Source organism: Nomascus leucogenys, chromosome 6 (genome assembly GCF_006542625.1).
Source record: "Nomascus leucogenys isolate Asia chromosome 6, Asia_NLE_v1, whole genome shotgun sequence".
NCBI classification, from domain to species: Eukaryota; Metazoa; Chordata; class Mammalia; order Primates; family Hylobatidae; genus Nomascus; species Nomascus leucogenys.
Window position 1 is genome coordinate 74,781,708 of NC_044386.1, and position 288,358 is coordinate 75,070,065.

Sequence of the window (288,358 nt, forward strand, 5' to 3'; positions counted from 1 at the left end):
TGGACAAATAATATTCCATTCTATGGCTATATTCCTTTTATCTATTCATCGATGGACATTTGGGTTATTTTCACCTTTGATCTATTAATGACTAATGCTGCTATAAATATTTATGTACAAGTTTTTGTGTGGGCAAATGTTTTCATATTTCTTTTTTTTTTTTTGATACAGAGTCTCGCTCTTTCACCCAGGCGGGACTGCAGTGGCGCAATCTTGGCTCACTGCAAGCTCCGCCTCCCGGGTTCACACCATTCTCCTGCCTCAGCCTCCCGAGTAGCTGGGACTAGAGGCGCCCGCCACCGCGCCCGGCTAATTTTTTGTATTTTTAGTAGAGACAGGGTTTCACCGTGTTAGCCAGGATGGTCTCGATCTCCTGACCTCGTGATCGGCCTGCCTCGGCCTCCCAAAGTGCTGGGATTGCAGGCCTGAGCCACCAAGCCCGGCCCATGTTTTCATATTTCTTGGGCATGTACCTATGAGTAGAATTGCTGCATCAAATTTTAATTCTCCGTTTAACCACTTGAGAAACTGCCAGACTGCTTTCCAAAGTGGCTGCACCATTTTACAGTAGTGTATATGGGTTCCGATTTCCCCACATCCTTGCCAGCACTTGCCATATGACTTTTTGGTTCTAACTATCCTAGTGCATATGAAGTGGTATTTCATCGTGGTTTTAGTTTGCATTTCTACAATGACTAATGATACTGAGCATCTTTTCAAGTGCTTATTGGCCATTTGTATTTCTCTGTGGTAGAAGAGTCTATTGAAATCCTTTGCCCATTTTTAAATTAGTTCATTTGTGTTTTTATTACGGAATTATGACAGTTCTTTATATATTCTGGATATGAGTCCTTTTAGATACAGTATTTGCAAATGTTTTCTTCCATTCTGTGGGTTGTCTATTCACTTTCTTGCTGATGTTCTTTGAGTCACAAGAGTTTTAAACTTTAATAGTGCAATTTATCTAATTTTGTTGTGTGTGCTTTTGGTGTCATATCTAAAAATCCTTCAAATACAAGGTTGTAAATATTTATCCTATGTTTCTGCTAAGGGTTTTACAGCTTTAACTCTTATGTTTAGATCTTTGGTCTACTTTTGGTTAATTTTGGCATATGGTGTGAGGTCAGGGTCCATTTTCATTCTTTTTCATGACAATTCAACTGTTCTCACACCACTTACTGAAAAGACCATTCTAATTTTTCTAATTTTATTTTCTGAATTGTTTGTTGCATGTGTAGATAAATAGAATTAATTTTTGTGTGTTGATCTTGTATCCTATAAGCCTGCTGAACTAATTACTAGTTCTATTAATTTTTTAGTGAATTCATTAGGATTCTGGGCATACGATCATGCCATCTGCAAATAAAGTTGCTTTGCTTCTTCTTTTCCAAGCTGGATGCCTTTTATTTTTCACTTGGCTAATTGTCCTGGCTAAAACCTCCTTTACAGTGTTGAATATATGTAGCAAAAGAAGACATCATAGAATTGCTCCTGATATTAGGGGAAAAGCACCTGCTCTTTTATCATTTAGTCTAATGTTAGCTGTGGGATTTTGTAGATATCATTTGTCAGGTTGAGGGATTTTCCTTCTTTTTCAGTTTATTGAGTTTTTTTAATATCATGAATAAGTGTTGGATTTTGTCAAATGCTTTTTATGCATCTGAGATAATCATGTGATTTTTTTATTATATTGATATAATCTATTGTATTATTTGTGGGTGTTAAACCAACCTTTATTTCTGAGATAAATCCCACTTGGTCACGGTGCATTTTTTTTTAATATGTTGTTTGGCTTGGTTTGTTAAAATTTTGTTGAGGAATTTTCAATCTATATTCATAAAATATATTGGTCTATAGTTTTCTTTTCTTATAATATTTTTCATTTTGCTATCAGGGTAATACTGAAATCATACAATGATTTGGGAAGATTTTCTCCTCTTCTACTTTTTGGAAATGTTGGTGAAATTTTGATATTACTTTTTCTTTAAATGTTTGGTAGAATTCAGCAATGATATACCATCTGGGCCTGGGACTTTTTGTGGGTAAGTTTTAAAATTAATAATACAATCTCTTTGCTTGTTATGGGTTTATTCAGATTGTCTGTTTCTTCTTGAGTCACTTTTGGCAGTTTGCTTGTAACAATTTGTCCATTTCATCTAAGTTATCTCATTTTTTAATGTGCAATTATTCATGGTTTTCCTTTGTAATTCTTTTATTTCTGAAAAATAAATAGTAACACCTCCTATTTCGTTTCTGATTCTAGTCGTTTAACTAGTCTCTCTTTTTTTCTTTATAAATTTTTCTAAAGTTTTGTCAATTTTGTTGATCTTTTCATGGACCACTTTTTGGTTCCATTGATTTCCCGCATTCAAACTTAATTATTACTAGTAGAGACAATCAGCTTCATTTAATTATTTGTAATTGCAAGAGACATACTCAGAGTGAAATCTGATGCTCTGTGAGCTATCTCCACAAATAACCATTTGTGTCTTTAATGGATGGGGCAGGAAGCAGGACTTTGTCTATCAAAGATGCAAGGCTCTGAAGTCTGTTTCCCTTTAGTTCATGTTTACTTATTATTTGGAGAAATAATACCATTTTTTTCTGTGAAGGTAATGTATATAAGGCTTGCAAATCACTCAACAGAGTAGATCCCACAAAAACAGCTTTTTTTCTCTTTCCATTGTGAGGTCTATTCTTTTGCGAGTGAGGGATTACCAACGGAATGAGTCCAGCACTGACTCGTGCGCTTTCAGGTCAGTAAGATAATTTCATTTCCAAAGCACTGATACTAAATTGTTTTGACTTGGGTTATTTTAAAATGTAAAATTGGAATTTTGATTCTAAATCTTGCTTTTAAGCTTATCTTCTAAAGGAACTTTTGACTGCCCTAAAGGAGCTACCAGCTTTAGTTGAGTAAAACTATGGCCAGATACAGATTTGATGGAAAAAGACCATTCTAACTCAATGTGGTATGGGTGAAAATTTTACTGTGCTCAGTCCACAGTAGTGAAAATAATTATTCAAACAGAAAATCCTTTTGGGACTTAAGACTGGAATGTGATTTTACCTAAAAAGCTAGATTCTGAACCATCTGCTTCTGATTACAGGTTCATCTAAATATAGGATCTGAAAATTTTTTTCTATAAATGCCAGAAAGTGAATATTTTAGGTTATACAGGCCACACAATCTCTGTAACAAGTACTCAATTTTGCCACTGTAGCATAAAGGCAGCTATAGACAAATACATAAATAAGTGAGTAGGGCTGTTTTCCAATAAAACTTTATTTTCAAAAACTGATACTGCTGGACTTGGCTCACTGGCTGTACTTTGCCAAACCCTAATTTATCGAAATATACAACCAACATAAACGTATCAATAAGCCTTCTGGCTTATCCTCAGAAGATGTCTCTTTCTAATTTTCTAAAAAACATATCCAAAACAACCCCAAACAAACATGTAAAATTAATAGTTTCATTCTCTACCCTTGAATTATGTTTTCCAAAAGTCTCAAATCAATTTGGCAGACCCAGCACAAGTACTTGGGTCCCCTCCTTCATAATATCTCATTAAACTGAGATTATTAAAAGGAATATGCACATCACAGTGAAGTTAACCATCAGCGGTCAACTGATTTCCACTAAACCTTTAGAGTAGAAAAGTGGATGGTAACCTGTTGATGACTAATGTGAATAAAATACTCCCAGAACATAAAACAGAGCATTGCAGCCAAGAATAAAACTGATTCAATCCAAGTATGAACGTGAAGAATGTTAGCAGAATGAGAAAGAGCTGTCCAAAAAGCTGAGAAGCAACTGGAGACCTTTGTTTGGAACTATCAGTCCCATTGGGTCTCCAAACTCACCACCATCCTGTCCTCTTCCCTCCAACCCATGCATGATGTATTTTATTATCGAGATGAAAGAAGCAAACAAATAGATAAACAACAACAACAATAACAACAAAATCTTCAGACATTTTTCATAAAGACATTTAAATATAATTACCAATGAAGAACTAGCCTTCTAAAGAGGGCTTAAGGAGCCCAGAAAAGAAAGGCCCTTTTTATTCTGAGATAGGGGGCCCCACCACTTGGGTCAGCTTTCTGTTTACTAACCTTAAAATAAAACATGTCTGCTGAAATCCCAGAAACATATCCAGACCTTTTATTTACTCTTAGTAAATTGTAAAAGATAACCACACGAGAGATGATAAAGATAACTACATTTGCTAACAAAAAATATGAGAAAACTTCCACAAAAATTCAAACCAGTACGCACTTTAAAATATGAATGGATCACAAAAGGTCATCATTCAGTCTTAAAATGAAAACCACTGACAGGAGGGGAATAAAAGACCACAGAAAATTAAATAAAAGAGAAAAAATAGCATTAAAAATAAATACTTTGTGGATAAAAAAATCATTACTATTCTTGGAGAGAGGTAAGGAAATATACACTATATAAATCAAGAATAGGATGACATCACTTTAGGAGGCCAAGAAAGGAAGATCACTTGAGGCTAGGAGTTTGAGACCAGCCTGAGCCTGAGCAACATAGCAAGACCCCATTTCTGCAAAAAAAAAAAAAAAAAAAAAAAAAATTAGCCAGGCATGGTGGCACACCCCTGTCATCTCAGCTACTCAGGAGGCTTAAGTGGGAAAGTCGCTTGAGCCCAGGTGTTCGAGGTTAGACAGTGAGCTCTGGTCATGCCACTGCTCCTGAATGACTAATGGGTAAATAATGAAATTAAGGCAGAAATAAATAAGTTATTTGAAATCAATGAGAACAAAGACACAATGTACCAGAATCTCTGGGGCACAGCTAAAGCAGTGTTTAGAGGGAAATTTATAGCACTAAATGCCCACAGGAGAAAGCAGAAAAGATCTAAAATCAACACCTTAACATCACAATTAAAAGAACTAAAGAAGCAAGAGCAAACAAATTCAAAAGCTAGCAGAAGACAGGAAATAACTAAGATCAGAACAGAACTGAAGGAGATAGAGATACAAAAAACCCTTTAAAAAAATCAGTGAATCCAGGAGGTGGTTTTTTGAAAAGATTAACCAAATAGATAGACCACTAGCCAGAGAAAAGAGAGAAAAAGATGAAAAGAAGAGAAGAAAAAAAGAGTAGAAAAAAAGAGAAGAAAAGAGAGAAGAATCAAATAGACACAATAAAAAATGATAAACGGGAGATCACCACTGATCCCACAGAAATACAAACTGCCATCAGAGAATACTGTAAACACCTCTACGTAAATAAAGTAGAAAATCTCGAAGAAATGGATAAATTCCTGGACACATACATCCTCCCAAGACTAAACCAGGAAGAAGTCGAATCCCTGAATAGACCAATAACAAGTGAAATTGAGGCAGTAATTAATAGCCTAGCAATGAAAAAAAGCCCAAGACCAGACAGATTCACAGCCAAATTCTACCAGAGGTACAAAAAGGAGATGGTACCATTCCTTCTGAAACTATTCCAAACAACAGAAAAAGAGAGACTCCTCCCTAACTCATTTTATGAGGCCAGCATCATCGTGATACCAAAACCTGGCAGAGACGCACACACAAAAAGAAAATTTCAGGCCAACATCCCTGATGAACTTTGATGTGAAAATCTTCAATGAAATAGTGGCAAACAAAATCCAGCAGCACATCAAAAAGCTTATCTATCCCAATCAAGTCAGCTTCATCCCTAGGATGCAAGGCTGGTTCAACATATGGAAATCAATAAATGTAATTCATCACATAAACAGAACCACTGACAAAAACCACATGATTATTTCAATAGATGCAGAAAAGGCCTTTGATAAAATTCAACACCCCTTCATGCTGAAAACACTCAATAAACTAGATATTGATGGAATATATCTCAAAATAATAAGAGCTATTTATGACAAACCCACATTCAGTATCATACTTAATGGACAAAAGCTGGATGCATTCCCTTTGAAAACTGGCACAAGACAAAGATGCCCTCTCTCACCACTCCTATTCAACATAGTATTGGACGTTCTGGCCAGGGCATTCAGTCAAGAGAAAGAAATAAAGCATATTCAAGTAGGAAGAGAGGAAGTCAAATTATCTCTGTTTGCAGATGACATGATTGTATATTTAGAAAACCCCATCATCTCAGCCCCAAAACTTTCCTTAAGTTGATAAGCAACTTTGGCAAAGTCTCTGGATACAAAATCAATATGCAAAAATCACAAGCATTTCTGTACACCAATAACAGACAAACAGAGAGCCAAATCATGAGCAACCTCCCATTCACAATTGCTACAAAGAGAATAAAATACCTAAAAAATACAACTTACGAGGGATGTGAAGGACCTCTTCAAGGAGAACTACAAACCACTGCTTAAGGAAATAAGAGAGGACACAAACAAATGGAAAAACATTCCATGCTCATGGATAGGAAGAATCAATATCATGAAAATGGCCATACTGCCCAAAGTAATTTATAGATTCCATGCTATTCCCATCAAGCTACCATTAACTTTCTCCACAGAATTAGAAAAATCTACTTTAAATTTCATATGGAACCAAAAAGAGCCCGTATAGCCAAGACAATCTTAAGGAAAAAGAACAAAGCTGGAGACATCAGGCTACCTGATTTCAAACTATACTACAAGGCTACAGTAAACAAAACAACATGGTACTGGCACCAAAACAGATATATAGACCAAAGGAATAGAACAGAGGCCTCAGAAATAACACTACACACCTAAAACCATCTGATCTTTGGCAAACCTGACAAAAACAATCAATGGAGAAAGGATTCTCTGTTTAATAAATGGTGCTGGGAAAACTGGCTAGCCATATGCAGAAAACTGAAACTGGACTCCTTCCTTACACCTCATACAAAAATTAACTCAAGACAGATTGAAGATTTAAATGTAAGATCTAAAACCATAAAAACCCTAGAAGAAAACCTAGGCAGTACCATTTAGGACATAGGCATGGGCAAAGAATTCATGACTAAAACAATGAATTTAGAACAATGGCAACAAAAGCCAAAATTGACAAATGGAATCTAATTAAACTAACGAGCTTCTGCCCAGCAAAAGAAACTATCATCAGAGTGAACAGGCAACCTACAGAATTGGGAGAAAATTTTTGCAATCTATCCATCTGACAAAGGGCTAATATCCAGAATCTACAAAGAACTTAAACAAATTTACAAGAAAAAAACAACTCCATCAAAAAGTGGGCAAAGGATATGAACAGACACTTTTCAAAAGAAGACATTTATGTGGCCAATAAACATATGAGAAAAAGCTCATCATCACTGGTCATTAGAGAAATGCAAATCAAAACCAAAATGAGATACCATCTCATGCCAGTTAGAATGGTGATCATTAACAAGTCAGGAAAAAACAGATGCTGGAGAGGATGTGGAGAAATGGGAAAGCTTTTACACTGTTGGTGGGAGTGTAAATTAGTTCAACCATTGTGGAAGACAGCGTGGTGATTCCTCAAGGATACGGAACTAGAAATACCATTTGACCCAGCAATTCCATTACTGGGTATATACCCAAAGGATTATAAATCATTCTACTATAAAGACACATGCACATGTATATTTAATGCAGCACAATTCACAATAGCAAAGACTTGGAACCAACCCAAATGCCCATTATTGTTAGACTGGGTAAAGAAAATGTGGCACATATGCACCATGGAATACTATGCAGCCATACAAAACATGAGTTCATGTCCTTTGCAAAGACATGGATGAAGCTGGAAACCATCATTCTCAGCAAATTAACACAGGAACAGAAAACCAACACTGCATGTTGTCACTCATAAGTGGGAGTTGAACAATGAGAACACATGGACGCAGGGAGGAGAACATCACACACCGGGGCCTGTCAGGGGGTGGGGGACTAGTGGAGGGATAGCATTAGGAGAAATACCTAACGTAGATGACGGGTTGATGGGTGCAGCAAACCACCATGGCACGTGTATACCTATGTAACAAACCTGCACATACTGCACATGTATCCCAGAACTTAAAGTATATATATATATGTATGTATGTATGTATATATGTATACATTCAAAAACCAATCAATATAATTCATCATATGAAAAAAGGAAAAACAGCTTTGCCATCAACTCATTAGGAGTAGAAGCATTTGAAAAAATCTAATATGCATTCCTGATGAAATGCACTCAGAAAACTAAGACGAGAAGGGAACTTTGTCAGTCTGATGAAGGGTGTCAATCTGATGAAAAACCTACAGCAAACACTAACTTAATTGTGGGAGACTAAATGCTTTCTCTGTCAGGTCAGAAACCAGGCCAGAACATTATTGCCATTTCTGTTCAGCATTGTACTGGAGGTTCTTGCTGATGAAATAAAGCAAGAAACAGAAATAAAAGGCATCCAGACTGGCAAGAAAAAAGTAAAATTCTCTTTATTTAGAGACGACAATACTGTCTATGTAAAAAATCTGAGGGAGTCACTTTAAAGAGCTACTAGAACTAATTAGTGAGTTTAGTAATATTTCAAAATACAGGTCAATATACAAAAGTCAACTGCATTTCCACATACCAGCAACAATGAGAAATTGAAATGTTAAAATTAGCATTTACAGTAACACCCCTAAATATAAAATAATAGGAATAAATCTGACAAAAGGTATACAAGGTCTCTACATTGGAAACTAAAAACTGGCAGGGCGCGGTGGCTCATGCCTATAATCCCAGCAGTTTGGGAGGGAGGCAGATCACCTGAGGTCGGGAGTTCGAGACTAGCCTGACCAACATGGAGAAACCCTGTCTCTACTAAAAACACAAAATTAGGGTGTGGTGGTGCATGCTTGTAATCCCAACTACTTGGGAGGCTGAGGCAGGAGAATCACTTGAACCCAGGAGGCGGGAGTTGCAGTGAGCCAAGTCCAGCCCGGACAAAAGAGTGAAACTCCATCCAAAAAAAAAAAAAACCCGAAAACTACTGCTGAGAGAAATGTTAAAAGACTTAAACTAGTGGTTTTCAGTCAGTTTTTGTTTTGTTTTTTTTTTCTTCAGGGGACATTTGGCAATGTCTGGAAACATTTTTGGTTGTCACACCTGGGGTTGGGGAAAACAAGTTATGCAACTGGAATATAATGAGTCCTAGAGGCCAGGGATGCTGCTGGACAGTACCCCACAACAAAAAGTTACTCAGTCCAAAATGTCAATGTGCCAAGGCTGAGAAACCCTGGCATGATGCACAGTGGAGAGGTAAACAGTGTTTATGGGCCAGAAGACTTAACATTGTTAGGGTAGCAGTTCTCCACAAATCTATAAATTCAATGCAGTTCCAATCAAATTCCCAGAAGGCTTTTGTGTGTGTGTGTGTATTACCAAGCCAGTTCAAAACTTCTTAAGGAAATGAAAAGGTCCTAAAATAGCTGAAACCCATTTGAAAAAGAATAACAAATTTGATAAACTAACACTACATGACTTTAAGCCTTATTATAAAACCACAGAGGTTAAGACAGTGTGATATTGACTGCCACGTAGCCATGTGGAACAGCAGAGTCTAGATATGAACCAACATATATATACAGACAATTGATTTTCAGCAAGGATGCAAAGTCAATTCAGTAGGGAAAGGATAGCATTTTCCTTTTTAACAAATGGTGTTTAACAATTGGGTATGCATATGTAGAAAATGAATTTTCATTTATATCTCACAGTATATGCAAATGTTAACTCAAAATGTATCATAAGTCTAAATGTGATACCTAAAGCTATAAAGCTTCTAGAAAAAAACATAAGGAAAACTCTTGAGGACCTTTGGTCAGGAAGATTTCTTAAATACAATACCAAATGCATAACCCATAAGAGAAAAATAATTTGGGCTTCATCAAAATAAAAAACTTATACTCCCTGAAAAACTGCTGAGAGAATAAAAGAGAAGCCAAGGAATAGGAGGGAAAAGTTACAAAGCAAAGCATATATCTTATAATGGATTTGTATCCAAAATATGTGAAGAACACTCAAAACACAGTAAGAAACAAACCAATTAAAATGGACAGAAGATGTAAACAGGCAAGTAAACATAAGGAAAGATGCTTAATATCATTAATTAATAATAAAATACCAATTGCAACTAAAAGATACCACTACACAACTCTTAGAATGGCTAAAATTTGAAAGACTGACCACACCAAGTATTGGAGAATATGTGGAGGAATTGAAATTTTCATACACAAATGGTAAAATGTGCAATGGTGAAACTAGTTTGAAAAAGTTTGGTAGTTTCATAAAAAGTTAAACATATACCACCATAAGATCCTTTCTTGTGTCTTTACCCAAGAAAAATGAAAGCATCTCACTTCTTGGCCTTTTAGCTAAGATCAAGTGAAAAATGAAAGCATAGAAGTATGCAAAGACTTGTGCATGGATGTTCATAGCAGCTTTATATTCAAGAGTCAAAAAGTAGAAATGACCCAAATGTCTATCACAGGTGAATGCATAACAAATTGTTGTGTAGTCATACAATGTATACAACTCGGTGATAAAACTGAGCTGCTGATCACACAACAACATGGATGAATCTTATATAGCTATACTGAGTCAAAGGGTAGAGAAAAAAGAGTGTGTACTATTTGATTTCATTTATATAAGATTTTAGAAAATGCAAACTTATCCATAGTGTATCAATTGTTGAAAGCACATTTGTTGTTACCTGGAGACAGGATTGGGAGGCTTAGAGTGGGGTGGAGATATTATAAAGTGATGCTAGCAAAATTTTGGTGGGGACGAATGTTTTCTGTTTTGATTGTGAAGATTGTTTCATGATGTCAAAGTTTATTAAATTACACACTTTAAATATGTGCAGTTTTTGTGTGTCATTTATAATTTTAAAATGCCATTTAGAAAATAAAATAGAATTGTTGAAAGATAAAAACAATTTCCCAGAAAACATAGCTAACAGACAAAAAAAAAAAATCTAGAACAGGACAGAAAGACTATATATTAAGAATCAAACCATTAAATGCAAAATCAGACTAGTAAGAGGCAGAAGAAATTTTCTAAAAAGTAATAGAAGAAAAATGTTTAGAGCTAAGAGATACAGATCTTTAGGTTGACAGTTTCGCCCAGGATCCAACACCATAAACAAAAGATTCATACTAAATTCACCTTTATGAAATACCAGAAAAACCTCACTCGGCCGGGGTTGGTTGGGTGGGGATAGTGAGGAAGTGAGAAGTTGGGGGTGAGTCACCTATAAACAAATAAGATCATCTGACATCAAACCTGTTATCAGCATCACTGAATGATAAAATACAATAGTACAAGGATTTCAGAGTTCTAGGGAGATTACTTTCCAACACACAAGTCAATACCTAGCTAACTAGCAATTAAACATGAAGGACCAAAGGAAGAGTCAAGAGATGCATGAAACCTCGAAACCTCCTGTCACCTATGCTCTTCCTGAGACATTAACTGAAGATGAACTTAGGCAAAATGGGGACAAAACCAGAAAAAAGGAAAAACATGAAGATATTTAAAAATTATGGAATATAGGAGTTTAGTGAAAATAAATCACAGGATGAAATTTATAACGAGGAATTAGTTTGCAGCAATCCTAATTTGTACGGGAAGTTAGTCAATGCCAAGAAGAATATTTTCATGAAGGAAAATGGAAAAGATTCCCAATAATAAATTTAATGACTGAAGTGGTGGTAACATTATGCACACAGTCAAGAAAGCACATACATCTTTCTTCATTAAAAAAGAATGCAAATTAGAAACCTCAGAATAGATATTTGTGGGTGATAGAGTGAAATGAAACTTAAGGTCTTGATGCAAATACAAATGTCATGTGGTGTGGATCAATTGAAGGAATGTAAGAAAAATAATTCATTTGACTTGAATCTTAGGAATATTCTCCTTGAAACAGCCCAAAATTGAGACACTGGATTTCTAAAGGTGAGAAAGAAACCCAAGTAAACTGCTTAGCTCTGCTTTGAATAATATTTATATAATCTTAATAACATCACAGTTGTTCATTTGTTTTTAACTTTTAGAATTTATTTATAAGTAAACCCCTCAAGGCTGAAGTATAGTTAGAGCGCCAAATGTAAAAGTTCTGGATCTTGACAAAAAGTAACAGCTGACAGAACATCTCTTTTCTCACATGCCATCAACAAATTCCACTTTCCAGGCTAAAAGCACCACAGTATTTGTTATTCTTCTTCTTCTAATGTTTATCTTTATACATTCAAACAAAATACTAAACCTTGAACCATACTTACATACTACAGCTCAATAATGTGGGTTGTTGTTAGTTTTCAACTTATAGGATCAATCTGTAAACATAATATTAAATACTGAAATATAATTTTATGATCTCAGTGTAAATGCTTTCCACCTAGATAATGTAAAATTATAGTTACAGCAAACAGAAGATGGGAGGTGGAAAAGAGAAAGAAAAACACATGGAAAGATGGGGGCATTTTATCTTTATCTAAAAAAATGGGAAGTCAAGAGACAAATGCCCGTATCTAGTGAAATAAGAAATGGAAATGTAAGTTGTGAAGACATTTTCCTAAAACCACCTGGCTATGAGAGCCACTAACTAGTTTCCTATTTGGTTTCAAGATGTACAGACCCACACCCACACCCAAAATGCTGTTTCAGTGAATTGCATTTTACTTACAAGCACCCTCCACATTGCTTGCCTGTTGATTCTAACTGGAACTTGTTTCTATAAAAACCAAGGACCATGAAGCACAAGTCCCTCTAATGCCAGGAGTACCTCAATCAATAACCATTGCTGGTTTAGCAACATGGGGCTGCATGTCCTACCTTAAAAATGGTATCACAGGTTCCAAAGAGTCTGTCTTCTTTGAAGAATAATGTTCCCATTCATAGGAGGGTTCATAATCCCTATCCTTTAGAAGCTGGTAAAAAGGAAGTTAGAGCAGAAATTGTAAGATGGTGTCACACGTGGGTGTGGGCAGGGCAGCGATGAGACAGGAGTGAGGAGGCTGTGCAGAGATGGTCTGGATATCACTGGGCCCCACATGCAGGGAGGCTTCCTCCACAATTAAAAGCAGAATACTTTTTCAAGAAAAAGCTTTAAGAAATCCAGTCAGTATTTGAAAATCCTTTCTTCTGTGGTTATGATAATTTAAGATTGTCCCCTGGGATGGATAAGGTTTTAACCTAGTGAAATGGGTGAGAACTGTCCCCATTCGTGATGTTCCAGCCTTAGACGAAGAATTAGTGTGGAATATGTCCAAGTTGGGGTCCCCAAGTAGACCAGGAATGTAAAAAACTTGTCCAAACAATGGAAAAAAAGAATGAAAACAGGACCCGTAAAGAATTCCCAAAGAATCTGCATTATTTTGCTTAAGAGTAAGGAAATTTGGAGGTAAGCCTGAGGGCATTTTGTGAGACTTAAACCACCATTGGGGAACCTTCCTTTTAAGGTGTTTGCAGGTGAACCAACAGCTTCTCTGGAGGCCTAGAAATATATTTCTCAATAAAAGTTCTATCTGAAGTGTCCAAGGATCTGAATTAATTAATTAATTAGTTCTGAGACATTGCTTGGTACTTTCTCACTGGAGAAAAAAACAAAGAAATTGCCTAAAGAACTCAAGATAAAGATCAATACCACTTTGGCCAGAGCTTATAGGTAGGTTGGCTCCCTGACTTTTAATATAAAAACATTACTTGCTTAAAATACCTATTTGAAGACAGGGACAAGTTAGATCTCTGTGTGTCTAGTTGTCCTTTGAAGTTGAGGATAAATTGTGATTTTCGTTTTTTTAAGTCATAATTCAATTGATCTCACATGCAGTCAATTTCGGGCTTATTTTTTTTTTTACTTTCAGCATAACCCAAAGGGCATGTGCAAGAATGACTAGAATTAAAATAACCACACCATCTTCACAAGATAGCCAAGGAAGAAAAAAAAAAAAAATCAGTCTTTACATTTAGGTCAGTTAGTCCTTTTTTAATAAATTTGAATTCATTCATCAACAAGTTTCATATTGTATCTATCACTCAATTTTGCTGTTTTTTCATGTCAAATAATACCAAAAAATTACATCAATGTGCTTAAGCAAAACTGGGTTAAATTTATCTTTACAATAAAATGAAATCAACATGAGAATTGATTATGACAGCAATCGCCTATTCCTACTAGAATAATCCTGTACTTACCTTAAACACACTCACTGACTTGTGAAGTAGAAACATGAGACAAGCGTGACAAAACATGATCACGGGGTTGGTCCTAGGGAGAGGCATACAGGAGCCACTCTCTGGGAGGTCATTGTTTACCCAGGTGTTGGGAATTTAGTATTTCAGGAAAACACGGCACCTTTCAATGCAGTAGAAGAGGTAATCAATCCAAGGCACACCAGCTAGTGTCCTGGAAAAATTTAATTCACCTGGGCAGCTCTTTGCCCCAAGATTCGATGTTACTCTAATGGCTCACACTGACAGCCAGAGTCAATTCCAAGAGTAACAAAATGTTTCACCAATTGTTCAGTTTTGCTTACATAAAATGGCCAGAAATATGAACTGGTTTTCAGGTGGGGAGTTAAAATAAGAATTAAGTGATGGTTTATACTTTCAAGCCAGGAGATTCAAAGTTGGACATATTCTTGTTAGAACACACCATGGTGGGACAAACACCAATGGATTATCTACTAGATGCTGAAAATGAACACCTACAACTGCAATGTGCCTGTCCCCTTAAAACCAGCCCCAGACTTGTTTGGCATCACCTTTGAGATGATCTCCTCGGTAAAAATGTCAATGCTGTGTTTGGACAAGAGAGAAGTGCTTTTCAGGGAGTGACTGAACATGTCAAAGTTCTGGGTGCTGGCGTTAAAAACACATGATATTGCAGATGTACAGGTAGTTTCCAAATCTAATGGAAATATTATCATGACATACTTTCTAGTTCATTTGAGATTCAGGGGGAAATGGATGTCGCATGGTATAGACAGTGAAACCCCTCCACAGTCCCGGGGTTGGTGAACAGGAGTAACACTTGTTTTAAGGACTACTCAAGTCTATCAGTCTTTCTCTGTCGGGAGTTAGGTAGCAGGGCTCTTCCATCATCTCAAGGATATCTGAATATGGGTAATAACCAATTGTCATAACAAGATTCTTCTGTAGATCTTGAGCCCCTGTGGCGCATTTTGGAAAGACAGGACTACTTAGAAAATTAACTTTTTATTACTTTCAATTGTTAAGAAAGAAATCTCATTATATCCCCAATGATAATGTTTCTCTCCTTACTCAAGAGGTCTGGGTGTGGGTAACAGCCACCTCCCAACAATGTCAGAGGTCTGGGTTCAGAATTCCTCAACGCAACTCAGTCACTGGTTCAAATAACTACTGTGGAGTAACGAGAGGTCATTTTAACACAACAGAGACTCCAATTCAACTCGCTTCTGTTAACACAGTCAGAGTTCTCTTCTCAATGCTCTCACAAGTTTTAAAAATGGAGAAGCTATAAAATAATTTTGTTAGAAGAAAAGTAATTTTCTTCTGAAATGGAGTAAAGCAAACACATACCCAAGGATCTTAAAAAGTTTTCTTTTTTTGTTTTTACAGAATATATGTATGTATTTGTGTGTGTGTGTGTGTGTGTAGTTACAAACACTATTTATAGTATAGCTAATATGTTAACTTCATCGCAGTGTCTACAAAGTTGTGGATCCCAGTCTTGGTGCCAAATGCATATAAAAAGCTCAAAAGCTATTATGACTATACCATGCAAATTTATATCCAGAAAACCTTGGGAAGGAGACTGCAGCTCTTTGGAGCCCCATGGGGTCTCTGCCTTTGATATTTGGGTACCTCAACTATGCATCAAAAAAGTTTTAAATCACTTTTCTCCCAGAAAGAATTAATGTCACAGTTCTGAATAGTATAAATTATACACTTAAATAGACCATTGACTGTTTTTGTCCACATCCATTTACATTTTGGGGTCCCTCTTCTGCATGTGGACCTCACACCTTTAATTACTGGATACAGAAAAAGATACCTGAAGTATTGAAAGGGATAAAGTCTTCGCAAATGTATTTTTTTTCTTTAACATGATAATAATGATAAGGCCACTTACAAGGTTTTTCCCAATCTGTTTAACTTTTAGGATCCCCCATTGTTACCCATGGAAAAAATCGTCAGAGAAAAGCCAAAGCCAAAGAAATCCCTGGCTAGTCTCCAGACGAAAATAAAACCAGAGAGCAGCGATTAGGAGGAAAAAGATAGGAATGAAGGAGGGAAAAGGGTCTAAAAGTAGGTAATTGCCTCTAGCGTGAGATTTTGTGGATTATGTTTTATCTGATGGTGGGTTTTGAACTGTTGCAGATGCCCACAAATTAAAGGTTGTTACGGCCACCAAAGAAAAATCAAGTAGTGGTCAGCTCATGGGGATAGTCCATACCACACGCATCCTCTGGGAGGGTGGTGCCTCTACCTACATCGAGACAACTGGGCTGGGGCCAACCATTGGAGCACTCTGGTCCTTGGTTTTGGATAGAACAGAGAGGGTGAGGCATACGTGGCATTTTGGGATAAAGTATTAATTTAGCAGTTCTTCCTGCAAATTTTGCTTTTTTTTTCTCCAAATGCTCAACTTCACTGTGACACCTGTTTGCACAACTGTAGTCATTTCAGTTTATGGATGCCTGTGATAGAAATATTGTTTACAAAAAATATATCATCTCTTTTTTTTTTCTTTAGAAAGATCTCATCTAAATAGTAAGTTAAGGTTGCGTCTATGAAACCGGTGCACCTTGTCTTGTTTCTACGAGCTTTAAAAAGTCCAAATACTGATGAGGCTGTGGATCAGAAGGAACCAACAGTGACCGTGTTTGCTGTCAGGTTGCCCTCCTTCGCCTCAGAGAACGGTCATGGGTCGTTGGGTGACGCGTGGTGTGTACGGGTCGTGTTCCTGCAGAATCCTAGTCAGTCTAGGAGTAGTTGGATGTGCTTATGAAATATGTCAGATACAGAAATAAAGGCATGAGGATGATTCTTAGTTTCTGAAATTGAACAGTAGAAGTGTTTTAGCTTCAATCTTAATTTCTAGATAACAGAAAGTAGTTACATCACATAAAGGAAAATATGACATCGCATGCTGCCATGATAGCAAGCGTAAGAAACAAAATCTTGGTAAATATACATATATATGCATATTATGCAAATATATTTTCTATTAACATACAATGTTATAAGAATGACTGATAACATAACTGCAAGGGGGAAAATCATCCTAGATGGTTTTACCTTAGAGTAACGAATAACCTGAGACATCTATGCTTTCTGTTGGATATCAGGCCTAGAAATCCATACGAGATGTAGAGCACATTTTCAGTGATTGAAATGTCACTGGCCAAACGTGCCACTGTGTTCGCACATGACAGTGAAGCTGGATCCACTCCAAGTGAACAACAGAAACAAACTACACACTGTATATTAGAGTACTTACAACGAGATGCCATTCACTCCCGATGGGTTTTCAAAAGACGGTCGTTCAGACATCAACGTGGGATCCATCTATGTTTAAGACAACAGGTAAGCACACTGCCAGTGGCTCACCCCAGCCACTAAACCATTACAGAAAACGTATGCCCGATGAAAACAAACCCCATCACCAGAGAAGCCAAGAAGCCTTCGCTTACTGAACTGAACGAGAGGATATGAAGTGACTCATTTTAAACTAGCAATACCACTGTATGAGTTTTCAAAGATTAACTAAGAATGTCTTTCTGATTTTTAAACTAAAACATCTAACTTATGATAATAAAAGACACATTTGGGGATGATATTGTGTTTCACGCCCTCATTCTCAAGGCATAATATTTAGATGATACTTGTCCCTTTCAATTAAAAAAGAAAAAAACTATGACTTTCTTTAATATACATCCTGTGGTAAATTGTCCATAGCTGCAAAATGTATATATGTATGTGTATTTGTCTTCCATACACATGGGCACTGACTCCTGTGTGTATAAACATATACACATACATCCTCATATACACGTGTATTTTATATATATGCTGAGAAAGTTCACATATATATACAATTGCGTATGTATATATGTGTGTGTCTGCTTGTGTGTGTGTCTGTGTGTGTACAGGTATAAAAACTTGACAGGCAGAGTAATATTTCACTCAGTGTTAAATGAAGTCTTTGAAAAATCAAGTACAGTCACTCAGTTAACATAGTACAGCCAGTAAACTAAGTTGAAAAGAGAAAAAGTGAATGGAAACACGATCCTGGACCATCTGTCTATGGCATTCACATCGGTTAGATCAGGTATTTTAATTTTGAGCTGCGAAGACCTCCTCCGTAGATGGGTCTTCTTGTGCGGGAGGCTTCTGTCCCCCAGGAATCGCCCATGCCCTTCTCGAGGCATGCTCTGTTTCCTGTACTGGATTCCTGAGTTGTCAAAGGATATTGCTGAATTCCTGGTATCGCCAACGCCGCCTGCGACTTCATTCATTTCATTGTGAACTTCCAGCGATGTCAACAGAATATTTCCATGAGCATCCACCTAATTGGAAGGAAAATGCACATGGTTAGACAGCCAGCATGCCAATAAATCCAATTTCCCTATGCAGATCCCGGACAGAATGATGTCACGCCATCACGTTACATGTTTTATGAGAAACTGTACATCTGTCAAATCCAGCACTCCATTTTATTGGAAAATGTCATTTTGGAGGTTAATTGCAGTTGAGAGATTTTTATTTCCTTTATCTAAAAATGCTCATGTAAGAGATTAGATGAAAGAAGGTGGAGGGGCTTTTTCAAATTGCAATTTCACATTATGGATACAAATCCTTACTGAAAAAATTAAAGTACAAATGACTTTCAAGATGTTAACTTAGGTGCTCTAACCATTTTCACAACTATACTTTGAATAAAAACTATATTCTCCCATTTGTCTTTGGAAGTCCTCTTGTTCCCTTTTCTGATGATATAACGCACCCGAATTACTACAGAGAAACACATGAATAGTCCTGTGATCGAAGGGCACTCCTGATGACTTCCACGGAGTAGATACAGACACCCTCCACCCCAACTCAAGTAGGCTCTCCTTGCCCAACACTGGTTCTGGCAGGAGACTTCTTTTTGAAGGGCTATATATAAAATAGATGAAATTCCCTTCCCATAATGGAGCTAAACTTTACAATGATAGCATTTTATTGTGTGCCAAATATAGCTTCAGACATTTCATGATGATGCCAAAGGTCCATTCTGTTTGTGGGTTGGTCTGCCTCGGAACTTTCAACCTTTCACAGGACATCCTGGAGCTGGGGGCCCCAGTGGAGTCCTTTCTGAAATGAACTAGTAGCATCTGCTCTCTGAGCAGTACCCCATCCCTGCCACAGCCCCAAGGACCATTCCACAGTCCCCAGGGCTTTCACTCCAGCAAGCCGCACACTTCCCTATCTCTCTTCCCTTTCTTTGCCTGGAGGGCCATTTTCTTTGTCCTATTTCTGGCTGTGGAAAGCCTATCCCGTGTTCCAGTACTAGATTAAGTGTCTGTGGTTTCCTCCATGAATCTTTCACAAAACACAGTTATTTTGTGTAGGAATAATTTATTGCTGTATTAATTTGTGTCTTCCCGCCTTCTGTATATACTTCAATTTCATCAATGGCATCCAGCTAGATGAGCAGGAGGTGAGGTGGTGAGAAGAGTCCTGCCTGAGAAGGTGCTGGGCCTGTATGGAGTTCCAAGTAGGGATAGGACTGCTGGTGGGATGGCCTCAGACTTCAAGGGGGCTGTGACACAGGAAGGGCTGCACACATCCAGGGACCACTCAGACTGTGGTGGAAAGGCACCAAAGAGGACTCTCAGATGTCTACAGGTTTGGTAACACCATTCTGGGTCACTTCATTATGCTTGGGGAAAGTGAGGTGGTCATCAGGGAGGTTGTAACCATAGGATCAACCCAATCTGGTTCAACCTTGTGTAATAACATGGTGAGTTGTTTTCAGTTGCCATGAACCCCCAGGTTGAAGGTCATGTAACCTAAGCATGTCCAGATGAACCAAGCCTACAACCATGGGTGGAACCTAAGTGCTCAGACTAGAGTTAAGAAGCAAACACCACATGGCAGGATCCAACATCCAATCAGATTGAGCCCATGGCAGGATGCAGTCAGACCACACATCCCAGCATCACCTCATTGAAAGATCCAATCAGAACATGCCTCATTACCCTCTGCCTATAAAACCTGCCTCAAACCCCAGTTCCAGGCAACAGATTTGAGCATTTCCTCCTATCTCCTTGCCAGCTGACTCGCAATAAAACTTTTATTTACTCAAAATCTGGTAGAAATTTTTCAGACAAAATGCAGCAAAAACATCACAAGCAAAGGCTTGAAGAGCACCTGGAATACTTTGAGAAAGGCAAACACCGTTCCCAGCACATACTAAGCCTGAGACAGATGAGGTCACTATCATCATCACTGCCATTATCACTTTTGTATCCTCTTATCACAATAGAAAAGTACACCTAGTGCTGGGTGGAAACACAGATTAGATTCAGGCCAGTGAGATTTTTGTTTTTTGTATGTCGTGAAAGAATTTCAATTTAACTCTTTAGGGAACAGGAAGGAAGAATAATTTCTAGGTAGAAAGTCATAGATTTCTGAAGTACAACTCAAGCTATAAGAAATTGAATTTGAGAAGAGAGTGCAGAGAGGGGCCCCAGGGAGAGCGCCCTGCAATGGTTTCTGTTTCCTTTAGTGGAGTCTGGAATGGAAATGCCTGAAGCCCGTGAGTAACTGTTCCCCCGGCCACTGCAACACATCTCGGGGTTTTCCCTAAGCCTCTAGACACACACGGCATGCCCACAGCAGCAATGCTGGGCCTCCGCCTGCCCAGTGCTGAATCTCCGCAGCTCAGGGGCTGGCGAAGGAGTGGACTCAGCACTCCAATCCCACCCCGGCCCATGCACTCCTGTCCTCTGTGAGCTCCTAGCAGGAGCGTCCACATTGCAGCAAGTGTGCCATGAGTCCAGGTGGGGCCAGTGCTTCTAAACCAATGCTACATCCTATAGTTATAGGATGAAGAGTGTCACCGTGGGATCTTCCTTATAGTTTACAGGCAGCATTGGTTTAGAAGTGGTCAGACAGTGACCTCATCTGTCCTCCACTGGACAGAGTGGTCTTCTTAGAATGGAGGACGGCCAGGCTGAGTGCTTGGAGATGGGAATGGACAGAGATCACACCACCTGTGCTGGAAGAAGGTCCTTCATGGGGACACAGGATGTGGGGAAGTGAGGAGGGCATTTTCTTATATTTTTTTATCCAGCAGAAGGAAAATTCTAATGGAGCTTGTATCTCAAAAGCACCTGGAATGTTAGACCTTGGTAAGAAGGAAAGAAGTGGGTGGAGAGAATGAGCTGCCTGGCTCACAATGGGAATCTTGCTTGGAGAGGGCCTGGGAGGGGGGTCAACCAATGTGTTCCTGTTCATTTGGGGTGTTTCATTCATTCAATTTACTGCAACAAATATGCTTGGTACACCATCAAATACGTCTGATTTTGAATCATGAGAGAAAGCACATTTGGTTACCATGTAAAGGGATTTGATAAATTGAGGTCATTTATCAAATAAGCGCAAGTCGATTTTATTAGGATGTCCAGCATTTTAAACAGTTCTACTTAAATGGTAAGCTTCTATGTTTAAAATTTATCTGATGTTGAGTCAGAAGATAATCAAAGGTGGAAGATGCTTGTAGGTGTTTTGTTTTGTTTTGTTTTAGACATTTGCTCTGTCGCTCAGGTTGGAGTGCGGTGGCACGATCTCGGCTCACTGCAAGCTCTGCCTCCTGGGTTCATGCCATTCTCCTGCCTCAGCCTCCCGAGTAGCTGGGACTACAGGCGCCTGCCACCAGGCCCGGCTAATTTTTTGTATTTTTAGTAGAGATGGGGTTTCACCACGTTAGCCAGGATGGTCTCAATCTGCTGACCTTGTGATCCTCCCGCCTCGGCCTCCCAAAGTGCTGGGATTACAGGCATGAGCCACTGCTTAGTAATGCAGGATTTGTTCTTTTCAATAATACTAAGTGGTTTGGGAATTACAATATCGAAAAAGTGAAATTGTTTTCCTGAAGATAGAAAAAACCAGAAAGCATCATTTAGCTTTAGAAAAATGTTCTCTACAGACTATGCAATGTTTTAAATAACAAAACTGTGAGATGAAAAAAGCCCAGCCATCCACTTCAGGATGTGGGATGCCTCACTGGAGAATGCACTTGCACGAAGGGGCTGGGATTGTTTGAGACCATTCATTAAAACATTACCACGCGGCTGCTACATGTCACCATCTTGCCTTGTCCTTAGTCAGGAGCACAAAGTGAACACAAGAAGGTCCTCACCCTCAAGGGGTCTAACTGATGAGACCTTAAATAATCAACAAACGCATTTGAAAAAATACTGCATGTTGCCTTTTAAACACATTGATAATTATTACTTTTTTAGAGACAGGGTCTTGCTCTGTTGCCTAGGCTTGAGTCCAGTGGCGTGACCATAGCTCACTGCAGCCCCAAATTCCTGGGCTCAAGTGATCCTTTTGCCTCAGCCTCCTGAGTAGCTGGGACCACAGGAACTCGCCACACCTGACTATTTTATATATATATATATAAAATATATATATATATATGTAAAGTATATATGTAAAGTATACAGATGTAAAGTATATATATATGTAAAGTATATATATATAGTGTATATATGTAAAGTATATATATAAAGTATATATGTAAAGTATATATATATAAAGTATATATGTAAAGTATATATATATAAAGTATATATATGTAAAGTATATATATAAAGTATGTATATGTAAAGTATATATATGTAAAGTAAAGTATATATATATATAAAGTATATATATGTAAAGTATATATATATATATATAAGAAACAAGGTCTCTCTTGGTTGCCCAGGCTGATCTGGAATTCCCAGACTCAAGTGATCCTCCCGCCTCCACCTCCCAAAGTGCTGGGATTATAGGCTTGAGCCACCGCACCTTGCCTAAACACACTTTTAAATACCATCTCTTTTCTAGTTATAAAATAACATATAAAAAGCTCCTTTTATCAAAATCTAGTAGATCAGAATTAACAAATTTGTGGAGTGAAATATCAAGGAGAGGAATGTCTTTTCTTAAAGGAAGAAAGGGGAGTATTTTGCAACCTCTTTAGTCAGATGAACTTTGACGATTCTAATGACTCAGTTTTACCCAGCTTTATAAAGATGACATTTATAAGCCTTGTCCTCCCTTCCCACTAGGAAAGTGGAAAAAACATACCTCTCCAGTACAACCAAATCCATGACAAATAGCACTTATTCATGGACACATGTTACAAGAGCATGTGTACCACGTCCATGTCATGGGTGTGCATATTTTGGAAGATGCAGAGAGTCAGATGCTGTCTAGGAGGCAAAGCTTGCTGGGCACATGGGATTTGAGTGATCTGCCATTTTCACAAGTATAAAGCATGTGCCCCATAAGTTGGGAGAACAGAAATAGAACCAACTGCTTAGAGCAAGGAGTGATGGGGGCAGGATGCAGATAAGTGGGAGGCAAAAAAAATCAAGGAAAATGTTGGCTGGGTGCAGTGGCTCATGCCTATAATCCTAGCACTTTGGAAGGCCGAAGCAGGCAGATCACGAGGTCAGGAGATCAAGACCATCCTGGCCAAGATGGTGAAACCCTGTCTCTACAAAAAAAATACAAAAACTAGCTGGGCGTGGTGGCGTGTGCCTGTAGTCCCAGCTACTTGGGAGGCTGGGGCAGGAGAATTGCTTGAACCCGGGAGGCCGAGGTTGCAGTGAGCTGAGATTGAGCCACTGCACTCCAGCCTGGTGACACAGCTAGACTCCATCTCAAACAAAACAAAACAAAACAAAACAAAAAAACAACAAAAATGTCATGGAGGAAAACATCTGGCTTAGATCTTGGAGGGAAAATGTGGACCAAGAAGAAAGGCATTCTAGGTAGAGAGGACAGGACAATGGAAGGGGAATGGGTCATCATTTAGGTGGGAACTTCGGAAACTGCACAGGGAGAGTGAAGACACAAGACATTGGGTAAAATGAATGTTGAGTTGAGTTTTCTGGATTTAGATACAAATCTGTACGAATCCATGTCCTGTCTTCCCCAGCGCTGTGGCCAGTGTTGTGTTTGGGAAACGACCTCATGAAGGTGGGTCTCTAAGGCTGTGTCCTTGAACTCTAGTGAAGAAAACTTAGCCCGAGGGAAGTCAAACCCACCTCCCCACCTATGTTGTTAATAATTTACAAAACTACAGTGCTCTTAGGGTCTTTGGACATGTATGACTAACTGGTAGCTGTCTTAGGACATAGCACATGTGAGAAAGAACTCAAGAACAATACAATTTTACATTATTCTTATTTCAGAGTGGGTGAACACTTGTAATGGAAGTAACAGTGCAGGTAACTCTCATTCTAGTGTGAAAAGGAACCTGAATATGTATTGAATTAATAAGATCTTAGTGTGAAATAATTTGGCTGCTTTATTTATGGTTTTACATTTGTATGGTTTTCATTTAAGCATAAACCAGTATGTAGAAAATTTCCACCAAAATTACTCATGGATTTTTTTTTCTGAAAGAACCAAAGGGTTATTAAAAATCTGTTAAATCTTAGGAACCAAATAACTTAAACAAATATTTCCAAAAGAGAAAGTCTTTTTCTATTATCTAGAATTTAAGTCTTAAAGTAGAAAGAAGCGATTGTGGGTAAAATACAAGGCTGAAATGCCCTTCATAGAATGACAGATGACTTGCAATTTTTAAATCATTTCATGAATACTCTTTATTTTGAAGGGTTCATCTCATATCTACTATAATTAGAACCATTGATTTCAATGAAGTTTTTCTTCCTGCTCTATAACCTTGACAGGTGCAAACATTCAAAGTCTAAAAACATCTCATTCAGAATATAGCACAGAGAGATTTTTTGTTTTTTCCTAAAATATGTCACCAGATTGGCACACAGTTGATATCTCATTCTCTAATTTTCTTCCAGCTTCTAGTTAAGTAAAATACTGTCATTTTAGAGGAATGAGAAAGGACTTGCCACGTGAAGAATGAAATCTTGCTCTTTAGTAAGAATGATGTTGAGTCTGCAGCTCTGATTCCTTGCCAAGAATTATGACTCTCTACCACCTCATGAAATTCAAATACTAATTGGTCAACTTGTAAAATATCACAAGGCTTGTAACCATAATGCATGAATTACAACCAAAGATGAACTCTTGGGTATAGAAACAACTCAGGAACAAACAGATGGTATGCACAAATAAATTAAGGTCAAGGCTTACATGGTACCACTAGTCTGGGGAGATACTAAGTGAGTATGTGAATGTCTTAAGCATTCATGAATCAATTACTAGGTTAAAATACGGCATAAGTACTAAATATAAGGAAAATCTACTCATGGTTTTACAGTAGGGTCACTAAAACCACAGTACCAAGAGGCAGTTGCTGGTGGCCTACAGTGTCCGTAAGGGTACTGTTTTCTCTTGAGATGCCTTACAGGACACAGAAAGTGGCCTCAGGAAAGACAATGACAAGCCAAGTCCCTGCTGTGGAGCCAGCAGCTGTCAGTCAGGGGAAAGCTGCAGGGTGTTGTTGTTGGCCACACTGAGAGGCAATCCCAGGTGCTATCCCTGACACATCACAGCATTATTCACAATAGTAAAGACAGAGAATCCATCCAAATGCCCATGAACAGTGGACCGGATAAAGAAAGTGGGGTACATATACACCATGGAATACTATGCAGCCATAAAAAGAAGATCATGTCCTCTGCAACAACATGGATGGAGCTGGAGTACATTATCTGAAGGTAACTAACACAGGAACAGAAGAACAAATACTGCATGTTCTCACTTATAAGTGGGAGCTAAACACTGCGTATGAATGGATGAAAAAAAGGAAACAGCAGACACCAGGGCCCCCTTGAGTGTGAAGGGTGAGAGGATGAAGAGGATCAAAAAACTACCTTTTGGGCACTATGCTCATTACCTGGGTGAGGAAATAATCGGTACAACAAACCCCTGTGACATGCACTTTAGCCATGTAACAAACCTGTACATGTACCCTTGAAGCTAAAATGATAGTTAAAAAAAGAAACAAAAGACTGTAGAAGCTGTTAGGTTGTGTATATAGTACCACTTCTGTTTCACGTAAAATTTGATTCTTTTCTCTGTTCCTTTCATTCATCCACATTACTTGATATAAACTTTTTCGGAGTTACGTTTCTACTTAAAAATTATCACTAAAGTCTTAGGTGTACTCAAGAACAATTTTTAATGTTTGCCTTTATGAGCATCAAATATGCATTTAGAATTAGCATACATAAAATTGTATGTTGACTTCAAACCTTAAGTACTGATCTACAATACAGATTCTTAACCATGTAAATATATAAAGGCCTTACTAAGATTGCTGAGAAAACAGAGAAACAGATTTTTGAAAAACCAAACAATAAACAAGGACTCATGAATCAATGAAAAATTTCTTTTGCATTTAATTTATAATATACTTTTTCTACATCCTGCTACTTTTCTCTATGGATGCTAGAGTTTTTTTGTCTTTTTGTTTTTATCTTAGATTTTAAGTCTCGTACCCAGAAAGGTATTTCTGTAGCACTACAATTTGACTGTTTTAAACAGTCACATTTAGAAGAAAAAAATTTATAATCTGTTTAAATTAAGAGGAAATTTGGAAAGACAGCATTGTATGTGTATGTGTGGATACGTGTGCCTCTGTGATGGAAACAGTAATGATGTGATGAATTCTAGTTTCCTTGGAAACAGCATGACCAAAGCGTATGGTGTGTTCCTAGTAGGATGTGGACCTATTTGGAAACATAACAGTATGATACTAAGTATATTTTCCACTAAGAAATTCAATAGTTTTGCCTGTGAAAAATCTGGTTTTATTCACAGATCCTCAGTTTTCTGACCAACTCTATTTATGCTGTGCTGAAAGGAAGGAGCCATTTACATTCACTTAATATGCTTCCATGGGTTCATGAATGTTTGTTGGCCTCTGCCAGGCCTACGGGCACAGGCAGTCCTCCAAGGAGCTACTGTGTTCGCTGGCAGGTGTGGGCCCATAAAGGCATGGAGGGCACAGAATAGAGCAAGAAAACCTCCACAGGCTTGAGAAGTAAGCATGTGATATGGTTTGGATCTGTGTCCCCACCCAAATCTCATGTTGAACTGTAATCCCCAGTACTGGAGGTGGGGCCTGGTGGGAGGTGTATTAGGCCATTCTCTCATTGCTATAAAGAAATACCTGAGACTGGGCCAGGCACAACGGCTCACGCCTGTAATCCCAGCACTTTGGGAGGCCAAGGCAGGTGGATCATCTGAGGTCAGGAGTTCGACACCAGCCTGGCCAACATGGCAAGACCCTGTCTCTACTGAAAATATAAAAATTAGCTGGGCGTGGTGGCAGGTGCCTGTGAGCCAAGATCGTGCCATCACACTCCAGCCTGGGCAACAAGAGCGAAACTCCATCTCAAAAGAAAAGAAAAGAAAAGAAAGGAAGGAAGGAAGGAAGGAAAGAAAGAAAGAAAGAAAGAAATACCTGAGACTGGGTAATTTATAAAGAAAGAGGTTTAACTGGCTCACGGTTCTACAAGCTGTACAGGAAGCATGGTGCTGGCACCTCTCGGCTTCTGGGGAAGCCCCAGGAAACTTATAATCATGGCAGAAGGTAAAGGGGGAGCAGGCACATATCACGAGGACAGCACCAAGCAGGGTGGTATTGTGGTATTAAACCATTCATGATAAACCACCCTCGTGATCCAATCATCTCCCACCAGGCCCCACCTCCAACACTGGGGATTACAATTTGACATGAGATTTGGGTGGGGACACAGATTCCTCATGAATTGTTTAGCACCATCCCTTTGGTGCTGTCTGTGACAGTCAGTGACTTCTTTCTCATGAGATGATTTGGCTGTTTTAAAGTATGTGGCATCTTCCCCTCCTCCTTGTTCCTACTTTTGCCATGTAACTTGCCTGCAGCTCCCGCTTTGACTTCCACCATGATTGTGAGCTTCCTGAAACCACCTCAGAAGCCAGGCAGTCATTATTGCCATGCTTCCTGTAAAACGTGCAGAACTGTGAACCAATTAAACCTCTTTTCTGTGTAAATTTCCCAGTCTCAGGTATTCCTTTATAGCAACAGAAGAATGGCCTAACAGTAAGTTTAACAAGAAGAATTAAAAAAAAAATGTGGGAAGAAACCCAACATGTAAACAGGTAGAAATATATCCTTGAGGATTTGAGGGGATAGAAGAGGTGGAAGGATAAATTTTAAAAATTATATTGGAACTATAATGTACTTTCATTCAAATGTTGTTTATAATCACAATAATATCTAATAGATACTAAAGATAAAGTGGATTTGTGGTTGGAAGGATGTAACAGCATTGCTGAGTTGGGCTGGGCTGGAGGAGGGTGTGCAAGGGCTTTAGAAAGTTCATGGACTTCATAAAACAAAGTGTCCAGGTCTGCCAAACCCTGGCTTTTTGCAGAACACAACTGGGAGGGGCCAGGGCCACGGCAGATCTATGAGAGCTTCCAGAGAGAGCACTGCTCCTGCCTTGTGCATTCCTTTTGGACTTTGCTTTTTCTCTAGAAGCCTGTGGCCACTGGGCAGGTGGACAAGAGATAGTGTGCCTGCTCCAGTGCAAAGAATGGCAGCATGCTGGATCATCAAATTGATAATTTTACAACTAAAGGAATATTGAAACATTTTGGAAAAATGCTTCCATAGAACAAATTCACACTCTCCACCCCAGCGTTTCATTCTTTCCAGACCCACAGGTTTTGTTCTCTTTGTAGGAAACTATAGATGATTTTGGCTTCTCCAGCATCAACACTAATGTTGGTTTTATAGGAAACCCTGTGACGTGCACGAGGAAACATTTCAGATTATGATCATCAAGCCTGCCCAAGTCCTACACAAAGCTGATGCAAGTATATTTAAAAACAATTAGGTCCTGTTACTCACTTCTGTAAGTGCAGAATTCAGAAACGGCAAGGGAGTCTTTCATTGCCAGCTCCATGTTGACCCCCTCCCTTGTGTTCAACACCAGGCCAGAGATTAACCAGCCCAGTCCAAATGCCCTTACCCAAATTCAAGAATGCACTCCACTTCTCAATAGGCTGCGCATCCAGATAGTCACTGTTTTAAGGGGCTTACTGGTGAGAGGAAGAAAGCCTAGGTCTGTGCCCTGCGGGTAGACTGGAATAATGAAAGCGACTGTTGGGGAATGCTTTCCCTGGGCAAAAAGCAACCAGGCCAGGGTCAATGTGCATGGAAATATCAAAAGTCAATTTTGTTGGCCAGTCCAATGGTCCTTTTCGTGTAAGCCTACATCCACTGGTTTCAGTGAACTCTGGCCAGTCCTAGCTAGATGGCCAGGACTCCACTGGACTGGTTTGAGCAACCCCTGAATAAAAAACACCTGGGTGCCACGTCATAAGGACTGTATCACATGTACAAGAAGGGTGTGTGGCTTGACATACACTACTGGGGAAAAAACAAAGAAAGATCATGCGAGTAAATGCAGTAGCTGCTGAGCTGCAGGGGCCAGGTGGGGTCAAGGCGGTGGAGAGCCTACCCGGTTGCTTTCGCTCTTTGAACGGTCATTCTTTGCCTTGGCTGTCTTTTCTGCAAGCTTCTTCTGCCTTTGAGGCCCTCTTCCAAAGAAAATGTAGTTGACAAAGGCATACTCCAGAAGGGCCAGGAACACAAAGACGAAGCAGCCCATAAGGTACATGTCAATGGCTTTGACGTAGGGGATTTTGGGCAAGGTCTCCCGAAGGTGGGTGTTGATGGTTGTCATTGTCAGCACAGTTGTGATCCCTAGAAAAGAAACAAAGTGGTGAGAGGCTGAAGCTTTGCCACACTGGTCTTCACTTTTCACTTTCCTTTTATGTTTTCTCAAACAGCTTTAAGTAGTCGGAGATAATGGGTTGAATACTGCGGGGTGGCTGGAATGCAACAGAGTATACATCTTGTCATTTGGACTGCGCATCACCACTCAGAACAGCAAACTGACATCTGTACTCTGGGGAAGTGAAACCGTGCAGGGCATCTCCCTCCCCCACCCACCCCCCTGCCCACTACACCTTGCTATCACACAGGATGGAATTTTGAGAGTAGAAGAAGAGATATGTAGAGCAGGAAAAAAGAATGTGGTTTTTATGAATGCTGGAAAAAATAAAAATAAACCCAGAATTTAGCACAAACCACAAAGTGTCTAGATGAGAAACCTCCAGGAAAAAGAATGAATTTGAGGTGTCTGTGGCTGCAGAGGCAAGGCTATGAGCGAGAGCTCAGTGAGGCAGCCTGTGAGAAGAAAATAATTCCTACTACAATGCTTATTGGAAGCAAGAGGAATGAGGCAATGATTTTTAAAATTACTAGCCATGAGATCCAGTCCTGAGCTCAAAGAGAAAGAAATAGCTGAGTGAAGCTTCCGAGGGAAGATGATCTCACAGAGCAACTTCCCTCCTCAACTAAGAAAGAATCTCTACATAAGCTGCTTAGGAAATGTTTGCTCAAGTTAAGGGTTAATGATTTCATTCATCTTAAAGAATCCCACCATACTCTGGGGCAACTCATCAGATCCTTTTTTTAAATGTCGTTACGTTGAATTCTTTACATAGTATTGTATGGATGATCTCATTGTTTCCCAAATAGAGCTCAATTTGGTCTAAAACCATGTAAGGACCATGTATTGCAATTATCCCTCCTATAGCAATAGACACAAGATTCTGCACTGAATCATCTGAGGCCATAGACACCAGGAGGCAAGTCAGTGACATGCCCAAAGCTTGATGAGTTAAGTTAAGCTGAGCTTACAGGAAAGGCACGGATCACTCCCTTGTGGTAGGGTGGGATGGTAGTACTGCAGCTGACACGCTGTCTTGGGGATTGTATTTTTGAAATATTAATACATCTCAAGGAAGCAAGACAGCTTTGAGGGCTGAGCTCTTTTCTACCTATGCCACTGATACCACTGAATGTGAAGATGTGGGTGTCAGGACCCAATAAAGAGAATAGGTTCCTCTGCATTGCTTTGTCAGGCTTCCCTCAAAAAGGAGACTTTCAAAGGAGAGAGCCTAACCATAATCCTTCATCCTCAGTAACCCAAAACCCACATGACATCACTGAGGCCAAGAGGTAGTGCCAGCCCTACAGTTCAGCACTGTCCGGATATGTACTCTGGGACAGAGCCCAGGCCATTCTGCACGTGGTCCCAGCCCAGCCCTCCAGGGTAGAGTTAAATTTACTAAGCATTCCAATTTCATCCCCTCTGATTTCCCATCCTATCCTGGGAGGCAGCATCCTCATCCTCTGTGTCCTATGGGGAGGACCTCGAGACTGCAGAGCTCAGCTGGCCTGGGAATCAGCTGGAGAGCAGGCTAGACAGCCCAGTCATCCATCTCCAACACAAGCGCTCCCTCCACTGAGCTCTGAACTGCTACTAAAAGCTAAGAAGAGAATTGAAGACTTGAGAAACTCTTTTTATGTAGAACTGCAAACCATGGTTGCTGACAGAATGTATGGAAATCCAAGATGTCAGAATATTTTAAGATTCTCTTTTAACATCACATTCATGTGCACCTGGGGACTTTTAAATTTGAAAATGGCAATGAGATAATTACTGTTTACAAATAAATGTGAAAATACCACGCAAATGCTACAAAATTAGGCATTCTCACCATTATTCAAAAAGTTTGTAATGTTGTTGCCACTACCATTTTTCCCCCTTCAACGTGGATTTGGGAAGACCGAGCGCTTTGCTTTAGTCACAGCTTTGCCTCTCCTGCTGGCTATTTTGAATGGACATGTATCACACAGGCCTCAGCAGATGTCCCAGACAATGGGATGAAGGCACACAGGAATAGGTACAGCCAGCACATCTCACAGGCACTCAGCCTGGTAAATGAACCCGAGAGGGACCTGGGCTAGGACCCTGGATCCAGGCCAATTGGCACAGGCTCAGGAATCCCTAACAATAAGATTTCACAGTGAGTGCTTCAGGTCTTTCTAGTTTGGACCCACATGCCACATGAGTTCTTAGCTTAAGAGGCCAATGCATTTACTAACTCCTTCTATTGCTTTACCTGCTATGTGGGATACTGTGGATGGTGGTGTATTGTGGTGGTCCACAGCCTGTAAAGGGGAGCCACACGGCCCAGACCCAAAGCCCAGCTCTGCCTCTATGGGTCTGTAGCCATCATTTCGAGCTGTTGGAAATCTACTGGCAATGTCTGAAAAGCTCTGATGTGCCAATAAATAGTAACTGGCACTGTTAACACTAACAACAAATAATCATATGACTATCATCATTACAGAAAAATCATTCTTCGGTAGCCTCTAGGCTTCCTGGCCTTGCCTTGACCTTCTGCTCTCTAAAGGGAAATCATCCAACTGCAGTGCAGGAAATGGCTGGGTGGTGGCTTTCGTGTTTTTTTGTACATTCACCAGGCTTGTAAGTCTTTCTGTAAATTGCTAGCCTCAACTTATTTGTCATTTAGATTATGTATGAAATATTGTATTTGAAAGCTGTATTTATAAAAATGAATATGAAGTAAAAATATAATTTCTTTGCATTAGTCAAAATATTTTGTTTCTCCTCCTCATGATAAAAATAATCTGGCCTAAATTTTATCAGTATACATTTTTACCTTTAGAAGTATCAGTACTTTTGCAGATTGAGCATCTCTAATCTAAAAATCCAAAAATGTTTCAAAATCTGGAATGTTTTGAGTGCCTGCATGGTGCTCAAAGGAAATACTAATTGGAGCATTTCAGATTTTGGATTTTTGGATTAGGGATGCTCAAACTGTAAGTATAATGCAGATACTCCAAAATTAGAAAAAAAATCTGATTTTCAAAACACTTCTGGTCCCAGGCATTTTGGATAAGGGACACCAACCTGTATTCACTGAGGGTTTTGAGGGAGGCCATCTAATTACAACTTCCAACCTTAAAGTCTGGTGGTCGTTAACGCTAACAGTTCAATGTATCTGATGGTCAGACCCTGGGCAGCAGAAGCATATCATGCTGAAGCCCACAGAGCAGCTGAGGAGCACGGCTGTCTGAAGAGCCAGCAGAACAGGCCCTGAGTCCCTCCTGCGTTGGGTCCAGGTCCAACAGTGCCCAGAGCCCAAGGGTGAGCCCTCAATAGAGGCCTCTGCCGAGCCCCATCCCTCCTGCCTGTGCAGAGGCAGCACCTTTATCATGCATTTAGAAGCAATGTGTATGGACAACAGTGCAGTCCTTTAGGATGGATGCAAAAAGCACTGTGAGCATTTCAAAGCTGTGCTACAAGACTAAGTGCTTGGGAAGCGGTGGCAGGAAGGGGGATTTCTCCAACGAAAGCCCTCCAAACTATAGCTGTATCCTATGGAGCTCAGTAGCATCTTAATGGTTATGAGGGATTCCTCAATAATAAAAGTTAATAATAATGTTTGGTTAGCTTTTTTCTTTTCTTAAAAAAATTCATGGCTTATACAACATAGTAGACCAAATAACTCTTTACTGTAGTTTTACTGACACTTTAGGAATTATATGTAGTAGTTAAGGGAGAAGGTCTGGAAGTTAGACTAACTGGATTGAAATCTTTCTTCTGAAACTTGGTAATTATATGACTTCGTACCAGTTACTTAGCTTCTCTGTATTTCATTTTTGTGCTCTGTAAAACTGGAGCAATAATACTTCGTACTGTGTTGTGAATCTTCTCCAGAACAGATAACTACATGAATGGCCTTAGGAGAGAATGTGGCACCTAACTATGTGATAATTTTCAGCCTTTATTAATCCTGGCTCTTGTATTGATGATGATGCTGCTGCTGCTGCTGCTGCTGCTGCTGATGATGATGATGATGATGATGATGTTACTCAGTGCTCCTGACACTGTGTCATACTTTTTCTGAATTCACCAACTGACATTTCCCAGTGACTGTAGATCTAGACTCAGTCTTGTATTGGCAGGAGGGACAGAGGGAATGCATGTGCAGGTGTCATACTCTGAGAGCTGGATCTGTTGGGTTCTTGTCTTGCCAGACCCACAGCCCTAAGATCACAGCTGCCCTCTTGACCTCGGGGTCACCCTAACTCTAGTGAATATCCCCTTCACTCTGGCTCTCATGCCTGCCTCCCAGAGCACAAGCGTCAATCCTCCAATGTTGAAGCCTCAGCAACCCTAGCCAGCCCATGCCTTCATCCCAGCAAAGCCACAGAGGTATGGTTTGTTTATATTAATAATGCGGTGTCGTGAAGAAAAAGTAGAATCTACTTTCAAATACCTTAATGAAATTGGGTTGAATGTAACTCACTTTCGGGGTATTAACGGTTTAATACTGTAGAAGGCAATACTTTACAATTAGGGAGGGACAGAATCTGTAATGGCTGGGAAATTCGGATATGCACATTTTCAGTACACCCCACCCCTTGTAATGTCAGATAATCATGGTTCCTTGGTTCTCATATTTCACTAATTATCGCAGTGACTGGCAAATTCTCTGTAGCAGATGCTTCAGGTCGGTCTCCACTTTCATAGGCCTCTTCTAGGCTTGGGGAGGGGTCCCAGCAACTTTGTATTTGTATATTTCATATTATTTTTCTTAAAAGGGGTGCTTGAAATCGTATAAGCTAACAGCTCTGCATAATTTAGATCTGCCCCTACAAATATCTCTGAATTTTCCAAGTGAAAAGAGAAAAGAGTTTAACAAAGCGTAATCTAGTAATATATATGTATATATATATATATATATATTTTAAAGTAAAAGCTACATAAAGACTGACAATTACAGGGGAAGATCTGCAGGCTGTAGAAAAGTCCTGGAGTTTTTTTTTTCTTTTTCTTTTTTTTAAGAGAACTGTGCTTATGATACCTATTAGAAATACATAACAATTAAAACAGCACTTTCAGTTTTTTGCAGCTTTACTCTTCATAGAGTGGTTTTTTTATTCACTTAACACCCTTAGGAATAGCTACCTGATTTTCTCAAGTCATAGTTATGTGTTATTTCCTGGGAAATAAATCTAATCTTCATTACGACTATGCAAGTCACACGTTTGTCATCCATATACACACATGTACTTACATTTTATTAGAAAAGAAAACATGTTATTCAATTTAAAGTCTGGGGAAAAGTTGGCAAACAGAAAAAGGACTGGGTGTGGTGGCTCACGCCTATACTCCTAGCACTCAGGGAGGCTGAGGTGGGCAGATCACCTGAGGCCAAGAGTTCAAGACCAGTCTGGGAAACATGGCGAAACCCCATCTCTACAAAAAAATTTAAAAATTAGGCAAGTGTGGTGGTGTGTGCCTGTTGTCCCCACTATCCAGGAGGTAGAGTTGAGAGGATCACTTGAGTTCAGGAGGTTAAGCCTGCAGTGAGCCGTAATCATAATTCTGCCACTGCACTCCAGCTTGGCTGACAGAGTGAGACTCTGTCTCAAAAAAAAGAAAAGAACAGGAAAGAAGGGATAACTGGAACCCTGAATTATTATGTTTTTTTGTAAGGTACTTTGCCAGATAATGTGTTGATAATTCTTTTCCATCAATTTTTATAAGTACGATTAATACTTTCACTTTCAGGAGATAAATTCAACCCTACCCAAAGGGATAGATTGCAGATTGCCCATCAGCTCTGTACTTACGTAAATGTATTTAAATAATTATTTTGTCTACGCAGTTTCATATTAATCAGCTGAGGAGAGAATAATGTTTCTGAAACTATAAGCCTTCCCTTAATAATCAAAATGCTAAAAATAACATTGGAACCTATAATACATACTGTACATCAGCTAATAATCCAGTTGCCAAATAACCAATGGTCAGAAAAGATCACTAGAGCCTTTGGGAATCATTCAGAATTGAATTCCATATTTTAATGCTCATTAAATTGTGTAATTCCAATTCTATGCTGTAATATTTGACTATTTTTCTGACTTAAAAAAGAAGAATGCACAATTAATCAAGTCTTCTTTCTGGGCCATGGAATAATTTTGAACAGGAGATGTTAATCCTTGCTTTAAAATTAGTGTCAAAAATAGTTTTATCATGCAAATATTCTGCAAGCATATTTTCCCTTTCATGGGCATGAAGATTCATATTTGAGCCTTATAATTAAATTAACACATCAAGGGAATCGTGCGTGAAATTAGTGTTTCAAGATAAAAAGTGACTATACGGGCAATGCTTGTGTCACGATGTCAAAAAATGGTAGTTGAACTACAGCCTTTGAACTCTCTTAATACTGTAATGATATGGTGACTTTACATTTAAATATCACTTAAAAAGAGCACATACCGAGGGCAACTCTAGCAGCAGATGCATCATAATTGATCCAGAAGGACACCCACGACAGAATCGTTATCAGTATAGAGGGCATGTAAGTCTGAAGAATGAAGTATCCAATGTTCCTCTTCAACCGAAAGCTCAGTGACAGTCGAGGATAGGCACCTATGGGAAACAGACAAGGATATTACACTGGAGAAACGACACGGCAGACTAAAGAGTTTGCTTTGACTTCCATAGGTCAACAACATGCAATGGAAAAGTCCGTGAATGAAGGGGTGCTCCACCAAGCAGTTTGCTTCTGTCTGCTAGCGTTATTTATAGAAGAATTAAGAGGGGGATGATTTTCGCTCTATTTATAAGATAGTGATAAGGATGCTCTTCTAAGGCTAAATGCTCAGTTGAGAACTTGGAAAAACTTAAAAGTTTTTAGCTTAGAATCCAGAATAATGCCAAATACCTTGTTTATTCTTTAATGAATGACTATCCCCTTCTTCCTTGTAAACAGGGGAGATGTGGCTCAAGGCTTTACTGGGCAAGAAAGGCTTTTACCAGTTGTCCTTTCAGCCCACCTGGAGTTCAGCCCTGAACACAGATGTTGGAGGCTTTGCCCCTAGAGTGACTGGGCTAGCTCGGGGGCACACTGAGAACCAGAGAGGCAGAGAAGCAAGTCCAGTCCCGGAGAAAGCAGTGGTGCACACTGAGGGCTTCTGCTTCGGCCACAGAAGAGGCATTATTGAGAGCCTCGAAGAAGCACCTGTCTGCTTTCTTGCCCACAAGTCCCAGTGTTAATTCTTGGATGACATTCCACTCAACACACTTTGGAATCCTACCACCACCACCATGACAGAGTGAGAAAATATGCCATTTATCACGCCACATTCAGCGCTATATTTGCCTTTTCTGTCTTATTTTGTTTTCCTTTTTTTTTTTTTTTTTTTTGAGATGGAGTCTTGCTCTGTTGCCCAGGCTGGAGTACAGTGGCATGATCTTGGCTCACTGCAACCTCCACCTCCCTGGTTCAGGCGATTCTCTTGCCTCAGCCTCCTGAGTAGCTGGGACTACAGATGCCTGCCACCATACCCAGCTAGTTTTTGTTTTTGGTTTTTTTTTTTTTTTTTTTGTATTTTTTGTATTTTTAGTAGAGACAGGGTTTCACCATATTGGCCAGACTGGTCTTGAACTCCTGACCTTGTGATCCACCCACCTCGGCCTCCCAAAGTGCTGGGATTACAGGTGTGAGCCACTGCCCCCGGCCTATTTTGTTTTTCTTAGAGCAAGGCAAGTGTGGCCTTTGTTTCCCTCTGTTTGTTTCAATAGGCCACTTTCTCAGTTCTAATCTTCCCACTCCTTGTTTTCTGGATTCTGATGGAGCTGCCTGAGGGCCAGCCAGTGAGAACCCAATGACCCTCTCTAATCAGCAACTCTGATTGCTCCCCCACACTGGCAGGTGCCTTCTTTCTGAAGCTGCCCACACCCTAAACTCCAAGAGGCCTCACCTTTCCTCATCTCCTCCTACTCCAAGCCTGGCAGGCTCCTATTCTTCTCCTGCCCCTAAATATATGCATTCTTCAGGCTTTATTCCATGTCCCTTTCTGTGTCTGTCCCTAGATTCTTCTCTTTGGCAGTCTGATTCACTCGTATGACTATTACCATTATGCAGGAGATGAACGATTTTATCTCCAGGCCTCCTACCTTAGCATCAACCACATTTGCAGCCAGGATTATATAAAAGAGAAAAGAAATCACCAAACATACCCAGCACTTCAAGGCTGACAGTCTCAGAAATTTCCTCCAGTCTTTGTGTGTGTCTGTGTAGAATTTCTCTTACACAGTTCTGATCAAATGCATATATCACATGTCATCACAGCATAATAATTTTTAGAGTTGCTACAAATTATTTGTAAACACAATTTTCGATTCTTCCTAATGATCCATCAAATATCGACACAACGACTCTATAAATACAAATCCCTGAATGCTGTAGATTTAGGTGTTTTCAATTTTTATACAACTATAAATAGTACTCTTAAGGATATATTTGTGCAGAGCTGTTTTTCCATATTTAGACTTATTTCTTGAGGATGAATATGCCAAAGGCGGGATTGCTAGGCCAAGGGTTAAAGCTTTTGATAAATATTGTCAAATTACTTTGCAAATGTATCAAACCAATGTATGCCGCTGCCACTATTAGCAGATTAATAAAAGTGCCTAGCGTACGTTGCAAATATGACAATATTATACATTATCTCTTATAATAGTTTTTGCTAAATCCCTCGGGAAAACCTTGTCCTTTCAATTACTTTTTAAAAAATTGAATACTTCCTAAATGTTTGTCTGTTCTCTGTATTTAATCTTATAAGTTATCTGATTACTCATTTATTTTTCTCATTTCTCTTTCCTCTGATGGTTTTTACCTTTTCATTGGAACACTTTATATGCTAATCCTTGCTTGTATTCTCTGCAAGCATTTTCCCAGTTGTCTGTTGTAAACCTTGTAATGGCTTTCAGTGGACGACAAACAGATCCCTAACTTTTTGTATGCAATTACATCTATCCATTTCACTTTTTCCCTTGTGATTGTTAAAACTTGTATTTAGCCTTAGGTAAGTTCACAGTACAGATCTACCTGCAAACCTATTTTGAGAGTTGGCAATTATTTCAGTGTTTGACATGAGGTGAAAACATACATGGATTTTGGTTCCACAAACAGCAAAACGGTTTCTCCAACACCATCAGTAGAATGAGGCTTCCCTTCATATACATTTCATACAGTTCTGTTGTTTTTAGACTCCGTTTCTTGTAAATGTGGATCATGGGACTGATGCACATGCACGGGGGCCAGACCCTCCTCGAGGGCTTCGCCCTCCCGGCTCTGGGCCTTTCGCGACTTGGGCACATTCAGGAAACACGGAAATGATGCTCACTGTCATGCCACACTCAAAATCTTCTACGGTTCATTGCTTCCCACAAACATCAAAACACGCATCCAAGAATTTCAGTTTCTCCATCTTTTCCCAAATTAACTTCAGTTTTATTTTCCACCATGTTTCTGCATTAAGCATAACATTTTTTAGTCAAAGAGGTTCTCACTGCCTCAAAATATTCTTCTCTATTTCCTGCCTCTGCTGACTCACATCCCAGTTTTGAAGGTGTGTCTTTCCTTATCCATACCTCGAGGTCTTAGTCAAAGCCCCATCTTCCATGAATCCTTTCTTTCTCCTCCTTCCAAATGTAAGTAATCACCCTCTTGAATTTTTTCCTCATTATTCATATTATTATAATTATAAACATTTACCAAGGTAAGATCTTCCTTAATAAGCTGTACAGTCTCCAGGGCAGAATTTGTGAGGTAATTTTTTTTATATGCTACAATGCCTAGGTAAATGTCAAAACCATCATAGGTTATGAATAAATACTTCTGAATGCTGAATGAATGAAAATAGGAGTATTTAGTTTCTTTATGTGACTCTTCAGTAGAGCTTAATACACAAAATGCTCAACATCTTTATTGAATTGTAGCTTGAAATCCCATGGCAACTTCAATATCTTTACTGAAGTAACTTCAATATTGGCTCTTGATTTGTAATTTCACAGCAACCTCAGACCTTTCTTAGCACTTATTTGCTTCTCTTTGCTTCAGGTAAATCTTACTATAGTCCACCATGCATAGAATAGTCTCTGCATCAGTCAGGACATGTTGGCTTATGCTACAGTAACAAATAGCCCCCAAATCTCAGTAGTGTGTAACAAAAATTTTTCTTATAAAAAATATGTCCACTTAGCTCCCTCTGTCTGCAACACTGTTGGCCTCTGTGGTAGAAGAGCTATACATACTTCCCATCACATTTCTGTGGCCAGAGCAAGTCTCACTGCCAACTTTTTTGTCAGGAGAAAGGAACGTTTAATCCTCTCCCAGAGAAGAGCAGCAAATATTTTTGAATGATAATGCAATTTACTGTATCCTCCAACTTTCCATTTGCCAAGTCAACTTTCTTAAACATTATCCAAAGTACATCTTCAGGGAAACTGTGGGCAGTAGAAACCAATATTGACACCCATGCAATGCCATGACTGTACAGTCAAACAAACACTTGGAAGATCATTAGGGACCTTGAAGAAGACAATACGAAACCGATTTGAAAAACACATTAATCTCTAGAAATTCGCCAAGATACTCATTGATACAGAATTTGGAAGTAAGAAAATATACCATTTTCTTTTGTATTTGTTTAGCAAATACATTCTATTTGTTAAAAGTAGAATACCTTTGGGAGGCCAAGGCAGGTGGATCACGAGGTCAAGAGATCGAGACCATCCTGGCCAACATGGTGAAACCCTGTCTCTACTAAAAATACAAAAATTAGCCGGGCGTGGTGGCATAGGCCTGTAATCCCAGCACTCAGGAGGTTGAGGCAGGAGATCGCTTGAACCTGGGAGGCGGAGATTGCAGTGAGCCGAAATTGAGCTACTGCACTCTAGCCTGGCGACAGGGCGAGACTCCATCTCAAAAAAAAAAAAAAAAAAAAAAAGGAAAATGCCATTTCCAATCAGCAAAATGTTTAGGTATTCGGTGCATGCCCCACACATCCTAGTCTCTGAGGTGGAAACAGTAAGTGGGGCAAACAACAAAGGTGAATAAAAGCACAGTTTACCTTCCCAACTGTTTATATTATAGCTCCTGACCCATGTCAGACAGATTCATTCAGAACTAGCCTCCATAAAGCTGTGGCATGCACTATCCTGGAGGTATAAAAATATGCTAGCGCACATGGCTAAGTGATTTAGGAGAGGCTTCACGGTGTATGCACCTCTGGTGTATGAGACACTCATGGTTGAATAGGATTCCTTCAGACAGGGACGAAGGAGAGCTTTCAAGGTAATGGACCCAGTAGAGCCATTCAAGATGCCATGAGACAGAGACCTCAGAATGTTAGTCAACCCAAGAATTATCTGATGTAGTAGATCTATTCTGCTAGGCAAAGGCTTTTCCCATTTGATGTGCATCTTAAAGAGTACATAAAAGTATTTTTGTAGCTCCGGGAGACAAGGTCCTTATATTGGCAGGATGGAATGCCATGAAATATGCGGTATCTATGTGGAAAACTCCCAAGTGATCACAGCTAGGGGCTAATAATTTAAAGTTGAGAAGTAATGAGTCAGCTGCACTAAGACATCACCTTTAAAATGAAACAGAAGCTTGAATTTACAACTGAAATGCGCTGAAGCCCTGATGTCTGTGTGCCAATGCAGATGTGGTCAGGTCCCCAGGCAGATGCTCAGCCAACAGATAGAGGCACAGTCCCTGGGCACAAGTGCATTGTTCCAAGGCAGGGATTCCTTGGCAAAACTACCTAGTGAAGATGCTGATCCCAGCCCTTTCTCCCCAGATGCAGTTACCATTATGCCAAAAACACAGCTCTGGATCTCTAATCCAGCCTGAATTTATATCATTCTCTAGGCATTAATATTTTTGAAGAACTCATTAAAAATGTGAACACAGAAGGTCATGCCAGCTTTGTAGAGTGCTAAGAGCCACTCAAATGCATCTGTGAACTAATCAGCTGGTATTTTAGCAACTGCAGCAGAGCTCACTTATCACGCGTTCCTCTTCCCATCAAGCTGCCATGGTGGGGCACTCCCACTGCAGCCTGGGAAGCTTTGTGAGCTCTCACTTAGAGCCGTTCTGGGCCCATTATCATGCTATACGATTCATTTATTATCTAGCTTTTATTTTATAATGCAACCTAAAATTAAAAATAGTGTTTCCAGTTCTTACTCCCATTACTAGTCACCTTATTATATGTTCAAAAAATCCATTAAGAAAAGGAAATATATGAAATAGAAAAGAGAGAGAAGAAAAATGGGATGGGGTTTAAAAAAAAATTGTTTCAAATATTGTCTCAACCAGACAATGAGTCCTTTCTAATCCTCCACAGAAAAACCAGCATTGAGCCATATAACAGTGCAGCAAAGAACAGGGATGTTTGTTTGAAGAATCCAGCCTCACAGTTATTTGGGATACTCCTTTTTGAGGTTACTATCCTCTCTTTCCTTGTGTATAAAATCAAGGCAAGAATACCATAAGTGGCAGAAAAATTAAATTATACTTCATAAAAATTAAAAACTGTTATGCTCCAAAGCATACCATCAAGACAACCTACAGAATGGGAGAAAATATTTGCAAATCATATATCTGATAGAGAACTTATATTCAAAATACATAAAGAATGTGGCTGGTTGGGTGGCTCATGCCTGCAATCTCAGCACTTTGGGAGGCCAGGGTGGGAGGATTGCTTGAACCCAGGAGTTCAAGACCAGCCTAGGCAACATAGTGAGACTCCATCTTTACAAAAAAAAATACAAAAATTAGCTGGGCATGGTGGCACACGCCTATAGTCCCAGGTACTTAGGAGGCTAAGATGAGAGGATCGCTTGAGCCCAGGAGATTGAGGCTGCAGTGAGCCAAGATTGTGCCACTGCACTCCAGCCTGGGCAACAGACTAAGACCCTGTCTCAAAGAAAAGAATGCTTACAAAAAAGACAAACAACTGAATTTGTTTAATTGGGAAGAGGCTTTGAATAGGTATTTTTCCAAAGATAGAGAAACACCCAAAAAAGCATAAGAAAAGATGGTCAACATCATTAGTCATTAGGGAAATGCATGTCAAGACCACAATGAGATACTACACCATACCCTCTAGGACGGCCACAAGAAAAAAGACAGAAAATAACTAGTGTTGGTGAGAATATGGAGAAACTGGAACCCTCCTATACTTCCAGTAGGAATATTATCAGGCCACCACTTTAGAAAATAGTCTGATAGTTTCTCAAAAGGATGTTACCCTATATGACCCAGGAATTCCACTCCTAAGTATATGAGTTAATTTCCTAAAAGAAATGAAAACATGTATCTACACTAAAATTTATACCTGAATGTTCATAGCAGCCTTATAGCTAGTAGCCCAAAGGGGAAACAAGCCAAATGTTCATCAGCTGATGAACGGATAAAGAAAATGCAGTATATTTCTTCGGCAATAAAAAGGAATGAAGTACTGATTCACGGCACAACATGGATGAACCTTGAAAACATCATGCAAGTGAAAGACCAGACCCAAAAGACCACACAAATGATTCCACTGACGTGAAATGTACTGAAGAGACAAATCCATAGAAGCAGAAACTAGATTAGTGGTTGTCTAGGGTTGGGAGAAATGGGAAGAGACTGCTAATGGATACAGGGCTTCTTTTTGGGGTGATAAAAATATTCTAAACTTGATTTTGGTCATGGTTGTACAACTCTGCGAGTATACTAAACACCACTGAATGTGCCCTTTAAATGGGCGAATTGTATGGTATGTGAATTGTATCTCAATAGATCCGTTATAAGGAAAAAAAATGTTTACTACATGTATTTTTACTGGCAATCAAATTCACATCAACTATAAAACACACTATCTGACCCAAAGTACACACTCAATAAATACAAATTCCTTCTTTCTTTTCTTTTTCTCCTGCTTTGGTGCCTTCTCTCTTCATGATTCTGTAATCAGGGCTTTCACCATCGAGCACAGTTTTAAATTTTTGCTGGAGGTCTTAAAGGCAATTCAAAAGGATGAAGGTAGTTAAAAACTCTTTTTGCAAAAAAGATTTAAGGCAATGAATTTCTGAAGAAGTCTGTCTTCTGTAATGAGACATGTTTCATATGTCAGGAGCCCTTATAAAAAGTGATGTCACAGCAAAAAGAGAATCAGTTAAGCGCTGCCTTGGCCCTGGGTGTGAGCACGCTCTGGTCCAGCATTTTGGACTGAGAGATTAAGGATTGTAACTGGCTAGGACGCACAAGTGAATTGTCTCTAAGGATCCCTGTAACAAAAGTCAATGGGGAGAAAAGAAATAGGAATTTTTCTCTGGAATTTAAGGTCAAATTAAATCACAAATAAAAGACAGATGGTAATTCTTCCTTCTAATGTTTCATCTATCTTTTCTATATCTTTAGTAGATAGTATTTACAGACTGAATGGGCAATAATTGGATCCCAGGCTTTAGTTAAGCAGACTAAAGCCTGGAGTTCACAAATGGACTCTTAAAGAGAAAGCTGAGTGCATGTATTTACAAACAGTGTGACAGGTGGACTTTTAAAAAAATTTATAATTTGTCATGATCATTAATAAGAAAATAAAGCAGTATTTTGAAAACTGATTTTTGAAAACAAGAAAATTCACATATCTTAACTGCGATGTCTCATCATTATTCATTTTGCATCCTTCTCTTTTTCTTCCAATCTTAGCCAAAGTATTTTGAAATAAAGTCAGAATATATCACTGTCCAAATGTACCACAGAAAAAAGGAAGAGAAAGACAAACATCGCAAAATTAAAGAAGCATATTAAATCATCTGTTCTCCACATATCTTGTGAAAATCTCAATCTTTCCGTTCAAAGACAACTCTGAAGTTACGAGTAAATTTCAGATTTGGCAAAAACTGTATATCCCAAATTTTGCTGGTGAGCGGGACACATTTGCAAGACCAATACAAAGCTGAAGTTTCAATCTGTTGATCAGTGTGTTCACAGTGATATTTGAGGAGCTCTTTGATTTTTAGCTGAATATGTTTGTTGAAATAAATTTGATTCAGTATTTCTTTTAACCTGATCCCATATCTGTCTGTTATGCAAACGCTTTGCTCACGTTTTCACAGCTTGTAACTGTTACAGCCAAAGGCTCAAATACCCTGACTGAGCTTTATAGTGCTTTCTTCAACAACAGAGTATTCCGGATAAATGTTTCCTCTTTATAATGTTTTCAGAAAAATACAGAATTTCCTGAAATGAAATTTTAAAAAAGGTTTCCTAAATTTTCTTCCTTTTTACGCTCAAGTATTAGTAGCGCAAACTAAATAAGAATTACATATCGAAACAACTGGAAACTTTTCTGAAAAATATAAAGAGGAGTGAAAAACAAAACATGGGTTCGGGTATTATAGAATCTTCTGAAAACGACTGGAGAAAATGGACAGAATTTAAATAAATCTGCTTGAAGATTTATTTAAATCTGGAGAGACTTAAATGGAGAGATAACAAGCCAGTAAAAAATCTGTATCAAGATGTGGGAGAGAAAGAAAACAGAGAGAAGAGCTCCATGTTTCAGATACCTGCAGTTTTCATAAGGGAAAGATGAGAAGCTAATTAGAACATCCAAGACTCAGGGGACTAAGGGGGCAGGCACTGGATACAGAGGCCATCAAGAAGGGGGCCACATTAAACCTCCTACAGCTTGGGCTGGTTATGCTTACACAGAGAGTTTTGCTCAAGATGTAAAGATAAACCAGACGGACTCATGTGTGCTCAAAGACTGAGCCTGAACTCAGAATTACTCATACCCTAGAAAGTAGATGAAGCTTAGTCTAGATTGTTAATGCCTCCAGCTGTCTACTAGAAGCAAGCATAGATTCTCTCTAAAAGATACACCAAAAGAGCATTTCCAGCATGAAGCTTGAGAAGAAAATGAAATGCAACACAGAGAAAGAAATGAGCAAGGTGGACAGGATATGATGACAAGATCGGATACGTGTGTAATTGGGGTACTAGAAGAAGAGAGAATGGGGTAGAGGCAGCCCTTGAAGAGATGATGGCCAGTGATGCTCCAAAACCTCAGACACACATCCAACGAGAGACTCAAGAAGGTCCATAAACTCCAAGAAGGGCCAGGTGCAGTGACTCACAACTGCAATCCCAGCACTTTGGGAGGCTGCAGCAGGCAGATCACTTGTGGTCAGCAGTTCGAGACCAGCCTGGCCAACATGGTGAAACCCCGTCTCTACTAAAAATACAAAATTTAGCCAGGCGTGGTGGCATGTGCTTCCAATTCCAGCTACTAGGGAGGCTAAGGCAGGAGAATCGCTTGAACCCAGGTGGCGGAGGTTGCTATGAGTGGAGATCGTGCCACTGCACTCCAGCCTGGGTGACAGAGTAAGACTTTGTCTGAAACAAACAAACAAAAAAACAAAACAACTCCAAGAAAGAAGAATAATCACAGAGAAAGCTGCAACTTGGTACATCATAATAATGCCCATGAAAACCAAAAACAAAGAGAAAAATCATAAAGTCATCTGCAGGGGGAGAAAAACAAGTTACAGTCGTGCCCCTCATAATGACCTGTAGGTCAATGGACAGGGTCCCATAAGATTATAGGGGAGCTGAAAAATTCCTACCGCCTGGTGACATCATAGTCTGGTCCTAATAAACTTCCAGAGTGTTTGTTCTTTTCTAGCTCCCCCCACAACCTTTTTTTGGGGAGACAGCATCTTGCAGGCTGGACTGCAGTGGTACAATCATAGCTCACTGCAGCCTCAAACTCCTGGGTTCAAGCAATCCTCCCACTTCAGCCTCCTGAATAGCTGGGACCACAGATGCTGCCACCGTGGCCTGACTAAATCTTTTATTTTTTTATAGTGATGAGGTCTCACTGTGTTTCACAGGCTGGGCAGGAACCCCTGGCCTCAAGTGACCCTCTTGCCTTGATCTCCCAAAGCGTTGGGATTACAGGTGTGAACCACTGTGCCCAGCCTCTAATCCCTTTTTTCGGGAATATTCTCTCAGGCTAGAAAGTCCTTCAATCTTGTTTACTAGTCACATTCTTATTAATTCGGAATACTTGCAGAAAGGAAAATAAATTAGGATAACATTTAATATTAAAATATCTTTAGAACACTGCAACTTATGCCATTTCTTCATGCACAGGTGAATTAGAATAACTTTAAAGTGCAAGCTTTTGAAAGTTGGGAGGTTTTGTAACTGACAGATGCGGAGCTCTTCCGCTACACCCAGTAAATGCAGGACTCACTATGTGCTGGAAGGAAGACACGATACTGCATTCTGATAGCCCCATGGGTCTGTGAAAAGTTTAAGTGTTCGGCCACATACCTGTAGTGCCTATTTTCTCCAGACATTTTTAGGATGTGTTCTACCACATACAGACTGAAAAGAAAGACGGGGATTGCACCTGGAGAACGGTGGTTCTAAGTGCTTTCAAGTTAGTGGATTCAGGAAGTCATTCTAAGCGGCTGTGGTCCCCCACAGAAGCAGCATACCTTCTACAAACACCTCACCCCGCTTTCTAATGAGGCTGCATGAAAATGCAGTAAGAAATCCTCATAGCAGCACCTTCATGGCCATCTCTGCAACTTTCTAGGCAAAGGCTGCACGGGCAGGATTACTCCACAGTGAGTATACTAGCCTCTGTTCTGAGCAGACCTTTAGCTCATACCAGTCAGGGCATGGAACACTTTGAAATCCAGTTTTGGAAGTAATATATCATTTTTTTCAAAGCCTCACAGGCCAGTGTTCTTGGTTGTGGACACTATTTCCTAATGATAAGCTCATGTTCCTGCTGGCTCTCAATCCTCCCTGAGGTAAACCTCTCAGTGTGTCTTCTCTGGAGAATACAGGGACATCTGCAAGACCTCTTGAGGTGGAGGATAAAGTGGCACTGCATTAAAAAAGGACCTGATTGGTGTCTTAAAAATTCAGGCTTTTACATCTACTTATCACGTACTTTGGCTCTTAGGGACTGGGGTGGAGAGGTGGGAACATTGCTGGTGACCTTGACTGATCAATTACTTACTCAGTGACAACTGTCACACACCCAGGACATTGGGCATTACTCAAGATGGGGGTGGGGAGACGACGAACCACGCACGACTGACGCAGGTCCCTCCTCAGGGAGGTGTGCCCTTGCAGATGCAGGCGCCGTGAGCTGTGAGCAGAGCTGGAAGGTGGTCAGTACTGCCCTGTGGAGATGCACCCCAGCCACTTAATCCAGCCTGGGGGGCTGTGTGGGGTCAAGCAGGTTGAAAAGGCTTCCCAGAGGAAGTGGCATCAGATGAAGCCTAAGAATAAGTCGCAGCTAGCCACATGAAGGCGAAGCTGGTGGCTATGGGTCAGGAGCATTCAACCCAATCAATGGCTTCATGGTTGTCATCACAGGACTGGGGTCAATTTTTATGCACTCTTTGTTCAAGCTACATGGACAGCCCCGCCTTCACTTAGCATTTTCAACCCAGAGTTGGTGATCTCTGTAATGCTTTACATTTTACAAAGCACTTTCATTTATTATACCAATTACAATGCACAGCATTCAGTAAGCACAGTCAGCATTGCACACTGTAAAACATACATTTAGCAATTTAGTAAAACCTGTGCAAGAACAGACTGAGGAGCAGAAGACACCGTCTCAATCTTTGGGCAGTTGATATAAAGATGACAAGGAAACCCAGGCTAAGGCAACCTTCATCAGGTAACATCAGGAGAAGATGACCATGTCTAATGGGGCAAGGTGGACTGGAGGTGGTGCAAGTTCCTGGACCACCAAGGCTGGCTGCTAACCCCAGTGGAGCGAAGGCGGCTTACTCTTGGGAGGAGAACAGCACCCACCTCCTCTGGTCATCCTCTTTCCTTCCTCTTCCTTCCTGCCTCCAAGGTCATCAATGACCTGTTGTCTGCCCAAGGATGGGAGATTCTTATGTTATCAAACATTGATTGGTGAAATTCATCCTCAGTCTTTTCAATAACCAGTCCCAGAGAGCATCTTCTTCTCAGGTGAGCCTTCCTCCCCATCAAAGCCTATCACTCTCCTTCAGATACAGAGAGGAGGAGTGTGTGTGATGTGTGAATGATGACAGCACTCCTTCAGATGATCCTGTGCTGTGAGTCTGTTGCAGCATATTTTATCACTCCAGTCACGCCCATGGAGCCAGTGCCCCTGAAGGGACTATAAGCGGATGCAGGACTCACCTGTGGCGAAGACAACATTCCTCGAGACCAGACGGTGCTCCACGATGGAGAACTGAGGGAGTTCAATCCTTTCCACTCCGGTGACAGCCTTGTCCCCGCCTCGCCAGTAAAATTCAATGTCATCCGTGGTATAGCCATCTGCCGAGAGAGAGAAGCAGGGAGACAGGAAACATCACCATTTCATATAAATGCATGGCTAAACTATCATTAACATGGAGGTTGCAGCTCTGCTATGTTTTGAGTAGATTTGCTTAATGTGCTTGTCTAGGGGAAGTGTCATCAAAGAACTAACTTTCCAATATTCTCGTGTTATCGCTGCCATTTTATTTGTACCAGGCTGGTATTGAAAAGCCGAGAAGCTGGGGAGAATGGGTGCTCTGACCAGAGTTCTATTTGCGAAGTGTAACTTCAGAGCTGACCCAGACACAATACAGAGATGAATTTAAAATATATCTCAACTGCAATGAATAAGATAGTTTTAAAAGAATGAGAATTGAAGTATGAAGAATTCCAGAAAGGCATACTCCTCTCAAGAGCTTTTGAGAGAGTTCAAAGTTCAAAGACCGAAGGTGAATTTCACCAATCAGTGGCTGATTACATGAGGTAAGCTCAGAGCAAAAGGAATGTTCTCCTTGGCATATTTGGATGGTTTTATCAGCTCTTCCTGGCCACAAAGTTTGCCAACCTTAGAAATGCCTGTTCTTGGGATATTCCTGACCCTTACAGATGGGCACAGGTGGTCTCATCAGAAAGAACAGTGGTCGTTAGCTGGATTATAGCTCCAAATCCAGCTTTAGCACAGTGCTCATATTTACAGGGTGATTAATCATGGCTTCTTGAGAATGAGTAAATGGGGCAATAGAGTCCATTGTTACTTGTAGCACCCAGGAGTCTCCTAAAACATTAGGTCAACTTTGTCAATAAGATCAATTAAAGCAGAGATTGGGAGAACAATATTATCTCACTATGCTTTTATCAGACTTTACTTTCTTCAAAGCACTACCACTATTTGATTTTGGTCTAATGGTTTCCTGTCTTTTGTGGACTATAAGCTCCACAAAGGCAGGTGTTTTGTCTGTCATCTCTAAATATCCCTGTGCTTACAACCGTGCCTACATAGAGTTAACGTCCAATAAGTATTTGTTGGATAAACTTTGGGTTGATGAATTTGCCCTCAAGTGTGGAACTAAAGACACCATTTTTCTTTTGTCTGTTCCCAATACGGAGACATGTGTAGTTGGACCACAAGAGAATCAGGAGAATCCCTTCTTCCATTCAAATGATTAAACCATGGATTCTCTGCAAAGAAGGGACCTCACACATGGAGAGAATCTCTTCTACAGCAGATCTTCCTGCTCATCATACACCACTGCCCATACACCACAGAGCCAGAGTCCTCTCTCTCAGAAGTCACTCACTGTGTGACTTGACAGTTGAAATAGGAGCTGCTGCCTTACTTAGATTCCAAATTGGCCTTCTTGAAACTTCCACTGACTCACTCACTAGAGTTGTGCCCTCTGGCCACACTGAAGCCAGTTAACTTCTTCAGATCGTCCTTCAAATACTGGGAAATCATCTTTCCCCTGAGCTTCTGTCCTCTAAGGTAAACGTCCCCAGAGAATTCAACTATGCATCACTTGACATGGCTTTATGTCTTTCTTCTTCTGTAAAAACACAGCTCTCAGAAAACATGACAGTGATGTGGGTGGAAGTGAGGGGCACCGTGGGGCCAGCCCCACCCAGGATCTACAGTAGCCTACCACCAGTGCAGTTTCTCAACATGTTCATGCACAAAGACATTCGCTTCTTACCACAATTGTATCAAGTGGGACTGCAAAGTCAAAGTCATTTATCCCCCTAAAATTCAGTATAAATATTGACAAGCCTAAATCCAATTGAGACTAGTTATAAACCAGTTCATAATAGGCCAAGATAAGCAACAACAAAACCCATATCCTGATATGCCAGGAGGTGTAGTTTAGGTAGCAGGAGGGACATTGTTAGATGTTATGGATGCAGTTCTCATCTCTCATATAGGAGTACTCAATGCTGAATTATCAATAAAGTATCTGAATACTACTCAAATTGAAGAAAATTGCCGAGATGCAGAAATAGCCTGCTTGTAAAACCGAGTTCCTGATGGGAAATGAGTTTTACTCTGACCGCCCAGGGTCCCAGCAGTGCAGCCACTCATGCGTGATGAAGCATATTGTAGGAAAATAGCATCTCGGTGTTTGCTCCTCTCACTGAATGGACCAAAATGAGGGGCATTTGTTTTCTTCTATTTCAGCGCAGCAAACAGACTCTCTTAATCAGATTAGAATGAAGAACTCTTTTATACCGAGTCTCTCTCTCTGTCTTTCTCTCTGTCTTCCCCTCTTTCTATGTCAAAAAAATTATGGATGCCTTGAAAAAAGATGCTAAATAATGACAAAAGGATCTAAAATACACATAGGAGGAGAAAGAAACACAGATACGGATACACACAGCTTTCAATTTCCAGAGTGCAGTTCTGCTCGTCCAGAGGGTATCTCCTGAGGTCCATCATGCATGCTGCTGTCGTGGTGATTCTGAAATACACAGCATGAGGGAAGATATTAAAGAAGAGCTGAGAAATGTATCAGGGAGACTGCTCCTAGATAAACAACGAGTAAGCCCCCTGTGGGAACCCTGCCCAAAGTACACCTGGTTAAACATCGTTCACTATACAGAGAGAAACTTGAGTAAATAAGAAACTCTTTTCAGCATAATATAGACCAGATTTATCAAGAAAAACACAAAACTTTATTATATATTTTTTAATCATTTATTTTTTGATTGACATAAAAATTGTATACATTTGTAATATACAGCATGATGTTTTGAAATATGTATATGCTTTGAAACAGTTAAATTGAGGTAATTAACAAATGTATTGTATCACCGTTTTTTGTTTTTTTTTTTTGGATCGGAGTCTCGCTCTGTCACCCAGGCTGGAGTGCAGTGGCGCGATCTCGGCTCACTGCAAGCTCCACCTCCCGGGTTCAAGCCATTCTCCTGCCTCAGCCTCCTGAGTAGCTGGGAATACAGGCGCCCGCCACCATGCCCAGCTGATTTTTTTTGTATTTTTTTAGTAGAGGCGGGGTTTCACCGTGTTAGCCAGGATGGTCTCGATCTCCTGACCTCGTGATCCGCCCACCTCGGCCTCCCAAAGTGCTGGGATTACAGATGTGAGCCACTACGCCTGGCTTGTATCACCTATTTAGCTCTTTTTGTGTGTGATGAAAATGCAAAATCTACCCTCTTGCAATTTTTGAGTATACGGCACTTTGTTATTAGCTATAGTCACCATATTATACCGAAAACCTTACTATGTCTTACTGACTTTGGATAATCAGTGTCAGAGAAAGGGGTTTCCAAGAAGTTCTTACCTTCAATTTTTGTTTCTCTTCTTGTCTATAGGCTCTCTAGCCTCTCTAGTACAGACAGAGCCTATGTGTGGGACACCACCAATTAGGTTAAGACTGAGGTCTTTGACTTTCCATGGGAAGTGTTAAAGTAGCTACAGACGCACTTTGGAACTCTAAACCTCACCTCTGCTTCTTTCTATTTTATTACAGTTGTCTGTTGGGCTGGATTCTGCTATTACAGAAATTTTTTTACTGTGTGATCATCTATCTTTTCAGAAAGAATATTTGGCTTCTATTTTATCAATTACGAACCAAAATTGCGTGGGTTAAGTTCTCTTGGGGCCAGCTAAAGGCATGGAAATAATTACTTCCCAAAAACAGTTAAGGCTCCACCACGCAATGGTTAAGCCAACCCTACACTGAGAAACAATACTTCTAGAAATGTCAAGTCCATTTCCTAATCTGCCTGCAGCCTTCTCTTAGGGAGACCAACTTATTCACAGCTGCTTCTTTGAAAACGCAACTAGTAGGGTCATTATATTTTACACTATGTATCTCTAGAACTCCACCCTTTCCCCACCACTGTCAAAGGTGACTGGACTGGGGCGGGTTCCTGAGTCAAAGACAGCAAGCCACTAGCGGGTGAGAGATACATGACATGGCCTGAGTTGAAAGTCAGAGTGGAGCTAAAGAGATTCTCTTCCATAGGAATGAATTGAACAATAAAGATAAGAGTGGAAGTTCATCTGCAAGGCCATGGTTTACAGGCTTGTGATGCTGTTTTCAAACTGGAGAGCAAAGGATGAGAAAGCATCATAGATGGAGAGAAGGTGCAGCGAGTAGAGTTAAGGACGCAGTCGTAGCTGTGCCCCAGGCCACAGCAGGTGGCCTTGCTGAATGTGTGCTCCACCTCTCCAGGGAGCAGCTTCTGAAAGCCTGTGCAGGAATTGTGTAACCGGCAGTCCTGGCTATGCCCATTCAGTGATGGGGAGTAAGAATGAAAATGTGAGAATGCTTTCTCCCGAGATCCCTAGTCACCTTCAATCCCCAGCTGTCCTTCAGGTTCCATCTTTCTTGAAGCCCAGTGTTGAGCTTTTTCTGAATGATCTTCTTTATGAATATTCACAACATACCTACTAATGCTGCAGGTAATGTGCAAGCCCGACTCTTACCAACAGATCCTAACCCAAACATCTGTAAAACACTAGACATGTGTCAATACTGATGGACTTGTGTCATTTACCCTAAACGCAGGTGATAAGGAAATAATGGAGCAAAGTATGCCCTTCTATTAGCATCTGGTTAAGCAAGCAGTTTGAGCAACATTCTACTTTCCAATGATTGAGAGAAGCAGTGAGGGAAAATGTCAACATATTTAGCAAACAGGTCAATGCTGAATTTTTTGTGCAAATAGCATGCATGCACCATGCAGACATCATCAATAAAATCCATACCAATGGTGAAAGTGTGTTCCTTCCAAATGTCATAACACTTCCCCTTATCCTTGGAATCAAGAAGTGCATTACATTCTGGGATCCCAAATCAACACATAGCTCTTTGGCATATTTTTCTACAACATTTAACATTCTAGCCAACTGAAGTTCCAGACTCACACTTTTCAACTCTGGCATGTGTTATGGCAGATTGACAACCCAATGTCCATACAAGATGCCTACAATGCAAAATTAGAATAGAGTTCTGCTAAAATTATGAATCTTTATGAAGAAGAAAAGAACCTTCACCAACAATGTTCAAATTTTTTAATTTTCCTTTTTTTTTTTTTTTTTTTGATATGGAGTCTTGCTCTGTCGCCCAGGCTGGAGTGCAGTGGCGTGATCTTGGCTCACTGCAATCTCCACCTCCCGGGTTCATGCCATTCTCCTGCCTCAGCCTCCCGAGTAGGTGGGACTACAGGCGCCTGCCACCACGCCCAGCTAATTTTTTTGTATTTTTAGTAGAGACGGGGTTTCACCATGTTATCCAGGATGGTCTCGATCTCCTGACCCCGATCCACCCACCTCGGTCTCCCAAAGTGCTGGGATTACAGGCGTGAGCCACTGCGCCCGGCTTAATTTTCTTATATATTTTGGTACCTATTCACTTGGACTGAGTCAATGATTGAAATTACTGTTTCTTACTGTTTGTTTTCTTATTCACTTTTCAAACCACCCCTAACACACACACACACACACACACACACACACACTCACACACGCATACACACACACATGAACATGCCCAAATTGTCTGGGGACACCATGTGCAGTGGTCACATTATTGGAGGGAGAAGGAAAACCTGAGGCTAGACGAATTGGTGACCGCATGCCCTTTTCCCACCAAGTACACCAAGTACAGTAGCTGTCCAGGTCTTCTTATTCAGTTATAATGCTGTATATAAAATGGAGCCCCATTTCAGTGAGCTGAGATGGGTCTACTGCACTCCAGCCTGGGTGACAAAGTGAGTGAGACTCCATCTCAAAAAAAAAAAAAAAAAAGAGTGAGAGAAGAAGAGGAAGGAAATTCTGAAATTTGTGACAACATTGATGGAATTGGATAACGTTATGCTAAGTGAAATAAGTCAGGCCCAGAAAGACAAATACCACATGTTTTCACTTATTTGTGGAATTAAAACAATGAACTTGTAGAGAGTAGAATGGTGGTGGCAGAAGCTGCAGGAGGGAAAATGGGGAGGTGATGAGCAAAGGGTAGACAATTTCGAACAGGGAGAATATGTTTTCTCTTTTTGTGCATTCTATTGCACAGCATGGTGAATATAGTTAGCAGTAGAGTGTTGTACAATTCAAATTGCTAAGTAAACTTCAAATGTTCTTGCCACAAAAAAATGTTAATTATTTGAGGTGATGGATATGTTAACTAGCTTGATTTATTTCACATTGGATTCATAAATCATACCATCATTTTGTGCCCCATACATTTTTCCGCCATGCAACTCCCTCTTCACAGAACCCATAAATCTATACAATTATACATTGTCAATTTACAATAAAAAAAGGAAAAAAATGGAGCCACTTTTTTCATTTTATGTGAGGAATAAGGTAGACACATCTACTCACTACTTTTCTTTATTTGGAAGAAATACTCAGAAAACCCTCTCAGAGTGAAGAGTGAGGCACATGAGCTTGCTCTTGCTCATGCTACAAAAGGTAACCATCAAGATAGAAGGAGTAGCTGAACAGCTGGGATAAAAAGGCAAAAAGAGAGAGAGTAGGGGTGGGGAGCAGAGCGATGAAGTAGGCTGTGGAGCAGGAGCATGCCCCTCCCTGAGCCACAAAATCCTCATTCAAGTTGGCTAAACTCATCACAGGCTGGGAGAGTGGGCCTTTTGAGTGAATCGACCCTGGAGCATTGCAGAAATCATTGAATGTGTGCTCCACCTCTCCAGGGAGCAGCTTCTCAAAGCTTGTGCAGGAGTTGCGTTAAGGTTGAGAAGGATTACAGAAGGGTTGAGGAATTTCACAGATGGTAGAACTGAGAGTTCAAGCCTAGTGCATGGAGATCAACCAAGGGCAGATAGGCCACAGTGACATCTGGGCTCCAGCTGTGTAATCCCCAACACTCACACACATGGTTTTATATTTTCCCTAATAAATATATATATTTTTTGTCCTGACAGAATAATTTAACCAACATCTAGTGCCACCTTCTCCAGCCCTCTGTGATCTGAGAATTCCACTGTTATTCCTAAGGAATACTGGTGAAGCTCAGCAATCGGAATCCAATAGGACTGGGTGAGGCTCTCTCAGTATTACTCTTCAGTAGGTTCCTTTTTTTTCTTTTGGTTGTTTGTTTTTTGTTTTATGATTGAGAGATGTAGTGCTTAGGGTCTCTGTGACTACAAGGCATGTTTCTGATAGAGAAGCAGAGGAAGATAATGGCGAAGTGACAGAAGACATGCCCGTGTCCAATAAACCCTTTCTTTACAGTCATACTTTGAGAATGCTGAAAGTAGAAAGAAAAAAACAAACAAAAAAGTCAACAAAGAGACAGAGGAGTGAGGACAACATTACAGGGATGGTGCTAATTCATCATCTCAGTGCCCAAGACAACCGCCAGTCATATCTGTACTTTATGGAACACCAGTTGAGCAGTTGCTCAGTGCCCAGTTCTGTGCCAACTACTTTAATACACACGTGTTTACTCTCACAACAACCATATTATAGAGGTATTGTTATTATTATATCCATTATGCAGATGAGTGAACCAAGGTTTGGAAAGAGTAAGCAGCTTGACCACGTTCCCAATGCCACTGGAAGGCAGATGTGGCATTCAGATCCAGGCAGTTTGAACCCTATGCTCTGCTACATCTATATTAACTCTTTTACCTTAAACATACAAAATATATTCAACTTTTAAAGGCCTACTCAGGAAATGAGAATCTTGTTTTGAATGAAGAGCAATAAGGTTGATAAATTTATGTGGACAGAGATATAAATATTGATACACATATTATAGGCATATATATACATATATATTCATAATATTCTCATTAGATATGTCAAATTGGAAATATAATAAGTAAATGCAGAAAATATTCTACATGCTATTCCTGCAGTAACTAGTGACATTTAATCCAACAGCTTCTCACCCATTGTGGAATAGGGTCATTTATTAGATCATTCCTGCTTTTACAAATAATACATGTCTAAAGATATGATTAAGAATTAAAAGTATTAACATGTAAGAAATAAACTTGAAGTTGTAAGCAGAGCACTATTTCTAGTAAGTGTAAAATCATATTTTGAGATTCTGGTGATGTACTGTCTTTGGATGCTGTCTTCAACTACTCTTAGAGACCGTTCCCTGCACACCTGAGTGAGGAAGCCTGAGTCAAGGAGGTCAAGATCCATGGATGTCAGTGTGTTGAAGGGTTTTCATTTTGTCTCAGTTGTATTAAGCTTGTGAAATACTTTCTGGCATCAGCATTTCCATTTTTAAACTATTCACACATTGATAAATCATAATAAGGGCAGATGCAAACTCTTCATGAATTGCATAAATACAAATTTCTCTGCATAAGAACTGCTGTGGAAATGTTGCTGTCTGATAGTCAGGGACTTGCTCACTTCTACAAACATTTGTCTGGAATGTCCACCTGTTGACTTAGGTATAAAAGTGCTCCTTGTCAGTAGTGTTGCTGGGAAAGGCTGGATATAGTCAGAGTCTGGGATTCATGCTTAGAGTGAATCCAGCAATGCACACAATCTCTTCCCCCATTTGTATGAATAGTTTTGATTCACTGTAAACACTGGAGAGAACAGATTAAAATGTCCATTGCAAGCACTGATTCTGATGTTCCTGGCTGGTCACTGTATGTCAAGGCCCTGGACCAGCTTTCTCAGAGAAGCTTCTGGAACTAAACAATCTTGGTCTCTATCTCTCCTCAGCTTCCTCCTTTTTAATGTTTTCATTACATTTCATTACACCTACAAATCAGAATGTCCATTATTGGTTAGCTTGCTGGCCCCTCACTCACCCCCAGGTGAGCCCACAAGAGCTGGACTTTATTGCTCCCATCCACAGTTCTCTCTCCAGCACCTAGAACGGCAGCAACCCAACTACACACGCGGAGTAAGTGTCTTGTAAATATTCTCAGAACAAATGACTTTCAAGATGAGGACCAGGCATAAGCTGAAGTGTGGGACTCGAGCAAAATGTGGAAAGAGAAAGAGTCGGTTTAGTCCTTCTTGGCTTTAATGCCCCAAATGTAAGAGTCAGCAGGGACACATTCCTGCTAAGAAGCACTCCCAGCATGAGTCCTGGCTGTGCATGGCTATGGACTCTGAGAACCTCCATGGGGTCACCGGTTAAGAGGCTTGGATAAGAATCCCCTATTTTTACGATCAAGTGGTCTCCGTGAATCTTTATGTTGCAGAATTCAATTCTTAACTACAGAATTCAATCCTGCAGAATTGAATCCAACATCAGTGTGTGAGAGCTTTATGGCTTCAGCTGCAGTGAAGACCACAATGAAATGCCGCCTTCAGGGGAGTCCTGGATCTCTGATCACAATCCTGTTAAGCTAGCAGGACCTGGAAGCAAGTTAGTAGCTCCCTTGGTGTGACTTCTGGCTTGCTCTTGAGATGCCCAAATGTTCCAGAAATCTGAACAAGAGTTGTATCTATGGCCACGGGTTAGCACCACAGCCAAGGCATTGCTTCACAGGTGACCATTTGGCCCTTTGCAGTCACACTGCAGCAACTCACTCTCATCTTCATTCGTCGTTCCTCTGATGCAGGATGCACTGGCTGGTGGAGGCAGCTATCATTTTACCAGGAAAAGGAACTCAGATGCTAGGATGTTTGACCTAAGTCAAATAATTCAGACCAAGCATTTTCCTTGAGCAAATGCTTGTTATTCAATGTGAAGAAGTCACAGGACATAGGCCAACATTTCGGTTATCCCGATTTTTGTTTTACTTTACAAAATACATAAGAAAACACATTCATAGAACTGTCCAAAGGCTTTTGCTATGGGAACTCCTTGAAGATGTTGCTGGGAAAATTATTGTGGTAAGTTGACTATGTTAGCAGCCCATTCCTTTCCTCTTTCCAGAATCCACTCTCCCAGCCATGTCATTACAACTCTTCTCACCAAAGAGGAGCTGGCTGTTTGCCTACCTCTTCAATGTGCGCCGACTTTGTGACTTGCTTTATCTAATATAATGGCTGGAAGTGACCATATGCCAGCCCCATGCTTAGGCCCTAAGATGTGTTCTTTTTCTAGGCTTTTCTGCTTCTTCCTCTGCTGTGAGAAAGCCATGCCCAGACGAGTCTGCTGGTTTAAGGAGAATGAACATAGAGAGCAGGACTGAGGTGATCATTCATCTTTTCAGAGACTACCCTGGGTAAACTAATGGGTCTCCCACACCCAGCCTGTGAGAGAGCCAGCCAGAATCGGCAGAGATGCTCATTAACAACCCAGACACACAAGCAATGAGCACTTTGGGGTTACTGTATGCATCAAGGCTTTCTAGCTGATTGTTACACAGCACTCTTGTGGCAATAGATAACCGATACAATAGTCAACACAAGTAACTGCAAACATACAAAAGCATAAATTCTCTTATCGCTAGGTAGGAATCACAACCTGATACTTCTGAGGAGTGTCATAAGATAGCAAAACCCTTAGCAAACAGCATTTTTCTAAAATAGGGACATCTGTTTCTATATTGAAGCATAACTCCACTACCATTTAGGAATCCTAATTTTGGTGAATGAGTAGTCCCATCAGGCAAATGAGACAGGCTCAATGTACCTCCTCTTGATTTTCAAAGAATTTGGCAACACGCTACACAAAGCCGCAAACTGGCAATAGTGCTCAAGCCAGAACGAAAGGTGTATGCCAGATTCTAGAATACCTGAAAGAAAGGAACTGCCCAGAGGGTGGAATGAGAAGTTCTTAAGCACTACACCACAGGTTCAACCCTCTGAAGAGGGAGAGAAAACAGTTTCAAAGAATCACTAAAGTACTTTGAGTCACTCCAACTATCTGGATTTAATTATGGCACTTGGGGGTTTCACAATCTACAACTGCATTGTCCAAAACAGTAACCGCCAACCATGTGTGACTATTTATATCTACATTTAGAATTAATTATTTTAAATTAATTTAAATGAAATAATATTAAAAATGTAGCTCCTCCGATGTTCTAGTCACATATCCAGTGCTCAATAGTCCCCTGTGACTGGCTGGTAGCTACTGTACTATGCAGATTATGGACTACCCCCATTACCACAGAAAGCTCCATCAGACAGCGCAAAAATAATAGCTTGCTATCTGTGTCTCTAGCCTCAGAGAACATGACTCCCTGGATGAATGTAGTTGGAGGGATATGGTCAAATGCATGGAACCCAGAGGCTTGTGAAGGTAAGCTGTCACAGCTGGAGGAAGCCCTGCATGCCGGGGTAGAAAATGTCACTCAAGACTCTACCCAAAGTGTGTCTGACTTCATGGTTTAGTTATAACACAGGAGCCAGACAGAAAGACCTTCCCTAATTAAGTGACAATTAGGCGTAACAAATGGATCACCTTAACCTGATCTTCATATTTATATCCTAGAGGCTACAGCCTCCAATATGAGAGTGAAACTGAAGTCAAGATCACCATATCTATATTGGCACTAGAAAGTCACTTTGTTTCTATGAATCTGTCCCACCAAAGCATAAACATTCTGAATAAAAGAAGAGATGTTCTATGAAAAGCAATGAAAGCATAGAAAATGAAAGTTGAAAAATTTAGATGACCTGTGTCTGGTTACTAAATGTGTGAGTGGATACGGCCTCTTTTCAAGAAGAATGGGGAGGCAAAAGAACATTCTGAAATGAAGGCACAGACAGAGAGAAGAAGCTGCAACACTGAGAGATAAATGCAAGAAATCCTAGCCACAAATGCCAAATTGAAATCTGTACTGAAGACAAGGGAATAGAATTAACATGGCTGAAAATCCTTTAACGGCATGGAAAGCTTCTTACATTTTAATGGGCACATATGTTATTAAAGTACCTTGTTAAAATTCAGATTCTGTCCCAGCACTTTGGGAGGCCGAGGCGGGTGGATCACAAGGTCAGGAGTTTGAGACCATCCTGGCTAACACGGTGAAACCCCATCTCTACTAAAAGTACAAAAAATTAGCTGGGCGTGGTGGCACAGGCCTATAGTCCCAGCTACTTGGGAGGCTGAGGCAGGAGAATTGCTTGAACCTGGGAGGCGGAGGTTACACTGAGCCGAGATCGTGCCACTGCACTCCAGCCTGGGCAACAGAGTGAGACTCCGTCAAAAAGAAAAAACAACAAAAAAATTCAGATTCTGGAATTGGGTGGGTCTTTCATTCTGAAATTCCCAGATAACATTCCCAGGTGATGCTGATGCTGGTCTGGGTGACCCTATTTTGAGTAGAAAGGAGAGGGCAAACTTGTAAAACCTACTCAAAGGCAGAAGCTTTGAAAACAAAGGAGATGATAGATACTGAGGGGATAAAATGGATAGGTAACTGAGATTTATTAGAGCAAGACCAAACAGCATCCAAATTAGCAAGTTAAACTTAAACATGAAACAATTTAAAATTTTTTAATTAAAATATAATATACACAATATAAAATGTACCATTTTAGTGATTTTTAAGTGTATAATTCAGTGCATTCACAATGGTGTGCAATCATCACTACTATCCATTTCCAGAACTTTTTCATCATCTCAAACAGAAACTCTACCTTTTAAACAATAACATCGATTACCCTAGCCCCAGACCCAGTAATCTCTAGTTCACATACTATCTCTATGAATTGACCTATTCTATGGGTCACCACATATAAGTGAAATCATATAAATGAAATATTTGTCTTTTTCTGCCTGGTTTAGTTCAGTTACTATATTTTTTTCAAGGTTCACCCATGGCGTAGCATGTACAAGAATTTCATACAATTTTAAAACTGAAAAATATTCCATTATATGGATATACCATATTTTATTTATCCATTCATCTGTTGGCAGACATTTGGGTTGTTTCTAACTTTTGGCTACTATGAATAATCCCACTATAAACATTGGCGTAAAAATATCTGTTTGGGTCACTTCTTTTGCATATACCTAGAAGTGGAATTGTGGATCATATGTTAATTTTATGTTTAAATTTTGAGGAACCACCATACTGCTTTCCACAGTGACTGAATCATTTTAAATTCCCATCAGCAATCCCTAAGGTTCCTATTTTTTCTTGATTTTGACAACATTTGTTCTTTTCCTTTTAAAATATATATATATATAATAGCCATCCTGATGAGTGTGATGTAGTATCTCATTGTAGTTTAAGGAAATGCAAGTCAAAACCACAATGAACTACTACATCACACACATTAGGATGGCTACTGTCTTTTTTCCTATTTCCTTTAGTTCTTTGTCCATGTTTTCCCTTACCTCTTTGAATAAAGAGATTATTTAAAGTCTTTATCAACTAAGTCCAATAATTAGATTTCTGCCAATTTATTTAGTTCCTTTGACTAAGCCATGTTTTCCTCTTTCTTTGTATGCTTTGTGACTTTCTTCCCTGAAACTTGGGCATTTCATCATTATAATGTGGTCACTCTGAAAATCAGATTCTTTCCTTTGCCCAGGGTTTGCTGCTTTTAACTTTATGAGTCCATTTGTTTTGAGTCATTTCTAAACTTTTTTTGAAAAGATTATTTCTTGTCAAGTTTAATCAGTGAAGTCTCTGTTGCTTTAGCTCATGTTTAGAGAATGTTTTAAATTTATTTATCTATGTATTTATTTATCAGAGATGGGATCCCACTCTATTGCCTAGGCTGAGTGTAGTGGCAAGACCACAGCTCACTGTAGCTTCAAACACCTGGGCTCAAGCGACCTTCCTGTGTCAGCTTCCCAAGTAGCTGGGACTATAGTCCTGCACCAACATGCCTGGCTAGATATTTTCTTTATTATTATTTACTTATTTATTTGGTAGAGATGGGGTCTTGTTACATTGCCCAGGCTGGACTAAAATTCATGATCTCAACTGATACTCCCACCTTGGCCTCCTAAAGCACTAAGATTACAAGCATGAGCCACCATGTCTGGAAAATATTTTAACAAGAATTTCTTTAAGTGCCAAGAGCTGAAACAAACAAACAAAAAACACACAAACAAAAAAGAGAACAGCATTCTTTCTCAGTCTTTGCAGACTGGCTATGTACTGGGGCACACTTTCCTCTAAGCCCAGGGATTAGCCGAAAGGAAAAGTTGGAGGTTCCTTAGGACTTTTCTGAGCATACTTCTTGTCTAGGCATGTGCATGGATTTTTAAGTACTTCTATATATGTGGCTGCTTTTGAATGACCTAATTTCCCTAAGAGTCTCATCCCAGCTTCTCTTTTGAGCCTTAGATGGTCTATTTTATGCTTGCATCCAAAATCTCCCATCCTAGGCATTTTTAGGTTTGTCCTCACCCTGTAGCCTTGATGAGCACTGCCTGCCCCTTCTCTTACTTGCATTCTGAGTTAGGCAAAACTGAGATGAACATCTTACTTCAGTCCTTCAGGCATCCTCCAGACAGTTTAGAACATATGTAAACAATAATTTGCAAATAAGATCTGCTCTGCTCCCTCTGGTAGGAGAGGGAGAACCGGGAACTAGGCTGCTGCCTGCTCAAAACCAAAACAATCCCTGCCCTAGGATGCGGGTGGGGGAAATGGCAAGTGAAAAAAAAATGCCACAAAACTTTCCTATTGTTTTTAATATAGATTTTTTCTTGATTGGGCATTTGACTGGTTACTGTGAACCTTAAACTGATTTCCAGAGCTTCAACAAGGTTGGTTCAGATAGCTTCTAGTTTTTGTTTTGTTTTGTTCTGATGTTTTTGTGAGGGGACAAGAGCTTGGAGCTTTTCAGTCTGCCACTTTGCTGATGTTATCGTCCAAGTGGAGCCTAAAGCAACCCCATTTTGGATGGTAATCTGCCATTCTGACTTCTGATTAACCCCTGTTCCAGGAATGCCTCTAAGATTCCTACTTTTACTACTGTTACCATAAATCTTGACTTTAGGTCAAAAGAGCCTGGACCATAAATCCTGCCCTTAAGCAGATTCACACAGCATTCTTGTCTCTCCCTGAGAGGTCAACTTCAATTGTCCTACACATTCCCTCCCTATGGTATATAAGCCCTGGATCCTGAGGGTAATGGTGTGAGGATCCACCATCTTGTCTCACTGCTGCCTGAGACAAAGACATGGCCCCTGTTCATAACTTCTCATTAAATGTGTCTTTCTAAGAAACTGGATTTGTCAGCCTCTTTCTTTAGCCTCTCAGCTTCCTCAGCCTTTGGGTACGGTAGGTGTGTACAGACCTGCCCACTGCAGAACCCAACATAGGGGTTGATCACGGCAGGAGAGGGAGGGTGTTTCCAAAGCAAGAGAAGGGTCTTTACAGGCAAGAGAAGGAAGGTGTTTACAAAGATAGATAGGAATTTAGTAAATAGAATTATGATATAAAGTCAAAGCCTGGTTCTTTAAAAATATAAATGAAATAGATATTTCTTGATACGAACAAACACAGTTATAAATGAAAAAGGGAATATAACAGTATGTTCTAAGAAGCTTAAAATATAAGAAAAAGCAATGTACCTGTGCATGCTAATGATTAGAAAGGCCAAATAAAAATGACATCTTCCTGAAAAACATGAATTCTCACGGTTAATGCAAGCAGAAAACCTAGAGACCCATAAGTATTGCAGAAACTGAAGCACTGTGTGCCAGGGTGGAAAATGTTATTCAAGATCCTTTACAAAGTAACATGCATTTATAAAACATTCCCCCAAAAAATATTTCATATAAATTATACATTTATGGGTAAACCTTTAAATACTTAAAGGAACATCAACCCTTTCAGGTACAGAAATTTCCCATATAATATAATCCACTGCAGAACATAAAAAAAGAGAGGCATCTACTTGATTCATGTTAGGACAAAACACACAAAAAAAGAAGACATATATAATCTGTTACTATATTTAAGAGACTGTATATGGTATATATCACAGATAAATGTGCGAGACAACCTTCATTAGTCCATTTTCTGTTGCTTGTAACAGAATACATGAAATTGGGTAATTTATAAGAAACGAAATTTCTTTCTTACAGTGATGAAGCTTGGTAAGTCCAAGGTAGAGAAGGTGCATCTGAAGAAAGTGAGAACCTTGTTGCTAGAGGGAACTCTCTGAAGAGTCTCGAGGCAGTGTAGTGTATAATACGGCAAGGGGGCTGAGCAGGCTCATGTGCTAGTTCAGATTTCCCATCCTCTTCTTATATAAAGCCACCAGTTCCTCTCCCATAAATACCCATTATTCATTAATCTATAAATGGATTAATCCATTCATAAGGACAGAGCCATCATGACCCAATCACCTCTTAAAAGCCCCACCTCTCCATGCTACCACACTGGGGATTCAGTGAGTTTTGGAATTCAAGGAGTTTTGGAAGGGACATTCAAACCACTGCAGGGCTTCCTACCACCACCTCTACATTGGATAGTTTATCTAGGAAATTTCAATAAATTGGCTCATGTTTCTTAGAAACTTCAGCCAAGCCATGATGTTAGATGAGAAAGAGGGAACTTGGAAATAGATTTCTTGGGAGAGTTTACACACATCTTGAAGGAAGGTTGGCACCTTCCAAGTGGCATACAAGGAGTAATGGTGCCTACTTTACACCTGAGAAAAGTGTTGTTAAGGTGACAAGATAGAGGAGACTGAATAGGAATTGGCCTTTCAGATTACGAAGAATGCAGGCATATTTCCTGTTGCACACACATGAGCTACATGGATGAAATGGAGGTCCTGGATTTATCATGGATCCTCTACAATAGAGCTGCCTAGATAAGTAGAGAAATGGAAGATGACCACGAAGGATACATTCTTAGAGCTAACAAAAGTCCCAAGAAATTCCATGGAATAGAAAACCTGCCTACTGGCTCCACCACCAATATCCAATTTCAGTCAAGGGATTTGCTGGAAAGCTCTGAGAAGAGTTAATTTTCAATATTTTCCAGGTCAGAGTATGAAGCCACCAGAAGACAGTATCAGTTAATGTAAAACTTCTTATTCATTTTTTTTCCACCCTCAAAATTAAATCTTTAAAATTAGGGAAGTCATATGTAATTTATCATACTGGGTAGGGGTAGGGAAAAGAGAAAGTAGAAGGCAGAGAGGTTGAGAAGCCACAAGTCCCTGCTCTTTGCCACTGCAGGCTTCCAGCCTGAAATACAAATGGGCTAAGGAAAGGGAAAATGTTAATGCTAAATCTGAATTTAGTATTAAACACTGAACTGAGAATACCTGTGTAACATAAAGATAGAAAACAACTTTTACTAAAACAATGAATATAGAAAACCATGAGATCTGACCAAATTTCACCAAGGTAGATAAATTTTATACCCCCCTTAACAAAGTTTAATAGTAGGGTATAACTGCATTATGACTAGATCACAAGTTGTTTTTTTAATCAATAAACTGGTTGAATAAGAATTTTTAAGCAAAAAAAAATGGTAAATTAACCAAGAGCAAAGCGAAATTAAAGTTTTCGTAAGAGGATTACCCATCATCATAAAATAGGATTTATCCCAGAAACTGAATGGATTGGGTGGGGGAAGCGATGTCACCAAGCTGCTGGAATGGGATGTCAAACTCCACCTTCACCCCTCCACTCCACAAAGCAAGATCAAATAGCCACTGTCTACAGACCAGAACATCCTTTTGAAAATTTCAATATTGAAACAAGCCTGAGACATCCATTTGGTCTGCAGAACTGATTGAAATCCAAATTAGAAGAGTAAAAAGAAAGGTCTTACTTTGACTGCACTCCCTTTCCCCAAGTCAGCAGGATGCCAGATGAAAAAGGATTTCTATGGGCACACATGTTCTATATGGGGAAAAGAAAATTGGAGGCAGTCATCCCATTTTCCAAGCATTTGGAAAGGCTTCCCAGGAAGCTCACCCTAGTTTCACCTCACAAAGAACATTAGGGGGAAATAACATGGCTAGATTGCCCAGGGTTAGATAGGAACAAAGAAAAGAGGCAGAGGTCATAGTCACCAGCAAACAAATCTGGGTGGTACTTCTGTTTCTCCCAGCTGTGGCACCAAACCCCACCTCATAAACCAGCCACAAAGCTGATTTGGTTGCCTTCAGAAATGGAGTGGAAGTTTAACCTAGCTCGAGTTTCTAGATGGCTAGTCAACATGCTCAGCCTCAGGGCCTAACCAATGACACTGCCCAGGCAGGGAGACTCCCACCTCTGCACATTTTGGAGAAGTGTGGAAGCTAGACCAGCTTGACCCAGGAAGTCAAGATGATTCCACTCAGCCAAAAAGCCTGTGCAATGACCTTGCCCAGGAAGGGAGACTCCCACTTCTATGCACTTTAGAAAAGTGAAGGGGCTAGACTAGCTTAAACCAGAAAGTCAAGCAGTGTTCCATTTAGCCAAAAGTCCACTCAATGACCCCACCCAGTAAGGAAACTTCTATTTTTGCACATTCCAGAGATGGAAAGGGGCTAGACCTGCTGGAGCTGGGAGGTCAAACAGCTACTGAACTCAACAAAAAGGTGATTCCACATCAGGATGGGCTCCACCCATCCTGAACAGTGACCCCACCTAACCTCAGGGCCTGACCTGCAGCCCTGCTCAACTACAGATCCCAAATAGCAAAAGTGCCCAGCCAGGGAATACAGTCCATAACCAGCCTGACCAGGAACCATCACAGTAACCAGCCAGCAGCTCTGTCTGATAGCAGAGTCCAGCCAGTAGCCTCACCAGAGAGTAGAGCACAGTCAGCAGCTTCATTCAACATCAAAGCAAAGGCAGTGACCCATCAACTACAGAATTGAAAAGCTCTGCCTGTGCAAGGTTGTCATGAGCTGGCCTTTCAGAATCACAGGCTAGAAGGCAGAGAGGATGAGACAGTGAAGGTCTATCACTGCCAAACAGAAAAACAAACAAAACAACAACAAAAACAAAAACACCTGTAAAGGCCAGAAGAAGAGCTATCTCCTCAAATGTGCAGACAACAATGGAAGGACACAAGGATTAAAAAGAATCAAGAAATCATGACACCTCTAAAAGAACTAATAAAGCTCCAACAATGAACCCTCAAGAAATGGAGATTATAAAATGACTAGTAAAGTATTAAGAATTATATTCAGAAAGAAGTTCAGTGAACTAAAACATTATAGAGAGATAAAATTTAATACAATATGAAAAACGATACTCAAAGCAAAACAGTGACAAAGAAATAGAATGAATAGAAAAGAACCAGATATAAATCTGTGAGATAAAGACTACAATGATTGAACTAAAAAAATTTAATAGAAAATTTCAACAGCAGACTCTACCAAGCAGAAGAAAGGATCAGTGAGCTGGAAGATAAAATATTTGAAATTATCCAGTCAGATAAACAAGAACAACAAAAGATTTAAAACGAATGAAGAAAGCTTCTGGGTATCATAGAACATCATCAAGAGACTAAACAGTCACATAACAGGATTTGCAGAAGTAGAAGAGAAAAAAAAAGCCAGAAAGCATATTTTAAAAAATAGTGGCTGAAAATGTTCTTAATCTAGTAATAGATACCAACATCCAGTTAAGAAAACACAGAAGTCACCAGTCAAATTCAGCCCCAAATAAAGTACACAAAGACATATAATAATCAAACTACCAATTATCAAAAACAAAGAAAAAGAAGAAAAGCATCCAGAGATACGAAACATATCGCATATAAGAGGTGCCAATACGACTATCAGCAGACTTATCAACAGAAACCCTGCATTCTAAGAAAGAGTGGTATGAAATATTCAAAATGATAAAGGAAGAAAACTATCAACCAAGAATATTTATCCAGTTAAGCTGTCATTTAGAAACGACAAAGAAATAAAAACTTTCCCAGACAAACAAATGTAAAAGACATCACTATCCCCTAGCTCTGACTTACAGGAATTGCTACAGGGAATTCTTTAAACTGAAACAAAAAGCCAAAAATTAATAATACGCAACATATGAAGGAATAAAACTCGATGATATAAGTAAAACAGTATCAAATTCAGAATACTCTAGGTTAGTAATGATGATGTGTAAGATAATGTTATCTCTAGTATGAGGGTTAAATAACAAAACTATTAACAACTATAGCTACCATAAATTGTCAGGGAAAACACATCACGAAATGAGGTAAATTCTGACATCAAAGTATAAAATGTGTGTGGGGGGGGGTAAAAGCGTACAGTTGTTGTATGTAATCAAAATTAGCTGTTATCAGCTTGAAATGAGATGCTGTAAGTATAAGATGTTCTACATAAGGCTCATGGTAAGCAGAAAGCAAAAATCTTTAGAAGTAGCTCAAAATAAAAATAGAAAGGATTCGGCCAGGCGCAGTGGCTCACACTTGAATCCCAGCACTTTGGGAGGCCGAGGCGGGCAGATCCCCTGAGGTCAAGAGTTTGAAACCAGCCCGACCAACATGGCAAAACCCCATCCCCACTAAAAATATAAAACTTAGCCGGGCACCTGTAATCCTAGCTACTCGGGAGTCTGAGGCAGGAGAATTGCTTGAAACCTGGAGGCAGAGGTGGCAGTGAGCTGAGATCGCGCCACTGCACTCCAGCCTGGGCGACAGAGTGAAACTCCGTCTCAAAGAAAAAAAAAAAATTGAAAGGATTCAAGACATACTACTACAGAAAGCCACCAAAAAGGAGGACAACAAAAGAGGAAAAAAGAAACAAAGTATCTACAAAATAGCCAGAAAATAACTAACATGATGATGGTAGTAAGATCCTACCTATCAATAATTATCTCAAATATAAATGGATTAACTATTCAAAAAAAGAGAAATAATAAAAAGTTACCAAGTGGAGACAAAGTTAAAATGTAGACTTTATTAGTTTTCTTTTCAACTGTTTTGTTTGTTTATGCAATCAGTGTTAAGTTGTCATCCGCTTAAAATAATGAGTTATAAGACAGTATTTGCAAGCTTCATAGCAACCTCAAATCAAAAAATACACAATGATACATAAAAAATAAAAATCAAGAAACTAAATCACACTACTAGAGCAAATCACCTTCACAAAAAGGAAGACAGGAAAGAAGAAAGAAGGAAGAAAAGACTCCAAAAGAACCAGAAAACAACAAAATGGCAAGAGTAAGTCCATATTAATCAATAATAACATTGAAGGTAAAGGGAATAAATGATGTAATCAAAATACATAGAGTGGCTGAATGGTTGAGAACACAAGACCTAATGATCTATTGCCTGCAAGAAATACACTTTACTATAAAGACACATACAGACTGAAAATCAAGGAATGGAAGAAGACACTCCATGCCAGTGCAAACCAAATAAGAGCAAGAGTACTTGTACATATATCAGACAAATTATATTTCTAGACAAAACATATAAGAAGAGACAAAGAAGGTCACTATATAATAATAAAGGGGTCAACTTATCAAGAGAAACTAATGATTGCAAACATATATGAACCCAATACTGGAGCATCCAGATGCATAAACAAATATCATAAGAGCCAAAGATAGAGATAGGCGTCTGTACAAAAATGACTAGAGACTTCAACAAGCCATGTTCAGCATTGGACGAATCTCCTCGATAGAAGATCAACAAAGAAACAGAAGACTTAATCTGCACTATAGAACACAGATGGATTTAATAAATATTTATAGAACATTTCATTCAATGACTACAGAATACACATTTTTCTTCTCACCACATGGATCATTCTCAGGGACAGACCATATGTTAGGGTCACAAACCAAGTTTAAAACATTGAAAGAAACTGAAATAATACCAAGCATCTTCTGTGACCACAATAGAATAAAATTACGAATCAATATAATAAGAGGAATTTTGGAAACTACATAAGCACACAGAAATTGAACAATATGTTCCTGAATGACCAGCAGGTCAATGAAGAAATTAAGAAAGAAACTGAAAAATGTCTTGAAACAAATAATAATGGGAACACAACATATCAAAACCTATGGCATATAGCAAAAGCAGTAAGTACTAAAAGGGAAATTTATAACTGTGTCTACATCAAAAAAGAAAAACTTCAACTAAATAACCATTTCCACTGATGTATCTTTACTAGAAAAGCAAAAGCAAACAAAACCCCAAATTAATATTAGAAAAGAAATAATAAAGATCACAGCAGAACTAAATGAATTTGAAATGAAGAAAGCAATACAAAAGTTCAATGAAACTAAAAGTTTTTTTAAAAGAGAAACAAAATTGACAAACCTTTAGCCAGACTAACTACAAAGAAAGAGAGGGAAGATGAAAATAAATAAAATCAGAGATGAAAAAGGAGAGATTACAACTGATGCTGCAGAAATTCAAAGGATCATCAGTGGCTACTATAAGCAACTATTTACCAATAAACTGAAAAATCTAAAAGAAATTGATAAATTTCTAGACACAACCTACCAAGATTGAACCACGAAGAAATCCAAAACCTAACAGATGAATAACAGGTAACAAGACTGAAGTCACAATAAAAAGTCTCTCAGTAAAGAAAAGCCTGGGACCCAATGGCTTCACTGCTGAATTCTACCAAACATTTAAAGAAGAACTAATGCAAATCCTACTCAAACTGTTCCAAAAAAATAAAGAAGGAAATAATTCCAAACTCATTCTCTGAAGCCAGTATACCCTGATACCAAAACCAGAAAAATATATACAAAAACAAAAAATAAAACAAACAAAAAATAACTACAGGCCAATATTTCTAATGAATATTGATGCAAAAATATTCAACAAAATACTAGGAAACAAAATTCAAGAATATGTTAAAACAATCATTTATCAAGACCAAACGGTATTGATTCCAGAGATGCAAGGATGGTTCAATATATGCAAATTAATCAATGTGATACACTGTGTGAAGAGAATGAAGGACAAAAACTATATCATCATTTCCACTGATGCTAAAAAATCATTGCATAAAATTCAACATCCCTTCATGATAAAAAAGCACTAAAAAAACTAAGATAGAAGGAACATACCTGAACATAATAAAAGCCTGATATATCAAGCCCTAAGTTAGTATCATACTGAATGGGGAAAAACTGAAAGCCTCTCCTCTTAGATCTGGAACATGATAAGGAATCTCACTTTCACCACTGGTGTTCAACATAGTACTGTAAGTCCTAGCTACAGAAATCAAACAAGAGAAAAATAAAAGACATCCAAATTAGAAAGGAAGAAGTCAAATTATCCTTGTTTGCAGATGATACAATCTTATAATTGGAAAACCTTGAGACTCCATGAAAAAACTATTTGTTTACTGCTAAATTCAGTAAAGTTGCAGGATACAAAATCAACATACTAAACAAGTAGCACTTTTATACGGCAACAGTGAAAAATCTAAAAAAGAAATGTAAAAAATCCCATTAAAAATAGCCACAAATAAAATTAAATACCTATGAATTACGTTAATCAAAGAAATGAAAGATCTCTGCAATAAAAATTATAAAACATTGATAAAATGAATTGAAAAGGACACAAAAAAATGAAAAGGTAATCCACATTCGTGGATTGGAAGAATCATTGTTAAAATGTCCATATTACACAAAGCAATCTACAGATTCAATGTAATCTCTATTGAAATACCAATGACATTTTTCACAGAAATAGAAAAAACAATCCTAAAATTTATATGGAATCATAAGAAGCTCAGAATAGCCCAAGCTATCCTAAGCAAAAGGAACAAAATTGGAGAAATCACATTACCTGACTTTAAATTATAATATAGAGCTAGAGTAATCAAAACAGAATAGTACTGGCATAAAAACAGACACACAGACCAACAGAATAGAATACAGAACCCAGAAATAAATCTGTACATCTAAAGTAAACTCATTTTTGACAAAGCTGCCATGATATACACTGGAAAAGAGGCAATCTCTTCAATGTATGGTCCTGGGAAAACTGGATAACCAGATGCAGAAGAATGAAACTTGACCCCTATCTCACACCTTATATAAAAATCAAATCAAAATGGATTAAAAACTTAAATACAAGACCTGATACTATGAAACTGCTACAGGACAACATTGGAGAAACTCTCCAGGACATTGGTCTGGGAAAAAGAAAATATTGAGTGACACCCCACAAGCCAGGCAAACAAAGCAAAAATGGACAAATGGGATCACATCAAGTTAAAAAGCTTCTGCAAAGCAAAGGAAACAATCAACAAAGTAATGGAATAAGCCACAAAATGGGAGAAAATATTTGCAAACTATCCACTTGATAAGAGAATAATAACCAGCATGTATAAGGTACTCAAACAACTCTATAGAACAAAGTGTCATTAATTAAAACATGACAAAGAGTTGAACAGACATTTCTCAAAAGAAGACATTCAAATGGCAAACAAGTATACAAAAGGAATCTCAACACCACTGATCATCAGAGAAATGCAAATCAAAACTACAATGAGATACCATCTCACCCCAGTTAAAATAACTTTTATCCAAAAGTCATTCAATAACAACTGCTGGCAAAGATGTAGAGAAAAGGGAACCTCGAATACTATTGGTGGGGAGGTATATTAGTACAACATGGAGAAAAATTTGGAGGTGCCTCAAAAAACTAAAAATAGATCTACTATATGATCCAGCAATCCCACTGCTGGGTATATACCCAACAGGTGAAAAATCAGTATATTGAAGAATTATCTGCATTTCCATGTTTGTTGAAACCCAGTTCACAACAGCCAAGATTTGGAGGCAACCTAAGTTTTCATCAACAGATGAACGGATAAAGAAAATGTTGTACTTACACACAATGGAGTACTCGTGTATAAGTCCAAGTCATAAAAATGAATGAGATTCTGTCATTTGCAACAACATGGATGAAACTGGAGGTCATCATGTTAATTGAAATAAACCAGGCATAGAAAGACAAACATCACATGTTCTCACTTATTTGTGGGATCTAAACATCAAAACAATTGAACTCATGGAGATAGAGACTAGAAGGATGGTAAGTGTAGTGGGGGTGCAGGGAGACACAGAACAGTGGGTGTATTAGTCAGTTCTTGCATTGCTATAAAGAACTACCTGAGACTGGGTAATTTATAAAGAAAACAGGTTTAATTGGCACACAGTTCCACAGGCTGTACAGGAAATATTGCTAGGGAGGTCTCAGGAAACATACAACACAGCGGAAGTCGAAGAGGAAGGAGGCACGTCTTACACGGTCAGAACATGGGGAAGAGAGAGCAAACGGGAAGCTCCCACACACTTTTAAACAACCAGGTCTCTTGAGAACTCACTATCACGAGAACAGCAAGGGGGAAATCAGCCCCTGCAATCCAATCACCTCCCACCAGGCCCCTCCTCCAACACTGGAGATTACAATTCAACATGAGATGTGGACAGGGGCACAGATCAAAACCATATTAGGTGGGGATGGTTAATGGGTACAAAAAAATAGAATAAGACTTAGTATTTGATAGCACAACAGGGGGACTATAGTCAAGGGTAATTGAATTGTACATTTACACATAACTAAAAGATTATTATTGGATTGTTTGTAACACAAAGAGTAAATGCTTAGGGGAATGCATACCCAATATTCCATGATGTGATTATTATGTACTGCATGCCTGGACCAAAATATCTCATGTATCCCATAAATATAGACATCTACTATGTACCCACAAAAATTAAAAATTGAAAAAATTGAAAAAACATTCTCAACAAATTAGGAATAGAAGAAATATACTCCAACACGATAAAGCTATATATGATAAGCCCATAGTTAACATTATACTCAGTGGTAAAATGCTGAAACCTTTTCTCTAAGATATTGAACAAGAAAGCTATGCCTACTTTTACCACTTTAATTCAACATAATAATAGAAGTCCTTGCTAGAGCAATTAGGCAAAATAAAGAAATAAAAGGCATGCAAATCAGAACAGAACAAGTAAGAAGAGGTAAATTGTCAATGTAATCATATATATAGAGAGAGATATAGAGAGAGATATAGATATATATGGTTAAAGCAAACTAAATATGGCCTGAGAAGGACTCCACACTTCTATATTTGAGTCCTTCTGGATGAACTGTAACCTAGCTTAATAGTCAGACAAAATTGAAAACCCAACTTAATAGTATGCACCTCTAACAATGGCTGAGCGTTGGAAAATCCCCACGGCCATACTTCAACCACTCAAAGACTACTGAATGTTCAAACTGCATTCAAAAAAGGCAAACACCGAGTTGTAACCAATCTCGCTATTTCTGTACCTCACTTCTGATTCCCGTACCTCACTTTACCTTTTTTGTCTATAAATTTGTTCTGACCACGAGGCACCCCTGGAGTCTCTGTGAATCTACTATGATTCTAGGGGCTGCCTGATTCACCAATTGTTCATTGCTCAGTTAAACTCTCTTACATTTAATTCGGCTTAAGTTTTTCTTTTATCTATGTATATCTACAGACTCCACCAAAGAACTCATACAACTAATTTAAAAGTAAAATCAATGTGGCAAGAGGATTATTAAAGGCCAGAAATTCTAGAGTAACCTGAGCAACATAACAAGGCCCATCTCTACAACAAGTATTTTTAAGTTAGCCAGGTGTGGTGGCACACACCTTTAGTGACAGCTACTATGGAGCCTGAGGTGGGCAGATCCTGTGTGCCCAGGAGTTTGAGGTTACAGTGAACTACAATTGCCCCATTGCATTCCAGCCTGGGGGACAAAGGGAGACCCTGTCTAAAAAAAACACTCACCCAACAAAAAAGCAAAACAAAACAAAACAAAACAGTTAAGTTACGGGATATAAAAACAACTTACAAAAAGCATTAATAGTAGTGTTTCTATAAATTAACACTAAACTATCTGAAAAAAAAAATCAAGGGAACAATCCCATTTACAAGTTTCAAATAAAATAAAATAAAATACTTAGGAATAAATTTAACCAAGGAAATGAAAGACCTGTACACTGCAAACTATAACATTCATGAAAAAAAATAAAAAAAGATACAAATGAAATACATCTGTATTAGAAGGATTACTATTGTTAAAATGTCCACATTACTCAAAATGATCTATAGATTCATTGTAACCCCTATCAAAATTCTGATCTAGTTTTCCATAGAAATAGAAACAAAAATTACAAAATTCATATGGAACAAAAAAAAAAAAAACCCAAAATAGCTAAAGCAATCATAGCAAAAGGAGCAAAGCTGGAGGTATCACACTACTGTATTTCAAACTATACTACAAAGCTATAGTAATTAAAACAGCATGGTACTGGCAAAAAAAAAAAAAAAAGACACATCAGCCAATGAAATAGATTAGAGAGCCCAGAATAAACCCATTCATGTACTTTCAATTGATTTTTGACAAAAGCGCCAAGAATATGCAATGGGAAAAGAATAATCTCTTCTACAAATGATGTTGGGAAAACTAAATATCCACATTCAGAAGAATGCAATTGGACCCTTATCTCACACCATATACAGAAATCAACTCAAAATTGATTAAAACTTAAATGTAACTAGGAACTGTTAAACTACTAAAAGAAAACATGGGGGAAAACTACATGACATTAGGCTAGGTAATGATTTTTAAAATTTGATTTGATGCAATAAATGCAAAAATACGACAAATGGGACTACATCAAACTAAAAAGCTTCTGCACCAAAAACAATGAATACTATACCGAGACAACCAACAGACTGGAAGACAAATGTGCAAGCAATTCATCCATTAAGGGGTTAATATCCAAAATATTTAAGGAAGCCAAACACCTCAACAGCAAGAAAAGAAAACCTCAATTTAAAAAATGGAGGAGGGACCTAAAGAGACATTTCTCAAAAGAAGACATGCAAATGGCCAACAAGACATATGAAAAGAAGTTCAACATCACTAATCATTAGGGAAACACAAATTGAAACTACAATGAGATAACATCTAATACCTGTCAGAACGACTAGTATCAAAAAGATGAAAGATAAGTGTTGGCAAGGATGTGGAAAATAGGGAACCCCTGTACACTGTTGGTGGGAATGCAAATTAGTGCAGTCATTATGGAAAACTCAAAAAACTTAAAATAGAATTAACATATAATACAGCAATCCCACTTCTGGGTATTTACTCAAAAGATTTGAAATAAATTTGCTGAAGGGATGTCAGCACTCCCAAGTTCACTGAAGCACTATTAACAGTAGCCAAGTTATGGAATCAACTAAGTGTCCATCAACAGATAAATTGATTTTTTTAATGATACACACACACACATACACACACACACAATGGAATACTACTCAGTATTAATAAAGAAAAAAATTTTGTCAGTTGGGACAACACTGATGGAATTGGAGAACATTATACTAAGTGAATTACGCCAGTCACAGAAAGAAATACCACATATTCTCACCTATTTGTGGGATCTACAGTTGAACTCATATAAGCAGAGAACAGAACAGTGCTTACACAGAATGGAGGATGGGGGTATGGAGCAATGATTATCAAATGGTAATCTGTAAGCATGTTTTCGAATGTAGATTCATTATGTGAACAAACTATATCTAGTTTATTTTTGGTTCAATACAATAATTCTTTTAAGAAAACATGAAACAAATCTACTCAATATAAAATGCATTTTAAAACCCTCGTAAATTAGTCAAAACTCATTCCTTTTATTGTATAAAGCTAACTACTTCAGTCACTAGTACTGCTATTTCTGAGCCATCTTCCCTATTCATGTCTACATCGTGTGGTTAGGCAGCTGCTATACAGTGTCACATAATAAAATAAAGGACTTCCCATATTATTTTTAAAAAATCTCTTAGGCAGGAAGAATATGTTCTTTTTAAGTTCTATTGAAGAGCATGGTGAATATAGTTAATAATAGAGTTTTATACATTTCAAAGTTGCTGAGAGAATAAATTTGATGTGTGCTTACCATAAAAAAAGTTTAGTTCAAATACTAGCTAGCTAGATAAATACGTTAACTCACTTGATTTAATTATTCTGAAACTGACCCAATTGTCCCGTAGAACTGTTGTTTACAGTTTCTTTTGAGTAACCATAGAAATTGACCCTCCCCATCTTCAAACTCGAAAAACTTACATTTGTCTTACCTGAGTTCTTTTCTCTGGAAACCAACCATCAGGTCCTGTAGACAGTATCAAGGAACTGAAACATACTGGCTCACCACATCTGGACAACGAGAGGCCAGACCCTCACACATCATGATTGCCTGATCTGCTTCCTGTTGACCAACTCCTCTTCCTTATCCCTCCCTAATTCCTATTTTCCCATATATAGATTCTTTTCCCTGCTAATATATTAGGTTGGTGCAAAAGTAATTGTGGTTTTTGCCATTAGAAGTAATAGCAAAAACTGCATATAAACCCCCAATTTTTGTTGGTTGAAGAGATGGATTTGAGACTTATCTCCCGTGTCCTCAGCTGAAGCAACCGGAGAAAGCCTTCTTCCTTGGCAACACTCATCTCAGTGATTGGCTTTCTGTGTGGCTTGTAGCCAGACCTAGACCAAACCCCTGGTATTTCAGTAACAGATTTTGGTTCCGTGATCATAAATGTGTTGGTTGGTGCAGCAGTTGGATTGTGTTTTGGTGATTGATTGTGTATGTATCAACATAGTAATGGGAAATCAGGATTTGATAAGCTGATATTCTTAAATAATACTGTTTGACCCCAGCATTCTTTAGAATCTGGAGAAGCTTGGGCTCCCTATGGACCTCATTTTGCTGTTAAATGGGAAAGTGGGATGGAGTTATGTGATGATTTTCTGTAGTACTGTTTTGCCCCAGTGATCTCTGGAGCCTAACTGGAAACTGCTTTACCTAAAACTGTGGTTCACAGCCTTCATTGGATTACCTATCAGAACAAATTTAAAGCATGTAAACCTGTTCGTAAACTCGTGGGTTTGTATTGCTATCTCATTGCAAGAGTTCCAAAGTAAAAGATGAAAATAGCAATGTCTTCAGAATTGTCAGCATATATTTTTGTCTGGGTTTTATATTTGTCTCTGCTAGATATTTTGAGGTGTCAGGATTTAGCACAGAAGGTTATAAAATTATAACTCAGCCAAAACAAAATGATCTTTGTTTATGTGACATTGTTTGAGAAATGACTAATTTAGGGTTGTTGATTTAATGAAAACAGCCGAATCTTCTGAGTTATTGGCAAAAATACCCATGTATTTAACCTTAAGGTTCTCACATAGGTGAACACCTGATATTCACAGACTATTTTAAAAAATGGCGAACAAGGAAGTAACTGGAAATAACTAGTTTTGTACAATATCACAGTTCTCAGAATTAATCTAGATCGACTCTTTAAAAAATGAAAGGCTTGAGTAAATGTAAATAGAATAAATCCTTGTAGGTGAACTTTTTGTGTAATTTAAAACCTTAAAATTCTTTTGATGTTCATTGGATGTCTGGGTCATTTCTAGTCAAATAAAAATTATGAGGAAACATTTCTATAAATTATAGAATGGTTCTCATACATAAAATGCTAACATTTGATAGGCAGTTCAGGATTTCTTGCTTCTTAGGTTTTTACAAAATTTAATATTATTAAGAATAAGAACTGCAGTGAATAATTTTGTATATAAAATATGCCAAAGAAGATGTGTACTTATTGAATAAAAGAATAATTTTTGTCTAATTCATATGTGATCTCAAGGTTGTTTCAAATTATGGCCTATGCTAAATTTTTGTCCTAAAGTAAAATGACTGGTTACTTAAAAAACAGAAAATGTATGAAAAAACAGAAAGTCCAAGCACGTCTGTATAAGGCTTACGTAATTTTTTTGTTTGTTTCTCTGTATGTCTATCTTCATGCACACACAGAGGAACTAGAAAGTTAAAAAAGTTTAGATAATAATTGTTTTAAAATGAGATAGAAAATTGGAGAAGTTGGTTTAATTAACATTGGTCATAGTTAAAGCTCTTAGTATTGATGACGTAAATAAGAAATATTTAATAAAATACACTGGCAGTTTGACAATTCCTTTTTAATAGCGTTAAGCCTAAAGACCGATTTAGCATGAATACACATTTCACATAAATGTTGGCATTGCTTTATTTCACACTGTACTTACTCCTCTGCATAGACAGTATTAGCACTAACATGCTTACTGGTCACATGCCTGAAGTAATTTCTAAATTGCACAAAATGCCTAGTGGTGGTGATGGACCTAAGGATATTAATTTATATACCAGGAACAAAAAACAATGGAAGTAAAAGAATAAGGAATAGTTACATTAAACTAAAAGAGCAGCTCATCCTTCATGGTGGGCCACAAGAAGCACCCATTACAATGAAAAATGTGCTGATATTAACACTGTTATCACTGGTTATCATTGTTCAGGAAGGTGGAAATACAATAAAACAGAAATAAGAATAAAATCAATTGAAAATGAAGATTAAAAATCATCATCATAAGCAATATGATTGTAAGATTAAAATAATCAGGATTAACTAAACTGTTGAAAATAATTAAACATCAGACTGACTAGATATAATTTTTGATAGATGCATACCTAAAGGTAGTTATATATAAATTGACCATGAGCCTTCCCACATACTAGGGGAAAGCCAGCTAGAAAAATAATGGAGCAATGATTCCACTTCTAAGAGCAACACGCTTTCAAAAAGTGGAGTAAGTTTAGCAAGAAATGCTAAGTTAAAAATGGAAAGTTTAGCAGTCAGTGGAGTAAATGACAAAACTTTATTAAAAGCCATAAACAAAGACATGAATGCAGACATGCCATGTTCATGCAGGAAGCATTGAATATAGTATATCTTTTGCCCTTGCCAAAGTAGTGCTACATGTGCATAATTTCAACAAACAACACAAGCTATACTTTTAGGAATTTGATAAAATAAATGATTCTAAAGTTAATGTGGAAGAATAAACTGGTAACTATTAGGACAAATAGCTAAGCATTTAAGAACAAAAAATTGGACATGGCATGGTGGCTCATGCCTATAATCCCAGCATTTTGGGAGGCCAAGGCTGGAGGACTGCTTGAAGCTAGAAGTTTGAGACCAGTCTGGGCAACATAATAAAACCCCATCTTTAAAAAAAAAACAAAAAAATAGCTGGGTGTGGTGGCCTGCACCTTCGGTCACAGCTACTCAGGAGACTGAGGCAGGAGGATCATTAGAGCCTGGGAGTTGGAAGTATCAATGAACCATGATTGTGCCACTGTACTCCAGCCTGAGCAACAGAGCAAGACCCGGTCTCAAAAGAAACAAACAGGCTGGGCGCAGTGGCTCACGCCTATAATCCCAGCACTTTGGGAGGCCGAGGCGGGTGGATCACAAAGTCAGGAGTTCGAGAGCAGTCTGGTCAACTTAGTGAAACCCCATCTCTACTAAAAATCCAAAAATTAGTCAGAGGCCGGGCGCGGTGGCTCACGCTTGTAATCCCAGCACTTTGGGAGGCTGAGGCGGGCGGATCACGAGGTCAGGAGATTGAGACCATGGTGAAACCCTGTCTCTACTAAAAAATACAAAAAATTAGCCAGGCGTGGTGGCGGGCGCCTGTAGTCCCAGCTACTCAAGAGAGGCTGAGGCAGGAGAATGGCATGAACCCAGGAGGCAAAGCTTGCAGTGAGCCGAGATTGCGCCACTGCACTCCAGCCTGGGCAACAGAGCGAGACTCCGTCTCAAAAAAAAAAAAAAAAAAAAAAAAATTAGTCAGACATGGTAGCGCACACCTGTAGTCCCAGCTACTGGGGAGGCTGAGGCAGGAGAATCGCTTGAACCTGGGAGGTGGAGGTTGTGGTGAGCCGAGATCACGCCACTGTACTCCAGCCTGGGCAACAGAGCAAGACTCCATCTCGAAAGAAAGAAGGAAATAAAGAAAAGAAAGAAAGAAGGAAGGAAGGAAGGGAAGGAAGGAAGGAAAACAAAAATGTGGATAGCTACATCACATTCTACACCAAGATAAATTCCAAGGGATTGAATGCCTAAATGGAAAATATGAAAATATAAGTACTATGGAAAGGCTAAATGGAATTCAAAGTTAACTCTCATGCCATACTTTTTTTCCATGAAGCACTACTCTAGAATTTGGGGATGGAATAATGAACAAGACAGAAACCATTCTTTTCTCAAAGAGTTTATAGTCTCATGGTGGCTTCCCCGTCATCATAGATGGGAATAGTGAGTCAGTAAGTAAGAAATGCAATAAACTGACAAGATAATGTCAGCTCTGGATAAGTGCTATGATAACAACCCAGAAAGTTAATATAATAGAAAGTGAATGAATGATCAGAGAAGGGCTCTCCCTATGAGTGTGACAGCTGATCAATCCTTAGTTACCTAATTACCTTCTAATGATGCTCAACACATAACCATCTAGACAGTGTAGCTATATATAGCAAGGGCATGTGCAAAGGCCCTAGGACAGGGGCATGCCTGATGTTTCTGAAGAGCAGAAGGAAAGTGTGTGTACTGGAAGCATGATGAGGGAGGAGAAGAGTAGCAGAAAGGGCGAGGTCAGGACTGCAGGAGCCAAGTCCCCCAGTAGTAGTGACAGAGTGCCAAGGCGAAGCTCATTTTGGAAATGGTCAGGATGCTGAGCTGCTCCCCATTTTGATAGGGGAGGCAAAGAGTGAGCCAACAGATAGCTCAGGTGGGCTCTTTGTAACGCAAAGATGAAGTTTCTGTGTTTCCAACTAAAGTGTGAAGTAATCTCATTAAATCCAAGTGAGGGGAGAGTTTGCAGAGAAGGTGAGGAGTCCTTATAAGGAGGGGAAGAATAAAACATGCTGCGGGTGGGGAGCAGAGAAGTGTATGAGCCAGAATTTAAAGTGAGTCAGGCAATCTTCACCAGCCTTGAGAGATGAAGAAAATGGATAGATTACTTGCAGTAGCCTGAGTAATAATAAATTCCAAAGCAGGCATCACAATCCTAAAGCTAATATATACTTTATTGCTGGTGGGAGTGTAAATTGACATAATCCCACCTAGTAAGAAATTTATCAATATGCTTTTTAGTTGCATAATTTGGGAGATGGTGACAAAACAAGGGTTTGGAAGTTAGGGACGGCTGCATATATTTTCTGAGGAGAAAAGTATTTTAACAGAACCACCGTATAAAATAGTTTCAGAATAAGATGCTAGTCAAACGAATTCGATGACTTAATTTGAATCTTCTACATAAGTTCTGGCTTCATTTTAATATTGCTTTCAATCTTTAAGTATAGAAATGGCAATTTTGCCAACTTAAAGCAATTTTTAGCCACAAGTGGGAACTTTATAATGTACTGTCCAACAGATTTTGCAATACATTTCTCAGGCAAAATATGGATTATGTTGCTTTGATGACTCAGCCTCAGATTCCCAGGTGTTTTCTGGAGCAAACTGAATACTCTTTTGTGAACCCCCCTTGCCAACTCATAGCATCAGAGAAATGATAGGAAGATACAACATGTATGGCATGAAGAAAAGACCACATTACAAAGTACGCTTAATGATGCAATGTGAGACATTCAATGACATCCGAGGGCCAAGAGACTGAAAAAGAAACTTAGGAAAAGGGATGATAACTCTGCCTTTTTACAAATAGAAGAAAACTTCAGTGCAGCATCAAAGAAAACAGAAAAGCTGTGACTGGGACAGGACAAAGGACCATTAATCTCTTAGTCAGCCAAGATCTTCCTAGTTCCTTAAAAGGTTTGATTGTCCAAAGGAAATTGTCAAGGATTTATGTTTTATTTTAGGATGGCATGCATACCCTGTCCAGAGCATTCTCTCCCATCACATGCTGACTTAAGCTGCTGCAGGGATATCAGTTCACCGTCGTATTCAGCTGAGCTCAAGCTGGTAAGAAGAGCAAGCTAGCGTTAGCCCAAGTTTCAAGCTCAAGGGGCTACAAGAGTCATGGGAAAAATGGCTCATGATTTAAAACAACCTTTTATCACTACAAGAATGTGATCACTCTTGAGCATCTGCATGAGTGGTCAGTGACTACTTTTGCAGAGTCATCAGAGTTAAGGATTAATGATTTCCCAGAATAAGGCTGAGTTGACGTACAAACCTACGTCATGGACAGCTCACCTACAGCCAAAGGTCTTCATCTAGCTTAGATAAAGCAAAAAGCCCACTGATACTGTTCCCATAATGGCCGGGCATGAATAACAAAAGAAGCCTAGAGGAGCTAAGTGGCGACTGACCTACCAGTGTAGGCTACTGCTGGATAGACAAGGTGAGAGCCAATCCCAGTGTCCAGGGGTGAGAGAAATTCAGTCTGAAGGTGATACAGCCAGTCCAACCAGTATTTCAAGCACATAATCAGTAGGAAAGCAATCTCTGTTGGGCAGGACCTTCCCCAGCAGTACATTACAAGCAGGAACAGCAGGAACAACCCCAGCTCTCGGCAAACCTTCCACTATGGGGAATTTAACTTCAGTGTTCTCAGCTGTGCCAGACCTCCTCCAGGCCAGGGCCATAGTACCTATTTACCAAAAGGATGCAATGCATTGTTGGGTTACACACACTGGCCCACTCCTGGCCTGCCATGACACCATCCAGCCAGTGCAACAGTAAAAAGACAGGGGAGGGAAGGTGGGCCTTGGGGCCAAGGAGAGGATGGAGGGTGGCTGATCCATGTGAGCACTCACAGCTTGTTTTTTTATCAAAGGTCACTTGTAAAATATATAAATGGTACTGAAGTTTACATAGGATAGCAAAGAATATGCATATATGAGTTTAATGATCAGCGTTGAGACTTATTAATTTGCTCTTTTGTCCAGAAGTTCAAATCAATCTCTAGAGCTACATGTTTTTTAAATATCAAGGCAGAAATTTCTAGAATAGCCAATTTCTAATGAGCAGATGACATAAGTTTAGCTGCTAAACACATGAAGAATGTGGTGGTCAGTCTGCACTTTGGAGATTTTCTTTATGACAGCTTATCCAGGTCCATATAACTCTGAAGAACTGTTTCAAAAATACGATGCTCTAAATAAAGAGCTAAGGAGTATACCTATACTATACTTGAAAAAAAAAACAGCTACTTACTTAAAATTCCATTTACTGATTTAAGAGGCTGTTTGAGAGGCATAATGGATATAAATTTGACTAAGGCTTTTTTAGGTTATTATACAAAGTTTACTACTAAAGGTTTCCCATGGCTTATTATTACATTATTATTTAACATTTACATATGAACTTACAGACCAAGCAATTTTTGTTTTCTTGGTTTATCTTACTCTTACCTAAAATCCAACATTTTCAAAGAGTTGTGGAATTTGTTCCAGAGCTTTTATATGTATTACATAATTCTATTTTAACAGAGTTAAAGCTCTTTGCTTTTAACAAAGACATACGGAGACAGACTGACATACTCTACTTCTGGTAAAAAAAAAAAAAAAAAAAAGAAAAGAATGCAAAAATAAAAGTGGAGAAAACCAAAATAGCCTATTTTGTTTAAAAAGCCAAAAATTCCTAGATTAATTTTTGTTATTTGCTTCTTTTTGCTCTTCCCCATCACACACACACGTGCACACATACAACACAATTATCACACAAAACACACACCACACACACATGCACAATGCACACCAACACAACACATATCACACACACAAACCCAACACACACCACACACACACAAGTACACACCACACACATCACATACCACACACACACAAAACTCAACACACACCCACACACACAAACCCACATGCATTTACACACACATATCAGCCTCTTTCACTTCAGTTTTTTTGGGTGTGGGGACAGGTAAATGGCTCCTCATTCTACGTTCCCAAGACTTCTGAATAGTCTTTTGTATAGCTGATGCACTTATCAGAACCTGAACCTCCAGAGCTTTACAACCACAGGTCTCATTTTCAGGCAAAAACATAAAATGCTGAAAACCTCCCAAAGAAACTCCAGGCTAGACTCTTTTTAAAGGAACACCATGGCTTGGTTGACATGTGCCACTTACCATTAAAAACACCTGATTTTGCTAAAATCCCAAATTCTGCTGTCTATAGTGTGGTTCTGAGAAAGTCACTCACATGTTCTATTTGAGGCTATGTTAAATCATTCACTCTACCCGTCTTGAGGTATGAAAGTCACAGGGATGTGGATTTAAATATATACTGCTACGATTTCACTTATAGCTGTTAAAGTCTTAGTTCAAAGGCTCTGGGCTCACAACACTTTCAGATACATCTTTTCTCCAAGCTATCCACATGTGTCCCACTCAACACTGAGAGCCACTGCTAGAGAGTCTCAAGGGCACTTTTAGGCCAGGAGATCAAGAAACAGACACACATACACACAAAATACTGTTCTAAAATAAAACAACCCAAAAATCAGGCAAAAATCTATGCAAGAGACAGAAGGTTTTTAAGAGCACCATTTAGCAAGGTGATATTCAAAATAATTGACCACCAGCTGGGATGGAGCCCTATGGAAAGGCCTGGCAGTTTCCAGGGCAACCAGGGAAGCCCAGGGCCTCCTCACTGGGACTCAGGAAGGCAGCCTGGTTTCCTGATTTGAGTGATTATATTACAAGAGCTGGAGAGAGATGTTTCTCATCAGGAAACCTCTCACTTAGTCATTCCCATAAATATTCGTGGCACTACCTCAACAAAGCTCCGTAGAGAGTAAACCCTACAATCTGCGCAACAGACATTTTTTTTCAACTGTGCAGACAGCTTTGAAAAAAACTTCACTGAAGTCACTGCAGTGTCAGGGCGATATTAATTACAGGCCTCTGTGGCTATGATATGGAAAAATCCATCCTGAGGGAATCTGTGTCCTTAGACATGGCAATCCAATTATATACAATTGATCCAAAGGTGGCTGTTTTTCAACTGCTTGATGACTATTTATAGTAACAGTAATGCCCCAAATTTTATGGTGATGAGATTTTTTTTTCTGCAAAGCTTTAGTGCTTCATAGATGCTTCCTAATTTATCTGAGGTCATTGCCTCACTTATGATAACCATCTCAAGTGAGATATTCAACACCCATGCACCATGCAACAGCAAATTGGCCCTGAAGAGGCACACAGACCTGAGCCCATACAGCACTGTCCCATCAGGGTGAAGGCGGATCATGCGGTTTTTCACTGTCACTCCATGCACAAATGACTTTTTGTCATTTAAGAAATATGTGTCGGGCACCCATAGCTGGTCAGCCACTCGATTGTCAAGCGTGAGGTTGAGAGGGATCCCAGAATAGGCGAGCCTTTTATCTCTCCAATATTGTTGAAAATACATGGTTAAGGTATAATCCTGGGGGGAAAAGAAAAGAAAGAAAGTTAGTTTGTACTCAGCCACAGGTGTATTTCCTCCATGACCAGCCAAATTCAAGTTGCAATCTACGCTCTGCAGTGAATAACCAGGAGAAATGGATGCCATTTTTATGCAGGATGGGAAGCAATGGCTGCTTTCTTGTGAATGCAAATACCAGCTTTAATAGGTACATGAATCTGTGTGTGTCATGTATAGATGTCCTCTGTTTTACTTAGGTTAAGAAGCAGACTAGACAAACTGGCATTTAACAGATAACAGCATAGAAATAAAGGGGAAAAAGTCATCGTAAAATCAGGTTGCTGGCGGGGAACTAGATTGTTCCCATGGATGTTCTCTCTCCCACCAGGCAGACAGGTGCTTTAACCACCTACGACAGATGAGCTCTATCTACAAACTCTCTCTCTCTGCAATTTGAGCCCCTTTCCTCTGGTTCTGCCCTCCATGAGGGCTATAAATACAAACCTTCCATAAACAACCCCTGGAGACACAAGGGCCTGTGGGAGGTCTCCATACCCCACCTATTGTATTTCCTTTTTCCTCCAGCTTGCCGTGGCCATTTCTACATTAAGTGGACCATAAAATCACCCAGAGATGATGACATATTCACCTGGGGAAAACGGGAACCTGAGGTCAAAGCAGGATGTGGGAGGTGGGAGACAGACAGGGCCATGGTGTTGTCCACAGGCTTGCCCACAAAATTACCAAATATCTACGCGATGGTTCTGCTTTTGTTTTGCCAAAGCAGTTAGTTCAGTGAGAACAAAGTGGAAAAAAAGACAAATCAGAGGCTAGACATGGGGGAACAAAAGAAATTCTCTTTTTGTTGGGGGCAATCACTATTCAGTTCTAGAATGACCAAGTCTAAAAATCTGGTGATATTCAAAGGACATTTCGCACCCTTCTGTGGAAGGATACAAGCTGAAAAAATCAAAGGTTAGGAGGTAAACTCTCCAACCACGGAGGGGAAAAAAATCGCTGCCATTCTGCACAAGCAGCTTTCTGAGTTCACACACTTTAAGATCATGTCTGCAAACATCCTCACTTGTGGACAGCGAGAGATGGAGAGCAAAGCGGTTGAAGAATCCAGCCTCAACACAGGCCTCCTGACAACCCCTCCAGTATTCTTTTTGCTTCTCGCAGGGCAATTCAGTGTTACTAACCTGATGGCTGTTTATTGCTGCTCTCTATAGTGTTGGAATATAGAGGCTTAGGGACTGATAGAGGACACTGATTTGTCTTCAGGTGCTTGCCACAAGAAGGGGAAACAAAACCAGCTTGTACTGTATCACTGTAAACAAAATACGTTTTTAAGCTTTGAGTCCCATAAAAATTAAGAGTAGAAGGAAAGGCAAGGAAGTCCAAATGGGCTGGACAGTCTTTAGAGAGGCCTTGTCTTCAACTTAAAGGAGAGGCAGCATTTAAGCAGATGAAAAGAAGCAGGCATTTTTTTTTCCCCAGACACTTTTGTGGGCACAGCTCTGTGCCTAGTAATAACCTATGGGGGCCCTCACCACCACCACCAATTACAGATTCTCACAGAGCAGGTGGCACTAAAGATAAGCCTCGGCTATGTAGACAGCAGGTACGGCACATCAAAAAACACATGGGGTGTTGCTTTTAAGGGCCTGATGGAAAAGCCTGTGGAGTGCAGTTTTGCTGGAATGCTGGGTTTATGGGGAAAAGAGAGCAGAGCAATGGGTCAGGCTAGACCCCAGGGCAGTGACCACAAGGTGGAAACTAGAATGCCACCTTCACAGCCAATGAAAGCCACTGATAGTTTCCATGGAGCAGAGAGCCATGACCAAGAGTATTAACCGTGTCTTTTATTTCTGTATTCTGATGCTTTGTTCTGCGACCCTGTGGACCTTGGAGGGAGGGCCCCTTCCAGGGCTGGCTAATTCCTAGAGATGGCAAGCAACTCTCCTAGGACTGTACATTTCACATGCAAACCAACCAATCCAGAACCCACACCCCAACCATCTCTTTTGTTTGTTTGTTTTTACAGTCCAGGTCTTTTATTTTTTATACCTATTATGCCATAAATTCATAGGGCATAGACTTCAGCGGCTTAGACTCCAACCACCTCTTTTACTGAGCTTGCACATTCTGGGGTCCCTATCACCCACCTAAACTGCCCCAGGTCCAGGTACTGGACAACTAAAGACAGCCCCTGTGCCCCATGGGCCTGAAATTATTTAAACCAGCCAATTCTGAGCCTGCACACCTCGTGTCACCCATTCCTTCCCAGCAACCACAATAAAGGCATTTCCCCTCCCTCTGCTGCCTGACCCACCCTGGCACTCCCTGAGCAGCCCCCATGGCATGGTGTGGCTCCCTGCTGCTCCGGAACTGGGAGGAACACACTCTCCTCTCAATGGCAGTTGTCTCCTGATCTGTCGGTCTTGCCTGACCTAAATAACAATAAAACCTCCGGTTTAAAACACAAAGCCGCCTGTGAGGAAAACTAGCGTAGCAATGGTGAGTTCAAGGGGTAGAAGGGAAGGCGTGCAGAGGCCTCCGAGGAGCGGACAGTGCTGAGTAGTGGGTAAAGCAAAGGCCTGAAAGGTTCTCGGACACTGGGCTGATGCAGAACATCAGGATGAGAATGCACCTTCACAGGGCATATTCCGCCCCTTCATCACCATTACCTTTCGCTGGTGTGGGTGGCGCGCTGGAACTGAGGCGTGCAAAGCTGTGGTTTCACGACAAAAGGAGGATGTGTTAGCGGTGGCGACCACAGAGTTTCTCTACTATCACCCTCCATGTTACATTCGTGTTGAAATAGAAGTTTCACTTGTTTCTTTACTCCTAACCCCGCACGCTTACGCCTGAGTCGCGATGTCTAGCGCCCTTCTCAGAGTCCCTCCGGATGGGCTTGCACACGGCTTGCCACGAGAAGGGAGAGAACTTGTCAGTCAGCCCTGGGAGCCCGGCTGTCACTCACAACCTGACAGCTCGGGCTCCGCATCTTATTGTGGACTGTGTCGCTCTCTGCACCACCGGCAGCGCCTCTCACTTTGGGTCTTGGGTGTTTGCTTAGGTGACTTGAGTGGACTAGGAGGTAAGGGCTTAGGTAACAGCAACAGGGAAAAAATAGTATGTAAATCCAAACCTGCTGCATGTGATCAGCCACGTATGGCAAAGACTGTCACATCAGTGGGGGCACAAATCAGTGTCCTCCTTCTTTTCTGGGATACTTACTAGCTGGCAACAAAGGGAAGGGGATGGTGGAAAGGTCCAAGCCTCCCTCCACTCTCGTGCAGCTGGGAGTAGCAAATGCAGGGTTTTCATGTTATGGGAGCCATGGTGCCGCCCCTTGTGACGTGCAGTGGTGAGCACTGAGCCAGGAACAGCGGGCAGCCGCTTGTGTGCGTGATCCTTCAGGAAACTCCAGGCCCCGTGCTACCTAGTACCTCATTTAACTACGAGGCAGGTATTATAATTATTATCCTATATCGATGAAGTAACAAAAATTGAAGAGCTGAAGTAACTCGCTCCTCATCCGCTCCCTCCACTCCCTCAAACACAAGTAACCCGGGATAGTGGAACTTGAAGTTCGGGCCACTTCCTTTCAGGACCTGGCTCTCAATGTGGAAGCTCCAAGGGATGGGAGCTAAACAGTTTCTCACAATAAAGTGGAGTGAGCTTGGCAGGGTGGGGCTTTGAAAGGATGTCTCTGAGCATGGAGAGTCAGGTCATGCGGGGGTTCTTCAGGGCAGTAATCAGAACTCTGGCACCACCAATTCCTCCTTCCACGCCCAACCCATTGCCAAACATTTAGCACAGCTGCTATAGAAAGATGCTTTGTAAAAGTATCCTTTTCTTCAATGCATCCCATACATCCCAGGGAAGTTAACCAATTTTCACATTTGCAATGATGTGGCATGAACCAAAGATAAGAGCACAGTTACAAAGAGATGGAATTTGCATGGGATGGAGAGTCTGTCAGAGTTTTGAATTCCAAGCCTGTCTGCAGAAACAGAAGATACTTTGAGACTTTAAAATCTCCAAGGATTAAAGGAATATTGGCTGTGGGGAGCAGAGGGGACACTGGATTCCTCACAGAACATGAAATGGAAATTAAGCCTTTGTTCTTTAACCTTAATGCTCGAGGTGGACTCAGGTGATGTCTGGGTACGAAAACAAGAAATTGACGGGAAGGGTGGGGATTCTCAAAGAACAGCCAAGCTGGCCACTCTGGGGCAGGGTGGACCCCTGCTGCTATGGTTCCTGCTGGCTGACAAGGGGTTGGGGAGGTAGCAGTGGACACCAAATGAGACAGACAGTTGATATCATTTACAGAAGCAGCCCGTGTCCTCCACCAATTGAGTTGCTAACGTTCCCTCTTTTGCCAGACCCCCAGGCTGCACAAGAAACTATCTGCATCATTAGATACAGGCATGCCTTACTTTACTGTGCTTCACAGATACTGCATTTTTAACAAATTGAAGGTTTGTGGCAACCCAACGTTGAGCATGTAAGTCGATCAACACTGTTTTTCCAACAGCATATGCTCACTTCATGTCTCTGGGTCATATTTTGGTAATTTTCACAAGATTTCAATCTCAGTATTTCATTATTTTTATATTGGTTATGGTGACCTATAATCAGTGATATTTGATATTACTATTATCGCTCTGGGGCACCAGGAGTAGCACCCATATAAGACGGCAAACTTATCGTACAAATGTTGTGTGTCCTCTGACTGATCTACCAACTGATCCTTAACCCTTATCTCTCCCTCTCCTTGGGCCTCCCTATTCCCTGAGACACAACAGTATCAAAATTAGGCCAGTTAGTAACCCTCCAATGGCCTCTAAGGGTTCCAGTGAAAGGAAGAGTCACCCATCTCTCATGGTAAATGAAAAATAGAAATGATTAAGCTTAGTGAGGGAGGCAGGTCAAATGATTGATATGCAAAAGATTTTTATAGGCCTAAAGTTAGGCCTTTTCTACCAGTTAGCCCAATTGTGAATGCAAAGAAAAAGTTTTAGTAGGAAATTAAAAGTGCTACTCTGGGGAATGATAAGATTAAGTCCAACAGCCTTACTGCTGATATGGATAGAATATCAAACCAGCCATAACATTCCCTTAAGTCAAAGTTTAATCTAGAGTAAAATCCTAACTCTCTTCAATTCTGTGAAGGCTGAAAGAGGTAGGGCAGCTGCAGAAGAAAAGTTAGAAGATAGGAAAGATTGATTCATGAGGTTTAAGCAACGAAGCCATTTCCATAACATAAAAGTGCAAGGTGAAGCAACAAGTGTTGATGGAGAAGCTGCAGCAAGTTATCCAGAAGATCCCGCTAAGATCACTGATGAAGGTGGTTACACTAAACAACAGGTTTTCAGTGTAGACTTTGGAAGAAGTCTTTTCTAATGGAAGAAGAGGCCATGTAGGACTTTCACAGCAAGAGAGAAGAAGTCAATGTCTGGCTTCAGAGCTTCAAAGGACAGGCTGACTCTCTTGTTAGGGGCTAATTGCAGCTACTGGCTTTAAGTTGAAGCCAATGCTCACTGACCATTTTGAAAATCCCAGGGCCCTTAAGAATTCTGCTAATCTACTCCGCCTATGCTCAAAAAATGCAACAATAAAACCTGGGTGTCAACACGTGTTTACAAAACTGAATATTTTTAACCCACAGTTGAGACCTTCTGCTCAGAAAAAACACTCAAAATGTTACTGCTCATGTTCAATGCACCTGGTCACTCAAGAGCTCTAATGGATATGTACAAAGAGATGAATGTTGTTTTCATGTCTGCTAACACAACATCCATTCTGCAGCCCATAGATCAAGGAGAAACTGACTTTCAAGTTTTATTATTTAAGAAATACATTTCACAAGGCTGTAGCTGCCATAGACAGTGATTCTTTGATGGATCTGGGCAAAGTAAACTGAAAACATTCTGGAAAGGACTCACCGTTCTAGATGTCAGTAAGAACATTCATGATTTATAGGAGGTGGTCAAAATATCAACACCAAGAGGAGTTTGGAAGATGTGGATTCCAGCCCTCATGGATGACTTTGAGGGGTTCAAGTCATTGCAGATGTGGTGGGAATAGCAACAGAACTAGAAGTGAAACTTGAAGATTTCCCTGAATTTCTGGAATCTCATGATTAAACTTGAATGAATGAGGAGTTGCTTCCTATGGATGAGCAAACAGTGGTTTCTTGAGATGGAATCTACTCCTGGTGAGGATGTTGTGAACAGTGTTGTAATGACAACAAAGGATTTAGAAGATTACATAAACTTAGTTGATAAAGCAGTGGCAGGGTTTGAGAAGACTGACTTCAATTTTGAAAGAAATTCTACTCTGGGTAAAATGCTATCAAACAGCATCCAATGCTACAGAGAAATCTTTCATGAAAGGAATAGTCAAAGTAATAAATTTCATTGTTGTCTTAAACTCCCACAGCTTTCAGCAACCACCACCCTGATCAGTCAGCAGCCATCAACACTGAGTGAGGCAAGACCCTCCACCAGCAAAAAGATCATGACTCACTGAAGGCTCAGATGGTTGTTAGCACTTTTAGCAATACAGTATTTTTCATTAAGGTATGTATATTTTATAGACATAATGTTATTGGACAGTTAATAGACTACAATATAGTGTAAACATAACTTTTATATATCTTGGGAAACCAAAAAATTTGTGACTCACTTCGTGATATTTGCTTTACAGCAATGGTCTGGAACCGAAACTGCAGCATCTCTGAGGGTGTGCCTGTATTTACTTAGTTATTCAGCAAATGTTTATTGAGTGCTTACCGCCTGCTAGGCAACTTGGGGGAGGCGAAGATGAACCTGAGGCACTATGAGCCCTAAGGGGCTGCCCATGTGGCAGAGACAATAATTGCAGGTTCCAAGAATTCAAAAGCAATCTAGGTTAAGTGCTATACTAAACACGAAGGGATATGGCAATCAGAAAAATAAGCCACTTCTGGGAAGGATGACTACAGGTGAATTCTTGGAAAAACGACCATCTGATCTAAACCTAGAAGTAAAAGATTCAGCTATGTGAAGGGCAGGGCGGCTGCCCCTAGAGGGCCAGTCTTAGGTATGGACATCTGGACGAAGCAGCTCCTGTTATCGACTGACCCTACACAGCTATTTTCGCAAAAAAAAAAAAAAAAAAAAAAAAAAAAAAAAAAGTGCCACAAGGCGAAGCAGAGGAGATGGCTCCACAGGGTGGACCTCACATTCTACCTAGGTTGGTGACCCTCCCAGGGTAGCTGAGGGAGCCCTAGAGAGACGAAAGCGGGCCAGCAGAGGCCTGAAATGGCAGTCCTCAAACAGAGGCTCTCAGGCCTTGGAAATCAGAGCTGGGAGGTGTAGGGGAGTCAGGTGCAAGAGCGCCTCCATTCTTTGTGACTGCCGAGAGCCCACGTCCCCGACTTTTACCTCTTCTGTCTGGTAGGTGGCCCACATGCGGACACGAGGGAGTCTCCCGGTATCCCCGTGCTGAGGTCCCAAAGACTCCGAGAGCCTCCGCCACGCTAACCGGAAGTTGTGACTGTCGCTTCCTCTCCATCTCCGCTCTTTACAGGAGAGGCTGAAACTCGGGGAGGCGCAGGGGTGGAGTGTGGGGAGAAGCAGCTCCTGGGAGACGCAGGGCTTTGAGAAGCAGAGGCAATCAGGGGCGGGGCCTGGGGAAGACGGCAGCGCGGAAGCGTGGCCCCGGGCGGGAGGAGGCGTGGTCTGTGGCTCGAGGGGCGTGGCCCGTAGCGGAAAAGGCGTGGCCCAGCTCAGGAGCCTGGTGGGCAAGCTCCTCCCTGTGCGCGGCGCTGGGCGGCGTGGGGAACCTCGCCCCGGGCGGGTGGGCCTGATTAGATTAGCACACACCGGGAAGAGACAGGCTGCCTCCTGGCACTGGCTCTTGGCTGTGGCACAACCAGCCTTATCAGCACATCTAGACCGAATGTGTTGGCAGGAGGAGGAGGAGGTATTGGTGGAGAGGTCAGAGCTTGCGAACATAGCAGCTTCCAGTGGGGCTGCGGAGACACAGCCCCGTGTCCAGGGGATACAGAAGCGTCCTCGTCCTTGGCTGTGGGTGAGCCCCACAGACCGAAGGTGGTAACAACTCCACTTCTCACATCGCCAAACTCTTCAGCCCTGGTGCAGCTTCTAAGTTCACCTAGCCCCTTCTGGTTATAATTAGATGTAACCTGACTTTAGAAAACTACACTCTTAGTGGGAGTTGAGATTTATAGCCATTCAAGCATGTATAAAATATCCCTCCTGTAAATTAATTGACACACTGAATATGTGCTCACCAATACTGACTCAAACTTATTTTGTTAGCAGGTGTCTCCACAGCCCTGGGCACCCTGAGAACGTTTGGCTTCTGGTTAAGGTGCAGTGCCAATCCTGAGATGGGGCAGGCCCTGGATGGATACAGTACTTAGAAGGCTCTAGGTAAAGGCAATGAGAGGTCCTGGCGCCCAGCAACCCTCCACGACCTCTGCCACCCCATTTACTCAGCAGTTCAACCCCAAACCCTCACCAGGGAAGGCCTCTGGGGAAGCCCTTGTGGAGCAATTATCCTTGGACTCCTGCATTCCTCGGCCAGGCTCCCGGAGGTGAGGCTGTTTCCTCTGGGTGGGCAGGAGCCCTGGGCCCCTGCTCTACCCAGTCCCTCTGTACCTGAAACAGCTGTCCACAGAAGGGAAAGCTGCCAGCACCTCTGGTTATACCGTGACAGGTTCCTGGGGACATTGCAGCCCGGGGATATGGGATTTAATGGAGAGTGCTCAGGCAGTGAGAAGGAAAACACAAGAGAATTCTCCAGTCCACTGGGAACTGGAACTCTCTGGAGTATGCTGTATAAATATGAGTTGTTTTGCTGAATTATAGTGGTTTGAACTATTGTAGTTTATCAAAATCATTAGATAAGATGTCTTCAATCAATACCTTTCTTTCTTTTATAAAAGCCTTCTGAAGAACTTAGAATATGCATGAAGAAATATTCGAGTAAGAGCTGCATTCAAAACAAAGGGTCTTTCTTAAAAACAGAACCTTTCTTAAAAAAAAAAAACGGTCTTGCTTAAAAGCTTTGCAAACAAAATCACTTGAACTAAAAAGTCATTTATTCATCTTGGCTTATTTTGGGGATCATAAAGCCCTTTGATAATCTAATGAAATCGGGGCCCCTCTCCACAGAAAATACAATCTCTCTCAGTATTGGTGTGTGTATCAATCAGTTAGCACAAAACCCTGAAGTTCATGGGACGCGTGTTTTACAAGCTCAAATTGCTTTCAATACTAGCAGGTGGAGTTCCACAAATTAGTAAGTCATTTGTTTAGGATGTCTGCAGTGTTTTCCTATAGAAAAAAATAGGACAAAAAAGGTTGTTAGGTTTCACTCCAGATTATCAAACAATTTCATGCAAAGGTAAGAAGCCACGGTTCCTGGTGAGACACGAGGACTAGCCCAGGCTCCCTGTTTTGGAGCCACAGTGCCGCGGGGAGGCGAGGAAAGTATTGCTGGACCTAGAAGCTGTAGAGGAAGCCCTGAGTGCCGGGAGCAGGCATTCTGGAATATGAGCCACCCACGAGTGAAGTATTTATACATAGTGACTGTCCTTTCAAAATCTCCGGAGTATATACAAGCAGCAGCAACAACAAAACAAAATGAAACCTCAGCTCATCTTTAGGTGTATAATTCAGGCAGCTCAGATGAATTGCAGTAAGACATATAAACAACAAAGTTTCTGCCTGCTTTTGCAAATCTCTTGGCATTTATGACATTAAAATGACAAGAATACACATTTGAAAGTGGAAATATTGCTCATTATTCTGCAATTAAGTAATTGACTACATTCCTTAGCACAGGAAATGAAGAAAAAATTTTACTATCCCTGAGAAAGAAATGCAATTTCTAAACCAAATTTAAATATTTAACTGCAGCTGTGAAAACCACAGGACACCTGCATTTGCATCTGGTTCAGCAAGTTTATGATACAAAACCTTGCAGGTAAGTTGTTCTCAGGTCAGGGAAGATGGAAAATTGTTTCGAGAAGCTTACATAAGCCCTAGGTGGTGGTGACTTCCTTTGCAGTCATTCCTACAAGGAAGGTTAGGCTGAGGGAATCAGCACTTTTATTAACAAAATTTATTTAGGAAATTCCAATCTATTCCATTTAATGACCAAAAACTGAATATCTAACATTACAACCAACTCTCCTCCCACAACAGACTTTGATGGTATCTAGCTTTCCATTTGTTGACTCTATTTGATGTTTAATAATAAAACAGCTTCCTTCTCTGCCTCCCTCCATCTTGCTTTAAGCATTGATTATCTACCAAAGGCCAAGAACCATACTTAGTGTTAGGGATCCAGAGATAAGGAAGACAGAATTGGTACCTTTAAAAAGCTCACAATCTAGTGGGGAGAAAGAAAAATGGATCCAAGTACAATTAGAGTGATTAGGAGAAGCAGCTTTGGAAGCAAACCCAAGTATCAAGTTGGCCTCCTACTGGCCGAGCAAGTGACAGGCGACCTCACTGTCTTATGCCTGTCACTGGATCTGTGAAGACTGCCTGCCACGCATTCTGAAGTCCTTAGCATGGGGAGGACATGGTGTGCTGAGTTAAGTGTACAACAATGCAAAAGAAGTATATATGTAAGCGTCCTCTCACTCAGCCTAGGGCTGGCAGGAGGCTTTTCAGCCTTTATACCTGCCAAAAGGCAGAGTGTGCATTTATTCATCCACCTAAATGCTAAATGTAGTCAGAAGATGAAGTAGTCACCTCTGTATGAAATCTGAAAGGGCCGGTGAAAAGAGATATAAGTCTCCCAGGCCCCTAAAGCCATCTGAAAAGCTGGCATAGGATAGGAATTATTTTGAAAATGTTTTTCTTTATAAGTCTAAAAAGATACTTTTCTGGAGTCAAGTAAGTTTGAAAAGCAAAATGATTGCACTGACCTACATTCAGAGGACAAATAAATTGTATTGTGAGAAGAAATCTGGAGAATTCAACCTAAGCCAGTGAGAACCAGGGAAATGTAAGAGAGATGCCCTTCACTAAATAAACTCTTCATGCAGGTGCTTGTTTGCCGATGGTGTTGAGTGTGCTGGAGCAAAATGTGTCAGACTCACTGGGTGACACCCTTGCCATGTTCCTTACTTGGGAAAGTTATCATTCTGAGCCTCAGCAACCTCTTGTGTAAAAATGAAACTAAAAATGCTCCTTTTGCAAAAGTGCTGTAGCCATTAATTGATGTAACAATGCTTAACACAGTGCTGGATTCATAACAAGCATTTGGAAAATTCTACTTTCTCTTGTCTCAAGAGCAGGGCCAGTCGCCCCTGAAAGAAGAACCTCCAAAACCGAATGAAAAAGGACCCTCTTTATGAGCTGCCCCCAGCCCCACTGTTCTACAGCAAGTGCACACCAAACCACAAAGGAAAATGTGCTGTGTTTTCCTGAGATGCAGATGAAGAAATCTCAGCCCAATGGTGTAGAATTCCCAAAATTATCTGCAGCAGTCTTCGCCCTTTGCTCTCAAATCCCAACTTTCATCGTCTACTCAATATCCAAATGTAATACAAGCTTGTTTCCTGAAATGTATCAGGTCACTGGCTTTTTTTCATAAAACATTTTTTCTGCTGTGAATTACTTTGAAATTACAAATTAAAATTAAACACAAATTTGTAAAAGAGCTACAGTGCTAATCAAAATGAAACCACTACCAGCCGTCCTACTGCAGCTGACTCTGACAGCCACCCTTCCAGTGCTCCAGGGCTCACCTCCCATCCACTCTCTCTTCCCTGTACCTTTAAAAAACCCCATCCTATAGTCAAGTGTAATGCCCAACCTTTTTACTAACTGTTTTTAGACTCTCCCTTTTCCTTTAATCACCTAGCCTTGTTTCCACCTGAATTGACTCTCCCTTAGCTAAGACAGCCAGACAGACTCCATCTTGGCTCTTTCACTGGCAGCCCCTTCCTCAAGGACTTAACTTGTGCAAGCTGACTCCCAGCACATCCGAGAATGCAATTAACTGATAAGATACTGTGGCGAGCAATATCCGCAGTTCCCAGGAATTCGTCTGATTGATAACGCCCAAAGCCCCACGTCTATCACCTTGTAATAGTCTTAAAGCCCCTGCACCTGGAACTGTTTACTTTCCTGTAACCATTTATCCTTTTAACTTTTTTGCCTACTTTATTTCTGTAAAATTGTTTTAATTAGACCCCCCTCCCCTTTCTAAACCAAAGTATAAAAGAAAATCTAGCCCCTTCTTCGGGGCCGAGAGAACTTTGAGCGTTAGCCGTCTCTTGGCCGCCGGCTAAATAAACGGACTCTTAATTCATCTCAAAGTGTGGAGTTTTCTCTAACTCGCACAGGTACAACAAAGTGACTCCTCCACATGAGGAACGTTCTCAATAAGCATTCCCTCTGCAGCCTCCTTTAGTTGTAAGTTGGTGACCTACTGTAGCCTTTTTTTGGGGAGGTTGCTTCTTCTCCCAAACTGGGCGCCAAAGAGCTAAAGGAGAGGGGCACCCCCGTTTCCCACTCCTGATCAGCCTCTGGGTCTTTGTTCTTCCACTGCTGTCTCTGGCCCATTCTACTTTCCTGGGATTTGGATGTATTGATCCCACTGCCTTCTGAACCTTTCCATCCAGATGCCCCACATGCAACCCAAGATCATGATGTCCAAAATTAACTCACTGTCTTCCTGCCTCAAATGTGTTCACCCACCCACCCACTCACGCAACCCAACCCAAACCAGAAGCAATATGCCAGCCTCTTTCATTCTCACCCTAACCTCCAACAATCATTCAGCCACTATGTTCTGTTGATACTATTTCCTAAAAATCTTTCATCTCTAGAATGGGATCATGAGGTCAGCTGCAGTGCTGAGGGCTGGAGTGTTTCCACTGATGTCGCCATGGCAACGGATTAGCAGATGAGTGCCTAGACTCACAAATTGCATCCCAGAAGCATGCTTACCCATGGTGTCTTGAGTATGGAGGTCAAATACCAGACCTCAGACATGTTATGGGTTAAACAGAATAATATAGGGAATGACCAGATGCCTCATACTCTATATGGGGGCAGATGTTCCAACTCAACACAATATTATATGAATGAACTTCTGGAATGTGCTGGCAAACTGCAGAGTCATTGCATACTCTCCCTTATTTAAAACAGGTATTTATCTGAACAATACTCACTAAATACTTGTGTATACGTTTGTGTGTGTATGTATATATACACACGTATATACACACATGTATTTATAGAGAGAAAAAACTTTTAAAATTATATATATATCTAAATATTAGATAATCTCTAAAGATTAGATAACTTTCCCAAGTAAGAGATATATTTATCTCTAAATATATATATATATATTTAGAGAGGAAGAGAGAGAGACTTTATATGTTGAAACATATGTGTACTAATCAAAGCCATAGTTTTATTTTCCGGCAACTATCTTTAATTAAGAGAATTCCAAAAGGGAATGCACTGACTCCCAATGATATCATTCTTCCAAAGATGCTCTGAGAACTGGCTGTGAAAAACATCCATATTGCTTAACAAGGCACCCTCAATCTCCATATTTCAAAGGTACTCGAACTGGGTGAACATTACCCCTGCAGACTGGCGAGTGATTCATCCCCATTCTGACCGTGCGACGTGTATTGGGCTGGATGATCCATGCCTCTGTGCTCTTCCCCTGCTTAAACATAGCTCCTGCAGATGACCATAGGTTAAGCATTCTATGTTCTTAAATAGTGATGGTCCTCTCTTGGGTGGCATGATTTATAGTTTGTGTTATTAGATTTGCTAAACTGAGTATCACTTAAAATTCCTTCTCTGAATCCCTTCAAGAGAGCAGACAAGGCAAAAAAAAAAAAAAAAAAAAAAAAAAAAGCTTAAACAGAAAGGACGTTTATTTATCAGGAGGAATGATTTCTGATATTTGGCACAAGTGAATGCCAGAACCGTAACAGTCAACCTTTCTTAATGGGTTTTTTACTCCCTTTCATGTACAGAATGAGTATTTCTGTCTTAAGACCGCTCCCATACCCTTACACTGTGAAAATTCAATTGCCCTTTGATTTCATATATATGCATCTAGATCAGGATTTGTCAATGGATTTCCTCACCTCAAAGACAAATCATGTGGATTAGTGATGCCACACATTTTAGAGTTCTTTCAATGTCTGAGATGTGCTATTTTTAGAGAGCAAGTCTATTCATTTCTGAGATCATGCCTATTTCTAGTTTCTGTGCAGAACTTATTAGATTATTGCTGTTAGATAAATCACAATATCAACAGTACTGCACTTGATATAGCTGAGAAATATTAGTTTGATAGTTGTATTTTCTGAATTGCTATTAATTGGAGAAATATTTGGATGGACGTCTCTGCAAGGCATTGCAAAAAGCAGCCCTTTCCTCTGGAATACTGTAATCAAAGCCCAGGTAGCCAGAAAGGAACTACAATGCAGGTTTCATACATCCAGTCAAGCACAGTGCCGAAGGAGGGAAAACACAAGTGTTAACCTTTAGATTGGAGAATAACAGCACCTTATTTCTACTTTTTGAACAAAGGACCTTGTACTTTCATTTTGCATTAGGCCCCTCAAATTACGTAGCTGGCCCTGCTTGTGAGTAGTAAACTAACTTTGTCCTTTGTCTCTGACAGTTGAGATCCATGTCTTCCTCCAGCATCCATGGCACCAACTTGCTAGCTTGTAATTAGGGCAAAACAGACTCTCCACCATTCTGGACGCACGCTCTTCTGCCTTTCCTCCGACCTAAATGGCTCATCTTCTTTGCTACTCCCTCCAATTCTGCCTCTTCTTTTTAATGCAAGAGGGCCCCAGGGCTCCTCTTTTTATGCCACCATCCACCCACTCTTTCCACCAGACCTTGGTCTCTTCTCTATCTGCACTCCCTCCCTTAAGTGATTGCCTCTAGCTGCATGGCTGATCCTGATCATTCCATCTATATGCTTAGAATTCCTAAATGTTGTCTCCAACCAAATTTTTAAATCAAACTCCAGAATCAACTCAACACATTCAAATGGAATTATTGATCTTACTCTCAAAACCAATCCACTTGTGGTCTTCCCAGTTCACACAACGGCATTCTCTCCTAGCAGTTACTCAAGCCAACATTTCTGGAGTCATTTTTCACTCATCTCTTCTCTCACATTCTTCATCAATCTGTCTGAAATTCTATTGACCCCATGTTAAACACAGACACAGGTTCCACCATACCTTATCAGCACTGTTGCTACCACCCTTGTCAAACACACCATCTCTCCCCATTCCTAGTCTAGGGGTGTCCTAACTGGGTCCTTGCACTCTTCTCTCCCTTGGTCTTGTTCTCATTGGAGCAACCAGAATGATTAATGAACAATTGAAGTCAGATCATTTGCTCTCCTGTTCAAAACCCTACAGTGGCTCCCTGCCTAAGTAAAGCCTAAGTCAACATGCTCTGGCCCACTTAGCCTCTCTCTGACCTCACCTCTCATAATTGTCACCTTTGCTAGCTTAGTTCTGGCAACAACAACCCTCTATGTTGCTCCTCAAACAATCCGGGCATCCTTCCACTTTGCATTCGCTGTGTCTTCTGCCTTGAACTCTCTTTCCCCTAACAACCTTCTCCTGACTTCCTTACCTTAGTCAAGTCTGCTCAGATTCACCCTCCTGACAGTGGGTGCACCCTCTACACGCTCCCATCCTCTTAATCCTAATCATACTCTAGATGATAGGTTTATTTATTGCACTTATTTATTATGTTTCTTTCCTTTTTCCCCCTACTAGAACATCAGCTGCATGAGTGCAGGAAATTCTGTCTCTTTGGTTCACAGATGTATCTGCAGCATCTAGGATGGTGCTGAGCACAAATTAGGCATTGCATAAAAGTCTACTGAACAAGTGTGGAGAAGTTCTGTATAACCTGGTTGTTGGTATGTCCCTTCAGAAAAGATCTGTATGTTTTTTCAGAGGTGTTCCAGATTGGTTGATAGCCTTGGATTACTTCCAGTGAAAATTTCTCTGCAGCTTAAAGTTAAACCCCAAATCCAGATTCGTACAGGCATGGGATACAAATTCTTAGGGCAGACATTGTCTTGGCCACCTGAAGCATTAGCGAGACAGACACATTTCCTTGTTTGATAGTTGGCGACCATTTTTCTAGAACACCCTTTTACTGTGTACCCCTTTGATTGCACCAGCTCTACGAGGATTCCATTTCAGCCCTCTGCTTGGAGGATTTGCCTCCTCCCTAGCCTCCTGTTTCTGCCTAGCCACTGACACCAAGCCACTTGTTTACCAAGGGCAAAAGACCTCAGGCTTTCCATCCTCCAAGTGCAGCTTACAATGCTTTCACTCTTAGCTGGGGCTTCCTATTATTTTCTTATGAATTAAGTAATATATTTAAATATTGTGCATTATAATTTATCTGCCATTTCTAGTGGCTTTATATGGAGAGTTCTTTAGAATTGGTAGTCAATCATATTTCTGGACACTGAAGTCCCCATCCCTCATCAGCCCACCAGGGTTCTGAACCTGGTCCAAGCCTGGTCAGAGCAAGGTCACACAATGACCCCCAAAGGGCACTCTTTTGTCCTCATCCTACTCAATATCTAGGCAGACGCAGCAGGGCTGAGAGCTTGTTCTCTTTATGCCTGTCTGCCCAGTCTCTGTGATACCCGCTCCTCTTGCCTTTTTATTTCACTGGCTGGCTGCTCTGCTCAGGGCTCCTGAGATAGACGGCACCTCTGTTCTAGGTTTAAAGGTTAGATTACTTCAGTTGAGCCCTGCTCCTTCCGTCCTCTCTTCCAAGGTGATCTCAATCATTCCTAAGATGTTTGACAAAAACCATAGCTGATGACACACATTTCTGGCTGAAGGCCGGAGACCCCTCTGAGTGCCAATCCCTTATCCAGCTGCTCTTCTGACACCTCTATTTTGTAGTCCTTTGTCATCTTTATTCCTTCTCTTTCCTTGTTTCCTAATCCAGTTCCAAGACCCACCCCAGTTGCCTTGAGTCAGAATCCCAGGAGGTAAAGCCCAAGGCTTGTATTTTTTTAAAAGCTCCATTTGGAATTCTTATTTTTTGCATGTAATCAGTCTTTATGACATTAATACATATTCTGGTCACTATTTTGATTTAAATCTTTCAACTTCACTCAAATCAGAAAATTCTATTTCCTAAAATCAACAGTCTATATTTAGAAACATGCACATGTGTGCTGAGCCACTGGCAGAGGAACAGCCCCCACCACACTCCGCCGGGAACTAGGAAAAGTCTGTTCCGGTGAGGTGCAAGAACACAGTCTTCCACTCGCTTCTGGGATTCTAGTGGATGTCAATATGGTCTTGCTGCAAACAGTTTCAAGGGGGTCTCCAAAAAGCCATCAATGCCATGTCAACACCTGACATGACAGCAAGAAGACACAGGTCATGGCTCTTGCATCACTGGTTTTCAGATGGTTCTCACTGCAGCACAGGTGTCTGAGGATGGCCTCAGCATGAGGATCTGCCTTAGTCCAGGGCCTGATGCTATAATAATCATGGCCATCAACCCAATGCCCATTGTTAATTCCAAAATGACTAGGTGTTTCAGTAAAATTAAGAACAGAAATGAATACTTCAGAATACAGTAGACCCCCTGTATCTGTGAATTCTCATCTGTGGAGTCAAACCAAGCTCGGATGGAAAATATTTGAAAACCAAAAATAAAGGATGGTTATGTCTGTACCAAACATGCATATTTTTTTCTTGTAATTATTCCCTAAACAATACAGTATCACAACTATTTACATGGCATTTACATTTTATTAGGAATTATGAGAATAGAGATTATTTAATGCATACAAGAGGATATGTGTAGGATATATGCAAACACTACATCATTTTATATCAATGACTTGAGCATCTGTGGGTTTTAGTATGCTTAAGGGCTCCTGGAACCAATCCTTCAAGGATATGGAGGGAAAACTACATACCCAGTACTTGTTAACTTTGCTTGCTGGTTACTATTATTTTGTAAAGGATACTTCCGTATCCTACAGTGTATTCACATAGTGTATTCATATAGAAAACCGTTGCAGACATGCCGGTACATTCAATTTCTTCAAGCTGTTGGGTAATGATTGTGTTTGTTTTAATTCCTCTAATATCTGCCCCTGGTAAATGTAAACAGATGTTTCTAATTATTCCCTTTCAGTGATGATGCACACATATCAGACAGGCAGATGGAAGATTTAGGTTTCACAAAGAGAAGGTGAAATGTCTATGATGCCAACAAGAGTCGTGAATGGATGATTTTCATTGTAAAAATCGCCATATTTTGGTTTGAAAGTTGGTAAATAAAGAAGAACTATTAAATTACTCAAAACAGAGAGCATTGTTTTAATAAAGCAAGGCACACCCTCAGCTACAAGCTGTAGTCCTGTTAAACTTTAGCAAAACATCTCACAATATTCATATTTAAATGAGCTCAAGGGAGTTATGACAGAGGTATAGACCAGCCAAGCCAACGTGAGGCCACTGAATGCAAACTTTCCTGTAGCATCCAGATGGTGATTTAAAGTAGCAAAAGGTTGGCCGGGCGCGGTGGGCTCATGCCTGTAATCCCCACACTTTGGGAGGCCAAGGCAGGCGGATCATGAGGTCAGGAGATCAAGACCATCCTGGCTAACAGGGTGAAACCCCGTCTATACTAAAAATACAAAAAATTAGCCAGGCGTGGTGGCGGGTGCCTGTAGTCCCAGCTACTCGGGAGGCTGAGGCAGGAGAATGGCGTGAACCCGGGAGGTGGAGCTTTCAGTGAGCCAAGATCGCGCCACTGCACTCCAGCCTGGGCGACAGAGCGAGACTCCATCTCAAAAAAAAAAAAAAAAAAAAAAAAGTAGCAAAAGGTCTCTATTCACCATAGCACTGGTTAAAGCATCAACTATCAAGTTAATTGTACATTTTCCTGATTTTGTGAGTAAGGTTGGATATTAAAATATAGGTTTTCCATATGTGAGAGTTGCCTCAAGTTGGATAGCAGCTAGTCGATTTTTAGTGTGAGAACAATAATTCAAAGTGTACTTTATGTTTCTCATTCCTTTGCAGGCACTGGCACTGTGGAGATGATTACACAGCTTAGAGATACACTGTCCAAACCTCCCATGAGTTTGGAATTGTGCATGCCAGATTCAGTTGTAACATAACCAGAGATGTCAATTCATTAGCTGCTGTGTTAATCAGAATTAGGGTTTATAATTTATAACTGGCAATATAATTAACAGATGGTAATTTAGTCAGTCACGATTCACTTGCTTTACGTTCACCTTTAAAACTGTGAAATTGTTGTTGCTTAAAATGTACAGGATGTGATGTCACAAAAGCTGCAACCCTTTTGACTATCTCCTGCTATGCCCTGGCTCCAAATCCAACACCCTGTTCTAACCTTGTCCAGGAGCAAGGTTAAACAGAACAGTATGAGGAGTGGGGAACATCTATGAAGATCCGTAGACTCCCATCTCAGCCGCTATAGCACTGCAGCCCATTATCAAATATACCTTTATGAATGACAGCCTGCAATGATCAGATCGCCTTCTGACGCAGGACATGAGGCAGAGAAGTAACACCTAGAACTTGCTCACTGCTTGCTACGACTTCCCAGAGCTGGAGCCAACGTTGGGAGACTCTGCAGAGAAGTCTTGCTTCAGCCAGCTGGCATTTCCCCCTCACCTCTCTGGGATGCCTTCCCTCTGGCCCTGGCCAGTGGAAGGCAAGACACTGAAGGGAGAGGAAAGTGAACTGACTGGCATAGCTGAGGTTCAAAGTTGACACTAAAGGAGAAGGGTGCTGAAGTGCAGGAGCCAGCATTCCTATGGAATACAAACTTTTCGTTAGAATGAAGGTTTCCAGCATTCTATTTTTGCCCCTCAACTGTCCTTGATTGAAGCCTCTGGACCTGACAGGTGGATCACATCTGCCTCTGGTCATTTCCATCAGCACTGCCTATGGGCCACACTTACCATGCCAACACTATTCTACCAGTTCATGGCTGGGCCATGGCCAGATGCCCCTTTGGCTTCCCTGGCTGTGATGGAGGACAGCTGACAGCAAGACCCATATTGATGTCCTGCACTAATGAAGTGGCATCAGGAATAAAGAACAGGGAAAATAGACAGCTGACCCCTGAACAACACAGGTTTGAACTGTAGAGGCCCACTTATACACAGATTGTTTTACTTTTTCTTCTCTTTCTTCTTTTTTCTTCTTTAGAGACAAGGTCTCACTCTGTCACCCAAGCTGGAGTGCAGTGACTCGATCATAGCTCACTGAAGCCTCAAACTCCTGGGTTCAAGCTATCCTCCCAACTCAGCCTCTCAAGTAGCTGGGACTACAGGCCCTCACCTCTGTGCCCAGTTAATTTGTTAAAGAACTTTTTGCGAGACAGGGTCTCATCATGTTGCCCAGGCCAGTCTTGAACTCCTGGCCGCAAGCAATCCTTCTGTCTCCACCTCCCAAAGCACTGGGATTACAGGCATAAGCCACCAAGCCTTCCCCTCAGGTTTTTTTTAATAAATATAGTTGGACCTCCATATCCACCAGTTCTGAATCTGCAGCCAAATGTGAGTCAAAAATAGAGGATCAACTTTTCGTATATGTTATACATGGGTTCCACAGGACTGACTACCAGACTTGAGTATATTTGGATTTTGGTGTACTTGGAGGTATGGGGGTGGTCCTGGAACCAATCCCCTGAATATACTGAGGGGCAACTGTGTATATATATGTATACATACATTTTCAATTCCAAACTCCTGGAAAGGAAAAAAATGAATCTATAAGCCACGTTAGTTCCACAGTGGCTGAATCCTAGCTGTGCAGTTCCTGCATAGCCTGCAAAGAAATGAGAAACATGAAGGACACTTTGAATTACTGTTCTCATGCTAAAAATAGTCTAACTGCTATCCTACACATAATCCCCCCTCCTCTCTATCTACCTGCATATGTATGCATATATGTATGTGTACCCCGCCGCGCGCACACACACCAAAGCAGCAATAGACAGCTGCACTGATACACAATTTTTAAATATTGTGAGTTATTTGCAAGAAAGATTATCACTCAACAGATGAGCATTTATTAAATAAATTCATTTATTTATGAACTCAATTATTGTGTTTATCCATTCATCATTTTCTATTCATTTATTCATTACATTTGCCTCACCAAGTTTATAAAAGAAATATGTCATGGACTCAGTCCACAGCTTTGGGGTTGATTTCGCCACTACACCGATATCGCCAGTCTGTCTCAGTCCCTCGGGGCTTCCCTGCTACTCTCTTCACATGGCCCTCCTCTGTTTTCACCATCTCACAAGTCATCTGTCCCATCTCACCAAAGAACCCTCAGCTGACACCTCCACCCTGACCTTCTTAGACTGTCTCCTCCATTCTGCACTCTGTCAGTTGCTCATCTAACATAAGAAGGTTGTCCTTAATGGCCAGCAAGATCCTGTCCATGCGAAGATTTTATGTTTCTCCACAACATCACAGGCCCTATATAACAGTTCACTGAGGAGCTGTTCTCCCCTGGTCTCGTGCACTGCCCCGTGCCCCCATCCTGGGGGCCAGGTGCCTGACTGCAGTCATGGTGGAACACAGCCTCAGGATGGGATGCCAGAAAGCAGAAGAGCAAGCCATGCAAAGAGACGAGGAGCCGTCAGAGATGGCACAGCCCATTTTGAGCACATCCACCAGGCAACCTTAAACCCTCAAGATCAGAGTCACTCCACACAGCAAACTCTGAAATCAACAGCTAAGGGTACCGGCCAAAGGGTAGTTTTCAACTTCAGGCGGGAGCAATGTTCATGTCGTGGTGTCTTCGGTCTCCCTCCCATGACACAGAGGTCAACGCTCCTATCATCAGCATTCTCTTTGAACAAGGAGAACATAATAGAACCAATATGCACCCCAGCTTTCATGACACTGTGTGTGTGGGGGGGTTCACCCTACTGGTTCTGACACACGAGAAGTCCCCTGGGTGACCTCAGTCTGACCTCCGAAGTGCAAACTTTCCTCCTCTTCTGTTACTTTTTCATTTATTCATCCAACAAACACTGCTGGTGACCCACCACCTGCCGTCATAGGGAAGACAGACACTGTCAGGATCTTGCTCATAGGCTAGCAAAGACCAAAACTGCGGATCCTTCCCTTTTCCATTCACTCAACAAGTACTTGTTTAGCACTTCCTATGTTGCAGACACTGTCTGCCTTAGTGGGGCTTCGCGGAATTCAATGAGAGAGGCAGACACTGACAAACATCCACAGAAATATTACACCAAGAGAAGTGACAGGGAGTTGGGCAGCGATGACTGAGGGTACCCAGGGCAGGAGGTGAGGGAAGGAATTCCAGGCTGACGGGCCCACCAGCGGTTGCAGGGATGGTCATTCAGACCAGAAGCAGAGGACAGGATTAGTCACTCTGAGATTAGAGGCTCTGGTACAGATTTTTGGTTTTGTGTGGAAAGCATTGAGAAGCTATTGAGCATTTTTGGGTTTGCACTAAAAATCTCGGTCTTGCTGCTACATGGAAAACTGTCTTCTCTACAAATTCATATGTTGGGGTTCTGAGCCCTGGTATCTCAAGAATGTGACCTTATTTGGAGACGAAGTGTTTACAGAGATGATTAAATTAAAATGAGGTTGCTAGGGTGAGCCCTTATCCCACACGACTGGTGTCCTGATACAAAGAGGAGATTTGGAGACAGACAGGCACACAGAGAGAAGACCTCGTGAAGGAGGAGGCAGAGATCAGGGTGATGTTTGTACAAGCCAAGCAATGCCAAAGATGGCCAGCCACCACCACAAGGAGGGGACAGGCCTGGGGCAGATTCTCCTCCAGGTCCTCAGAAGGAGCCAACCCTGCTGGCACCTTGATCTGGGGCTTCCAGCCTCCGGAACTGTGAGGGAATGAACTTCTGTTGTTGAAGACCACGGTCTGTGGTATGTTGCCATGGCAGCCCTAGCAGAGGGATACACTGCTGCAGCCCATGAGGCATGGTAACAGCGACAGTCAGACATGGCTGTGTTGGGAAGAAATTTAAGCTGCCAAACAACAAGGCCTTCCTGATGATTTGTCCATAGGCTGAGGAGCAGAAACAAGTCCAAGGTGGGTCCACATGAGAACAGTTCCACTCAGGGACACATCAGCATGTGATGGAGACTCACTGAAAACTTGATAGGTTTGTAGTAAAATTTTGAAATGAGCTAAACGGAGAAAATGAAAAACACTTCCAATGTCTCCAATACAAAGCTACACTTCGTGGCTCGTGCCTGTAATTTCAACACTTTTTGTAAGAGGCTAAGGAGGAAGGATTGCTTGAGGCATTTGAGACCAGCCTGGGAAACAGAGTGAGACCCCCTTGTCTACAAAAATGTGTAACGTAAGCCAGGCCTGGTGGTGTGAGCCTGTAGTCCCAGCGATCTGGAGGCTGAGGCGGGAAGGGTGCTTGAGCCCAGGAATTCCAGGTCACACTGAGCTATGATTGCACGATGCACTACAGCCTAGGTGAAGGAGTGAGACCATGTCTCCCCCTCAAAAAAAAAGCCACTTGTTCCTGCTCTGGTGAACTCTTTTGGTCATTTTCTGTGTGACAGTGACAGTGCGTATCTGGATGTGTATATCCAAAGATAGTGACTTGTTAAGAGAAATGGGACTATCTTTACATGCCTCATATTAAGAATATATGAAAAATAATTTTCCACATTTCAGTAATATTTTACCAAATAATGGGATGTATTTTTTAACGGCTTTAGTGAGGTATAATTTACACAGCAAAAATTTCAGTTGTTTTTAAGGGTACAATCAAATCATTTATTTTAGTAAATTGACAGTCATGCATCCATGACTGCAGTCTAATTTTAGAACATATCCCTCACCCCAGAAATGAACCCAGTGCCCATTGGCAGCGACTCTCCCTTCACACTCCATCACCCCAAGCAACCCCTAAGCCACTTTCTGGCTCTATGGATTTGCCTACTCTGGACATTTCAGATAAATGGAATCATATAGTACGCGGTATTTGGTGCCTGGCTTCTTTCACTTAGCATCATACTTTTGAGGCACATCTATATGGTAGCATGTATCGGTGTTTCATTTCTTTTTATTGCCAAAGCATGATTAAATAGTATGAATAAACTAATTGGTTCATGAATTTACCAGTTAGTGAGCATGTGGGTTATTTCCACTTTTGGGAAATTGTGAATAGTGCTGCTAAACACATCCATGTATGAGTGTTTGTGTGGAATAGTGTTCTCATTCTGCTTGGGTATACACCTAGAAGTGGAATTTCTGGGTCATATGGTAAATAACATAAGAAACCGCCAAAATGTTTTTCCAAAGTAGCTTCATTATTTCACCTTCACCCCAGCAACATAAGAAGTTTCCAATTTCTACACATTCTCATCAACACTTACTATTTTCTGTTTTTTAAAATTATGGTCATCCTAGCTGGTGTTAAGTGGTATCTCACTGTGATTCTAATTTGCATTTCCCTAGTGACTAATGATGTTAACTGTCTTTTCCCTATCAGTCATTCATATAACTTTTTTTTTTTTTTTGAGACGGAGTCTCGCTCTGTTGCCCAGGCTGGAGTGCAGTGATGCGATCTTGGCTCACTGCAAGCTCCACCTTCCAGGTTGACGCCATTCTCCTGCCTCAGCCTCCCGAGTAGCTGGGACTACAGGTGCCTGCCACCATGCCTGGCTAATTTTTTGTATTTTTAGTAGAGACGGGGTTTCACCATGTTAGCCAGGATGGTCTCAATATCCTGACCTCGTGATCTGCCCACCTCGGCCTCTGGAAATGCTGGGATTACAGGCGTGAGCCACCGTGCCCAACCTCATATAACTTCTTTGGAGAAGTATCTATTCAGATTCTTTGCCCATATATGTTAAAATCTGTTTTTCTTATTAAGTTGTGAGAGTTATTTATATAGTCTGAATACATGTTCCTTGTCAGTTATATGCTTTGCAAATATTTTATTCCTGGCTGTGAATTGTTTTTCAGTCTTAACAGTATTTCAAAGAGCTGAAGTTTTAAATTTTGATGAAGTCCAAATTATCAATGTTTTCTTTCATCACTTGGGCTTTTGAAGTCTAAAAAATCTTTGCTGAGCCCACGATCAGGAAGATTTAGTACTAAGGTTTTTTTTCTCTAAATGATTTATGGTTTCAGATCTTACATTCAGGTGGAGGATGCATTTTGAGTTTGTTTCTGTGTGCAGATCATTGGTCTGTAAATTTGCTTGTCATAGAAAGGAGACAGTGCGCTCAGGCCTGGTAAAGAGAGAGCAGGTGCCAAGGCCAGGCATTCTACAGAATGGGGTACAATTTGAATTTTTTTTTCAATTTGAAAGAAGACTATTTGGAATGCAGTCTGTAGACTCAACAGAAGTGGCAGACGTTCTCAAGAGATGAAACCAAACCCAGGCCACAGCGGGACCTGTGGGACTGTCAGAAAAGGCAGGATAAGGTAGGATCCCAGGGCGGGGCTGCCTGGCCAGCACTAGGGATGATTTGAAGGATCCAGGGGCACAGCTGCTTCCCCCACTGTTAGTCAAGGAGGAAAAGCAGTGGCCCACAGCCTTCTCAAAACGGAGACAACTAACGGGTTACCCTGGTTAGCAAGTGGACAGAAGAGAAGGGGGAAAACTTATTTTTTTTATCCAATTGTGGTAAAACACATCTAACAAGATTTACCAGCCTAACCATCTGTAAGTGTTCAGTTCAGCAGCATTAAGTACATTCCCATTGTTGTGCTACCATCATCACCATCCATCTGCAGAACTCTCCATCACCCCAACTGAAACTCCGTGCCCATTAAACACCAACTTGCCTGCCCCCAGCCCCAGCCCCTGGCCACCTCCATTCTCCTTTCTGTCTCTGAATTTACTGCTCTGGGGACCTCGTATGAGTGGAGTCACATAGCGTTTGTCCTTTGTGACTGCTTTTTTCACTTAGCATAATATCCTTAAGGTTCATCCATGTGGAACCATGTCTAAGACTTTTCTTCCTTTTCAAGTCTCAACAATAATTTATTGTAAGAATGTTCTGTTTTGCACAGAGTAATTTGGAGGTTCCTGTGGGGCAAACTAGGGAGGAGCAATCACTGTGCATGTGGAAGAGAAGCGCTAAAGCTCTAAATTTAAAATAAGTGGAGGTTTTGGCATGGATGAAATAACCATGGAGAGGGTGTACAGTGAGAACCTTATGATCCCGAAGAAAGGGGCAGAGAAAGGGCCATCAGTTAAAAATACTGAGGAGGAACAGTGAGGGAGCAGCAGGAGAACCAGGCAGTGGGAATCGCAGGTAGCCAAGAATAATGTGGCAAAAAATTTGAGACGAGGCATATGGAAGAGGCCAAGGTCTTGGGGACCAGGAGGTCACAAGAGAGAAACAGTGTCTGTAAAACCACAGGCAGAAGCCCAAGGGTGAGGCAGAAGACAGAATCACTAGTGTGGAGATAATGATTCCTCTTTGATGGGGAAGGAAAGAACTGACAGCAGCTGGGATTTTGAGCAGCAGGTGGGTGGACAGAAGGGGGTGCCTTCAGAATGTGGTGGGGTTCCAGGGAGGGGCTGGAGCTTGGGGGGTGCTGAGCCCATAGATGAAAGCAGGACAGATACAAGGCTGTGTGTGTGTATGTGAAATTAGAGAGGACAGGGAGAGAGAGAGAGAAGATAACTCGATAAAAGAATGGATGGATGGATGCATAGATAGATGGTAGCTATGGAGACATCAATATGAAAATACACTAAAATATGGAAATATGGAATCATAGCTGTCTCTGAGGGGTGGGATCATGAGTTTTTAATTTCAGTCTTTAATAATGTTTTATAATTTCCAAATCTCCTACAAAGGGGATATTTTATTAGTGAGATAAAATAGTCCAATTCTATGTTTAGAGATAATTGGGCACAAAACCAAAACAAAATCCTGAACAGTTCTGAGTGTCCAACAGAGACTGAAACTGGGCGTATGTAGTGGAGCCAGCCAGCAAGTTTATGTGGCCTTGTTCAGCTACCCTCAGCAGCCCAACAACAATGAGCTTTCAATAATCACCACGCCAAGGCTGCACATCTCTGAAACACTCAGTTCCTGTCCAGAGCCCTGTCACGTGCTTCATGTACATCACCCCACCACCTTCCAAGGCTCACATTGTTATCACGCCAATTCTCAGGTGAGAAAGATGAGTAATGGGTTAATGAACTCCCTTGGGATTTCACAGCAGTTCAAAAGTGGAGTCAAGTTGGCCTCACCCCAGCCCCACGCATACCCTTAGCCCCGTCTGAGCAGTGAAGGACTCAGACCTGGGTAACTGGGCTGGAGTGGGTGATGCTGAGAGAGGGACTTAACCTATGAGGAGAGGTCAGGCTGAAAACCCAGTAGGGCCAAAAGAGAAGAAGATTTTCAGAGACTTCCTCGGACTTCAGAAGTAAATGGAAATAGTTTCTTTTGATAGCAACAAGAGGCAGCCAAATGCCTAGACAGATGGGGCAGGTACCCAGTGAAGCCCCACCTCCAAGCTGAAGACAATTTAAAGCCTGAAAGCCAAATTTAAGTTAAATCCTCAGACTGGATTGAGAACTTGCCTTCCTTCTGATTGATCCCCACCCTTCACCTAGTTTACATATACCTACCCTTTCCTAATTGATTTTCTACACTGTTGTGCTCACCATTGAGTGATGTCTTCACTTTAACCTATTTTGCATGCTCACAAACCAATCAGCATACACTTCCCATCCTGTGCCTATAAAGACCCCAGACTCAGTTGGTAGATGGGGAGATGGTTGGACTTTGAGGAGATGGACTCCAGAGAAGAGGTGATCAGACTTCAGGAAAGATGGCCTGCCTTTCCTATCCCCTCTCCAGCTCCACTCTCTACTGAGAGCCATGTTCATCGCTTAAGAAAATTATCCGGCTTCACCATCCTTCAATTGTCTATGCAATCAACCCGACCTCATTCTTCTTGGATGCCAGACAAGGGCCAGGGACCCACTGAGTATGGGTACCCAAAAAGGTTGTTACACAGGCCCTTTGCCCTCGACAGAGGGCAACTGCTCTGGGCACTGCCACAAGGGGCCAACTGAGCTGCTAACACACTGCCATCTGCAGACAGTGGAGCTAGGACAGCACCGGAACACCCCACCTAGGCACCACTGCAGGCCCCACACAGAGCTTGCCCCTGCTGGCGTCCAGAGCAGCTGACTGGATCCCTCACCTGCTTGTTCACACACTCCCTCCCACAAGCGGTTGAGTGCATGGACTGAATAAATAGGGCACCCCTGTGGTGTGTCCAGCAAAGGAGCCAAGAAGAATACTGCTTCAATTTAACTTCAGCCTTAGTATCATCCTTCTGCATTCAGCTACTTGCTGATAAAAACCAGAGGGTGTACTGACTTGTGGGAACATTCAAGTATGTTCAGAGCTATAACAATCAGGTGTAAATATTCCTTATATTAGTGGTTTCTGACTGAGGAAAACTCCGTGGTTAGACCCCATTCTTAAATGCTAAGATAATGCTAAGAAGATCAGAAAGGGAAATAATCCTTATACATGGTTACTGCTCTCAAGTGAGAATGAGACACTGACCTTTTTTTCCTCTTGCCAAAATACATATCTAAGGCACTAGAGGAGGCACACCCTACAAACCATAACATCTCATTTTGATGGGTTTTTGTCTTAACCTGATATGATGTGCCTTGCTCTCCAACCTCACTCTGGTACAGCATCACATGGCAGACAGGAGGCCGTGAAGGAAATCAAACCATGTTATCCCAAAACATATTTCTTTGACATATTTTGAAATGGCTGCCACAGGACTAACAGATTGGAATATCCCCCACAAAGCCATCTTTGGTGGGAAAATTTTCATTTGTAGTGCATCTCCATTCATGCAGCCAGGTCTTCCCTTTCTAGGCCTTTCCGGGATCTAGGAGAGATTAACTGAGAGCCTGACACCTTTAAGGCCTGAGAAGAGACATTCACCATCTATTCTCTCTGAGGGCTGCCACCTATGAGCCTTTTAGTACATAATAAGAGCCTTAGCCCCACAACCCCCTTATCTTAACTCAGGCATTCCTTTCCATGGACTTCAAATCTTTAGATAATAGCTTAACTCTCAACCAGCTGTCAACTAAGAAATCTCTAAAACCCACCTATGACTTGCAAGCCCCATGGCTTCAAGATGTTCCTCCTTTTGTGGCAGAACCAATGTATACCTTCCAGGTACTGACGATTTTATCTGCAATTCATGTATTGAACCAAACTGTAACTTAACGGCCTCAGGCACTCTTTCTCGGCACCCCTTGAGTTTGTGTAGCCCAGGCCATGGTCACTCCTATTGGCTAAGAATAAACCTCTTTAAATGTATTTTGGCAGAATTTGGTTTTCTTACAATCATGAGGTCAACATCTTACCAGGAACAAAGATGACAAATACAACCAAAGAAAAATCACATGAATTTTAACTGCATGATGCAACAGAAACAGCTGGGGCCATAATTCCATCAAAACATAAATGTGTCCTTAATAAAAATATATTAAAAATATAAATATATATGTAGAAGTATAAATAGAGGCCATAAACCTTTCCTGGAAATAGTCAACAGCAAGTTGAGCATTAGCCTAGATGAAACCCTTAATCCTTTCCAATTTATGGCTTCAAAAACCAAGGGAGGATTTGCAGTTTCCTAGACCACTGAGCTGTACCCTAAAAGGAGGGTAAATCTACATTTTTTTACTGCAACAGTGAAAATGTTTATTCACACTGATTTATTCTATCTCCAGAATACAGGAAATTGAAAATGAATGACGCAGGGCAGGAAAGGGAGAGTCTGACAGCCTCTAGTTTAAGTCCTGCTTTCCTCCTCTTTAAAATAAGGATAACACGAGTACACACCTTAGTGGATTGTTTTGAGTACCAAGTAAAACTGAAACAGCCTTTGCAAAAATTGCAACGGGGAGAAAAATTATGACAGTGAAAGAGTTCTGACCTAACTGACTGCATCTTGCTTCCAACCTCCAACCTGCCTTCTTCATTCCTGGGAGTAGGCAGAGCTAACTTTGGGAGAAACTTAGTTTATAGTTTAAAATAAGATGGATAACAGACCTTTCCCAAAACAAACCCCCTTCTTGCCTGGGGACAAGACTGCCTTTGTAAAACTAACAAATTCACCACAAGATTAGAAATTAGCATTTAGGAGTCATGCAGAAAGAGACCAAAAGATTCTGAACCTCCCCAATTGCTCTTACTGATAACATCACTATTGTAAAACCTAAGATTGATGTTCAAGATATTTTTCAAACCCTGCATTCTAATGCATCAGGTGGCACTATCCATACCAGTAATCTGACTCAACCAGTTCAGCAATCCCACCCAGGAACAGAAGACAGCAAAAAGAATCCACTTCAATCACCTATGATCTCATCTCCAAGCTGACCAATCAGCACTCCCCACTCTCTGGTCCCCTAACTGCCAAATTATCCTTTAAACACTCCAGACTGTGAGTTTTCAGGGAGACTGATTTGAGTAATAAAACTCTAGTCTCCCATTTAGCTGGCTCTGCATGAGTTAAACTCTTTGTCTATTGCAACTCCTCTATCTTGATATATTGGCTGTATCTGGGCAGCAGGCAAAATGAACCCATTGGGTGGTTACACTTAGGTCAGATCTTTTTCACTGTCACAATTTTCTTAGTGTCATAATTTTTGCAAAGCCAGTTTCAGAACTATGCATGTAAAGTTCTCAATACATCAAATAAATGTTGGCCTAAATATTTTTAAAACAGGAAGCATGTAGAAACTGAGAAGGAATAAACTGCAGTGTTTGAATATTTAGATAAGTTCCTTTTTTCAAGGCTCATGGAAAATTTGGGAAGCAGCTTGGAAAAGTACTCAATCAGATCATGACTATAATGTTTATTCAGACTAATAAACTGCTTGAATGTTAAAACAATAAATCCCAAATGCAAAGAACACTAGGAAAAATACCATTATGAAGTTGGCAATAGCTATTTCTTGCAATCTACAGAAGATGCACTACAAATATACAAAGTTTGATGACTTCCAATTTTTAATTTGTGGTAAATAAAGGTGTTTTTGTTTTTTGTTTTTTTGTTTTTTTGTTTTTGAGATGGAGTCTTGCTCTGTTGCCCAGGCTGGAGCACAGTGGCGTAATCTCAGCTCACTGCAAGCTCCGCCTCCTGAGTTCATGCCATTCTCCTGCCTCAGCCTCCCGAATAGCTGGGACTACAGGTGCCTGCCCCCATGCCTGGCTAATTTTTTGTATTTTTTAGTAGAGACAGGGTTTCACCGTGTTAGCCAGGATGGTCACGATCTCCTGACCTTGTGATCTGCCTGCCTTGGCCTCCCAGAGTGCTGAGATTACAGGTGTGAGCCACCACACCTGGCTAATAAAGGTGCTCTTAAAAATAGGTTTGGCCAAGTGCAGTAGCTCACACCTGTAATCCCAGCACTTCAGGAGGCCGAGGCAGGAGGACTGCTTGAGGCCAGGAGTTTGTGACCATTCTGAGCAACATAGTGAGACCCTGTCTCTCCAAAAAATAAATTTAAAAAAACTAGCCAGTCAAGGTGGCACACACCTGTAGTCCCAGCTCCTGGCTAGGCTGATTTAAGAGGAGCATGTGAGACCAGGAATTCAAGGCTGCAGTCATCTGTGACTGTGCCACTGCACTCCAGCCTGGGTGACAGAGTGAGACCTTGTCTCAAAAAAAGGGGAGGGAGGTTCAATTTAATTATCTTTGTAAATTTTTGTTTGTTTGTTTTTGGTTTTGGTTTTAGTTTTGCCTTTTTTGGAGACAGGGTCTTACTTCTGTTGCCCATGCTGGAGTACAACGGCACGATCACGGCTGACTGCAGCCTTGATTTCCTGGGGTTAGGTTATCCTCCCACCTCACTCTCCTGAGTAGCTAAGACTGTTACCATGCCCTGCCTAGCAATTATTTTTAAATAAGTATATTCCTTTCCCTGATTATAAAATAATTTATTATAGAATGTTTATAAAAAATAAAGCAAACAAAACCCCCGCTATCTTGAGATAAGTATTGTGAATATTTTGGTGAATTGATTTACAAGTTTGTGTTGCACATATGGGTTAATTTAATACAGTAGAGATCATGCTTATATTGAATTTTGTGCTGCATGCTTCACATTATGTAAAATTTCATGCTGAACATCTTTCCACATTCAAAATTCTTTAATAATCACTTTATTATGTGCAAATCTACTGTCTGATCTATCATAATTTATTTAACCCACCTCCCTTTTAACTGTTGTATATAACATAATGATGAACACCTCCATAGACATAAAGGCAAGCTTCCACATTATTATTTTGTAGGATGCACACTGGGGGTGAATGCACATTTTATGGCTATGATTGCATGGAAAAACCTTCTGTTTAGGCCAGGCATGGTGGCTCACGCCTGTAATCCCAGCACTTTGGGAGGCCAAGGTGGGCGGATCTCAAGGTCAGGAGATTGAGACCATCCTGGCTAACACGGTGAAACCCTGTCTCTACTAAAAATACAAAAAATTAGCCAGGCGTGGTGGCGGGTGCCTGTAGTCCCAGCCACTCGGGAGGCTGAGGCAGGAGAATGGCTTGAACCCGGGAGGCAGAGTTTGCAGTGAGCCGAGATTGCGCCACTGCACTCCAGCCTGGGCGACAGAGCGAAACTCCATCTCGAAAAAAAAAAAAACCCTCAGTTTCTGCATAGCTGTGTACTTGTACCTCTCAGTGCCTGTATACCTGAATGGCCTCACAACTCAGGCACCTGCTAGTCAGCTCAGTAGACAGACCAAAGAGAAAGCTCATTATTATTTTCATTTACATTTTTTATTTCCAAGCACAAGTCATCTGCATCACTGTTTTTTTGAGGGTTGGAGTTATTCTTATCACAGCACTCTTTTCATATTATGGTTATTAAACCTCTGACTAACATATTTTGGCAAGTTAGTTTTCCTTTCTGTTATTTGCCTCTCATCTCTTCGTTACTTTGGGATATGCATGTTTTAACAGCCGTCAGATACAGATGCATATTTTCACAGCGGTCAGATAGAACTTGCCTCCTCTGTCAGGCCGTGTGGTACAGGGGACGGCCCTGAGCTGAGCTTTGTCACTCTCAGCAGAACTCACCTGCTTGGGCTTCAGCCTCCGCACCTGTAAAAAAGGGAGCCAGTTGTCGTCTCTCATTTCCCTCCAGCTCCGGAAAGATAAACTGTCTAGTGACTCAGTGCAAGGCAAACTCAGTTCATCCTGCCTAAACTTCACAAATAGCAAACGTTGCCAATAAGGATTAGGTGACACATAAAATCAGAGTCTCTCAGACAACCTGAGGGGCATGATTTGTTTGCTGCAAACTTACGATTTTTCCTTAAGTACCTTACACATGGCTAACCTTTGTTCATTTTACTCTGCCTATCCTAGAACAAGAGTCTTCAATCCCTGGGCTGTGGTCTGGGACCAGTTCATGGCCTGTTAGGAAATGGGCCACACAGCAGCAGGAGAGCTGCAGGTGAGTGAGCTTGACTGCCTGAGCTTGGCCTCCTGTCAGATCAGTGGCAGCATCATATTCTCATAGGAGCGCAAACCCTATTGTGAACTGCACATGTGAGCGATCTAGGTTGCACACTCCTTATGAGAGTCGAATGTCTGATGATCTGAGGTGGAATAGTTTCATCCCAAAACCATACCCCTCCCCCAATGGCCCATCTGTGGAAAAAATTGTCTTCCACGAAACAGATCCCTGGTGCCAAAAAGGTTGGGGACTCTGTCGTAAAACGCAGGATTAAAATAAAAAATTCTTGTCTGAGTTTTGAGATCCTTGTTGATCTAAGTCCCAGGAAACGATGTTTCAAATAGAGACTGAAACAGCAATAATGATCCTTTACCTAGTAGCTCCATCTGTCTCAGAGTGGAAAGTAGCACCCTTCCTTTCTGTATTTAGGAAGAAGGGAAACACAATTCACTATTTGGGGAACTTACAGTCCTTATTATGTTCTTAAGCTTTTTCACTGTGATCTCTGGGAACCAATTCTCTCTCCATTCATCTTAACTCACACCAGAAGTGACCAGTTTCTCATGAGCAGGAGATGACCGCAAGACCCGCAGCGCGGACTTCATTTGGGGTTGGCCCTTTTCTCCTGAGGAGAGGCTTATCTTGTTTAGTGTTTTATTTAATGGAATATTCTTCACCTTTGAGCTGTTAGTATCAAATGGTGAGTGGCTTCTCTTCACCAGTTTTCAGACTATTTCAGAGAAAACTGGTGATCAATGGTTGATAATTCTCTGACTTGAATCCTAATTACCAAATGCAATCCAAAGTTATTCTGAAAATGAAACATTAACACATTAATACTCACTTGCCCTAGTTTAGTAACAGAGACCTATATGGTCTAAGTCTATGGATGGATGTTAGGTGACAAGCTAGCCACCCAATATGCTCAAGTGTAGGTAAAATTGTGTTTATTTTCTAAACACAGTGAGCTGAAGACCAGAAAAGGGAATACTGATGACATCATGGTATGTCTGAGACACTGTGTTAGGTGCTTTATATATGTGGCCTTGTTAAATTCTCACAGCAAACATGAGAAGCAGAAGTATCATCTCGAGTTCATAAGTAACTGAATTTCAAAGGGTTTTATTCACTTAATGAAACCGCCTTTGCAAAAATTATGACAGAAAAGTCTGACATAGGAAAATTATGACAGTGAAAGAAATCTGACCTAACTGACTCCATTTTGCTTCTAAGCTCCAAGTTGCCCTTGGTTCATTCCTGGGCCCAGCCTAACTAACTTTGGGAGGAATTCAGTTTATAGTTCAACTTTGAAACAAAGAAGATAACAGCTCCTCCCCAAAACAAACCCCGTCCTTACTTGGAGACCAGACTGCCTTCATTAAACTAACAAATTAGCCACAAGATTAGAATTTATGGCTAGGGAGTCATGCAGTCAGAGGCCACAAGGTTCCAAACTTGCCCAATTGCTCCTATGGATAACTAGTACCACTGTAACACCTAAAACTGATGTTTGTGGTATTTTTCAGACTGTGCATTGTGATGGACCAGCTGGTGCCACCCAGACCAGAAAACTGGCTCAACTATTTATGTGATCCCACTCAGGAATGAAAAACAATGAGAAGACGGTTTTGGTCCTTATGATTTCATCCCCGACTTGACCAGTCAGCATTCCCCAGCCCCGTGCCCACCAAACTATCTCTAAAAAACACCCCAGCCTTCTAATTTTTAATTTTGGGGGGAGGCTGATTTGAGGAAATAATAAAACTCCTGTCTCCTGTCTAGCAGGCTCTGTGTGCATTAAATTCTTTCTCTACTGCAATTCCTATGTCTCAATAAATCAGCTCTATAGGCAGCAGTCAAGAACTCGATGGGCACTTACATTGTTATGGCCCTAATATGTACACACTCCAGCCCATACACATCTGTCTGATTCTAAAGAATGACTCTGACTATGGAGGTAGTCATTGTTCTCGTAATCAACTGGGTATCTGGAGGATCCCAGTGCTGCCACACATTCATCTGCATGTACGTTTTCCCTTCTGATGGTCAGGCCTTCTGTTAGCTGCTGCTGCCTGAAGTGTACATTTTAAAGGGATTCCTCCATCATTCCTGCCAATACTGCCATATTATTTGCATGAGGTTCTCTGTCCAGCATTTGGAGGTTTTGTGTAGGTGTTCACACATCTGTGATGTAATGCTGATTTCCTCACCCATAGTGATTGACATCTGAATGGAAATTGGCCATTTTGATTGCAAACATTCTGTAACTGCTATTTTGCCAATTGAAACGGAACACTCAAAACCATTATTCAACAACAAAGGAAGTCACAGGATACCCATTTGAATAACAGGTCATAGGTGAGTATCACTACACTAAAGTAAATTGATCAAATTGTTGCTACAAGCAATTCCATTTCAGTCCCTGGAATTTGTTTTCACTTTCCTATTCAGCCTCATAAATATAGAGGCTACGTCCACTCTATTTTGCTCTTGAGACCGAGGGGTGAAGATTGTGGCTTCAGATGCCTGCGATGGCTGGGGAGGGGGCCTGGGAAGCTGTTGGAGGCAGCCATGGAACCACTGTCAATGGTTCAAGTCATGCACTATTCTTCAGCTTGTTGAAGTTTCATTTTCTGTTTGAAAAATGAAACGAATAATTTATTTAAAACAAGTTAAGGCTGGGCACAGTGGCTCATGCCTGTAATCCCAGCACTTTGGGAGGCCAAGGTGGGTGGATCACTTGAGGTCAGGAGTTCGAGACCAGCCTGGCCAACGTGGTGAAACTGTGTCTCTATTAAAACACAAAAATTAGCTGGGAGTGGTGGGGAGCACCTTTAATCCCAGCTACTTAGGAGGCTGAGGCAGAAGAATCGCTTAAACCTAGGAGGCAGAGGTTGCAATGAGCCAAGATCGTGCCACTGCACTCCAGCTTAGGCGACAGAGACTCACTCTGTCTCAAAAAAATAAATAAATAAATAAATAACAGGTTAAGTATCATGATGATGGCAAATGGAAAGCTGAAAATCTTGAGACTATTTTCCACAAACTTGACTGAAATATCCCATTTTCCAAACAGCTTCACCTGGTAGTCTGAATAGAGAGTAGAAAGGGGAAGATGGAAATGAGGAAGAAATACATGTTCTTTGTCAAGAAAGGAGTAGTTTATTAGCATAATCCAGCACGTTCCTGGAGAGCAAGCACCGTCCACCATGAGCACCAGCCTGCACTGGGCCACCCATGGGGAGGCGCACACAGAAAGCTACATTGTAAAAGCATCTTGTCGCCAGTATTGTCAGGAATCATGGAGGAATCCCTTTAAAAGGCACACTTCAGGGAGCGGCAACTAACAGAAGGCCTGACCATCAGAAGGGAAAATGGGGCTGGGCATGGTGGCTCACACCTGTAATCCCAGCACTTTGGGAGGCTGAGGCAGGCGGATCACAAGGTCAGGAGTTTGAGACCAGCCTGGCCAACACAGTGAAACCCGGTCTCTACTAAAAATACAAAAATTAGCCGGGCATGGTGGCGCACCCCTGTAATCCCAGCTACTCAGGAGGCTGATGCAGGAGAATTGCTTCAACCCAGGAGGTGGAGGTTGCAGTGAGTCAAGATCATGCCACTGCACTCCAGCCCGGACAACATAGCAAGACTCCATCTCGGAAAAAAAAAAAAAAAGAAGAAGAAGGGAAAATATACAGGTAAATATGGCAACACTAGGATCCTCTAGATATTCAGTTGATTACGAGAACTATGGCTATTTCCATAGCAACCAAATGTGTGTAATAAACAGTTTTGTTACATTGTAGTTAAAACCACCCGATCTCAGATGGTGAGGGATTTTTGAAATCCCAAGTCAATTTCCTCGTTTCTCTCCTCTAAGCTTCTATATATAGAGGATAAATACATCAGAGTTAATAGTTGCCTAATTTAGAATGAAAAGCAACTGGCAACTGCCCAAAATGCTTTGACAGTAAGGACTATTCCCAAAATCTGGCAAAAGTCCAGGCCTGTTTATCATACAGAGAACCACCACCACACAGCAGCCAGATTCTGTGGGATATTTTGGGGAAAGCACCCAGGATACAGACAACTTAGGTTGTAGATCTGGTTTTGCCTTTTCTGGTCATAACTCTTGTGAGCCTCAGTTTCCCCACCTGCAAAGTGAGACAGAACCTGCTAGGTACACCACAAAGATCTGTTACGATGTTTAAGCGAAATGCCAAGTGCCCACATCCGGAAATTATAATGAATTATTAAAAATATTTGTTTGGTTTGTGGGGGCAAGGGGTTTTGAGACAAGATCTCGCTCTGTTGCCCAGGCTGAAGTGCAGTAGCGTGCACTCATGGCGCACTGCATCCTCAACCTCCTAGGCTCAAATGATCCTCCTACCTTAGATTCCCAAGCAGCTGGGACCACAGGTATGCACCATTATATTTTTTAAATTATTTGTAGAGGTGTGGGGGTCTCCTTTATGTTGCCCAGGCTGGTCCCGAACTCCTGGACTCAAGTGATCCTCCCGCTTTGGTCTCCCAAAATGCTGGGATGACAGGTTTGAGCCACTGTGCCCAGCCAAGGATAAAAAAAAAAAAAAAAAAATTAAAAGAAATGGCCGGGTGTGGTGGCTCACGCCTGTAATCCCAGCACTTTGGGAGGCCGAGGTGGGCGGATCACGAGGTCAGGAAATCGAGACCATCCTGGCTAACACGGTGAAACCCTGTCTCTACCAAAAATACAAAAAATTAGCTGGGCGAGGTGGCAGGCGCCTGTAGTCCCAGCTACACAGGAGGCTGAGGCAGGAGAATGGCGTGAACCCCAGGGGGCGGAGCCTGCAGTGAGCCGAGATTGCACCACTGCACTCCAGCCTGGGTGACAGAGCGAGAATCCGCCTCAAAAAAAAAAAAAAGAAATATTTCCTCACTGACAATTAGTGTAGGTAAAAACAGGCAAATTGAGTAGTTCGAGACAGTCATAGTGGAGGAGATTCATGGTTCCTGATCACCAGCTGAATTCTCAACTGAATTCTCAACACTGATATGCTCAAGAGAAAACTATGACATACCCACATACATGCACATGCCTACACATGCACATACTCACACACATGCATACAAACCCACACACAAAGCACACGTACACGCACACACACACACACAATTCTTTGCCTCCCCTTAATTATTTGCAAACTCTTATCTAACACCCTTGGTATCTAAAAGCCAAGTCAAATTACAGTTTCCTTTAATTCTCAGCACCTGTATGCAAGACCCCTGCTAGACGTCTACACGGGGCATCCCTTTTCAGCATCATATTCACTTGTCAGCCAGGGAACATTTACAAGGTGCTTGGGGAACACAGACAAAAGCAGAACCTCTGAACTCTGGAGTGGGGCACAGTGGCGTGCAGGGAAAGGCTTACACGCACAAGAGCAAGAAGAGGTTTCAGGTGTGGTGAGGGAAATGCATATGGGATGCAGAGAAGACGAGAGTGGGGATCGGAAGGGGTCTTGCAATGAAGAGAGGGGACACCCAAGGAGATGCAGGAGCTCATCCCGCCAGAAAGAGCCCGGCTAAGCAGGGGGAAAGCAAACCAGGATGTGAACCTGGACCTGCATGAAACAGCATCCTCCCAGTCCTCAGGCCGAAGTACTGCCTAGGAAGGAATTTGGCTACGTGAGTGCTGAGCTCTTAATATGGTTGTTATGCCTGACGTGTAGCTCTGACTGCCACAAACCACATGAAAAAAAAATGTTGTATTATATAACAGACACTGAGTATTCAATTAAACGCAGCCGAGATAGTCAAATTAAAATATAACCCACGGATGACTCATCTCCACTGTACTTCCTAACTTTCCTCAGATGCCATCTTTAATAATCATCAAAACACAATCCCTTTGAATGAACGGAGGCTTTAGAACCTGTGCAGTGCATACAAAGGAAGTATGTTTACCAGAAATATATCTTCCCAGCTGATCTATACTTATCCTCTTTCATCTTTATCCACATTTCATACAAAGAAAATAGGCATTGCTGTTACCATAGAAAAGCATGAATGCTACAATTTTCAAAGATTCTGTGCTTTCAAAGATAGCTCTAAAAGAACCCTGACAGGATATAAAGGGTTAACTCTCTATTGGGTTGGGCAGAAAAGAAGATTTATCCAAGGGGGTAAGCTCAGCCATCCTCCCTCCCTTCCATAGACACATCCAACCACGACTCCCTCACTGGATTACGCTGCCCAGTTCACAGCCAGGGGCATTTCCACAGCTGTTAAACCTGCATCAGGAAACAAACGGCCTTATTTTTAGCTTTCCGTGGTTTGCGTAAAACCCCACAACAATTAGGCCTCATTACTGTGTGCAGCTCCATGCCACGGTGCCTCTGCACAGATGAACAGGGAGAGCCTTGACCTTAGAAAAAAGGTGCCCACAACCCTGGTCCTCCGAAGGACAGCTCGCCCCAGCAATCACAAGAGCCTAAAGTCCCTCACTTCTAATGCATAGTGCACAGGAGTACGTTTCAGGGCAGTGTCATTACAACCCCAACCCAAATCAGATCAAGAAAGGAAGACACAGTCACATGAGGACAGGAAAAGCATTACCAGGAACACAGAGGCAACTCCAACAGACCCAACACATCTTTTAGTGTTAGCATTCTTCATTTGCTTTACAGTTATTTTAAAGTAATTATAGCTTTACAAGATGTTGCAAATGTTTAAAAGCCCAGGATGGTTCCACATACCCCATGCCCAGTGTCCCCCAAGGCTGTCATCTGGCATAATCCTAGTACAATATCAAAAACTGGGAAATAGACATTGGTACATTCCACAGATCACATTCAGATTTCAGCAGCTTTACATGTAAACGTGTGTGTGTCTCTGTGTGTAGTTCTGTGCAATCTCATCACATGGATAGGTTTGTGCAACCACTACAATTGAGATACAGAACCAATCAGAACCATTCATTGTGACAGGTCTCCCTCGTGACCCCCTTCATAGCCACATCAGCCTCCCTCCTCTCTAATCCCAACCCTGGCAATGACTGATGTATTCAACTTTTCAATTTTGTTATTTTTAGGAACATTATATGATTTTCTATCTAATAGCTCTACAAATTACTAAAAGTGGGATGCTGAAATCTCCAACTATATTCGTGAATTTGTCTGTTTCGCCTTTAAGCTATTAGTTTTGGTATCACAAATTTCATGGTTTTGATGCATGCGTATTTGGGACTGCTATGTCTAATTGCTACGTTGATGTTTTAAATTGTGATGTGATGTCCTTCTTTTCATTGCTCTTTAATCTACATTATCTGACATAGTCATGCCTGCTTTTTTAAAAGTTAGTGCCCGCATAGTGTATCTTTTTTCATCACCTGACTTTCAACTTACCTGTGCTGTCATGTTTGATGTGAGTTTATCACAAAGCATGCACTGAATTTGCATCCTAGTTTTTATTTATTCTGAAAATCCATCTTTAAATTGCTATGTTTACACCTTTTATATTTAAAATAGATATTTTAAATAAAATAGATATTTTAATAGCCTTGATAGGTCAAGGCTAAAGCCTGCCAGTTTATTTCTTGTTTTCTGTTTGTTCTGTTTTCTATACCTCTGTTTGCTTTTCCTCTTGCATTCTTACAGATCACATGAACATCTTTTGGAAGTCCATTTTAATTTATCTATAGTGTTTTCCATTATATATTTTTGTATGATTTTTAGTGATTAAGTTTTAACATATATGTAAGTCATACATCAGAGCCTACTGGTATCCGCATTTTAACACTTTAAGCAAAATTTAAAAACCTGTTGTCTATTAAGTCCTTTTATTCTCCCATCTTTTGAAATAGAAATGTCTTAAGAATTTCCTCTACTTTTTTTTAATAGAGGCAGGGTGTCACTTTATTGCCCAGGTGGGAATGCAATGGTGATCATAGCTCCCTGTAACCTGGGACTCCTGGACTCAAGCGACCCTCACCTCAGCCTCCTGAGTAGCTGGGACTACAGACATGTGCCACCATATCCAGCTCATTGTTTTTTAAATTTTTTGTAGAGATGGGGTCTTGCTATGTTGTCCAGGCCTCCTCTACATTCGCTGAGCACTACATCAGATAGTAACGTTAATTTTTGTTTCAATCTTCAAACATAATTTTAAAAAAACTCATGAGAGGGGCAGCCTATTGTATTTATCACTCATTTACTCATTCCATTGTTCTGTCTTCCTTCATGGTTGTCAGCCGTCCTTTGTTGGCATTCCTTTAAGTCTAAGAGAACTTATTTTAGGCATGCTTTCTAGGTAGGTCTACTGAGGACAAATTCTCTTACATTTCCCTTCATCTTAGAATATCTTGAAGGGAATATCCTTAAAATATCCTGAAAGATATTTTTGCTGGCTATAAAATTCACAGTTAATATTTCTTTCCTTTCAGCAGTTGCCAAATTTGGGGACTTTTCCAGCTATTATACCTTTGATTTTTTTTTTTTTTTTTTTTTTTTGAGACGGAGTCTTGCTCTGTCGCCCAGGCTGGAGTGCAGTGGCGCAATCTCGGCTCACTGCAAGCTCCGTCCCCTGGGTTCACGCCATTCTCCTGCCTCAGCCTCTCGAGTAGCTGGGACTACAGGTGCCTGCCACCACACCCGGCTAATTTTTTGTATATTTAGTAGAGACGGGGTTTCACCGTGTTAGCCAGGATGGTCTCAATCTGTATCTTTGATTTTTTTTCAGGCCCATACTACTTTCTTCTAGGTGTCTGGTGATACAGATGTTAGATCTTTTGTGATTACCTTCTTTGTTTCTAGGTCAAGGTGGAGTTTAGCTCCCAACTGGACTCCACTGACATTACCCCATTGGGAGAATTAGATGGAAGATCAATCTCTACTAAGGCCCGTCAGCATGTGCTTGGCAGGAGAGGGATGGAAGATCAGCTCATCAACACCATCTGACAGGGGAATCTGAATTTTGCTGCTGTTTCTGCTGTACTAGTGACAGGTGGATGATTAGTTCCCAGTTCAGCCCCAGGGAACTATGCGGGTGGGAGGGAGATGCAATGTTTCTGTTGGTGTTTGGCTGGACCAGGGCAGGTATTGTCAAGAATGTCTTCTGGGCCGGGCGTGGTGGCTCACGCCTGTAATCCCAGCACTTTGGGAAGCCGAGGCAGGCGGATCACGAGGTCAGGAGATCGAGACCATCCTAGTTAACAAGGTGAAACCCTGTCTCTACTAAAAATACAAAAAAATATTAGCCAGGGGTGGTGGTGGGTGCCTGTAGTCCCAGCTACTCTGCAGGCTGAGGCAGGAGAATGGCGTGAACCCGGGAAGCAGAGCTTGCACCTGGACGACAAAGCGAGACTTCATCTCAAAAAAAAAAAAAAAAAAAGAAAAAAAAAAGAATGTCTTCTGTTCTGTTGGGGCGCCCTTTTCTTGGGTGTTTGCCTAGGAACAAGGCTTTGGTTGGAGCTCTCCATCAGTGCTTCCAGGATGCAGCCTTCTCCAGCACCACATCTGGAAAACAGAGGAGACAACAAAAATCCCGGGAAACCACGGTGGTCTTCCGTTCTGAGGTCTTATTTTTCCACCTGTCGGAATCCTCTCATGTTTTGTTGTACCATGTTCAGGGTGTTTTAGTTGTGGACAGGGCATGGGAGGAAGAGGGATACGCCATGTTGGCCAGAATTATAAGCCTCATCTTCACTTATAACTTCATTCAATCTTGATTATGTTTCATGGTGGGAAGAAATCAATTTTTTGCATATTAAAATTGATTTTTTTATTTATTTTTAATTATTATGGGTACCTCATAGTTGCATATATTTATGGGGTACATGTGATGTTCCGATATAGTCATACAGTGTGTAATGATCAAATCAGGGTAATGAGGTACCCATCACCTCAAACCCTTATCATTTCTTTTTTTTTTTCATTGTTTTTTTTTTTTTTTTTGGTGGAGTTTCGCTCTTATTGCCCAGGCTGGAGTGCAATGGTGCAATCTCAGCTCACTGCAACCTCCGCATCACCGCCTCCTGGGTTCAAGCTCAGCCTCCCAAGTAGCTGGGGTTACAGGCATATAACACCACGCCCAGCTAATTTTGTATTTTTAGTACAGACAGGGTTTCTCCATGTTGGTCAGGCTGGTCTCAAACTCCCGACCTCAGGTGATCCACCCACCTTGGCCTCCCAAAGTGCTGGGATTACAGGCATGAATGCCCTTATCATTTCTTTGTGTTAAGAACACTAGGAACATTCCAATTCTACTGTTTTAGTTATTTTTTTAACATTTTAATGTATATTTTATATATAACATATTTTATATTTTAGCATTTTAAAATTAAAGTATTTAAAATGTTAAAATACAAAATATATTATTTTTAACTATAGTCACCCTACTGTGCCACCTATCACTAGATTTTATCCATTGTATCCATCTGTATGTTTCTACCTGTTAACCATGACCACTTTATCCCTCACTCCCTGCCACTCTTCCCAGCCTCACCATTCTATTCTCTCTCCATGAGTTCAATTTCGGGGGAAGAAATCTTCAAGATCATAGAATTAAATACACTCATTTAACAAATGCAAAACAGAATAATCATGCAAAATTGCAAAGGTAGCAGAGATTATCAAACTGTTATTTGTAAGGCTGGATGTAAACATAAAATTAAAGAACCAAGATTTAAAAACTACAAGTATCTTTTAAACAGCTGTAGTAATGACAGTAATAATAGCAAATGAACGTTTTCTTTTTGATATTTACCCTCTGTTCCACCTAAAGTGACATTCCATTTCCCATGCATGACAAGACGAGGAATAGGAAATAAGGGAGAAGAAGGAGCTGGTGTCAGGTAAAAGGAGACCATAAATGCTCATGTGGGCACTCATGTTGGAAGGGCTGGGCACTCCCGACAAGTCATTTTATCTTCCTGGGGCACCATTTCCTAATCTTCAAAATGGAAATGATAAAACCTCATCTAACTGCCATACAGGCTTACGTGTTGTTGTTGTTGTTGTTGTTTTTCTCTTTTAAAGGTGCTAATGAGCTACTTCATATGACAGCAATAGGAAAAACTATAAAGTTGTACAGAAGAAAAAGTATAAACCTGGCTATTTATAATGGATGATAACAATAAAAAGCGTGCATTTGTGTTGAAATGGCACGTGTGGTAAGCCACTGAGACAAGTAGGTTTACAAGTATAAAACCTTTCTCAACCTCAGATAATCAAAGTAGAAATCCCCTGACCTTAGACTGTTATTTTACCAAGCACACACACAGACATGCACACACAGACCAGCTTTTTAGCCTGAAGCCACTGTCTAAAGGAAAGCATGCTTACATAAGTACACCAGCACTGAAAAATGGCCTCTGTGAAACTCCTCAATAATCCAGCCAAGTGTGATGCTATTTTTAGGTTTCAGGGGAAATGAATTGTTCAGATGAAAGCGTTACTCCTTCATTCTACCCAAGTACCATATTACTTATGGTCAAACAATTTTTAAGGCACCAACTGAATAGTGTATTTCTATTGCTTGGCAGATGGGAAGCAAGAACAGAATATTTTTATTGTGACTCTTTCTGAAAAGTAATTTGTCAGAGGTAATGTACTTTCCACTCAGCAGCAGCATATCCGGCTTCTCGTACACACCGAAGTCACTCAGCGTGGTGAAGTAGGGGGAGGCCAAGGGCTGCAGTGACCCTGCCAGTCTTGTCACAAGCCATTGGCTGCTCTACATGAAGCAGTTCTGAAACTACAGGCGAACGTGGAAGGATACGAAATGGTCTGCGAGCCACTGAGAGCCTGACAGTCGTTACTTATATGGTTAATCATCAGTGCATGTCAAATGCAGGGCAGGGCAGGAACTAGGGAGGCAATCTAGCTAGCACCTCTTGCCTCTTCAGGGATTCCTATGTCACCTGCAGGACTCAGGATATCTATGGGAATGGGGGCCTGGGGAGCCCCTGCCTTGAAAGAGGAAGGATTTGTGCAGAAGCAATGTTCCATGGTCCTAGGACACATTTAGACAGCCAGAGTTGCTCTCAAAGGGAAGACGTGTCAGGAAGAAGAAACATGAAGCCAGTCACCACGGCCCAGGAAGCATTGAGCAAGAAGGATCAGGGCTCTCTATTTCCACTACAGCCACCTCTAGATCTGAACACTCATCTCTGCCTTCTTCCAGGGAGGCAAGGGGTTATCCATCCCTTCTGAAAATGACCTCAGCCAGCACAAGAACTGGTGCCCACCCCAGTGCACACCAATTGCAGGGGTTAGGTGCTTTTGTTGTGAAAATAACAGGACATGGATCGATTGAGAGCACACCACTCCATAATACATGAATATCACCTCACTTTGGTCCCGAACGCATCCTGTATTACTGTCTCTGTTCTACAGTGAAGGAAAACAGAGGGTCACGGTTGCAGGTTTCACAGCTGGGTTAGGGCGCAGCCACGATTCCAGCCAAAGTCTCCAATGCCAGAGCCCGAGGAGTGAACCGCCAAGCAGCAGAGCCTTCCAGGACTTGTGGGGACCATAGATGTTGGCAGTGGAGTTTTCTTATTTCTAGTAGGATCTGGGGGTGACACAGTCCGGGACATTTTCACCCACCCCCTTTCATCTTAACTGCTCTGACTAATGCGGCCACCGGATGGAGCACACCGGAAGAACCAGTTCAGGATGGTAAACTCTTGTGTGACACAGTTCCACCTGCAGCATGTGAACTCCAAAGGCGGGGTGCTAGCGCTGGCTGTTTTAAAATGCATCAGCCCTCTACAAAAGGTGTGGTTTAATCAGGTTTATTTTAAATGCTTAAATTCATAATATGTTCTCTTTGGTATTAAAAGGTGACCTCCACTAATCATTGAGTTAAAACAATCTAATGGTAATTCCTTCTGCTGTGGCCTCAGGCACTCATTCCCAGAGTAGGCTCTCCAGACCAGCAGTATCTGCGTTACCTGGGCACTTGTTAGAAATGCACATTCTTGGGCCTCATCCCAGACCAGTTTATTCAGAAACTCTGGGGGTGGGATGCAGCCAGCTGTGTCGAAACAAGCCCTCCACGTGACTCAGAGGCATGCTCAAGCATGAGAACCTTGGGTCTGCAAATCCCATATGAAGTAGGAAGTCCAAATGCAAGCTCAGAGCAGCAGGCCAAGGACTTGCACTTAATGCACTGTAGTGAGGTTGGCCAGAGAAATAAAACAATCAAAACAAGGTTTGAGAAGGATAATTCCAGAAATAAGAAACAAGATTCCCTGCGTAACACCCTGCATAACAGAGGTTTTAAGACCACAGTTTCTGGAGTCACCCAGAAAAGAGTCAGAGTCTCAGCTTTGCTACTTCTTTATAATGCAGGCCATTCTCCAGGAACCTTGATTATCTTCCCTGTAGAAAGGGAACAGTAACAGGACCTACCTCACAGGTTTCTTTGCAAGCAAGGAAATAAGGAATATGCCTACTCAAAATGAATGCAATTTACTTAACTTAGCAAAGTAAATTGGAATTAAGATATTCTAAGGTAAATAGTGTTAGCTATTTTAGTGTCTAATGTGCTGTTAAAAATATGGAAATAAGATTTGATACTATGATTGGCAGAAAGCAAATATTCTATGACTATCATTTGTATAAGCTCTTACTACATGAGGCTGGGAATGCCTGCAGCCCCTGCCTAGGTCTGAACTGACTCAGTCACACCAAGGCTCACTCTTCTTTTGAGAACCCTCAGCCTCATACATACAGTTTTCCCTATACCTTGGATGTCATTTATGTGTTTTTTTTTTGTCAATTGGCCTGTCAGCTCTTGCTAAGAGAATATAGTCCCTAAATACTCCCTCTTTTCTATCTTTTCTTGAGAAAGTTATTTAATCAGTGGTGTTGAAGAATTAATGTGTACTTGACAAAATAATACATAGCTAAGATTAAATCATATGGAAATAGAGTTCCCTAATCAAGGGGAGAAAATTGTATGACCATAACATCTGAGGAAGTGAGCAGCAAAACCTCTCTATGCAAAAACTGTACACATTTGGCCCTCAAAATATCGAGTCCCATACTCCCCAAGGCTGTAGAGGACTATGATTTAAGAAGCATAAACAAAGTTTAAATGAATGTGTGGGTGGTTGATTCATAGATGAACATATTCCCTGCATGGTACCCTTGGGTGAAAAGTGAGGCTAAGATTAATCACACCATATCGAACACAATGAGGATGACTATGCATCCAGATAACTATTGTACCTGCCCCTCCATGACGGCAGTTGGAAAGTCCTGGTGTCAAACTATCTGATTCCCCAGAGTAAGGCTCACTGCTCTTCCATAAACAGCCCCACACTCCGTCTATCTGTCTGTTTCCCTCTTCTTGTTCTGTCTCCTTTCTTGGTTTATCTCTTTTCCCACCTCTCAAACCCCTGGTGTATCTGCTCTGTGACCCCCACAGAATCCTGCCCTTTCCTTACCACAGGAATTTTATCTATTTAATTTCAATGATGTCCTTCCTACTTAGGTAAGTATCTCCAAAATTTAGACAGCTTGGATTAAGTCTCGGGTGCATGTTCCCTAAGTGTGTGGCATCCCAAAGCTGCATTTTCCTCATTTGCTTATTGGGGATTATGCTGGTATCTTCCTCGTTGATGTGCTGTGAGCAGTGAATCATATAATCTGTCCAAAGCACTTAGCACATCGTCTGCCATGGGGTAGGTGTTCAGCATGTTAATATTATCATTTCACTTCCTTATTGATAGTTCATACCACAACTTGCTTTTCCCTCCAAGAAGGTGGTGGCCTGTAATCTTGTGATGTTCTCATCACCCACGGGCTCTTTCCAAGACTCTCTCTCTCTCCCCACCCGCCACCCCTCTCCTTTAACTTGCACTCCCTCAATAGTCCTCCTATTCTGACATAAAAATGTCCCTTTCTTTGACCTTTTCTCTTGGCTACTTAAATACTGATCTAAGACTTCTTTTCTATTTCTGCTGTCTTTCCTTTGCTACCTTTTCTTTCCATCTTCTACAACCACCATCACCCACTCCCTCTAAGAGCTCTGAGTTGTTTCACGATTCTCCTTTTGATTCTGATCCTTTCTCTCTTTTGGATCAAGTTAATCTTTCCTGTGATTCCCTTTCTCAGGATTGGGTGCCACTGCCTTTTGGGCATTCTCCTGATGCCATGCACTGCACCTGCAGTATGTGTGTCTGAATCCAGTGTCACTTCCAGAGAGGCTCTGTCCATCTTCCAATGCACCCCTCATGCTGTGCAGGAGGTCACAGTCACGGTCACGGGCACAGAGCCACGTGAAGGGAGCTGCTCAAGCGCCCCGGAGCCTCACCTGGGAGGCGGTGCAAGAAGTCTCCCGGTGTGGGAGCCTACAGGGCTGAGCACGGAGACCGCTAAGCCCCAACGCGGGCTCAAGCCCAGCAGGTATGCGGGGCGGGGCGGCGAGCAGGAGGGAGGCCAGGTAGAGATGTCCAGGACGCTCCAGGTGGGCATGGAGGGGCGGGAGAGGTAAGCGTAGGCGGGAAGAGGGGTCCGGGACACAGTCTGCAGCAGCAGGACAAGGCAGGGCGCACCGGACAGACCCGGTCCAGGCACGGCAGCATGGGCTCCGGGAGGTGGCAGGTGCAGGTCTGACGACAGCAGGGTCATGGCTGGCTGCGGAGGGACGCGGGAGGCTGGGCGCAGAGTTGGCCGCCAAGGCGCGGCTTTGGAGCACAGCCTGGGAAGGGAGGAAGGGAGGAGAAGAGGTGCCCAAGCCCGTGCCCCCCGCAGCTCCAAGCCAGCTCTCGAGCTGCGTGGCCTTCACAGGAGCCCACTCCGGCTGGGCTTTCCATACCCCGGCTGCAGCTTTTCCCATAAATATTGAGATAGGAAAATTACAATTCTGGGATTTGGGACGATGATACTACTGACACTGAGAAAATTATGAAGTGTAACTGTACTTTGAGCAATTTGATGAGATTCATATATGCATACACAAGACACAAGCTACAACTTGTAACAAATTTAAAACTCGCTTTTCCTATGCCTCTTTCTTTCTTTTAAGCCCTTGCCTTTTCCAAAGACCATTCATAGCTAAACATCCTTATCATGCAGCTACTGTATGAGATATTTACTTTTTAAATAGTTTTATTTTATTTTTTTTTCAGAGAGACGTCGCTCAGTTGGAGTGCAGTGGCACAACTATGGCATCAATCTCCCCGGCTCAAGCGATCCTCCTGCCTCAGCCTCCCAAGTAGCTGGGATCACAGGTGTGCACCACCATGCCTGGCTAATCCATGAGATAGTTGACTGCTGAGGGATAAGCCCTAGGTCACTTAAGGAAGTAAGAAATACTGTGATGTGTAAACAAACGACAACATTATGCCAATCAAGAAGAGAAATAAGGACTTTTATTTCCAAAAATGTCCTCAGAACAGAATCTGAATAACTGGTCATTTTCCTTTCAGGTTCTTGATTGATTTAAAATTTTTCCCATAATAAAATAAATTAGGAGAAACTTCCATCACTAAGTGATTTGAAATAAACAGAACTCATTATGCTACTCAAGTATCTGGCAAATTTGTAGCAAACTCCAAATTCATTTTTCAAATACTTCTAAGAAGAAGTGCCAGAGATGGCCTTAGTTGTACCATAGTTGTGCCGGAAGGACAAGAAGACCATCTGAGGTTGGAGCAGGGACACATTCCTCCAAGTTTCCAGATGAAACCAGCGCCACTTAAAAGAGAATCTCTGGATGGGGGCTTCCCGTTTCAAGAGTGCTTTAAACATTCATCAAGAGACCAACAGAATCTACAAGAGAGTTGTGTGCTTTATAAATGCCAGGGGTGCTTTATGGATGAGTCATATTAAAGAATTATAAATTTCTTATTTGATTAGTTGGGGTAGGCTTTCCTGCTAGAATCTCAGACTGATTTTATTGTGCTTCATCAATTTTATGGTTGACATGTTTTCAATTTACTTTGTACTATTAAGAAGCTGAAATGAGTTTTGAAAGTGCATACTCAAGCCTTTCCTCCCCTCCCCAGTGCCACGGGGATGAGGTGGTGAGGGCTCCAAGCCTGCTGAGCAGACCACACACAGGGAATCCTGTTTTCTCTCCCAGTCACTGTCTCAAAGAGTTTGAGCTCGTTTGATCCCAGGAAAAAAGTTACTTGTCATTTTCACATCTATAAGTTTGCTAATTCACTTTGATATATATCAACAAATGGTTTCACTATAGAAAAAATAGGTCATACCAAGAAAAATTTGGAATAATTACCCTGTATCCTTCTTGTTTTTTCTTAATGTTTTTCTCTTTTCCTATAGTTTTATTTTCCCTCCCTCCTTTTCTTTGTGTGCTTAGAACTTTACAAACTGTTGGAAGGTCCAGAACGTGCCACAGTGACATAGGATTATTTTGAATTGAAGACATTTGAGAATCAAGGAATACAGGAAGAAACTTTCTCTAAATTCTCATTTTTGCCCAAAAAAAGGACCCTTCAAAAAGAGCTCAACTGTCATAAATCCCATCTCCAGGCATTTCATAACCAGGGAAGTTTGACCCCTATCGCAGGAGAGCAGAGAAGTCAGCGCCACACTCAGACATCGTCACAAGCCACCACATGGCCCATCTGTCCTCCTAAGACCCACTTATAGTTCCTAAAGATCATCTGCTCTTCCGTAAGTGGCGTTTTTCCCTCTCTCTTTCCCCTGTGAAGATTGGTATTAGCTCTCAAATCTCACCTCTCCTTTGCATGTTCACTTCTTTCCATGATGCCCCTATGCACATAAAATTTAGCAGTAATAAGTGAGTAGGCCTTTTCTTCTGTTCACCTGTCTGACGTTGCTTTAATTCGCAGCCCTCCACCCCCAGCCCCTGAACCTAAGAGAGTGGAGAAAAAAATTTTTCTTCCCTACACTGTCCAATACCATTGATTTCTTTTCTTGGCATAATTCTCCATGTACACACACAAATTAAAGTTTTGATGATGGGAAAGTCTGTGGGCCTCAAACATCATGATCAGAGCAGATGCTCGATGTTTATAAGGACTGCTGAAAAATATGTGATGGACGAAGAATGATAAAATGCCATTAAAGAGAGAAAAACACCAAGAGAAAGGAGAGAGCAAAATGTAGACCTGTTGGAGTTGAATAACTACTTATTTCATGGAGTCTTAAACTCTATTTCATAAAAACATTACAAGTGCATGTCATATTTACCTATCAAAAGCCAATGCACAAAATGGAAAAACTTGCATTTTAAGCAAAAATCAAAGTATATCATAATGGAGCTACAAATTGACCTCCTATCATGTTTTCCTGGGGTCACTCTTTCTGGGACTAAATTCCAAACAAGCTGGGCACAGAAAGTAGGCATTTCTTAAAACTCAAGTAACTCTTGAAGATCAACATTCATTAATTCTGCAAGAAAAAAGTTGCAATTGTAACTTCCTTCCTTCCTTCTTTCCTTCCTTTTTTCCTTCTTTTCCTTCCTCCTTCCTTCCTTCTTTCTTAGAGGGTGGATGCAGGTGACTTAGTAACAAGTCTTATCTTAACACACTGTTTTAAACCATAGATGAGTGAATAGCTGAGTTCAGACTTCAGCCTATTCATGTTCTTCACATTCTCTCTGGAAAGTGAGTTCTTGTGGCTACTGCATTTATCTCTATTACTTACCGGACAATGTCAGCAGCTGTACCTGTTCACCTAAAATTTCGCTCTATCCCCTAAGGTACTTGGAGTATAGTAAGATAGAACGGTAACCTCAAAATCCTGGCCATACAATGACACTGATGATACGAATTACTCTTCCATTCTTAGACATGGAGCAAAGACCCTATCCAGCACGCCTGTGAAAGCAGTGACTGTGAAAGCCACCAGAAGCTCCCTCATTCAGAGCAAATCAGACAACTATGTGCATCACAAGACAAAGGTCCCAGGCAGGAAGGAGAAGCCAGCCCCAAACGCCACTCCTCACGGCAGATGCCCACCACGCATAAATCTAGAAATGCACCAGAGTGTTAAAAACTTTGTCCAAAGCTTTTATTCTTGGAATGGAATAGAGCTAGAATGTGACAAGTTAATTAATGACCCATTATGGGGAAAACTCCACATTAAAGCAGATTTCTGTTTCTATTTATATCTTTTACCTTAGCAGTATTGTTATGTAAGTCCTCTCTTAAAGATATATACACCTAACATTGTTAATCTATAAAACGTGTTATCTGGCAGCAAAAGCCAAACGGTTTCAGGAATGGGTACATTAATGTATTAATTCAATCAATCAATCACTTATTCAACCCCCTTTTTTTTTTTAGTATTTCCTGAGATGGTGTTTTAGAAACGATGGGCAGAGCTGGCAGGGCGCAGTGGCTCACACCTGTAATCCCAGCACTTTGGGAGGCCGAGGTGGGCGGATCACCTGAGGTCAGTAGTTTGAGACCAGCCTGGCCCACATGGTGAAAAAAACACTGTCCCTACTAAAAATACAAAATTTGCCTGGCATGGTGGCAGGTCCCTGTAATCCCAGCTTCTTGGAAGGCTGAGGCAGAAGAATCACTTGAACCCAGGAGGCGAAGGCTGCAGTAAGCCGAGATCACGCCACTGCACTCCAGCCTGAGTGACAGAGTGAGACTCAGATTCAAAAAAAAAAAAGAAAGAAAGAAAGAAAAGGAAAGGAAAAAAAAGAAACTATGCACAGAGCAGAGAGGAATATAAGACCCTGTACTTGGGGCATTGAAATTCTAGGAAAAAAATAACAAACAAATCCATATACATTTAATGAAATGAGGGAGACTGATAAGATCTATGAGGAAAAACAGAGCCATGAGAAGGGACAGGGAGTGATGCCGCAAGGCCTCTCTGGGGAATGACTTTGAGCAGAGACCTGAGGGCATGTGCCCAAACGCAGATCTGAAATCATGAAATTAGAACCAGGAAGAGTGACTGCAAAATTATGGGAAAGGATTTCAACAGAAGATCACCAGTTTTGAGAAGGGCAAGGCTTACAGGATCAACAGGACACTCCTGCATAAATGGAAGGGATTCCTTCATTTTAGATGCACTGTTTTCTCCTTGAGGTCAAGGGAATAACATATCAAATAAAACCAAGTTGCCACAAAGAGTTAACCTTATATAATCCAAGCATCTGCCTTCCTTCTCCCTGAGAAGGTAGGATCAAACTGATAAAGCTAGCAGGCCTTCCTATGAAATAATTACTTGTGGTTTCAAAAATCTCGGGAGTCCCTGGGTCTCTTAATGAGGAACTGAATATTAAATTACACTCGAGAGCGCTGGGTCCAGTTGAGATTGTGGAGCTGATTTCTCATAGCACTGCTATTTCTTTTTCTCAATTTTCTGAACAACAACAAAATATGTTAAAGATCTTTTGCAGCTTATAAAACCAAAGATTTGATTTGGAATCACTGCCCTGTTCTACTCAAGAGTGGAGCACTGGCTCAAAAGAGGGAGCTCTTCTGTTCATTTCACCACCTTCTGTTCATTTCACTTCCACACTCAGGCCCTTCCAAGAGGACCTAAACCAACCAGGAACCCGTTTAAAGACTGGATGACTCTGAACACCCCCTACCTTGTGTGTCGAGTGTGTGCGTGTGCGTGTGTATGAGTGTGTGTGCATGTTGGGAGTAGAGGTAAGCAGAGTTAAAAATTACTCATGACATTTGTTCAACAAAATAAGGCAGACTTTATTCAGAACCATTGAGATAGGTGTAAGGGCTATTGAGATAGGTATAGGAACCACTGCAGTGGATCCTGCAGTTGGGGAGGAAGGTCAGGCTCACTTCCCAATACAACAAGGAAAGGTGGGGACTTATGGCAAAAGAGCAGAGTGTGTTTATGTTGGAGGTGGTGGGAGGTCAGTCAATAGCAAAATTACTAGGAGGTAACATCAAGGGTAACGGAGGATCCTGGAAAAACTGACCTAACTTTCTTTTTGCTAAGACAGGCCAAGGTGATCAAACATCACCAGGCAGATGGTAAATGAGGAAACTGAACAGATACTGAGGACAGTCAGATATCCAGGGTTGGGGGTTCTGGTTGAAATGACTTCGCAGGGTTCTTGCTAAAAGTTTCCAATGCAGAGATGAACACTGACACCCAAAGGTCAGGGCCCAGTTGAGAAGTGAGTTCAGAAAGGCCTGATTAGAGTTTGGTCAAGGAGAGACTCTTTGTCATCAGACCTTATGCAGTATGCAAGTGTCCTTAAGAAAGCAATTGAGCTAATTAATTACAGTGCTTAAGGAGTCACCACTAGACCCTCTATCTTTTTGCATCCATAAGCACAGAGCACACCTTTCGAAGTACCTGAGTTGTTAAGCAATGAATTCTTCAGCACCTGCTTGCAACTATTTATTTTGTTTCAACAGACTTCTCTTTGTGACTAGCACTTGACTAAGTTACACAAAATCAAATTTCTGCAGCTCCCCCCAGGGTTTTTCCTCTTCTCTTTTCATTTCTGACTGTGGTCCTGCCAAGTCCCTGGGGATGGAAGGCTGGCTCAGGGCATCGTCCATCAATCTGTGAGAAGAGAGTGGACCAACAAGGAGTGGACAGGCTCCCAGACACGAAACAGAACTGGGTAGGACTAAAACTACCACTTGAGAAGACCACAGAGACTCAAGGCACCGCACTTGTGTGTGCACACACATATACACACACGTGCACAGGGGCAGAACTGCCATTTCTTTATAAGTGTTCAATTTCTTATCAGAAATGGCTCTTAAGTTCAAGCTACTAACACAAGAAGAAAAGAACTTAGTGAGCTATTCTATCTTGCTCTCTTAGATTTCAGTTTCTTAGGCATACATACACTCCTAAATTCTCCATGCTTAAACATCTCCATCAGGCTTAAAATAGATCAGTCTTAAATAAATCTTGTTAATTCCATCATTTACATTACACTCCCCCACTAACAGACCTAAGCATGATGTTAATCCAATAATATTTTCAAGATAAAATAAATGATTACAATTTCAACATGATACCAGATATTATATATATTTTTTCTATGATTTTTTTCTTCCTTAGATTTTTAAAAATTTATATAGTGACTTTGATTTAAAAATCTATTTTAGCAATAATATTAACTAGAGATGTGGCTCATGCCTGCTCATTTTAGGCTTGTCTTTTGAGTGAACTGGGTATGACAGGCCTGGGCCCTGTGCTGGGAAGAACGCTTCCATGATTGAAATGGTTGCACATGGAATAGCATTGATAAGTTGGATCCCAGTTGCCTCTTTTGACCTCTATATTACTTTTATTCTTTGGCCTCATCTAAAACATCTGAAATTTAAGTCCTTTAGATCAAAAGGGCAGGACCGAAAACAGCTGTGATTTCAGAGGTAGGAAGGCTGTGCTGCCCCCCAAATACGTTCCTTGTTAGATGAAAGGTGCCCCAGTTCCCAGTTAGAACACCTTTCCCTTCACTGATTTCAAACATGGAATGTTTAAATGCAAATATCCATAGAAGAGATCATACAAATCTTGTTCATTCATTTGCAATGATAACTTTTAAAGTCCTCTCATTCATGGACATCTTAGATATTGAATCACAGCCTTTCCTAAAAGCTGGTTTTGGGAGAGAGAAAATACAGGAAGCCAAGGGCTCTGGCCTCCTCTTGGCCATCCTTCTCCACCCGGGAGACACCACATATGCACTTTACAGAATTCTAGGGCTCAAGCTTGAAGAAAATACCATCCACCCAATTTCTGGGGATCCAGAAGAATGAAGCAAAGGTAGAACAGTTTTCCTTACCCATTCCATGAAAGGGAAAAGAAAGACAATTTACGGTAAAGGGAACCAAAATTAAATACTACATTGTGATATGGAGGATCAGATTATTTTTTTTACTATCTCTTTGCTCTGACTTCTTGGTTATTTAGTTTGGAGTTGACTCGTGAAAATGCTTTAATATTTAATAGTTTGGGCTCCTGTTTTGTTCATGTTTAAGGGCTATCATGAAGTTCCCATAAGAATTTGTAAATCAGGGAACTAAAACTGTCCTCCCAATTTCACCCAGAGATCAGCACACAGGAGGGCAACAAGGGCCTCCAGAAACACATGAAGCAGCCTCCACTACATCTGTGAAAGAGAGGTCAGGAATTTATTTTCCAATTAGGCACTGGGGGCCAGCTCTATCTAAAACTATGCTGTGTGGGCATTTTAGCAATTTGACTAGTGCCAGTAACAAATCCAAAGAAAAAAAACAGAGTGGGTGTCACACCAAAGAAAGGAAAGCCCCAAAACAAGAGTGAGAGCAGAACCATGTGAGGGCTAGGATAGGGCTGCCCCCAAACGCTCTCGAGATGTTTTCATAAGACCCACTCAATCCTTTGTGATTTTTATCTTCACCAACCACAGCAACATTCTCATTATGATTTGGCCTCTCAGGAGGCTGACTGCAGGGAGAGAATGAGCTGGCCCTGTGGACTTCTATGCTTAAGCTGCTGACAATTTCTTATTCTAAATTAATTGGTACACATTCTAGTGCCTCCTTCAGGCTCCCGACAATGTTGTTTTCCTGGCCTTCAGCAAGCATGGTGTTGCTAACGCACCTGACTGCAGAGTGCGGGCAAGATCCTCGCAACAGCCTGCCCAGGCCCCGTGCTCTTCCATGCTTCTCTGTGAACCTTATTGCATGAGAAAGCACAAGAAAGAAAGAGAAAGAAAGCCAGAGGAAGAAAGAGAGCAACACAGGGAGAGAGAGAGAATGAGAGTGAGAGAGAGAGACACAGAGAGGACGAAAAAGAGAGAGAAAGCCAGAGCAAGAGAAACAGTAAGAGAGATTCTAAAGGAAATATGGATGGATCGACTCTGAGGTGACCATGGCTCTCAACCCACCCAGGAAGGTGAGTTCTGAAGGACAGCCAGATATACACTGGGAAGCTGCTTCTCTGGAGCCCTGGTTGCTGGGAGGAAAAAGGCAATTGGGGGCTGGTGTTTCTCTGTCCCAGATGGAAGTGTACCTCACTGAGGCTGAGTTCAGTTCAAGAACAAGAGGAGCCCAGTGATTATAAAATTTCCATTAAGTGGGAACCCATAATATGTTAGTGTGAGTTTCTATGAAGAATGAGGCAAACCTCAACTATACAGGAAAGAGTGGGATAGCTCAAGGGAGGCTGTTCTCTGCGAAGACACACAGGGCAGGGTCCCTCTAGGCAGGTCTCTATGGAACAGGAGGCCCAGAACCTGCAGAAAGACCTCCAGCATCTGCCCCGGGGGCACCAACAAGGTCTGTATCATTGGCGATGAAACCAACACTTCAGTCATACCTTATGGGACATGAGGTGTGGGTTGTTGTCTTATTTGAATGTGTAAAATCAAAATGAAAACATTAACTTTTTTTATGGGAAAGTCCCTCTGCCCTCTGGTACTTGCTTCTTAGCCCCTCACTCACTGAGCAATGTGGCTACACTGTCCACTGAAATCTGTTTCTGACCTCCTTAGGGTAAGCACAGGCTGGCATCTACCTTTCTAAAATATCCTCCCTGAACTTTCAGAATATAACAGTGAGAATCACACTCACCTGCTCTTGAGAAGTTACACATACGTACTAGCATTTCACTCTGATCCGGTCACACCCATTACTCTATGATGTGGTGTCTATTATACATTCACATCACAAACCCAGATGCTTGTCCCCACCTCACCCCACCTCCCTACTTTCAAGGTCAGGTTGACCATTTGTTTTGGAAAGGAAATCATTTTTGATGATCGCAATATCTTAAGTTAAATATTCTCTACTAGAGAATAGTAGAGAATATCAGAACTGGATCTAGGACCACCCAGAACCAGAAACAGTTCCCTCCACAAAAGCCCAGAGCCAATCTCACTGCTTCCAGAAAGCTTCCGGAGATGGGGGAGTCAGCCTGTCCCAGTGAGCAGGGCAACTTGCTCTTCCCTTCGTCAGACAAAAAGCTGCATCCCGGGGCTGGGACTTGCTGGATCCACAGCATAAATCAAACTCCTCACTCTCTAAGGCACTTGTCAATCATATGTGGAAAGACTTAGCCCTGATCTGTGGCCAGGTTACTCTACAGATTAACTTTCTTATTAGCATCTTCCCTCTATTTCTTTCATAACCTGGTGTGGTAGTTAATTTCACATGTTCATTTTGTTGAGTAGGCTATGGTGCCCAGATGTCTGTTCAAACACAATTCTAGATGTTGCTATGGAGCTATTTTTCAGATGGGATTAACAGTTAAATCAATAGACTTTGAGAGTAAGGCAGATTCCCCTCCATGATGAAGGTGGGCCTCATCCAATCAGTCAAAGGTCCTGAAGAAGCCTGAGGTCCTCCCAGGAGGAAGATTGCCTGTAGACTAAGGCTGCAGCATCAGCTCTTTCCAGGGTCTCTAGACTGCCAGCCTGCACAGCAGATTTGAGAATTGCCAGCCTTCCCAATTGTGTCAGCCAACTGGTTAAAATGAGTATCTCTCTATATACATCCTATTGGTTCTCTTTCTCTGGAGAAGCCTGACAGGCACTTTATCACTCTTGCTCCCTTCCTAACACTGCAAGTGAAATGAATCCCCACCTTGGAAGAACTGGCCCCCTAGTCCTCCCTTGCTCACACCCTATATCCTACCCTATGGGCACCCTACAGCCTTGTTATGAAATTGACTCTTCTTGATGTAACAGTCAAGTTCTATTATAGCCAAAAATGACACATGGGAACACTGTTCAATATATCTTCTGGCATAGATGATGCTTACCTTTCAGAGTAAAAATTCCCAAACTTGTTCTTCTCTTCATTTACCGCATGATTAAAAGCAAAGGTGTGGTGGTCAGATTGACTGCAGTGTTAAGCATTTACTAGGGAGCTAACCTTTGTTAGCTACTGACTCCAGAGAATTGGATATGAGAAATATCCAATAAGTAGGCATGATTATTCAACATCATCATTAAGAGATACAATACTTTAGATGGTGGCAGTGGAGAATGCAGCATGCTCCCTTTTTGAGGCCCCAGAGAGGGGTTTGTTGTCAAACTCAGGTAAAGGAACATCACATTCTTATTGAGTAACTTATCCTGTCTCCTTTAGGCTGCTTGCTAGAAAAAAGGAAGCAAACTTCTGTCCTTCCTCTTGCAATTGTAGCAGCCGTGAATGCATGCATTTTGTAAGATTAACCCTCCTCACGGCTTTATATTACTTCATTCTAATCCTTGTTTTCCTTTAGGCCTGATTTCAAATCTCTTCCTTTTAAAAGTCGTATTGCTCATTATGTATTTTTGTAAGCTGCCTTCAATCTTTTGGATGTGATGAGAAATAAACAAACCAACCAACCAGCGGCATTTCTAATATTAGAAATGGATGCGATCATCCTGGATTCTTTCCTCATTTCATTCAGAACTTAGACTCAAAATGACAAGGTGAAGGGATGATATAATTTGCCTTCCATTTCCTTCCTCAGGGAGAAAATCAATGCAAGTTTCTAAATGCCTATTACTTTCCCTCAAAATCAGATTATTAAAAACATAAATAATATCCAAACTGATATTCTGCCCCCCAATATGGGAAAGGGGATACTGTCAGAACCCAGGTGCTACACCTGACCGTGAGGTGGTTCTGCTTCATGTTGTGTCTGTGCTAAGGTATGCAAAGTCAGAACACCCAGGAAAAGTCCCTTTGTCCCTCCTCCAATGGGCTATGGATTCCTGTCCTTCTCTACGTTTTCAAGGGTTGAGATATATGTAATTTTCCATGTTACAAAACAGAAACTGTAAATTTATCTTGGTTCTAATTAATGCCAGGCATTCCCAGGCCTTGCAGCTTGGAAATGTATTTCTGGTGATGTAAAAGAATGTTTTTGGTCAGAGACAGTGGCTCATGGCTGTAATCCCAGCACTCCAGAAGGCCAAGGTGGGTGAATCGCTTGAGGCCAGGAGTTTGAGACTAGCCTGGGAAACATAGTAAGATCCTGAAACTACGAAGAAAATGTTTTATAAGAAAAATTAGCCAGGCATGCTGGCACATGCCTCTAGTCCCAGCTATTTGGGAGGTGGAGGTGGAAGGATCACTTGAGGATGCAGTAGGCTATGACTGAGCCACTGCACTCCAGCCTAGGTGACAGAGTGAGACCCTGTCTCAAAAAAAAATTATTTCATAAAATTATCACAGCATTGCTAACTACTTGCTTCTGTTTACCCTGAATATTTTCTGGGTCTTTTCATGTTTTTTTTTGGAGGAAGATTACTAAATCTTTGACTCAAATGGTTTGTCCTTATAAGGCCTGGTGCTAATGTCTGACCGTCAGTTTCTTGCATTTCTCACGGTTGCTGCGAAGGCAGTGGTGACTCATCCACAGCACAGGCAAGTCTACTTTCACCTTCATGTTCACAACGTCCTCAACAAAGGCTGCATGAAATCCTGGAACGAGCGCTTCACTACCTTCCTCCCTCTCCCACTCCCTGTGCAACTGGCCCTTTCTACTGTTATATTGAAGGAAAATGCCCGGGCGGGTTTCCATAAGCTTCCCCATTATTTGCTGGCACAGAGCACATAAAGCCTTACCATGGAGCAAAATGAAATCTGAGCAGGGCCCGTGAAAAGACCAGTACTGACCTAACCCCATGCAGGATGTACAGACACGGAGCCCGCACGGGACAGCCCCCGAGCTTACTTAAATGAAAGAGCATCAACACAGTGTTATAGAAAACTCACTCTTTTGCTGGTAGGAGCCTGATGCTGAAAGGGAGTTTGGAGTTCTGAGTCCCAGCTTTGCCCCTAACTAGCAGGGTGACTTGGAGTAGGTTACATCCCTTGCACCTTAATGTCCTTTGACATAATGATGGATTTGTACCAACTCAGGGATTACACTCCCTCACGCCTGGAGGCCCAGTATTGTTAGACAATGAGGTGGGAGGACTTGAGGCTCTGAAAAGACATCCCTTGTCCTCCATGCATAGGGGGCACTGCCCCTCAGTTCAGTGCCATCACTACCCTGCAAATATACCCATCAGCCTCCCAGAACACTTGGCAAGCTGGCCACATGGCCGGCCGGCCAGCCTGGAGCCCAAAGAGCAGCTCCTCTCACAGTGCCAGGAGCTCCTACAGCTGTGGCCTGAATGGCTGTTGGCCACTAGAGAGTGCTGCCCCCACCACTGCCCCCAGTAGCGGGCTCACTGGGTTCTAGGAACAAACTCAGGGCCTGCACTTCTGCCTCTGCTTCAAAACAGACTCCCCAGGCCAGCCAGGTGATAGCTGCTCACAAAAAAACTCTTCCATCAACGAGGCTGCTGGCTGCCAATGCTGGATGTTGGTGTGATACAGATTCTAAACACTCTTTTGTCAGACCTCTATTATAAAATAATAAAAACATTTATAATAAATGTTTAAGAGAACTGATAAAATTAATAAATTGTATTATTACAAAATAATAAAGACAGCATATGTGAGCTGGAACTTCCTCTAGGTATCTGAGGGTCGATTTTAATTCAAGACTAGGCACCCACCTGGAGTTTCAGAGCTCCCACATTGCTGGGTTTCCTGGTAGGAAATGGCTCATTGCTGGGCGGGGTGGGGAATGAGGGCTACCCAATTGGTCTGTTCTTTGCTCCATCAGCAGCCCCTAGCCCAGTTCCTGATACATGGTAAATGCTTTAAAGGGTTGATGAATGAATCAATGGACGAGATTGACACTTTCCATTGACCTCTGGGTACAGACATGATAGTCGTAGCAGAGAAGACATATGTGAACCTGATCTATGTGAGATGTTCTGCCACCCTCGTCTCCTGGAGCTGGAAGACAGGAGGAAACCCAATACGGATCATGAGTTTAGATCTGAAAAACACTTTCATGGCTTTTCCACCACATGCTCCTAGGGGGCAGGGCGGGAGGGAACAAAACACAAACAACCTGTTAGCCACTCTAAAACTATATAGGATTATACACTCACGAGTGGGGACCTGGCTTGTAGAAAAGGAAAGAATGGCATGAAGAATGTCTCCAATCAGAGGACTGGAGACCTCTCTAGGGAGGTGTGGAGATCGCTGTGACGTTTCCATAACTGACCTAGAATGAGGAGGGCACAAATCCACCTCCAGGTTTTCAGATGCTGCTGAGTTATTATAAGGAGTATAATAGGTCCCCTTCATCCAAAGAATGGGAAAAACCCCGGCAGAAATTTTGAGAGTGAGAATTAGGCATAAGAGTGACAGCAGGATGTGCATGATTAGGTTAATAGACTGACTTACCAAATGAACAGCTCCACACTCTCATTTTGCAACCTAGGAAGGGGGGTGAGGAATATGCTCAGGATGTCCCCTGAAGACCCTAACGTTTTCTTTAGTCTGAAACTTACACACAAGGCTGGATCCACCCAGGAGGATGGAAATTGACAACGAAGAGACAATAGGTACACCCCCACATTGCCACCTATTCCTGGATGCAGGGTGGAGGTCTGGTGGCCACAGGCAGGGACAGGGAAATGCAGCTGAAGGCGGTTGGTCCAGGTGAGGAGAACAAACGATGGGGAGTACGAGAGAAATGTTCACATATGGGAAGAAAAATGCACCAGAGTGCACCAGTGTGTATGTAGCATTGGCAATTTCTTTCAATAACATTTCCTTTGCACTCACAACTTGGCTGTTTGGTACAAGAAGCCTAGCTTTCGGCCTGTTTTGGCTTTCAGCATGCCTTTCTCACTAAGCTTAATCATTTCTAGCTTCTGATTTACAGTGAGGGACGTGCAACTCCTCCTTGCACTTGAACACTTCCAGGCCATGGTAGGGTTATTAACTGGCCTATTTCCAATAGTGCTGGGTCTCAGGGGATAGGAAAGGGAAGCCCAAAAACAGGAGAGAGAGAAAGAGAGAGACAGTTGGTGGAGCAGTCAGAACACACATAACACTGATCAATTCAGCTCGCCGCCTTCTATGGGTGCTGTTCATGGTGCCCCAAAACAATTACAGTGGTAACAAGGATCGCTGATCACAGGTCACCGTGACAGACAGAATGATAACAGAAAAGTTTCAAATATTGCAAGAATTACCAAAATGTAACTTGAAGACACTCAATGCGCACATGCTATTGAAAATCTTGCGCCGATAGACTTGCTCGACGCAGGGTTGCCACAAACCCTCAGTTTGTAAAAAACACAGTATCTAAAGCAAAGTGTGATAAAGTTAGATGTGCCTGCACTGTGTCTCCGCCTTTTCTCAGGGGTCAGATGACACTGAAGCATAGCCTTTTCCTCCAGGCCCCGTGGGATGAAGCTCCAGGCGGTGACAAGTGAATTAACCAAGGGGCTTTGGTGGCTGCCTTCCCACCTGGGTCACTGCCCTACTTCTCCGCCAGCATTCACAACCCTCTCAGGTGAAGCCCCTTCCTCTCAGCTCATCTTCTCAGTGTCTGCTTACAGGGGAGCCAACTAAGGCAATTCATAGCAGAACTGAGGAATCTGGCAGCACAGAGGCTAACGCATCCCCCTATGAGATGGAGCTGATGATACAGGAACGGAGGCACGAATGGCTGATGATTAGAATGGGAAGACATAAAGATAGGATCCAAGTCTACAGCACAATTTCCAAGGGAAAAGAGAATTTGGATTTGTTTTCTATATTTCTGAAAATACTTCCCCAAGCATTTGTGTTATGTGTTACCCCATATAAAAGTATAAAAAAAAATTAAGAAAAAAAGATATAGTTTTAGGTAACAAGCAGATGAGATTATCTCAAAAAGTAATGCAGGATGAAAGAAATCATTAGATTTGAGAATACTTTCAATACAATTATGAAACAGTTACTTCAAAATAAATTATTAAAGGGATCTAGTAATAGTAGGAGTGGGCCTCTAACTTGTCAAAATGATGGCTAGGAAAGACCCGCAAACGTACAGCTGACGGCAGGAATATTGGACTGATCTCAGTAGTAAGGTGGTCTTTTTTTTTTTTTTTTTCCTGGAGACGGGGTCTCACTCTGTCACTCAGGCTGGAGTATAGTGGTGCAATCATAGCTCACTGCAGCCTCAGACTCCTGGGTTCAGGCATTCCTCCCGCTTCGACTTCCCAAGTAGCTACGATAAAACGTGTTCACCACCATGCCCGGCTAATTTTTTTTAATATAATTTTTTGTAGAGTGGGATCATGCTATGTCGCTCAGGCTGGTCTCGAATTCCTGGCCTCAGGCTATCTTCCCTCAGCCTCCTGAGTAGCTGGGACTATAAGTGTGTGCCACCGCACCTGACTAATTTTTTATTTTTCATAGAAACAAGGGGTCTTGCTATGTTGCCTAGGCTGGTCTTGAACTCCTGGCCTCAAGGGATCTTCCTGCCTCCACCTCTCAAGTTGCTGGGATTACAGGCGTGAGCCACTGCACCCAGTTCTAAGGTGGTTCTTATGTTCCTAAAATATGAATGACTGTTATAAAAATGATCACCAACTATTTTGAAAAAGGACTGGATATAAAAATAGATTTTCAACAAATGAAGATGAGATGTCATTGAAGTTTTCAGGGGGCATTCTCACCTCTTTGCTGTTGTTGAGAATATTCAGTACCCTCACAAAGTGATATTGATAAACAACTAAGTGATACTGATAAACAACAGTATGAGATCCATTACTATACACAAAGCTCTAAAAATCATGCAACTCCTATCAGAAGGCAAGAATGGGTATTGACAACTCAGAGACATTTTGATGGTCATACTGTGTGGCTTTAACAATTAATTTGATAATAGTGTCATAGCTCATGGAAATATACCCCAGATCAAAGGGTTTTCACAAAGTTAAGGCAACAGGCCAGCAGTGTTGCCTTGCCTTGCCTTGACAGTGTCCCAGGAAAGTGCTGAGGCAGCATGAGCACAGCCTCCTTAGCGGGCTGGCACAGTGACGCTACCGGGCCACAGGGTACCCGGCGTGGGATGCCATCCAGGAGTCGCTGTGAATGGCCAACTTGCACAAAGTCTGCTTTGGAAGGAATATATTTAACAGAAGCTCTACCTAGAGTGTGATGGTTCTCCACAAAATGGAAGTTCTTGTATCAATAGTAGCCACATCTGGGAAAGTGTCAAGGTGAAACTGACAAGCTCAGCAAAACAGGCATAAGCTAGATGACCACGCAGCCGCCTGCCAGCTCTGGTGCACCATGGGGCTCCATGCCAAGAGGCGCACAGCGACGGCAAGCTGGCTCTGGGACCTAGGGCCTTCCCCTGCCACTCTGGGAAGTGAGGGTGCAGGGAGGAGTCTCTGGGTGTTCTGAACCTCCTCCTGACCCATGTCTTCCTCCTCATCCTACTGTCAGATGACTCTCCACTGTGCTCCATGGGGCTAGATTGAACACTTACATATTCAGCTTTCTCGTGCAGTTTCATAATTCATTTTAAGGATATTTCACAAGAAATTTATCAATGCCACCTTTTCAAAGACCAAAATTATATATGGGTATGTGAGATTTAGAATCTGGTGAAGATTTTAAAATTTCAAAGAGCTTTATTAAATCATATGTTCACTCATATAAGTAACTGCATATAGACGCAACTGCCTAAATACAAAAGAGGAGGCAATGCTAACAGGATACATTTCCGTGCAATGCCCTAAATCAGCGTGACCTGACACATCTCGACATCATGCTTCTCTTTCTCTTCCTCTTTTCCTCCGCCTGCCTACCTCTCCCATCCCCTCCCTTCTCTCTTTGCTTCATTCCTTCTTCTCTTCCCTTTTCCCTCTCTCCCTTCCTTCCTTCTCAGTCATTTCTCACAATGATGAAAAATAGTATAATATAAAATATTTAGAACCATCACATCCTTTGTTTTGTTTTTCACTTAATTGAGAAAAGTTTGACTGACAAGAGCAAAATGGGGCAGGTCTTGCGTTTTCCATACCGATTGCTTCTGCTGCCCTGTAGCATATCTAGCGCTATTAATTACACCTGCTGACTGAAAGTTTTAATAAGTACTTCTGTGATGAATGTTCTTCTCACATCATTAGAAAATGTGTATTCAAAAAGAAGCCCGCCTTCAAACCAAATAATTACCTAGAATAAACACCTGTTATTTTAATTTTTAGTAGCTTACAATTACTGAATCTTAGTAACTTTCATCGTTTCCAGAGCACACTTTTTGAGTCCAGTGGACAACCTATTACTAAGGAAGACACTCTGACTTTATGACATATCACCTTCAGCCAAAAAGTGTAAGAAACTAAAATTAGAAAGATTTCTCCATTTCATAATGACCACAAGACTGGTCATTTGAGTGGAAAGCTCAAAATCAGTCATTAATTACCATAAACATGGCATAGTTTGGAGTCAACGGCAAGTATATCCAATACCTTTTTCTCCCTCCAAGCCCTGGTTACTGGATGGACAACTGTGGTGGTCACAGCACAAACACTAAATGGGAACTTCAGCCCTGTGATCAATGGGACAGGATGAGCAAATGCCAGCCGTGTGCCCTGGAATGACCAGAGTGTGCCCACTACCCATCGCCAGCTCTATGACCCCAGCCAGGCCTTCCCACTCTAAACCTCAGCAGGGGCGATGGCTGACTTGAGGCTGAACCAGCACTTTACAGTTATCTGTCCATGGAGTAAGCTTCTAGGACTCTACGCTAATACTGGTTTTGTGGTTGTTCGTTTTGTGTTTCTTTGGGGGTGGGGCATAAGGAATTCAGAGAAGCAGAGGACTTTTCAAACATGCTCTGAAGGAATCAGTAAAAATGAGAGCCACAGGTGTGTCACCGATGCTATCTGTGGAGTTTCTGTGATCCATCTCCTAAGTTATTGCTTATGTCCATCTAGAGTTCAACCATACTAGATAAAGGCTACTGTGATCCACATTCACTGCATTGGTTCTATGGGACAGGAATCACGGAAGTCACTTTTGAGGAGTGGCTGAGAAATTCTGATGCTACGTAAAGCTAGCCACTGACAGCTGGCTACCCAGGCTGAACACTATAATATTCAAAGAATCCTACAAAGGTTTCCACAGATGATTTTAACCGTCTTAGGAGTGGCTAAGCTGTTGACAGGACTGTAAAGCACAAATCTGTAATAAAACTTCAGCTCCTCTTTATTCTGGTTTCTTTAAGCCCGATTTTCTTATGCAGATCCTAAAGCAGGAATAACACTCCTGGAATTGCCTCTCTTTTAAAAGGTTCACAGAGATATCAACTCATATTTGTCCTCACCACATTCCTGCAGAATAGAGATGGGTTGGTGGAATCACAAGGCCTCTTTATGAAGTGAGTTCAGTGGTTTGTAATTTCAGGACTGACCCAGGAAGGCCGGGGTTAGTCCCAGGTCCCCCAGTGCCCTGCCTGGGACAGTCTTGGTCTCCTGCACCTGGCTTCCTGCGACCTCCATCACAGACTTGCCCTGGTGACTCAGATGCTTCTACACACACCACAGGAAAAGGGAGACCAAACATGCACTCAGTCACACCTGTCACCTGGAGAATGATGAGGTTCATAAACCTGAAAAAGAGCTTTATTTCTCATAAAGGGTCGCAGCCTGCATGGCCATTCTAACAGGTTAGGAAGCTTGACTACCCACCAGAGGCTGGAAATAGACACTTCCAGGAAGTGGCAAGGGGAACTGGAATTTACGCAGAGTGAGGTGGTCGAGTAAACATGTTTATTAAGCTATGAGGAGTCACGAATATTTATGCAAGGAGAAACATTACACTTCATGCCTCATTACACGTCATGCCTCTTCTTGGGACCCATATTCAAAAAATGATGGTGTTAGCATGATCCGAGAGTGGAGTTTTCAGCCCTCTGACATCAAAAGATGAGGCTGAGGACACGAAACCCCTCACTGGGCATCCATGTCGACCAACCAGAACCACTCTGTGCTGGGTGGTCCCCAAGCAGGAAGGAATGCTGGCCGGTTGTTCTGCTGAAATTACAAGGGAGAGGCCGCCTGGGGAGGCTGTCTGCCATCAGCGGTGAAGCCAGCCTTTCCAAAGGGTTGGTCTGTTTAATTCTTAAGAAAGAAGCCTAATCATGGTTAGCAAGGGAGGGATGATAACGAGGCGTGCCTGATCTCCCCTCCTGCCATGGCTGGGAAAGTTTTCAAGATTGCTCTGGGGTGCCCTCGGCCAAGAGGGTGTCCATTCAGTCAGCTGGAGGGCTTAGAATGTCATTTTTATTTCTCTAACCTAAACTAACAGCTCTAAAATACGTCTGAAATAGGATATTAGCCATACCCCACTAGACGCAGCTCTCTTTTTTTTTTTTTTTTTTTTTTACCAATCTGAAGAATGAGAAGGTACACGGATTTTTTTTTCTTTTTTTTCTTTTTTTTTTTTTGAGACAAGGTCTCACTCTGTCACCCAGGCTGCAGTGTAGTGGTACAATCATAGCTCAGTGATTCTCCTGCCACAGCATTCTGAGTAACTGGGAATACAGGTGCATGGCACGACACCCAGCTATTTTTTTAAACTATTTGTAGTGACAGGGTCTCACTATGTTGCCCAGGCTGGTCTTGAACTCCTGGCCTCAAGTGACCCTCCCACCTAAGCCTCCCAAAGTGCTGGGATTACAGACAAAAGCCACCATGCCAGGCCTGAAATTCTTGTACAAAAGCAGTTACAAAGACTTAGGGACAAATAAATTGGAGGCACTAACCATTTCATTCTAGGCAAATAAGAAAGAAATGGTTTCTTGACTATCAATAAGATTAATCCAGAGCCAAGTCAAATTATCACTCAGCCCTGGCCTGTTGGTGTCAGCATGAACATTTGGACAAAACATAGATCAGGTGGGGTCATAGAGCTGGCGATGGGCAGTGGGCACACTCTGGTCATTCCAGGGCACACGGCTGGCATTTGCTCATCCTGTCCCAGTGATTGGGGGGCTGATGTTCCCACTTAGTGTTTGTGCTGTGCCCAGCACAGTTGTCCATCCAGTAACCAGGACTTGGAGGGAGAACAAGGTATTGGATATACTTGCCATTGACTCCAAATCATGCCATATTTATGGTAATTAATGACAGGTTTTGCATAATTCCTTGCACCAGAGATCAAAATTCTTGCTCTGTTTGATCTCTGGTGCAAGGAATTATGCAAAAACTGTCATCATTAGATGCATGATTACATCAGTGGTGATGCAAGAGTTCTGCCCAGTCGCATTTGTTCTACAGATCTCTTTCAAACCCCAGCATGATCCAGTCCTCTTCTCCCCTCCCCACTCACTCTCCCTCCTCCTGTTCACAATGCATCTTCCCATTCCTGGTCCTTATTCCCTCCTCTCCCTCCCCTTCTTTTTTCTTCAGGATTCTTTTAGCACAGATTGGACAGCAAATACCTTCTCAGCTGGTACTGAGACACCGAGGCCCAGTCTTGCACTCCCCACTCCGTCTTTCATTTCTATCTTCTCAGACATCCCTTAGGTTCCTCTTGTTTTTTTCCCTCTTTTCTCCTTTTTAATATATGAGTTTTGTATATGAGTTTTTATGGTAACGTGAAGCAAAGAAATGATTTCTTTATAAATTTCCTAGTACGGAAGGAAAGAACCATCAAGATGCAAAGACAGGGGAAGAAAAAAGAAGCCTGAACAATAGAAAGTAAAAAGGATTAGGGGACTTCACATGGGTGAATCCCAAAAAGGCCACCCCAGGGAGCCTCTGGCCCTATTAGCATCCCTTCCATTCATTACATCCACTCTGCTTCCAGGCAGCTACCTCAGCTGTGCTAGCAGCCTCTCAGAGTAAGGAGGATAGATAGGAAGTAAATGATCCATGGCAAAGGGAATTTGCAAGCAGGTTCTTCAGGGAAGGGAAGGAAGAAAAAAAATTGAATCACAATTTGTTTAATGACCTAATCTCATGAAAAAGGAATTACAAGAAATAAGGTTACTTATCTGTTCCTTCCCTTGGGGTTCTTCTCCTATACTTAATTAATTTCCTACCTACTGATATCAAGACCCAATTTTTAGGTCATTTCAAAATTTCTCAACAAGTTGAAAAAACAAAGAAAGAAAGGCCTTGCTAGTGACTCAATAATCTGCCCCACAACCCATTCCTTATGTGCAGCTCATGGATCTTACAAATATATTGGTGTATCTTCCAGTTTTAGCAGCCTTAATCAAAATGTATTATTTATATTGTATCTATGATAACTAACCTGCTCACTGGAGCCTTACACCAGGGTCATGTGTTGGTTTAAGTGGCTGTGATTAGAATTTACTGATTCTTCTCAGTAGCTTGCCACAAATCAGTCTACAGCAAATTAGACTAAAGAGAACATAATTATAAAAAAATTAGAATTGAAAATAACCCAGAAGAACATATCGATCTCTGCTTGAATACTTCCCACATTGATCAACTCAATATTGACTGGCTTCAAGCCAAGTGTCTTTTCTGCCATCCAAACGTGAATTAATCTCATGGAGGTGATCTTTCTCTTCTCAGAAACAATCCCTTTTCTCGTTTGTGGTAGTCTAAGAGAGAGGGTATCCAACTGAAATACACTTTAATATTACACAGAAATAAGAGGCCAAACAGATTGCATGCAGGAGGAAGGTAGTAACAGCTAAATTACCTTTTCTTGGTGGCAGCAGAAACCTTTCCAGATACAAAAGTTCCCATGTTTGAACATCACAAAGATCTCCTTTATATTTCTGTGAAATCTTTAGATAATAGTATTTGGTAAAACAATCAGTTATAGTCCAAAACTAATTTTCTATCCCTCCAAGACTGTAATCAACTCAAAAAAGCAAGTATTTTGACTCTAGCTTGGAAGCTAGAGATGGCATTAAATTGTGATTATTAATTCCCTAAGTTTTGCACTCAAAGGCTTATGTTCTGCATCATGCATGGCTGACTACTATTTGGAGGTAGCTGATAAGGATACATGCATGTTTACTTTAGTCACAAGTCTACATGTGATAATCCCAATAGCTTTTGCAATGGAAGCAGAGAAAAAAATCTTTTTCATTATTATTTATACTGCTTTGATAATGGCATAGTATAAATGCATGTACACTAGGGTGCTTTGTGAATCAGAACTGTCAGGCCTCCGAGCCCAAGTTAAGCCATCATATCCCCTGTCGATATGATGTGTACCTGCATGTACACATCCAGATGGCCGGTTCCTGCCTTAACTGATAACATTCCACCACAAAAGAAGTGAAAATGGCCTGTTCCTGCCTTAACTGATGACATTGTCTTGTGAAATTCCTTCTCCTGGCTCATCCTGGCTCAGAAGCTCCCCCACTGAGTACCTTGTGACCCCCACTCCTGCCCACCAGAGAACAACCCCCTTTGACTGTAATTTTCCTTTACCTACTCAAATCTTACAAAATGGCCCCACCCCTCTCTCCCTTCACTGACTCTCTTTTCGGACTCAGCCCACCTGCACCCAGGTGAAATAAACAGCTTTACTGCTCACACAAAGCCTGTTGGTGGTCTCTTCACAGGGACACACATGAAAAGAACTACACACAAACAGACCAAGAAATCTCATTTTACTTAGCCTAGTTCTAATGTTTCCAATTTTGAGTAAAGTTCATTTCTTTTCTATTGGACAAAAATTTTCCCTAAAGAGCAAAGGATTTAGATTCGAACTTTAAGAAAACTATTGGTTACACAAAGGATTGAGGGAGAATATATGCAAAAATTGGAGTCCGTGAAAACCAGAACCCCACAGGAAGATCTCTCCTGCTCCCAGGCTCAGATGTTAAGGATCTAATGTTACAACAGTTCCAGCTGGCCAAAATAAACCCACACCAATAATCTATGAACAGGGATTTCTCATTCTAAAGAGCCTTTGTACATTGTTTTACTTGACTCTGACAAGAATCAGGTGAAGAATACATGTATCAGTAAATGTTTTCACAGGTGAGAAAATCCAAAGCACAGAAAGATTATTGAGTTGCCTAAATTCACTCAGCTGATTAATGGCAGAGCCCCAAGCTGGCTCAGTGTTCCTAGCACAGTCTCCAAACGTTTCCAGAAAAATGAAACAGCAAGAGGAAACATAAGAGAGGAAATGGAAAGGAATTTCTCCTATGAGATCATGCTAAATACACAGGCACTTCATGTGCCCTTGTTGGCCTGGTATGAGGAGGTCCACCAGAGCGGTATTTCCACCACATGAGAGCTCCACTTCACACTCCCAGAGGAGGTGATCTTGAAACCTGGCAGATTTCTGCTTCCCACTCCAACATGTAAAGAGCCTGAAGTTCATCACTCCTGTTCTCACAACAAGAAAAAAAAGCTGAACAAACAAAACAAAACAACTCTTATTAGATCCATCCAAAAACTGAATCCATAGGACAAAGCCCTGAAAACTGGAGAGAGAGAGAGACAGATAGATACAGAGAATCATAGCTCACTAAGAGGGGAAACTGCCGCTGTAGCCAGCAACTGTTGGGAAAACACAGAGGGCATATTCTGAATACTTGCTGAGACTGTAGATGGAGCATAGCCTACCTTGAGTGTTAAAAATTCCTGGGGGCCCAGTATTAGGAGAGCCCCTATACTTTTGAGAGTTTTTCCCACCAATAGGCCCATCAAATTCTCAGATAAAGACTACAGAAAAATTCCCTTGTCCTTCCAGCAGGAAGAGGGGGAAAGAAATCATCTTCCACTGGGCTCAGTGGCTCGCACCTGTTCTCCCAGCTACTCAGGAGGCTGAGGTAGGAGGATCACTTGAGGCCAGGAGTTTGAGAACAGCCTGGGCAACATAGTGAGATCTTGTCTCTTAAAAACATTTTTTTATAAAAGAAATCATCTTAAAATCCACCCATAGAGCCTTCTTCCCTTAACAAAGGCCTATCTGCAAGGATAACTACTTTACTAGAGCCTAACCAATATGGGGGAAGGAAAGTACCTGATTCCAGACAAATCTATTCTTCTTGTCTCACTTAAGGGGGAGAAAAAGAGCCAAGAAGCACTTGTGAAGGTCACAGGCCAGGGGCACAGACTTACTAAAAACTGTGACCTAATCACAGAAGTATAAAATACTTCTCCCTGATACCTTACCATGACCCCAACAGGGCTCTTGTATAATTTCATGCGCGTCCGTGTGAAGAGACCACCAAACAGGCTTTATGTGAGCAACATGGCTGTTTATTTCACCTGGGTGCAGGAGGGCTGAGTCCGAAAAGAGACTCAGGCAAGGGAGATAAGGGTGGGGCCATTTTATAGGATTTGGGTAGGTAAAGGAAAATTACAGTCAAAGGGGGTTTGTTCTCTGGCGGGCAGGAGTGGGGGTCGCAAGGTGCTCAGTGGGGGTGCTTTTTGAGCCAGGATGAGCCAGGAAAAGGACTTTCACAAGGTAATGTCATCACTTAAGGCAAGGACCGGCCATTTACACTTCTTTTGTGGTGGAATGTCATCAGTTAAGGCAGGGCAGGGCCTTTTCACTTCTTGTGTGATTCTTCAGTTACTTCAGGCCATCTGGGTGTATATGTGCAAGTCACAGGGGATGCAATGGCTTGGCTTGGGCTCAGAGGCCTGACATATAATAACAAGGAATCACCACTGAAGAACTGAAAGGCTCAGATTCTATTTAAGAAGGAGTGTCTAGAGAAACCCAAATACAAAAGAGAAGACAAAAACAAGAACACTCGATGAAACTTTAACCTCTAACATCTACAGCTACAGCAAAGAGTAAATACACTCGAACTCCTAGCCAGATAAATATAAAGCCTCACTCTAAAGACTGATTTAACTTAGTTCTCTTTATCCAATGCATCATGTCTGGTTTTCAACAAAAAATTACAAGAGACACTAAAAGGCAAAAAACACAGTCTGCAGACAGAGCCAGCATCAGAGTCAGATTTAGATACAGCAGAGATTTTGTAATTATCAGACAAAAAATCAAAAATAGCTGTGACTAATATGCTTAGGGCTCTAATAGAAAAAATGTGCACAGTATGCAAGAACAGATGGGTTATGTAAGCAGAGGGATAAAAACACTAAATAAGGATTGAAAGAAAATGCTAGAAACCAAAAACACTGTAACAGCAATGAAGAATGCCTTTGATGGGCCCATCAGTAGATCAGACATAGCTGGGGAAAGAATCAGCGAGCTCACAAATATGTCAATAGAGAGTTTTCAAACTGAAAAATAAAGAGAAAAAAGACATTGACAGAATGTCCAAGAACCATGGGGCAATTATAAAAGGTATAACAAACATATATGTAATGGTAATAACAGAAGAAAGACAGGAACTTAACAATGTAACAATGGCTAAGAATTTTCCAAAATTAATGACAGACTAAATAGAATAAATGACCTCCAAAAAATGTACACTTAGGCATATCATATTCAAACTGCAGAAAACCAAGGACTGAGAGAAGATCTTCAAGAAAGTCAGAAGGAAAAAACACCTTGTCTATAGAAGAACAAGGATAAGATTTATATCAGACTTGCTTCCAGAAACCATGAGAACATACAGTAGAGTGAAGAGCTAGAAGAAAGTCAGAGGAAAAAGGGTAAGAACTACATCAAATTTTCTTTCAGAAACCATGAAAACATAGAGTAGAGTAACGTAGTTCAATTGTTGAAAGAAGGTAACAACCTGGAATTTTTTATTCAGCAAAATTATCCCTGCAATGCAAAGGAGAAATAGAGTTTCTCAGACAAACAGAAATTGAGGAAATTTGTTGACAGTCGTTCTGCTTTGCAAGAAATTGTTAAAAGAAGTTCTTCAAAGAGAAAAAAATTTACATAGGTCAGGAGCTCAGATCTGTATAAAGAAAGGGAAAGCATTAAAGAAAAAAATAAGTGATGGTAAAATAAAATCTTTTATTTTCCTAATTCTTAATTGATCTAACAAATAACTGTTCAAAATGATAATAGCAACAATGGGTTTGGTGACTACAGCTTCTGGATAGGTCAAATAAGCAGAACATCCTGAAAGTTCTTCCCAGATCCTGAAAGCTGAAACAGACAACAGAGAGGCTTTTCCTTGATACTGAGATGGTAAATCCAAGGAAACTGTGGCATGGAGAGGCAATTTGTCTTTTCTTTCTGCCTACGAAAACTCCCAAAAGTCTTTTCTTCCATGGTAGGTTTAAGTAAGAAATTAGTAAGTAAATTCTACATGGGGAACCATGAAACAATACAAAGCAAAACCGGAAACAAAAAGCAACAGTGTTTGGAAGCTGAAATTATTTCTCTCTAAGATGGAAATTTTACACTCTTTGAGGTCTCTTCCCATATTGGACTTACAGGAATCTAGGTTATAAACATCCTTCCTCCTCTAGCTTATTTCCACAGGTGCACACATACTGATAAAGTAAACAGTGCAGTCTCTATCACTCTGTCACATACTTTTTTTTTTTTATTTTAATAATAGTCACCTGTTTTTAGTGCCTCCTGTGACTAGGCATGGTGTTTAGCATTTTGTATATACATTTTCCCATCTAAACCCCACACACCTTTTTAAGATAGGTACTACTGCTATTACTATTATAATTACTATTATTATTATTATCATTCAAACAATGAATAAACTGAGGCATAATGACATAGAGCAGAAAGGTGCAGGATTGCACTCCAAACTCTAGAACCTGCAATCTTACCTCCCATATATAGATAATCATCTTTTCCTGGGGATAGAGATCTACTATGCCTGGTATAACCCCATGTACTCAGTCAGAATGGATTTTCAATACAGCAAACCTGTATACACTCTTAGCTTGACACTGGATCAACAGTTACAGCGGTTTCTCTTCTCAGGGTCCCAGGCAATCTGACTCTTGTCTCCCCGCCAACCAGCAGCCACACTGCCTTTTGCCACGTCGACCCATTCACCACACTTAGGCTGGAACCTGCAGAGGGTCTCAGGGACCCACAGTACAACTGAGAGTACCTGAACACCAATGCGGGTGGGAGACTTTGATGTCAACATGCTCCCACAAAAAGCTCGCATATGAAGCATGTGTGCTCTGTGGCACTGCAACACTGGGCTACTTCTGACATTGCAATATTGCACCCCGACAATGGCCAACATGCAGTGAATTTGAGGCAATGTCAACAAATGATAAAATCAAATTTAGAGAACTTTTTAAAAGAAATGATACATCAAAACTTGTGCTTTAAACACATTTATATCCAAACCCACACAGTTGTTAAGAATCTTTGCAACATACAAGTCTCTTCTGGCTACTTCCACCTACTTGTGGCCTTGCAATTTCAGATCCCCACAGATTCCTTAGAGTGTTAAATGCATGGAAAGTGTAATTCTAAGATTTCAATTATTTTTAAGCACAAGATTATGAAAAACGTTTCTTAAGAAACACATTACCCTAAGTAATGATCTATTCTCAAAGTGTAAGCTTTTCCTTATTATTAAAATAATGTGATTTTCCTTTGAATGCCTTGGAAATAAACATAACCTACATGTGCTTTTCTTTAAAAAAGTAAATTACTGGATTTCTGCTTGAGAAAGAACATTTTCTGGAGAGAAGCAAAGTCTATCAGCACAATCTGTTCAATGACCAATGAATCAATGTCTCAATCCCTGACCACCAAGGGTAAGCCTCCTACCCCTGCTGAGAGTGGCCTCTCTCCTTCCCTCCACCCTGGCACACTCTCTCAGGTCCTTCTCAAGTCCTCCAGGGAAGCAGGACCTCAGATAATGCAGGAAGAGGGAGCACATATGCCAATCCATACCCACATTCACCCTTAAATGCTGCTTTTCAATTCTCAGCCCACAGCTTCAGAGACGGTGTGCAAAAAGTCCAATCTGTCCCCTGTCCCCTGGGGTTGAAAAAAGGGACTGCAATATCTCTTTATATCCCCCTCCTCCAATCCAAACATTTTTGAGGTCACTGAGCTGGTAAATCCTGTAAGCCCTCACTGAAGAAAATTGGTCTTAAATACAAGCTTCTTGAGGCCCAGGCAACCATGCTCTGCTCTCATTTGTTTCTCCACGTTCACTGTTTCTCCCAGCAGAACTCAGGGCTCTTATCAAAAGAGATGCCACCAAATACTTTTATTTTTCCGTTGAATTACAGATCTATGAAATAATTTAGAACTCATCTGGCATTTCAACTTACCCCACCTCCCTCATCACCTTAGAGCTGATCAAAGGAGTCCCAGCTCATCAACTAAGCAAGCCTCCGTGAATCATGCCCAGCAAAAGAGACACAACAGCCCCCGTGCAATCTGCACAAAAGACAGATGCAAAGGAAGCTGCCAGGTTAGCCTCCCAGACTGCCAAAGAAATATCAATTGATTATACCCCAGGAGGAAAGGAGACAGATGGATTGACATGAATAACGTCATTAGCCTCTTTGCCTCTGAGAATTAGAAACAGGGAGAAAATGCAAAAGTGTTTACCCATAGACTCTACAATGTTAGGGTCAGGTAATATTTTGGCTTGTTTCTTGCTAAAAGACGTATTTACTCTTTATTACATATTCTTCCATTTCTTTTGTGAACTGGCTATGAATTCCGAAGTGAAATCTATTAGAATTCAATGGATCATGTTGTGACCACACTCAGGGAATCACAATTATACACACATTTATAGAGTACTGCTCTGCAAACGTAAAAAACATTGTGACAAGGGACCTGCAACAAGAAAAAAGGAAGAGAGTCTTTAAGTGTTCAAAAGGATAAAAACAGAAAAGAGAAAAAATTTTAATGACAAAAAGTATACATCCAAGAGAGAAAACAAATGATAAAATAGAATGAAGAGGGAGGGAAGGGGCAATGTTAGGAGAGGGTCTGATGGTAGATGAGCGATATTTACGGGGCTAATCCTCCCTCTTTTGGGCTCATTATTGCCCTTCCCCTGTCGCTCCCCAAAGGCTCCCGCCTGGCTTGTGTTCACAGATGCATGTTTACTCTCCCTGCACTCAGCTGTCAGAAACTTCATCTGTTAAAATGTTAGCTTCAAAGACTGTGAAAAAGAAAGCCGATATAGTAAATCTAATTCATCAACTAAAACAATGACAAAAACATAACATTTATTTTTGAGTGAGCTATGTTGAACCTCTATAATAGTGACATAATTGCCCATTTTAGATTAAATAATTAAAATGTTAATAAAACTAAGAAAAAAAGGAACATCATTCTTCATATAGTGTGATGAGCGTTTGATTTTACATTAAGCTAATGTTATGAGAACAGTGAAAAAAAGGAAAAACAGACACAAAAGTGCATTGAGAAGCAGGAATATAAATATTAGAGGAAAATTTGTCAGAGTTTAAGAAGAAGTTTCCAGAACTGGGAACAGTATCTGTTCCCACAAGAGCAGCATTCATAGGGCATGAGATGGAGTACACAGGTCTTGCCTCGGTAATAGTAATGATTAAATCTAGACTAGGCAATGCTCCAGTATTGCTTAACCAATATTAGCAAGACCCAAAAGGATAAAATGTTTCCAAGTAACTTAACTGTGTCGAAGAACAAAGCACAAGAATATTTCTAGGAAGGCAAAAATATCCAGTACTCAGCAAGTTAAAATTCAATGTCTGGCATCCAAACAGAGATTACCAGACATGTAAGGAAGCATGAAAATATAACCCATAATAAGGAAGTACATCGATGAATCAAAAAAAAAAAACTCAAAACTTTTTTAAATGTCAGGATTAGCAAAGACATTTTAAAATTTATTATAAGTCGGCTGGGCGCGGTGGCTCATGCTTGTAATCCCAGCACTTTGGGAGGCCGAGGCGGGCGGATCACGAGGTCAGGAGATGGAGACCACGGTGAAACCCCGTCTCTACTAACAATACAAAAAAAACTAGCCGGGCGTGGTGGCGGGCACCTGTAGTCCCAGCTACTCAGAGAGGCTGAGGCAGGAGAATGGCACGAACCCGGGAGGCGGGGCTTGCAGTGAGCCGAGATCACGCCACTGCACTCCAGCCTGGGCGACAGAGCGAAACTCCGTCTCAAAAAAAAAAAAAAAAAAAAATTTATTATAAGTCTATTCTCGATACACAGAAAGTTAACTAGATCCATGAAAGATAACATAAAAGACTAAGATTGAGCTTCTAGAAATAAAATCAATAATATTTGAGATGAAAATACACAGATGGAAGTAGCTGTACACTAGACCTTGCAGGAGAAAAGGTGAGTCTATTTAAAGACATCACATTAGAAACAACTCAAAATAAAATATAGAGAGGAAAGGACAGAAAAAATAAAAGAGCATAAGTGAGATTTTTGAATTGAATAAAAATGGAAACATTGTGGGCTGCTTAAATAAGAAATATTTAAGAAAATTTACAACCACTGAAAGTCTGTTTTTCTAAAAAAAAAAGTTTCAAATCAATATCCTTAGCTTCTACTTTATAAAACTGGAAAAATTAGATAATATGAAATCCAAAATTAGTAGAGGAAAGAAAATAATAAAGATCAGATTAGAAGTCAATAAGCGAGAAAACAAAAACAATACAGAAAAATCAATGAAACAGAAAGTTCTTCAAAAAAAATCAATAAACCTTTACCAGACTGATAAGGAAAAAAACAAATAAAACAGAGAATAAACAAAATTACTAACGTTGGGAATAAAAGAGACATCATTTCAGGGCCTACAGATGTCAAAAAGAAAGCTAAGGGAATGTTATGAACAACTTTATGTTGATACATTCGACAATACAGATGCAACAAATTCTTCAAAGACGAACTATTGAAGCAAACTCAAGAAACAATAGATAACATGAATAACCCTATATCTATCAAAGAAATTTAATTTTTAGATAAAAACCTTCCCACAAACATGATTTCAAGGATAAATTCTACCAAGCATATAAGGAAGAATTAATATCAATTCTATGTAAACTCTTCCAGAATACTGACAAGTAGAGAACACCTCCCAGTTTATTCTCAGGTTAAAATTACCATGACCCCTGAATCACAAGTAAATTTCAAGGGAGGAAAACTGCAGATCAGTATCCCTCATGAACATTTTGGCAGAAGTTTTCAATAGAATTTTGTAAATCAAATCTAACTATATATAAAAGGATAATATATCTTGACCAAGTTTCCAACAATTCAAGGGAAGTTTAACTTTTTTTAAGTCAATCAATGTAATTCAACATACTAAGAAAAAAATTGGTTTATCTCAATAGACATGGGAAAAACATTTGACAAAAGTCAACATCCTTTCCTTGTTTTACAAAACTCTGGGCCGGGCATGGTGGCTCACGCCTGTAATCCCAGCACTTTGGGAGGCCAAGACGGGCGGATCACGAGGTCAGGAAGTCGAGACCATCCTGGCTAACACCGTGAAACCCCGTCTCTACTAAAAACACAAAAAATTAGCTGGGCGCAGTGGTGGGCGCCTGTAGTCCCAGCTATTTGGGAGGCTGAGGCAGGAGAATGGCGTGAACCCGGAAGGCGGAATTTGCAGTGATCCGAGACCGTGCCACTGCACTCCAGCCTGGGTGACAGAGCTGGAGTCTCAAAAAAAAAAAAAAACTCCGCCAACTAGGAAGAGAAGAGTACTTTCACAACTTGAGAAAGAGCATCTATGAAACAACTATTACAAACATACTTAACAGTAAAACGACTGACTGCTTTCCTTCTAAATCAGGAACAAGACAAGGATATTGTTCTTGCCACTTCTTTTCAACACTTGAGAGATCCAGCCAGTGTGATAAGTTGGGGGGGAAGGGGGTGGGGGAATAGAGATAAAAACCATCTAGATTGGAAAGGATGAGGCAACACTGTCTTTATTCACAGATGACATGAAAATCCAATGGGATCTACAGAAAAGCTACTGGAATTAATAAACAAGTTTAACAAGACTGTGGGATATCAAGTCAATGCACAAAAACAATTTTATTTCTGTATACTGGCAATTTAATAAAAATTAAAAATTTACATTAAAAATACTCCTTATATGATAGCCTACGAAAATAAGAAATAGAGATGAATATGACAAAAGACGTGAATGACCTATACAATGGAAACCAGTAAATATTTCAGAGAAATTTTAGTAGACCTAAATAAATGGAGAGATACGCCATGTTCACAGCTTAGAAAACTCATATTGCTAAGGTGTCAATTCTCCCCCAAGTTAACTGTATATTCAAATCAATTTTAATCAAAACTTAACAGGCTTTTTAATGCAGAAATTGACAAACATTGCAAAATTCACATGCAAATGCAAAGAACCTAGCATAGCCAAAACAACATTTTCAAAAAGGATAAAGTCATACAACTAACACCGCCTTATTTCAAGAGTTATTTTAAAGCTACAATAATTATGATAGTGTGGTATTGGTATAACTATACATGGAGAGATCAATGAAACAGAATATAGTGTCCAGAAATAGACTGAAACATACCTGAACAACAGATTTTGACAAAGGTAGTTAGTTCAATGAAAAAGAAACATCAATAAATACTGCCAGACTAATTTGATATCTATATATCCATAGGTGAAAACATCTACACCCAAAAAAAACCTTCAACCCATACCTTCTACTATACATAAAAATCAAGTGGAAAAGAATCAGAGACCTAAATGTAAAACCTAAAACTATAAACTTCTGGAAATAAACACAGGAGGAAATCTTTATGATCTTATATTGGGAAAGGATTTCTTTGATTCAATACCAAAAGCACAATTTGTAAAAAACACTTCACTACACTGAAAAACTTTTGTCTTTTGAAACATACAGTATACTATTAAAAGAGGATGAAAAGACAGACTGGGAAACAATATTTGTATAGCATATATCTGATAAAGAGCTTATATCCAAATATGTAAGGAACTTTCAAAATTCAACAATAAGGAAATAAACAACTCCATAAGATAATGGGTAAAAGAGTGGAACAGCCACTTTGCCTAAGAAAATATTCAGCAACTAATCACATGAACAGGTGTTCAACATCACTTGTCCTTAGGGACATACAAATCAGGAGCACTGCACATCTACTAGAGTGGCTAATTTTAAAGAGACTGACCATACCAAGTGTTGCCAGAAATAAGGAGAACCTGAAACACTCACCCACTGCTGATGAGAACATAAAATGATACTATCACGGTGGAAAATTTGTGGGTTATTTCAGAAAACATTAAATGAACACTTACATATGATCCAGCCAATACAACCCTGAGTATTTACCCAAGAGAAATGAACGCATATGTCTACACAAAGACTTGTACATGAGGCCGGGCGCGGTGGCTCACGCTCGTAATCCCAGCACTTTGGGAGGCCGAGGCGGGCAGATCACAAGGTCAGGAGATCGAGACCACGGTGAAACCCCGTCTCTACTAAAAATACAAAAAATTAGCCGGGCGTGGTGGCGGGCGCCTGTAGTCCCAGCTACTCAGAGAGGCTGAGGCAGGAGAATGGCGTGAACCCGGGAGACGGAGCTTGCAGTGAGCCGAGATTGAGCCACTGCACTCCAGCCCGGGCGACAGAGCGAGACTCCGTCTCAAAAAAAAAAAAAAAAAAAAAAAAGACTTGTACATGAATGTTCATAGCAGCCTTTTTAATTTAATAGTCAAACCTGGAGACAGCCTGTCTTAATCCATTCAGGCAGTTATAATGAAATAGCTGTAACAAAATACCATAAATAGCATCTCTCGAATAGATGTGAGGAATACGTTTCTGTTGTTTACAGCCTTTTAGAGGCTGGAAAGTCCAAAATCAAGTCTCCAGCAAATTTGGTGTCTGGTTAAGGGCCCTCTTCCTGGTTCATAAATGGCCGTTTTGCTTTAATCTCACGTGGTGGAAGAGGCAAGAAATCTTTCTCCAATCTCTTCCATAAGGACATTAATCCCATTCAGGAAGGCTCTGACGTCAGGATCTAATCACCTCCCAAATGCCCCACCTCCTAATAAGCATCATTTTACTCCATTTTGTACTGCCATAACAGAATGCCTAAGACTGGGGAATTTATAAAGAACAGAAATTAATTTCCTCACAGTTCTACAGGCTGGAAATTCCAAGATTCAGGCACCGGAACCTGGTGGGGGCCTTTTTGCTGCATCTTCACACAGTGGAAGGCAGAAAGGCAAGAGAAAACCAATCCCTCAGTCAACGCCCTTTGCAAGGACACCTGATCCCATTTGTAAGGGAGAAGCCCCCACGGCCGAATTATCCCTTAAATGCTCCACCTCTTAATCATATCCATTGGCAGCACCTGAGGAGGCATTCAAACCACAACAATCTGATTCTGGCCCCCCAAACTCTGTCCTTTTCACATCCGGAATACATTCACTCCGTGCCAATAGCCCAAAAGTATTAACTCATCTCAGCATCAACTTTAAAGTCTAAAGTCCAAAATCTCATCCAAACATTGCATCAGTGACATTCAAGGTACAATTCATCCTAAGGCAAATTTCCCTCCAGCTGTGAGTCTGTGAAATCAAACAAGTTATATACTTTCAAAAGACAATGGAGGGCCAGGCATAGGATAGTGCCGAAAGAGAGAGAGGAAAGAACAAGGTAACAGGTCCCAAGCAAGTCCAAAACCCAAAGGGGGCAAGCATTACCTCCTAAGACTGAAGAACAATCTTTGACTCTATGTACCACCTCCTGGACACACTGGGGTAGATGACGAACCCCCAAAGCCCTGGGCAGCCCCACTTTGCTGGCTTTGCGAGACCCACACCTTAGCTCTCATACATTCAAGTCACATGCCTGTGGCTCTGCCAGGCTGGCGTTGCATATTGATGGCTCTACATTCTGGGGTCTTGGGGGCAGCCAGGTCCCAAGACTCCACTAGGTAATGCATTACGGAGGCTGTCTGTGATGGCTCCACCCCTGTGGCAGTTCTCCGCATGGGCCTTCTCTGAGACAAGCTTTGACATCTGGGAGGAGGAAGGCATGCCACCACAGCTCTTGCATTCTGTGCACCCACAGAACCAGTACTAAGGGTACACTGCCAAGGCCTAGAGCCACTGCCGGAGCCACAGTTCAGCCTGCTTCAGCAACAGCCAGGGTGTTTGGGAAGTGCTGTGCCAGAATGTGGGGAAAGACTTAAAGTAGCCTTGGGAAGTAAGTCCTGAGGTCCCACAGGTGCCCTGTATCCATTCTGCCTTCAAGCTTGTAGCATTTGGAGTCTGAGATGGGAAGGCCTTGAACCTCTCTGAATTGTCTTTGCGGTCATTCTCCCATTGTCTTGATGTATATAGCCCCTGGCTTCCTTTTATCCGTACTAATCTACTCACCAAACAGTCATTTGGCCACACCCTTGGTTTTCTCTCCTAAACACATTTTTTTAGTCTTTAAATGGCCAGGCTGAGAATTTTGCAAATATTTATATTTTCCTTCCCTTTTAATTATAAATCATCTTTAAATATTTCTCTCTTCTCATATTTTACTATAAGCATGTAAGAGAAGCCACGAAGGATCCTGAACACCTTGCTGCTTTGAGATTTCATCTGCTAAATATCCTAGCCATTGCTTTTAATTTCTGCCTTCCAGAAAGTCCTACAGCATGTATATAATTCTTAGCCACCTTATAACACGGGTGACCTTTCCTCCAGTTTTCAATACCCTGTTCCTCATTTCCCTCTGAGACGTCATCAAAATAATCATCACTGCCAAGACCACTTAGGTAATCTCTAAGGAGAATGAGGCTTTCCCTGCACCTCTCCTCTTCTTCTGAGCTCTCACCGGAATCACTCTTAATGCTTCATTCACTGTAATATAGGCTTTTTTCCAGCGTTCACTTCAGAACTGACCCAAGCACTAACCACTGCCCAGTTCAAATCCCACTTCTACATTTTTTGGTATTTGTTACAGCAACACTCTCCTCCTCTGACTTACCCTATCAAGTCCTGCCCTAGTCCAGTTGTGCTGCTATAACAGAATGCCTGAGACTAGATGATTTATAAAGAACAGAAATGTATTCCTTCACATTTCTGGAAGCTGGAAAGTGCAAGATCAAGGTGCCGACATCTGGTAAGGGCTTTCCTGCTGTGTCCTCACATTGCAAAAGGCAGAAGGGTAAGAGGGAACCAACTCCCTTTATCAAGCGCCTTTATAAAAACATCTGATCTAATTCACGGGGAAGAAGCCTCACCACCTCTTAAAGGCTACGCCTCTTAATACTATCACATTGCCACACCTGAATTTTGAAAAGGAAACATTCAAACCACAGCACCATCATATTGGGGGTTAGGATTTCAACATATAAATTTTGGGAGAGATAAACATAGTCCAGCCCAAATGTCCATCAACAGATGAATGATAACAAACTCTGGGATACATATATAATGAAACTCTATTCACCAGTAAAACAGGATGAAGTGTTGATGCAACTCAAACATGGATAAATCTCAAACACCTACGCTGAGCAAAAAGCAAAACAAAACAAACAAACAAAAAACCCAGACAAACAAGAGTACATTCTATACAATTACATGTATAGCACATTTTTGGAGACACCGATCAGTGCAGACAAAAGATGAGGGTGGACACGAGAGAGGAAGGAATTATGAAGGAGCAGCAGGAAACATTTGGGGGTAGATGAATATGTTCATTCCCTTGATCATGGTGATGGTTTCCTGGGTTTTCGCAGTTCACCATAGGGTATCATTTAAATATGTGCAGTTCATGGACATAAAGATGGGAACAACAGATACCAGAAACTCCAAAATGAGGGAGATAAGGAGGCAGGCAAAGGCTGAAAAACTTCCTATTGGATACCATGTTCACTATCTGGGTTCCAGGATCCACCGAAGCCCCAACCTCAGCCTCATACAATATACCTTTGTAACAAACCTGCACATGTTTCCCCTGACTCCAAAGTTAAAATTTAAAAACAATAAATAGATAAATAAATATGTGCAGTACATGGATGTTGATTATGCCTCAAAAAACTAAACAAAACAAAGACTATCCCACTCCACTCAATGTTCATTAACTTCAATCAGAAGATACTTCAGGCTCTACCCACCTTCGAAACTCACGGGGTCCCAGCACAAAAATTGAACCTGGCACAGCACCTGAGGCAATACCCGCCTCATGCGTCGAAACAACCAGGCATGACAAATACACTTATCCATAAAATCTTCATACAAAAGAGTTCATACAGAAGTGTTACAGGAGCCTAGAAATCCTTCCTTGGAAATTCACACTTAGCTGTTATTTTCACCTAGGTAATAGTCACTTAGGGCTTTGGAATCAAATTGAGGGGTTTTTTTTTCTGTTCCTTTTCATTTTATGGCAGTTAAGGAGAAAAAAGGCTTGCTTCCTTTTCTGATAAAATCTGCACTAATTTGTTTTAAAACAACTTAGGTTTAAAAAATGAGAAAATAGGGGTAAATGCATGAATAAAGTAAAAAGGACCTCAAAGTAAAAGAGGAATGAGTGAAGCAGAGTCATCAACAAGGGTTTTCTGGGAGGAAGGGTGTGTTTTTCATTCCTTTATCCATGTGCTCATGTATTCATTCAACAAAAATTCTGTAAGCCATTATGCCCTAAATCTGTACACAGATATTCTGCATGAAAATAAAAGGGAGTCTCAGCCTCCCAGCCACCTTCCTTTACCCTCAGTCCTTCTGTGAGGAGTAAAGGTGGAGATGGAAGTTTGGATAGGAAGGAGGGTTTGTATTTGAGAAGCAGTGCTGAAGCTGCAACTCTGTGCTGGCCAAGGTGCTAGGTGTCGGAGTGCCAGGAAGGATGAGACTGTGGTTTCCACCTTGGAGGCACTCACATAATCAACGGGAAAAAATCAGGGAAATACACGATTGCAAACACATGATAAATATTTTAGCAAAATGCACCAGATGCCACAGGATCATAAAAGAGAAAGTATCTTTGGAGGCTAGAAAGGCTTCACAGAGAAGGAAGAATTGCACTGAGCACTGTGGATAAGGTTCCCAGTGAGAAGAGCAGGACAGGCATGTTCCCAGGAACTCTTTTGTATGTAAGTTGTGAGGTAAGACCGATATTAAAGGAATATCGTGTTAGCACAGGGCATGGAGAGCAAGACCAGTGGCAGGGGAACCAGTTGGAAAATGACTACAAAGTCCAGGCAAGAAATGGCAAGATGTTGAATGAAAACTGTGGTGTTTAGGATGGAAAAGACAGCAGAGACTTGAAAAATATCTAGGATAGAGTCACTCAGAGTGAATGTCTAATTAGAAGTGCAGGCTTAGGGCAAGAGAGGGTCACGTGCGAGCCTGAGTTTAAGCCATAGGTCATGGAAAAAGAGAGAATATGGTCCAGGAAAAAGAGGACGCATTCATTATTGGCAATGGTGCATTTGAGATGTGGAAGGCATTGCCACAAGGAGCAAGACACATTTCCTAGCTGCAGAGGTAATTAGGGCTCACTGCCCCAGGCTAAGTTGTCAAATGCTGCAAGAGGACCCAATCTTATAAGTGTGAACAGTGTCACTTAGACTTGGCAAGTAGGTGGACATAGGCCTTTAAAACATGAGGTGTTTCAGCATAATGATGGGGCAGAAGTTACATGAAATGGGAAGGCTGCAGAGGAGAGGAGGAAAAGAATGTCCCCCAAAATGATACACAGGTGAGGATCTCTTATCAGAAATACTTGGGAGCAGAAGTGTTTCAGATTTCAAATTTTTTGGATTTTAGAATATTTGCATTATACAAATTGATCATCCCCAACCCCAAAATTCGAAATCTTAAATGCTCCAGTGAGCATTTCCTTAGAGCATCATGTCAGCACAGAAAAAATTTCAGATTTTGGAGCATTTCAGATTTCAGGCTTTCAGATTAAAAATGCTTGACCTATAATACATGACCAGATCAGAAATTCCAAGAAAATTCTGGAAATACTAGTTTTCCTAGAGATGTTCTATGAGAAATAAAAATGTTCATGTTCTTCTAGAGTTTGAATCTTTAAAAGGATGAGTAGAATTGATTGTTCTACATGACAGTCGCCCTCAAGAAATGTGTGCTATGTCCCAGTTGGCTCCCTAAGAAATGATGAAGCAGAAAGTGAGAACAGATCCACAGATGGCATTTACTGACTACTATTCAGCTCACTTGTTGACTAACTACTGCTCAATACAGGTGCAGATCAGATAGTGCCAAGAAATGGGCAGCTACCAGGTGCAGGCACTGTACTAGGCAGTACACTCCAGGGACAGGCAGTCAATGACGGAATGAGGGCATAGGCAAAAGTGACTGCTGCTTCCACAAGGAGAGTCCTGGGTACTGGGGCACTGCATGAGGAGAGGAGCTATATGGGAGGGGGTGAAAGAATATCTCCAGAGAATCGGCAATGAAGCTCAACTCCAAAAAGAGCAGGAGTCATCACAGGGAAGAGAAGGTTCAAGAGTGTTTCTGCAGAGGAATCAGCATGTGCAAAAGACCTGAAGTGGAAGACAGCATGCCACATCCATGGGCATCAGCTTGTCCGTGATTGCTAGCCAAACTCCAAGGCTATCAGAGTTCCAATCCTGGTTCCACCAGTTAAAAGTTGTGTGACCTGAGGCAAGGTATATATAACCAGCTTTTCCCTTCCTCAGCTCCCTTGTCTGTAAAATGAGGATCAGTATAGGACCTTTATGCAGGCTGTTTGGAAGGATCCAGAGAGCTATCACACAGAAGCACATAACTGGTGTGTGTTAGCTATTACTATTAGTATTGCATATCTTATTTTGTACTATGTTTCTAAGAAAATTTAAATATTGATTATTATCTTTTCTGCTAAAAGATCATATGCATACATTTTTTACTTTCATAAAGCAACTTACTGAGGTATAGTTTATAGATAAAACAATCATCCATTCTAAGAGTACTGCTCAATAATTTTTAGCAAATGTTTTATAGTCAAGCAATCATCACCACTGATACAGTTTGGATATGCGTCCACTCCAAATCTTATGTTGAACTTTGATTCCCAATGTTGGAGGTGGGAGCTGTCTGGGTCATGCAGGTGGAGACCTCATAAATGGCTTGGTGCCCGCCTCTGGGCAAAGAGTGAGTTCTCACTCTATTTGTTCACAGGAGAGTTGTTAAAAGGCCTGTACCCCTTACCTCCCCTCTCTTGTTCCCTCTCTCTTCATAGGACATGCTGACCCTCCTTCTACTTCTGCCATGATTGGAAGCTTCCTGAGGCCTTCACAAGATGCTGATGGTGCCATGCTTCTTGCACAGCCTGCAGAACCATGAGCCAAGTAAACCTCTTTTCTTTTTTTTCTATCTTTCTTTCTTTTTTTTTTTTTTTTGAGACAGAGTCTTGCTCGGTCACCCAGGCTGGAGTGCAGTGGTGCCATCTCGGCTCACTGCAAGCTCTGCCTCCTGGGTTCGTGCCATTCTCCTGCCTCACCTTCCGAGTAGCTGGGACTGCAGGTGCCTGTCACCACACCCAGCTAATTTTTTGTTATTTCTAGTAGAGACGGGGTTTCACCGTGTTAGCCAGGATGGTCTCAATCTCCTGAACTTGTGATCCGCCCACCTCGGCCTCCCAAAGTGCTGGGATTACAGGCGTGAGCCACCACACCCAGTCATAAACCTCTTTTCTTTATAAATTACCCAGCCTCCAGTATTCCTTTATAGCAACACAAACAGACTAAGGCAACCACAATCCAGTTTTAGAAAATTTCCATCACCCCAAGAAGTTTCCTCATGCATTTTTGCAGTCATTCTCTACTTTCAACCCCAGGCAAGTACTGATCTACTCTCTCTAAATATAGGTTTGCCTTTCTTATATAAATGGAATCATAGACTATGTAGACTTTGGTGTCTGGCTTATTTCACTCAGCATAATGTTCCTTGAGGTTCATCAATGTGGTTGCATGTACCTTCTCTTTATTGCCAAATAGTATTACATGGTACAGATGGGCCATATTTTGTTTATTCATTCAACAGTTGAACACTGGGGTTGTTTTTAGTTTAAGGCTGTTTTGAATACCCTGCACAGAAGTTGTGTGGCATACAATTTCTTTGTTTTTTTGGTTTGTTTGAGACAGAGTGTCACTCTTGTTGCTCAGGCTGGAGTGCAGTGGCGCAATCTCAGCTCACTGCAACCTCCGCCTCCCAGGTTCAAATGATTCTCCTGCCTCAGCCTCTCCAGTAGCTGGGATTACAGGCACTTGCCACCATGCCCAGCTAATTTTTGTATTTTTAGTAGAGATGGGGTTTCTCCACGTTGGCCAGGCTGGTCTCAAACTCCTAACCTCAAGTGATCCGCCCACCTTGGCCTCCCAATGTGCTGGGATGGCCTATATTTTCATTTCTCTTGGGCAGATACTTAAGAAGTAGAATTGCTGGGTCATAAGGTAATTCTATGTTTAAGTTCTTAAGAAACCTTCAAATAGTTTTCCAGAGTGTCTACCATTTTATATTCCCACGAGCAACGTATAAAGACTCCAATTTCTCCAAATGCTTCCTAATACTTAGTATTGTCAGTCTTCAAAGGAAATATTGATAGAAAGAGTGTGCCCATTTTTCAACTGGGTTGTGTCTTCTTACTATTGAGCTATAAATGTTTTTTCTATACACTGGACAGATATGTACTTTAAAAATATTTTCTCCCAGTTAGTGGGTTGTCTTTTCATTTTCTTAATGAATAACACGTTGATCTTTTTTTTTTTCATCTCTCAGTTCTCCTGGGAGACTGTTTTTGACATCTCCTTTAATCTAAGCACGTACTATGCCTTATGAGCTCTGGAAATAGTCTGAAAATACCTTATAATTTTTTGGTGTTTTCTATCAAGTTCAACACCATCTATTCCAAAACAAATCTAGATAGATCATTCTTACAGCCAATTCATCTGGCAAATGGATTCCACCATCTTCCCTTTGGAATGATATCATTGGCCTATATTAATAAGGAAAGGCCAGCAAAATATATCACTGTGTTTATTTTAAAGATGTTTTTGAGGACATCGTCATATGGCAAAGAACTCCTCTTTTTCTGTGAGGATGTTGGCCGGTCTTGAAGACAGAAATGACTGTATTTTCCTAAGCAATAGGTTTGATTCCCCTGTAGACACCACCACATAACAGTAAGTTTCTCCTTCTGGGAAACTGGCCCTCTGACCCCCTTGGATGATAATTTGTAGATCTCACATATAACAGCTTCGTGACGGATGTGGCACATTCTAAATCCACTGCTCCACTCGGCCTCACTTTTCCATCTGCTTCATATTCATTTTATGAATGTATTCTATTGTGTTTGCATGAGAGTGATTTTGACTGGCTCTTGTCTAGATTTGTCAACACTACCTCCCCCGCCCCAGGCTCCCCATCTCCCATTCTTCTAAGCCTTAGCGTACAAAGCCCATGATCACAGCAGGACACATCAGAGTGAGCCCGAAAATGTGGGGAACCAACCTGAGCTCCTCCCTGGAATGGCTCTGGCTGCAGCTAGCATAGAATAAGCCTTTCCTTTCTTATAGCAGCAGCCAGCAGCATAAACCACCTGTCTTGGTATTGTAATGAAGTAGTGAACCTAATGAAATAAACTAATGATTTAACATTGCAATCTTAACACTTGGCAATTCGAGAAAAGTAAAACAAGTAAGGGGAGAGAGGGGCACTGCATGGAGAGGAGAAGCTGCTTTGGAAACAGGAAGGGCTCTTTGAGGAGGAGGCATTTTAGTATCGATCTGAGTACTGAGAAGAAGAGAGCTTGGTGCAGATCACGAGCAGAGCAGGCTGAGCAGCTGAGATGCAAGGGCAAGGACCCTGGGTGGGCACAGACGTCATGCACTGGTGAGACAGCGGGCTGGAGCACAGGGCATAAGTGGGAGGCCAGGGAGGTGGGCAGAGGGAAGACTGGGGAGGATGTGAAGGAGAGGGAGAATGCTCACATCAGTGGACTTTTCTTTTTTTTTTTCCTTTTTTTTTTTTGTTATACAGACAGCATCTCATTATGTTGCCCAGGCTGGTCTTGAACTTCTGGCCTCAGGCAATTCTCTCACCTCAGCCTTCCAAAATGCTGGGATTACAGATATGAGCCACCATGCCTGCCCATATCAGTGGGTTGTTTAAGGGAATAAATGTGGTTTTCTCCGGTTACTCTGGCTACTATGTAAGAAGCAGGGGAACCAGACGAGCAGCAAGGAGGCAGGGAGAAGTGTCCAGATGGAGATGCTGAAGCTGTAGGAAAGCAGGGGTGGGCAGGAGTGGTGAGAGGGGGATTCAATCTGTGCAGCTGTTGCAGGCAGCACACTACAGGATTCTCTGACGAACAAGCACTAGAGTGTGGGAAGCTGAGAGCCCGTGACTCCAGAATCCTCTTGTGGACATTTGATATCTGCAGTGCTGAAACCTCCAAGTGGTCATTTAGGATGTGAGTCTGGCCCTTAGGAGAAGTGACAGCTTGTATTACATGTCAGTGCTGCTGCAGTGTGCGGAAGGCACTGGAAAGGTGAGGGGGGGAGAGAAGGAAGACGCCAGGGCCCTGTGCCCACGGCCACCTTGGGAAGGTGGGGAGGAGATGCCCTCGAGGAGACCACAGCAAACAGCTGGGAGGCACAGAGCAGATATCGTGGCCAGAGCAGAGGCTGAGGAGATGTGCAGGGAAGCTTCAAGGAACACCCGCGGGCTGGGAAACCCAAAGCCAGCCACAGGAGGCAGCACACTGGGCTGCAGGCTTCGGAAACTCTGCATCATGCTGGCTGCACAGCGAAGGCAAACAGAGGGGCGAGGTTGCTGGCCAGAAGCAGCATGCCACCATGGGGGAGTTCCAGGGTCAGGTAGGGGTAGAAGAAAGGGCAGCTTTTTAAGAAGTGGGAGAACCAGGCTCTGCTGGTCAAGGTGCCCATGAGGGCAAGGACGAGCAAAGGGTTGGGGTCCTCCTGACTCTGGTTTGGGCAACCAGGCGGCGCTCAGCTCCTGAGAGCGGCTGAGGCAGAGTGGGGCAGTGGGAAAGGTGTCACGGGAGGCTGTGACTGTAGGGGAAGGGGCAGTGGTAGTGGGAGGACAGCCAAAGGAATTTCCTCTTGATAACCTTTTTATTATTTTTTCATGGGGTGAGGCCATCTGCTGAGAATGTGGCGGGCAGAGAGAATGGTAGCAGAGGGAGAGTATGGACAGGCAGAGAGTGGACGCACAGGAGAGGGGAGACCCAAGCCCGATCAGCAACACTGGCAGTTCAGTCGCCTGGTGCCATCAGTCATCTCTGTGAGCCCTGAAACACAGTGCTGGGTTCAGGAGCAAGGAGAGAGGAAGAGGCTACCAGGATGATCCAGCCTGGAGGTCTGCAGGGTAGAGGCTGGAAAAACATCAGAGATGCATCAAAAAAGATTCTCCAAGAGGGGCCAACAGGGTGGGAAGAATGAATGCTGTGGACAGGCAATGCTGGCACAGGAAGGAGTGAGAACTGGTGGCCGCAACATGCTGTTTCCATAAGACGTTGTGGGTGGGAGACAGCATGCTCCCTGTTTCCATCTGGGCACTGGTTGCATGAGCTTATTATGTGCAAGTAAGCATTCATCAGGCGGCACACTCCTGTGCCCACTTTGCCTCCTTACTGCAGGTGTACTGTACCTCAGCAAACCACACACCCTCAGGGGAGGAGACCCAAGAAGGAAGCAAACCCGGCAGAGGAACCAGGGATCAGAGACAGCTGGTGGAGGTTGAACGGCCACATGTTGTGAGTATCCAAAGTGCCTTCCCCAGGCACACTTGCCATGGCGGGGCTGAGGTGACTACCCTGGCAGAGACTCTGGCCCAGAAGGAAACTCTAACACGTGCCAGCAACGAGAACAATAAGGAGAATACGTTTGTCACTGCATTCAAACACGCGGAAAACAGCCGAGGAAGGTGTGCAGAATATTTAGACGTCTGAGCTACGACAATTCACCTAGTTTCCCTAAGCCTCCGTTTCTTCCCTTGTAAAAAGAGCTTCTTCATAAGTGTCCCTGCATTGGGGTCGGTGTGAGGATGTAGTGAGATGATACACGGAAACTGCTTGACACAGTGCCTGAAATATAACAATGCCCCCACAACTACTGTGAACCCCAAAAATCCGAGACAGGTTTCAGTTAATTTAGAAAGTTTATTTTGCCAAGGTTGAGGCTGCAAGTCCATGACACAGCCTCAGGAGGGCCTGATGACATGCGCCCAAGGTGGTCAGAACACAATTTGGTTTTATACATTCTAGGGAGACATGAGACATCAATCAACATATGTAAGATGAGCATTGGTTCAGTCTGGAAAGGCCGAACAACTCAAAGCAAAGGCAGGAAGACTGGAAGTGGGGCGGGGCTTCCAGGTCATAGGTAGATAAGAGACAAATGGTCGAGTTATTTTGAGTTTCTGACCAGCCTTTCCGAAGGAGGCAAACAGATATGCATGTATCTCAGTGAGAAGAGGGGCGACTTTGAATAGAATGGGAGGCAGGTTGGCCCTAAGAAATTCCCAGCTTGGCTTTTTCCCTTTAGCTTAGTGATTTAGAGGTCCCAGATTTATTTTCCTTTCACACTATCTATTATTATTTTCATTATCACTGTTAGTAATTATTAAAGGTGCATAGGAAATCACTCAGGCCTGTCTCAGTGAACAGGAGGAGTTCAGGAAATAGGAGTGAAAGACAAATCTGAAGTCTGTGGAGAGCACTAAGTTCTCAGAGGACACACCAAAAACAGGGAAACACAACCATCCCCTGCCTCAAGGGGAGATAAAGCACATCCCAAAAAAGCCACGTGCAAAAAAATTACAAAGCCACGTAGCAGTTAGGCACAAAAAACAAGGTACCAGGTAAATATATCCATACTGAGGGCATGCAGGCAAGAGGGCAAGAGGGGTTCATGGGCAGCTCCTTGAGGACCTGGGGGGTCTGAGCTTGAAGCAGGAGGCAGGTGTGAGCAAGGAGAGAGTCTCTCTCACCAGGACCAGTGAGCTTTTCTAACCACCCCAGCCTTGGAATGAGGCAGGAACACACATGGGAGACTTGGGCTGGTGATTGAAGAGGTCAGAAAAATCTGAGAAACAGCAGAAAAACCAATTATTCGAAGTTGCCATTTCCAGCCAGCAAAGTTAACTTTGGGTTTTGAGGGTCCTCAGAAGCCTCTCTAAGAACTGAGCAGGAAACAGAGCAACAGATATGATGGTGACAGAGAATTTTTCCCTGCAGCTGTGTGTGGGATGTGCTACATCCCAGAAGAGAGAGGAGAGAAAACCCACACGATGTAATAAGACTTGCACAAAAATGCCAAATTATGACAATAAGTCCTTAAGTGCCAAGGCAGGAACGAGAAGGACATGACTTAGCATTTGGTAATCATGTTGAACAAATTATGAAATAATAACTATTTATAAACTGATTCTCTTACTAGTCCTGAGCACACAGAATACGTTTTCAGATAAAAATATAGATAATGAAATGCTAGAAAATGTTGTTAAGGTGCATGGGGTTGGTTGCATTGTGATATGTAATATACTAATGATAAGTAGATTACTCTGATGCATCCAGTGCCTGAATGATCTGTTGTCTTGTGTGCAAAATCCATTCTTTTATTAGTAAACTATTAAAAACATCCATGGTCTGGCATTTATGGGCCTTCTTTATTGCAACTCATTTATAATGTATAGAATGTGACCTCAACATTCCATAGATTGCTCTAAGATTTCCAGACTTGCTACATCTTCCAGACACCAAAAGCAAAATACATAGAGAACAAGCCGTGGTAAGAACACACACTGCTGGGAACACAGTGCTGGTTTTCAATTAGAAGGGAAAGCTGAGCCATGCAGGAATTCCCCACACCTTCTAAAGCAAGTGCATCCAACTCAAGCTATACATGAGCTGATCAATATCCTGACTCAAGGGAAAGAAACAGAAGTCTCATCTTCAAAACGTAAGATTGTATTGATTTTTTTCTCCTAAAGGCCCAGAGGGTACAAACTGCAAAACAGCTCTCAGCAACTGAATGCTACATGCTGATCCTCTTCCCACTGAACGTGGCTGTGTGTGTGACGGGTGTGCGCTGGGAGTGGAGGTGGAAGCACATCCAACAAAGAGGTAGGATAATGATCCCGATGTAGCTGATGATGCTGCATTCATATTTATAGAGAACCACAGGCTCCTAAAACCCCTATCTCAGCCCTTTGTGTCATACCACAGCACATCCAAGTCCCTCAGAGCTAAGAGCTCCCCTCTGTATTTCACCATCCAGTACCTAACCCATCTTCACAATTGCCATGAAGAAATGATGCACAGGGGGTTTGAGCAATGTGTGCAAGTTCCCCAAGCAGGTCAAACCCATAAACCATCTTCACCAACTTCTCACAGCCTGCCTCACATCAACTTGCGAATCTCACTTACATCTTAGAGGCCTCCTGTGGGTTCTCACTGCCAACAGCAAGTCTCTTCTATTTCTTTAAGAATCATCCAATTATTTTTATCACCAACTGCCTTTCTCTTTCACAGTCCATCCAGCTCACATGGCATATATCCAGTAACAGCCCAGCTCTGAGGACCTTCACCAAATGACAGCCCAGCTCTGATGACATCCACCCAACCACAGCCCAGCTCTGAGGACCTCCACCCAACTACAGCCCAGCTCTGGGGACCTCCACCCAATGACAGCCCAGCTCTGGGGACCTCCGCCCAATGACATCCCAGCTCTGAGGACCTCCACCCAATGACAGCCCAGCTCTGGAGACATCCACCCAATGACAGACAGCCCAGCTCTGGGATCTCCACCCAATGACAGTCCAGCTCTGGGACCTCCCTCTGATGACAGCCCAGCTCTGCAGACATCCACCCAATGACAATCCAGCTCTGGGGACCTCCACCCAATGACAGCCCAGCTCTGGGGACATCCACCCAATGACAGCCCAGCTCTGGGGACCTCCACCCAACGACAGCCCAGCTCTGGGACTCCACCCAATGACAGCCCAGCTCTGGGGACCTCCACCCAATGACACCCAGCTCTGGGGACCTCCACCCAATGACAGCCCAGCTCTGGGGACCTCCACCCAACGACAGCCCAGCTCTGGGGACCTCCACCCAATGACAACCCAGCTCTGGGGACATCCACCCAATGACAGCCCAGCTCTGGGGACCTCCACCCAACGACAGCCCAGCTCTGGGGACATCCACCCAATGACAGCCCAGCTCTGGGGAATCCACCAAATGACAGCCCAGCTCTGGGGACATCCACCAAATGACAACCCAGCTCTGGGGACCTCCACCCAATGACAGCCCCACTCTGGGACCTCCACCCAATGACAGCCCAGCTCTGGGGACCTCCACCCAATGACAGCCCAGCTCTGGGACCTCCACCCAATGACAGCCCAGTTCTAATATCCACCCAAGAACAACCCAGTTCTAATGACATTGCTCCCCAGCTCTGAAGCTCCCAGGGACTGGATAATGTGGATCATGTGTAAAGCTAAGACCACACATCCTAGCACTTTGATTACTTACCCATCACCAAAACAGTAACATGCTGTGGGTTCCAGGGAAGATGCTACCCTGATTTCTCCCTTTGTCCAAATCATGCCTTCCCAACAAGGCTCATCCAAAATTAGAACTCCACATTTTTTAAAGACAGCCCTTCAGATCTGATAATTGGATGGAATCTCTCTCTTCCCCTGGCTCCCTCCCTTACCCATCACATGTAATGCTTCATGCTTCTCTTAGGGGTACTGATTTTGTTTTCCCTTCCTCCATATTTTTCTTCTCTCCCATTGGAACAGACACCTCTTTACAAGCTGAGCTGGATCTTCGTCTTGTCAGTCTGGTATTTGGCGTTAACCAACAGAATTCAACAGTTGTAACAAATCCAAGCATTCCAAAGCCACTTGCCTCTTAGGCCAAAGGTAGAGATCCCTTGATCCTTGTAAATGATATTATCCTCTGTTAATCATTTTAAAGGCAAAAGAGTTCTCATTTCTGCATAGCCCAAGTATTTCCACAATCAGTTTCTCTCTCATTCTGTCTCACTCTTTCTCTTTTGCCCACTTTGGAAAAGAAAAACAACCAAAAAAAAATGTCATACAATAAACTATCTATGGCAGCACTGTGTTTAGTGTTCTTTTCTGGAAGCTGTTGGTCCTACACACACCTGAAAACAAAAAAGAAACTTCCCCAAAGGTCTAGTCAAAGGCCAGAATTGGCAAAGGACAACTTGTGCAATTTAATAGCTTATTTCTTTCTTTTTTTTTTTTTTTTTGAGACAGAGTTTTGCTCTTGCTACCCAGGCTGGAGTGCAATGGCATGATCTCGGCTCACCACAACCTCTGCCTCCCAGGTTCAAGCGATTCTCCTGCCTCAGCCTCCCGAGTAGCTGGGATTATAGGCATGCGCCACCAAGCCCAGCTAATTTTGTATTTTTAGTAGAGATGGGGTTTCTCCATGTGGGTCAGGCTGGTCTTGAACTCCCGACCTCAGGTGATCTGCCCACCTCAGCCTCCCAAAGTGCTGGGATTACAGGAGTCAGCCACTGCGCCCGGCATTTATAGCTTATTTCTATTAATACTTACAAGAATCCATACTAACACTGCAAAACATTTTGCATACAATCTCAAGATTAATATGATGCTCAAATGTGTTTTTTTTCTTATTAGTACTCTCGCCTATGGTTATTCCCCAGCTGATCCAGATAATCCACCTTTCCTCCTTAGCAGCAGGCTTTGGATAGCTGTAGCTATCTCAGATATTCAGAACACCACCCACAATCCATCATCCTCCACAAGGTGGCCGGAATGATTTTTCAAAAATGCCAACTTAATCCTGTTACTCCTGAAGCTGTACACCTCCATGCTCCCACACTGCTGAAGTGTGGCCCTCTTGGGCTCAGCTCGCAAGCCCGATGTGATCAGACCCGACCCCCTCTTCAGCCTGCCTCTCCCCACACTCGCTGCTGACATGCTGTGGGGCCACTTCACACTCTGGTGGCCTGGACAAGCTCTTCCTCTGCTGCTATGCTTCCTACACTGCCCTTCACCGGGCCGCTCTGTGCATCTCCTCGTGGTCCCCACCGTCACCTGGCAAGTGGGGCTTCCTACAGGTTGCCTGCATGCACCACACTGACCTCTGGGCGGGCACATGCACATCGGTCTGAATTGTAATTATTCCTGCCATGTCCACAACAGCACAGCAAGCTCCTGGTCTTTGCTCTGCATGGGAAGCATTTGGCATAGCACTAGGCACATGGCAGGTGCCCATGAGTGTTTGCTGCACAGATGTGGGACCAACTAAAGAGTGAAGGAACGACCCTGCTCAGTACGGACTGTTCCAGGACTCCACACACACACTGACAGGTATGTCTTTCTTTCCAGGAACTCAGGTTGGCACCCTCTACAAATGGAATGTGCTTGGTTTCAATTTCACACTTCAAATCAGGCATAAAATCATTATATGAAAATCCATGGCACAATGATTCAAACAATTGTCAATCGTTCCTAAAATTGTTATTATTCAAATTTTATTCACACTTTAATAGGCTCAATTTTGCAATATCCATGGGTAAAAGCTAAGTTTTAAATATTCAGCTTTGAATGACTGACAACACTACTTAGCAGATATTTATTATCATTCAAGCACAGTATTTTAAAATGCCTCAAGGTGTGAACACATTGATCCCTGCATTGTAGCTTATCGTCCTATATTGACCACTGTTTCTGTCATGAAATAGGTCAGATCATCAGTTTGGACACAGGTATGCTAAGGATGGTCAGCTCTGAATATTAACTTCACAAGCCAGTTGAAGAAATTAGGACAATAAGAGAAAGATAAAAACAGTTAAACCCAAAAATTCACCCAATAACTGATATCATAACCCCAGACTGGCAATTCCCAAACCTGACTGGTCATTGAAACCTGTCTTACTGTCAGGCCTCTGAGCCCAAGCTAAGCCATCATATCCCCTGTGACCTGCACATACACATTCAGATGGCCTGAAGTCACTGAAGAATCACAAAAGAAGTGAAATTTAAATGGCCCGTTCCTGCCTTAACTGATGACATTCCATCACAAAAGAAGTGAAAATGGCCGGTCGTTGCCTGAACTGATGACATTACCTTGTGAAATTCCTTCTTCTGGCTCAACCTGGCTCAGAAAGCTCCCCCACTGAGCACCCTGTGACCCCCACTCCTGCCTGCCAGAGAACAACCCCCCTTTGACTGTAATTTTCCTTTACCTACCCAAATCCTATAAAACGGCCCCACCCCTATCTCCCTTCACTGACTCTCTTTTCAGACTCAGCCCGCCTGCACCCAGGTGATTAAAAACCTTTATTGCTCACACAAAGCCTGTTTGGTGGTCTCTTCACACGGATGCAAGTGAAACTTACCTGTCATCTCTATCAGCTGCTGTCAGTCATTATTTTTCTCCGGGCTCTCTGATGCCTACCTCAATCACACAGCATTGTAGAACTTAGTGTCTGAAATATCCATGTGATGAAGATTCAAAGGTGCTGTGACTTAGGAAGACGAGACTGGGGCAAGCACGCATCATTTCAGAGTATCCAGGGACACAGACAGTCAGGTTTTTAAAAATTGGCAACTGTACAATCTCTTCCCCTCTCCCTACTAAAAGGAATTAGATTTTACTTAGACCACAAATACCTCCTCTTAGGAATACCAAGAGTCTCTGATTCATGAGCTGTTACATTCTTTCTCTTTAAACCTTCGTTATACATGTACAGGGCCTTTACACATACACAATCCCTGAGGATTTTCTAGCTACTTCAAAAGGGAGGAAGATTCCTCAAAAGGGAACCCGGAATCGAGGTTGAAGGACTAACTGCTGAGCAACAGTAACATCTTACTTCTGCAACATGGAACCTATATTCTAGTGAAGTGCATTGTGCGGATATTCCCAAGATTCTGTTTATTTTATAAGAAAGTGTTTTAAAAAAGGTTAATATTATCATTGGCCCAAATAAGGCACTCAAAGGGGATGCAAACAAGATCCTGCAGGGGTGTGTGTATGGGGGAGACTGCCCCAACATTTCAAATGTCAGTAAACACTTCATTCTGCAAGGCTTTCACCCTCCTCCATCCGCCCAGGGGTCCCCACAAGCTCTCCTGAGGGGACCTGAAAATGTGTGGATGCTCTGGCTGTGGGAATGCAGGGAGTGCTGCTAGGTGCAGTAGCTAGTGACAGAGAAGCTGAACCTCCTGTAGGAGTCCAGAATATGCCACCCCAAAATATGCTTCTTTGGCATAATGATGATTTTAAGCTGGTAATTTTGAGAAACTGCAGGCAGGAGAAGCTCTGTAAACAGAGCAGAAGTGGCCCTTTGGAAGGGAAACTTGCATCTAACAAGGAAATCTCCATTTGTAAGAGTGTCTTCCTCTGGGTACCAGGAAGAGGAGGACTCTAAATCACTCATCAATGGAGAGGCACCCACTGAAGTCTGCATAACAAGCCTTATTCTTGCTCCTCTGGGTCACCTCCCCAAGCCATGCCTCCCCACTCCCTTCTTCGTTTCAACAGAGGATGATAGTTAACCTGAATTCAAAGCCACCTCTTTGAGATGTACTCATTTCTCTGGGTATCTCACGGCTGCACATGGGCATGCATTAATCTTCTGCTTGTTTTTCTCTTGTTGAGCTGTCTTTTGTTACAGAGCTCTGTCTCAACTAAGAACTGTAAAGGGTAGAGGGGAAATTATTTGTCCACTCCTGCACTCCTACCTAAGGGAAAGAGCCTGCACCACAAAATATAGAGCCCACCTCAAATGTCCACAGTGCTCCCTGACAGGCATCATAAATCTGATGATACAAGGCTGCCTGGTGAGTCAGTGGAGACACCAAGAAAGAGTCAGGACTAGCAGATTTCAGCTGCACCTTCATTGCTCCCAGAGGATGTAGTGGAATCTGAGAACATCAAAGAAAGACCACTGTCCATGACAGTTCAATTAAAGCTTGCTGATGTGGTCACAAGTTACTTTTCTAACTGTAGTTCCGCACCAAGCTCAGTTTTCCATCTACTCAATATTGCTAAGAAAAAAGTTTTACATTCTTTAAATTGAAATGCAATCCATTTTTTTTTAATGAGCCCCAGTATATGCAAGTTCCATGCAATAAATCTTAGCTTACCTCACCTAATTTCCTTCTTTTCTCTTCGCTCAGATATAGTTTGCCCCATCTAGGTCCTCAACAAGGGTGGCTCATTAGAACAACCTGGAGAGCTTCAGTTGGGCTAGGGTGGAGCATGGGTTATCAGGATTCATTGTAAGATGGTTTGGAGAATTGCCAAACTATCTCATGAAAGGGAGACCTGAGCAGCAAATCACCGAGATCTCCGGATGGCTGTTTGAGTTGCTTGTTTACAAGACAGAATTTGAGAATGCAGGACTAAACCATCTCACAAACACTGAGGCCCTCCAGTTGGTTATTCTTCTGGGCCAATTAGGGTCTTGGCAATATAGGCACTCAGATGGAAAACAAACCACATGATGTGCTGTGAAAATTAAAACTGGCTTCTCACCTTCATTTCTTCCTTGTGGCTGCAGTTGAAGGGGGAAATTCTAAGGCAATTTATTCACTGAACTTTACGTTAATATTCAGTCCTCGTAATCTGACAGAATTTCAAGCTTGGCAGCATTGTCGTCTTTAAGTATCTTCTTGGCAACACTTTTGACTTTATAGATAGGGAAACCAAGGCCCAAGGCAAAGGCATTCATTCAGGAATACCATGGCTGGCCTGGGAAGCAGTCATAGAAATCAGGGTTTTCTGACTCCTCCCATAACGCTCTTTCTGTACCTTCAGATGTGAGTCACTGGATCCGGGGGCTGGGCTTCCTTGTTCCGGCTCCCCGTGCCATAGCCAGCCCTGCTCTCCTCCTGGGTGCCTCTGCTCAGCTGCAACTGTGACTGCCTCTCCCTGCCCACTGCTTTGCCTCAGGGACCTATCAGCTTCACACTATGTTAGATTGTATCACTCATTTCCCAGGAGAGTGACTTCATTTTAATAATAATACGAAAGCTCTCAACCTTAAGACATTCAGAGTAGCTTCCAAAATGTCACTCAAAAGGGCCTCTTTTCTTCCATTGAGAAGATTCCAAGTTCTGCAATCATGGTAAGCACATTAATAAAGGGGTAAGGGTAGAGGTCCTGAAGTTTACACAAATCAGAGGAAAAAAATCATAGAAAAATTCCACTCAATTTGCAGAAGATATCTGTCAAACTAATTTTATCATTAGAGTCTTTACAAGGTCACAATATAAAATTATGTGTTCTTCGAACAAGTTATACACATATTTTAACTTTTCCTATGTGAAAATAATTTGTGTCTTTTGAATGTTGTATTCTGCTTTGCTGAAGGCATTCTTTCTAATTCCACATCCTGATAAGTGTGGAACTATCTTGGAATATAACCCCTCCCTACCTAGAGTAGTTATTTTCACACTAAGAAATCCTACATTTTGGCATTCATCAGCTATAATTTTGCAAAGAATGAACTACCCACATTTAATTTAAGCAAATAATTATCTTCACAGATATGAAGATAGAATGTGCCTCTGCCTGCAGACACAGAGTTGAGCACTCATGGGTGGGAAGTGCAGCCTCTGGAGGGGACACACCTGACCTCCCAGCCATGGTCATTGTCCCAATGAATTCTCCTAGAAGTTCTAGTTCACTGACTCTGTCAGTTGGAAACCTGTATGTTTTAACTCAGAAAATAATATAGGTCACCAGGAACGTGAGGAACACACAGGTAAACAGAGATGCTTGTTTTGTGAATGAGGATATCACTGCCTACCACATCTCTCTCTGAGGCAAACCAAGGCCACGATTCCTATGCTCCACTGTTTTTTCACAAAGAAAAACTTATCAGACACGTGATGTAAACCAATTGTACCAGTGTTCCCTGAATTCCTTTTCTGTGAGAAAAAAAAAAAAATGTCATAAACAAGAATGGTAATTGGTTAGCCCCAAGGAATGGGCACATTCCTGAGGAGGGCACCTCACAATGTGGACAGATTCCTTTTTGGTGTTGTTTCCCACATTTCATTGGCTGCTACAGTCCACGTGTACATCACTCTGCTCTCCTGGTTCACAAGCTAAGCTTTTCATATTCATTTTTTGTTACTTATGCAGAGCTCTTCACCCACAACACCTTCTGCCAGGGAACATTCTGCCCATCTTCTAGAAATGTCACTTGTTCTGAAACTCTTCTTTTCTCCTCCATGTAACATAATTCTAACAGTATCAGTGGATCCTCTCTGCTCCTGGGCCATCACAGCTGAGAAATAAAAATGAAACCCTAAAACCCCCAACCAGTTCAATGAACCCTCTCTAGGCCAAGGATTCCCTAGAGAAATCTTGGAAGCTGAGTTCTTGGCCATCATGGGATGCAAGGTCAGAAATGCCTCATTATATACCCTTTCCCTTGCTAACCACCTTTCTTCCCAGGGGCTAAACAGAAACCAGCCCTTTCGAAAGACTCCACAGATAGCAACCAACTGTCTGAGGCTGCCTCTTCCTTGTACAATTTCAGCAAAACTACCAACCAGCATTCTTTCCTGATAAGAGACCACCAACCATGGAGTGGTTGGCACCAGTCTACAGCAGATGTACAGTGAGGAGTATTGCATCCTCTGTTTCACCTTTTGATGTCAGAGGGCTGAAAACTCCACCCTCAGATGATGATAACACCACGGATTGTTAAACATAGGTCCCATGGAGAGGCATGAGGCTAACTGCACATGTGCATGGTTCTCCTTTCTTCTTTCATAAATATTCATGACTCCTCCTACAGTGTATTAAATATGCATATTTAGCCACCCCAGTCTGCAAAAATTCTTGTTCCCTTTGCCCCTCCCTCAAAGTGTCTGTTTCCAGCTTCTGATGAGAGAGGCTACACTTCCCAGCCTATCAGAATGGCCATGCAGGCTGCAACCCTTTATGAGAAATAAAGCTCCCCTTTCCAAATGTATGACCCTTGACATTCTTCAGTTGACACAGCCCATGGAGCTCACAATACACTATGTGAATGTTGGCCATGACTTGTCAAAGGCAATTGGTATAGTGTCACTTTCTTGAAGACAATGCCATTTCTAATTAACTGCTGTCCCTCCATCACAGTGCCCCTCCTTGTACATAGTACATGCTACAGGTATCTGTAGAATGAATTGGTTCTTAGGAAAAGGTGCCCTATTCCCTCAAACATACACACAAAAGTCTGGATTTTCATAGCCTTGTGAGGAGTTTCAACTGACTGAATATTTTTCTGGGAAGGTACTAAGTGGCTATAACTTCAGCTGTCTTTTCAGGCTGATGCACAGTCTTAAAATAAGTTTATAATTCCACCATCCCTCCCCAGAAGCTGTCCCCTCCACCTTCCCCTCCTCAGAGGCACATGATCTAAGAAGGCTGGGGAGGACTGTGGTGCCCTTATTGACCCACCCACTGACTGCCACCTCTCCATCATCCTCCACACACCACATTGGACAAAAGCGCCAATGTTACTTGCTGTGGACCTTGACCTCATAGTAAGTAGCTGGTAATGATGCTTACATGCAAATTACTTCTAAATTCTTTAATTTTTAATTCTGCACTTTGAAATGATTTCAAACTTTTGAAAATGTTGCAAATCTAGAACAAATTGACTATCCCTTATTCAAAATGCTTGAGACCATAAGAATTTCAGATTTGGAGTTTTTTCATATTTGAGATTATCTGCAAACATATAATGAGATATCCTGGGGATGAGACCCAAGTCTAAGCATGAAATTCATTTTTGTTTCATATACAACTTATACACATAGTCTGAAGGCAATTGTGTATAATATTTTTAATAATTTTGTGCATGAAACAAAGTTTGCATATGCTGAACCATCAACAATCAAAGGTGTCACTATCTCAGCCACCCATGTAGACAATCTGTGGTTGTTCGGCACCACCATCAAAAAACACAGTGAGTAATGCTCATGAGTCCTGGTCCCATGTGGGAACCTGCTTTGGCATGTCCAGCCTGCATATGTGTCATTTTACTCCTCACTGTGGGTGTGCTAATATGGGAGAATCTGGATGTGCTGGGCATGTGCAGAAAAGACATATCACAGCTGGAGGTTGCTGGGAGGGTCGTTTTTTCCCTTGGGGATACTGAATGAACCGTATGTTGTGTGCCTACATTTTGACTGCAGCCCATCACATGAGGTCAGATATGAAATTTTCCGCTTGTTGGTATCATGTCAGCACTAAAAATGTTTCAGATTTTGGAACATTTTAAATTTTGGATTTTTGGATTAGGGATGCTCAACCTGTATAAAGATATCCCATATACCATTAGTCTAGCTTCTTCAAATGTTAACATCTTACATAACTGCAGTAAAATGATCAAAACTAGGACATCAACAATGGTCTCATATTAACTAATTCACAAGTCTTATTTGAATGTCACTGACAGTTCCACATTAGTTCCTTTCTGGACCAGGTTCCAAACAAGGATGGACATTGCATTTAGCAGTCTTCTCGAAGGTTGGACACTTCCTCAATCTGTCTTTGTCTTTCATGATCTTGACACCATTGAGGAGTTCTGACAAGGTATCCTATAGAATGTCTGCAATTTAGGATAGCCTGATGTTTCCTCGTGACTCAATTCAAGTTACATATTTTTGGCAAATATGTTATAGAGGTGATGCTGTGCCCTTCTTGGTGATCATACAAGGAGGGACACGATGTCTCTTTGTGCCACTGTCAGCAAGGTTAACTTTTACCACTTGGTCAAGCTGGCATCTGCTGGGTTTCTACACTGCAAAGTCACTATTTTGCTTTTCCTTTCGCAATTAAGAGGCGTCATGTGGGTTTGTGCAAATATTTTATTTCTCATTAAAATTTCACACCCGGGAGCAGTGGCTCACACCTGTAGTCCCAGCACTTTGGGAGACCAAGGCAGGGGGATCATGAGGTCAGGAGTTCGAGACCAGCCTGACCAACATGGTGAAACCTCATCTCTAATAAAAATACAAATATTAGCTGGGTGTAGTCACACGCACCTGTAATCCCAGCCACTAGGGAGGCTGAGGCAGGAGAATTGCTTGAACCTAGGAGGTGGAGGTTGCAGTGAGTTGAGATCGTGCCACTGCACTCCAGCCTAGGCAACAGAACAAGACTCCGTCTCAGGAAAAAAAAAAAAAATCACTCACCAGTTTTAGCATATACTAATGACTCTCACCTGAAATTTTGGTTATTATGATTCCTGTCAAATGATGACTTTCTAATTCCACCATCCTCTACAGTAAGGAAGAGATGTCCCTCCTTCCTTAGGTATTTACTTATGTATATATCTATTTAATTATGTATTGTATCAATGTGGACTCATGGATAGTTTATTCTATGGGATACTTTTATTCTGTAGGTTTTAGCACAAAATGATGACACTATTTTGTTGCTCAAATTGCCCCAGATTTGGCCATCACGAGACCCTTCAATTCTGTTCCATGCTGTTTCAATAGACTCCCAACATTTGTAAGCACTTTCTTACTTTCTGATACTAATGGCTTGTCTAAGCTTACCTAGCACTTTCCCTACCCCAGCCTTGAAATCAGGGATTGCTCCTAGAAGCTCTGATTCATTTTATTGGAGGATATTAGAAACCAAGATCAGGAAGCCAGGTGTGCTCAAATGACACTGCTTCTCAGCCGTCGCTGTAGCCAGAGCTGGGACCTCCGAGTCCATTTACACACAGCCACATCCATTTATCTCTCTCTCTCTGCATATATATCATGACCTCATGTGTTCATACCAATACCACTGATTCCAATTCAACATCACAAGGTTCATATGAGCCTTACTTGTTTCCTTGTTTATCACTCTTTTCTCAGACAATGAGAAACTTGCTGTTATTATTGAATATACTCACTTATTTACTCACATCTAGAATACAGATAATTTCAGAAATTCTATCACTTACCCCTGAGAGAAACTAAAATCCTTACTAACTAGAATACAATACTTGAGAGGAGTTGTTATTTCCTTCTAGTCAATGGTCAAAAGACTGTTTTTCAAAGTTACCTACATTGATTCTTGATTCTGCCCATCCCAGCCCGTCCAGATACACTGCATCTAAAGGTAACATTTAAACAGGAAGCGAGACATTCCTCCAGGGGAACAACTGAGGGATTCTCTGTCAAATGGCTTATGATACCTCACTCTACTAGGTAAGGCTCACAACTGTATCAATGAGACCAAAACCCCAAACACCATCAAAATTTAAATCTTCCCTCTGTAACAGCACTAGACAGGGGAAACAAATGGGCAAAGTGTCCCCTCCATGTATTCTCGTTCCCACACATATGGAGACTCTGTCATCTTCAGCACCTGCCCTCCATGGTTGGCCCAGGGACTGCCTCCACTCCAGCACACACAACTGCGTGCTGGAGTGGAGGCAGTGACTATACGGATGTACATCACTTCTGCTGAAATTCAAGCCCGAGGTCTCGTCTAACTACAATAGAGACTGGGAAGGGTGAGCTGGCTCCAGGCCCAAGGGAGAAAATACCATGGATATGGTGAGAAGGCCACACAGCACACGCTGCCCACACAGAATATTCATAATGGAGAGATACACTTAAAGTGCCTTTTCAGAAAGCTCTGGTAGTAGTATTCTACACAGCCATCATTAACGTATTTCATCTTTCACGACATATTTGCTCTAGGACTTTGCTCAGACTTTCAAACTCAAAGGACTCTCATGTTGTTACCTGTATGTTATTTTCCAAAAGATCTCTGGTCCTGTCTAGATTTATCAGCTCATATACCAGCAGCTGGCTTTTATTTCATCCCTTATATAGGCAAGGCTTTGTGCTAAGCAATTTAAATGCATATGGTTACATAAATTCGCTCACACAACACTAAAATGTGCAAAGAAAATGTAGCTTCCTGATGCAATTTTCCTCAAGAAGGTCCAGGTTTTGGTGGTATAACAGAAACACCCCTGTAGTGAGTATACGTGAGTCAAGACTGACTTAGTAACTTATAAGAAAGATAGTTCAACTGTTTTAAAAATATATTTATCATTCGGATCTCACTTGCTTTCCCCCATGGCTCTGCAAGTTGGCATCTGCTGATCTTGCAGCAGCAAAGAGGTCTGGGCAAGGGGCCGGGGGCCTCTGTGTTCTCAGTGGTCCTGGCTGCACAGTGTATTCAGACTGCTCAGCTCCCCACCCTGGAGACCACTGAGCAACACTGCCTCCGACTGGCCTTCGGGAGTGACATGTAGGTAACAAACCTAGAGCTTTAGTCTGGCAGACCGACCCACCATCCCTCCCCAGAAGCTATCCCCTCCACCTTCCCCCTCCTCGGAGGCTCATGAACCCAAGAAGGCTGGGGAGGACTGTGGTGCCTTTATTGATCCAGCCACCGACTGCCACCTCTCCACCATCCTCCACACAGCACACTGGACAAAAGCGCCAAGCTAGTGGCTAGCCTTTTAGGAGGCCTGCAGACTGTGCACACACCCCCTGCAGAAGAAGCCTTTAAGTTAATCCGGGAGTTTCTAAAGCCTCCATGGATCAGGCCCCCAAATTCTCTGTGGATGTGGAGGGTGGGGAACAAAATCTCACTTCTCTCTATAACCTTCTGAGCCAAAATTAGATCAGTTCATGCTTTACTTTTTCAGGGCAGAAAGGTTCACACCATCTGTTCCCTATGCCCCCAGCAGGCTCCTTCACTTCCTCCAGGTGCACGCTCAGATTCCACCCAAGCAGCAGGGCCTTCCCTGCACTCTCTACTTGCCAGGCTCTGCCGTGCCCAACAGCACACACTACTATCCAACACAATAGATGTTTACTTGCATGTTTGTTTGTGGTCGGTCTCTCTCTACAGAACATCTGCCCCAGCATGGCAGAGGCTTCATTCTATTCCCTGATGTAACCTCAGAACCTAGAACCAAGTTAGGTGCATAAGAGGTATGCAATAAATATTATCAAATGAATGCTGAACTCATAAATGGCCTGGCCATGTCAGGCAGAAGCAGTATCGTCTCTATACTTATACGAAGAACAGCAATATACACAAAAGAAATTTAGAAGAAACCTGGCTTTCAAATATTCTAAATTCCTGAGACATCTAGCAAATATTTGTTTTTACAGTCCAAGTGGAGAAAACGTATCATTCTTCTGTTGGTTATATCCCATTTCCTGAAGCCCTGTTGCCCCTGGATTAATTGAATAAGACCAGGGCAATAAGACTTACAGGATGAAACAACAGTTTCCCGGTGCACAGGCACCTCACCACCCCCCCTGCAGATGAACGCAGTCACATCCCACTGTGGAGAGAAAGAAGAGGAGCTGAAGAGGCCACAGCCCTCAGCCCAGGGCCACGGAGCAAATGGCCAGGGGGGGCTGGGTCCTTAGGACCGTTATTCTTCCTTTACATCTTAAAGTCATTTTACCATTTTGGATTTTTTTCTAGGTTTGGTACATATATTAATGAATGACCTAATGAAAAGTAGTATAATAGAGAAGGTAAGAACGAAAGTCAGTGCCAGATGTCCAAGCTTAAATCTTCCATCTGTTTCTTGCTGGTTATGCCATATCGCACAAATTGCTCAATCCAAATACGCTTCAGTTTCCTCATATGTAAAACAGGGTTAAGAGTGAAATACTTTTCTCATAGGAGCAATGTAAGCAGCAAATGAACTCACACATATGCAGCACTTATAATAGAAGCTAACAGATTACTTTTATCAAGCAATAATGAATACAATTTGGGTTCAACATTTAACCTTACAGGTGTGATCTTTTCAGCCACTGCTGCGAAGTCTTATTTTCAGCAACAACACCAGTATTAATGATGCAGGCTCTCTCACTCACTCTCTCTCTCTCTCTCTCTATTAATCTTTTCAACAAATCAATGACTATTTTCATACAAAGATTATAATTGACATTGATCTCACAGTTCTGTTTTAAAAATGAGACCATTTTATAGAACACATGTGACCTATTAAATAAAATAATGAAAGAAATCACCAAACAACAGTATAACAAAAATAAACATCATGAAGAAAACCAGCAGACATACATACATATTACAATGAGCATTTTAACTGAAGTTTTCAAAAGACTGCTTCCCACCAGGGAGGCAGTTACTTTTCACTGTATACAATTCTTGCCAAAATCATATCCTTGAATTCTTGAGTTGAATTCTTGAGTTGAATAATATCCTTGAATTCTTGAGTTGAATTCTTGAGTTGAATAAAACCTTTTTGAGGCTTTGCCAGCTCCATGGACCTCACTTTGGAGTCCATACAGAGGATGTTGCACCTCAGTGATTCTTTCTGGTACCCACATGGAAAGTAGAGTAGACATACACCCACACAGATATGCCAGTGGGGGATGCAGGCCAGCAGGAGACTTATTTTTACTCCCTCCTTTGAAATTCAGCTCAACCAGGAGATTAGAGTTTATAAGATAATGGTCTTCCCTCCCCGCCATATTCATATTCTCACACTCTGCATTTTTATTTCTCCATGTAATGTTGCACACGCTGATACTAACTGCAAATGGTTTATGCCAAAATTCAGTAAACAAACAAACATAGCAGATATGCACAGCAGAGTTGTGAACATGAAAAAGTAGATCCTGCATACCATTTAGCGGTGTTTTTAAAAAGATAACAAAACAACCTTTTCCTCTTCAACAAGGTAAATGTGGCTAAAATGAAGATTTAATGATATTTGGGTACCGATTATGTTTATTTCCTGGTAACAAAGTCAGTATAAAATTTGGTTAGATAAGACCAGCTTTTCACAGATAGGTGAATTGATGATAGCCAGATGGATGGACAGATGGACACGTGGATAGATGGACAGATGGGTGGATGGATGGCCGGATGGATGGATGGACAGGTGGACGGATGGGTGGAAGGGTGGATGGGTGGATGGATGGATAGATGATGGATAGATGGATGGACGGACAGACGGACAGATGGACAGATGGAAGGATGGATGGATGGATCAATGGATGGGTGGATGAATGTATGGATGGATGGGTGGATGGATGGATGGATGGACGGGTGGATGGATGGATGGATGAGTAGACAGAGAGATAAATAAACAGCACATCTATGAATCACACTTCTTCTTACAGTCCAATTTCCAGTATGATTATCCATTAACACAAAGACTTCCATCATGTTTAAAGATTCTTAAAAAACAGGGAACAACAGTTTGGGAGGCAGAGATGGGAAAATTGTTTGAGACCAGGATTTCAAGAGCAGCCTGAGCAACATAGTGAGACCCCTTCCTACCAAAAATAATTTTTTTTTTTTTTTTTTTTTTTTTTTTTTTTTGAGATGGAGTCTTGCTCTGTTGCCAGGCTGGAGTGCAGTGGCGCAATCTTGGCTCACTGCAACCTCCACCTCCCGGGTGCAAGCAATTCCCCTGCCTCAGCCCGCTGAGTAGCTGGGATAACAGGCATGCGCTACCATGGCCAGCTGTAATCCCGGCACTTTGGGAGGCCAAGGCAGGTGGATCGCAAGGTCAGGAGATCAAGACCATCCTGGCCAAAATGATGAAACCCCGTCTCTACTAAAATACAATTTTTTTTTTAATTAGCTGGGAGTGGTGGTATGTGCCTGTCATCCCAGCTACTCTGCAGGCTAAGATAGGAGGATTCCCTGAGCCCAGGATTTTGAGGTTTCAGTGAGCTATGATTGTGCCGCTGCACTCCAGCCTGAGTGACAGAGTAAGATCCTGTCTCTAATAGAAAAAAAAAAAAGCCATATATGAAAAACTCACAGTGAACATCATACTCAATGCTGAAAAACTGAATTTTTCTTCTAGATCAGGAAAGAGGCAAGAAGGCCTGCTGTTGCCTCTTCTATTCAACATAGTACTGGAAGTTCTAGCACAGCAATTCGACAAGAAAAATAAATACAGGGCATTCAAATTGGAAAGAAAGAAGTAAAATTCTCTCCCTTTATGGATGATATGATATTTTATGTAGAAAACACTTACTACACACACATACACACACACACAAATTGTTACAGCTAATAGATATCAATTAAGCCAAGTAGCAGGATACAAAGTCAACACACAAAAATTACCTGCATTTCTATATTGTAACAATGAGCAACCTGAAAAGAAAGTTACAAAAATAATTTTATTTATGATACAATGAAAAAAAATACTTAGGCATTAACCAAGGAGGTGAAAGACATGTACAATAAAAACTATGAAATACTGCTGAAAGACTATAAAGACATAAATAAATGAAAACAAAGTCCATGAATTTGAAGACTTAACATTGTTAAGATGACAATACTACAAAGTGATCTACAGATTAAATACAATTCTAAATCCCAATGACGTTTTATGCAGAAAAAGGCCCATCATAAAATTCATATGGAACCCCTAATAGCCAAAACAATCTTGAAAAAGAACAAAGCTGGAGCACTCACACTTCCTGATTTCAAAACTTACTACACGGCAACAGTAATCAAAACGATATGCCATTGATGTAAACACAGACACACAGACCAGTGGAATAAAATAGAGGCCTCAGAAATAAATGCTGGAATATATGAACAAATGACTTTTGACAAGGGAGTCGACTGTTAAATAGGGAAAGGACAGTCTTTTGAACAAATGGTACTGGATAAGCCGGATATCCACATGCAAAAGAATGAAGGTGGACGTTTATCTAACACCATATACAAAAATTAACTCAAAACAGGTAAAAAAAAAAAAACCTAAATGTAAGCCCTAAAACTATAGGGCTTTCTTATTTTTTTTTGAGACAGAGTTTCGCTCTTGTTGCCCAAGCTGGAGTGCAATGGTGTGATCTCGCCTCAACACAACCTCCGCCTCCCGGGTTCAAGCAATTCTCCTACCTCAGCATCTCGAGTAGCTGGGATTACAGGCATGCACCATCACACCCAGCTAATTTTTTGTGTTTTTAGTACAGATGGGGTTTCTCCATGTTGGTCAGGCTGGTCTCAAACTCCCAACCTCAGGTGATCCGCCTGCCTCGGCCTCCCAAAGTGCTGGGATTACAGGCATGAGCCACTGTGCCCGGACAAAACTATAGGACTCTTAGAAGAAAACACAGGGCAAAATCTTCACAACACTGTATTTAGCAGTGACTTCCTGGATGTGACATCAAAGGCACAGGCAACAAAAGAAAAAAAACAGACAAACTGAATGTAATCAAAATTTTAAAACATTGCACGTCAGAAAACACTATCTGGCTGGGTGAGGTGGCTCATGCCTGCAATCTCAGGACTTTGGGAGGCTGGGGCTGGAGGACTACTTGAGCGTAGGAGTTTAAGGATACAATGAACAATGGTCACACCACTGCACTCCAGCCTGGGCAACAGGGTGAGTCTCAAAAAAAAAACAAAAAAGCCTGGTGTAGTGGCTCATACCTGTAATCCCAACACTTTGTGAAGCCAAGGGAGGAGGACTGCTTGAATCCAGGAGTTCAAAACCAGCCTGGGCAGCACAGCAAGACCCCCATCTCTACAAAAATTTATCTAGGAGTTGTGGTATGTACCTGTGGTCCCAGCTACATGGGAGGATGGCTTGAGCCTGGGAGGTTGAGGCTGCAGTGAGCTGTGATTGTGCCACTGCACTCCAGCCTGTACGACACAGCAAGAACCAGTCAAAACAAAACAAAACAAAACAAAACAAAACCCTATCAGAGTAAACAGGCAACCCACAAAATGGAAGAAAATGTTTGCAAGTCATATATCTGATAAAGGATTGATATCCAGAATATATAGAAAACTCCTACAACTCAACAACAAAAAACAACCCATTTCACAAATGAACAACAGACATAAACAAGCATTTTTCCAAAGAAGATACACAAAAGGCCAATAAGCACATGAAAGGATGCTCAATTTCATTCATCATTAGGGGACTACAAATCAAAACCACAATGAAATACTACCTCATACCCAACAGAACGGCTACTAACAAACAAAGAGAAAATAACAAGTGTTGATCAGGATGTGAAGAAATTGGAATGCTTAGGCACTGTTGATGGGAATGTAAAATGGTACAGCCAATATGGAAAACAGTGTGGCCTTTATAAAGAAATTAAAAATAGAATTACTATATGAGGTAGCAGTTCCACTTCTGGATAAAACTACTCCACTTCTGGGAATCCCACCCAAAAGAATTGGAAGCGAGGTTGCAAAAAGATAGTTGTACACCCATGTTCATAGCAGCATTATTTACAATAGCTAAAATGTAGAAGTGACCCAGGAATCCATCCACAGATGAATGGATAAACAAATTGTGGTATAGCTATAGAAGGGAATATTAGTCAGCCTTAAGCTGGAAGGAAATTCTGGCACAAGCTACAACGTGGATAAACCTTGAGGCCATTATTCTAAGTGAAAGAAGGCAGTCATGCTAGGCCCAGTGGTTCATGTCTGCAACCCCAGCACTTTGGGAGGTCAAGGCAAAAGGATCGCTAGAGCCCAAAGTTTGAGACCAGCCTGGGCAATATAGGGAGACTCATTTCCACAAAAAATAAAAATAAAAAATTAGTGGGGGATGGTGGCACGTGACTGTGGTCCCAGCTACTCAGGAGGCTGAGGCAGGAGGATCACTTGAGCCCAGGAGGTTGAGGCTGCAGTGAGCTATGACCATACCACTGCACTCCAGCCCGGGCAACAGACAGAGACCTTGTCTTCAAAAAAAAAAAAATCCAGTTCTAAAAAGACATATCCTATATAGTTCCATTTATATGAGATCCTAGACAGTAAAAATCACAGAGACAGAAAGTAAGGTGATGGCTGCTAGGGACTGAGGGGAGAGGTGTGCGGAGTTATTATTTAATGTACACAGTTTCAGTTTTACATGCTGAAAAGCATTATGGAGAAGGATAGTGGTAATTATTGCACAAAAGTACAAATGCATTTAATGCAACTAAACTGTGCACTTTAAAATGGTCAAGATGGTAAATTTTATGTATTTTACCTCAACAAAAATAAATAATTTTTTAAATAAGCTGCTTACATAAGGCACTATCATTGGCAGAATCACATAAAGTTATTTTCCCATTAGTACAAAGCGGATAAGAAATACACTATTCAATAACATGATAAAATTATAAGGCATAACTTGTGCTTCATTTTAACCTGAGGTAAATGGTTAACAGTTTACAGGGAAGGAAAAAATAAAACATGACAGAAATTGCTGTCTTGAGGAGTACTCCTTCTGAAATTGTTAGCTAAATGTTTGTATCAGGCAACTTCAATCCGGAGTTTGAGGAACGCATATGGCAATGTCACTCTGTGAGCTGCCCCTCGGCACAGTGACCCAGGGCGGCAGGGAGGAGGGCCCAGCTCCCACAGGAGAGGCGGGCATTCCAACTGCCATGGGGTGGGGTGCTGCAGGGCTGTGGATGTGGAGCATAGGGTAGCTTTGTGACCTAAGAAAGGAATTCGCTACAATGTGTTCCATTTCCACATCACACAGTGTGGGTTCTTGTGAGGATGAGCAGGTAGCAAATCCTCAAGGAACACTGACTGAATGAATCCATAACTCAATGGCCACAGGCCTGGAAAGGAAGAGGGCCAAAGGGGGCCGAAGTTGCTGGGTGGATGAGAACATCCTTTAACTTTGGTGCAAAAGTCACCGGCACTTCCCAGGTTAGGTCTGCAAAGAGTGCATTTTCCAATAAGGAGGGCGGCTGGCAAAGCACAGCCTTGTCCCTTTGGGTTTAACCTCCTTGATTTTCCCTCTTAGCCTCCTGTGGCACCACCAGGCCTCCAGGGACACCACCGCCCTCTAAAGTGCTGGAGCAATGAGAGAAACTCTCAAAGTCTGTTCCAGAGAACACAGCTGGGGCCACTGGAGCTCGCCCCCTCTGCGATTTGTTAGTGAGATATCTGACTGGAAAAGCGGTCCCTGTCTGTGTGATTCTCGTGCATGCTTCAAAAGGCTGTGACCTCAAAAGCAGCGATGACTCGATAGCCCAGGGAAGGAAGAACTCGCTGTGCAAAACAAGACTGAGCATGGAAAACAAGAGGACTGCACAGTCAACCACTAAAGGGATTTGAAATCGGGTGCGTTTTGTTTCTTTGACTATATAAATGAAAACATTTTCACCAAGATAAAAACTGAAACTAAAGATGAATGTTGCAGGACAATGGAAAGAGACTCTTCTGGTCAATCCTCAGGCCCCTGCTATGTGTGTGTGCTCACTGAATGTCTTTAGGACAGGGGCGGGAAAAACAGATGGTAGAAGATAGAACATTTGAAAAATAATAAAGAAGTACACAGAATAAACCAAAAGAATTTCCTGCAATCTATCCAGGTGGAAAGTCAATATTTTAATTTACTACAATGTGTGTGTGTGCGTGTGTGTGAGTGTGTGTGTGTGTGTGTGTGTGTACAAAAGGGGATAATGTGGTTAAAATAAAATAAACTCTTCAGCCCAGTTCCTATACATACACACACTAGGGGATCATTCTGTTCATACACTTTCATATCATACTTTTTTACTTAATGTTATATAAACATTCTCCCATAAGGAAACATTTCTGAAGACATGAATTTTTATTGTGGTGTAATATTCTATCATTTCAATATACAATGAATCACTGGACGTTGAGTTTGTTTCTCCTTTCTTGCTACTAAAACTACAATGTGGCACAAATCTCTGTCTAAGTTCCTGAATGTTTCTGTGTGGTTGATTGCTGGAAGAGAAATGACTAGGCAAAAGTTATCGACTTTTTGAAGTCTTCGGCTTATGTTTTGTTTTTGTTGTTGTTGTTGTTGTTTTGTTTTCTGAGATGGAGTTGTTGCCTGGGCTAGAGTGCAATGGCGCGATCTCGGCTCACTGCAACCTCCGCTTCCCGAGTTCCAGCAATTCTCCTGCATCAGCCTCCCGAGTAGCTGGGATTACAGGCACCCGCCACCATGCCTGGCTAATTTTTGTATTTTTAGTAGAGACGGGGTTTCACAATGTTGGCCAGGCTGGTCTAGAACTCCTGACCTCAGTTGATCCACCCACCTCGGCCTCCCAAAATGCTGGGACTACAGGCATGAGCCACAGCACCCGTCCAGTCTTGGGCTTATTGACAAAAAGGATGGATTTCTCTTTCTACCAGCTGCACCTGAGAGAACCTTTGTCCCTGTCTCCTTGTCTTCTGTGAGAATTATAATTCCTTTTTTGGCTGAAACTATTTAAAGGGACCTCAACAAACAATACAAAGTATTGGCAGGGAAAGCTAAGCTTGTGGTGAGTACTTTCACACACTGAGACTGCAAACCGCAAGGATTGACTCTCATAGCGCCCTTGCCTGTTCACCCCCTTCTTTGTACTTATCTTCCCTCTGTAACTGCACCTGTTGTCACCACCTCCCATGCTACCTTGGAATTCCCTCCCAGACAACGTGTAACTTTGCTGCAATCAGGAGAGAGGCTCAGAGGCTCAGTCTCATTTTCCAGGAGGACCAGGGCTTACTCTCCATCCACATTTCCTGGCTCCCTGAGCTATCTCAGCCTGAGGGTTAGATGCATTTATCCATGAGAAATTAGCCATATATCTTAATAAAACAGAAACAATTACATGACAGAGGAAGAGAAAGTGGGCTTTTCGCATTTGATGAGGTGAACAGATAAAAAGGGGAAGAAGGACCTAGGATGTATTCAGCACGTGCAGTTTTCTTTCCTAACAATATGTCTAATTTAATTCCAACAACAACCCTGATAGATAAATAGCAAAGATAGAAGCTCAAATATGGGCTTAGAGAAGGGACACTGTGGCCCACGGTGACCAAGCTCATCACTGCCTGGTGCTGATGCTCCATGGAATCCTAGCACAGCTGATGCTGGGAGGCGGATAGGGCACCTCCGTCCAGCCTCGCCCAGCCCAGCCCTGTCTGCTCCACTTGGCTGTCCTACATCACACTCAGTAAGGTCAGTGTCTACAGAAACCCACACCAGCTTGTTCTCAAACAACAGCGACGCTTGGCCAAGTAGATACCACTCTGTGCAGCTTATTCTCGTCTCCGCTTGTGTCAGAAGTGCCCAGTAGAAGGAGTAGTTAACTTCCCTAAAAATCCAGACAGCTTTATCCTTATTGACAAAAATTACTTGTTTATGGCACATGGTTGGTCCGATATGGTTGCTGGGAAATAGAAATCTATGAAGGGATCAGCAGGTGTTCAGTAAATATTTGCTGAGTGAATTAATGCATTAATTAATTCACCTTTCTATACCAAATATTCATGATGCAAGGAGGGGCCGATATGGCAGGCAGGATGAGCGTTCCTTTTCTCATTGACCAGGTATTTCTAAATAACAGATACAAGGTGTGTCTAGACTATAAATTTGGAAAAATGAAGTTTGAAAATTTATTAGAAAAATTTTTATTGATACATAATAGATGTGTATATTTGGGGGGGTATATGTGATACTTCGTTATGTTCACATAATGTGTACAGATCAAATCAGGATAATTGGAATATCCATCACTTTTCTTAATTGGACCTATCCATCGTTTATCTTTCCTTTATGCTAGGAAAAGAATTTATAAAATAGAAAACAGGATAATGGGGTTAAGATAAAATCCATTCTTATCTTCAGAAAACGAAAGGGGCTGCACACAAGAGATTTGCTGGAGCCAGCTTCTTAACAGAGACCTTTCCACTTCCTGCCGTGACACCTGCACGAGCCGCTCATTTGTCTCTGCCTCCAAGACTCCCTTGCTTTTAAACAACTTGTCAACAAAATAATCTTCCTCCAAGCCAGTGTGGGTGTCATCACTCTCTTGCTGAAACAACAATCGGCAGCTTCCCAGGGCTGACCAAGTGACTCGACATCCCCCCACCATCCCCATCCTCCCGGTGTGCCAGGTGCCAGGCTTGGCGGGCAGGCAGGGGAGCTAGGCTGGGGTCACTGTTCTGCAGGAACAGGAAGCCCACAGGGGACACACTCCAATGAGCCAACACTCAGGATAAACTGTGAAAAGTGCGGCTGAAGTGAATGCCGGGCTCAGGGGCCCAACAGGGTAGAAGCAGTGATGAATTCACCCTGGCTGAATGGGAAAGGGGGTTCACTATGAGGGGGAAGACAGGCTGGCTCTTCAAGGATCAAAGGATACCACCAAGCAGATGACAAGGACGCTGCAGTGAGGACCTGGGGACTGGGCTGTGTTCCTGGCAGGAGAAATGGCTGAAGGAGCACCTGCATCTGACGTTCACAGCGGCCCGCAAGCACCTGGTCCACTCACTGGGTCTGTCTTCTCCTCCTCCTCTGCAGCACCCAAGGGACCAGGACAACCTCTCTCTGTCCCGTGGGCACCCCAGGAAGCCTCCTTGTCTCCACAGCTGGGGCTTGGCTCTCCCTCCTTGGAATCCTCACAGGACTTTTCCTAATCTGTGCTGTGAAGCACATCCACAGTAACAGGCAATAGGAGCCACATCTAACGTGATGGCCAGTTTTGGTGGCCCCACGTTGTCCAGGACAGCCTTGGCCACTCCCGCTTGTCCCAGCAGAGTACTAAGAATGTACTCTTTCACTCTCAGAGTCTGCTGAGTGCACAATATGCCATAAGACTCCTCCCAGGTTCCCCAACACACACAAGCACTCCTGGAAGTACTTGGAGGGGGAGATGGCGGGAGCGGCATACAGCCAAGTTACAGAGCGGACTCTGAGTCAGAATTTCAGATGGGCCAGGAGAACTCACAAAATGCCTCGATTTCCTCACCTGTAGAATGGCAGGATGGGCGAGGGAGGAATGCGTGTGTGTGTGTGTGTGTGTGTGTGTGTGTGTGTGTGTGTATCAGTACTTTATACAAGCTCATAGCAAAAAAATTCCTATATGGACTTTATCTCGTGTTACTTCCTTTTCTTTTTAATCTTTCATCCCTTGAAGTACCAAGCTTAGGGTCAGAGCGGAAAATGCAGAAGCCTTATATGAATTGGGTTCCCCATCATATGATGAATAGTTGCTTTCAGTGATTTCTACATATTCTTCACAGAGAAGAAAAAAAGGAAAATAAACATGGTAGCCTTTCCATTGGGCACAGTGCCATTACCAGACACTGACACACGAGAGCCATCACATTCATCACAGTCTGCTGTCCAGTATCTCCATCTCCATTAAAAAGAGAATCTTATACACATATACATGTGAGCAACCTATAACTGACACCTCCTAGAAGAGCTAAACACATAGTCCTTCTTGGCCATGTCCGGTTTATATACATTTATTTCTAAATTCATGTCCATCCTACATATGCTGGTTTTGCAAATATTTATGACTGCAGCATCATGTGGGTGTATACACCTCATTTTTGTTTGTCTGTTTTTTGGAGATAGGGTCTCACTCTGTCCCCCAGGCTGGAGTGCCCTGGCAGGATCCTAGCTCACTGCAGTCTCAAACTCCTGGGCTCACATGATCCTCCTGCCTCAGCCTCCCAAGTAGGTGAGCCTACAGGCACACATCACTATGTCTGCTAATCTTTTTAATTTTTTGTAGAGATGGGGGTCTCGCTATGTTGCCCTGGCTGGTCTCAAACTCCTGGTCTCAAGAGATGCTCCTGCCTTAGCCCTCCTCACCCTTTGGAGAGTTTTACCCAATTGTCTGAGAGTATTTATGCTAATTTAACCAGTCTTTCCTACTATGAGTATTTGCAGTTCTAAAGGATGCAATTAGAATCTCTGTAACAATCATGTAAATATTTTCAGGGGAAAATCCTCACAATGCAATTTCTGGGTTAAAAGCATGCAGTTGTTTTATACTGGCCCCTTATGCACTCCCACATGGCATTTTTCACAAGCACAATTTCCCATATCCTTAGTAATGCTGGGTGAAAGGTGACTTATCCTTATGTCTCTCTAAGCATATCACCGATACTGACTGCCTCCCCATTACCACTATCCATGTATCTCCTAGAATTTGCCTCTTGGGTCCTTCCCAGGACTGGCTCTCTGATGTCTTTGAGGCCTGGGAGTCCTTTTACTGCATTGGATCTTTACCCTTTGGCGTGAATATTGTCCCATCCATTCTTTACCCAATTTTTAGTTTAAACTCTGTTATTCCTTAGTTTCTGGTCTATGATGTATTGGGGAAAAAAAAGCCTCTCTTACTCTAGGATTATAACTTATATTCAAGATGTGGTCCAAATATTCCTTTATGTTTTCTCCCAAGTCCTTTTAAAATGTGCAAGCTTTTGCTCCATCAGATACATGGCATGAGATAGAAAATTGTGTCTAATGTTTTCACCCAAAACCTTAAGTAGACTATCCCTTTGCCAAGGCTTGAAGCACCATCTTTGTTACCTGTCTAAATTCCCATGTATGAATGTGTCTGCTACAGAACTGTCTTTTCTCTTCCACTGATTGACTACATCATCTTGCTGTGACTGACCTGCCCTCATTTCCAACTGCTTTTTAAATGCTTAAGGAAAGTCCTGTAATTCATCTTTTTCTCCCAAACTTTGTTATTCTCACCCATGTATTCTGTCACATGAACTTTATCAATTTATCAAGTTCTTGCCAAAAGTTATAATTCCAACTGGAATTTTATCTTACATGTTAATTTGGGAATGATTAGTGTCTATACAACAAGCCTCCTCACCTTATCATTAGCCATTAGAGTTTCTTTTTTTGTTGTTGTTGAGACCGAGTCTCACTCTGTCGCCCAGGCGGGAGTGCAGTGATAGGATCTCAGCACACTGCAACCTCCATCTCCCAGGTTCAAGCAATTCTCCTGCCTCAGCCTCCTGAGTAGCTGGGATTACAGGCGCGCACCAAGACGCCAGGCTAATTTTTGTATTTTTAGTAGAGATGGTGTTTCACCATGTTGGTCAGGCTGGTCTCAAACTCCTGACCTCGTGATCCGCCCACCTCAGCCTCCCAAAGTGCTGGGATTACAGGCGTGAGCTGAGCCCAGCTGGAGTTTATTTTCTCCTTGAAAACGGCACACATGAAACAGACAATACTCTTTTTTTTTGCTTCCCATCTCTACTCTTCCCACAGCCCCTAACACACCCCTCAGCTCTGCAGGAGAAAGATTTCAGGTAGGAGTTGAATCCCAGTTCCACGAAGGCTACATGCCTTGGAGCAATTAGTCTCTTTGAGTGTTCTACTGTGACAGATGGCTGTTGTTATTTAACCATATAATCTTTTACTTGCCCTAAATTGTAGGTGTTTGGCTATTGGTATGTATTATTGTAAATATTTTTCAAGTCAGAATGATGCCAGAGTATAGCTAAGTGTTCACATAAAGGTTTCATTAGCTCAATGGATAGTCTATGCCAGAGCGAAGAAAATCCAACATTGTGGGGAAGGTGAACATCATTAGTTTTTCTGTATGTTTTGTTACTCAGCAAAATGTAATCCAACAGCCTTAAGAGGAAAAGGCCATTTTCTATCATTACAGTGACTGTCTTCCCCATCTGCTGATCACCTCACTTTATGAACACTTACCTTGCACCAGTTGCATTCCTACCAAGCAACTGACTCCAAGCTGTGATTAGATTGGTCACCAGAGATGAATGCAGATGCACACAAGTATCAACAGCAATTTGTATGCTTTGAGCACTCCTCTCTAAGAAACTCAGTTCAGATTTCTTTAAAACAAATTTATTTCTCAACTCTCCCCGCTAAGTAGGAAAGAGAATGCATTTACTGATGGGGAAGGAAACTAGGGAAAAAGAATGAGACCAGTCACCCTAAAACAAAGTCTTATGTACTTAATTCCCCTCCCAGTGTGACCAACATCGTGTCTCCCACTAAAACACCAGCCAAGCTTCACACAAATTAAAGAGAAGGAATTTTACACAGGGCGAGGTTTTCTGAGTGAGGCATATAAAAATAGCACAATCTACGTGCTCTTATCCATGCAATTCGGCATGGTTCAGGACAGAGCAGACAAGTAATTGCATTTGATATTAAAATCAAGCATGAAAATTCTCAGATAGTTCACTTAAAAAATTAGATAGGCTGTATAAATATTTAACTAATTTTGTAACTCCCATGCCTTTTGGTTTCATAATTTTTAAAAATTTAAACTATGCTTCCTTTTTGAAATAAAGAGTTATTAACTACAGTGGAAATCGTTTTCAACTTAACTCAACAGCAATAACAGAATCTTTTTTTTTTTTTGAGACAGAGTCTTGCTCTGTTGTCCAGGCTGGGGTGCAATGGTGCCATCTCAGCTCACTGCAACCTCTGCCTCCTGGGTTTAAACGATTCTCCTGCTTCAGCTTCCCGAGTAGCTGGGATTACAGGTGCCTGCCACCATGCCTGGCTAATTTTTGTATTTTTAGTAGAGACGTGGTTTCACCATGCTGGCCAGGTTGGTCTCGAACTCCTAACCTCAGGTGATCTGCCCACCTCTGCCTCCCATAGTGCTGGGATTACAGGCGTGAGCCACTGCACCCGGCCAATAACAGAAACTTTCATTAAAACTTGAATAATCAGTATCAAACTCATACATCAAAAATCGTATTTTCAATTTTCAAGTTATATCCTCAAGAAGATTATTACTTATTGACATTTATTTATATAAGTGTATAGGTGTGTGTGTATTAAATCATTCTTGCAATGCTATAAAGAAATACCTAAAACTTGGTAATTTATAAGGAAAAGAAGCTTAATTGGCTCACAGTTCCACAGTCTATGCAGGAAGCATGGTGCTAGAGAGGCCTCAGGGAACTTTCACTCGTGGTGGATGGTGAAGTGGGAGCAGCACATCCCTTGGAGCAAGAGAGTGAGTGGCAGGGGGAGGTGCCACATGCTTCATGTAAACAACCTGATCTTTAGTGAGAACTCACTAACAACCATGAGGACAGCACCAAGCCATGAGAGAATTCGTCCCCATGACCCAAACGCCTCCCACCAGGCCCCACCTCCACACTGGGGATTACAGTTCAACGTGAGATTTGGCAGAAACATATATTCAAACTCTATCAACAGGTTTTCAGAAAGTTTAACATTTCTTTAATTTTGAAAGAAAAATAAATTCATAAGAAGTTGTAAAAAAAAAAATTGTACTGGGAGGCTCCATACCCAGTTTTCTGTGTTTACATCTTGTGTAACTATAGTACAATATCAAAACCAGGAAAGTGATATGGTACAATCCACGACCTCATTCAGATTTCACCAGTATTTCATGCACTCGTGGGTGTGTATTCATACATGGGCAGGAATAGCTATAGGTCTATGCAATTTTATCATAGGCGTAGACTCCCTGCAGCCTTGACCTCCTGGGCTCAGTGTTTTTTCTCACACCACAAGGCTCCAGGTGCCACCTTCTTTACCCACACCCCTCCTCCACTGGCCTCCGCCATCTCTAATCACTGGCAACCACTAATGTGTCCTCTTTCTCTGTAATTTTATTATTTCATAATAATTATGTAAATAAAATATAGTGTAACCTTTACGCTTAATAAGCATAATTCCATGAGCGCCATCCAAGTTGGTGCCTGTATCAATAGTTTCTTTTTAGTGCTGAATAGAATTCCACAGTGTGAATGCACCACAGTTTGTTTAATGATTCACAATTTTAGTTTGTTTCCAGTTTTGGGCTATTAAAAATAAAGATGCTGTGAACATTTGTTTATAGGTTTTTGTGTGACTATTGATTTTCATTCCTCTGGGATAAATGCCAAAGAGTGCAATTGCTGGGTTGTAAGGTAACTGCATACTTAATTTTATAAGAAACTGCCAACTTATTTTCCAGAGTGGCTGTATGATTTTCTAATTTCCACCAACAATGTAGGAGTGATCGATCCAGTTTCTCTACGTTCTAGCCAGTATTAAACAGTGTCACTTTTTTTTATTATTCTTACAGCCATTCTGATAGGTGTTTAGGAATTTCTCACTGCGGCTTTTTTTTGCATTTTGCTAATGGCTAATGATGTTGGACATTTTTGCATGTGCTTATTGGCCGTCTGTATATACTCTTTCCTGAAATGTCAGCGCATATATTTTGCCCATTTTCTGACTGGATTGTTTTGTTACTGCTGAATTTTGAGAATTGTTTATATACTCCAAGTTCTTTGTCAAATGCATGGTTTGGAGATATTTTTTCTAAGTGTACAGAGTCTTTAGAGTCTTTTGCAGAACAAATGTTTTAATTTGATGAGGTCCAGTCTGCCAATTTGTCCTTTTATGAATCATGCTTTTGGTGTTAAATTTAAGAATTCTTCTTCTAGCCCTATGTCCTAAAGATGTTTTTATGTTTTTTTCTGAAGTTTTACATTTTACATTTAAGTCCGTTTTTTGTGTAAGTCTGAGGTTTAGGTCAAAGTCATTTGCCCATCACCACTGTTATAAAGGCACTCCACTGAATTGCTTTGGAACCTTTGTTAAAAATCAATTGGGCAGCCGGGTGCAGTGGCTCACACCTGTAATCCCAGCACTTTGGGAGGCGGAGACTGGCGGATCACGAGGTCAGGAGATCGAGACCATCCTGGCTAACACAGTGAAACCCTGTCTCTACTAAAAATGCAAAACCTTAGCCAGGCGTGGTGGTGGGTGCCTGTAGTCCAGCTAACTCAGGAGGCTGAGGCAGGAGAATGGCACGAACCCGGGAGGCAGCGCTTGCAGTGAGCAGAGATCGCGCTACTGCACTCCAGCCTGGGAGACAGAACGAGACTCGGTGTCAAAATAAATAAATAAATAAACAAATAAATAAATAAATAAATAATAAGTTGGGCATATTTGTGTGGGTCTATTTCTGAATTGACTATTCTATTCCATTGACTACTGTGGTAATATAGCAAGCATAACCATTGTGCAGAATGTTCCCCCCCAGTGTCCTCCCAGACTGGGATTCTCTTCAAATCAATCTATAGCTTTTATGCAATCCCTGTCTTCAGACTTCAATATAAATCCCCTTCTCCCAGACTTCAATATAAATTTTAGAGTATGCTTGTCTATGTGTACAAAAATCCTTGCTGGGACTTTGACAGGGATTGCCTAAAAGCTACAGATAGATTTGAAGAGAATTGACGTTTTGCTATGGTAAGTCTTACAATTCATGAAAATGGGAAGTTTCTCTATTTAGTTAGGTCTTCTTCCATTTCTTTTAACAGCATTTTGTAATTTTCAGCATACAGTTTTACACTTGTTTTATTAAGTTTATACCTAAGTACTTCATATTCTTAGAGTGATTCTGAATGTTATGTCTTCATTTTAATATCAGTTCCCACATATTTGTTGTTAGCATATAGATGTGATTGATTTTCCTGTTGATCCTGTATCCTGTAATCTTGTTTAATTCACTTTTCAGTTCCAGAAGTTTTTATATAAATTCTTTGGGATTTTTTATGTGGATAACCATGTCAATCAGAGACTGTTGTATTTCTTCCTTCCCAATCTGTATGTTTTGTATTTATCATCTGTGCTTTACTGAAGTAGCTAAAATAAGAGAGGTGAAAGTGGACATCTTTACCTTGTTCACAATCAGGGGGAAAGCATCCAGTCATTCACCTTTAACTATAATGACAGCTGTAGGATTTTTGTAGATTCTCTTTATAAATTAAGGAAATTCTCTTCTATTCTTAATTTGCTAAGAATTTTTATCATGAATGGGTACTGTATTTTTCAAATGCTTTTTTTTTTTGTCTACAATTTTTTTCTTTAGCCTATCAATACTGTGGATACACTGGTTGATTTTCAACTCTTCAACCAGCCTTGAACACCTGGAATAAATCACACTTTGTCATGGCATATAATTCCTTTAAGATATTTCTGGCTTTGATTTGCCCATATTTTGTTCAGAATTTTTGTGCCATTGTTCTTGAGAGATTTTGTTCCCTGATTTCCTTTAGCACACTGTCTTTCTTCCTGGTATCAGTTTAATACTGGTTTCGTAAAATTAGTTGGGAATGGTTCCCTCCTCTTATATTTTCTAGAGGAGACTGCATACAGCTAGTAATAATTTTTCTTTAAATGTACCATAGAATTCTCCAGCGAAATTATCTGGGCCCAGAAATTTCTTTTTTGGGAACTTCTAATTACAAATTCAATTTCTTTTTTTTTTTTTTTTGAGACAGAGTCTCGCTCTGTCGCCCAGGCTGGAGTGCAGTGGCACAATCTCGGCTCACTGCAAGCTCTGCCTCCCGGGTTCACGCCATTCTCCTGCCTCAGCCTCTCCGAGTAGCTGGGACTACAGGCACCCGCCACTATGCCCGGCTAATTTTTTTGTATTTTTAGTAGAGACAGGGTTTCACCGTGGTCTCGATCTCCTGACCTCATGATCCGCCCGCCTCGGCCTCCCAAAGTGCTGGGATTACAAGCATGAGCCACCCGCACCCGGCCCAAATTCAATTTCTTTAGTCATTAATGGACTACTCAGATTCTCTACTTCATCTTGGGTATATTTTAGTAACTTGTGTTTTTTAAGGAATTGGTCTATTTTTTCTGAAGTGTTGAATTTATATGTATAAAATTGTTCATGGTATTCCCTTATTTTTTTTCAAGTGTATGTGGGATGTGTGGTGATAGCTTCTGTTTCATTCCTGACATTGATGTCTTTCTCTTTTTATCTTTGTCCAAGGTTTATTAAATTAATTGATTTTGGGGGGCAAGATAAAAATTTTTATTTGATTAAATTTCTCTATTGGTTTTTGTTTTCAATTTCATTTATTTCTTCTCTTATCTTTATAATGTTCTTACATCTGCTTGGTTTGGGCTAGGCACAGTGGCTCATGCCTGTAATCCCAGTACTTTGGGAGGCCAAGGTGGGCAGATCACTTGAGACCAGGAGTTTGAGACCAGCCTGGCCAACATGGTGAAACCTGGTCTCTACTAAAAATACAAAATTTAGCCAGGTGTGGTGGTGTCCACTTGGAGTCCCAGCTACTTGGGAGGCTGAGGCAAGAGAATCACTTGAACCCAGGTGGTGGAGGTTGAATGAGCAGAGATAGCATCACTGCACTCCAGCCTGGGCAACAGAGTAAGACTCCAACTCAAAATAAATAAATAAACAAATAAAAATAAGAAAAATCATCTGCTTGGTTTGGGTTTGTTTTGATCTTCCTTTACTAGTTTTTGAGGACTTAAATTTGAGAGTTTTTTTCTTTCTTTCTTTCTTTTTTAATTTTTCAGTGCTACAATTTCCCCATCAGCACTGGTTTAACTGTGCACTGCAAATCTTGACATGCTGCATTTTCATTTTCATTCAGTACTATGTATCATGTTATTTTCTTTGAGACTTTCTCTTCGACTTACGGATTACTTTAAAGTTTACTGTTTAACTTCCACGTGTTTAGTGATTTAGTGTTACCTTTCTGTCATTGATTTCTAGTTTGATATCACTATGCTTAGAAAACAAACTGTATAATACTAATATTTTAAATGTACTAGGGTTTAAGACTCAGGGTATGGTTTATCTTGGGAAATGCTCTCTGGGCAGATGAAAAGAATGTTTATTCTGCTTTTGTTGTGTAAAATGTTCTATAAATGTCAGTCAAATCCTGTTGACTGATGGCGGTGTTTGGTTCTTCTGTATGTTGGGAGCACATCCTCCTGTTTCTACTCAATGGTGGGTGTGAGATTAGCTCTCAGCTTGACTGCTGAAACCATGAGGAGGAATTGCATGCAGCTTTTGGTTGGTGTTTGGCTGGAGTAGGGTAGGCATTATCAAAAAGTTTTTTGTGCTCTTAGACCATCTTTTTCCTGGTCCTTTGGAGGGAGCTTTTTTGTTGGTGTTTGTTTGTGTGTCTGTCTGCTTGTCAGCAGTGTCAGGTTGCAGACTTCCCAGAGCAGTATCTGGAATACATGAAGGGCAAAAAGAAAACCTAAGGAACTCAACGCAGCATCATTCCTCAAGTCCTGAGTTTCTCAGGCAAGCTGCCTTCCTCTTTCAACCTTCAGATTCTTCCTGTGTTTATTTGTTGTGTTATGGCCAGAGTTTTGTGCTCCAGGAGGAAGGACCTGGGAGGAATGACACTATTCCATGTTGGCCAGAATTGGAAATCTGTTTAGAAAAATTTTGTTACTGTTTCTATTCTCTCTTCCATTTCTTCTTCCCCTGTGTCTTCACGCCTTTTGATTGTATCCCTGCTTCTAAGCACCTCCAACAGAAAGAAGGCTGGGAAATTAAAGGAGCTGGAATTCCAATCAGTCCATGTTGCTACTCATTAGCAACTCTAGGAGAGGTTCAGTGAATGAAGAAGTTAAAACTACTTACTAAAATGAGGTTTCCAATAAACTGTGGGTGTTAATTATCCATTCAACCCAAGCCCTCAATTAGCAGAAGATACTAAGGTTTAGACCCCATTCACTACCCTTCACTACTGCCCTTCCGTTGCTTTCTAGATGAACTGCTCAGAGGATAAGGTATTCCCCACTCAAACTGAGAAACTGTACGATATAATGGAAATGTCAACTTTTCTGTTAGGAAAGCGTAAATTATGCTTTAAAAATTTTCTTTGCTGTGTGTCAAGCAAAGGGACCAGCTGACATGGTACCTATCTTCGAGGCATGCTCAGTTAAATAATAAGAATCAGGCAGAATACAGAGACAAGTGAATTAAGATTAACTAAAATGTGTGTTTACATTAAATTTAAGCTGATTATGAAGAGAAAACTTAATGCAAGAAGCTGCTTTAGAGTAAAATGGCATTGTTATTAAATTGAAAAAAATAGAATTTCATAAAATGCTCAACTCATAAATAGTAGAAAACTGCCAGAGATATGAAAGCCTGTAAAAACCTGTGATGCAGGCTAGAAAGTGAAGAAGTCAAGGCAATGCTGTTATATTGAATGAATAAGAAAAGTACTTTTTTTTGCTAATTACTTAATGAAACTCAGAAATATCATGAATTACAAACATTTTGCCTAACTTATTTATTTTCAGATTTCATTATGATACAATCAGATGTCTTTATTCTTAAGTCCCTCAAGTAACAAGTCAGTATTTGGCCCTTTTTTTTCCTCTAAAATTATGTATTATAAAATACAATTCACATTTAGGAATAATGAAATCTCTAGATTTTTATAATCTTTCCAGATAACAAAAGACTGAAGAACTGCTAATGCTGAAACATATGTGATGCGTTTTTACAAAAGTTCTTCAAACTCTGAGCTTTCGTATTTTCCATTTTAGTCAACTTGGGGAAAAAATGGTGTCTGATGATAAGGCTATCTAGAAGTCACAGTATTCCTTCCTTTCTTTAACAAAGCACCTTTTACAATACATGTTAATCAAATATTTAAAATAACAACCTTTTAAACATCAACTGGCAATAATTACATTGTGGAAATTCAAACCAGAGATGCTCAGGAATGTGTCCAGAACAATTGCAGAGGGAAAGCTGCATTGTTCCAAAGGCTACGATTTCCAACTCCTGGAACACAGCCCAACAGTAATAACAGAGAAGTGATCAGATTTCCTTCCGTTAAAAAAGGGCTCTCTAGACACAGAAGATCATGAGACCAAGAATCTGAAAGTAACCACCACGTCCACTGCCTCCTCCTGATTCAGAATTTGATGTTAGACTCCTAATTTTCATTATAGCCTATTATTTCCAAAGCACCCTTAAAAAAATCAATATATCTAACTCATTACTATTTTTGGTAATGAGGGGTCCCTTATGTTGGGGGACCTTTATGTTACTGTTGATTCAGCATTCCAGTAAATAAATTTTGGTCCAAGCATAAATCATGCCTTCATTTCTCTAGATTTCATACTGTCAAATTTGTTCCTTTCCTAGCTAATTTCAGATTTTTATTTTGTAGGAATAAAAGCCATGTTCTTGCACCACACTAGTAAACTAGAAACCTCACATGCATCGCTGATTTTCAGACAAACTATGTAACATGGCTTTCAATGGGTGCTTGGCAAGGAGGAAACATAGGCTAATAAACGAAAAATATAAATGTATCTGAGGTGGCATGTCTGCTTCTCCCAAGAAATAAATTGTTCTATACAAAAAACAGCATGCTTTAAAACATTTTTTAAAAATCAACAACCGAGTGTTATTTAACTAGCACACCAAGAGCCTCCTCATACACACCTTCTTTTTGTCTTTCCTTTCTGGTTCTCCTTGTAACCATAGTACCTAAGGGAAGGGTGATTAGCAATTAGCAGACATGGACAGACTTTCTGCAGACTCTCAAAATTTCAGAATTGATCGCTTGCTCTATTTTATTTATGTATTTATTTATTTATTTATTTATTTATTTTGAGATGGAGTCTCACTGTGTCGCCCAGGCCACAGTGCAATGGTGCAATCTCAGCTGACTGCAACCTCCACCTCCTGGGTTCAAGAGATTCTCCCGCCTCAGCCTCCCGAGCAGCTGGGACTACAGGTGCTCACCACCACGCCCAGCTAATTTTTTGTATATTTAGTAGAGTTGGGGTTTCACTGTGTTAGCCAGGATGGTCTCGACCTCCTGACCTCGTGATCCACTCACCTTAGCCTCCCAAAGTGCTGGGATTACAGGCGTGGGCCATCGCGCCCAGCCCCTCTCTTTAATAAGCGTTTTTTCACGTGTATTCTTAATTTATGAATAAAAACTGTACATATTTATGATGTACCACATCAGGCCTTGATGTGTGTACATGTTGTGGAATGGTTCAATCAGGCGAATGAACATATCCATCACCTCACATCCTTAGCATTTTTTGTGGTGAGAATATTTAAAATCCCCTCTTGGCAATTTTCACATGTCCATTATTATTAACTACAGTCAGCACGCTGTACAGTAGCTCTCCAGAGCATCCTCCTTCCGAGGGACACTGCACGCCAGGACAACAACTGTCTCTGTCTGCCCTGCTGCACTCTTTCTCTGGGCAATGCCTTCGTTGAAGATTAGGTCCTCTTCTGCCTCTGGTCATCTCAATCAAAACAGCATCACTACCAGTACACATGCTTGAGGTGTCTATTCTTCTATTGTTCTAGCATTTTCTCAGACAGAAAGCTAAATCTTGCTTCTTGTACTGACCAAATGGTGCTGCAGGCTCTGATACCTCAGAGCCTCAGAACTCCCTGCTCTACTCTTTGCTAACTTCTGAGCTGCCCCAGGCACTGAGGGCTGCCCACATGTCCACAGGCACTTTCTCCAGATGGTGGAGCTGGTCCTTATTCTTAGTGTCCCGTCACTGCAGACACTGGCTCCAGTTACCCCTTCACTACACACATCAAGCGGGCACTCTAGAGCCGTGAGGGCTACCTATGCTGGGAGTGGCAGGAAGAACCGACTAATAATACTGTGTAAGAGGAACCAGACCACAGGAGATTCACAGATGAAAGACAGATCAGAGACCACTGCAGTTGAGGGCTCCACACTGTGGCACTGGGAAAAAAGGAGCGGTCTTCACTATATTACCAAAACCACTGGGCAAGACTGGGTGAATAATTACATACTGGAGAAAGAAGAAAGAGATAAAGATGATCTTTGGGACTGAGTGACAAGTGAGGCACAATTCAGAAGACCTGGCCAATAACCAGGGCATGGGCAAGGATATAGGTTGACTCTGGTCCCAGGAACTGTCCAGAAATACACGGTGGGAGGTGGTTGTAAAAAAGAACTCAACTGTTAGAGGCAGTGCAGCCAAGCAAAGGGATTGGCCAGTCTCTTTTAAATACAGATACTTTCTATTTCCTATATGAAGATTAAAGGAAAGAACCTGATGGAGAGGAAGCTATCATTTTAGAAAGGTGTCAGTGAATGTGGGTACAGGAAAAGCCAAATACAGAGCGTGGGTAGAGAGGTGAATTCCACAGGGAGCAGCATCTCTGCGAGAAATACACTGGTCTGGGGCGAGGGCAGGCTACAGGTAAACCAATGCTGTTGGTCTTCTGATGGAAACAAAATTTGAGTTTCACGACTATCAGCAAAGATGGGATGTTAGGACGAAGGCCTTGAGGACAGAGAATGTTCTGGGTGGTGAAGACAATGAAGATAAAATAATAAATGTATTTACTAGGAGACATTTTGTCATCAGAGACCATTTTCTCCAGTGGGTGGGCTTGCATCTTTTTGAAGGCTGGAAAAAAGCAACATAAACCCATGATTTAAAGGGGATAGAGGGACTTGAAACAGATTTCTTTGCTGCCTGAGATGGGAGGCAGAACCAGGCAATTAAGCACGAGTTGAACTAAAATTTCTGACAGAGCAGAAGGAAGAGTAAGAATGGGAGAGAGGGAGAGAAGATGACCAGGGTCTTCTCAAAAGCAGGGTCTTCTCAAAAGCAGAAAAGCACCTTTGCTCAAATGCCTGACAATGTAAAACAAGAAAAGAGAGAGACAGAGACAGACAGAGAGATCAGAAGTAGTTGAGAAACTTGGAGAAATGTGAAGTCCCTTCTGAGTAGACTTCACCAAGGTGCTGCTTTTCTGGGCATGCTGGAAGGAGTAAGAATTAGGGTAGGGAGGAAAAACAGTTACTGATTCATTTCACAATCAATGTGGAAAAATCCAAATTAGTCCAAATGCCCTTCCCAATTACATGTTAATAGCCACTTAACATTTTGTCTCTGCATCAGTAGACCAAACTTTGAATCATATTAAATGATGTCTGACTTTTTTTTTTCTCATTAACTACATGGAAAACAGTCTCCGAAAATGTTACCCATGTAGGCAAAGTAAACTAATGGTTCACTAAACAGCACCTCCAATGAATCAGTGCTCACTTGGCACACCCTCACTGCACTCCAACAAAGATCAAGGCAATGACACGGAGGAGGACCCTTTACCCCAGAGGTGTGTGCAGTGATGATGGGCTCCTCTCAGTGCCAGGCCTGAGACCTCAGTTTCCCCACACTTTATTTCACCAGTGTGTCATGCACTCAAACACCCGAGGGGTCGAGGCTGGGCTCAGTCACGGAGATAAAACACAGGATTAAACGGAGATTTAAATCCCTTGGTGGAATCTGACCATATGGAACTCCAGATAAAAATGGTTAGAGCCTCTAACAATTTTTTTTTTTTTTGAGACAGAGTCTCGCTCTGTCACCAGGCTGGAGTGCAGTGGTGCAATCTCAGCTCACTGCAACCTCCAACTCTTTGGTTCAAGCGATTCTCCTGCCTCAGCCTCCCAAGTAGCTGGGATTACAGGTGCAGGTCACCATGCCCGGCTAATTTTTTTTGTATTTTTAGTAGAGATGGGGTTTCACCATGTTGGCCAGGCTGGTCTCTATCTCCTGACCTCGTGATCTGCCCGCCTCAGCCTCCCAAAGTGCTGGGATTACAGGTGTGAGCCACCGCACCCGGCCGCCCCTAACAATTTTTCTCCCAACTTCTTAGGCCTCACTTCTGAGAAACTTTTTCTTTTCTTGTGTAAGATTTACTGCAGAAATTAGAATTAGTCTTAATGACTAAACCAAAACAATGACTTCAACATGTGTATTCTATTGCTCACCTATCAGAATATCAAATATATAATTAAAGTCAATTTTAATGTAAAACCAAAGTATGTGCTATTTTTTACTATTATATGAGATCATGTTGGAATAATGGCAATATTCAGAATATCTGGGGATTTAACTCAATTTTACTTTGCATTCTAATGTTTTGTGGGCTACAGTTGTCTTCCCATTTACTAATAGAAATTGATTCTAGAAGTATAGATATAGAACATTCTTGGACATTCCAATGGGAGCCCAAAGTGAAAGATCTTTTCTTGAAAGCTACTTGGTTACATGGATAAAAAACCTTAAAACAATATTCATACCATTTGACTCAGTAATCTTATTTAATGAAATATATCTCAAAGAAATAATCCATAACACATACAGTAACTTAGGCACAAAGATATTCATCAAAACATTATTTAGTCAACCAAATCAGAGCAAGTAATCTAAATGTCCAACAATAGAAAACTACTAAGTAAAATACATTATTTGGCCAGTCAAGGGAATACTATACAGCCCTTAAAATAAATGTAAAACATATTTAATAGCACAAGAGTATCTATAATATAAAGTTACACATAAAAGTATGATAGTAACTTGTATGTACAGTGTGTAAATAATAGTGCATACATATTAAATGTGCATGAATAACTAAAAGAAATACATCCAAATGTATTCATGTATTATAAAATTTTCTTCGTGAAGACTTTTTTTTTAATTTTGGAAAATAATAGATATTATTTTGTAGAAGCAGTAAAAGTGTAATGAGTACCAAATTTCCTAAATAATGATCTTATCGACTCCAGATGGGTCTTCATTTCACAATTTAAATATACAGAACAGATTGGGCATGGTGGCTCACACCTGTAATCCCAGCACTTGGGGAAACCGAGGTGGGCGGGTCACAAGCCCAGGAGTTCGAGACCACCCCAGGCAACATGGTGAAACCCCCTCTCTACTAAACAAACAGACAAAAAAAATCGGGAGCCTGAGGTGGGAGGGTCACTTGAGCGCAGGAGGCAGAGGTTGCAGTGAGCCAAGATCACACCACTGCACTCCAGTGTGGGCGACAGAGCGAGATCCTGTCTCAAAAAAAATTTTTTTAAGTACAGAACACCTCACACAGGTAAAAAGTTCCTGCACCTGACACAATGTTAAAAAAATATAAAAATGTAATCTCACATATGTGTTATGTATAAAGTCCTATATGTGCTATGTATAAAAACCTACGGGTGTACAGATCATGTATAGAGTTCACAGCTAAGTAAAGGAGAATGTCTGCCTCCCTTCTTTCTACTTAATCATTCTCCTACCTGCTTTCCTCCCTTTCATCACATCTGAACAGAGCAGGTGTCTAAGCATCCCATAAGTTTGCAGCTCTGAAAACCCCTGGAGATTCTTCTGCACCAGCTCCTTGCAGGTTGTAACCCTCTTAGAACTATGTACCCAACGTGGCTGCCACCAGAAGGATGATGGTAGGAACATTTCAGGTAGTCAAAACCCCCAGCGGTTTCACTTGTATCAGGGATAAACATACTAAGAGCTAAACTAAATAGAACTTAATTTGGGGCACAGTAGCAACTGGTATATATCTACCTTCTGATGAAACATAGCAAGATATCCCAGTGTCCCAAGTATTTAAAGAAAGAAAACTCCTGTTTCTTATACCAATTTTACCATTTTTTGCTATTCATATCCCACCATGGTTCCCTTGGGTCTTTCCATGCCTTCTAGTCTGCTGTGGACTGAGTGTCAGTTCCCCAGGCCAAGTGCCCAGAAACTCATCCCTTTCTTCACTCCTGCCCTGCAACCACGGCCCAACAGTGTCCCTAGGAGCTGTAATTATTCATTCTTCACACATTCCTTGCCTGGCGTGCTCAATTGCTCACTCACTCCTGGGCTCAAACCAAACATTCTCTTCATGAGTTTCTTCAGTAACTTTAATGTGGCCTTAAGGACTTATGAGTGTCACAAGTCAAACTTGCAAAGCTTGAACGGGGGCACTAAAAAAGTGGAAAATCCCAAACTATCATCATTTGGATTTATGTCACTGGAAATTTCATTGTTACAAGAGCAGTTATCATAGAGTTAAGCTGCCTCTTAAAGCTTAAGTATTTAGAAGGAAAGAGACAGTACAAGAATACACTAATCAACACGGAGCAATTGAACTAAAAAGTCAAGTCATAGCAGAGAATACAAGAGGTAATTATTCAGTGATATTATGTATTTTGAAAATTAAAAATGGCAAAGTTCACTGTTTTGCCTCCTTCCAGCTAGTTCCCACTGTTAACCTACAAAATGCAAAGTGCTTTGATAAGCCTAGAATTTTAAAAATCTCTCTATATGTAGCTCACTTTGCACTAACCTGTTAGAGTAAGTGTAAATTAGTTAACAGCACTTCACTGTGAAGCATCAAAACTAGTGTTTTGCAATACATATTCACAAAACCAGTCCCTTACAAGCCTTCTTCTCTACCATCTCAACAGGCTCCACTATCAGTATAATGGAATTCTAACATGTTTTGTTTCACATTTCAGGGTTTTGTTCTGATTGTTGCTGTTTTCACAGTTTCATTTATAATGCAAGTAGCCATACAGAAGAAAAAAAAACCATAGAGGTGCCATCTAGAAACATTCACGCTTTTGTGATGATACACAGAAAATAGTTTAGTAATATGTAAGTCTGATGTGTGAGTCCCTCTCTGGCTGACTGATGGTTCCTATTAATTTGGCAGCATGAGCAGGTTCTGATTTTCCTGTTTGCACATTATTGCATAATCAAATATAGTCTTGGGCAAAGGTTGCCATATCAGGAAATTAGATGTCAATTAACAGAGGCTTGCTTTCCTGTCAGCCTTTGTTTAACAAATTCCATCTGCTTTCCTCTGAAGGATGTTGGAGAAGAGAATTTTCCTTAATTATTTTAGAAACTCAGAGATGCGATAAAAAGAGAAAAAATACTGAGCCAAACAGACTCATGAGGTATCCAAACTTGGAGAGAGAAACCAGCAGGTAAAGCCATCACTGCTTATCTCCTAAGGAGAGGTAAATGTCATTCAGGCAGGCAGCTGAGAGCCAGTGCGGGACAATCTGCCCCATTAATTGACCTTTTCTCCTTAATCTCAACAAACCAACCAATGCCCACGATCTATACCCACCCACCAATTCTCAAGAGTTGATTCTACCCCAGGTGTGCTAATTCGGTTACATTTGGAACAAAGTGCATTCCCCTAGCAAGCATCTGAACTTTGCAAGAAGCAGCCATACTTCTAAAAGAGAAAAAGAAAAAAAGAAAAAAAAAAACAACCTTAAGTAACATATGTGACACCACCATTGTAGACAAAGTATGTCAAGGTAATAAATTAGCGCAAATCACTTATTTACTCTCTTTACATTGTAATTTCCTCCACACAAACACTAAATCCATTACCAACAGGATTTCATCTACAGCGGAAAAGCCTAAGTTAAACACTTGGAAATCGTTTGTGGGGGTCACTGGCTACTTCCAAGTTGGGTACACACTCCACATTTGGATCTATATAATCCTAATCCTAACGGGGTAGTTTCCTAAAACTTAATAATTTGCACATCCAACTTTTTCCTATGACAGAATAAAATCAAGCAATTTTCCTGGTCTCTTTGCACATCTCTGGTACAGGCAGACCGAAGTCTTCATCTCTACACCTGCAGCGGTTTACTTGCTTGGACTTTATGTATATAAAATTTTTTTATTAATAAGACTAGGAATCAAAAAATAGAATATAGCAAAAAAAATTTTTTTTTTTTTTTTTGAGATGGAGTCTCGCTCTGTAGCCCAGGCTGGAGTGCAGTGGCGCAATCTTGGCTCACTGCAACCTCCACCTCCCTGGTGCCGGTTCAAGCAATTCTCCTGCCTCAGCCCCGAGTAGCTGGGATTACAGGCACGTGCCACCATGCCCAGCTAATTTTTGTATTTTTAGTAGAGATGGGGTTTCACTATGTTGGCCAGACTGGTCTTGAACTCCTGACCTCGTGATCCACCCGCTTCAGCCTCCCAAAGTGCTGGGATTACAGGCGTGAGCCACCGTGCCCAGCCAAAACATTATTTTTTGTAGAGATGCTATAATTGAGGTCCAAGCTTAAAATTATCTGCATTAAATGCTGGCTCCTCGCCCCACACTGGCCGAGTGCAGCACTGCAGATGATACTGACCACACCCCTGTCCTCTTCCTTTTGGTCTGGATTATGAACTCAAAGAATGTTAAGATTGTTACTAAAATACCACAAAAGATTAAAAAATGGTGCATGAATTAAATGTATGTAAAATGTTCTTAAAAACCTGAATATGGACAATTTGGAACCCAATAACAAAAACTAAGGTACTTCTCTACGGGATGGTTCTTCTTAGGTAATAAGGGAAATATTATGCTTTGGATACAAGAGAAACATTTTAATAGCTCACTGAAGGTTTTATTCACAAACTAATAATTCTAAATTCAGACCAAAAAAACTAATGCAACTATGTTTGAGACCTGAAAATTACTGAGCATGGATTCGGATGCTAAATCCCACCTGTTTATGTACAAAGTATCTGAGGCTCATAGCACACAGCAAAGGGAACCTGAAAAAAGAGTTCCCGGGTTCTACACCCACCATGCTTTGACAACACAATTGCAAGCTGCCAGAGGAGATGGGCTCAGTGCCACTGACCACCACATGGACAACCAATTAAACCACATGCAGTATCAAATGACTAGAAGCTGCGATCTGTGTAAAGCAAATAGAAGGTCTCCTTATGTTTCAAACAGCTCACGGACTCTAAGAAACACGGAAATCAGAGCTGCAAGGCAACACAGAGAGCATCCATTCCAGCACCCTCATTAGAAAGATGATCAAACTGAGTCTGAATGACTTGCCAGAGTTCACACAAACCCTTCCTTGGGATCTAAGCGTTCTTACACCTCAGATTTTCCACTGCAGAGGGTGAGCTTGAAAGCTAAACCCTCCATATTCTCTAAAGGCAAAACACCCTGAAGTATGGAGGAAATTGCCTAGATAATTAATGTTCCAAACAGTTTATGATAATAAAGTAAAATTTTAAGCCTGGAGAACCATGTTTTATTTAGCATATTTAGTATTGCTTCAAACTTTATCTTTATTTTATGATTGAAAAGTGGTTCTCCAGGCATAAGGAGAAAAAGAAAGATGAATGGATAATTGATTGATTGATTGATATAGATACAGGTATACACAGATAAGCACTGTATTTCCAAAACAAGAATGCTTCTTTTAAAAACTGGTTTTCTCTGCTTCTAAATGCCAACACACACACACACACACAAGCAAACAAACAAAAACCCACCACAATCAATTAACATTTTTGAATCTCTTTGAATTTCTGGATCTGCTTTCATTTACTCACCCATGATCACCAGCCTTTTACAATCCTGAGCCAAGTACAGGTCAGGTGCCAGAGAGGCCTCTGCAGTGGTGGTTAATCAATATTGTCCTCTTATGACAGTACTGTGCTTTACAGAACAGTCCAGAAAATGCATCTGCCCCCGAGCTACTGTTAGTGACTATTCCTGAACAGGTATACACTTTTCATAGAATTATACAAAATTAGGCCAGGCGCGGTGGCTCACGCCTATAATCCTAGCACTTTTGGAGGCCAAGGCGGGCAAATCACCAGGTCAGAAGTTGGAGACCAGCCTGGCCAACATAGTGAAACCCCGTCTCTACTAAAAATACAAAAAAATTAGCCAGATGTGGTGGCACGCGCCTGTAGACCCAGCTACTTGGGAGACTGAGGCAGGAGAATCACTCGAACCCAGGAGTCTGAGGTTGCAGTGAGTCAAGACCATGCCATTGCACTCCAGCCTGGGTGACACAGCAAGACTCCATCTCAAAAAAAAAAAATATTAGTCATAAGAGAAATTTTAGAGATGACTTCCTCCAGAGGAGGCCAAATACTTTCATCACTAGAATCTTTCATCCAAACAGAATTTCATTTTATATGTAAATATAACTGATACATAAATTATATACTATACTACATATTCTCATTGTATAATATAAATTACCTGTCACCATACCTGTGTATATAATAGAATATATTCAAAGATGGAAGGGGACTCTCCCTAGTGGGATGCAGTGTCAGAGCACTGCCTGTTTCCCCTGCTGCTACAGCCCCCAGGAGGAATCTCCAGTATCCAAGGCTACCAACCACGGCCACGCCCAGTAGCTTCAGGGAGCCGTATTTTGTTCTCCAAATTAAGCTACTATTGTTGACGCCTCTTGCGCTTTCTCCTCTTCAACACACACCTCTATCCCTCTTATTTATTTATTTATTTTGAGACAAGGTTTCTCTCTGTCGCCCAAGCTGGAGTGCAGTGGCGCGATCTCAGTTCACTGCAGCCTCTGCCTCACGGGTTCAAGATTCTTGTGACTCAGCCTCCTGAGCAGCTGGGATTACAGGAGAGCACAATCACGCCCAGCTAATTTTTGTATTTTTAGCAGAAATGGGGTTTTGCCATGTTGGCCAGGCTGGTCTTGAACTTCTGAGTTCAGGTGATCCGCCCACCTTGGCCTCCCAAAGTGCTGGGATTACCGGCGTAAAACCCCACGCCCAGCCCTCTTTATCATTTATTCTTATAATAGGTACAAGAACATAAGAAGGCTTAATACATACAAACTTCCCCTCAATGTCGCAGAGACTGTTACTGTAAAACAAAAAATATCTTATTTTTTAAAATCACTTAATTATAACAAGTGCTTTAATCTTCATTTCTGGAAAACATCACTCATCTCCTTATAAACCGGTAGATTATTTGTCAAAATTTTGCCTTCCATGATGTGGGCACTGTCAGTCAAAGTGGCTTTGCTAATACAGTACTCTTCTCTGCTATTGTCATTAATATGGAAGACCATTCTGATTCAGTCCTTTAGCCCCATATTTCTTAAACTGTATTCTACCAAAACCTTTGTGAAGAAGTGCTAATTAAGGGCCCCTCATCCCTTCACAAAGAAAAAAAATTTGCAGTCAAATATATCTGGAAAACATTGAATTCTTCACCCCCTTATGAAGATTTACAAAATCATTAATGCATTAAACAACCTGACAATTCCTGCAGCAACGAAACCTATTTTATGTGTTGGCCATAATTTCCAACATTATTTGAGCAGAAACACTTAGATTACAGGACACACATTAACGTTCTATAGGACGGTGTTCTCCAAGCAACCATTGTTTTAGTCCATGCCACAAGGAATGACATCTCACAAGGACTGATTACAGGACACACGTTAACGTTCTATAGGACAGTGTTCTCCAAGCAACCATTGTTTTAGTCCATGCCACAAGGAATGACATCTCACAAGGACTGATTACAGGACACACGTTAACGTTCTATAGGACGGTGTTCTCCAAGCAACCATTGTTTTAGTCCATGCCACAAGGAATGACGTCTCACAGGGAATGATTACAGGACACACGTTAACATTCCATAGGATGGTGTTCTCCAAACAACCATTGTTTTAGTCCACGCCACAAGTAATGACACCTCACAGGGAATTTTGGTGCCCAGGGCCAAATCAAAAGAAAGATTCAGAAATGAAAACTCATTCAGTGGCACAATCCAATACACCCTCATACCAATGAGTTAACTGCAGAATGTTTAACAGCCTCAACAAAGAATATCGCACAATCAATCCAGGTCTTCAGACAGGTATCCTCGCCCTCTTTCTAGCATGCACACTGCCTTGGAAAGGCAAGGCATTTTGCAGGCCCTGCCCTAATTGTGCACTCTGCGCCTTCAGCGTATATCAATGGTGAGAAATTATGCTTGTAGGGCACCTGGCAGTAACTCCAACAGCCTCCCAAGGGTTCTTGACCCATAGCTTTGGAACCAGTGGTCTGGGCCATAGGGATGGCACTGTTTTCCATAACTCAGATATTTTTTCTGGGACAAGTTGCCAGGGATCCTCATGTTGAAAGTTACGGTTAATTTTATGGGCTAAAAACCCAAAAAAGAGAATCTCTGCAATAAAACAGTTCAAAGGTACACCTTTACTGCAAGGGCCATTGACTCCAAGAATTCACTCAACAAATATTTACCAAGCATATCCTACACGGCAAGAACTGCTCTGTGGCCATTCTAGTATACTTTTGACCTGATATATGGATTTATCTCTCACATAGAGAATTACAGTCAGCATAATTGGCAAAAATTAATAATATCACAATAAATTATCCAAATTGGTTTTGTTCTTTCACAACCATTTTTGGTCTGCATAGATACACACACACACACACACACACACACACACACACACACACCATGGAATAATGGATGACCCAGAAAACTTGTTCCTTCTACTCATTAAAATTAATTATTGTAAAGTCTTATTCAAAAAAATAAAATTTAAAAGAACAGTGATGTGATGTTGAGCTAACTGACAAATATTTTATACATATATAACAAACACAGTCAGGGTTATATCATTTTAAGCTAGCAGAATTTAAAGTAATCTTTAAAGTTAATACAAAATAAAATGAAACAAATGGGCCGGGCACGGTGGCTCACACCTGTCATCCCAGCACTTTGGGAGGCCGAGGCGGGTGGATCACCTGAGGTTAGGAGTTCAAGACCAGCCTGGCCAACATGGTGAAACCCCATCTCTACTAAAAATAAAAATTAAAAAATTAGCCGGGCATGGTGGCATGCGCCTGTAATCCCAGCTACTCGAGAGGCTGAGGCAGGAAAATCACTTGAACCCAGGAGGCAGTGGTTGCAGTGAGCCGAGATCGCACCATTACACACCAGCCTGGGTGACAAGAACGAAACTCTGTCTTAAAAAATATATATATATATGGGGCCAGGCATGGTGGCTCATGCCCGTAATCCAGCACTTTGGGAGGCCAAGGCAGGCGGATCACAAAGTCAGGAGTTCGAGACCAGCCTGGCCAACGTAGTGAAATCCCATCTCTACTAAAAATACAAAAAATTAGCCAGGCGTGGTGGCAGTTCCTTGTAATCCCAGCTACTCAGAAGGCTGAGGCAGGAGAATCACTTGAACTGGGAAGCGGAGGATGCGGTGAGCCGAGATCACACCATTGCACTCCAGCCTGGGCGACAGTGAGAGACTCGGTCTCAAAAAAAAAAAAAAAAAAAAAATATATATATATATATATAGTGTCATGAATCATGGCATGTGGATTCAGCAGTTACATAAAAGGAATTCTTTTATTGTAGAACTGGGGTAAAACATGATGATGATGTAATCAATAGAATTCAGATCCTCTTTTAAAAACAAATTAGGACACTTAAAGAACTGTGATGTTCTCAGATCTTAATCTTATTCTTATTCATGTGAAATGTTAGTACTGCACATGCCAAAGTTTTTGATATCTGTAGTAAATGCTTCTGTGTGATGTTTAAGTTCAGTGGAAAAATGCAAAAAGAGATACATTAGTTAACGTTTACACATGGCTTCTAATTCTGGATGTGGTCTCCTGACTACAAAGGAATGAGGGGCAATCTACATTTCCAGCTACAGAGATCAAGTGACTCCCTCTCTATCTTGATTGAGTGGCACTGAGCAAATCGCCAAGAGATGAGACCTATCTTAGTCCTCTTCTTCCAAATTTTGCAGCTAGACAATCCTCTTAATGGCTGGCATAAATGGCCCAGAAGTAAGCTGCACTGGAAACTTGCAAACAAATGAAAACCACCTCTGCTCCACTGCACTGCTGAGTGGTCAGGGGGAAGGGAAGACAAAGCCCAAAGAATCCCTGTATAAAAAGAACGTCAAGGCTGGGCGCGGTGGCTCACGCCTGTAATCCCAGCACTTTGGGAGGCTGAGGCAGGTGGATCACGAGGTCAGGAGATCGAGACCATCCTGGCTAACACGGTGAAACCCCGCCTCTACTAAAAACACAAAAAATTAGCCAGGTGTGGTGGCGGGCACCTGTAGTCCCAGCTACTCAGGAGTCTGAGGCAGGAGAATGGCGTGAACCCGGGAGGCGGAGCTTGCAGTGAGCCAAGATCGCACCACTGCACTCCAGCCTGGGCGACAGAGTGAGACTCCGTCTCAAAAAAAAAAAAAAAAAAAAGAGTCAAAACTTCCCTGTAATATACAAAAGCTCCACACTCATATACTTTCTAAGGAGACACAAAACTTTCGGTGTACAAAGGCACCAGTGACTGGTGCTTAGAACATCCTCACCAGCACTTACATAGGCGAAATTTTGAGAGAACACCGCAATCCTTGACTCTTCTTTCTGCTTTGAAATCAGCATAAAAGTTCCCCAGCGAAAGGGGTACCAGCTACAGAATACTTTACAGACTTTGTGATCTTTGGTTAGTGGTATTATAATTGGGTGCAATCACACAAATTGTGGTTGAATTATGTCCTCTAAAGTAAACACTGTATATATCACATTTAGCCTGTAAGATTCTTCTTTATCCTGAGCCCAAATTCCGAGATATAAAAGTATTTCATTGGAAATTTACATATCACTTTCTTCATGCACTTATATATTTATTCATTTGTTTATTCTTCATTCATATATTCCTTTCCACAAATATTGAAAAGGTACCTATCAAATATTGGATCCTATGCAAAGAACGGCTCATAGAAACAGCCCTGCCTCACTCATAGAAACAGCCCTGCCTCACGGAGTGTATGCTCTAAAGGAGAGAGATGGAGAAGAAAGACTAAGCAAACCACACCCAAAGAACATTTAACACTATAATAAGTGTTGCAGGAAAGAATAAGTTTTCACAGAAATGCAGAATGGGAAATGTCTAATTTAGATAGCAGTGAAGGTCATGGAAGAAGACAAAGTCCCGTGAGCCCTTAAAGAAGCATCTTTTGTTGTCCTGTAGCATGATGAGGTAGACAGATCAAAGAAGCAGAACCAGGTCCCAGCTTTGTCGTGCAGTAAGAGTGAGAAAGTTGGTGCTATTTCTGAGCCTATTTCCTCATCTAAAAAATGGAGATGCGGTTAACACCTCTATTACCTACCTCACCATCTGATGGATCAAGTTTGATAATCAAATGTGACATAATACCTGAAGCATTTTATAAACCGCAGAATGGTGTAAAACTGTTAGTTACCAACTCCCTAGGTCACACCTCAATATGAATGACAAAAGATTTCAAATGTTTGACAGGCTTCATTTATTTATTCCCAATGTTTGGTAGTTATCAAAATGCAATGATCAGCATGCATAAGACACAAACCCCTATGAGAAAGAAAGGTTCAGTTACCCAGAGAAGAAAAAGAAGAGCTGTCACCCATATTAGATTCTGAAAAGTCAGCTGATGAATTCAGGTGGCATTCCTTGTGAAAATCAAGAAGTCTGCAGTCCCAAACATGAGCCTTCCTTTCCAAGAGATGTGACACCCTAGGAGAACTCTCCACCTGCTATCGACACTTCTCCATTTCTTTTGTTCCTGCATGCATTTCATTAAAAGAACACTGCCCTCCTCATTAACATCTACTCCATTCTTCATTTAAATGAAGACCAAATCTACAAGATACCTTCATTTGGCAAGTAGCCCAAGAAGCAACAGCTATCTTTTTGAACTCATTTTATTTACCATTATCCAAGGAAATATAAACAGAATACTTTATCTTTGGAAAAACCAAATGTTGGAGTCAAAGACAGACAGCAGTCATAATTTGTCAACTGCAACTCCAACTGCAACCTACCAGACTTCTTTAACTCATTTACATGTAGTTAATTTTTTAACTACATGTAAATAAGCAGATTTGCCCCATCACTTCAAACCAACGACAACATACCATAAGATCCTAGAGCCCAGCACAGGCTCAAGCAAGAGGCCATCCACAACAGGACCATGCATGTAAGATCCATTTTTTTAAGAGATGTAACATAAGCTTTACAACCTCCCTGAGGAGAAAGGCAAAAAGCATTCTCTTTTTGCTCTCTATACCATATGTTCTAATATTAAACACAAGCCTCTCTTACTAAAGAGCATATTATATAAGGTATTATTGTCATCCATCTCTGAAGTTCATTATATGCTTTCTTATCAGTGGCCCAGCATTGGCCCATAACTTATGCATGAAACATACCGTCAGTGAAAAGTAATGTGCTCAGTAAACACCCTTACCTCCCAAATGGAGCAACCTAGAGCCAAGCACAGACACACACCCTGGACCTTACCCCTCAAGTGCCTTCCATGTAAGCAGTTTTACAACCCCAACTGGGTCAGGGAAACTCTTCCTTTCTGCTGAGTCATCCCCCAGCGTGCTTTGTAATAAGAGCATTAGCGCATTTCCTACCTTTAAACTGCTAATAGCAATTCATATGCAAACTCTGAATATGGCCCAGGCCTCTCCAGAAGCAATCAGTAAAAGACAGCCTGCTAACATGTGATAGTGTGTGTCCTCACTGAGATTTTCTCTGTAGAGCTCAGCCTCTTATGATACCACTTTGGTATCAATTGTGTCCCCACACAATGGGCATGTGGAAACCTCCGACTGAATTCCTGAGGATTAAGTGACTTGCCTGAGGCTAGATGTTCCCACGGACTTGGAAACAGAACCCATAGCTCCCAATGCTATAAGGCTTTTTTTAAACACACTACATGGACCGCTGGGATTCAGATCCTCCTGCCTGATAACCTAGCCAGGGACTGGATGCACTGTGTTCATTCAGCACTCACTGATGGCAAAGCAGCTTCTAGACCCTGAAGTAGGGGGAAGGAGGACTAATTAACATAAATTTGGTCAAAAGATGTCTAAAAGCTGCATTTTCCAAACCTCTAATCTTAGCTCACTCTAGCCTGAATCTGCCTCTCCTCTTTGCCCCTCTTCTAAAAAGAAGAAAGAAAAACATAAAATAATAGTGCAAATGTGTGTGTGTGTGTGATTTTTGTACATGGGTATGACTGTATCCATTTAGCAGTGATACAGCTCCAAAGCTGCTTCTTGAAATGTGCTAAAATTATGTTCATTTGCACACTTATTTCACACCTAGACATTAAAAAATGGATTTTATGAGAAGAAAATGCAACAAGTGAGAAGTGAACACAAAACAGCTAGCATAATGGATGAGTATGTCTCATAACTAAAAATACACATTGTATGTTACCCAAAAGAAACTCTAATTTTTAAAAACAAAAAACAATAATTTATTATTTATACACATGAAATGGGAAAAAAAAGTCCTGTAGTTACACTTTCATTAGGATTGAGTTAATTTTAATGGATTAAGTATGAAGTAATAGCAAAGTGCAAGTTAAATCACAGGAATTATCATTACTATCACTAGAGTCTGAATCTAGTTTTATGTCCCTAATACCAGATAGTTAATGAAGTAAAAAGTAAGTACATGTAACTTCTCCAAATTAACGGATCAAACAATGGCTCATTTTAATAAATTTTTTAAAACTCATATTTTAAAATACTGCTTTTAAATTAAAAATCCCTAATTGTTTTATTTTTCAATATTTTATGTTTCCTATACTTGCAATAGTTTTTCCCATTTGTTGATCTCTTCATCTATCTACTCAACACATTTATTGTTCACTAGAACCACTGGTAAGCACCAAAATTATAACACACACAGTAATTTTAAGCAGACAGTGTTCTTGGACATACGCAATCTCACTTAAAGAAATATACAAACTAAATCACAATAATTATCTAGCCATGTATAATTTTTATAGATTATCTAAAATTTTAAACAGGGGCTAAGAGAAACAAGAGGGAAGTTACACAAAACAAAATGTTCTTTGACGAGTATCAGGTCAGCTAATTTAAAAAAAAAGAATGTATGAAAAGAAACATTAAAAGATTTAGAAAAAAATGGAAATGTATAACTCCACTATCCATGAAGCAAGTTATGGCAAAACCAATGCTAAATATTAAAACATTCAAATCCCTTCCTAGATTGTTTCCACAAAACACCAAAATGAATGATGAGATATGCATTTACATGCATAACTGATCTATATATGTGTTTATTTGAGATTGGAGACATTTTTTGGAGGCATCGTCTACCCACACTACCAGTAGATAAAGACTGGAGTCTACAATTGTTTAAAGCAAAAAGCAACAACAGCATCATTCTTGTGTAGTATCTGTTACTGTTCTCTGCAATCACCCTCAAAAAACTCATGAACAAATGCATACACATCTCTCCCCATTTTGAGATACACGTGTTTTTCAAAGTCCTTGTTTCAAACTTTGGTGAATTCGTATTTATTTCACTAAATACACGTTTTCAAAAATGCATCTATCAAAACCTGAGGGGAAAATTTCAAGAAAGAATCTTCCAAGATCATTTATCCCTCATTCATTCTACCTCACCATCACTAATACTCTATCTAAATTAACATTTTGGCCAAAATAGTCATCTTATGCCACATCTCAAGTCCTGTCAATTACCTGCTTTAAAACCTTTACCATTTATAGGCTCCTTATTTCCTGAAATTATCATGTGAAGTCCTTGGCCTCCTGCAGAATGGCCTAGGTGCACAGGGGTTTGTCTTGCTTTTCCTACTTCATCTCTGGAATATCCCCTTCTAAATCTCTGATCCTGCTCATCCATCCATTCGTAACTCTGCCATTTTCTTTCCTAACCCAGAATATCCTCCTTCAAGTAAGCCAGTCAGAATTCTATTCATACCCCTCACACAATTTAAATATAATTTATTTCATGGAAGTTTCCACATCAAATACCTCCTTCCTCCCAGCCAGCTTCTCTCATCCCTCCTCCTCCCTCCCTCTCTCTTCTGTGTGCCTCTGTCACTTGTTCCTCTAATGGGACTTGCCACATCCTGTGAACAACTGTTTGTCATATCTGCTCTAAGAGTTACAACACACTTAAAGTGAGACCATTTCTTATTGAAGTTTCATAACTTACCACACTTAGTTTTGTGTGACCAGTAAGGTGATTAATAAAGCTCATGAATAGATTTTACTGTTTTCAAACAACATTGACTGAGTGGCAGCTCTAATCCTATGCTTATGTATTTTCTGTTCCTTCCCTCTAAAACGTGAGATCCTAAATGATATTTAACCATTGCTCTATTTGAGGTTCCTTTAGGAACAGGCGAAATACCATAGCTATTATCATGCATAAATATTTCAAGGAAAATCGGATTTTTCTAAAACATGATGTGACCAATCTCCTTGTGGGAGGAAGATATTTTAAATGGCTGACATTCACATCTGCCCAATAGCCTTCAGTCTCCAATCCTACTGGGATCCTCAATATTTGTTTATAATAGGTGTGTGTTTACAGAGCCAGAAAAAGTACTGTCATAAGAATGCAAAAAAAATGCGTACAAGTATATTTTGGATTGCTATGCATACCTATTGGCTATGGCATATACACTTAAAGATTGTTCAATACAATGGCCTATATCTTCCATTTGTCTTTCTGTTACTGGGTTCAGAGAAAATTGAGACACTTCAAATCATAGACTACAAATTAGGCAAACATGGATGAAGTTTTTAAACGTACCAACTATCAGCATGACGCCAGAACAACTGGAAAACTAAGTTTAAAAAATAACTCAAACAAATATGTGATGGTGTGCAACAGCACACTCTCCTCACTCCCCGAATTATTTTACTATTGTGTAGAGTTCTTAAAGGGCCAAATCAATACATTTTCTCTTCCACCTGCCATCCCCCGACATAATTATTTTTGACATAACAATCCACTAAATAATCAATTAACTTCTGTACTAAATTGTCTTCTCTAGAGAACGTGAAGTCCCCAACTGAGAAAATCACAGATCACAGAGTGTGGATCTTAAATGTATTAACTTGTTTCCTTAAAAGCATAAAACAAACATTTTGAGTAAAATATTTTATAGTATTACATAAAAAGTAAAATAGACATAATGCTAATTTTTATTGTAAGGTAATTTATGCAGTCACATTCCTTCTGTGTTTCTTGCTAACACTTTTACTGATACAATATTTGACTTACAAATGTCCTAAGTGATATACTTTGGAAAAAAGTACATTTTTAAATACATATTGTAAATTTAAAAGCTTTAGATTAACAGTGAAAAATTAATGAGAACAGCTTGGCGTGGTCAAAAGTTTCGTCCTACAAGATCCTTAGTGGTAGGTATTTTAAAACTATCTCACTAACGTCTATTTTTAAAAATAGTTTTACTTTATTTGTATATATTCATATATCTGTGACTTACTGCAAAGTTTCTCAAAATATTGTCCACAAAATACCCGCTTCAAAATATCTGAAGAAGTAATTTTAAATGCAGAGACCCCAAGACTCCAGCCTATCTTGATCAGAATCCCTTGGAGTGAAGAACTAGCAGGCATGCATTTAAAGCAAGTTTGCCCACGTGATTCCGACGTACACGAGAGTTAAGAAGCCTACCGAGTGGATCTAAAACCATGTCTCACTGTATTCTCAATGTTGTATGTCCGAAAGAAAAGTTGCCAAACGATTTCTTCCAAAAAAAAAAACATACATTGTTTACAAATGCTCCTTCTACAGTGTCTCTCGGCAGAAAACTAAACTAGTTTTCAAATCCCACGGCGTTTCAGCTCAATTAACAAATGAAAGAGCCATCCTTCTCCTGATTCCCTGGCGTCCTAAAGCGCTCCTGGCAAAAGCCCGCTTCGCACCTCGGGGTACTGACCTCCGCTTCCCACAGGTCAGAATATTGAATCCAGTCTGCATTCACAGAAAACCTAAGTGACACTGGGTCACCGGCCTCCGACTCTCCCGGCAGAGCGGCTCCTCTGAGAGCCCGCCTAGGCGCGGCCTCCCGCTCTCTGAAGCAGCGGAAGCCTGTCAGCACCTCGGACAGAGACTGGCGGTGCCGGGCCCGGGTCTCCCAGTCCAGGAGGCAGCCTTGGAAAAACCGCAGAGACACCCCTGGAACGCACAGACCACCGTCTTCGTTCCCCTTTCCTGCAGCCAGCATCTCTTTCCAAACGACAACAAAGGAAACCTTAAGTACCTCTTACCTAGAATATAGGAGCCACCCCCACATCTCGCCTCTCCCGGTTCCCCAGCGCCTGTTGCTAAGGAGGCGAGACAGCGCTCGGGAAACCTCGGGACCAGGCGACAGTGCGCTGGAGGGGCTGGGAGCCCACGGGCAGCGGCAGATGGGAGCACTAGGCCGGCCAGGACCCCTCCGCAGGAAGGGTGCGCCCTCGCGGCTCCGACGCCGGCCAGGCCCCCGAGCGCCCCGGGCGGGTGCAGGGAGCCTGGCAAGCGAGGGGCCGGCGCCCGGGAGCGCGGCTCCCTCTGGGGGCCGGGGAAACTCGGCCCCGGCCGAAGAGGCCTCCGGCCCAGCACTGTGGACGCCTGTGATCCCAGACAGCGGGCCGGGGGCTCGGGGACCGCCCTGGGAGGGCGGGCACTCACCATGTTGACTTCGGAAACCATGTCGATGCTGGCAATGTCGATGTTCATCCCCACGCAGACCGGGGGACCTGCGGGAAGCGCAGGACACGGCGATCAGCCCAGCTCCGGCGCGGGGCGCGGGCGGCTCTGAGGACTGGGGGCTATCCCAGGAGGGGCACGGGCGAAGGGCCCCCACCCCCACCCGCCGCGGCTCCGTGGATGCGGCCCCCGCCTCCCTCCGCCCAGGCCAATGCCGCCGTGGGTCGCGCTTCCCGCAGCGGCCCCGCGCAGCCCACTTACCCCCGAAGTCGGGTCTCAGGCGAATGTCGTAGCCTTTCAACAGCTTGTCCACCGTCTCCTTCACAAAGGACATGTTCCCGGGATCGTTCACACTGGGGGAGGGACGGGGAGCACAGAGAGCAGGGTCAGGGGCGGCTCAGCCACCAGCGCCCCGCACACCCCGCGCCCTGCCTGCCGCCCGCCGGCCCACCCGCGACCCTACCTCTGGGCGCAGCACACCACAGCCACCAGCACCGGGGCCGAGAAGATGCCGAAAAGCCTTCCTCCCGCAAGGCCCCACATCCCTCCGCCGCGCCCCGGCACGGGGGAGGGGGCGCCCCGCCGCCGTCGCGACCCGCAGCCGGGGCTGCTCCTGCTGCTGCCGCCGCCGCCGCCGCGCTGGCCCGGAGCGGAGGAGGGCGGAGGGGGAGGGGAGGAGGGGGAGGAGCGGGCGCTGGGAGAGGGGGGAGGAGCGGGGAGGGAGGAGCGCGCGCGGGCGCGGGGCGGGGGAGGAGGCCGGAGAGTCGGAGGCGGAGCCGCCGCGCCGCGCACCCTGCCCTCCCCCTCGCTCGCCGCGGCCCGAGGCCGGGGCCCTGTGCGCTCCCGTCCCGCCTCGGCGGCCGCCGCACGGGACTCGGACCTCTGGGACCGCGGAGTGCGGGGGCGACCCGGGCCGGACGCTGCGAGCGGAACCGCGGCTGCGCGGAGTCGGGAGGGGCCGGGGGTCGGCCACTGAGCCGGCTTCTCTGGGCTCTCGGCGGCCGGGCGAGTGCAGGGACTGTTGGCAGCCTCGGCGCCGGAATAAGCGGCGTCGGAAACACTGCCCGCCTACCCCGGCCCCCGACGTTGGCCCCGCACGACGACCACCGCCCGCTGCAGCGCAGCCCGAGAGCCCCCGGGTGCCGCGCCTCTGCCCGCCGGACTGCGTGCCGCCGCCTCCCGACGGTGCCTGCAGAACGCCGGGAAGCCCCCGTCTCACCTGCGGGGCTCAGAGCCTCGGGTCCCCAGGGTCCAGGAGAGCCAGATGGGCAGCAGGAGCTCCAGGAGCCCGGAGCACATGGCGCTGTTCCGGCCTAACCTGCTGGGATCCGCTCTCCCCCCTAGTCTCCGAGCATCCAAACGGCGACGGATCCCCGCCCCTACCCCTACCCCACCCCCACTCCCAGGCTTTCCCGCCTGACCCGTCTTCCAGCCCCTGGCGTGGCGGCCCGAATTTTCATTTATAAAATTGGACCATTTTTTGAACAGCTGCTCCTTAAACTGCACCTCTTACCCTTACTCCTGAACATTTCTTGGGAGCACTGAGCCCTTTCTGCTCACATATATACAAATGTAATGGATGGTTAAGAGAGGCCTGAATATGTGTTTTGTTATCAGCAAACTGGAATCCCAGCCAGACTTGGAGACTGGATTGTCATTCCAGGGATGGTAAAATACGTGCCTTTTTTGGTGCCGCCCAGAGCTATCCGTGGTCCTTAATATAAGGCAAGGGTCCTTGCTTCCCTGCAACAGGCCTCCTTCGGCTGTCATTAGAAGGCTACTGGCGCACTGGTGCAAGGACCCTGGTGTACCGGTGCACACCGGATGCACCCCGCCCTCTGAACCACCACCGCACACCTAAGGGGCCACTCACCTACGGCCACAGGTTTTATATTTTAGTGAATGATCCCCAATAAAGTTTCTCTGTACCTCGGACTTCTAATATTGAAGAAGATGGTTACACAATTCTACTTGTAGCCAACTAACAAAACCTACACATCAAGCTCGTTTTTGTGTTCTGTAGACTTCTTCAGATTATTCCAGGACTTAATGAATGGTTAATAATAGATAACTACTTTCCAGTATTGACTCATTTTTTTTTCCATGAAGCTTAAGCTTTTCTTTAACATCGTTGAGACTTTATATTAGTAAATATCTAAATCTAGATCCTAAATCTCACGTTGGCATGTTTCTGTGCATTAGTTTTAAATATAACTGCCTTTTCTAAAAATCAGCTATTTTATTTTTGGAACAGAAAATGTGGCCGCAGTACCTGAAAGATTCAGAGATAAATATAGCACCCTAATTATTTTCTGGAAAAGTCTATTCACCACTGCTTCGCATTCAATGTTCTGTTAATGCACAATGAAATTATCTGGAAAATTGTATCTGTTGTATCACACACACATTCATATTTCAGTTTATTTCTCCTATTTGCATGCATTTCTTTCGGAGAAATGCCCTGTTGGGGATCGTGGCTATAAAAAGTAAACAATGAAAAGAAGTTGTTTGAATAAAACCAACAACATAGCAAGAATTAGCCCCCTTACTACCAGTTTATATGTTCTAAGACTTGCAAAACCACATTACAAACGTTATTATCCAATCATGCATCACATCAGAACTTCTTGGCTTCACCCTCTCTGGAGCTTTTGGCTTTATCACCCCAGCTGCTGCCTCAGCACCCAGTTCTGCAAGAGGTCTGATCAGCTTTACATGGGAACAAGCCCACATGGGATATGCTCACCTCATATCCACAAGGTCTAAGATGCCACGGGATTTGCTCAGTACTCACATATATGCAATCTGAAATTTCAGGCAAGGTAAAAACCTATGGGGCAGACTTTTGTCTAATGGACACATATCCATGGATCAAAGAGTCTCCCTTTATTGCCTCCTAAGAAATGTCCTGAGATGCAGTCGCTGTTGGCCTCTCAAAGATGATTTTGTGAGATGGATCCATCTTTTGTACTTCATACTCAGCAGTGGGTGGTCTGCCTGGTAATGAACCCTCCTATCTGCCCCCTCTCTTTTCATGCCACAATTCCCTTTTCCTTTGCTCTTGTTTTCATTGGAATCAAACATCCTAGTAACATATCACCACCTAAATTTTGCCTCAGAATATGTTTTCTGGGGAACCTAGGCTGAGTTGTGAATTAGTCGGCAAGTCACTAGAAGTGTCACTTAAAACACAGTCTCTTTCAAAAGGCAAAATCAAAGAGAAAGACTGCAAAGGTGTGAACAGGATGCATGGGCTATAAGGTCCTTACACACCCACACGCTACTGCACATCACAGCCGCTGCCCAACTTGCACCTACATCCGAAACAAAGGGTGGACATGCAGCCTGCCGCCCTTCCTCCTTTCTCAGCTCCCTCCAACATAGGCAGTCATCTGGGAAGGGTGGATAAGCACCGAACACCAGCACCCACATCCTTATGCTCTCTTGCTTAGATAGTAATTACGTATTAGCCAAATCAGCAGAAAATTATTAATTCAGTTCTTACTTGCATTCATATTAGACTGGAAGAAAAAAAGTCTCCAGGAGTCCCACAGAGGGTAATTTTTCATGGCAATAGGAAAAGGAGGTGAATGGCGTTTTGTTCATAGGAAGGTGGTTTTAAATGGTCTAGAAGAATATTTGGAGACTCTCAAGGTAAAAAGAAGGAAGGGAAGCAGATAGCTTGGAGGCATCAGGTGATCACATTACCTCATCCATGTTTGTGCATTTGCATTGACCCAAATGCCTTTTACCCAAACTATTTTGTTCAGTCACTCTTCTTTCTTATAGAAAATTTGTCTTTTTAAACAGTATCAAAATTTTCTGGCACTACATTTTAATGCTCTTCAGAAAAACAACTCGTAGCACATGAAATAAAATGTTGCATGTATAGTTAGCTGAGTCTCAACAAATGTATAAACTAGTGTACATTTTCATCATTCCCAAAGTTCTCTTGTGACCCTTTGACCCATCTGCCACTGAGGGTTCCAGACAAGCTCTGACTGACATACATTCTGTCATTACACTTGTTACTTTTTTTCTTGCCTGTTCTAGGCATTCTATATAAGTAGAATGATGTACTATACGTTGTTTCATGTCTGGCGTCTTTCACTGGGTGTAATGTTTCTGAGTTCAATTCATGTTGTTGCAGATCCGTAGTTTGTTCCTTTGTATTGCCAAGTAGTATTCAATTCACCTGTTGATGGGCCTTTCCAATTTTAGTGATTATGAATAAAGATTCATATATAGGTCTTTATATGGACATGAGGTTTCATTTTTCTTGGACAAATACCTAGGAGTAAAATGGCTAAATCATGTGGTGAGTGTATGTTTACTTTTATAAGGAACTGCCAAAATATTCCAAAGCACTTGGAGGATTTTGCATCTCACCCGCAATGCAAGAGAAATGCAGGTGTTCCACATCTTCTGGGTTCATCTTGGTGGGTGTATAGTGGCAACCCATTGTGGTTTTAATTTGCATTTGCCTGGTGATATATAAGTAAGCATATTTCATTTACATATTGGCCACTCACATTTTCTTTTTGAAGATACAAGATTTTTGCCCATTTTAATTGCCATCTTTTTTATGGTGATGTGAGAGGTTTTTTTTTTTTGAGATGGAGTCTTGCACTGTTGCCCTGGGTGCCAAGCAGTGGCTCAATCTCGGCTCCCTGCAACTTCCGCCTCCTGGATTCAAGTGATTCTCCTGCCTCAGCCTCCCAAGTAGCTAGGATTACAGGCACCCATCACCAAGCCTGGCTAATTTTTCATATTTTTAGTAAAGACAGGGTTTCACTATGTTGGCCAGGCTGGTCTTGAACTCCTAAACTTGTGATCCACCTGCCTTGGCCTCCCAAAGTGCTGGGATTACAGGCGTGAGCCAGCACGCCCAGCTAGAGTTCTTTATATATTCTGAATATAAATCCTTTGTCAGATATATGTAATGTAAATGTTTTCTTCCAGTCTGCCGCCTTGCTGTTTTATTTCTTTAATGGTATCTTTCAAAGAAAAGAAGAATTTAATTTAGATGAAATGCAATTTATCCATTTTTTTCTTTTAAGGTTCACACTTTTGATATTCTACTTTAGAAATCATTGCCTAATTAAAAGTTAAGATTTTCTGCGTGTTATCTAAAAGTTAGCATTAATATTTAGACTTGTTATTTGTTAACTTTTGTGGATGATGCAAGGATCAAGGTTCTTCCAAATGAAGTGTATTAGTTCTCACACTGCTATAAAGAAATACCTGAGAATGGGTAATTTGTAAAGAAAAAATGGTTAATTGGTTCACAGTTCTGCAGGCTGTGTGGAAAGCATAGCGACTTCTGTTTCTAGGGAGGCCTCAGGAAACATAATCACAGCGGAAGGCAAAGGGGAAGCAGACATGTCACATGGCCAGAGCAGGAGGAAGAGAGAGAGAGGAGGGGAGGTGCTACACACTTTTAAACAATCAGATCTCACAATAACTCACTATTGTCACAACAATACCAAGGGGGATGGTGTTAAACCAGAAGAAACCTCCCCCGTGATCCAATCACCTCCCACCAGGCCCCACCTCCAACACTGGGGATTATAATTTAACATGAGATTTAGGCAGGGACATAGATTCAAACCATATCATGGACCATGATTTGTTGGAAATATTCTTTCCTTCAATCTGGTTACCTTTATATTTTTGTTGAGAATCAATTGATCTTATATGTATGGCTGTGTTTTTTTACTCTATTTTATTTACCCTTTTCCATTAATTTATCTATATCTCTTTACACTAACCCATACTGTTTTGATTAATGTAGCTATAAAGTTAATATTGAAATAATGTAGCATAATCCATCCAATTTTGTTCTTCTCCAAAATTATTTTAACTGTGTGACGTCTTTGCATTTTCATAAATATTTTAGAATGATCTTTTCAATTTCTATGAAGAAGCCTGATGGGATTTTAATTTGTATTACATAAAATCTGTAGACGAATCTAGGGAAAATTGACATCATAACATATTTCATATTTTTATGCTATTATAAGTGATTTTAAAATATTTAATTGCCAATTGCATACTGCTAGTACATATAAGTATGATTAACTTTTCTATATTATCATTACATCCTACAACCTTACTCAGTGTACTTAATAGACTTTTTTGTAGATTCCTTAGGATTATATCCAAGAGATAATTATGTCATCTGTGAATATAGACAGTTTATTTCTTCCTCTCCTATACGTAGATATTTTAAATTCCTTTTTCTTGCCTTACAGTACTGGCTGGGGCTTCCAGTACAATGTGGAAAGGAAGTGGTAAGAGTGGACACCCTTGCCTTGTTCCAATATTAGGGAAAAATATTCAGGTTTTATCGTTGCTGTTGTCCGGGATTGTTTGTTTGTTTGTTTGTTTACCATTAAGTATGGTGTTGACATCTTCCTCTTATTTTTCTTCTGTTCTCCCTCCCCTACCCTGTCTTCCTTTTCTTTCATCTCCTGGAAAAGTATAGTCCTAAGAGTAGAGAAGTACATGGTGTGCACCTGGTATGGAGTAGGGAGCTATCAGGCCAGAGTCCAAGCAGTGTGAAGATGGCACAAAGCTTCATAGCTTGAGAAACTGAGAAAAGCACCATTTCACATGGAAGGCTTAGTTTGAAAATCACAGCCAAAGCAAAGTAAGGAAGGCCTGGAGAGGGAGAGCCAGCCATAGTTCTCAGATCATGGGACGTGGGCAAAGTAGCCTGTGTTTGAAATTATAGCCACAGCAAAGCTAAGAGAACATCCCCCATTGAGGCCTGGTCTGGTCTGGCAGTCGGTTTCAGAGGATGAGGAGAGTGTCTAGGCCTGAAGCCTGCCCTGCATGAGGGTCTAAGCCCACGCAGGAGGAGGAGGGCAAGCACTGGGTGGGCGAGCCTGGCATACAGAGTTTGAGCTCACACAGTGCTAGGAGGGTTCCCCCACAGGAAGACACACACAAGGTGAAGATGAGGGGGGCATTCATTTGATAAAGTGACCTGTTGTGGAAAAACAGCCCAAGCAAGGTCAGGAAGGCATCCATGTACTGGGATGGCCCAAAATGGGCAGTCAGAACCTGAAAAGGAAGAGGAGAATGCCCACAGGGAATGGAAGCAGTGGCAGCAATGGGAGACATAGTGGAAACTTAATCCAATAAGTACATATACCAAGAGTAACAGAAGCCAAGTTTCTCTCTGTTGGAGATGGGAGTTACAAGTACAAAAAAAGGGAGAAATAATCCCTGTGGTATGATTGCAATTGAATGTATGAGTGTGAACTACTGATTTTCAAAGTATATCTATAAATACAACTATATATACACACACATATAGACATGTATATATGTACTTCCTGCATACATATACACACGTGTGTGTTGTGTGTGTGTGCGTATATATATATATACTCTGCTTCTACCCACCAAGAGGGCCTGGGAACAGTGACAGCACGATAGCAATGAGCACCCTCTGCACCCAGATCTTGGCTTCTCCATACTATTTTCTACTGAAAGGAACCAGAGCTACTTGGGAAAATGGATACTTCTAGAGACAGACAGGGAAAGTATAAGATGGGATTGGAACATTTGTGGCAGAGCAAGGAGGTGTTCAAAGAATGACGAGAACATGTGAAAAAGACACAAAATCCGGCTTGAATTTTTTATACTGCCTAATTCTGGGATGATTTGAGCAAAAATAAAAAATGATAATAATGAATTACAACCCAAAGGATAAAATAGGAAAATTAGAGTTCATACACATTTCAGTGTTTTATCATGAATGATATATTTTGATCATTAATGAGCTTTTAAGTCTGTGTTTCACAAAATTATAAAATTAACTATAAAATTAATTATAAATTGAAAACAGTATATAATTTAGCTGGGCAGATGCTACCTTAATCAACAGATGAATATGAACAAATTTAAAGAATTAGATCTCAAAATTATGCATCCCATGATATAACACAGTGAGATCATCAGTTTATGTCACTTCCACAAAAATATACAAGCTAAATCCAATCACAAGGAAACATCAGACAAACCCAAATTAAGAGTTCCTACAGCGTAATACCCCTATAATAATTCAAAAGTGCAAATGCCATTGTGTCCAGAATTGGTGGGTTCTTGGTCTCACTGACTTCAAGAATGAAACCGCAGACCCTTGCAGTTGAGTGTTACAGTTCTTAAAAGTAGCATGTCCAGAGTTTGTTCCTTCTGACATTGGGATGTGTTCGGAGTTTCTTCATTCTGATGGGTTCATGGTCTTACTGGCTTCCAAAGTGAAGCTGCGCACTTTCGTGGTGAGTGTTATAAATCTTAAGGCGGCGCTCGTTCCTCCCAGTGGGTTCGCGGTCTCACTGGCTTCCAGAGTGAAGCTGCAGACCTTCACAGTGAGTGCTACAGCTCATAAAGACAGTGTGGATCCACAGAATGATCAGCAGCAAGATTTATTGCAAACAGCAAAAGAACAAAACTTCCACAGTGTGGAAAGGAACCCGAGCAGCTTGCCACTGCTGGCTCAGGCAGCCTGCTTTTATTCTCTTATCTGGCCCCACCCACATCCTGCTGATTGGTCCACTTTACAGAGAGCTGATTGGTCCATTTTGACAGGGTGCTGATTGGTGCATTTACAATCCCTGAGCTAGACACAAAAGTTCTCCAGGTCCCCACTAGATTAGCTAGATACAGAGTGTCCACACAAAGGTTCTCCAAGTCCCCACCAGAGTAGCCTGATACAGAGTGTCGATTGGTGCATTCACAAACCCTGAGCTAGACACAGGGTGCTGATTGGTGTGTTTACAAACCTTGAGCTAGATACAGAGTGCTGATTGGTGTATTTACAATCCCTTAGCTAGATATAAAGATTCTCCAAGTCCCCACCAGACTCAGGAGCCCAACTGGCTTCACCCAGTGGATCCCGCACTGGGGCTGCAGGTGGAGCTGCCTGCCAGTTCCGTGCCATGTGCCCGCACTCCTCAGCAGCTGGGTGGTGGATGGTACTGGGTGCCATGGAGCAGCGGGCGGCTCTCGTAGGGGAGGCTTGGGTGGTGCAGGAGCCCATGGTGGGGTGAAGGCTCAGGCATGGCAGGCTGCAGGTCCCGAGCCCTGCCCCACGGGAAAGCAGCTAAGGCCTGGTGAGAAGTGGAGCACAGCATCTGCTGGCCCAGGTACTAAGCCCCTCACTGCCTGGGGCCGGCGGGGCTGGCTGGCCTCTCCGAGTGCAGGACCTGCCGAGCCCATGCCCACCCGGAACTCACGCTGGCCTGCAAGCGCCGCAGGCAGCCCTGGTTCCCACCCGCGCCTCTCCCTCCACACTTCCCCGCAAGCTGAGGGAGCTGGCTCTGGCCTTGGCCAGCCCAGAAAGGGGCTCCCACAGTGCAGCTGCAGGCTGAAGGGCTCCTCAAGAGTGGCCAGAATGGGCACCAAGGCCGATGAGGCGCTGAGAGTGAGCGAGGGCTATGAGGGCTGCCAACACGCTGTCACCTCTCACCATCAAAGTCCAGTAAAGACTGATAAACTACTCCAGTAAAGACTGATAAATGACATTGATTTTTCAAATGTTAAGCAACATTTGTATTCCTAGAATAAACACTGCTTGGTCACTTTGCTTATACTTTTTACCTGTTGCTGCATTTGATTGCCCAATATTATTTTTAAAATGTGTGTGCCTATGGTCATGAGTGTTTCAGTGTTATGTTTGCCTTTTCTTGCCTAGTTTTTGTATTAGTGCGATGCTGACCTCAGAAAGCAAGGTTCCATATGTGTTCCTTTCTCCTGTAATTTTTGAAAGATTTTTATGTAGGATTGTCATTACATCTTTCTTAAATAGTTCCTAGAATTTGCCAATGAAGCCAATGAAATTTGAATATTTCCTTAATTTTAAAATGATAAATACATTATCTTCAGCAGACATAGGCTATTTAGATTTCTAACTTATTTCTAAACTTATTAATGAAAAATATTTGTAACATTCCCTTATTATAATTTGTAAAGTTTGTAGTGCATGTAGTTATGCTCCCACTTTCTTTTCTGATATTAGTAGTTTGTGTCCTCTTTTTTATGTTGATGAGTCTGGCTAAAAGTTGCTTACTTTCATTCATCTTTTCAAATAATCTGTTTTGGGTTGTACCACTTTGCTCTATTATTTGTCTGTTTTGTATCATTGATTTCTGCTTTTGTTTTTACTATTTCCTTTCTTCTACTTTCTTGGGGCTTACTTTGCTTTTTCCTTTTCTAGTTTCTTAGGATTGAAGCTTAGATTAATGATTTTTAGGACTTTTCTAATATGGGCATTTAAAGCTATGTATTTCTAAGCTTCAGTAGTATTCCAAAAGATTTAGTATGCTACTATTTAATTTTAATTTACTTCATAGTATTTTCTCATTTATTTTGATTTTTATTAGCCATAGGTATTTAGAAGTATGTTCTCTAATTTCAAACCATTAAAATATGCTAGATTCTATTTTGTTATTTTTAATTCTGTTATAATCAGAGAACATATTTCCTATAGATTCAGCTCTTTTAAATTTGCTGTGATAAAATTTCTGACCTGTGCATGGTTTAGGTTGGTGATTATACCATGCACACTTGAGCAGATAGTGCATTCTGTTCTTTGGGGATGGAGTATTGTACAAATGTCAATTAGATTAAGTTGGCTGACAGTGATGTTTGGGTTTTATATATCCTTACTGATTTTCTGTGTACTTGTTCAGTCAATTACTGAGAGGGGAATGTTGATGTCTTTAAATATTATTATTATTTGTCTATTACTTCTTTCAATTCTTTGAGTTTCTGCTACCTGTCTTCCTGTCTTTTCAAACTGTTATTTGGTGCACAGGCATGGAGGAGTTTTATGGTTTTTTTTTTTTTTTTTAGATGGATTCTCGCTCTGTTGCCCAGGCCAGAGTGCAGTGGCACGATCTTGGCTCCCTGCAACCTCTGCATCCAGGGTTCAAGCGATTCTCCTGCCTCAGACTCCTGAGTAGCTGGGACTACAGGTGCGCACTACCACACCCGGCTAGTTTTTTGTATTTTTAGTAGAGATGGGGTTTCACCATCTTGGCCAGGCTGGTCTCGAACTCCTGAGCTTGTGATCCACCCAGTGAATTGTCTCTTTTATTATCTGAAATCTTCCTCTTCGTTGTTGGTAGTATTCTTTGCCTGGAGCCAGCTTTGTCTTATCTTAGTAACTACTCCAACTCTTTTATGATAATTTTTCCTTTTATTTCAACCTATTTGCTTAGAGTTAAAATCTTTTTTGTGGGCTTCATTTAGTCAGGCCAAGCTTCTTTATCACGTCTGATAATTCCTTTTAGTTGGACTGTCCAGTTCAGACCTATTTAATAGAAATGTAATGTAAGCCACACATTGAAATTTTCAAAAAAATTCTGTAGCCATATTAAAAAGAGGAAATAAGTAGAATTAATTTTAGTAATATATTTTATTTAACCCAATATATCCAAAATATATTTCAACCTTTAATCGATGTAATGAAAAAAAGTGTCATACTAAGCATTCAAAATCTGGTGTTTTTTTGACACTTGCAGTGCATCTTAATTTGGGGTAGGTCCATTTCAGGTGCTCAATAGTCACAAGTGGCTACTAGCTACCATTTTGCCCAATGCAAATCTAAACTACCTTGTATTTAATGTCATTATTGAAGTGGTAGAGTTTAAGCCAAACATCATTATTTTGTTTTGTTTTCTGTTTGTCTTATCTGTTCATTGCCCTTTCCCACCTTTTCTTGCCTTTTAAAAAATTCAGTTCGGCTTGGTGCAGTGGCTCACACCTTTAATCCCAGCACTTTCGGAGGCCGAGACAGGCGGATTATGAGGTCAAGAGGTCAAGACCATCCTGGCCAACTTGGTGAACCCTGTCTCTACTAAAAATACAAAAATTAGCTGGGCGTGGTGGCACATGCCTGTACTCCCAGCTACTCGGGAGGCTGAGGCAGGAGAATCAGTTGAACCTGGCAGGCAGAGGTTGCAGTGAGCTGAGATCACGCTACTGCACTTCCAGCCTGACGACAAAGTGAGACTCCATCTCAAACAAACGACCAAAAAACCCCTCAAATCGTTTTTTTACAGCATTCAATTCCATATTTACTGTGGGGTTATAAACTATGGCTTTTTTCCGGTGTTTAAGGTTTACAATATTTATCTTTAAGTACAGGCTAGTGTCAAATACTATAATTCTATTTAATGTCTAATGCAAGAAACTTACCACAGTGCAATTGTACCACCCCCAAATTGTGTCCTATTTTCTTATATTGTATATATGTTAAAATACCATAACACATTGACATTGCTATAAATACCTTTCAAGAAATATTTTAAAATAAAATAATTCTCTACATATTTGCTGTTTATAGCACTCTTTATTACTTTGTAGTTATACAAGTTTTCATCTGATATCATTTTCATTTTGTCCAAGGAACTTACTATAACATTTATTCTAGAGCACGTCTGCTAGTGACAATTCTCCTAGCTTTTCTTGACTGAAAATCTTGTTTGCCTACATTTTCATGAGATTATTTTGCTAGATATAAAAGTCAAAGTTGACAAACTCTTTTAGCACTTTAAAAATAGTAGTCCCTTGTTATTTCATAAGAAATTAATAACAATTTATGTATTTCAATAATAAATTAATAAAAATACATTATCTCTGTCATGTTCATTTTTTTTTTTTATTTTTTTTTCAGAGACAGGGTCGTGCTCTGTCACCCAGGATGGAGTACAGTGGTGCAATCATAGCTCACCGCAGTCTCAAACTCCTGGGCTCAAATGATCCTCCTGGCTCAGCTTCCCTAGTAGCTGGGACTTACAGGTGCATGCCACTGAGACCAGCTAAGTTAGTTTTCACTTTTTAATTTTTTTTTTTTTTTTTGTAGAGAGAGGGTATCAGTTTGTTGCTCAAGCTGCTTTCAACCTCCTTGCTTCAAGTGATCCTCCCAAAGTGCTGGGATTATAGACATGAGCCACTGCACCCAGCCCATAATACCTTAATATACACCATCTGAGTTGGCTTTAAGTTTTTCCATCTATCAATACTTATCACCAATTTTATCCTGATGTTCTCAGATGTGCTTTTCTTTTTGTTTATCCTTCTTGGAATTCATTGAGCTTCTCAGGTCTGTGTGTTTATAGCTTTCATCTCATTTGGATAATTTCCAGCTAATATTTTCAAAAACATTTTTCCTCCCCTCTTCTGAAACTCCAATTACACATATGTGTGACACTTTGATATAGTCTCACAGGCCTCTGAATACTTTTGTTTTTTTCAGTCTGTTTTTCCACTGTGCTTTAGTTCAGATAGCCATATTATGTTTTCAAGTTCTCTTTTTAAAGCCTTTATATTTTTACGTTTACACAGTAGGTGTATATATTTATGTGGTACATGAGATATTTTGGTACAGGCATACAATGCATACTGATTACATCAAGGTAAATGGGGTATTCATCTCCTTAAGCATTTATCATTTCTTTGTGTCACAAACATTCCGGTTATACTTTTTTTAAATGTACAATAAATTATTGTTGATTATAGTCATCCTATTGTGCTATCAAATACATCTTATACATTCTATTTTGTTAGAATTTTGCAATTATGTAATTGTATAATTTTCTAGCGTGTAATTATGTTAGAGAGAAAAACCACAATTTGCACCAACCTAATATATATTTTTTGTGAAATCTCTAGGTTTTTCCAAATATAATATTGTATCATCTGCAAACAAGGACAATTTGACTTCTTCCTTTCCAATTTGGACGCCCTTTCTTTCTTTCTCTTGTCTGACTGTTCTAGCTAGGACTTTCAAGTACTATGTCGAATAACAGTGGTGACAGTGGGAATCCTAACTTTTCTTGTCTTCTGCGTTGTCCAATTTGCTTTGAGTCATGTCCAGTGGCACCATCTTTTCAGAAATTGTATTTCAGCTCTAAAAATTTCATTTGGTTCTTCTTATATATTCCATTATTGCCTTGTGTTCATTTTTTCTTTAAACCATTAAGCTCATCAACAGTAGTTTTATCATTTTCTTGTCTGGTTATTCAATCATTATTTCTTGCACTGCTATTATTATAATGAGTAGTTTTTTTTTCGGGTTATGTGTTACATTTTCCTGAAACTTGGTATGCTAATAATTCTTTTCAGACTCTGCACATTGTGAATTTTATGTTGTTCTGTGCTGTATTTTGCCATCTTCTTTTAAAGGGTGTTTGTCTTTATTCCGGCAGTTGTTATGTAATGATCAGTTTGATCTTTTCAAGAGTAGTTTTAAAGTTCTTTAAAGGGAAGGTCTAAGGTGGCCTTTAAGGCGATTTTTTTGTCCTACTACTAAAGCATTACCCTTCTAGGATACCTACTTAATATGCCCATTTAATGGTCCTATTTAATGGTCTTTATATGTTTAATAAAGATCCTCCATTCTTGCTGGTTAGAATTAGAAACTCATCTAGTTTTGTGTAACCTCCAAAAATCATATAGGTTGTAGGTCCGGGCTTATTGTCTATTCAGCTCTGTGGAGACTCACTGTATGCATGTACAGCTTAATACTCATCAACAAATGCAAGAGAACCTAGATGTCTTGAGCTCTCGCTCTGCCTAGCATCCTCCTCTCTCATTCCATATTCTGCAAATTTAAGTTGCTGCATTTTCTCAGAACGCTGATCTCTGTCTTCTCAATCTAGTGATCCGCCATGTCCTGCTTCAGATTCTTTTCACTACCCTGTAGTCCATAAAGGTCTCTACGCAAAAAGCCAAGTCAATTGTAGGGTTCTTGTTTCCTTTCTCTAAGGGATCACAGTACCAAACTGCCTATTGTTTAATGACTACATACAGTTGTTTCGTAGGTTTTCTTCAGCTTTTCTAGTGACTTATGAGAGAAAAGCAAGTCTAGTCACATTTACTTCATTATTGCTGGAAGGAGAACTCTTAAGATGATTTTGATTATAGAGAAATGACTATTGATGTTACTAAGAGCAATCACTGAGAGTAATTGTCATTGTTCTCAGAACAGTTATCTAAAAGCAGCAGAGGTTACCTCAGTATCTCATTAAATCCATAATAACTTTACTAGCGAAGTATGTTTATATATCCTATTAAGTATATTTACACCTATGGCAAAATCCCAATCAGAAAGGCTAATTTAAAACCCTTGTCTCTGGAATAGTTGCTGAAATGCCAATAGGCAGAGGGGAAAGGATGTGACCTGCTTGGCTAATTTTTAACTAGTCAAAGAAATAGAAGATAAGAATTGCCCTGAAGAAAATGATTACTAGTGATAACGCAAAATATTCAATAATAAATCATATAGTTTGTTGTTGTCTTCCTGCATCTGGAACACTTTACCACCCAAGGTTTCCAAAAATAGTCCACTTACACCACAAACACCACAAGAAAAGACCTTAATCCAATGATACAATGTGCATTTCCAACATATTACTCAGATTTTAACATATTCAGTAACAATGGACTTAGAAGTCTATCAGTCAATCATTGATTTCCAAAACATCATTAATTTCTGTTAAGATTCGTGCCATGGTCCCCTTTTTCTTCTTCTCCTGAGTCATTCTTTGTGTGGGTCTCCTTCCTAACTTGACTAAATAGCAATGATGATCAGAAATAGTGAAAAGATGGCCTAATACTTCCAAGTGTAAGCTGGGTGCAACGAGAGACACAGATAAAGAACTGTTTTCGCGTTTTAAGATCATACAAATAGGAAACTGACACAAGCTTGGAAGTCTAACTCCACCATAGGGCTGCATCTTAATGAAAAGTGTAAATCAAAACACAGGTAAAAATAAGACGAAAAAATCTTGCACCATTTTAATACATCTGAATTTTTGAGTAGTCTCTTTAGTTTGAGAAGAAACACCCTTGTCCTTTCTTTTACGAAGTACACACTGAATTAACAGAGGTAAAAAGACATGATATATGCAAGTTATATTGAAATATATTGGGAAAAATAATGTGTGTTTATATTTGTAGAGTCAGATGAAAAAATGTGGAACAATGTTTGAAACTGCTAAATCTGAGTAACGTGTATGGTAGTTCTGTTTGATTTTTGAAACTTTTCTATAGGTTTGAAATAATTTCAAAATAAGTTTTTAAAAAAAACACTAGCATTTATTAACATGTTAATGTGTTAATATATTTCATTATATATTACATTTCGGTATATAACACATAGTTTAAATCATAAATTATAAACTATGGATTTTAACATTCTATATTATACAGCAAAAGTAACAAATTGTGAAACTTAATGTAGTCTAAATTACAGTCTACATTATGTCTTTAACATATATAACATATTAAGAACATTTAAGCTTCACAATTACTTCATTATATAATAGAATGTTGAAATACATAATGTATAATTTAAGCAAATAAGTTTATGTTATCTAACATCTGAAAATGCTTTCAGATTTCTGTCTCCTTTTTATATTTAAGCATCCATTTAAGTTACACAATTTTTGAGATCTACCTTATCCTAGACATTTTGCTAACAAATTTACCGAACAAAAATATAAATGTAATACACTTCTTGCCTTTTAACAACTTGTGATACAGCGGAATTTCAAAGCCTATGTAAGAACTCGAAGAGATTATCCATTTCTTTCCATGAGATTGAACATTGAGAAAAAAATGGGAGCGCCTGTAGACAAGCATTAACACTAGGACCCTACCAGGAAAGACAAAAAGAGGACTTAACAGGTGGAACAAGTAAGTAGAATTTAAGGACTCCCATACCTACTACTGTGACCAGAATTTATTCCTTCCGGCGGGTTCTTGGTCTCACCGATTTCAAGAATGAAGCCGCAGATTCCTGCAGTGTTACAGCTTTTAAGAATGCTGTGCCTGGAGTTTGTTCCTCCAGGTGTTAAGACGTGTCCGGAGTTTCTTTTTTCTGGTAGGTTGCTGGTCTGAGTTCATGATCTACATGAAGCTGCAGACCTTTGCAGTGAGTGTTATAGCTCCTAAAAGTGGCGCATCCGGAGTTCTTTGTTTCTCCTGGTAGGTTGGTGGTCGGCTTACTCTTGCTGACTTCAGGAATGAAGCCACAGACCCCCACAGTGAATATCACAGCTCATAAGCAGAGTGTGGACCCAAAGAGTGAGCAGCCCCAAGATTTACTGTAAAGAGCCATGTAACAAACATTCCACAAGGTGAAAGAAGAGCCCAGCACATGCCACAGATGGTCAGGTGGCCAGCTTTTATTCCCTTATTTGGCCCTGCCCACATCCTGCTGATTGGTCCATTTTACAGAGTGTTGATTGGTCCATTTTACAGAGCACTGATTGGCTCATTTTGCAGAGTGCTGATTGGCCCATTTTTACAGCGTGCTGATTGGTGCGTTTACAAACTTTAGCTAGACACAGAACACTGATTGGTGTGTTTACAATCCTTTTTTTTTTTTTTTTTTTTGAGACGGAGTCTCGCTCTGTCGCCCAGCCTGGGGTGCAGTAGCCTGATCTGGGCTCACTGCAAGCTCTGCCTGCCGGATTCACGCCATTCTCCTGCCTCAGCCTCCGGAGCAGCTGAGACTATAGGTGCCCGCCATCTCGCCTGGCTAATTTTCTGTATTTTTAGTAGAGACGGGGTTTCACCATGTTAGCCAGGATGGTCTTGATCTCCTGACCTCGTGATCCGCCCGCCTCAGCCTCCCAAAGTGCTGGGATTAGAGGCGTGAGCCACTGCACCCGGCCTACAATCTTTTAGCTGGACAGAAAAGTTCTCCAAGTCCCCACCCAACCCAGAAGCCCAGTCGGCTTCACCTCTCATTACTAAAGTCAGTTACTTACCCGCTAAAAAAAGTCATGGAGTGGTTACAGAGGAAGAAGATACAAACTTTATTCCATCAGATCAGCTGAATTTAGCCTGCAGAGTGCTAGAAGAGCAAACATTTCAGCCATCCATACTACTTCAATTGTGTTCTTTGACTATCATTTGGAGACGTTCATAGAGCCACAAAAGTACACTTGTTAAATAGTAGCTTCAGTTATCAGCTGAAGACAAGTGCAATGTGCTAGTTAAATCATTGGTAATACCACGAAGAGGGAGGGAAGTGGAGGAGGGAAGACTCTACTCTCCTTGTGCAAAGAACTTCTACTGAGATAATAATGTGTATGGATGGCCCCCACATACCCAAATGCTTGTGTATATCATTAGACTTCCTACTCTTGTGTAACTAGCTTTTATTCCTTAAGATTATGATTTTTAGATTTATCCCTATTAATAAATGTGGCTCCAGTAAATTTGCACAAACACACATATAAATATCAAAGAATATATACATCTTCGTATTTACTAAATATTGACAAAAATTCTTTTCCAAATTGACTCTATCAATTTACAAATAGCAGAGCTTGAAACTTCTCTTTGGTCTATATATTCAATAATTATCTGTCATACCAAGAATTACGTTTTTGTCAATTTGTTCTAAAACGAAATACTAATGTGGTGATAACAGCAGTTCCCTGTTTATTTGTAACTTCAGAAATCTTTTCAGATTTTCTGACCATTTAGATTTCCTTGTACCCTCAGAAAAAGACAAACTTTATTTTTCTTACTGAATCATAGGTTATGGATTGTCACATGCTAATTTTTTGTACAAGTTCTTCACATGCTAAGAATGTCAACCTCCCTTTTTCCTGTGTTATTCTGCTTTTATTCTCCTTTGAATTTTGTTTATTCACAGGGTTTTGCAACCAACACCACAATCTCTGTTTATAACATTTTCATCCATCTAAAAGAAGCCCTGTAAACATTAGCAATCAAACCCAGTGTCACTACCCACTGCTCCCACACCAACCTTCCTCAGCCTGAAGCTTCTCATTGTATTTTTAAGCTATTTTTATTTTATTTTATTTATTTATTATTTTTGAAAGAGGGTCTCACTCTGTTGCCCAGGCTGGAGTGCAGTGACACCATCATGGCTCACTGAAACCTCTGCATCCCAGGCTCAGGTAATCTTCCCACCTCAGCCTCTCTCACCTCACCTCAACTGGAACAACAGGCACACGCCACCATGCCTGGCTGATTTTTTTTTTTTTTGTAGAGACAGGTTTCACCTGTTGCCCAGGCTGGTCTCGAACTCCTGGGCTCAAGTGATCCACCCACCTGGGCCTCCCAAAGTTGTGGGATTACAGGCGTGAGCCACCGCGCCAAGCTCCTCATTGTATTTTTAAATGACTATTAGAAACATACCAAGACCATCCTGGCTAACACAGTGAAATCCTGTCTCTACTAAAAACACAAAAAAAATTAACCGGGAGTAGTGGCAGGCACCTGTAGTCCCAGCTACATGAGGCTGAGGCAGGAGAATGGTGTGAACCCAGGAGGCAGAGCTTGCAGTGAGCCGAGATAGCGCCACTGCACACCAGCCTGGGCGACAGAGTGAGACTTCGTCTCAAAAAAAAAAAAAAGAAGCATGCAGGAAAACTACTAACTTTATGCTAATTTTGAGGTGCAAGACTTACAGAATATTTTTCTTTTGGTTCTAAATACTATAAAACTTTATTTTCCTGGTATTTTAGGTGAATATTTATAACATCTGAAATAAGACAAATGTGTGTTCTCTTCTCAGTTGCTAATATCACATTAATTTAGCCATTATTGCATTGCCTATAATGTACAAAACAATGTTAAACATTGATTATTGTAGATATTCTTGTCATCTCACTTTAATAGTTCCTTGATGATTACTTGTTCACAATAAAATATGACAGAAAATATATTATTATTCATATTAAGATTAGATATCATATAATAAGTAAAAATGGGTATTTTTTAACATACTACGGAGTATTAGTCTACTCATCACTATGAATTTTCTTTCTTTTTAAGTCTTTGATAACGAATCTTGAATTATATTTTTGAGATTATATATATATTATGTATCTTCACTGATTTATGAATTTACAGATTTCTGTCTAAAAACCACATTGGCAGTGTTTCTATATGCAATTTCATGCATTTTTGCCTTTTCTTTTCTTAAAATTAGAATATTGTCATTGCCTTTTACTCTTTTTCCCAAAAAGAGATATTGGATTCATACATCATTTCTATTCTTTATTTGCTTTCTAAATTACTGATACATATTTTCATTAATTTCTTCTGTATTTGTGTGTATTTGTTATTACATTTCATCTCCCTTCCTGACTTAAATGTTAAAGTCATTAAATTTTTTATTTCTTCTTTGTTTGTTTGTTTGTTTGTTTAAGGCTATAAATTTTCTTCTGAATCAGCTTTGGCTACATTAGTGGATTTCAGTATACAATGATACTCCATGATTGCCAATTTTATTTCATCTTCGACCCAAAATACGTTTAAAAATTTCCAAGTAATAAGGTTTTTACTTTATGTTTTGTTTTAATTTTTAAAAATATGATGTGATTATTTCCAGATTTTTGCAGTGTAATCAGAACATTGGTCAATATTGTTCTGTTATTTTTAGTTTATTGGTGTGTTGCAATATATAAACAATTGTTATAATTGCCTCATAAGCATTTAGAGAGGAGTTTGTAGTGCTTCTCTATTATCAAAGTTGGTAAGTTTAGGCAAAAAGCCATTGATTATATGATTCAGATATATGTTTTAGAAATCTTTATTTTTGCCACCTTGTTTTACAAAGATAGGAGAAACATTTGTTAAACATTTTTATTGCTATTACATTATCATTAATTTTTTTCCAAGCTGTAGAATTTTTATCACATCACTTCCTGAGCCCCAAGCAAGAAGTATGGTTTTTAACTAACAGTTACTTTGCACTCAGCAACATGATATCTCTCTGATACTCCCTTTTTTTCTTTTTTAAATAATACTTTTAAAAGTGTATTTATTTATTTAAGAGATGTGGGTCTTGCTGTGCTGTCCAGCCTGGACTTGAACTTTTGGGCTCAAACCTTCCTCCCATCTCAGCCTCCTGATAAGCTGGAACTATTCAGATGAGTACCACTGTGCCTGGCTGGTTTTTTATTCCTGACACTCTTTCAAAACATCTGTGTATGATTCTAGCATTCTGTCTATTGTAAGAGGAATATCACTCAAGAATTTTACCACACATCATTTCATTTAAAAATATACGGTTCTTGGAAACATGAGTCTATTTCCCCTTATGCAAACAGCAACAGAAAAGCATTCTTTCAACAGATAAGCATGTTGAATCTAGCCCCTGGCCAAAATCTTGTGTGTGATTTTTCAGGCCAACCACAGACAATTACAGATGCTTTACCTGGCAGTCTCGTGGGGGAAGCTGCCCTCCCCACACCAGACCTGGTGCACAGTCAGCGCACTGCAGTCTCTGATGAGAGCGGCTGCAACTACCAGGCCCCGGCCAGCCATGCTGTTAGGCATGTCTCTATTCCTAACAGTCCCCGGCCAGCTATGCTGTTAGGCATGTCTCTATTCCTATCTCCCAGGCCTGTTGACTGGGGACCCTTCTTATCAGGCGTAGGTGACTTTGATGGCACGTTCTCCACTGTGACTCGGGGTTTAGTACTTTTCCACTCCCAGCCCTTGCCCTGACCCATCCTCATAGTCCCCAGGTTCATAAATGTAAGCAGCCTTTCTTTGGAGAAGAGCTATGATCCCCACCTCTAAGCTGATCCACCTGCCCCACACCTTGCACTGTTCTGTGGGGAAAATGGAACTGGGCTGGTGAGTGGCAGTTAGGACTGGCACTTTGTCCTGAGTAGCTTCTTGCTTATACTCTCACAGTTGGTGACCCAAGCCTTGGCCATTACCTTCATTTTGGCTTGTCTTAATCAACGACTTCCGACAACTGGCAGCTCAGCTCTCTAGCTCAGCTCTTGACATACATTTTATAAAAACAGAATATGAAGAACAAAGTGGCCTTCTCCTAGGAAACTGTTAGCTGTATCTAGACATTATACAAGACACATTCTATTCAATGTGCAATATTATAAGTCAAGTGTCCTTTCTGACGTCTTGGGGCCAAAAGCTTTGCTTCCATTTTGACACTTGCCTTCTAAAACATTTCAAGAAATGAGTGATATAGTCAAATGGTGTGGACCTTATAAAAAGGATATTGTAATATTTTCAATTATTTTTTCCAAAGTTTATAAGTTGAAGTCACATGAGGAGTATGACACTCATTAATTCAGAATACCCATCTAGATGTTAGTTTCATCTTCTAATCTGTGAGCATTTGATGATGAGTGAAAAATAGCAACTCAAGGTTTTTTTTTTTTTTTTTTAGTACAGCACTTTTATTATTAAGGTAAAATGTTTTAAACACGAGACATTTTTACTTTTTCTTAAATTGTGTAGTCATGCATTTATCTAAGGGGATACACACAGATACACACACACAACTGATTTTAAAGCAGTTTTAGATTTACAGAGAAATTGCAGAATAGGTACAGAAAGTTAACCTATAAACCACATTCAGTTTCCCCTGTTATTAACACCTGACATAACAGGCATATTTGTTACAATTAATTAATCAATATTGATACATTACATAAATAAAGTTTATCCTTTATCTAGGTTTTCTTCATTTTATCTAATGTCCTTTTTCTGTTCCAGGATACTACTCAGGATCCCCTGTTTTTTTAGTAGTTGTGTCTTCTTAGGCTACTCATAGTAGTGAGAATTGTTATGTCTTCTTGGAAAGTTGACCCCTTTATCATCATGCAGTCTCTTTTTTTGGAGTTTCGCTCTTGTCACCCAAGCTGGAGTGCAGTGGAGTGATCTCGGCTCACTGCAACCTCTGCCTTCTGGTTTCAAGCGATTCTCCTGCCTCAGCCTCCCGAGTAGCTGGGATTACAGGCGCCCACCACCATGCCCAGCTAATGTTTGTATTTTTAGTAGAGATGGGGTTTCACCATGTTGATCTGGTCTCGAACTCCTGACCTCGTGATCCGCCTCCCTCGGCCTCCCAAAGTGCTGGGATCACAGGTGTGAGTCACCATGCCCAGCCACAGTTTCCCTCTTTACCCTGATAATCTTCCTTCTTGTAAAGTCTACTGTGTCTGAAATGACTGTGGCGACACTAGCTTTGCTTTCATGGTGTCAACACAGGGCTTTCCAGGGCTGTGGTCATAAACCACCAGCTGGGTTGTTAAAATCAACAGAAGTGGGTGCTTTCATGGTTCTGGGCCCGGAAGTCTGAAATCAACATGCAGGCAGGGCCATGCTCCCTCTGAAGGCTCTCGGGAAGAATCTTTCCTTGCCTCTCCCTGGCTTCTGGTGGTGGCTGGAATCCATGGCACTCCTTTACTGTCAGCTGCGTGACTTCAGCCTCTGCCTTCATCGTCACATGCTGTTCTTCCTGTGTGTCTCTGTGTCCTGTGTATCCACGTTCTTTCTCATAAGGATGCCAGTCTTTCGATTTAGAACCACTCGAGTCCATCTTGACTAATTCCATCTGCAAAGACCCCATTTCCAAGCAAGGTCACATTCTGAGGTTCTGGTTTTGAGGTTCCGTGCGGACATGATTTAGGGAGGACACTGGGCACTATTCAACCCAGCACAGCATTGCTATGTGTTTTTCCCATCTTTTTTTTTTTTTTTTTTAAGATACGGGGTCTCACTGTGTTGCCCAGGCTGCACTGCAGTGACCTAATCTAAGCTTACTGGGGCCTCGAACTCCTGGGCTCAAGCAATCCTCCCACATCAGCCTCTTGAATAGCTGGAATTTCAGGCATATGCCACCACACTTGGCCTCACATCCTTATTTTTTTAACCTATGATTTTTATCTTTATTGTGGGTTTCTTTTAGAAAACGTTTATTTGGGTATGGGTTTTTGATCTAGTCTTGTTCTCTGTGTTTTAATTGTTGTACTTATACCATTTCCATTTAAAGTAATTATTAATATACAGTAGTTAAATTAATCTCCATCATCTTGGTAACTGTTTTCTGTTCATCGTGTTTGTTCTTTGTTTTTTTCTTCTCTCTTTTGTGCTTTAATTGAGCATTTTATGTGGTTTGATTTGTTGCCTTTATTAACATATTATTTTTTATTATTATAAATATAAGTTATTTATTTTTTAATGTTTTTAAGGGTTTCCCTAGTGTTTAACATATGTACTTTAATAAATCCAAATTCACCTTAAAACAACAATATACTTCATTACACATAATGCAGGGACCCTAAAACTATTTCCAGTTCCCTTATGACATTGCTGTCATTCATTTCAATGATCTATGTGCTATAATCACTCAATATATGGTGACGACACCAACTTTAAAGAAATAGCCATATTTCAGATTAATTTAATCTACATTCTAATTTCTCTGATCTCTTCCTGTCACTCCAAATCTGACCTATACAATCTTTCTCCTCAGTGAAGAAAGCTTTTCATATTTCTTGCAAGTCGGGTCTACTGATTTGAATTTCTTGTTTTTGTCTTGAAAGAATTTATCTCTGCTTCACATTGGAAGGATCATTTCAGTGGATATAGAATCGTGGGTTGGTTTTTGTTTGTTTGTTCAATATGTTAAATATTTTATTTCACTCCTTTTGCTTGCATGGTTTCTGAACAGCAGTACACTGTAACTCGTATCCTTGCTTCTCCAGAGGGAAAGCTCTCCCCAGCTCCACACTGCCAGCTTCTTTCCAGTTTCTCTTTGTTTTTTGTCTACTGAAGTTTAAATAGGATATGCCTAGGTGTAGTCTGTTAGTTCTGTTGTCGTTGGTTTTTGGTTTTGGTATTCATTCTTCTTGGTGTTCTCTGAACTTCATCTATTGTTTGATGTTTGTCATTAATTTACGGAAATTCTCAGACATTCTCAGTTCAAATATTTCTCCTGCCTCTGCTTTCTCTTTCTTCTGTTTCTGGTATGCCAATTATGAGAATGTACACCTTTTAAAATTGTCCCAGTGGCCAGGCATGGTGGCTCATGACTAACCACAGCACTTTGGGAGTCTGAGGCAGGAGGATCACTTGAGGCCAGGAGTTGGAGACCAGCCTGAGCAACACAGTGAGACAGGATCTTGACAAAAAATTTTTTAAAATTAGCTGGGCATGATGGTGTGAGCCTGTAGTCCCAGCTAGCCTGGAGGCTAAGGCAGCAGAATCACTTGAGCCCAGGAGTCAGAGGCTGCAGTGAGGTGTGACTGTGCCACTGCACTCCAGCCTGGGCAACAGAGTGAGACCTTGCCTCTTAAAAAATATAAATAAATAAATAAAATTGTACCATAGTTCTTGAACGTTCTGCTGATTTTCATTCTCTTTGCATTTCAGCTTGAGAAGCTTCTATGCCCTCCCCCTGCTGACTCTTCCCTGCCCATGCCCAGGGTCCTGAGAAGCCATCGAAAGCATTCTCGATTTTGTTGAATTTTCAATTCTACTCTTGCAGTTTTGAGTTCTAGCATTTCCTTTTGAATTTTTCTTAGAGTTTCCATCTCTCTGCTTACATGATCCATCTGTCCAGGCATGTTTCTACCTTTCCCATGAGGGCTCTAATGGAAACACATTAATCACAGTTATTTAAAGTCCCTCTCTGGTAATGCCAATATCTGTGGCCTATCTGCGGCTAGTTTTGTTGTTTACTTCAGACTATTCTGTTATTCTTGCCTTTTGGCATTATTTGTAGTTATTGTTGAAAGTCAAACTCGTATCACGTAATGGGGGCTGCAGTAAAGAGGCCTTTAGTGTGTTTGTGTGAACCTGGGCAGGAGTTGGCCTTTACTGAATGTGTGCAGTGGCTTTAGTTGCCGGGGGTTTCCAATTCCTCCAATGTTCTTGTTTTTTGCCTCCCCTCTTGACTTTGGGCTCCCTAATTACTCTTTCTTAGAGAGACTCTGTGCTTTTCATATTTTTCCACTGCAATTCCTTGTTATTCTACAGAAGCTCTGCTGGTGTAGTGGCCAGATATGGGAAAGGAGAATAGTTTATAATGTTATGATTAAGGCTGGGCACAGCGGCTCATGCCTGTAATCTCAGTGCTCTGGAATGCCGAGGCAGGAGGATCGCTGGAGCCCAGGAGTTCAAGACAAGCCTGGCAAAATAGTGGGACCCCATCTCTACAAAAACAAAAAATTAGTTGTGCATGGTGGCGTGTGACTGTAGTCCCAGCTACTCAGGAGGCTGAGATAGGAGGGTCCACTGAGCCCAGGAAGTTGAGGCTGCAGTGAGTCCGGATCACACAAGTGTACTGGGTGACAAAGACCCTGCCTCAAACAAATAAAATTGCGCCATGGTTCCTGAACATTCTGCTATACACACACACACACACACACACACATATACACATTTTATTTCCTTTCCTTTATATATATATTTCCTATATATATATATGTATATATCTGTGTGTGTTTGCATATATATACATATATAAAGTATATATAAAATACTTAAATCTCAGCATTTTACCAGCCTGTGTAAAGGCTTTGACCTTCACGATTACATTTTTTTTCTCCAAAGTTGTAATGCTCTTTAAAAATAAAAAATAAAAAAAGCCCTTACCAAGAGGCAGGTAGTCTAGAGGTGTCTGGTGTGGGAAGAATATCTTTCACCAGCTGGGATAGAGCCCAGGGGAATTCTTTTCCCTAGAGTGTAGGCTTTTGTGGCAGAGAAAATAACAATTAATTCCCCTCTTCTCCTGCGAGAACACTAGGGACTGTTTCTCAGATTTTCTTCATGAGAATCTGGTGGCATTTTTGCAGGTAAAAGCCACACAAGTGAGAACCATGTCCCGAGACCACAGCCCCCAGGATTTTCACACCTTGCCTCGTCAGTGTTCAGCCTCCATCAGGTCATCAGAATGACCCTGTGTTTCCACACATGGATGTTAATTTTAAGAATCTTAAAATTAATTCCTAGAAGTAGAGGATAAATTGTTTTTATACCCTTGCATAAAAATGGAAGTGCATTTTAGGCTGTTCATGAGGAATCTTTCTGGGATGAGCTCAAGCAGCCCCCGCTGCACCCCCGGCTCCCCGCTCTGCCCCTCTGAATTGCCCTGTGTCTCTAGATTTCTGGGAGGCGATTTGCTGCGCGACTCCAGTGCTCTGATAGTCCTAGAAAAGCTGTTCATTTTCAATTTGCTGGGACTTTTCTTGTTGTAAGGACAGCAGTGACTACTCCAAGTTCCTTTATATGGTAAGGATGAAATCCAAAGCCTTAAATATATTGTTTAATTAAAAGCAATTGACTAATTGGCTTATACTCATGTACAATAGCTTTCTTACATTTTTCTGTCTGAGTATAATACCCAGGTGAGCTCATGAAATTAATTTTTTAATATAAGGCATTAACTGATAACAAGTACTATGTGATGGGGTATGATAAAAATAATGAGTTTTCAAAATATTCTCCATCAATATGACTGTTTAGTATTACTGTAGGCTTCTTCATGCAGTTCATGCCAGTACCCTAAGCATGATCAAATATTAAAATATATATCACTTTATTTATAATTCAAAGACAAGAAATGAAATGCAAAACCTTATCCATTAAAACTAATTATTAACATTGCATATAGTTCCCTTATCATTTTATACAAACTTGCCCTTATTTAGTCTTTTTAAAATTATACAAATAATAAGTATCATTTTGGAAAATAAAAAAGAATATAAGATTGCTCTTGTTCCCAACACAAAATAATATTATCATTTTAGTGTATATTCTTGACTTTTTCAATGTACACTTTCAATATACAAATTATTCTTTTTTATTTTTATTTTTTTTCTGGAGATGAGGTCTTGCTCTGTCGCCCAGGCCAGAGTGCACTGGCACAATCACAGCTCACTGCAACCTCAAACTCCTGGGCTCAGGGAATCCTCCCACCTCAGCCTCCTAAGTAGCGGGGATTACAGGCACATACCACCATACACACAAAGCTCATTTTTAAAAGTATTTGTAGAGATGTAGAGACAGGATCCCACTATGTTACCCAGGCTGATCTTGAACTCCTGGGCTCAAGCCATCCTCCCACTTTGGCCTCCCAAAGTGCTGGGATTAAAGGCACGAACCACCATGCCCAGCCACTTTTATTACTTTTAGATTTGGATAATTTTATGCCTTATTTCCAAGATCACTAATGGTCTTTCTAAAACATAAGCAATATATGGACATCTTGGAAATGAGTAATCTGCAACATACTCTTGTAATGCAGGTTCTATTTCCTCTTTTATTTCTCTAATGATGTTAATATATGTATATAAAGTAAATGATAAAGATAAATAGTAATGTAAGGAGAAATTGACAAACCCACAAAATTAGTGAGAGACATTAATACAACTCTTTCAGAATAAATAAGAATATAAGAGATTTATATAACAAGTTTAACTGGCTTGGAGAAAAAAATAACCTAATATGATAATGTACGTACATATAACCAGCAGAAATTTTGCAAACACATACAGACCAGTCGCAGGAAAGACATTATGCAAAAGCAAATGTCTACAAATTTTTTAAAGCAGAAATCAATGTGCTCTAACCAATGTAATAAAATTCCGTATTAACAACTAAAGGATAGCCAAATATCTCTTCACCTAAAAATTAAATCACTAGGAGAAAGGAAAACTGAAACAACTATATATTTAGAAACAAGAGAATGTCATAAAATTGAACCTTTCCCCAAAAAACACATGTGAAAATTGTTGCCTTGAATCAATTCATTGTACAGTTAGAAGGAATGAAATTTGGGAACTAAATAGATATTCAAGTCAATACTTTCTTTAAAAGAGCAATAAAATTAGTCTAAATGAGGAAGAAGAAAGGAAGGAAGGAAAGTAGCTACATTAAAAAGCCAACATGAAAAATAAAATATTTCCTATACACCATTAGAAAATGTATTCACAGTTTCACATTAACAATAACTATAAAAGATACAAGATTTCTTGGAATGAACCTAACTACAAAGCTTAAACTTACGTAAAGGAAAAGCTAAAGGAAAGGAAATAAAATGATCCATCTTATTTCTGTACTGGAAGAGTCAACAAGATAAAGGTGTTAATTTTCTATCACTGCTTCCTTAGTTTATCCATTTCCTTACATTAAAGAGGTTAGGATTTAATTTTTTTTTTGTTTTCACTATTACCTACTGCTGAAATAACCATCCTAGTACATAAATCTTAGTGGATGAAAATTTCTTTAGAAATAGAATCATCTATTGCTTGTATCTTTAAATTTACTAGTATTGACAAATTGATTTCCAAAATTGTTGTACCCATTTATACATCATAACCTGTTATACATTATAATGTGTTATCAATAGGCTTACCTATTGTCATCAGTTCCACGTAAGAGTTTTTCATTTTCCTACATCATTAACGCTCTTGGCATGATAAAACATTAATTTTTACAAATATAATGAATATGAACTAGTAATAGATTACTATTCAATTTGCACTTTATCATTAATTAAATGTAATAACTTTTATGTGCTTATTAGTTATTGGGATTTTTTTAATTTGTGAACTAATCATTCACATTTGCTGCCTGTTTTGTGTATAATATATATATATGTACAAACACACACATATGTATATTCTGGATATTATTTATGGCTTACTGAAGGTTGCACACATTTGAATTTTGGGCTTGTATTTTCACATTTTTCCTACAGAAGTAATTTTTGGCAAAGACGATTTATCAGTCTTCTCTTTTGCAATGTGTGCTTCTGTGTGTGTGTGTGTGTGTGTGTGTGTGTGTGTGTGTGTACTTCAAGAAAGGCATCTATTCCACCATTGTCATCGAGATATTCTCTCGTGTTTTGTTCTATTCAAGTTTTACAATTTATTCCCTCATTTTTTTGTCTTTTGTCCATCTGGTGCCAATTCTGTGTAAGGGATGAGGTATTTCATATAAGGGATGAGGACCGGACCTGGCTTTATCCATTTGGTGCCAATTCCGTGTAAGGGACGAGATATGGACCTGGCTTTATTGCTTTTGCATGCATGGCCCATTATTCTAGTGTCATGAATGAGTAAATACACACTTTGCTCTCTGATTTATGACATCACCTTTCTCACACTCCATATTCATGTGCTCCTGTTGCTTTATTTTTGGATTTCTGGTCTAGTCCATTACCTAGTGGCCTTCCTGGAACCACATTTTCTTTACCATAGCTTTCCTGTAACACCCAAAATGTGGTTGAATTGGTCCCTAGCTACTTCTCCTCTTCTTCAGTTGTCTTATCTGCTCTTGAATTTTAGTATCACCAGGTCAGATTTTAGAAAGAGCCCTGTTGAATAATTAGAATTATGTTGAATTTACTATCACTTTGAGAAAAAATGCCACCTTTGCGATAATGCCATCCACGAACATAACATATTTCTGCATTTATTTAGGTCTTCTCTATGCCTTTCCATAAAATTTTAGGGCCGGGAGCGGTGGCTCACGCCTGTAATCCCAGCACTTTGGGAGGCCGAGGCAGGCAGATCACGAGGTCAGGAGATCGAGACCATCCTGGCTAACATGGTGAAACCCCGTCTCTACTAAAAATACAAAAAATTAGCTGGGCGCGGTGACGGGCGCCTGTAGTCCCAGCTACTCGGGAGGCTGAGGCAGGAGAATGGCGTGAACCCGGGAGGCAGAGCTTGCAGTGAGCCGAGATCGCGCCACTGCACTCTGGCCTGGGAGAAAGAGCAAGACTCCGTCTCAAAAAAAATAAAATAAAATAAAATAAAATTTTAATATTCTCCCCAAGATCTTCACATATGCTTAGGAATGATATACAACTCAGTTGAAAAAAGTAGGAGTGCTTGGTTACTATAAAGTCAATTTTCTAATTAGTTGTTGCTGGGGAACTCAAGTATTCTGGAGCTAGACCCTCTGAGTTTGAGCAGTTTTGCTATTATATATATGACTTTATAAGCAGCCAGTAACTATGTAAGAAGTTCTAATTCTTTATCTTATTTCCCTCTATCTTCAATTTTGTTCTATTATGTTATTTTGCTGGTCAGGAACTCCAGTATTCTGATAAATACAAATGCTGATAGCAGATGTTAAAGACTGAAAGGGGTTGTGCTTAATGCTTCCTTATTAACTGTGATGTTAATAGAGCCTTATGCCCCATCACAGCCTTTAGGATGCTGTCTCCTATTGCTAGATTGCTAAATGTTTTTTTGCTTTTTAATGAGCTAGTATTAAGTTTTACTAATTTTTTGATGTGTCTGTTGAGATGAGAATATTTGATTTCTTTAAAGTCAACTTTTATGGAGGTATAATTTACAGACAGTGAAATGCCACATATTGTGAATGTTACATTTTTAAGTTTGGGCTTCGCTGTATGCCTACAAAGTTTCCTGTGACTGTTCTGGCTGGCCTCAGTGGATAAGTTTGATGTTTTCAAGACTGGCTTTTAAGCTTTTTTCATGATGGATTCAGGTGGCTATTCCTGTAGGTCTAGTTTAGCCTCATTACTAGGACATCTTTCTGGGACCTACTGAAAACCTCATGTATTCAAGTGTTCTCCACTCTGGATTTGGGGAATTCAAATGATTCTTGGCCCTGTGTGATCTCTGAGGATTTTTTTTTTTTTTTTTTTACTTTTAATTTCCCAGTAGTTAGTCTTTCCTGCACATTTTTCTTTGCCTGGCCACGTGGAGGTTTGCCCTACGCACGTGCAGATGGATGTTCAGTCTCAGGTGCACCCAAGCCTATGTCTGCAGCTCCTTCTCTGTGTATCTGAGAGTCTTGCACCACGTAATGATGACCTCAGCCTCTGAGGACCCTCTCCCGCTCCTCAGCTCAACCAGGCTGCTGAACTGGGATTCCCCTTTCCTCAGCCAAGTTCTGGAAATTACGTCCAGGCAGAAATCTCAGTGACCAGAAGCCTTATCTCGTTTGCTGCTCCTCTCACAGGGATCACAGCCCTGAGCCCATTAAAGTCCCTGGGTGAAACGTGCAGACAGCTGCCACTCAGCACCGCCCTGACTACCTCTGTGTAGGAAAGGCTTCCGCAGCTGTCCCACCGCACATTCCTGAGACAGCAGGGGCCAGATGATAAAAGGAGGCTGACTGTAGGCCCACGAAAACCCTGATGGTTTTGTGACTAGTTTCCTAATGCTCTCAAATATATAAATTCAACAGAACTCTTTCTTTCTTCTTTCTTTCTTTCTTTCTTTCTTTCTTTCTTTCTTTCTTTCTTTCTTTCTTTCTTCTTTCTTTCTTTCTTTCTTTCTTTCTTTCTTTCTTTCCTCTTTCCTTCTTTCTCTTTCCTTTCTTTTCTCTTTCTTTCTTTCTCTCCTCCCTCCCCTTCCCTTCCCTTCCCTTCCCCTTCCTTCCTTCCTTCCTCCCTCCCTCCCTCCCTCCCTCTCTCCCTCTCTCTCTCTCTCTCTTTCTTTCTTTCTTTCTTTCTTTCCTTTTTTTTGACAGGGTCTTGCTCTGTCATCCAGGCTAGAGGGCAGTGGCACAATCATAGCTCATAGAAGCCTGGGCTCAGGTGATCCTCCTGCCTCAGCTTTCCCAGCAGCTATCACCACAGGTGTGTACTACCACACCTGGCTAATTTTTTTAAAAAAATGTTTGTACAGTTGAGGGTCTCACTAGGTTGCCCAGGGTGGTCTCAAATTACTGGCCTCTATTGATCCTCCTGCGTGGACCCCAAAGTGCTGGAGTTACATGAGCCACTGCACCCTGCCAGAACTCTTATTTTCAAACTTATTGGTGCCAAATTTATAGGAGGACAGAAAGTGGAAAAAAGCCAGATACAAAAATGATGATAATCACATTTTTTTTGCCTAATATTCATAACATATTTGCATACAAACTTTCAAGGAAAGAGAAAGCAGACACTCCTAGGACAAAATATACTCTCCTAAGGTTGAGACAAGATTTTCTCTCGGATCTTGTCGTGATGGGTCAGACACATACGACTGTGAATGGAGCAGAGGCCACTTTCTCTTGGCTATAGTGCCCTGGTTGGAAAATAATTGCAGGTGTTCTCACTCCAGGAGCTTGGTGATGTCAACCTGTCTGGAGCATGGTATTAATAGATAAGTACCAGGTATAAAGATACGTAAGTCGGAAGCCACCTGATGCTCTCCATTTGATGAGAAGGAGGGTCAGGTGGCAGCATGCGTCACTGTGCCTCCCATCTGCACGAAGATTGACAAGGAGCCTTGTAATATCTCCTCCTACTGGGGATCCTGCACTGGGTTCTGACGGTGGTCAAAAGGAACACAAATATTGGCGGTACCTTCACAGTACTAGTCACATTTTTACTATTGCTGCCAAATATAGATGATGTGAGGAACTCTGGACAGGAGAAGCATAAATGCAAAGTTCCCCTGCAAATCTATGCTAACATTTACAACTACCATCCGTTGCTTTTTTTTTCCCAATTCAGCATTAACTGCAAGAGCTGATATCAGATTTTGACTCATTCAATTTAAACAATGGAACATAAAAGTCATGCTACACTTAATTTCTGCTTAAGTAAAATGAGATCGAATTGCACCCCAATAGATAGAAAATCCACCCTGATGTTCAGTGTTGGAAAACAGATACAAATATATCTGCACAGTGGCGTACATATTGCATTGAATGTAAGGTTTTGAAGGCAAAGAAACTAACTCAGTGCAAGCTCAGGATCTCTTTGGTTTTTCCTCACTGGAAACGACACTAATTCTCTACATATTCCACTTCAATTCGAAGCTGCTCATTAACCATTCTGCTTACAGGGCTTAGTTAAGCTCCTCTGAAATTGGATTCTGTCCTGGGGGAAGCTAGTTCAGTGATTGCATCCTGTGGAACTTGGCACACACTGGTCTCTCAGCCTGTTGTCACTTCTACCCCAAGGACTGACCTTGGGTTGCTTTACAATGGCACTTTTCCAGTTGCGGTGACTTTGGGTTTCCTGGTACCTGGCTTTCTTCTTGTCTATGTTAATGATTTCCCCAGGAGGTCATTAAAATGGTCCACTGGAGGTAGGAAATGAGAGCTCTTTTTTTTTTTTTTGGACATTAAAAAAACTCATTTGCATTAATGCATTTTACAAGAAGCATAATGTATATATGGGTAGAATTGAATTATATTTTATTGTTAGTATGTATGACCAAAAATGCTTGGTGGAAGCTGTTCCTTCAAATTCCTCCTTCCTTAGTCCACATTCCCCGAACTTGCTATGAAGGCGGCTGCTTGCCTGTTGCCCGGTGGCCTCTGACAGTCCACAGAAACTCTCCACTTCTGGCCCCTGATGCACATCCTGCTGCTCGGCATGGTCTGTGCTGTTAGAATTGTGCACAGAGCATGGGGCAGGAGGTGGGGTCAGCCCGTCTGGGGAACAAGGAAGTACCTAAGTGGGATTCCTGAGATGCCACAGAAGATGTACATTGACAGTTGTCCATCAGTATTAAAACACAGCCAAGATGTGGCAGATGCTTCAGAGAGCACGAGAACTGACACCAACGGCAGTACCCAAAAGGGAAACTGAGCTCTCAGCAAGTTAGAGGCCAGGATCTCTCAGCAACAGGGCCTGACTGTGGCCTGGCAGCAAGCCCAGGAACATTACAATTCTGCAAGCATGAACACTACAGATCAGGGAGGACTCTTCCCCCGCTTAGCAATTTCCATTTTGTTCTCAAAGTGATTCCATCAATGAACTGTGTGGAAGGATGACACTGGAAGACTCTACTCTGTTTCTTTAATTTTTCATAGATAATCACATATGAAAAAATAACAAACACAGTAGGAGACATGTTTAATTGGAAGGGACATACATCAGTAGGTCACTGAGATGAGGAAGTGGGTCTCCGGTGGGTCCGCGTTTGTTGAGAATTGCTTGATGGTCTTTAAAATACTCTCATTTCACTGGTACAAATTGGATAGCAGTTATCCAAATTCCAAATCAATAAAAAGATATTTTAGTGCTCGGGCCCATAAATCATTCAGTAACATACTTTTAGTGTCCAAAATATAACAACCTAGCTTTCCACTTGTCAGCTATGACTGACTAGCTTTCTGGAAGACTAATCTTCCCACTTAGAACAAGCAGAAAATAAATGGATAAAAATAGAAAAAAAAAAAACTATATATGTATGAGGGCGTTTGAGAGCTCTTAAAGTAGCCAGGACTGAAGAGACTGAAATCTTGGAAGGAAAACAAATTCGTTGAGGTGAACCCAACCTTCCGTGTCACCTTTGCTGTGCTGCAGCTTGCAGCCTTTGGGTATGCTCCAGTAGACCTCCAATGTCTGTGTGTGCATCTCAGTGCCTGACAACATGGGGTTTGGGGAAGTTCAGAAGGCTCTTCTAAGTGGTGGCAGGCTGGATATGAGGTGGGGATAGGGTGGTGGATACAGACACCACCTCCCTCCCAACGCAGCCCTTGGGAGTCGGTACAAAAACCCCCTAGATCCCTCAAAAATGAAGTATGACAAATGTGAGACAGGTGTTTTGAGCCATTTTCCAGAGTTTCCTTGAAGGGCTCAGCCCCAGTTGCTTCCTGTGGTAACTGGCTTAATGAAATAAAGTTATTAGCTGCCCTCCCATCTCTATCACTTCCCCATGCCATGACCAGTGTCCCTTGCAGCCTCCAAATAAATGACTTTTTACTGTAACATTTATCTCAGGGTCTGCACTAAGGCAGCCCAGTTGATGATTCGTTAGCTGTGTGGGGCAGAGGCTGTGAAGCTGAACAGAAAGCAGCTGCGGAGGGCGCGAGGCTGAGGAGAGCTTTCATTAGGCCGGCAGGCCTAATGAGATGAAAATGGAGGATCAGGGCCGCCACACAGCCAGGGCCTGCGAGGCCAAGATCCTGGAAAAAAGAAGTGCAGAAAAGTGATTTCAAGAGTTTCACCCGTTACTCTCCTAAGCCCTTTGCCAGTTCCTGAGCAGCACAGGCCAAGAGGCAGAGAAGCTGAGCAGCCGGCAGGTCGTGACAGGCTGGAAGGCTGAGGAGAACCACCAGGGTTCCCATCATTCTAGGAAACAAAAACTGGGATTCGGAACTGGGCAAGGTGGAGAGGCCCAGGTTCTCATGCTGGACTTTCATGCATGACCCTGGGGAACCACAGACTAAGAGGCAGCGTAACCAGAGAGAGAGCAAAGACGTGCTGAACCGCAGCTTGGCACCTGATCACATTAAAATGATCTGCTCCTGCTTTACCTCCTGCTGGGAGCTAAAGAATATGCTCTCTGGTAGAAGAAATATCAACCAGAACATGGGCAACATTTACAACACAGTGCCAGGCAAGAAACTTGATCTAGAACCGTGCTGACCAATGTCAGCCCCAAGCCACATGTGGCTATTTACATTTAAATTTACTAAAAGTAAATAAAATTAAAAATTACTTCCTCAGTCACACTAATCATAATTCAACTGTTCAAACGCTCCATGTGGCTAATAGTTACCATATCAGACAGCATACACATAGAACATTTCCATCTCCATAGAAAGTTCTATTGCACAGTATTGATCTAGGATTTTTATATTTTAAAGTACATCTCTGGCATTAAATCAAATTTAAAAAACATACCAGGACCTAGAACCTAAAAAACTAGCAATAAAATAATAACCATGGTGATCCAGATATTAGAGTTATCAGATGCAGACTTTAACAAAACTTTGCTTAATATACTTGACATAGATGACAAGATAGAAAAAGACTTCAGGGAATGAAAATCTATATGAGCTAATTAAATGGAAAATAAAAAATACAGTGGCGGCTGGGCGCGGTGCCTCACGCTTGTAATCCCAGCACTTTGGGAGGCCGAGGCGGGCGGATCACGAGGTCAGGAGATCGAGACCATGGTGAAACCCCGTCTCTACTAAAAATACAAAAAATTAGCCGGGCGTGGTGGCGGGCGCCTGTAGTCCCAGCTACTCGGGAGGCTGAGGCAGGAGAATGGCGTGAACCCGGGAGGCGGAGCTTGCAGTGAGCCGAGATTGCACCACTGCACTCCAGCCTGGGCAACAAAGTGAGACTCCGTCTCAAAAAAAAAAAAAAAAAAAATACAATGGCAAATTAAGAACACAAACTATGGGCCAAATGGCAGATAGGATACAATGAAAAGAGAAATGGTTACGTGGAAGATAGGTTAGTAAGAAATAACCAGACAGAAGCATGGAAAAAAAGTGAAGTATGGAAACACAGAAAAGAGAACAAAAGACCTAAGACTGTGGTGAAATAGGTGTAACATGGTTCTAATTAAAGTTCCAGAAGGGGAGAACAGATCTGATGGTGTGGAAGCAATATTTGAAGAAATAATGGCTAAGAAGGCATTTCTAAAATTGGTAAAAAGAGATTAAGCCACAAATTCACAGGAACTATGAAACCAAGGCATCTTAAAAAAAAAAAAAGGAAAAGAAAAAAGAAAATGACACCATATAAAAGTTTTGGAAATCAGAATCAAAGGAAAAATTGTACACACATCCCCAAAATGCACAAATTAACTTCAAAGAGCAGCAGTAAGACTGACGGTAATTGACTTCTTAACAGAAAAAGGACAACAAAGAAGGCACTGGAATCTGATCTTTAAAGTGATGAAAGAAAGTACATGCCAACAAATAATTCTATTCTCAGTGAAAACATGCTTCAATTTTGAAGGAAAAATAAAGACATATCAGACAAAAAACTTAGAAATTGCTGTCAGTACACTTGTACTAAGAGATGCTGAAAGGAGTCCTTCCCATAGATAATATACTTGCTAAGAGAAACATGGTAGTGTATAAAAAAATTAAGAACTACATGAGTGATAAATATGTCAGTAAATCTAAATGAATATTGAATGTGTAAAACATACTTCTAAGATAATTATAACAACTTGTAGGGTTTAAAATGTATGTAGAATTAAAATTAATGATAATTATGAAGTGGGACAATTATAATTCATATTATACTCTACTAAAAGAATGCCTACTGTAATATCTATGGTAAACAATAAAAGAATAATACAACTTAAAACTATTTGATCATTGGCATAAAAATGAAATACTTAGGAATAAATCTAACATGTAGAAGATCTATGTGAGGAAAACTACAAAACTACAACCTCAATGAAATAAATCAAAGATCTAAATAGAGAGATATTTCAGGCGCATGAACAGGAAAACTCAACACTGCCAAGACGTCAGTTCATTCTAAGTTGATCTATAGATTAAACATAATACCAATCAAAATTCCAGCAAATTGTTTTCTAAATGTTGACTAACTAATTCTAAAGTTTATGTGGAAAGGCAAGAGGGCCAAAATAGCCAACAAAAGACTGAAGGAGAAAAACAAGGCCGGGCGCGGTGGCTCAAGCCTGTAATCCCAGCACTTTGGGAGGCCAAGGCGGGCAGATCACGAGGTCAGGAGATCGAGACCATCCTGGCTAACACGGTGAAACCCCGTCTCTACTAAAAATACAAAAAAATTAGCTGGGCGTGTTGGCAGGCGCCTGTAGTCCCAGCTACTCGGCAGGCTGAGGCAGGAGAATGACGTGAACCCGGGAGGCGGAGCTTGCAGTGAGCCGAGATCGCGCCACTGCACTCCAGCCTGAGGGACAGAGAAAGACTCCGTCTCAAAAAAAAAAAAAAAAAAAGAAAAAGTCAGAGGACTGACACTACCCAACTTCAAGACTTCTTATAAAGCATTTCCCTTGAAAACCAGCCCAAGACAAGGAAGCCCTCTCTCACCACTCCTATTCAACATAGCATTGGAAGTCCTGGCCAGGGCCATCAGGCAAGAGAAAGAAATAAGGGGCGGCATCTAAATAAGAAGAGAGGAAGTCAAACTATCCCTTTTTGCAGATGATATGATCCTATATCTAGGAAACCCCATAGTCTCAGCCCAAAAGCTCCTAGGCAATATCATTCTTGACACAGGAACCAGCAGATTTCATGATAAAGACACCAAAAGCAATCACAACAAAAGTAAAACTTAACAAATGGAATCTAATTAAACTCAAGAGCTTCTGCACAGCAAAAGGAACTATTAACAGAGTAAACAGACAACCTAGAGAATGGGAAAAAATTTTTGCAAATTATGCATGTGATAAAGGTCTAATGTTCAGAATCTGAAAGAACACAAACAAATTGACAAGAAAAAAACAACCCCATTAAAAAGTGGGAAAAGCACATGAATAGACACTTTTCAGAAGAAGACATATATGCAGCCAACAAGCATACGATAAAAAGCTCAATATCAGTGATCATTAGAGAAATGCAAATAAAAACTATAGTGAGATACTGTCTCACACCAGTCAGAATGGCTCTGAGTCAAAAAATAATCATGGTGAGTTTGCAGAGAAAAGGGGTTACTTATACACCGTTGGTGGGAGTATAAACTAGTTCAACCATTGTGGAAAGCACTATGGTGATTTCTCAATGAGCTAAAAACAGAACTACTATTTGACCCAGTAATCCCATTGCATTATAAATAATTCTATCATGAAGTCAGATGAACTTGTGTATTCACTGTAGCACTATTCACAATACAAAGAACATGGAATCAACCTAAACACCCATCAATGGTAGTTTGGATTAAAAAAAATGTGGTACATATACACCATGGAATACTATGCAGCCATAAGATCATGTCCCTTGCAGGAACGTGGATGGAGCTGGAGGTCGTTATCCTTAGCAAACTAATACAGGAACAGAAAATCAAGTACCACATATTCTCACTTATAAGTGGGAGCTAAATGATGAGAACACGTGGACACATAGAGGGGAACAACAGACACCGGGGACCTACCTGAGGGTGGAGGGTGGGAGGAGAGAGGACCAAGAAAAATAACTACTGGGTACCAGGCTTAGTACCTGGGTGATGAAATAATCTGTACAACAAACTCCATGACGTGAGTTTCCCTTTATAACAAACCTGCACATGTACCCCTGAACCTAAAATAAAAGTTAAAAATAGAAGACTTCCCATAAAGCTACAATTATCAAGAGGGTGTGGTATTGGTGAAAGAATTCATAAATGTATATAGGGAACAGAACAATGAGCTGAGAAACAGACTCACACAAGTGGAGTCAACAGATCTTTGATGAAATAGCAAAGGCCATTCAATGCAGAAAGGATAGAATTTTTAACAAATGGTGCTGAAACAATTGGACATCCACATGCAAGTATATGTGTATATATATGCCTCATATATATGTGCTTCATATATATATGTGTGCCTCACATATACATATGCCTCATAGATATAGATATAGATATGGAGAGAGAGGGGGAGGGATCTCATACCTTCATAAAAATTCATAAAAATTAACTAAAAATGGATCATACACCTAAATGTAAAATGCAAAAATATAAACATTTAGAAGATAACATAGGAGAAAACCTAGGCAACCTTAGGTTTGGTGTTGACTTTTTAGATACAACACAAAAAGCACTATTAATGACAAAAAATTGGTAAGTTGAACTTCATTAAAATTAAAAACTTCTGCCCTGTGAAAGACGTTGTTCAGAGAATGAAAAGACAAGCCACAGACTGGCAGAAAATCTTTGCAAAACACATGTGATAAAGTACTGATTTCCAAACTATTAGATAAACAAAAAAACCCTTAAACTCAACAACAGAAAAACAAATGTCCCAATTAAAAATTGGACAAAAACAAAGTAATTTATAGATTCAATGCTATTCCCATTAAACTGCCATTGACATTCTTCACAGAATTAGACATTCACAAGCAAAAAGACTAAAGCTGGAGGCATCATGCTGCCCAACTTCAAACTATACTACAAGGCTACAGTAAGCAAAACAGCATGGTACTGGTACAAAAACAGACACGGAGGCCAATGGAACAGAATAGAAAGCTCAGAAATAAGACCGCACACTTACAACCATCTGACCTTTGATAAGCTTGATGAAACAAGCAATGGAGAAAGGGTCTTCTATTTAATAAATGGTATTGGGAGAACTGGCTAGTCATATGCAGAGAATTAAAACTGTTCCCCTTACTTACACATTGTACAAAAATTAACTGAAGATGGATTAAAGACTTGAATGTAAAACCCAAAACCATAAAAACCCTAGGAGGAAATCTAGGCAATACCATTCAAGACATAGGCATGGGCAAAGATTTCATAATGAAAATGTCAAAAGCAATTGTAAAAAAAAAAGCCAAAATTGACAAATGGGATTTAATTAAACTAAAGAGCTTCTGCACAGCAAAAGAAACTATCATGAAAGTGAACAGACAGCCTACAGAATTGGAGAAAACTTTTGCAATCTATCCATCTGACAAAGGTCTAATATCCAGCATCTACAAGGAACTCAAACAGATTTACAGGAAAAAAACAAATGACACCATTGAAAAGTGGGCAAAGGACATGAACAGACACTTCTCAAAAGAAGACATTTATGTGGCCAACAAACATATGAAAAAAAGCTGAACATCACTGAGCATTAGAGAAATGTAAACTAAAACCACAATGAGATACCATCTCACGCCAGGCAGAATGGCAATTATTAAAAAGTCAATGCCGGGCGCAGTGGCTTATGCCTCTAATCCCAGCACTTTGGGAGGCCGAGGCGGGCAGATCACGAGGTCAGGAGATAGAGACCATCCTGGCTAACACGGTGAAACCCCGTCTCTACTAAAAACACAAAAAATTAGCCAGGCGAGGTGGCAGGCGCCTGTAGTCCCAGCTACGCGGGAGGCTGAGGCAGGAGCATGGAGTGAACCCGGGAGGCAGAGCTTGCAGTGAGCCAAGATGATGCCACTACACTCCAGCCTGGGAGACAGCAAGACTCCGTCCAAAAAAAAAAAACAAACAAAAAGTCAAGAAACAACAGATGTTGGTGAGGCTGCGGAGAGATAGGAACACTTTTACACTGTTGGTAGGAATGTAAATTAGTTAAACCATTGTGGAAGACAGTGTGGCAATTCCTCAAAGACCTAGAACAAGAAATACCATTTGACCCAAGAATCCCATTACTGTGTATATACCCAAAGAAATATAAATTATTCTATTATAAAGATACACGCTCATGTATGTTCACTGCAGCACTATTCACAATAGCAAAGACATAAGATCAACCCAAATGCCCATCAATGATAGACTAGATAAAGAAAATGTGGTACATCTACACCATGGAATACTATGCAGCCATAAAAAGGAATGAGATCACATCCTTTGCAGGGACATAGATCAGCTGGAAGCCACTGTCCTTAGTAAACTAATGCAGGAACAGAAAACCAAACACCGCATGTTATCACTTGTAAGTGGGAGCTGAAGAACCTGAACACATAGACACAGAGAGGGGAACAACACATACTAGGGCCTATCTGGGGGAGGGGGTAGGAGGGACAGCATAAAAAAATAGCTAATGGATGCTGAGCTTAATACCTAGTTGATGGGTTGATAGGTGCAGCAAACCACCATGGCTAACATTTACCTTTGTAACAAATGTGGACATCTTACACATGTATCCCAGAATTTAAAATAAAACAAAAATAAAAATAAACAAAATTGGGCAAAAGACCTGAATAGACACCTCAGCAAAGAAGAAACACGGATGGCAAATAAGCATATGAAAAGATGCTCAACATCACATGTCCTCAGGGAATTACAAATAAAACATCAATGCTATGCCACTATACACCTATTAGATAGGCTACATCGAAAACACTGACGACACCAAATGCTGACTGAGCTATAGAGCAACAGAAATTCTCATTCGTTGCTGGCTGGGAGGCAAAGTGGTCCAGCCACTTTGAAAGACAGTTTGGCAGTTTCCTACAAAACTAAAGATACTCTTACCATTTGATATGGTTTGGCTGTGTCCCCACCCAAATCTCATCTTGAATTGTGATAATCCCCATGTACCATGGGTTGTTCCAGGTGGAGATAATTGAATCATGGGGGTGGTTTCCTCCATACTATTCTTGTGGTAGTGAGTAAGTCTCATGAGATCTGATGATTTTATAAACGGGAGTTTCCTTGCACAAGCTGTCTTGCCTGCTGCCATGTAAGACATGACTTTGCTCCTTATTTGCCTTCTGCCATGATTATAAGCCCTACCTAGCCATGTGGAACTGAGTCAATGAAATCTCTTTCCTTTATTAATGACCTGGTCTCAGGCGTGTCTTTATTAGCAGCATGAAAACAGAATAATACACCATTTAATCCACAGTCATGCTTCTTGGTATTTATTAATTTGAGTTGAAAATGTATGTCCACACAAAAATCTGCACACGAATGTTTATAGTAGCTTTATCCACAATTGTCAAAACTTGAAAGCAGCCAAGATATCCTTCAATAATTGAGTGTCTAAACAAACTGTGGCACATTCATACTATGAAAGATTATTCAGAGATAAAAAAGGGTAAGCTATCAAGTCACAGAAATTCATGGAATGTTCTTAAATGCATACTGCTCAGCACAAGAACCCAGTCTTGGCAGGGTACATGCTGTAGGGTTTCAACTATATGACATTCTGGAAAGGCAAAATGATGGAGACAGTAAGAAGAGATTAATGGTTCTTAAAGCTTCAGGGGGAGGAAAGGAGAGTTGAATAGATTAAGAACAGGAGGAGTTTAGGGCAGTGAAACTACTCTGTATGATACTATAATACACACAGAATATGTTACTATTACACTACACTTGTTCTCAAGTACAGATATGTCATTGTACATTTTTCGAATGCCATAGAATTTACAACACAAAGCGTGAACCCTAATGTTAATAGTGAATAATTATAAACATCAATATTTTGGGTATACTTGTCCTGGTTCTCAGAAAAGGGACACTCCCACGAATAGGCATGTTAATAACCTCAATAACAATAAAGTTATTGTTGCTTGGTCACTTTTGGTTTCTCATGCCAGTAAACCTGATGGCTAAAACTGGAGTTGTCATATGGTCAGGGGAGTTGACCCACGTCATTATGAGGAGGAAGATTACATATAGGAATATGTTTGATTTTCAGATATTCATTGGAGCATTTCTTGATGCTCCCATGTGGATGAGTAAATAAAATTATATATATGCAAAAATGATAAACTAGAATTATGTTTAATAATAAATTATGAATTCTACCAATAGTATTTAACAACTAGTATAGTTTATATTAAGGCACTGAGACTGGGTATATGAAAGGAAGGAAGGAAGGAAATAAAATAGGAAGGAAGGAGCGGTTATATTTTTACATGGAAAAGCTTTAAACATTAAAAAATAATGGGCCCAGAGGAGAATGAACTTTGGCTGGAATGCTAGCTGATTTGGTTTGGAGGCTGGGAGTGTTTGGTATCTAGAGAAGTCTTAACTGTGAAGTTGTAGTGTAGCTGAATCTTTAAAGATTAAAGAAAAGTATTACATGATTAGTTTTCTTTAAATATATGACTTCTAAACAGTTACTGCAAGATTTTGTTGTCAGTTTGTTTCTTTCTAAGAGAATATCGGTTGGAGAACATGATTTTATATGCACAAAATAATTACATGGGCATTTTTTTTTTTGCCAGTCATTGTGGAGCAATGCGAGAACATGGTGATAAAGGTAAGGAACATGTTTTCTTTTTTTAACTCCTCTTCTGAGTAGCTGTGTGATCTTCGGCAAGCCTAAACTTCGTGGGCTACCTTTCCAAACATGGCAAATGAGGATGTCTGAAGCTCCTTCCCATGCTAAATCACTCGATTTCAAACTTGCATACACTTAGTCCTGGAATCAGATGCCTTGATGGAATTCAATGAAACTTTCATTTAAAATCATAGCAAAATTACACAAGTTAAGGTGATATTATTTCATCATTATATTCTTTTAGTCTCTATATATTCCTTAACATAATTTAGACAAGCATTTCAACAATAAAATACATAAAATAAGTTATAGACTCATATTATAATCACTACTAATACTCATAGCATTAGTAAGAAGTGAAAACCTTTCATTGATAAAATGCAGGTATCATGGACGTACCTGGTTTCATAAATGGCATAAAATGTTCTGTGTTCTTTGACTGCGTTCCTGAAAAAAAAAAAAAAACACAAAGAAGGATAAAATATAATCTTCATGATTATTGCTAAGGTCTAAAAGTCCTTTAATAAGCATGTTCCCAAACTGTGCCTACTTAAGATATCTTGACTAGCATTTTGTGAAAATCAAGAAATAATATTTAAAGAAATGTACACACATTTTTAAAAAGTAATACACATTATATTAGATAAGCTTAGGCCCTGGCTTCTGCTCTAACAGTAGCTAACGTGGTTACTGAACCACCGTTTAAATTTTAGTGAAGGAGACAGAAAACAAACAATAAAGATAACTTCTAATTGTGGTATATCCAGTAACAAAATTAAAATAAAATATTATAATAGAAAATTATGTGAGAGAAGTCATATTAAATAGGATGCAAAAAAATAAGTTTCATTGGCTAGGCTCAGAGGCTCATGCTTGTAATCCCAGCACTTAGAAAGGCCTAGGTGGGAAAATCGCTTGAGTCCAGGAGTCTGAGACCAACCTGGGCGACATAGTGAGACACTGTCTCTACAAAAAATACAAAAATTAGCTGGGTTTGGTAGTGAAGGTCTGGTTCCAGCTACTCGGGAGACTGAGGTGGGAGGATCACTTGGGTCCAGGAGGCCGAGGCTGCAGTGAGCAAAGATAGCACCACTGCACTCCCGCCTAGGCAACAGAGTAAGACCCTGTCTCAAAAAAGAATAAAGTAAAATAAACAAACTGAACAGGGCATAGTGGCATATGCCTGTAGTGCAGCTACTCAGAAGGCTGAGGTGGGAGGATTGCTTGAGCCCAGAAGGTCAAGGCTGCAGTGAGCCAAGATTGTGCCACTGCACTTCAGCCTTGGCGACACTGTAAGAACCTGTATTAAAAGAAAAGACAAGAAAAGAAAAATTTCCTTAGAAAACAAATTTTTAGTTGGAACCTGAGGCATGGAAGAAGTTAACCATGAGATTTGTAGGAAAACAGAGGCAATATAAAGTTCAAAGTTCCTAAGGTATATATGCATCAAGTATGTTTTGAGAAAAAAACATCAACATCTTCACCCTTCTCCATCATCATACAATGGTGAATGATGTTTCACCACTACATTTTTAGAATTACCATAAATCCACAGTAAACTAACCTAGACAGTATGGTATTGGTGAAAGGGCAAGACATATAGGTCAGTTGAATAAAACAGTGACTCCAGAAACACAGTAAATCATTCTTGACAAAGAACAAGCTTTTCAGCAAATGATGTTGGAACAATTGGATATTCATATGCAGAATTAAACCTTATTGTTAATGGTAACAATAGAAATCATAATTATGTGTTGATTACTATGTACAAGGCACTGTATTTCTTATGCTGAAAGAGTTATTTAAAACAAGAAAACTAAGGCAAATAAACAAGTGAAAGACAAATCCATAACTGAAGGCAGAAAAACTATAACTGATAGTAAAAAAAAAAAAAAAAAAAAAGTGCCATTGATGTGGAAGAACACAACCTGAGGCCTGGCCTTTTACCTTCCTCCAACACCTGTCACCAGGCAGGTCAGCTGCTGCCTCACACAGAATTATTGGACATCTAAAAAGTACTTCTAGAATTAAAAAGGAAAAACCAGACAACATTTTTGACATGAAGTGAAATTACTGACAAAGATGGAGCAATAAAGTAAAAGAGGCAAAATAAATATGTCAAAGACAGAAGAGAACATTAGTAGCATGAGATGAAACGACATAAAACAGAATATGATAAAGTATCAGTTATAAAATATGAAACTGTTTTAAGAAAGAACATGTGGAAGGGAATAAATAGAATGTAAATGACTGAAGAACAAGTGAGTGGCCTGGAAGATCATACTGGAGTCTCAAAGGCAGCACCGAAGAATCAGGAGTTAGGAATAGCAAAGAGAGAGAAAATATGTAAGTGACAACATCTGGAAAATAGGAAATAACAGAAGTGCAAAAAAAGAAAACGCCCCAGGAAATAACTTCTGTGATAAAATTAGAACAAATTTCCCAGAATTCAATAAGAACTATTTTAGATTAAATGTGTCTGTACAACACAGAAAATATATGGGCTAATATACCAAAAAAAAAAAAAAAAAACAAGTTTAAAGGGACCTATAAATGTTTCTATATTGCACTTACGCAGGTACAATTTTTATTCTAAATAGACTTTTAAAGATTCAGTATGTATATTGTAATCCCTGGAGCAACCACAAAAATAACTATACAAAGAGTTGTATTTAAAATTAAAACATCATTTAAAATGAAAACTTGAGCCAATCTGAACACTATACCTGGGATAGAGACATTAAATGATCTGGTAACATATGCACTTTTTAGGCCATAAATGAAAATTTTCCACCAATTCCAACGAACCACTATCATACAGACTGTTTTTTAAATGTAATGCAATATATTCCTGCTAAAATTTTACATATTTTGGAAAAATGATTCTTAGATTTAAAATAATTTTGAGGATTATAAATACTTAGAAATGGATGGCAATGAATACACTACAGGCCAAAATTTCATTTAACTAAGAACTGCGAGGCGAATTCACATTAGAAAATCTGTCAGTGGAACATACCATGTTGGAATGCAGAAAAAAATATATGCTTATCTGAACAGATTCAAAGAGAGCTTCTGAAAAGTTCAAAACATTTTTATGATATTAAAAACTAGCTCAACTATTGGAAAACCTAAAGACTCCACAAAACAACTATTAGAACAGATAAACTAATTCGGTAAAGTTACAGGATACAAAATCCACAGGCAAAAATCAGTAGCTTTTCTAAATGCCAACAGTAAACAATCTGAAAAGAAATTTAAAAAGTAATCTCATTTACAATAGCCACAAATAAAATTAAATACCTAGGAATTAACTTAGCCAAAGAAGTGAAAAAAAAAAAAAAACTACAATGAAAACTATAAAATACCAAGGAAATAAATTAAAGAAGACAACAGAAAATGGAAAATATTTCATGCTCATGGATTGGAAGAATCAATATTTTTAAAATAGCCATACTACCCAAAGCATTTGCAAAGGTTCAGTGCAATTCTTATTAAAATATCAAGGACATGCTACACAGAAATAGAAAAACAAACCTAAAATTAAATGAAATCACAAAAGACCCAGAATAGCCAAGCTATCCTAAGCAAAAAAAACAAAACTAGAGGAATCACATTACCTGACTCCAAATTATATTACAGAGACATAGTAACCAAAATAGCA

The 288,358-nt window shown here is 41.1% G+C and overlaps 1 protein-coding gene across 1 annotated transcript; it reads right to left on the reverse strand.

Moving 5' to 3' along the window:
• Window positions 1–13,948: 13,948 nt before the first annotated feature.
• Window positions 13,949–240,971, reverse strand: GABRB3 (gamma-aminobutyric acid type A receptor beta3 subunit). The gene is made up of 9 exons (XM_030814461.1): window positions 240,792–240,971; window positions 240,590–240,681; window positions 240,311–240,378; window positions 87,162–87,382; window positions 51,661–51,743; window positions 49,174–49,311; window positions 36,393–36,545; window positions 29,679–29,923; window positions 13,949–18,539 (listed from the first exon to the last, which is right to left on the reverse strand). Exons 1-9 carry the CDS (start codon window positions 240,869–240,871, stop codon window positions 18,198–18,200), a joined length of 1,422 nt encoding a protein of 473 aa, XP_030670321.1. The 5' UTR covers window positions 240,872–240,971; the 3' UTR covers window positions 13,949–18,197.
• Window positions 240,972–288,358: the final 47,387 nt, after the last annotated feature.

Bases quoted from the DNA above. Each gene is read 5' to 3' on its own strand.
- GABRB3 (XM_030814461.1), bottom strand. From the start codon at position 240,871: ATGTGGGGCCTTGCGGGAGGAAGGCTTTTCGGCATCTTCTCGGCCCCG. The intron at 87,383-240,310 runs GTGAGTGCCCGC...TTTTCCCCCCAG, and splicing joins TGGTTTCCGAAGTCAACATG to GATTATACCTTAACCATGTA. The intron at 36,546-49,173 runs GTGAGTCCTGCA...TGTTTCCCATAG, and splicing joins GAATGTTGTCTTCGCCACAG to GTGCCTATCCTCGACTGTCA.